This window comes from Hesperophylax consimilis, chromosome 16, assembly GCF_061612785.1.
Source record: "Hesperophylax consimilis isolate HC1 chromosome 16, BYU_Hcon_1.0, whole genome shotgun sequence".
NCBI lineage: Eukaryota > Metazoa > Arthropoda > Insecta > Trichoptera > Limnephilidae > Hesperophylax > Hesperophylax consimilis.
The window spans coordinates 21415295-21645698 of NC_142851.1; the positions used below are offsets into that span (position 1 = coordinate 21415295).

Sequence of the window (230404 nt, forward strand, 5' to 3'; positions counted from 1 at the left end):
GTGTCTCTAAGGAGTGGTAAAATCTAATCTAATTTTCGGTCCAATATCCGTCTGGCTATCAATAGCGCGACCGTGCTCGAGAAATCGGCATAAAATCATCGGTACTTACGCCTATCGATCCTATATTGTAAAATTATCGATTTCACTGTGCTAGACCCCTGAAGAATGAATTGTATTTATTAATAGGTGCTATGAATTAACTGTATCCAATGAGAAGGTATCAAAATAAAATGTTTGGTATCTACCCACACACATTCCTTTGGGAAAATAAAATACCCAATTATTTCTTATTGTACCATACGTAATAATGTATTATGTATATTCATATATATTATTTGCAATTGAACACGCCGAATAATTTAATATGGCGTGCAATGTTCATTGCACAAGTGGTCAAACGAGAGCAGCGCTACCTACGAATAAACTTTTTATGTTATAGGTATTTAAAATAACAGTTTTTGCGTCTATCTATCTGGGTCTCAATACTACGAAGATTCTATTACCTGAGGGTTTTTTTTTCTAAATTTGTACAAGTTTATTGACTCTGATGTAAAATGATTATATTTAGTTCTGAGATTTTAAAAAAAAATCTATTAAAAACAGGAAACAATTCTTACTTTGTCACTACTCGCTACAATGTTAAATAACATAATATCCAATGATGCCAAAAGAGGGACGGTGCATACCATGCGGCACACTGCCCTTTCAATAATATTTTTCTAGCCAGTGGCGACTTGTGATTTTTCTAATAGAAAAAAAGTTCTCTGGCATCTACTCGTATTACTCCAATTGAGCCCAGAATCGCTGGTTAACCCTTTGTGGACGATAAATGTTTTTTTAGCGTGGTCGTAATATTTTTCCACGACCTAAAATCTTAAATTAATACACGTTTACTGACGCATTTGCCGTAATATCTTTTTGTTCATCGTGTAGGTCACTAAGCTTTTGGGGTGACCATATTATTATTATTTTTAAATAAACAGATGGCGCATATACGACGGTCGCAAAATGCACTAACTTCTAGAAGTGATTCTACATGATAGTACATTTAATCGGGAAAAACATTATAAAATTTCGAAAAAAGTTATTAATCTTTTTTACTTCTACCATAATGTAGAATAACCTCCCGAAATAACTGCACTTTACGTTATTAATTTTTATCAGTGTCACTCTCTTCATGTTTGTATATTCTAGAGAATCGTGGCATTATTTTTTTTCCAATAACCGAAAAAACAAACTTATGTAGCATGATAATAATGTGATAATACATTTAACAAGATCAGAATTTTTTTTAACCAATGAAGAAAATAATATTTATCTCAAGATTTATGCAAAATGGTCACCGTATACTTGATTACTAATCTCCCGAGCAGGTAGAAAAACATACCGGGTTGAACACTTAATAACTCTCTTACGAATGAGCAATATTGGGAAAATATGCATTTTCTAATAAACGTGTCATTAAAACTGGGTAAGTTGCATTTCCAAGGATTTTGCGCACATCATAATTAAGGGAGAATTTACTCCCGATTTCTCATTTCTCCCTCGCAGTGCGCGGGGTTACGTCCATTCTGAATAATATGCTTGCCGCGCTGTGCGCGGGATTCGTCCGGAAAGAGTTAAAGTCTGTTGAGTTCGTTCTGTTACACATGTGGGTCCATATGTAAATTCATAGTATACATTTTTCTCGATAGCTTCACTTTGATCTGTTTAAAACCAATACGTTGTACTATTTTCATGCATCCTCGAACTCTGAGATTCCCATAAAATGACTCAGTCCCAAGACTTAACTCTATATATAGTGATGAGTAATCAGTAGCTAAATAACTGCAAGTCAACATCCTATAGTGTGTACTTCGCAAACGTTAACCCTCAGTTTAATAACAATTAAATGAATACTTGTAAAGTTAGTTAAGCGCCGAATAAAACAAGATCTTTCTTTAAGTGGTATTCGCTTTGTATAATATTATTTTTTCACAAAGGCAACAGCGGAGTTCTCAAGGTCGTAACACGTCTCGTCGCGGATGTAGTTTCAGTTTTTACGATGATCAACATTAACATATATTTTTTTTGTAAATTGATTGCGGGTACATACATATTAATAACTGGGCCTCATTACTACCGCTTTAGCGAGGCAAGAGGAACAAAGAAAAGGCGGTTAAATATAATTCGTGTTAGGAGTAATCAGGAATTAAAAAGTTTTGTGTGCATTTAAATTTGAACACACAGAAATGTCCGCCTTTAGCGAGACAACACATCAGATCTCTTTCTAAGAATCGTACTGTATTTATATTTTTAATTTTATCTTCGTAAAATTGACTTTATTTGATTCCAAATATTTGAATGTGCTTAATGCACGTTCACGTTAACGGTTAACGCGCACGGTTAAGTTGTCATGTTGTGATTGGCATTGACCTTTAAGAACACGTGATTTCACAACTGCAGACTTCTTTTTACTGAGTTATTTAGGAGAAAAGCTGTACGTGAATAAGTCACAAACTTTGTTCAAGTGAACAACAAAATTCGACAAGATATCGTAAACATCGGTACCGGTTGAAATGTTAAAAAAGAGATGAAAACTTTACGAAAATAACCGATTTGTGGAGAGCCTCGTAAGGTGGACATTTACGTTAATTAATTTGAAAAAAAGCCTGTAAAATTTTTGCAGTGTGAAATGTGATTGATAACTAAATATTGATAGGTAGGGCTCGCTTACGAAATTCAGTTAGCCTTTGCATCAGCGAAATAAATTACTTATTTACATAGAAAAACAATTTTGCAATTGCTTTTGTGCATTTGCCTGAGACACACTTATTGTCGAGTTCATCGACAAATTAAAAAAAAATCACACTTAACATATTTTTTTGCTATAATATCTACTACTTTTTTTTAGTAGATTATTTACAAGTCAAACAGGGTTTTCCAATAAAAGGTATTATTTTGAATAGCCCGCTATTTCGGTAGATGTTACTTTTGAAGCTGTCATTTTTGACATTTGACAAGTAGAAACCATTGATCTTTTACGATTGAATATCAAAATAACACCTCTTATTGGAAAACCCTGTATTTGTAAATAATCTACTAATAAATTAGAAGTATTACAGTAAATTTTTATTGTTACAGTTTTTTTTCTTAGGATTGAATCTCCATCCCCGGTGATCTTTAAAAATGTATTATACAAACTTAAACAAACAAAAAAATTGTTTTAATGAGGATTGGACCTTCCTCCCCATAGACTGGAGTCAACTGCGCTTAAAACTGAGCTAAATCCCGATTCGGTAGGACCGACATTTATTTAGTGTATTGTCATCCAATTTTAGAGAAATGCTTACATATCCGCGTGTTTGTGTGTGATTGCCACCAAAACTTGATAGAGTGCATTGTCATCGGCAACGAGATTTTACCGAGTTTCAGCTCGATCGCATGTCGAGAAGTTGGTTAATTTCTCCGAAGAAACATTTCACGATTTTTAGCATATTACTTCCTCCCTAAAAAATAGTGGACCTCATTTGATAACAGTTACATAGATGGCGCAATACCTTTGTGTTCGAGGTTTTTTCTAGTCTTAATTATAAATTTTACGGAGATGAGTACATTTTCCTGCACACATAATGAGAATATCCGATAGTACAATTCTAATGAAAGTTTGATACAACATCTACCATCATGAAAATTTTGACTCAGAAGCAGGTTTCCCATTCATAAACAAGTATTACCAAATTTCTCCGAGAAAACAAGTCTTTTCGAGTGACTAATGATACCTGGTCTCGCCAATTAGGTCAACCAACAAACCATAGAAATACTTCTTTTAATCTTCGTCTTTGGTATATTATTTCATAAAATAACCGAGCCTCGTGTCAGCAAACGAAGTGAACTGTAAAGAATAATGACACTTTGTAGGAATCCCCCCAAACAGCTATCCCCTCCACCGGTAAAAACACATTTTTATTATTTATGTATATATTTTAATATCCAGAGGTAGACGAACCTAACAATTTTGCTGGCGTTGTTATTGGCATAATAATACGACGCTGATAGTGAAGGGTTTCATATACACGAAGAAACATTACTGATAAAAATACTGTTAATTTATAAAAATATCTAGTCAAATTATTCGTTTTCGTCTTAAAATCGAGACTGTACGTCTTTAAAGAATGAATTGACAGAGTTCTTAACAAAGTATCGGTTAAAAATCGGAAATTTCATGTGTTTGTCATGATATTTATTAGGAAAAGAACACGTGTTCTCGATATATTCTGAATGACTAATATTTTATCAGGAAATTGGCATGCTATCACTTTTTTGAAAGGATATATTTTCTTCGTATATAACAATGCATCCATCCATACACCATTGGTACTCTTGCCTTTTCTAAGAAACGCTACCACACCTGTCTCCTGCTGTTTCCCCTCTCTTTTAACTCCCAAGGATGCGTTTTTCGCCACACCCCATAGCCATCAGAGTATATGCCTCCCAACTCCCCACACTCCTTCATCCTGCAGCGTGCAAGATTGTGGTCGACTAACTTCCATCCTTCAACAGTAGTTCAACTTTAATAAATCAACAAATCGATGGCTTTTCAAACGAATAGTATAATTGTCCATGATGATTCCTTGTGCGTTAGACACCAATGTCTTGCATGGTTCTCAAGATTCTCTTTAGAGTCACTCTCAATAATTGCAAATATTCTCTTACTATTCTTCAAGAGCCCTGCACCCTAAGTAGTAACTAAACTCGGATATAATCAGTGTTTTGTATAGATTTGATTTGATCCCTTTCTTTGGTTCATAGATTCTAGAAATAACAAATCTGCTCGGGTTAGCAGACTAAATGAACCGTAAAGAAAAATGATATTTTATAGGAATCCCCTCGAAATATGCTCCTCCCCCATTTGACAAAAAAACCTGTTTTTTTAGCCGAGGTAGTAGCTACCTACCAATTAAGATTTCGCGTCATTATGCTTGGCAGAACAATAATAATCGACGGACTTACGTACGTCCGATGAGTGGTAGCAATAATATGTTTAGAATAAGTCCGTAGTAGTTGACTGAGTTCAATTTTCATCTGTCTGTAAATTTGTTTGTACGTTCCGTTTCTGGTTTCTAAATTTTCCTGCAAACACTTAAATTATTCAAGCAAGCCTTAGTTTGACTTTATGGCTAACTCTGATTAGGTTGACAAGGTGGCTAACAGACTAATCGACTGATGTACGTTTTCGAAAATCTGCTTTATCTACTTTATTATTCAAGCAAGACTTTCTCTGACTAGATGGCTAACTTTAACTGAGTTATTGAGAATTGTCATTGAGAAGGTGACGCTAATAAGAACCAATTTTAAAATTCCTTTTTTGAATTTTGAAAAATGTCGTATGATTTGTAATTGAGTAGTTAGGTATTTAAGTACCTATATACAAAACTTATCATTTTAGTTTTGATTTAGTAAATAAGAGAAACATATATATTATTTTTTGGAGACGAGGACAACTGTTCACAGATCTACTAGTTTAGTAGTGTAATGTATACACTACTAAACTAAATAATTATAACCATTACAACTATTATAGTTTCTACTTACTCTTCAACCTACAAATGTATTAAAAAAACTAGGAACTGGGTAGGTCTAAGTCGTGAATAACACAGAATCAATATAAAAAAAATATAGTTGACTTTTATTGTGTTTCTTTTGGCAAATTTAATCGCTCATTGATTGTGTTTTTATTGTAATATATTAAAATAATGTTTAACATTAGATATCTTGCTGTAACGAATTAAATAATAATGCGAAGGACTTAAAAAACGTTTTTGAATCAACGTTAATGTTTTAGCCTTGGTAGCCGACATAGTTATGTGGTATTAATGATTTTGTATAAAAATAGCCGAATTTATAAAAAAAATCTTTGGCTTCCTTGAAATACGAGTAAGTGCCTACCATGATATCTTCGTATAAGATTACTAGTCATATCAAGTGGTGTCTTTTTTTCAAAACAATAGAAGGTATCTTTCTAGATTCTGGGTAACTCAAATGATGTAGAATTGTGAATGTCCCGGCCGGTTTGTCATTATTTTCTCCCGATTTACAGTTTATTACGCATCATTGCTTTATTAGCTTACGTGTAACTGTGACACATGGAAAATAAAATATCGGGAAAAAAGGATTAATCTCTTCAAGGAATGCTTAAGGATCAATGTAGATTAATACTAATTCTAAAAATGGATTATTCCGATGTTAATTGAACATCGCCGTTAAGGCGATGCACTAGGTCGTGTAATATTTTGAATCGAGCCGCTATCAATAAAACACCTTACGTAGATGGCGATAAGGCTCAAATTCCCGCTTAACACCATTCACCTGTTTTGATTTATGCAAGAAAAAAAACATGGCCAAAAAGTGCCTTTTATTTTATTTTGTAGATGTTCAGGCACAAATATTTAAATGTTTTTAGATCATTTTATAAATAACTTAATTTGCCACATTATACAATAAAACCATAACCGAAAATGGGTTCGTAAATAGAAGATTTTGTACTTTAAAGCAGTTTTCATAGGCCTTATACATTTTTTTTTCTGGGCTTATAAAAAGGCTTATCTTAAAAATACTCGATTATTTCAAAGGGCAGGATGTATTTAACTCGCAGTATTTAATTAAAGCATCGGAAACATTTCTAGGCGACCAAATTTTCAAACCAAAAACACATTGACGGCCGGCATAGTCCAGTGGTAACGCATTGGACTGCCATTCCGAAGGTCGCGGGTTCGAACCCGGCGTGCGCAAATAAATTTTATTTGATTAATTTGTGTTATTTCACAATTAATTAATTAAAATAATATATAGTATATTTGTGGCACGTTCCAGAGTGGAAGATACTACCAGTATCGCCCTGGTGTAAGACCACCATTCAGAATTGAAACGTTGCTCCAAATGGCTTTAGCCGTGTTTAGTGACTAGATCTGAATAGCCAGGTACTTCCCCACCTTCCTCTTTCCCTTCCCCACTTACCTTCAGCCTCACAACATCCCCCAATTGGGGATGCCATAGTCTCACTGGCTCCAGACGGGAGCAGTTGGGACTCTTGTGAGGTATTCACAATAAAAAATAAAAAATAAACATTATTTTGTATTACTACGTAGTGCATCGCCTTAACACTATTATAGTGGCTTTATCTTCCTAACAATAATTAATAACATAAAAAATATGCAGATATAGCTCTATGTATAGGAAAATCATTTTAAAGAGGACTCTTTGAATGCATTTCATTTGTGCCCACTGAGAATATCGAAAGATTTTCGAACTACTTTGGAATACCAGCCCGCAGTAATCCTCTCCTACCCACAAATGACCAAAGATACTGGATGTGTAGCGAAGTTTATCAATTCCCTATTAATTTAGACTCGTGATTTACTTCGACGATGATTTTATGTTTTTTGTTTAATTTGTAAGCTTCCTAACACGAACAAAATTATTTGAATATTATTATTTTTTGTTTATCCATCCAGTGATCCAGTCCACCACTACACAAGCAAATCTTTAAATTAAAATCTGTACTATCAAACTTCGCACGAGTTCCGACACTATTTTGAAGAAATATATCTTTTTTTTATCGAACACTTTCATTCGAGTAGTTTGTACCTGTAACAAACAATTAGGTGGCTATTAAGTTTCGGTGGAAAAAACATATAAAATATGCTGCTTTATTGCTTTTAAAAAATTGAAATATCTACCTATTGTGTGATAAGACATTTTGTTTCGTATTTATAAGTTTAGTTTGAGAATCAATTATTTTAATTGACAAATAGCATAGTAAATATTTACGTAACCGGTGTGTACGTATATACATGTATTTATATTTTTATCCTTATTTTAGGAACATATTTAAAACCAGTATTATCCAGTTCTACGCTGGTGGTCAACAAATTTACAAAACTCACCACAAAATACTAAAGTAGGTACTACTTTAGTATAAACAAACGCATTATTCCGAAATAACGCGAGGATTAGAGGGCATGAATGAGATAGAACAAATGGAGAAAACTTACTGAAAAAAAACTAATTTATTAAGAATCTCTTCAAATTATTCGTTATCCGGCTAAAAACTGGATTGCAGGCATTGTTAGGTTTCCTGATAAACTATTAGTTAAATACCAATAAATCGTCATTTCGTCAATATATTTTATTAAAATAAACGTAGGTGCATAAATACGTGTTCCGATATTATTACGAATTACTTAAAAGTTTATCAGGAAGCGGCCTGCAGTACTGTTTTTAACCGGATTAACAATATTTAAAGAGATAAAAAAATCAGCAATACTCATTTTTCTCCTTCCACTAGAGTAGGAGATAAAATAGTGGAGTTGTAATAATATTCCGGAATTTATTTAACTTTTCATAATGCCTGTGACAGATCACGCTAAGAGCGCGGTATATTTTCGTTGCTTGGCCTATTTCAGCATAGCGTTATGTGCCGCGTACTTAAATGTTAACAAAGTATTATTATTACTCATTTTCATAAATGTTATGAAAAATATTCATGTTCAGAACCTCACTAAAATATTCCATGAAACTCTGTAGTTAATCTCGATGAATGTTGAATTTAATTTTATTGACTTCTGTAAAAATATAGCTATAAGCAATCAGACCCCATTAAAATACCATCAGATGGAAATTAGGATTCGATATGTTTTGGCATACATTACTTTATCTCATCCTTGAGCGAAAAAACCAATCTCTTAAGCAATTAAAACACATTTAGGCAAATGATATCATGTTATTAGGTATGTACTCAAATAATACGAAGATTATAAAAAAATCTGTTTCTTTTCCTGGCACGATTGTAAACCGGATAAAAACTAAACTATGTGAATATAATTATTTTTGAAGACAGATAACTTTACTTACAGATTTATTTTATGTAAGCATTACGCATTTGACTTTGAGCCTGAAGATTTCAGCTCCGATTCCTGCGCACCGCATGATGTCTGTTGTTAAGAGGAAGCTACAGGCAAAAAATGTGTATATTCTTGGTATACGTTATATTGTAGGTAACAGCCTTTAAAATCGCTTGACAAACGGAGTCTAGAAACGTTCGATTTTAAGCACAAAACTAGTTTTTATTTATTTTGTAAATAATTTTATAAGAAAGCAAAAAAGTTAATCAAGTGAAACTATCACAGATAATCTTAGCTATAATGCTGTATTTTTTAAAAGTTGTTTCCACTGTGCATGCATACATTTCTATTGAAAAAAATATTTTTTTTAGTAGTTTACATTTATATTATTTATTGATTAATTTTTTGTTTTATTTATATTCTACTCAAGCGAAACTATAGGAAAACCTTTAATCTATCTAAATCATTTTTTTTTGGTATTTATAATGTTCACCAATTCGTTATAAAGATTAATCAAAATAGTGATTTGGCATTAAGCTTCGCCTTTATATATTTATTTTCCCGTATCTGAAGTGGTGAAGAAAATTAATAAATTAACATAACCTCTCTGGCAAATTGAATCGCTTTTGGGAACACTGAAATCGTTGTATCTCCCCTACTGTCATGGTAAATATGATCCAAACGGTGTTAGAAATAGAAAACACCACGCTTTATATTCAAATCTCAAAGTTAACCCTAGAAAAATAAAATATACTCCACTATGAAACCAAAGTTTCCGATCGCAATTATAAAAAACAAAAAAAAACTATTTAAACATGTAATTAATTATTTTCACAAGTAACAACAATAAAAATGAAATTTGTGTGTTTTTATTGAGCCATTAGTGATTGAACCATTTTTAACACTTTTTTATGTTTGCATTAAGAAATTTCATTATTTAAAAAAAATATGTTTTTTTAAAAATAAACTTTGAAATCTCATTTCTTCACCTTTAAAAAACAATTTTTAGTTTTCGGATACGTTCAGACATATTCTATTTATTTGGTTTTTATTATCTTCTGACAGAACATGCTAGAGGTCTGAGGAGTTAAAATTTTTTTTACTATGTAACACAACACAATGCGACACACCTAGTTGTAAGCTGACATTATTATTAACATAACAAACATAATCACATTTTATCATTGTATCTTCTAGACAATTGAAAATAAACTGTTTTTGTACTAAATTTGAATTTAGTACAAAAACATTATGTTTAAATCTATTTGAATCCACAGTGTTCAGAGTCAAAGCTCCCACCCATTTCCGCGAAGTTAGTCCAACCGCTCACGGGGCAACTGCAACTGGTTGGCAACTGCCGTTGCAAACTGGTTGTCGAGTTTCTCTCGTCGCATTTCAATTTTACGATTTCACAAATTATCTAAGCTTGTTTACCTATAGAATGAAGAAGAACACTTCAGCTGTCATCTGTCACTATCATATTGCGTTAAAAATGTCTTCATCAAGTGATGATGAAGCCGCCATTTTTTTTTCTTTTCTAGTATAATCAGGAAGCCTATAGTCGTACATACGGAGAATTTTCTAGTCCTAAAAAAATTTAATGTTTTAAATGTAAATTGCCTTTCGATTGATAGCATCTACCCATGCTCCTAATTGCGGAGTTTTAGAAATAGTCGTAGTTTTTGTTTTGCTTTGGATTGGACTTTGGATTTTTGTTGGAAAATCGAATGATAATCTAACCCTTGTCTAAATCCATTTATTGGATAGGATTAGTAAACCTTTGTGTGTTTCCCATTAGAAGACTGTTGAGTTTACTAGAAAATTGTTATGCTCATCTCTTTCAGAGATTCGAGACCTTCCATAGATAATCACGGATTGATTTGAGGTGGACTAGTCGACATTTTTTGGTGGCATTCTCGTTAAACACCTTTTGCAGTCTGTTCAAATAGACAATTATGTAGATTAACACAAAAAATAAAAACTATGGTGGTCAGGTATAGAGACTGTAAGAGCATAGAAATCCATATATTCACACTTCCTTTGACCTTTCACATAAACGTGATTTACAAACTCACATTATCCAAAGATCTTTAAATTTAAAAACGAAAGTATCCCTCGAAATTTAGCTCAAATGCAGTAATAATTAATTCGAGATAATGTACAATTTAAAGAGAGGTTGGCCTAACATGGATCCCTGCGGCACACCACAACGGAAGATTGATTCCAGGAGATTTCTTATTTCCGAGAGGTTAAAAAAATGAATTGAAAAACGTTGATCGCAGACAGACGTAAAGTTCTTCTACCGCGTTAGGCACGTGTAACCAAGAGTAGGTACTGAGTACTTGATATGGATGTACTTTTGGGTTTAATACATTTTGATACTCTCAGGCTATAATGGTTTTTAACATTATAACAGTTACTCAGATAATGGCTACCGTACCTTGAACCACCAATCAAATTCTGCATAAAAGCCTTCCTCGTTTAGATCAGAGGTATGAACTTTTTGTCTGTGTTGCTGATTCTATTCTATATATACTGATGACCAGTGTAATCACGATGATTGCGGCATTTCTGTAAAAAGGCTCGCTAGAACAAGTAATTACCTTAAAAAATGGCAACTCTTCAATTTGTGCTTTAGTGGCCTTTAGAGATTTGTTACATTTGGAAACAAAGTAATGACTGGCAAAAAAGTAATTTCTTATTAATAGACTTAACGCAAAGGCGAATTATTTACGAAAAACACATCAATGTTCGCAATCATCACGGCTTTCGCTGTTTATTTAGAGTGCCTACGTATACGAGATAAATTTAAAATATACATTTTACCTCATTAATGCGATTGCGCATGTAATATTAGCTCTGCAGGATTAATTATTGTTAAGCTTATGTACCTACGTGAGTTAAAAAAATATTAAATGGGCAAAAATAGTTTTTCTGTTTAAAAATAAATTATATTAAAGTATTTTTGCATGCAATGGCACAATGGCAGAGATCGTTGCATTAAATTGTTCTGACGTGGGTGTATTTATTTTTCGAAAATCTCTTAATCGTGGTTTAGTATCTACGTGCGTATATTGCAAGGTGACTTTAGAAATCAAAATACTATGTTGTTGAAAAAGGATCAGATTGTATTGCAAACGTAGAAGGATTTGCTAGAAGGTTTTTAATTGGCCGAATCTTTTGAGTAATTTCATCTGAACGTTTTGAAAGAGGAAAATTTTGATCTAAATTAAATATTTTTTTCTAAGAAAAAATGTAGGTTTATAGTTTAAATTGCAGATTAATCAAAGATTGCTAACTTTTACGTGGAAAAAAATCAGTACCTACTAAGATACGCAGATTATGGCATCATTCATATAGCAACAAATAATACTTGTTGCTAACATCTGACACAAAGGAAAGCTACTAACCTGCTTTAAAAATCATTTTGACTCGTTGCAAGTATTTTCATCGTGACATGGTTAACTTTGCTGCAAAGGGCACAAAAATTCAAGCTGATTCAGGCCCGATTGCCTCTGGGCCGGGCTAGATATTACACCGAAGAGTAAAATATGTACATACGAGTTATATGCATTGTAAATTGGACGTAGGAATACATTGTACCAAAATAATATTCTCTCCCGAATATCGACTCAAGGCTCACCAAACTAGTTTTTCATCCAAATGCTTTCGGCGCGTTGTAAACAAATTGCTGCAAAAACGGGTCCTATTATTTTTATAACGTCCTTTATGTCCGTAACGTTTATCAATTCAAGTCAAAACGGTATAAAGTCATCTTCTGGTCACATCAAAACTACGTAAGAAATTTTGGAATTAAATAAAGAAAATTGTTTTGAAGATTACAAAACTAAGAGATTAATTATTGAAAACATCTGATCTGAATTGTTTTTAAAATTATAATTCATAAATTTAACCACATAAATAAATGCAATTTAAATTTCAATGATTGTGCATTCAGGAATACATGCATCTTATCGCAGTTAACTGCATTTCGTTAAACTGGTTTGTTGTTGGCTCGTACAACCAAATTTGCATATAATATATTTGGTTTTTAATGTTAATGTTAGCTGGTATAATACAATGAAAAGCGGTAGTAGGTTCCTATTTATTAGTTCCTGGTTAGTGTTTACAATAATGCTAACTAATTGGTCAGAATTTTTTACACTTTCGAATTACAAGCAATAACTACCAGGCTTCGTTCGAGATTTACAAACTATCTCTTCTTACACAGAGAAAAATGAATATGGCTGATTTAAGGAAATCCTGTCAAAAACGCGATTGCATTCCATTTCCTAGTAAAATATTAGTATATTCAGAATATATCGGATCACGTGTTCATGCAGGTGTCCTTTTACTGATAAATATAATGACGAAATGTTACAATATTAGAATTTTTCTGAACATGTGTTCCGACATCCTAATATATATTCGTATTTTACCGGCAGTTTTTTTGGAAAACATCACAATTCACCCGTTGAAGACCTTTAGTCCCGTTTTTAACAGGGATACGAATAATTTGACAAGATTTTTATTAAATTAGCAATATTTTAAATCAGTAAGTTTTCTCCGTGAATAATTGAAAATTATGAAATATATAATGTGTTTTTTTTAAATAATTTTAGCTAATGGTAGAAGTGAAGTAGCTGTTTTGAAAGAGGTATCTTGATTTCCTAAACATCTCACTCAGAAAAGTTGTTTGAATTTCGAGACGCCAAAGCTCATAATTCTAGATTTTTGATCAGTAGAACAAACAGCTTACAAACTTATGAATGACAAACCTATTTTAGAAAAGCTTCTAATTGTATAGTTTTTTTAAATTTCATTTATTTAAAAAAAAAATTGTTCCGCAATCAGCAAGCACGATTGAAGATTTTATTGGTGAGCCATAAGCCTTCTTTTCAAACGGATCAATCGCATGTCAAAAGCATATTAAAAAGTAACTGCGACTAGATTCATTCAGATGAAATGAGCAAAACATTGTAGAGCCCCTTAAAAAGATTTAAACTTTAATTTCATTTTTGCTAACTAACAATAATTACTGCTTTCAAAGAATATAGGTAGATACCACTTTGTGGATATTACTTATAATGAATGCATATGCATTCAAAAACTATGGTTCTCTGCGCAGCAATCTTTTAGATACTAACTCTTTCCAATTTAGGAATAAAATCTTTTAAGTGTCCAATAATAAAATAACATATAAATAGAAACAACATATGTAGACAAGTGCGATATTGACATGAATGAAGCCGTGAAAAATACAACAAACAAATACGTTGGGAAGATATTGTCAAGCAAAAACCTGTCTTAATGTTTTAATGGAATTCATGATTTGAGGCTAGTGGATTTAAAAAATTTAAAAAATCTTCAAATTTTAAAGTTAATAATAAAGATCTGTAAAAGTTCTATTTAAGTGTTGTTATTATTTCACAGTTGGCCAGTTGTTTCACAGTACTTGAATAGAACTTGGATATTAACTTTGAAATTTGATGAATTGTTTGTGTTCTGTAAAAAAACTGGCCGTGGTCAGTGAAAAATTACTTTAAGTTTACTTGAAATATGAAACACCGTTCGTATTGTAAGCAAATGATGGTGAGATCTTGCATCACGAAATACGACCACATCGCATTCATATTTATTCTATGGTTCTATCAGACTTTCTACGAAATAATTTTTTTCTCGACGATAAGGAAAACTTAAAAAAATACTATTATTTGTGTTAATATCCCAAAAAAGATATACATAAAATCCGAACCTGTATGTAAAAAAATCGCTTTGACGCTGTTAGTTGAATCCGGAAAAACACGTTCCTTGTTTCTAACATTTGCATACAAAAAATGGATTTGTTTTATTCTTGTCTCTTGATCACAACTAAAGGTGGTCAGGGGGCGGTACAAATTCGCCAATTTTTCGCTCGGCAGATCACTCTGCTGTTGAAGTCGGTATTGATAGGACTGGTGTCTAAAACAGAGCGGTACTAGTGTTTCTATAGTCGGTTCTTAGGGAGATTAAAGTGTTGTGAAATCGTCGGACAATGACATGCACGATAACCTGTGGCTATCGTACAGAACTCAGAAATAGGCCTTCCATTACTATTTGGCATTGAGTAATTCTTTATTTCTTAATATTAATCATAAAGACAACATCATAGTGATTTATTTAGTATGCTACCAGCTATTTCATTGATTTTGGAGTGAAGTGTGTTTTTACGAAGAGATCTCGCAAAGTTTTAATAAAATTCAGTCCAGCTATGAAATTACTTCAGTTTTGATAGTCAAATTTTGAAGTGTTTTCAATTATTTTTTTAACTCAGTTTACATGATTTGATTGTTGTCCTGCAGGTGACCAGAAAAAAGTGTGAAAGATGACCAAATCTTTCTAATTAAAGAAATTGATGTGAAGTGAGGGAAGACACAGTCGACCCGAGAAGTGTAAGTGGTGATGATCTAGAGGAGGCTCAGGGAGAAACAAGGAACCAGAAAGAAGAACTGAGAATGCAGAGACACTCACTCATTGCCGCTTTGCTGCTGATGGTGCAGCAAACCATCTTTGTTGCTGCGAGCCCTAGTAAGTTAATCAACTCTTTCAAAATACTAAAACCAATAACAATAACAAAAACCTAACCTAACTTCACAAAAGTGAAATGATATTTACGAAATGTATATCTATTAAAACCTAAACAATATGTATAGAGGGAGACACATAAGATAATTAAAATTATGTAGGTTGTTTGTCTATTACTAATTTCTCATGTGTTTTTTTATCATTTAACTGCTTTTTTCTGTAAATTTCACAATTATAAATAAAAAATAGAAATATTCTTAAATTAGATAAAGTAGCAATTGAATAATAATTTTAGGTACAGTAGTATCTACAAATATGGACTATAAAAAGCCATACATGTTTTTGGCCACATAACTCAATTGATTGATTAATTATAATTTTTTAACAATGAAACCAAATCTAAGCAAAACCATAGTGTCATTTGATAAGAGAACAGTCAATAATAATAATGATTCATTATGGAAGCCAATAAACAAATACATTCCGAGCGATAAAATTTTTATAATAATAATGTTTTAATAGACATTTTTAATCACTTCTCTTTTATAAGTTAAAAACAACCATCGCCAGATTGTTTTTTTGTTGGAATAAAATAATAATTATTATCAATATTGAACGGTTTACTTACTTGTAGGTACCGCACCGTACGACACATACGTAATATTTAATTACAATGTGCACTACTACATCGATATATCATCTACTAATCTACTGCTAGATGAATAACTCTTCGTAGAAGCGAATAAGCAAACAATCTCAATATAAACGATCATTTAATTATTGCGGTAATGAGCCATATATCGACTCCTCCGTCTTGAGCCAAGGTTTCAGGTAGTCTTACAGTGTCCACCATTACTGCAGATGCGAATCATTTGCAGATGGAAAAGTTACAGAGTTTACAATGTTGACTTAATGGCCGGTACTGCAAGACTATCCTAAAGTTCGTTCAATAAGGAGGAAGACGAAAACGTACTTTCTATTGGCCGTGATAATCTTAACATGGTAATAAAAAATTCTGAATAACTGAAGCATTCATTCGTGGAAGCCAAGTTAGTACATAAAAAACAGATACATTGAATAATTTTATGCCCTGTGCATTACTGATTGTCAGAGATTGTATCTCAATGTAAAGAAGATTAATTTGTCCTTGAAGTTGTTAAAAACTACTATTAAATTCATTGCCTCGTTGTTACAGGTAAATCTAATGACGTGGGGCAATAAAAAACTTTTATTTTAATGTTCATCACAATGTTTTTTATCTAATCCGATTCTGGATACTATTTTAAATGGAAAGATATGCTAAACATGTAACCGCTTCTGATGACCAAAGGAAAAATAGAAAAAATACCTTTATTCCTTAGATACCTATGGGTTAAAAATTACACATGTAATTCGTTATTTAAGTACCGTTGTTACAGCGCGTTTGAAATGCTACAAAAATTGTGACCTCATTGAAGATGTAAAAAAAGTCTAATTCACCGACGCAGTGCGCTCTCATATTTATTTCAATGCTGGATCAGATTAACTCGATAGTAAGTTATGTACTTTGGAAGATAATTCTAGAATTAATTACGGGCGAAAAATATATATCAATCTTTTAAAAAAAATCTTTTTTGGCAAGTAACTACATACGAAGAAAGTACCTATATTCTTACTCGTACTTACACTGGGACACTCCACACGCTATAAATGATTGAATAACGTTCTCTATTAAAATACCAAATATATATGCAATTTGTTCACTAATCTTTTTAAATTATCCATTTATACTTTTACCATAGTCTTCACGTCATTTCCAGGTGCACAGACAGCGAAAATTTCACTAAACAAGCGAAAAAGGATATACCCAGACATCAGTCAATATATAAATTCGAATGACCATGATAATTGGTTAAAATATTACGAAATTGTTGATGTGTCCAAACCGCAGCTTGAATAACATTGATTATGTTGGATCACTGATAATTGACAATCGTAACAAAGCCTTCAAGTTAATGACATTTGATTTTGAATGAAGGTGACCTGGTGATAGAAAGATCATTCTATACTTATAATTCCTCCAAATCGGTAAATCTCAAATATATAGTCGTATTGGCATATAAATTGTCTGAAAATATACCTGCCGACATACATGATTAATTATGTACTTCTAAATGCGTTTTTACATGATGATGAAGAGTCACAATGGTGCTCTTAGGTTATTTTGATAGATTCCTTGATCTAGTTGTTGTTTATAACCAAAATCTAAGATCTAAAAATCAGGCAAAAGCTAAAATATATCTAATCACAGCTTCGTTGTTAGATGTTTCTCTAAAACCTTTCGATCGGTGAGTTTGTTTTCTGTCTTGAATATGTTGAGTTATACCACTATATTTTAATATGTAAATCATTTCCATCATGAACTACATTTTTTTATAAATTCATGTAAGTTAGACGATGATCATTGCAAAAAATAATGTCTGTAGTTCTTCATTGGCACCATAGCGTGGAAGATATTAGATAAAAAAATAATTAATTTACAACTTTAATGGATTGTTTGTTGAATTTGCTTAGCAGATTTGCCACATTGGCTTATCCTGTAATAATTCATTAAGTACTTAGTTCTCAAGTACTAACCCGTTTGACGGCTTTCGAAGCGCAAATATCTACGCATTTGTTTTTGAGGTTGCGGATTCGATTGCCTTCGCAGAGAAAAAAAACATTAAAGTGTTTTTTGTTATAAATTTATTTAACTTTAGTTCTGGACTTGGACGCTGCTAGGATGTGTGTTTTGACATTGATTATTTTGTCTAATCTGTTTTTAAAAATGGGTTCTAAGCTATCTTTAAAACACTTAACATATTTTCAACTACGTACATGCTATACATGGGTCTAATTGGACCCGAATTCAATCATTTAGTGTAAACATTGAATTAAGTAATTTTTTTATTTGTATTTAAATTTATAGTAATTTTATATTTTACACAGAGTGATAAAATTATCCAAAAAATATGGGTATTCACACAATAAAATACAGGTTTTCAAGATTCATACTTTTATTGGTATAGACTAATTAATTTATTACTTTTCTAATAAAATCTTTTAATCTAAAAATAACTTCTCTAAACTAAAATTAAGACATCTCGAAACATAAAATCACTTAATTTTTCTCAGTGAATAGAAAAATAACAATTATCTTTTTCGTGATTTTTTATACAAGATATAAGGAAACATTCTTTGAATATGAACCCAAACTTAAAAAATAGGAAGTTATGAAAAATATTTGCATGTTGCAAGCATACTGCAGTGAATTTTACACAATATTTCACATTATGTGCAGATAATGTTAGTTTTCTTGTTTTTTTTAGGGAAAAGTTGCACTTAGGTATACATATACATGGGTCAAATCTGACCCGAGAGTGGACCTGCATTATAGTGTTCTATGGCATTATGTGCGACTGAGGAATACTGGGTATGGGATATGTAAATATTGAACGACTGTTGGATTACAGTCGATCATAGATGTGTCCGGGTCTATTTTGACCCATGTATACCAGTTGTTGCAACACCCAAATTTTGAGAAGATTGGTATAGATTTTTGAAGCGAGTTTACTTTGCAGGCGGCCAAAAGGGTACTATAGAAGTCATGTTGTTTTCGTCATTCGGCCGAAAAAGTATTTTCAAGTGGGTGTCTCCAAAATTTATGTTATCAATTTATTGGTATAACTTACTGAAGCTTATAATCTAGGCACACATTTAAGCATTTAATAATTGAAGAAGATCATTCTTCAGTGAAACATGAAACATAAACGAGTACATCGATAGAAATAATAGCAAAATTCAAATCAATATTCTCAAAAAAATTCTGTTCCATACATGTTTAATATCTACTGTATTTTCTCATTATAAAATGATAAAATGGATAGTAATATAATTTTATATATTTAAATATAAAATGCTTCTTCTTTAAATCGACCTCTCAAAGCTCCATAGCTCACGGTGGAAATCAGGTCGGGAGCTGAAAGTGGTTGCCTGGTCGTGTAAACTGAAAATGCGAATTCATCCTAGTAAAAGACTTGCTTTATGCGAAAGACCGCATTAGTTTCTTCATTCAATACATAATAATTCAAAAAGCTACCGGAAAACTAATGGAAGAACGGTTAGTTAAAATATCCTTAAAACTTTATGGACAACCCAGTACTAAAATTACTTTCCTTGTTGCAACGGTATATCTATAAATACAAATTCCTTGCCAAATATCTAAGGGGATTCCCGCATTCATGTTTAGCTCATTTAATTACGTAACGCATAAGTATAAAAAGCAAGCTTAATTCAGGATATGCCTAGATTAGAACAATCATCGTCACAAAATACACTAGATGCACCCTTCACTCTTTAACAAGACCACGAAGCGATGTACTTGCGAGGCTCTGAGGAAAATGAACATGGGTTTTGAATTGACCTATGTTGTAGGAGGGAGGAAACACAGAGGCCGGCAAATCTTTCCACAGCCGAGATGACGAACTCAAGAACGTGTCGTAGAAATTACCTATTCGTCGGAGCATCTTTCATTGAAATACTGGTAGAACATGAACATGAACGGCATTTCCACCCGACGACTGTGCTCTAAAGATTGGAATATTTTTGTTACGATAGGGGAATCTATCAAACGGACCGCCCGTTTCTGTACGGAGGCTCCAGACCAGAGGTGGCTGCCAAATTCAACAGTGGTGTACACTATGAAAAGATATGGGGAGGGGAAGGAATTTTGAAGAAAAAGGTTGGCGTACATTTAGTTAATGAAAATAGAGTCACAAAACACAACAAAAGGGACTAAAAACAACGTCTCGATTCTGAATGGTCTTCCTAACGAGGGAGATAATGTGAGTAGGTACCTACCTATCAAACTCACAGGTTTTAAAAAGCCAAGCATAGTTTTTATTGCTCGTTTGTAACATTGATTATTATCACAAAATAATGTTTTATGACAAGCTTATAGTTGACACAACGTGTTAAACTTATGACAACGAAATCACAAGCAAAAAAAAAAAAAAAATAATTTTTTTTCTATTTTTTTTATTTTTATTTTTATTGTTGATACATTTTTTTTACAATATTTCATATTTCAATTTAGTAATGTTGGCCTCACTGGGTTGTTTACCCGTGCTGAGGCCCCCATTTTATAATTTAAGAATTTATACATTTAAAAAAAAAATAAAAGAAAAACAACATTAAAATAAAGATAAATTTAAAATAAAAAATAAAGATTAAAAATTAAAATATAATTATAACACTAAAAGAAAAATATCAAAAGAGAGAGATAAAGAGAAATTATACATCTATGTCTAAAAAATAAATTTGAAAAAAAAATTAGGTTCGGCTGTGAACTGTTGTGAACTTTTAAAATGTCTTTTAAATCTAAAATAAATATAAAATAATGGTTTGACTGAAGATTGAACCTTCCTTCCCAGTGACTGGAATCAAATCCTGATTGGGTTGCATTGTTAACATCCCGAATGTTAACTAATTTCAGAGAAATGCTTAGAAAATAAATAAAAAAATAATGAAAGAATGCATTGTCATCGACAACGAGTCTACTTCCTTTTTAACGATTTTCAGCTCGATCGTGAAATTCAGATGTATTTAAAAATTACAAATTTGAAATTTTCATTCTGCGATTATTGTACATGCCCAGTTATCGAGAGGTAATTTATTTAGAAGAAAATAAGTGTACATTATTTTATAGTCGTGAAACATATTATTGATAATATTTCATTGTAAATTGGGTTAACAGTTATTTCCACACTGCCAGGGTCAATCTAATGAAGTTAATATCACTGCTACATATTTATTTAAAGATTTGGAATTTATTAAATATTCTTATTTCATGACTGCTACTGTTGATGTGTCTCTGTTTATTTTTCACAAGTTTGTTATATTATTTTAATTAATTAAGTAACGGAAAAACCCAAGAAGAAATATTATTTATCAGAGTGGAATGGATCTACTACCTTCCGTTCAAGTTCCGTTTTACAAGGCCCTTTGCAATAATTACGAGTATTAAAAACGAGTTCAAGGGACTTTACACACTATTCTGAGTCAATATTTATACTAGAATGAATATTAATACAAATTTTTCTCTCTTGTATTGAATTAAGTAAAAAAAATATATGATTTATGGCAGTTACACTAAATATTACTTTTTTCTAATATGAGAGTAACTCTCGCACGATTGCTATTCAATGGTTTCATAGTGTACAGAGTTTCATGATATACAGGGTTTCGTGGTTAACAAGATTTCGTGTTATACAGGGTTTCATGGTATACAGGGCTTCGTAGTAAACAAGGTTTCATAGTATGCATGGCTTCATGATATATATAGGGTTTTATGGTATACAGGGTTTAATGGTATTCAAGGTTTCACGGTAAACAGATTTTTGTAGTAAACAAGGTTTCATAGTATGCATGATTTAATGATATATAGGGTTTTATGGTAAACAGGGCTCCGTGGTATACAATGTTTCGTGGTATATAGGGTTTCATGGTATACAGGGCTTCGTTGTAAACAAGGTTTCATAGTATGCAAGGTTTGGATGGTAAACGGGGTTTTATGGTATACAAGTTTTCATGGTATACAGGGTTTTATGTTATACAGGGTTTTGTAGTAAACAAGGTTTCATAGTATGCATGATTTACAGAGTTTTGTGGTATACAGGGTTTCATGGTATACAGGGTTTCATGGTATACAGGGTTTCGTGGTATACGGTAGTTTATGATATACAGGGCTTAATGGTATTCAGTGTTTCACGGTAAAGAGGGTTTTATGGTATACATGGTTTAATGGTATACGAGGTTTCATGTTAGCCATTATTAATGATTTCATGGTATACCACTAACCTCGATACAGACTTAGTCCTAGTGAAGTAAATTTTTATGAGAAAAACATGATTTATGTATAGTGAGATGCAATAAATAAATACCTAAAAGGTTTCTTGGTATAGGTATATGTTTTTATAGTACATTTGTTTACTTTTATACCCCTATTGTTAGGGATTTTTGTTTGATAGAATAAGGTTAGGCCAACTTCGGGTAGCATTTCACGAAGATTATGTCAATATAATATTTTGGCTTATACACACCAAAATCTACGAGCATATTATACTATTTTACCAGAACAATTAAAATAATGTTTTTTAATTTTTGTCTATGTCGACGACATATTGTGGGGAAATACGTGCTTTATACCGGGGTCGCTTAAAGAGATTTGTAATCTGGAATCTTCCATGTTTATATTTTATAATTTTACAATTCAATATTCAACCTTATGACGTCACTTCTGACGTAGTTAACTAGAATGACGATTTGTCACTGATTTACCGATTTGTATGAAATATGTATTGAAGTGGGAATTGCACGTTACTTTCTAAATTACCAGGTGGTTTGACTTATTACTTTAATAGCACACGTGCGTCATGCTTGATATTAACGATTCAATATTCTTTTCTACTGTAAGTACCTGAAGAGGTAATAATATACATTTTTTTTCTGATAAACTTTTAATTAACTCTTAAACCCTACCACTCTGGGAATGTAATTATTCCTACCACGGGGTACTGAAGTACCCCGCGCAAAAAAGATTAATAAAATAGAAGTTTTTGATATTTCTTTAAATATTATTTTTATTATGGCAAAGTAATATGAAAAGACAATAAAATTTATTAATAAAAACTAATAGACATATTTGCCTTTACATGAAGGACTGATTTTGTAAAAATGGTCAGCACAAATATGGCTGCGGCAAGTGTTACAGACAGATCAAGATTTGATGTCCTATGTTCGCGGACAAAAGCAGCAGCAACCAGGTTTGGGATTATCAGGGACCGGCCTATGATCTTCAATATAAATATTCAAGACTGCACGTATAGTTTCTCTGATATCCCGGGGTAAACTTTCCTATTGTAATTTTGCTCTCATATGAGGCTTTATGAGTGCCATTGACAAACTCTTAGAAATTCACGCCGCTTGGTGATTTTCTCTTTATCAATGTTAGTTGACAGCTTGAATAAGACCCAAGAGTTGACATCAACAGCATTTAGCAACCCGTAGAAGAGACACATGGGCCACCTTTTGGTCTTCCTGGACGTCGAGTACTTCTTACAAAGATGGCTGAGCACATCCACTCCGCATTTGGTTTTACTATAGAAATGTATTATTTCTGGAAGGTACACTTCATTATCCTTGTCAGGGCTGTCATGCATGGTGGACAGCATAATTACAACTTTCTTTTTAGCTGACTTCAGAGGACAATACGACAAAAGTGTGAGAGGTCCGTCATAGGCAAACATTGATGTGCATCTCTCTCGATTTTTAGTGTCCAAGAAAACCGGAGGAATTTCTCGTTTATTTTTCATTACAGTTCCAACTAATGTTATCCCTTTTTTCAACAATTTCTTGGCTGTGGGTATAGACGTGAACCAATTGTTAATTGTCATATCTCATTACACTGCATACACTGTCATTACATTCATAACACATTATTAGTCCATGAATGTCTCGTTATTGGGCGCAGGCCCTCCCTATCAACACTGTTACCTAACCATTATCACAAAATAAAGTAAATCATAAATAATGTGTAAAATTACCAGAGAGATGTCGAAAAACAACTTCAGTAATTCAAGTATAACTGGAAGGAAGAACTAACACTATTCCTACCACGGGGTACTGGGGTACCCCGGAACACCTGTGGACGCGACTGCACTTGCCGGGCGGTCATGGCTTTCTGACGTACTTACGCGCCAATTATCGAGAGTAGATTAGCTAGAGCGATTTTTGCAACAGTGCGATATTGTTAAAATTGTTGATATTTTAAACACCAGGGGGGTACTGCAGTACCCCAGGTAGGGTTTAAGAGTTAAATACCAATGTATTGTCACGATGTTGGAATACGCGTTTATAAAAATCCTAACATTATAGTCATTATATAAATATTATCAAGACAAACGCAGATGCATGAACATATATTGTGATCCGATATTATTACGAATCTACTAAAAGTTTTTCAGGAAACGGCCAACAATCCCGTTTTTAATCGGATTACAAATAATTCGAAGAGATTATGAATAAATTAACAATACCCATTTTTCTCCCTGTGCTAAAAGTATAACAGGATACCTATCAATTCTTTCGTTAACGGTCTGCAGTCCCGTTTTTAACAAATAAATTAGCAATAATTTACATCAGTAAGTTTCAGTAGAATGTTCAATTTAATATTGAATGTTTAGAAAAGAAGTTGTTACGAATTATAAGATTTAGTCAAATATCTAAAACATTAAACGCAAAACTTGAAAGTTTAAAACTCAAAGCCTTTCCACCCAAAAATGATAACATTAATACATTTTTTTCTGGCGATATCTATGTTTTAACATTGAGGTACCTATATAAATAATAAATTGATAATCTGAGCCATATCCACCAAAATCTATTGTTAAATTTTAAAAAAATAGTTACTATTCGCTGGAAACTAATACTAACTTATCAGCAGATGAGATAAACCAAGAATTTTTACAAAAAAAATTAAAAGTATAAAAAAAAAATATTTTCGAAACGAGAATTATCAAAAATGTTGCAGAATAAAATATAAAATCAACATAATGAAGCAATAAAGGTACAATTTTTTTTTTTAAATTTATATTAATTGATACATTTTGAAGAAATTGGAAAAAAGTTGTCTTTTCACCATGACCCCGAAACTCATTCATGAACACCAAACTGTGTTGCAGTCGACTTATTTTTTATTACGAGGTCACGGCCTTAGGTCATTTGGGGTTTTTCAAAGAATCGAATATAACCTGAAAAGAGCGGTGACTAAGTATTTAGAGATGACATAAGTTTAATGTACCTGAATATTTATACTAAACGTTGGAATTTTTTATGAATTTGGTAATATTACGCATTGAAAATTGAATTTAATTAGTACATTATTGATTGATTTACTTTAAATATCATGACTTAATATTTTGAAAACTGTATTACGATTATTGATTTTTCATGGTGAAACCGGTCAAGTCAATTATATTTGTCTTAAGTAAATAAACGCGGAACACCAAGGTAGTTTATAAATTTTGGTTTCTGATGAAAACATTATTGAACGCGGAATATCTAGAAAGTTTATGTGTTTCGGTTTCTTATTCCAGATAGTTTATACATTTTGAGTTCTGATGACAACATTATTGAACGCCGAATACCTAGATAGTTTATGTGTTTCGGTTTCTTATTCCAGATAGTTTATACATTTTGATTTCTGATGACAACATTATTGAACGCCGAATACCTAGATAGTTTATGTGTTTCGGTTTCTTATTCCAGATAGTTTATACATTTTGCTTTTTGATGAAAACATTATTGAACGCGGAATACCTAGATAGTTTATGTGTTTCGGTTTCTTATTACAGATAGTTTATACATTTTGCTTTCTGATGAAAACATTATTGAACGCGGAATATCTAGAAAGTTTATGTGTTTCGGTTTCTTATTCCAGATAGTTTATACATTTTGATTTCTGATGACAACATTATTGAACGCGGAATACCTAGATAGTTTATGTGTTTCGGTTTCTTATTCCGGATAGTTTATACATTTTGCTTTCTGATGAAAACATTATTGAACGCGGAATACCTCGATATTTTATGTGTTTCGGTTTCTTATTCCAGATACATTTTGTTTTCTGATGAAAACATTACTGAACGCGGAATACCTAGATGGTTTATGAGTTTCGGTTACTTATTCCAGATAGTTTATACATTTTGCTTTCTGATGAAAACATCATTGAACGCGAAATACCTAGATAGTTTATGTGTTTCGGTTTCTTATTCCAGATAGTTTATATATTTTGGTTTGTGATGCAAACGATATTAAACGCAGAACACTTAGATATTTCACATAGAGCTTGTGGGACAAATACAGTAATGTGCTTGACTCTGTCGGAATAGAGGGTAACAGATAGATGACGGAGATATACAAGCCGATTTAGTGGGTAGTTCTCCCTCTCACATCATAGTTCTTAGTTAGTATCCACGTATCCGTAATCTTGTATTGTATTAATAATAAACGAAGTAATCTCTCTTGGAGTATCATTTATATGAGTACCAGAACCGTATATTAATAGTGAACAATTCCATATAATAACTATACAACAAAGCTAATCAAGTTATGTAGTAATAAAATAACCTTCCATGTATGTATAACTAACCAAATATAAACCTATCTAAATGAAACGATTTATTCTCAGGACTGTATTATTATAATAACATTTTCTTCCTATTTTATTTGAATTAGGTCTAAGTCTTCTGTACCTTAAAAGGGTAGATCTTTGGCTGCTGAGTGGCGGGGCGGGGGTTGAACCCTTGACCGTGAAAGTTGAAAGTAAGGAGCATGTTATTGTATAGTGTTTTAACTTGGTAGTAACCGACCAATAGGGTTGGGGCACGAGGTGATGGGATAATATTTGTTTGGCACTCATGTAGAAGGCACACAAGGCATGTATTTATATTGGTTCGCTGTTGCATAGTAGCACATTGACTGTATTTTTAAAACGGCACAGTTCTCATAGAAATGACAATAATCGGTATTTTAAATAGTGATGTTTGACCTTTAGGGCATTGAGTCATGTTGCACTTCCTTTTCCCTTTTGAACCAGCATTTTGGATAGCTTTGCAGTGTCCAATATCAAGGGAAATGTGTTAGACCATGTCTGCCATGATGATAATCAACCCGAATATCAAACAGCGTTATTTTATTAGCAATGTCTCAGTTTTATATTATCTTCAATTTGCTTTTGTCAATCGCGCATAAAAACGCTCCCGTCTTCGTGTACAAAAATTGTATATGCTAATAATTTGATGACCCAACTTTATAAAGTGCCGCTGAATAGAAAATCGATAAAAGTAACTGGTGTAATTTAATTGATTGTCTGTTCAACAACGACTTAATTTTTGAAAATGTTTAGTCGATTTCACCTAAAGAAAAATAAAATGTACTACCTTACTTCAAGCACTCTGTGGTACACAGACATGCCCACAAGACACTCATTTCAATTGAGTGTAATGTACCAGTTCAAATGAACAGGTTGACATTTAATTTAGTTTTGTTATGGCTGGATGAATCAAAATCGTGTTTGTGTTTATAAAGGTTGATTTAGCCTAGAGAAATCAACGATCATTGGTAATGCAAATATATCCGGTCGAATAACCTGTACGGAGTCTGGCAATAACTGGATCTTTGATGCAATGAGGTAGATCGTTTGAAGAGGTCGGAGTTGGAGACGGTATTAATCATCGTCCTCTGTATTTATAGAGACCTATATAGCTAACATAACTTCCGTTCTTGATTTATAATTGACGTAATTGATGGATGTTTATTTATTTACCTCTACTATTTTGTTTTTGGATAGTTTTTTTTGGTTATGTATATTTGTTACTATTTTATTTGATATTTCCGCGACCGGTGTCGACACATCCGTGTAATTAACTATCGTTTTTTGATACTAACTTAAAATTACTCTGTGAACAGTAGACCTCGCGTAATATTTATGATTCCGATTGCGAAATCTGGCGGAGTTAAGATGTACCATCCAACATGGCCACCACCTTGACAGGATTGACCAAACACGGAACATAAACAAATTTACAGACAGATGAAATGGAGGAGGAGGAGCTCGAGTTAAATCGGGACTTCGTAGGCTCAATCAAAAAGTTTATAAATAATAAGATATTGTTATGCTAGGGTAGAGGAGGTGGAGAGTTCGAGGGGAGATAGTGGGAGGAGTCAAAATACTTAAATATCCTACCGGCTGCGCCAATTTGTAATGGACTGGATCTTCGTTGCATGTAGTACTTATATATTCGTCCATTATAATGATGGTAGGTTTGATAATACAACTGGAGTATAGGTACACTATTTGTCTCACTACTGGTATATGTTACTTAGGAGGAAACTACTGTTAAAAATACAAAAAACAAATGAAGATATTCCCATTTACACCAGTCGGCCTAATCGTGTTATCTCTTTCATATACGAATGTCTTGTTCATTACAATTACTAATAACACAGCCCAATTATGAACAATATATAAAATAAAATTTTATTGGTAAGCAAGCGAAAAAATAGTCCCAATGTAACAATTAGGTCCACAACACGAATAAACGTTTGAATGAAATCCACTTGCTTGATTCCCCGGATTGTATCAACTTACTGTGGTCTAGACGTCAGAAAAAGCATCACATATTTTTTTAGTTACCCTTACCCAACAAATATCCTCCTAACCGTCTCTTCAAGTACCCGGTTACAAAAACATACCAACGCATCTTAGTTTTGAAGTAAGGTGTGGACAAAAATGGTATTATTTTGTCAATGTTTTTTTAATGTTATATTGTAGAATCTTTGATTTTAATATTTTAAAATTAGTGTCAATCTATCATTATCATTAGCATTTTCATTGTTTTGATGACCATGGCCGATCGGTAATTGCCCTAAAGACGGCACGATCATGTTGGCTTTTTTAAAGAATTTTCCGCTACCAAGTTTATTCGTTCTCTTTCCCTTTTCCTATTTGGATTGGGGCTCTCAAAAAGCCACCCCCAGGCGTCTCTGTCGACCTCAGACAATTACAGGCTCATATCTCCTGGCACAACTCTGGAGCTGTGTTACGCGGCCTGGATTGAGACGGCCAACCTAACCTCTTCTCCCTGGAACTGACGCCGGTATTTTATAAGGAAGTCATTCTATTAGCATCCTGAGCACATACCTGATCCAATTCAACTGAGATTATTCAATAAGTTAAAGCTTAGTACACAACATTGTACTGTTTCCATTGGTGATTTTGTCATAATAGCCCTAGTCCAGAGTTAAAATATCTTCCCGCCCTGGCTGGAAGAGAATGCGGTGAAGTTTGTCAACCACCAAACCCACTGATATTTTAGTCTGGATGTTGATTCATGGACGCACCTAAACTGTGATAAAGGTCTCACAGCACCGAACTGTCGGTACAAACAGTGATGTTAAAATTTAACCACCAAACCCACTGATATTTTAGTCTGGATGTTGATTCATGGACGCACCTAAACTGTGATAAAGGCCTCACAGCACCGAACTGTCGTTACAAACAGTGATGTTAAAATTTGAAAAAAGGTGATGTTAAAATGAAAGACAATGTAATGGAAAAAATTCTCACAAATTGTGTCGAATGTGATAAATGTAGAATTAGTAAAACACAAAAAGGCTTAACTGTTAATTTTTATAGTACATTTTTAACTCATGATCGGTTTGCGAAGGTATAGGTTTGACACCGTTGTGACCTCACGAGGTCGTTGTCCAGTTTTGTAGGTTGCTCCAAGGAAGATGCCGGTACCGGTTCACGTGGTGGGAAACACGGTGGAGTCAATGTCGCACAATTTTGTATAGGTACGCATTTAACCTCTAATGTCCTTTGACATAGATTGTAATTATATGATCTTCTCATTCAGTGCAAAGTGCTTTAAAAGTATACAATCTTTAAATATCCTAATTTCTTACAGCATCTATCATCTGTATATTTGTTATCTGACCCAAACCAACCTAACTCTGAATCTGAGCATACTGTCTCCTCTTTGCATGTTACTTAAACTGATGATTATTCTGTAGTCTTCGATTAGTGAGAAATAATTAAAAAAATGTACCGTACCTATAAGATGGACGTCGTAGAAATCAAACCTAGTTTTAGTATACTGCAAAAATTTAGTATAATGCATCGTATCAATGAATGAATTAAAGTTACTTGCTAGAAAAAGAAAAAAATAATAATACCTTTGTTTGTTGAAAAATTGTAAAAATGAGAGATTTCTTACCATCAAACTGAATACTACTCAGTTTTGTAAGACACTATGTTTAAAAAAAAAGTTTTAAGGTTAGAAAATTTGTGACTTCTTACGATTCTTTGATCTCCAACAATTTTACTATCACTTGGACTCCCCTATCCTCTTCTTTCTGGCTATTTTTTCTGTTAAGTTTTGTACCCATTTACAATAAGAATTTATCATTCGATAATCTTGAAAAAAAAATGGACAGAGTAGGTACCTCGAAATTACAATAAGCTTTAATCTTTGGTCTAGGAAACTTATTTTCGTGAATTTTATAAATTTATCTATTAACATAATATAAATTAGTTTCTAGAATCCATGAAACCTCATTCTGAACAAACATTAATACTAATAAATTAAAATTTTGAAAAAAATCGTGGCTTGGTTTAATCATGTTCCGCACTTTGTTTTTTTTTGTTACGAGTATAAGATTTAACATATTATTTAGCTCTCTAGTTCAATCAACATAAATAAATTTGAACTGGTTTGAAGTGCAAGATTTTTTTAATAGCAACTGTAATAAATTAATATGTTTGCTGTTTTTTCAAACTTTAATTTTTTTCAGCTGAATTTGGCTTCATGCTTTTATAATAAGTAATAAAACTTATGTTGGTTAAGGCTGGCTTGCTTGAATTTTGGTTTTATTTTTGTTGGTAAATAATTAATGGATAGCAATAAATTTATAAAAGATTTACGCGTTAAGATTGGGTGACCGATTAAAATACATTATATAACCTTGTGTTCCACATTTCAATTAAGTTCAATAAAAAGTCGAAAATATGCCTTCATTTGTTTTTTAAATGATCACGAAAAAATCTTAATTGATTCACAATGTAAACGATTTTACCCACCCACTGATATAACTGAAGAGTATATGAACAAATAACAAAGGTACATGTTACCTTTACAACGTTTTTTTAAGGATTTTACAGTTTCCTGGCACCAGCACGGCGATTTGAATAGAATTTACTTAAAATAATCCATTCTTGTAGAAAACATATAATTTTGATAATTGTTCCGCATTGTCTTGATTCATTTCGGAATACTGACCATCCAAGCAACACATTTTTATCACATTTAAAATTTGTTATTTCTTTTCCAGCATGGGCTAGTCACGACTACCCCATAAGTTTCGACGAGGAGATCGTACCATCACGACAAAGCCTCCAAGTAACGGGACCCCGCACTGACCAAGATAGTCTCCTCTTCAATTCGTTCGGTGTGATAGATCCACAGCTCATACAATACTACTGCAGCTGTATAGACATGCAGTTCTGTCCGGCTGCCATATCGGTGTTCAAGACCAAACCAACGTCGAGGCAGGACATAGATTTGATCAGGCTTTTCACGTGCGGCTACGACGGATTCCGTCCACAGATATGCTGCAATCTGTTCATCGAGAGCATGATATACAGGAAGAACAGGAAACAGAAAAGGGCTCACTATAACTATGGTGGCTATGGAAGACACGACAATAGCAACCGCAATAACCGATATCCTCAGACCGTTAGAGACAAAACCCAACATCACTTCTTTTGGGATGGTGAGTCATTTCCTCACTGGAGTCACGCTCCGAACGATCCATATGAATACGACGGCCACGATTGCTGGTCACCACACGAGTTTGAAAGCAGAGACACGTTGAGAACTACAGCAAGGCCGTCTATACCAGCTAGATCAACTAGACCAGCTAGACCAGCCAGACCAGCCAGACCAGCCAGACCGAGAACAAGACCAACAACAGTTGCTCAAGCTGAAGTTGAAACGACTATTGCTACATTTTTACTACCAGAACCCACAACAACTTCCACAACTACAGAAGCAACAACTACTGCTGAAGTGGTAACAAATCCTCCGGTGGATCCTATAGTTAGTCCTCCAGTTGTAGATCCCCCCGTTGAAACTCCAGTCGTGGTGACTACGACGTCTGCTCCAGAAACAACAACAATTCAGCTAACAGGGAATGCGGCGAAGCGGGCGCTTCTCAGCGACCAGCGATGCGGAACTACAATTCAAAGTAGAATTGTGGGAGGAGAAGATGCTAAACTCGGTGACTACCCCTGGATGGCTAGACTAGGATACCGAAGTAAGTAAATTGAAAATATTCACTACCATCATGTATTTCCTAAACCTCAAATCATTTAGGAAAACAAACCAACCTAATATATCATAAAGCCCTTTCTAGTATCTAAGTCCAAATTTAATTGATTTTGGCAAATATCTAAAAGAAAGTGATATGTCAACAAAACGTACTGACTTTGGACGTTTCATAGGGCTTCATCATAGAAATTATCCCTATTTAGCGACATATCTGTTTGGATGAAAAACAAACGACGCACTAACACCAAAAATAGAGAAGCAAAGTTTTTATTGCGTGGAAGGTCATAAATATTCACATTTCCAGATTGTATGGTTAAATCCATAACCATACATTATTATCGCTATTGGCGAAAATATTAAAAAAGTTAATCGAAAAAATTCTGTAATTTTTATTTTATTTTAATCGAAATATGTCAAATTATAATTACATAAAATATCACTCACTTTGAGTGTGATTACAAAAAATAGAATGCTCCTGCACAGTTGCCAACGCTTCTGGTCATCGTAAATAGTCAAAGAGATTTTCTTCACAGAACTCAACCGGTTTTTCAAATTTGAGAATATTTCACCCATTCTCGTTAGAATAGATATTTGTTTTATCGCTATAGATCAGCTCCAAAGCAAATAGATAACAGGGTAACTTGAAGAGTGATTCCGATGAAGAGTCTATATGATTTTTTTGTATTTTGAGGAGCTTGTTGTGGTTATTTTTGATAAATCTTGTTTTTGTTTACAGGAAGCAACCAGCCAAATATTCTATTCAGATGTGGAGGAAGCCTGATCAATGAGCGATATGTTATATCTGCAGCTCACTGCGTTACCAATCTTCCAGTTGGACTAGAATTGTAAGTAAAACAAGCAAAAAATTAACATTATAGATACGATTTGAGATTATAACATATCGCTCATTGATCAGGCTTCCTTCAGATGTGTAGGAATCCTGATCAATGAGCGATATGTTATATCTGCAGCTCACTGCGTTACCAATCTTCCAGTTGGACTAGAATTGTAAGTAAAACAAGCAAAACATTAACATTATAGATACGATTTGAGATTATAACATATCGCTCATTGATCAGGCTTCCTTCAGATGTGTAGGAATCCTGATCAATGAGCGATATGTTATATCTGCAGTCTGCAGCTCACTGCGTTACCAATCTTCCAGGTGGACTAGAATTGCAAGTAAAACATTAATATTATAGATACGATTTGATATTATAACATATCGCTCAGGCTTCCTTCACATCTGAAGGAAGCCTGATCAATGAACGATATGTTATATCTGCAGCTCACTGCATTACCAATCTTCCAGTCGTACTAGAATTGTAAGTAAAACATGCAAAACATTAATATTATAGATTCAATTTGAGATTTTCACTGTCAAAAGTATTATAGTGATTTATTTTTGGGGCATTATGTCATGTTGCGCTTCCTCTTTCTTTAATCACACATGTGTCGCACATTGGCTAAATAAGGAGCTCCATGGTTAATACCCCAAAAATAAATCAATATAATCAATATTATAGTTTGTAAGTAATTAAGTCTAAAGCAAGGTAAGTTTTAAAGCAATCTTCAACGAAGCACTGATTAAATAAACATTAACTTATTACGACGTAGATCTTTGATTGTGAGAAATTACTGCACCACACATTAAAAACAGTACTTACAAATAAAACCTTTCAAGTATATTGATAAAATAAACTTCAAAGGTATAGGAAATGACCCGCTCGGTTAGAAATCATGCCGGTAGCTTGCTTTTTCGGAGTTAGTGTAAAAACCTCTTCAAATTATTGGTAATCCAGTTAAAAACAGGATTGCAGTGCAAGTTCGGAATACGTGTTCGAACATGTGTTCCGACATGTGTCGATAATGTTTTCTAAATTTACTAAAAGTTTATCAGGAAGCATGTTAATTCATTCGTTAAAGGCCTGCAATCCCGTTTTGAATCGGATTACCGATAATTTGATGATATTTTCAATAAATTAGCAATACTAATTTTTCTCCGTTAGCGTGACGCAACGTCTTAACAGAAATAACCTATTTTTTGTAGAAATAATGTAATGAAACTTTCACAATTTGATTCTAGGGTGACAATCCGTTTAGGAGAGTTGGATGAGCGATCCGACCGCGACTGCGAAGGGGACTTGTGTGGTGACCCTCCTCAGGACTTTGCACCCTCCAACATCACGGTGCATCCCTCCTACAACAACCCGCGCCTCAGCAACGATATATCCCTCATTTACCTCAGTACTGTAGTGCAGTTTAACGGTAAGCATTCCGATATAATTTTAGTTTGAGATGAATCATACTAATAAGTCTTTAATGATTCATCATTCATTTAAAAAAATCTAATGAGTAAAACCTTAATTTGTAATATTTAATTATTGAAGAAAATATAAACGATTCATAAACAAAAATTTGAAACAGAAAAATCTTTAAAAGGTGCGCTCCGGCAAGGATTTAAGTCCCGGTAAGGATTCATGCGATCGAACTTTTTTCTGATTTTTTTTTTCAAAATTAAGTTAAAGAATTGCTAATATTGTTGAAGAAGAGAGAGAGGGAAGGGTGAAAATATGATTGAGTCAGGTCGAGGCGGAATAACCTCCCAAGCGAGCTCTTTCGAGATGTTGTGTTTTTTCCAAAATGCAAAAGACAATAATGATCCTAGGTCAAAAATTCTCTGATACGTCATCAGATATTGGATGGTTGGTAACCAAAGCGTACTGACAATTAAATAAAAACGGGTAAAATTCGGTTTAGGGGAGTCACTCGAATAACCGAAATTTAATATTTACAAGATTGCAAATAATAAACTACAAATCTGGCAAATGATATTTAATTTTCAGAATTTTCCATGCATTGATATTATTATTATATGGCATCACTTTTTATTTTTTGGTTGGCACTGCTGATATGTCAGAGTATAAAATAGTTGTTACTTTGATTGTTTTTAATTCATAATTCATAGTTGAAATAATATATATAAAACATGTTTTCAAACAATGTCAATGCGTACGAAACTTCAAGACCCTATAACTCAGTTAATAGTGCCGACCCCCACCTAATTCTTACAGATTCGGATTCCCCAGCCCTAAATTAGTCTAAATCAAGTTCAATTTCGGTTATTCGAGTGACTCCCCTAAACCGAATTTATTCCATAAAAACTTACAAAAAGCAAGAATTATTCTATTAAAATAAAATATTGAATTTAACACTTTGTGACATTTTACCTGCAAAAAACCTAATTATATGTACCATTACATTCCAAATTCGCTTCAATATACCTCTCACATACCTTTATTATAACTATGACGAGTAATTTTTTGAGACGGGCATCGGTAAATGAACTTTGTACTTTTGTGTTTCAGGTTTTATAAGTCCGCTGTGCTTACCTTTTAGAGGATCTGCAGAAGACATCCCGAACCTGACTGGACTGAGCGCTATAGTAGCCGGCTGGGGTTCCACGAATACAGGTAACGATTCCACAAAAGCAATAATTATGTCCTGAAATATTTTTTGAATTAAATAGCACAATTCAGCTTTGACAAGACAAATTGTTTACGTTGATAATAAATTTGAGAAATGGTTTTTGACAGAATGCTTTTGTTTTTAAAAGATTTTCTATTTTTTAAGTATTGGTTTCTTGTAATTAATGAATTTATTAATCTTTTTTTGTGCGGGTGCCTACCGATTTTCCAGTTTTAAATATAAAAATTTCGAAACATTTTGTAAGACACTGGTATATTTTTTTGTTTTTTAAACAGGTTTTTTGGCACACAACGTGTATAATAAACGCTTTGGTTGAGTTGTTTAAATACAAATGTATAAATATGAATATACTGATATTGACATTTTTTAGTTTTCTGACTTGGTAATCTTGTGACTTCCAATTAATGCTTACATTTTATATAATTTTGTACGACGTAAAGAAAACATATTGAATTAAAACCTTAACATTAGAAGTGTTCTACTATTTTACAACCAGCATATGAACACAATGGTTTTCAAACTCTTCGTTAATCAACCTCTTCTATCATTTGACGTGTGGTAGCTTCAAACTTCAGTTCAGAGTCTAAAGCGACTACGATGTCCCTTGAATCTAATTCTTGTACATTCTGCCACGGACTACGGGAAGCGGGCACTTGTCGACTAGACTATTGGTTCTTTAGTTTCCCAAGTAAACCATTGTTTCTTGTGATAACTTTGTATTACATTTTAGTTTAATTGCGTTGAATTGCATGCTTTATTTTAAGGGGTGACGAGCGGATCTCCAACTCTGAAGTGGGTCCGCCTAAATATCCTTCCAACAGAGCAGTGTACTGTGACATACCGCACAAGGTTTGACATCGCTGTCAGCGATCAGCAGATATGTACCGGTGGTGTTGAAAACATGGACGCCTGCGAAGGTATGCATATTTTTTTTTGGATTTTCGTGGATATGAAGCCTGAAACCATTTTAAGGTCAGGAAGGCCCTAAGACTACCCGAAGTGACTTGTAATAATTACCAAGTGCCCCAAGATGCAGACCGAGGAAGTGGACTGAATGCGCTGTGGAGGATAAAATCAAGATAGGAAAGATTGAGGACTGAAACGTATGGCCACTGGCCAGGATCTGGATTGGATGGAGAATATGTGTGAAGGAGTTGAGTGGTCGATTTTTGAAAACTGGACTATTTTGACCAGACATTTTTGTGCCATGGTATATATTCCATATTATTTCTTTGTTCAGATGAGGTTCCTTTTGTGGGTTCCATGGCAAAGCACAAGAAATATACGTTTTTCATTCTACATGATCTAGTAATTCAAAACAACTTGCAAATACATATTGCTAACGTGCGCGGCTCCCCGTGTATTAATGTAGTTAAACGTGTGTTTGATTTCAGGTGACAGTGGGGGACCCCTATTCCTGGGAAATGACGACAGCAGAAGAGCAACACTAATCGGAATCGTATCCTTTGGACCCCGAAGGTGCGGAACTGCTGCCTTACCTGGGGTTTACACCAGGGTCCAGTCCTACTTAGATTGGATTCTGGACTCTATCGAAATCTAATCGGACTGTCGGAGTTTATTTATAAGTACCACGCTCATCAGAGATTGGCATAGTCCCAGTCTTAAGCTTCATAATGGAGATGTCGGGACCAAGTTTTATTGGCTCACAAGGGTTTTATCGATTAAGTAAATATCAAAATCAACATTTATCTATCCACTGCTACATGGAGACCTCCCTTCTTTCATCTCACATTCGGATTCAAAATTAAGTTTGTACATTTATTTAGGCTGTTTATTTTACTAAGGAAAAGAAGCCTGGCTACATGATAGTGATTGAGGAACAGTGCTAAAACATTATTCCCAGAAAGTCGTGCCAAGTAATATATTATAACATACCTATTATACAAGTAGATATTTCTCTCAGCCCTAATTAATTAATGTTCTTCTACTTCAAACAATGAGTGAGCAAAAAGTGCCTTGATATTACAACAAATTGATGAGTTATAATTTACTATATATTAAAACAAATCACAATAAATTTAAGGTAAAACATTTTTACTCGTCAACACTTTAAAAACTATTATTGTTATTGAGAGCGCATTTTTATGACAAGTAAATAATGAACACCTCAGCAAAAAGTGTGATTTTATTTATTAAAAGATTGTTATAATCACTAACTGTTTTAAATAACCCCTCGGCCTCAACAAGATGTCATCAAATATTTCCGCTCGATTCAATTTTAAATAGATTTGTTGTTTTGAACGTATATCAAAATAAGACACCTTTTTTGAAAGCAGATAAAAAAATCTTTTAGATTTTAGTATTATAAATTGTCATACTAGTGTAAGCAACTAATAAAATACGTGTTTTTAACCTAAATATTGTTAAAGTTTTTAAAGACGCTTACCAATGGTTTTTATCGTGTAAATTGTAATTACCACATTACACGAAGCGTATTGTAAAAGTTATGATCACTTAATTTTTTTTCGATTTATGTAAAAACTAGCTGACCCGGCGTTGCTCGATTTTTCTCTACTTTCTACAAATATAATATGCAAGTATTATATATAAACCTTCCGGAAGAAATTCCGGATAAATGATAGTGATCGATGCCATCAAAATCCGTTGTGTAGTTTAGAAGAACTAAGCGAAAATACAGACAGACGCGGATGGGAGATATTTATCATAAAATTTGCAAACCTTGACAAATATTTTTCAAATGCTAAATGTTGTTTCAAAGCACTATTTAATTTTTTTGGGAGCATCTATAGTAAATTTTTGTGTGCACGTTGAAAGCGTGGTGTTCTCTCTTTCTATAATTGTTTAAATCATATATCTCGCCGACATAAAAAATGAGTTAACGTGACTTTTATGAGTTTTTAATAAAGAATATTGTTTTTCTCTTAAGTTCATATTTAATATCTAAATGATAACGTACCGATAATAATTTAAGGTGCTCAATTGAATGTGTTATTAAATGATGAATGTAAAACAATGTTAATGCGAGAATTTTTTAATGATAATTTTTACGTCAGTTTATCCCAATAAAATTAAATGCCACTTTACTGTCAGTAAAAGTAGTATGCCTCCTTTTGTCAATGGAAGAAGCATCGAAAATTTCTGTCAACACAAGTAATGTGATTATTTTTGTCAATACTATTTACATACCGCTTATTGCCTATTAAAGTAAAATAGCTCCTCGTGTTCAATAAAATTAATTAACCACTTCTTAGAAGTAATATGCCACTTTTTATCAATAACCGTAATACATATTATGTCACTTTTTGACAAATATTAATTACATTAGAATTACGCTACTTTCATAGAAAAAATTTAGCTTGCCCTTTTTTTGTCGAAAAAACCTAATTGACACAATTTCGTCAATAAGACATTCCAATTTTTTGGAAATTTAACACAAAGGGTGTTCGGGGTGAACTTTTTTGAGCAGCTTCATCGAACATTTCAAAAATATTCATATATTGTGATTCATTGTAATGATATTATCTTTCGGTCCAATTTTTAGAACAGTTATGTTAACAATGATATTATTTAAAAATGTTTGAATGTAACAATGACTTCGGCACCATTGTAAAATGATTCGTTTTCACGATTGCTTGATTGATTGATTAACGAGATAATGGTATTGAAGAAGTCGTAAAATGCATTTATTTTATATATTTGTCTATTTATTTTTATAAGAAAAGTAATCAAAATGGAGTAACACGACGGAATACTTTATTCTGAAGGCGACAGAGGGGTCAATTTGGTTTTTAAAATCTTTCCATGAAAGATCGACCAAATAAACGCAATGGCTTTGAAAATGTTCATTAGTATTTTTTTTTGCTTTATATCTCCTAGTGTAACCAGACCTGTCTAGTCATACCATAAAATGTTTCGCAGTGCTACACCTCACATTAAAAACTATTGTTCAACTTAAAATACGTTTTTTATTTTTTTCTCCCCAAAATATAAGATAATTTTCTGAAACAATTATGACTCCCAAAGCGGTAGTTGAATTATTTTATTTATAAAATTCCTAGCGCCGATCCTTAAAAAAATAACAGATAAAATAACAAATTAACATTCCAATTTAGAAAAGAATTTTTTTTTGTTAAAATATAATATTGGATTTTATAAGTAAGTTACTACTTTTTCGCTTGTCTAAATTTTGAAAATGACACTATAATTCAAAGCATAGCCAAGTTCTAGAGTTCATTGAACCGGAGATACTGAAATGTCCATAGCTTCCGAGTTGTGAGGATTGCGTACCTATATGATATTTCTTGACGTACCTACCTACCTACCTTTTCATGTTATTCTTGTGCTCCTGGTAGGTAGTAAGGTAGTTAGTTTGACTCTCAAAATGAAATATCTCTTTACAATATTTTTTTAAATTATTAAGAATCCGTTTACCTCTTCAATTTTTATGTGCTCCTGGTATTAGTACAAATAGTTTTCTTGAAAATAATCAGGTATATACAAAGAGGTTATTAAATTAAGAGGTTATTTATAATGAGTTATAATTATCTCCTATTATTTAAAATAATCAGGCTTGTAAACAAAGAGGTTTTATTAACAAAAAATAATTCAAAAAACTGTTTATTCATCTGCTTTCATAACTTACTAATGGTAAGCCATTAATGCACCACGGATATAGTTCTTTATGAATAAATTTGTTTATGTAAAGTAATAGATTAACAAATTGATATATTATATTTGGAGCCAGAAGTTGTAAGTAATAGATTAACAAATTGATATATTATATTTGGAGACAGGATGTAAGTAATAGATTAACGAATTGATAAATTATATTTGGAGCCAGAGGATGTACGTAATACTCGTAGATTAAAAAATTGTGAACAAGTATTCACAGATACTTTATTTCTCATATTTAAGGTTACTGAGAATCCAGTGCATGTGGGACGAGATGTTCGTGTATGCCCCGAGGCGACCATTGCCACATAACGCAGGGCCGAAGGAAACAATTCCAATTCCATAGTACTTGGGGAATCCGTCATGATCGTTCACCTGAGGAAATATCAAATATTAATTTAAAAAAAAAAATCCCTAGTCACGTATCACTTTTTCTTGTAGTTTTTTTGTATTTAATAATACTATTATTTAATATATTTCTGTTTTATTGCTGTGTAATGTATATTACGTTTGACAAGTGTTTCGCCTTCCGAAGGCGCTGTATAACTGTGGTGAAGCCACTCACAGGCGATCTATTTGTATTATTTCTAAACAGGTGCAATGAAAACCTCTTGACTAATTTCTTTCATAAGTTCCTCCTTTTATTATTTATTCCTCAAAATGTTCACATGTGCATTAGCAAAGACGTAGGTGGACCCAAAAATCATATTATAATAATTATAACAGATCCACAAAGATTCTCCTCCTATCCACCCTAAACACCGCCATGGGAGAATTGATGGTTAAATCCCTACCAAACATTTAGACAGAGAAAACCAATAGAGAGGATAATTACCCACAGACGTTGAATCGAGTTACTTCGAGAACAAATAGTCCAACAGGTGATTTGAGAAGGGTGCCAAACTTACTGCTAAACATCTACTTAGGCTGCTAGAATAGGACAGAACTAATCTGGATAAAAACTGGTCCAAGCTAGAGAAAGTTACTGGGAAACCACAAGGACTAATAACATGACACTGTGACCATAGGAAACTATTATTTTGGGAATGGATAAGTATGTAATCCTTATTTTCTGGATTAATGGAATGAGGACTAAGACCTTGGGGGCGATAACGTAGAACCAGAAAACATGGCAAAACAGTCCATGATAACTAGTGGCGGTTTGTTTGGCAGTGTACGGATGTGCAGTGAACCGCCAAAGCGTAACTACGGCGACCAGGGACTCTATTCCTGAATCGAGGGCGCTCGTAATCGCCGTCGAAAGTACGTACGTTGGTCGTCGTTGCTATTTCCGAAATTGGTCGAAGGTACATACTTCGACGCCAAACGTCAAAAGTCATTCCACAAAACAACTACTGGGTATAACCAGTAGAAACAGGGCAGCGAGTGGTAGGTTGTTGGCGTTTCTATGGAATTGGCTGTCAAAATCTAGTCTAGCTGTCAATTTTTGTTTTACCGTGCGGATTCCGCAAATATAAAAGTGGGTGAAAATTTCCTCCTTACTAAGTCTTTATCGGAGCTTACAAGCTCAATTAAGAGTTGCTTTTGGCAATTTGTAATATGTCCCGCAGCCATTTCTGTTTTGAATAACGAATAACTGTTGTCTGTTTGACAGTCACACCATAGAAATCCCAAAAACATCAGGAACATAGACAATATTCACAGGGGTGCCAATATAATCATCTCTTCTACCAACTTCGACCGTTCGACGCTCAAGAATACGTAAAATTGAAACATTCGAAAAAGTTAGTCGCGACGACTAGTAGTTTTTCACTCGAAGACGGCGCATACGAAAACGATTGATCGTTTAACTCCAGAATCGCAGGCCAGGACTAACTTGAACTATAATATTACTACCGTTTGAACAGTAGCATGAGCGCGCCACAGTGATAGTAAAAATATAATAAACGCGCGATAGTAAAAAAAATCTCCGGTACGAATGGACATCCCGCTACATCTCTATAGAAAAATAGGAATTAATGGAACGCACAAGGAAACTAAAAAAATTGATGGTATATATATTTCGAATGGTGCAAGTAGGTATACTTTGGTCAAAATTCGTTATTCGTGTGCGCCGCGATGGACTCAGTAACGAAACTTTGCGAACATTACCGAATGCATTCGGGTGACATACAAAACTAGGCGCTCACATAGATTTTTTCACATTTATCGTTATCAAATAAATGAATACGTCTTATTTACTTGTTTTCTTAAGTCAACAATTATTTGGTGTATACAAATCTTCTAAAACGAACCGATTTTAACAAATAATTATAAGTAATAATGAGTCGCCTGAAATATCAATGCAAATTGAAAATGTCTCCCGAGTAAAAATAAATACCGCCAACGGGAATAGAACCCGTGCCTTCTGATGTCCGGTCAAGTGCTCTGAAACCACTGAGCTATGTCGGCTTATTTCCAACCCGCCAAATGATTCAATATGTACTAGTACCTCAATCAACAATTACTGCTTATTATATTTTTTCCACCTGTAAAAAAACAACTTTATTTTTGTAGGAAAGGCTTTGTTAGTGCTAAATTTCTCACTAGATGGCGTTGAGACATATAATATCTTCATTTATTTGCGAAATATTTTTGACTTGTCAAATATTACTATTTTTTAATGATAAACTAATATTTATATCCTTGTCTTATAAACATTAGTTTATCATTAAAAATTAAACACCGATATTAAGTAAACTGCTAGTCTCGTGTTTAAAATTATTTCATTCAAATGCCACTCTTTTTACTAATTAATGAGTTCAGACATGTAACATGATACAATAGTCTCGACCAGACAGTCTCAGAATATTCAATAAGAACAATAATTACGAACATGATCCCAACACAGTTGGTAAGTAAAATAAAAGTATTTGTGAGAGGTTTTGTGCAGCGAAGAATTTAACTATACTGAAGGCAATTGCAGTTAACCATAAACATCATAGCCATCAAAATAAATAGAAGAACCAATCAGGGAAAGGGGAACAAAAGCCTGTCCCACTTTCGGTGATATAATATCAACATTGGTCCTCAAAATTAAAATCTGCTCACGAAGTACTAGTCCTTTTTATAATGGATAATGGCGCGTCAATTGCCGACTGCGTAAAAACTTAACTCGATAAACTAAAGTTCGGTCTTTTTTTCTAAAGTTTCACGGGGTCACGGGGTTTGCCTCCAGCTCGTCGAAATGATAAATAGTTTTCGTGTTAGGGCAAGTCTATTAATTCGAATGTCTGTGAAGTTTTTCATTTTTTTTCATATATTCATTCACCTTCAAAAGCGGTCCACCAGAATCCCCATTACAAGAATCTTCATCTTTGACCCCTCCAGCACAGAAAGTCCCCACAGCCAACAACTTGTATTCCTCCTTACGACACTTTTCCTCGGACATGATGGGCACCTGGACGGTCTGAAGTATAGCAGAATAGGACGGGACCATAGGAACTGTAAGGCCCCAGCCGATCGTTTCACCGTTCCCCAGGAACAGCTTAGGATCGTTGAAGTAGGGCAGACATATTGGTGCCACCCATCCTAAAGATAAAAATGGATATTATTATATTTATGAGCGGTAGTAGAAGCATCACTCACCTCTGGGTTCTAAACTATACTGTTAATATTCTAGTTCAGTTGATGAGAGGAATCTAGAAAAAAATGTGTTAAGGCTTCTACTATAGTAAAAGCGGTGATAAAACTTCCCGGGTATTTTTGGGCATAAAAGTTGTTATCTTATTTATATTACGGTGAAAAATATGATGAGTATCAGAAAGAAGCAACACCAGGCTTTTTACTTGCATTTTGAAAAAAAGTCATCGACTGCCGTTGCTTGACAAAAACAGACGGAAAGTGACAAAATAATCAAAATTAAATCCTCTATTTTTGAAAACAAAGTTTTAGGATTTGTTTTTCAATTCATCAATTTTCAAAGTTCATTTTAAAGTTCCGTAAACATTCAAGTGTGAAACAACTGGCCCATAATGATATAATAACAGAACTTGAATTGGACTTTCACAGAACTTGAAATTGACGTTGAAATTTTATGAATTTTTCAAATTCTGTTAAACAACCCGTCGTAATTTTTCTAATTGCGTAATTTCATTTGTAATATTAAAAACTGATCAATCATTTAATAAAATACCCGATAGTTAATAAAGTAGTTAGTTTCAACAACTCGGGAAGCAATAATCCCTTTTAATATGCCAATTCCCTGCTCACGTCTCTCAATCAACGGCGTTTAAATGACCCAAAAAATTATGATGAACAATGGATGATTTTTCATGATGAATTTTTTTAATAAACCTTTTGTCAAGCTATTAAAAAAATTAAAATCCCAATAGTGTATAAATCATAAGTAGGTACCTACATTTTATCTCGTTTTAACCAAATCAAAACGATCAAGATCTCGTGTGAATATTCTTCCGGGTATGTAAAAAAGGAAAAGTTACCATTGAAATCGATTTCGGAGTCAAGTTTGATCAGTGCTATATCGTGGGGACTTATGACCTCCTTTAGAACATGTTCCTTATGCCTGATAATATCCTGCGGCGTAAAATCTTGTACGGGAGCAGCACACCCATACGAGTTACAATCCACATTTGATTGTGCGTCGTATTCTCCGAGACGGATTAATCGGCTGAAAAGTTTAATATATTATTGAGTGGTTAATTGATATCGTTTTCATCTTTAATTCTATTCTTCTGCACGGCATGGAAACCTGGATATCGAAAACAAGGTTTACTGCGGACGCACTTGAAATGGAGATATAATGTAAAATAGGCACATTTTCAAATAACAGATGTGTAAGCCGATTTAGAAGTCCTACATGGAAAAGCCAACAATTATGATAATGTTTAATTATGATTATAACTGATGTTATGAAGGATCAAATACAATAGTTGTCTTATGTAGAGCGACAAATACGAAGTTACCCAAATATAATCCAGAGGAAGATTGAGGATGACGCCAACATCCATGGTTTTAAAACCCTCAAAAACGTGGCCCATGCGAGTAAATTTCCCCCGAGCTTAAAGAGATGACAATCAGTGGAGAATAAATACTACTCCTATTTATAGAGGTGTACTAGAGCAAATAATAACAACGATCCAATTAATACATCACGAAGTCGAAATCTTGTTGAGGGTGCATTGCCAAAGCAGGTTGAAACTTCCAACCAAAGGAATGAATTCAAATAGAAACAGTTTACATGAAAAATTCTCACAAATCTATGGAAAATAAAACATTACTAACAAAAAAATGTTTATTATCTTTTTTATTATTCTAGTTGATATTTTTTAGGGTGGACACATCTTTCCAGCATTTATGGACTGCCACATGTCAGTGAGAATACTCCATTGCACGGAATTCTCAAGGCCAATAAGGAATAGACTGCACTGCAGAGAAGACAGGATCAAGTCCTTAAAATTGTAGTGTTCTTAATGTTTGGTGACGCCATTGACTCAGGGAAGCTTTGTTATTTTCCCACCGTTCACAAAACCAGGATTCGAACTCTTTATTTTGAATCTGCACGTACTTCAAGTACTACTTGCTTTATCGCGACGTCATAATTCGATGGGTATCTTTGTCAGAACGTATTTAGTTCTTGATATAGTCTGACATAAATGCTGTGGAGGAACATAATTTGTATTGCCTTGATTGGTGTAACGTGTCTTGTGATCCAAAATCTATCTTCAAATCGTCTGAATGCGGGCCCCACTTGAATCAACACATCTAGATAACCAAAGCTGCTGGTGAGTACAACACCTTGTGTAATACTCTGTGAATGATATGGGGCATTCGAATCCTGTATGGGAATCACAAGTTTGCATCCGGCAGAGAGAAGAACTATTCCTTTCGTCTGACCCGTGAGGGGCGTGAGCTACCGCATCACCGTATAATTAACTACACATAAAACAAGGTAAAGGCCACAAACAAAAGTAGTATTCTACTGAAACAAAACAAGACACGAAGTGGTAGACCAGAATCCAACTCTAGATTCAGAATCTCTAGAACTCCCCCAAAGATAAACCCTTAGTCCAACTGGCTCGGTAACTGTAAGGAATCGACAAAAACCGGAGACCCTGCGTAGAAAACTAACACAATAAGGCCCTGCAAACAGCAGCGAACTTTACTTTTCTGTGCAGCGTCTTCGGTTTTTGTTGATTCCTTACCGTTACGAGCCAGTAAAACGACGGCATAGAGTAGTCTTGACTGATCTACAGTTAAATAAATCAATGAATTCAAACTTACAGGTATTTATCGTAGCTGCAGTGAGCAGCCGTCAAAATGTACAGCTTATTGATGGCAATTCCAGAGCAGAACCAATCCACATTTCCTTTTATATGTCCTTTGAAGTTGAGAAGTTAAAACATATAATAAAAACTACAGATGTCAGATAAAAGCACACAAACAGTGATTACAATAATTGAACAATTGGATAATTGAAAAAATTTGATTAAATTTTTGATTTCAAACCTTTATGTCAAAACATATGATATGATAATATAATTAGAACTTAGTTCAGTTATACTTAATTTATTTATTTTTACACCAACCTCACACAGGAGGCATGAGGAAAATAATTTCCCTCAGTGCCTATGTCATCTTTTAGGATGCTGTGTGGAGGGTGTTTTTTTAAGGAAAGGAAGGAGATGAAGCTCTGTGAAGATAAAATGTGACGGTTGGATAAGAATCTAGGGATCAGTGTATCCAGGAGTGACGGGCATATGAATATATCCCTCCCACTGCGGCGCAAGGCGATGGATCGAGAGACCAGTTAGAGAGGTCAATGGGTCTCCCAAACCAGCCTCTCTCGATATGGCACGCCACGCAACTGGTGGACAGGCGCATCCTGAACACACTTCACCCGATGAACACGGGTACCCCTGCTAAATCACCAAACGTTGCGAACCACTTAGAGTGACCTATGGTAGAGGTGTTGGTAATCCAATAAATGGTTACCGGGGCGGCGGTACCCAAACGCCTGTCAAATTGTAATTAATGCTAGTCTCACACGAGACAAGTTAGCGCACTTTACCACCAGACACCCTGTATGTTGACTTGGCCTATTTCGCCACATTGCTCGCCAAACATTCCCATTATTTATTGTTTTCGTTAGCCATGTTAGAAATGTTTAAAACACTCACCATTATAAAACTTGTATCTTCCCAGTCTTGCGATCCAGGGGTGCTGGCCTAAAGAGGCGGTGGTTCCTCCTATGATCCTGTCTGTGGATATACTCTCACCGCACGGGGCATTGAGTGGTTCCTTCAAGTAAACCCAGTTGGGATGTTTCTCTACCCAACTCAGATCATTTTCAACCGGAGTTTTGGGTTTCTGGGGTTTTGGTGGTTCATTGACGGTTTTGTTAGGATTTAGGTTTTCGGTTTCCTCTGAATCACGAATTGGAACATAAGAATTGTTAGAATTTGAGGAATAATTTCGAACTACGGTTAGTTGAACTAAATTATTGTTTCTTGAATTTGACAAGTCTATTGAAATACTGAAATTTACGTTTATTGTGCTTGTTGAACTCGTTTGCGGTGTAACTCGGACAGGTGTACTGGTTTTAGTGTAAGTTCCTGGTGGAATTACATGCAAATTAGATGTTGTGGAAAATTCATTTTTAAATCGTTTGACTGTCGTTTATAGTCTTGCAGATCTAAAGCCATTTCACCCATCCATCGAACTCGACAAAAAACACTATGATTACCCTGGATAAAAAATAAAAATCATAGAACTGAAATGAATATGATATTTCTAACCATTTACAGCAACCATTAAAACCAAAACGCACGGTTAGTAATTACCTAGAATCTACAACGTGTCACTTCATGAGTATTCAAGCATCGGGTTATAAACTTCATACTCGTAGATTGTGTTTATAATTCAAACTTCTCTTTGACATTCTTTAAAAATCTTTTTTTCTTTTTGGACAAATAATGTCAAATTCGGAAGACAATTGCGATAGTTTAAGGAAGTACTATTTGGGAGTTGCTAGCTTTTCAGCTGGATAACGCCCGACTTTAGATCATAAAATAGCGGACAGTTATTATTTATCATGTTAGGGCGTCCTATTTTAATACTGATTGATGGTATTCTGGATGTTGTTATTTTCATGGAGAGTGCTGCTAAGTTTTGTCGGTAGGTGGAAATAATGTTTTTTTGTAGGTATAAATGCAGTCAGAATAACATAAAGTTGATTGATAAGTTTGGTGGACCTTGCAAAATGACTTCAAACCTGCCACAAGGAGCATTATTAAAAATGTATTCTTTTCCAAAATAATGCATACCAGGGAGTAGTCCAGTACACGCAAATACAGCACATATAACTTTGACGAGATCCGTCAAATTCATTTTGGTTTTCACAACAATTTGCTTTTATAATTTGAACCTATTGTTCCTTTGAGGTTCACACAAACAGTAAACGAAAAGGTATTATAGTTTATAATCCAATTTGCAGTAAAATTGTTCAACATTAATAAATCTGTGAGTAAGTTAGTTTAAAGTGTGTAGTACCTACAGGGGAGTGAAAAATACAGGATATTATTTGAAAAATATTTACTTAGTTATTAACGCTACCTAGATTTTTTTATATTAACTCTATTTTCCTCTAATTTTCCCCCGGGTCTATGTCGTCTTTCGGGATGCTGAGTGAAAAGTCTTTTTAAGGAAAGGAAGGAGATGAAGTTCTAGGAAGGAACACGGTATGAGGGGTGGGAATCTGGGGGTCAGTGTGGTCGTCATTCATGTGCAAGAATGACGGACGTATGAATCCATCCATCCCACTGCGGTGCAAGGCGACAAATCAAGACCTATCTGGCCCACTACGCAGTTGGTGTTGTTGACCTGTACAAACCACACCCTTGAGCCTGGAAACCCCATGTAAGTCACCACACGTAGCGAATCACTTGGGGTGACCTATGGCAGATGTGTTGGTTACTATCCAATGAATGGTTTCCGGGACGGAGGACAGTTGACAATTACTTACAACTTAACTATAAGTTTTTACTATATTATTAGTTATCACGGTTTTGGGTTATAATTCGTTGAACTCAATGTCATATGGGTCAATATGTCCACTAGGCAAGGAGATTTTTATGTGTGTTATTATTCTGAAAAGTACCTACCTCTATGTTCCTTTCATCCTGTGAAAACGTGCCAAGGTATCGTAAGACGGGGACACTTTTTGTAATTTTTTATCAAAATTGATGGTTTAAACATTGTGAGTCGGTAGTATTATTGAAATTTTATTTAGTTATTTGGTTCTATAAATACAATTTTTTAAGAAATTGATGTAAAGTAATTTCTATGAGTGGGTGATTGCAACAATTTTGTCTTTCCTATCAACTCATTGAATACCGCATACTGATATGAATATTTTACCGAAATTGGAACCCCTACGAGCCATTATTAGTCATTATATTCTTATTTGTGCATCGTTCCTCTTTAAGACGCAAAGTAGCCCAGACTTAGAGCACAAATAATTTGTTCTAATTAAAAGTACGATTTTGTGAAACAGAATGTTGATTGGAAACACAGACATATGAATATATAGACTAGAAATTAAAGATGAGGGGTAAAATCAACTGTTGAAGAACGAAGGAGGTAAAGCTGACTGTGATTCGTCAATAAATCAATCTGACAGTATATAGGCATCTCGCATTATAATATCACAATTTAGTTTTTAAAAGTAAAATCTGCTTTTGAATGAATAGACATTTTTACTTGGGAGCGCAAATTACTCACCACGTTATGAACAAATTTGGGAAGTCCAAATTCGGCAAAATAAATTTCTTCTATTTTCAGAGTCGAATATTTCGTTTACGTATTTAGTTAAGACACTTTTATAAATGTTCATAATTTACTTCCCAGCAATCAACCAGCTTTGTGTTCAGACGTATCTCGATGTGATAGTATATGTTTCTACAACTGATCCATATTATACGATGTGAATATGCTTAAAATAAAGTAAAATAATGCTTATATATGGAATGTAATACGACAATTGGGTTTATTCTCTTTTTCACATCTATTTTTACAAGTTTTCATACCACAAGCCACCATTTTGCCGTGTTATTTCGTAAAATGAACCGATGATGCCTTGACCATAGTTCGCACAAGAATGATGACGTCACGTTTTCTAAATTCACTTGAGGCCATACGCGAGCACAGCCGGCTCCAATGGAACCGGTATGGGGAGTGGGGAATAATACGCTTTTAATCACTTAGGGCAGGTCTACTAATATTCATATGTCTATGATTGGAAAACAGTATTTAAAATAAACATACATGCTTTGACAATCCATATACTTGCCATGATAATGGACACCGCTATGCTATACGAAATGTTGGCTCAGAGAGGAAGCACAATAAAACTGAATAACAAATTTTAAAATATATAATATATTTATTTTGACCGTAAGTAATTTTGTACTTTAATTTATATATTTAATGCATTGCATATTTACTAAAACTTTTTTTGGCACACCGTGCAGAATTTTTATCTTTGATTGTGAAACAAACGTTTAGCCCACTCAGTGTTTCTGTTAGTTTTATAGAATAATAATCAATCATGTAAGTACACGTGCACGTGTTAACATTTTATGAAACGTCAGGGCTACCAACATTGACGACCTTCGTGGCAGAGCTGTAAAGTACTTGGGTCCGGACCGAGAGGTTGCAGGTTCGAAACCCGGCCTACTCAATCAAAAAAATAATAATATTTTTAAGTGTTTTTTAAACATAATTTAAAATAATTAAATGTGTATAATTGGGCCACGTTCCGGAGTGGTAAATCTTATAATAAGGAATATAACACTAGAAGTGCTTTCCATACAAATTTGAATGGAAAAAATGTTCCATTTAACCCAATTGTCTAACGTTCCGTCTCACTTACCTTAAATCAAAGAACTCCATCCCATTTGAATTTCGAATATATGTATGGAAGTAGAGGCAAATATTTGTTCTTTTTATGTGGTACATACTCTCAGTTACGCCGCGCCGTGTTGAAGACTAAAAAAGTTGGGTTGCATTGCTTTGAATGGCGTCAGCCGTATTTAGTGACCAGATCTGGAGAGCCAGGTCCTATCCACATCCTTCAACATCATAATTTATCCCACTTTCCCATTGGTTACGGGCAGTTGGGACTCTTGTACGAAGAAGCAATAACTTTTCTATGAAATCTCCGCAGCTAGAAGCTACCATGAACATTCACAAAATTTCAGTGTCGTCGGTTGGTTGGTTTCGGAGATTAGCGTAAACGAACACAGTGGCACCTCATTAATGTATGTTAAGATATACGCGTAAATAATGGCTTGATTTTATTGGCTGTAATAACGTTTTGATTTACGCCTTACCTTATTTTTTGTTCATTTCCTCACCTTCAGATGATAAGAAAATCAAAAAACTTTCTTTTATTATGTTTGGACCTTGCGACCTTTGGACCCCATTAAATATATTTAAATAATTCTTTGCTGTTAACAGCAGTAATTGCAAAGTGAAAAAAACGTTTTTCATCAGATATTTTAATTACATGGTGAGATGGGGAGGAGGGTTCTATCAGTTTCAACTTCGCGATGTTAGGTATCTGATTAGAATTATAAATTAAATGGCTTGTTCAAGGCGGGTCTCTGGCGACAATATTACCACAAATTTTAAGCAAATGTTTGTGCAAAAATGAAACGTTTCGGCAGGGTCACAAAGTTTTTTAATTTTGTCCTGTGTTTTGAAAACATTTGGTCACTGGGACCCGAGATTAGAAGCAATATAAAAGGAACCGTCATTACCGTTTCAATTTCCACACTCAAGTGGGCCTCGGCTGGAAAAAAAATAGTTCGAAATACAATATTATCGAGAGAGAGAGAGAGAGAGAGAGAGACATTTATATTTGGCAAAACTTGAGACTTTTGCGGAAAAAAATTCTCCAAATTTAACGACAGGTTTGTGAAGAAGTAATATTTTAAGTAACTTTCATCGAATTTGATCATTTATCTTTATTAATACTGCTTTATTCTTAGATAATTTTATTTCATGATAATTTTCCTCGACAAAGTTATCAAAAACAGTAGGTGTACAAATCAACAGTAGAATAAAGAAGGATTTTTATTTTATTTCGTATTTCGCTATTGCTTGGCTGTTTACTAATTTCAGATTGGGAATTATGCATACATTGAGATAAGCTGGTTTTATTACGATCATAACGAATTAACGTACAGCGTACAGGATGCTTCAAAACAAATAGGGGCTTATTTTCTTCCATCTTTATCCAAATGGCAAAGTATTCTAAATCATGAAACCTGTAAAATTTAAACATTATTGGAGTTTCTTGTTTGTCCCACAAATTCTCGAACGGAATATTTGTGTGATTTCATTAATTTGAATAAAAAAAACATTCGAATCTCTTTCACATTTTAAAAAAACACTGTGAGGACAAAAAAATGTACGTATACTCAAAATTAAAGAATGGTTTCTCTTTATTTTTGACAGAAGACAGTGCAATACAGAAAATATCAGAAGTAATGAAAAGTTAATCAATATGACAGAAATTTCGCCTCCAATACCCTTAAATGCAGGCAGTGCACCTGTGAGTGGTTTATTTCGCCTGCAATCCTCTTCAATTCAGGCAATGCACCTGTAAGTGGTTTATTTCGTCTGCAATCCTCTTCAATGCAGACAGTGCTCCTGTGAGTGGTTTATTTCGCCTGCAATCCTCTTCAATGCAGGCAGTGCACCTGTGAGTGGTTTGTTTTTCCTCCAATCCTCAAGCCGGCAGTGCACCTGTGAGTGGTTAATTTCACCTGCAATCCTCTTCAATGCAGGCAGTGCACCTGTGAGCGGTTTGTTTTTCCTCCAATCCTCAAGCAGGCAGTGCACCTGTGAGTGGTTTATTTCGCCTGCAATCCTCTTCAATGCAGGCAGTGCACCTGTGAGTGGTTTGTTTTTCCTCCAATCCTCAAGCCGGCAGTGCACCTGTGAGTGGTTAATTTCACCTGCAATCCTCTTCAATGCAGGCAGTGCACCTGTGAGCGGTTTGTTTTTCCTTCAATCCTCAAGCAGGCAGTGCACCTGTGAGTGGTTTATTTCGCCTGCAATCCTCTTCAATGCAGGCAGTGCACCTGTGAGCGGTTTGTTTTTCCTCCAATCCTCAAGCAGGCAGTGCACCTGTGAGTGGTTTATTTCGCCTGCAATCCTCTTCAATGCAGGCAGTGCACCTGTGAGCGGTTTGTTTTTCCTCCAATCCTCAAGCCGGCAGTGCACCTGTGAGTGGTTAATTTCACCTGCAATCCTCTTCAATGCAGGCAGTGCACCTGTGAGCGGTTTGTTTTTCCTTCAATCCTCAAGCAGGCAGTGCACCTGTGAGTGGTTTATTTCGCCTGCAATCCTCTTCAATGCAGGCAGTGCACCTGTGAGCGGTTTGTTTTTCCTCCAATCCTCAAGCAGGCAGTGCACCTGTGAGTGGTTTATTTCGCCTGCAATCCTCTTCAATGCAGGCAGTGCACCTGTGAGTGGTTTGTTTTTCCTCCAATCCTCAAGCCGGCAGTGCACCTGTGAGTGGTTAATTTCACCTGCAATCCTCTTCAATGCAGGCAGTGCACCTGTGAGCGGTTTGTTTTTCCTTCAATCCTCAAGCAGGCAGTGCACCTGTGAGTGGTTTATTTCGCCTGCAATCCTCTTCAATGCAGGCAGTGCACCTGTGAGTGGTTTGTTTTTCCTCCAATCCTCAAGCCGGCAGTGCACCTGTGAGTGGTTAATTTCACCTGCAATCCTCTTCAATGCAGGCAGTGCACCTGTGAGCGGTTTGTTTTTCCTTCAATCCTCAAGCAGGCAGTGCACCTGTGAGTGGTTAATTTCACCTGCAATCCTCTTCAATGCAGGCAGTGCACCTGTGAGTGGTTTATTTCGCTTCCAATCCTCTTGAATGCAGGCAGTGTACCTGTGAGTGGTTAATTTATGGTGCATGCATTATACAAAATTGTATAAAACAATCAAATAAACTGGTACTTTAAATAAACATTGCATAAACACGTTTTATTGAAGAAACAAGAAGATTTGAAAACAGCGGCGATAACCCGACTACAACACAGCATTGTGAAGATTAGCCATTTTTATTCACACGTCGTTGATTTTTGACGCAGGTATCGTAATAAATTTGAAAATTTCAAGATAATCACCGGAAATAAAGTGTTATCAAAGTAAAACACCCTAGAAAGATGATTATCACATTCAGCGACCATAATTGCGGTTTTTGTTGAAGCATAGAATTATTGCATGAGAAAAATAATTGTTATGATTGAGCTAAGAAAATCCACTCTCCAACCGCGTGACATGACACCAGTGAGAAGTCTTCTAGCAAATAGTACTAATATTTCTAATCTATGCTAACGATGGATGGATTCCTTCTCCGCTGCATTCTCCTGCTTTGCTTAGCGACAGTCTTTGCAAAAGGTAAGTGAGATCCTTAACTAAACATAGGTTTCATAACCAAGTTTTCCTTTTATGGTTCCCATATTTCCCAAACGACCGTCTCTATGAATAATAAGTAGTTATTCGTCTTTTTTAGTCTTCATATTGCTGATATATACAATAAACTATGTAACCCATTCCTGTCTATCAAATGTTTCTATTTTTGGACCACGGTCATTTTAGACCTCCGAATCTCATTCAGTAACACTGTGGTATCTATACAGTAGTGAATAGTGGAAGACGTCAGAGACATCCGAGAGAGACATTAGAAACAGCGAAGCATTGTGGGGTCCACTAGTTTTGTATATATCTGTTACCTCGGATTCAACTAAAGCAAACTGGTTCATGAAATCTATGTTCTTCACTTTTCCAGTTTGTAAATTCAACCAAGAAGGCAAAAGCACAAAACATAGTAATTCAAACATACAATAATAATACAATCAAATCGAAATGTGCGCAATTAAATTTTATTTGATAAATTTGCGCTATTGCGCATCCATTTTCCTTACGGCCTTTGATTTAGCATGTAGTGGCATGTTGTTAAAATGTAAATTACATTGTTGCAAATGTTTTGTTCCGCGTAGCCTTTACTGGATATTGTCTGCCTACCTCTGCTATTAGTTTAGAAATATCTGATGGTAGTAAAAATCTATGGAATCAACGCCAAAGATTTTTGCTACATGTTTTGATTTTATTGAAAATATTTTTAGCTTACTTACTGGGCTCTTAAGCTCAAGATTCTGTGCCACAGGTAGGATTTATAAATACACGGACGTTTGACATTATAGGTCACACCAAAATCTAGATTATTTCAACTGAACTTGTCATGACCTCCATGACTTACCTATAAAAATAAATACCTGCTGCCTCACCCGTCCTAATACTCACCATTTTACCATTTCTTAGTGTGATTTTTGCTCATTACAATAATTCTTAATAATAATTTATTGTAATTATTATATAAACAATATTACGTAATGGCTTTATCAACACTAAAAACTTATATTATTCTACTTCCTACTTGCTCTAAGTCAAATCGAATATATTTCTTCTATCTAACTTAAGTCATCTATCACTTTAAAATCCACTATAATTCCATTGAAAATATTCAGCATAAATTGTTCAGATATATTAACTATAAACTCGATCTAGCTATAAATAAGTTCATAAATTACAACCACTTGACTCTTAGATTTGTTTCCATCCTGACTTTAATTTTTAGAACTGTTAAAAGTGTTATAGACAGTCCTGATTTAATTAGCCTAATTACCTTCCATATACCATCTAGAAATATTTTTAATTGCAACAACAATATCAGGACCGAGTTATTTAGATACTCGGTGTACCTAGATTTCATGTAGTTGGCAATACGTTCGCAGAAGTAGTTGATGTGTTCAATTGCACGGAATTTAGTTACAAGAAGGATATAATAACATACCTCATAAATAAATATTAGGGTTTGTTTGTGTTCTATTTTATTATTTTTTTTAACACATTTCACTTCTTTAATAATATTCCACTAAATTATTATAAATATCACATGTTTCTCAAAGCCTGTATGGGCGCATAATATAAATAACTAAATATATCAAGAACTTTTATTAATTAAGTACGTGTCTCTATTTATTTATGCTGATTTTAAAGGATCGTCTAGGAACACTGGATTTACGAAGAACTATATGTTGTCCTTGAAGTTACAAATAAAAATAGGTATGAACATAATGATGGATTGATTCACATATGTATCTTTCTGCACTAGTATAGCACCTTATTAAATGGTATAAAATACAAATAAAAAAGTACTAGTGGTATCACAATATTATATAGATGATAAAGAACAAATATAATAAGTAATTTATTCAAGTATAAATGTTACTAGTAGTTATATTTTTAATGCTATTTGTTCACTGGGTAAATTAGATTATTTTGTATTTACTTGCTAATTGATTATTAGTTTTTATGTATTTTGCTTCAACATTTAAGTAAGTTTTATTAGAAGTTTAATTTTATGTTGCTGTATTTCACCACGAAAATTAGTAGTTTTATATATTATATTTCACCGTGCAAACTAGTAATATGGTGTGTTTCATTGGGTTAATTAGTTAATACTCATTTATCACTTCGAAAAATAGTTTATTATGTTTCTATTGCTTTTAATTTTTATTGTTTCACTGTGTGGATAAGTTATAATATAAGTTCCTTGAAGTAATTAGTTGTATTGCGTCTTTCAATGTGTAAATTAGTATTGTGATATGCTTCTGTGAGTAGATTATTTATTGTGTCACTGGGTAAGTTAGCCATGTTAAATGTTTCGTAGTTGAAATGTGATATATTCAAAGGTTCACTATGCGAATTGGTTTATTAGTCTTACGATGTAACTTAGTTTTATGGTGTGTTTCTTTTTAGATATGTCAACGGTAAGTTGGTTGTATTAATTTTTTCAATGTAGAAGTTTGCTTCATTGGGTATCTGTTTCATTGTGTAATTTGGTTATAATATGTTTCACCCTGCAATTATGTATTTTAGTATCGGTGTTAAAAAGTCCAAAATTTTAAGAATATTTTCTAATGATGCAATAACCGCCCGGGATATTGCTGTATCTTTTTTAAAATTTTAAATAGATGCATCCGATGATTTAAAGAGCAATAATGATGAAATGAATGAGCGAGGAGGACAGGAAGAGAATACAGCCGAGTCACTCGCTTCCCACCCAGCCTGGCAGTACCTCCTCCATGAGGAGGTTTCGTGTGGGGAGAGCTTTGCAGACAGGATCATCGGCGGGGAGGACGCTCCGCTAGGACAATATCCATGGATAGCGAGGTTAGGTTATGAGTGTAAGTAATATTCCCTAGCAATTAAAGCACTGACCATAGCATTTATCGGTGGCTTAGTCGCCAATCAATCGCCTTGCAAACAACAACTAAATTTAATCCAGATAACATTACTTCCTTCTAGTATGATTCTATAATATGGTCAAAACAGGCCAAACTCTACAGTAGTATAAAACATCGATGCATATGACATGATTGTTCTTTTTAACTTTGTTAGGTCCACTAAGTATCTCAGCGCGATAATTTATTGTTTTCAAATATTCTCAACAAGAATTGGCCAAAGAGAAGACATCTGAGGGACGTCATGCCATTAAATTATCATTCGTATTGAGAAGTAATTAACATTGAAGTTTCAAAAGAAAGTAACGTCTTCTAATATATGGGTTATTTTTCAGCAAAAACCAAAAAAGGAGAAATAGAATACAAGTGCGGAGGGTCACTAATTAATACCATTTACGTCCTGAGCGCTGCCCATTGTGTGAAATCTGAAAACCTGTAAGTCATTTCTGACTAAATTTTAAAATAGACGGAACATTTACTTTAAAATGGACCGAACATTTACTTTAAAATGGACCGAACATTACTTTAAAATGGACCGAACGAAATTAGGGTTTGGCTTCGGAAGGTTATTTCCAACAGGGCGATTTGTTTTTCAAATCTAATTCAATATTTATAGGCAACAAAATAAATTTTGCTATGTAATACTTTTACTTATAACCGCCATAACTCAAAAATAGTTAATTTGCACATTCCTAATAAAAGAAAACTAAACATGGACCCAAATTCCATCCTTTAAAAACACCAAAAAATATCGGAATTATTATTATAAATATTAATAACAACCCATATTTGAGTCTCTATTGGATAAGAGAAGGATTGCTTTTAAATAAATAAATAATTAATGGAAAGAAAACAACCCTCTTCCATCTTTTGTTATATTTACAAATAAATTACAACTATGTTCACACTGATTAAATTTGACTGAAATTACAACTATGTTCAAAACAAACCGAACTTTGATAGCTTGCCGCTAGATGTAGCTGTTTTCAATATTTTCGCTTTCAAATACGTTTTAAAAATATGATACTAGCTAAAATCGCTGACGTTCGTCGGGTTTTATGCAGATCTTTAGAAATCTCATGTAAACACGAAGACAGATACCTTACTCTTGTTTTGAAGGCCAAGAATGCAAATTTTCATCAATCTCTGAATAGAACTGTTATTTGTATAAAAATCGAATCCACGCGTCGCGCGTCGTCCAAAAACCCAAAGGTCCAAAGGTCACAAACATTCAAAGTGAACAAATAACCAAATGACATCCGGTAATTTATTTAAACATCTGTTTGAATTTCTGTTCAGTTTTCTTAACAGACTGAAGGAATAAAGTGGAAATTAACCCACTAACTGAAACGCGACAGATAGACTCGTTGTCGATGACAATGCATTCTATCAACTTTTGGTGGCACACACACGTATTTTCTGAAATTGGATGACATCATAAAAACTTAATTTGGACAAGAATTTGGCTTAAGTGATGAGCGTGGTTCACTCAATTTAGTCAGTTTGGGGAGAAAGGTTTAATCCTAATTTGAATCAAATTTTTAAGTGTTAAAGTACATTTTTAATGTTCACAGCAGTTAAGAACCAGTCCATGGGAGGAAGGTTCAATCCTCAGACAACAAAAAAATATATAATTGTATTTTTAAATACAACTATTAATAAAAATTGACGTATTATAGAAAAAAAAACTAGAAATTTACACTACGCAGTCACAAAATAGGTAGATTGTTGTATGGGTAGTAGTCTGTAATTTTCCAGTTAAAATGAAATTCCGTCATGTCTATTCATACCAAATGCCTATCACTGTACGAATGTACCCGCGACGCATGATATTATATTCCTGAATTGACATTAAATTGGACTATTGGCAACAAGTTTGGCGTTATCGTGAATGGCAAGTTATCAAAACGATGATAACCTTTTTACTCCGAATTATCTGAGTGATACACGCTGTCACAGATCATTGTGGGATTTCCCCAAGAGGATGGCAGAATAAACAAATTTGCTTTAGTTACATAAGGCAGAAGTATTTCATATTTATTTATGTTTTGAATGTATTAAGAATAATAATTATAAATACTCCAGAGATAAATAGTCGAGAATAGTAAATACCTCCAGATTGATAGATACTCTCAGTATGTCTTCTCCAGGGGGACCTGGTGAAAATCCAACAATCACAATTAAAACGTTGCTTTAAATGGTTTTAGCCTGGTTTGGTGAATAGCCAGGTACTTCTCTACCTTTAACTTTTCAATTTTCTTTTCTTTCTCACTCCCTTTAGCCTTATACATTATATCAATAAATTTTGAAATTCCGTAATCGCACTGGCTGCAGGGAGTGGGGAGCTGAGACGTTGTGTGGAATAAAAATTAAATAAAGAAAAATATACATGTGTGCATATTTATTTTATTTTTATATATATAAATATAATTGCATGTTTCTACTCCAGCATCAAGGTGAGGCTAGGAGAACACGATATCACCACGGAAATAGACTGCGCAAGTGATATGTGCGCAGAGGCGCCTCAAGACTTCAACATAAAAGAGATTACAATCCATGAGAAATATGACAATCCCAGACTAACTAAGGACCTTGCCCTCATCAGATTGGATAAAGAAGCCCTGTTCAATGGTAAGCAGCAATCTTCCTCTCTATACCAGCACTGATACGATCGTCAATACTATCAACGTTTTGGACATAAAGCAGCACTTTGCAAGAAACATTCTGGATAATTTGCACCAAAACAACAAAACACTATACAAACCAACCCAAAATATACCCAATACCCTAGTCAAAAATAAATAACTTCCTGAAAGCTCCTTTTACTAAAACCATCTTTGGACAAAGACATTTGAAATACATAACATGCAAACTATAAAATACCAGGGGGTCTAGCATAGTGAAATAGATAACTTTACAATGTTGGGTGGATAGGAGTAGCTACCGATGATTTCATACCGATCTATAAAACCTTATGATAATACGATATTGACAACATCGGTCATCTGTGGTCAGTTTGCGATGTTCGAAATATGATTCAGACAGTCGGTAGACAAAAGCCGCTGCTTTTAGCGAGGCTTTCAAGGTTTCGGAAAATATTTTTGGTAAATCTTTTTTGATAGTGTCGTTCGTTATGCAAAATAACTGGCTAATTGATGAATGGACGTGAACTGAGTCCTTAAGTTGAAAGAAATCGTATACACAATCCATGGACGATCAAAACGCGATCAATTGATTCCGTTCCAACTTGGAGGAACAAATGTTGTTAGTCATAACTAAAGACCTCATGAGCAAATTAACTTTTTAGTGTCAAAAAGTACATGCGGACTGCCAATGTATTTTAGAATTATTATTTTGATTCGAAATTGTCAATTTATCAGTATTTTTTACTTTTACGTAGCTATCTAGTACATTCGGTAGTTGCGCCTATCGAATCGATGTTGAATTGAAGTTAGTTAATGAAGTTTTTATTCAAATTTGGTTTCTGCAAGTCCGAATGTAGCGTGTAGCATCATTGGTGAACGGATTCAACTCGTCACTTATACGAATTCTTTCAATTCCACTAGCTTCTTTAGTTCAACTCCGTTCGTTGATAAGCCAGTAATTTTGCGTTACAAACGACATTATTAAAAATATGTGCATATTGACAATTAACCTAAGCTTATCTGATACTTTGGATGCCGCGCTAAAATGAGTATTGTCGGGCGGAATATTTCTTGTCAAACGTTGAACACGCTCGCAAATAACTCTAATTTATAATGTCATAAACATAAATGTCATAAACATAGATGTCATAAACAAAGATGTCATAAACATAGATATCATAAACATAAAAATATCGAAGTTGTTCGCTAAAAAAGGGCCGTCACATTATTGCAGACTACTGTAAAACACAACATGAAAAAGGCTCAATTTATGTACGTATTTTTGAACAAATTTATGAACCTCCTGCATCTGTCTCTACACAGGTATTTCCTAGTGAGACAGACATCGAAAATAACTCATACAAATCAAAATTAAAATTGATGAATAAATAAATAATCACGCTAAACCGTTAAAAGCCAACTTTTTTTCAAATTTTTCACCATTGATATTAAAATTTTATTATTTAGAAATATATATTTTATTATTGATGATGGACACTGCAACGCTGTCTGAAACGTCGGCTAAAGAAGGAGTTAGCGCAACACGGCATAACACCCCAAAAACAAACAACAAAAACAACAAAAATATTCATGTTTATTTTAAATACATGCACCGAAAAGATAATTTTATCTTATTTCTAAAAATGTATTTTTTTACGGAAAATTAAATAATAAGATGTATATTGCGCATTTGAAATACACAGAAAACATTGCAAACTGAACCAACTGCAGCACTTGGCCGTTCTGGTCCTACAAGGGGTACAAGTCTTAAAAGTTCTAATTTCGCTTTTTCTTATCTTAATTAATTATTAACCGACGAAACCTTATCTTTCACCTTTCTCAATCACGAATCCAACCATCTCTCTCCAGGTTGGGTTGGCCACGTATGTCTCCCACAGCCCGGTGTGACCCTCGATATGACTGGGATGGCGGAGACAGCTGGCTGGGGCATCACCAGTATGGACACCCTCGAGACCGCCACCGTACTCCAGATGCTAAAAATACCATTAATTTCACTGGTCGAATGCGCCAATTTCTATAAGCAGTTAACGACTTTAACTGAAGAGCAACTGTGCGCCGGAGGAAAAATTGAACAAGATGCTTGTGGAGGAGACTCAGGTGGACCACTTATGAAGGTTAAGCTTATTTTTTCTTCTCCTAATTTTGTATTTGATAAATTTGAATAGCCTCAAGAAATCTCCACCATTTAAATCACAAATTTCACGGTACTACATCCCAGAATGAAATTTGACTTCTTCCACACATCTTATTCACCGGCTTCAGTCCCTCTGTCGACTTTACCACTTTTCTCTAGTCCTCAGCACTTCCAATCTTGCTTATCTTCAAAAAAGATCGTAGCAAGATTGGTGATTTCTTTATTATTTGCTGAGAAGACACTGAAAAATATGTAATGTAACCAAATAAACGGTACGATAATGTGAAGAACACATATCAATCAAAGGGTTATTATCTCCCTATATTTTAACATCTACCCCAAAAATTTGAATTAAAATTAAAACAGTATAATGTTCTTCCAGGTCAAGAACATTACCTCTTCTAGATGGTATAAATTTAAACTGATGGAAGAAAGTAATTTATTTTTGGGGAATTACGTTATTACATTTTGGACGATTCCTCCTTCTTTAGCCAGCTTTTCATCAGGGCAGATGTAAATAAATCACTATAATACCTTTGGTCGTGAAAATCTCAAATCATATCTGATGCAAGATATTTCTTAAATTGTTGGTTATAGAGTACCAAAATACAATATTCTGGATACTGACCGGTGACCAACAAGTGTAATTAATAAGTGTATAAGATTCAAAAGTGTTTCACAACATTTTAATTTTAGGTGGTCATGGGAGAGGAAATCCCTCAATACTTCCTCATTGGAGTTGTGTCCTTTGGTCCAAAGATGTGCGGTGGAGATCCCCCAGGAGTGTTTGCTAATACCACCTACCACCTTAAATGGATTCTGGATCACATCAAACCAGTAGAAGAATCAGAAAAAACTAATTAACACTTTATACTTGTTAGCAGTGGCGGTTCCTGGCCTATCGGGAGTTCAATCCGAGATAAAAAGGGGAGAAAAATATGCCTTTGGATATATTTATAAACTACTCCACTTTTCCATATTATGTGTATATTTCCCTAGATCTAAAGTAATTTCATCGCACCACTGCACCAGATATTAGTGACCTGGCAAAAATATATACCAAAACGTGTATGGCTAAATAACATAATGTCGTAGGTTACAAAATTGGACGATAATCACAGAAAAACGATAGTCACAGAAAAAATCTTTTGATTCTTGATAATTACAATTTTGTACTAATATAGTGAAAGCATCAAATGTGCTGTACACTCGGGCAGGTGGTAGATTCCCAAAATTTGCAGGTATACCGCTCAGGCGCCAATAGTAAGCTTTGCAAGAACCTAAGAAATATGACGGAAATTCCTATAGGTGCTGATATTCTTAACGGACTTATAAGATTTGGGTTTCATTTCGGTCTAGCTCTTGGGCAGTAAGATTATCATAGGACGGCTGGATTTTTAGCATGTAATGTGAATGGCATGCTGTTTTAAAGTTTGGTAAGTTTATAATACCATTTGATACGGTTTTTTTCATTTCCTTATATTTTTAATGTGAGTTCACCATATTAAATTCACTACATAATACCTTAGGTAGTAACTATACTAATTTATATCAAGATTATTATTTTATTTTTTGAATATTCTTGATGTTAAGTGTTTCTATTGAATAGACCTACAATTTAAACAAATCGTACAAGTGACCTACTATTTTACATTATGTTTTTACACAAGTCTTTCGCCAATAAATAGATAATAATAAATTGGTTTAATTTGTACCTACTTGTACATTTAATCGCTTGAATTTTGAAAGGGATCATCAACTCATGAGTGGTATTACATGAAAAAAAATTATGTAAATAAGAACATTCTTTTATTTTTGATGTAAGTGGTATGAAATCACAATAAAGTGAAAAAATAAGACCAGTGTTTGTTTCTTTCAAAAATGTTTTAGTGAAAATTTCTAACATTTGTGACTAATGACTACAATTCACTGATGTGACCAAAGATTACAATATTATATGCTACCTGAGTTATATTAAATCCATATTTAAAAAAAATACAGACTAACTTCATGATGATAGTAAATATTGACAACAATCAATATATGTGAATTAAAAAACACACAGAAAAATTAAATGAAAGCACAGACTAGAATAACAGAAGGTCCCGAGCTCGGATCCCGGTCGCAATAAAACATTTTAATATTACATACATATTCCTTCTGTAAAAATCTTTTATATAAGTACGTTATTTGGATTTAATTTTACAAAATTAGATATCATCGCGCAATATACGAGCTGTTAAGGGACGTACATGACTTGCTTTAACCAGTGATTCCTGACATTATTTGGAGTAATAAATATAAATAAAATTTTGGTCTCCGGTGACTTTTTTGGTGTTTCTTTATTCATAAAAATTTAAATGATTACAGTTTTTTGTTGTCTACAGTCACCATATTAAGCTCGTGCATGTAGTATAGTAGCCATAATTCTTTACATTAAAATGTTAAGATGTACAAAAATAAGAGAGAGAAAAAAAAGACATGAATAGAATGGAATAAAATAGGGGTAAATTTAATTGAATGACACGGGACATTCTTTGAAATAGTTCCTTACCTTTACCAATAGCAAATTCTGAATATTTTTTTATATAAAAATGTTAAGTTTCCGATTTTCTGGTATCTATATTGAGTGGATTGAATATCTTGAGAGCAATATAAGAGAATTGTCGCTGGGCGAATGCTGTTTTTGTTGGAGGAATCACACATTTTAGGTGTGACGAGTAACGGGTGTGAATAATTTGTTGTTTTTTTCGTGATTTGTTTTTCCTTATGCATATAAGAATAGTCTTAATGTATAATTGACGAATATCTAGGATTTTAAATTTTTTGAAAAGTGGCTCTGACGGGTGTGACGGGTGACATTTGAATATTATCCTTAGCAATAAGTTTTTAGTTAAAATCATGGGACGGAGAATTGATGTCTTTTTTCTAAAAAAACATAGAAAATCAGTAGGAATTGGACAGCTAGAGGTTATGCGGTTACTTGGCTGAATGACCATTTGATACATGCTATTTTTATATTTTCGACGTTTGGAAGAATTTTTTAAAACTTTGAAAAAAAAACAGCAAAAAGTTACCAAAGACCAAAATTTCATTTCCATTTTTTACTCCAAATTATGTCAAAAATCACTGGTTAAAGAAAGTAAATTACGTCCTATAATACCCAGTATAATAATTCAGCAAAGAAAATAAATTCTAAGCGTTGTTGAAAATTTTAATTATTTCGATTTGACGGATGATTTTTTAACCTAATCGACCGTTTAATATGATAACCTTCCCGTTACCAAGTTCTTTCTTCTACTGTAATATTGGAATGACTTCCTTCAGGTGAAATTGACCAAATATTTCAAAGCCTCAAAGCACAGTTCATCGTATACTTATTAGTTTATGGAAGAATGTTTTCCGAGATCCAAGAATTGTAGGATGCAACATTGGTGTAGACCCCGGGCCAGCCCTTGACCCCGCACGGAGATGGCCCGAAGCTCGAGATGCCAACCACGAACACGTTGTCACCGGCCACCGCCAGCAGGGGGCCCCCGGAGTCCCCGCGACACGAGTCTTTCCCCGCCACACCGCCGGCGCACAGCTGGTCGCGCGTGATGGTGGCTCCAAAGGTCTCGTAGGTGGCCCGGCATTGCGCGAAGGAGACCCCAGGCACTTCGACGCTTTGCTTCACATTGGATGATGTTTCTGAAAACACAAAACATATATTTTTTTAATCATGCGCTACTTCTCTACTTTGTTCTTGAGACCGTTAGCTGATCTTTCCCGAACACTCCTCTATCTTAATCACGTGTCACTGCGTTGGTACACATAGAAAGATTGCAATACATTTGGATGACGCATGGTCTGGTCAAGATAACACGTGTGATGATGGACAAGTTTCCTAAATGCCCGGTGCCAGGGGAATGTTGTGGGAAGTCGGCGAAGTGCCTGGGCATTAGTAAACATTAGAGAATATTTTCAAACTACAGTTAAATTACCCTGAACATTCGATTTTGACGAACTGAATCTGGGATTCTCATCTATCGTGGGCTGCGGAAGAATTAATATTTATAGAATACTGTCAATAATAGCCAAAAATTAAAAAAAAAATGTTTGGCAAAAACCAATTTTGCGATGAGTTGCCAAAAGGTATATTTATTCTATTAAATTACAGATAACGATTTGTTGAGCCTTTTCCATAAAATAAGAAGTGCCTTGTGGGAGTGTTTCGTGATCAAAATGTAAGCACAATTTGGGTCAATATTTCCGTACAAAATTGTGTTTCACCACGATTACGAAAGTTAAATGGGATAGCGATGTACAATTTCAGGCAAGTGTGATAGAGACAGACCGCGTGCTGGTTGCTACAGAACCAATAGGTAAGTTAATGGAACATATGTTTCCACTCAAATTTGTATTACTTCTAGTTTTATAGTTTATTCTATGGCGTTTTCACATCACACTAACTATACGACTAACTTCAGAGCCAGAACGTGGAAGTCAGACAACGTTATTGTCGTGACTGCATCCGAGTGGCTTAGCTCTCCAAGCAATGAGCAAAGGATGTGGATAATGCGGCGACGTCCCCGAAGGACGATTCTTTAATTTTACTTAATTTTTATGTTGTCATTACTTATTTAGTATGTTTTTCACTTTTTCAATACGTTTTTCAGACGTACTGCCAGATTAACTATAAGGAAGATTAGGCATTGGCTTTTACATAACTTAATCCGGCACGGCCAAACTTTATGAAATCTTCAGAAGTACAGGGAAAACCGATAATAGGATTTATATTGTTCTACTAACCGTTTCCAGTGTTACCCCAACCAACCACCGTCAGTTCTTGTCCCACAAAAGACTGGGTAGAAACAAATTGGCTGATCACAGGAAGGCACACTGGTTTAATATAATCTAGAAAAAGAAAATTGAGTTAAAAACATACACTTATCAGACAATTTTCACATTTGTTGGACAATACAATACAATTATACAATTATCAATACAAAACAATGTTTTATGATATATAACGCAAAGTATACGAACCTAAAAATAGATATTTGTAAATACATGCGAGCACTGCGCCAACTGAAAAAATTGACAAAAGAAAACCAAAACAAAGGCTTTGAGTGCAACACAATACTCATACCGCATAAAGTTCGGACTTCCCAGCTACCAGTGCCTCCTATGGGTTCAAGGAAGGGCGAGTTCAAGGAATCACAGCCCTAATGAGAACCAGGGTAGCAAAAATGAGGGAAAGGATCACTAACCCCAAAAATGACCTCATCGTGGAATCCCGTCAGAATGGAGGGTCGAGAATCGAATTAAATTGAAGTGCCTACATTTTTTCCCTTTCCTATTCTGGTCGGTGAATCATTTCTTCAACAAACCTCTTAAGCGACCGACCGTTCAAGCATTTCTTTAGCGTATAGTCCTCGATCTATACATGGCTGGTCTTAAGCCAAATGGGTGCTTGGTGCAAGTAAAATGGATTGTAACCCCTCGTCAGAACTAATTTAAACATACAAAATCACTAGAAACCTTTTTATGTCTAACTAGGTCTATTATTAATAATTGTGATCACCGTAATTAATAATTTTTTGATGATTTGTATTTTTGCATAGCGTGGTTTTTGTGACACATAATCTCACCAGCGAAGTGTTGGGTATTATTGGCGTTTTGGCAATTTGGCGCTCGCAAAATTATGCTCGCATACGGCCGGTCCAAAGTCAGTGTCTCCCAGCACATCCTCTGCAGCTTAAACTATTGCGGCCAATCGGATATCTTCCATCTGGAAATAATGACTTGCCTGTAAAGCTGACTGGGAAGGCCAAACGCAGCAAGGCAATGTCATTTAGCTGACTGATGTCGCTCATGTTGTAGTTCTCGTGAACTAGGCTGGACTCAACGGGCACGTCCACTGGAGGATCGGAGCAATCGTTTGCGATACAGTCACGAACAGACGATACGTTCCATTCTCCGAGTCGGACACCTGTTCTGCAAAAATGCGTTTTTATAATGACTGTATTTTTACATAATAAATTTTTAAGTTTGTATTATATGTGTACATAAAAGTGACTGCTCCCAGGAAATATTTTTATGATGCCTCCTAATGTCAAATCAAACAACAGTAACAAAAGTAATATTCGCATTCACAAAATATTGGGGACCTAATGCAGTCAACTGGTAGTGCTTTAAAAGGTTTTTTTTATGTCATAAGCCGCAAATAAAAATTGTAAGGGGTTGAATCTCAAAGTGGGTACCAATTGAAAACATTAGATGGTACTTACAGTCTGATTCTTCTGTCAATGTTTGGATTTCTGATGCAGTGTGCGGCAGTAAGGACATAGCGAGCTGAGATCAAGGAACCTCCGCAGTGGAAACCTTTGCCGGTTGCTAAAAATATTAAAAAACAACAACAATTGAAGCAATTACACAAAAAAAAATTATACCAAAAAACAAGGCAAAGAACACAAATTGAAACAATGGTGGATGGTGATGAATTACGGTGGCTTTCATAATATTATGTAGGTGGTGCAACAGGAGTTGAAACAAACCGCAGATACTTAGAATTATGTGTATTGATGCATATTCTTTTGGTAAAATCCTTCAAGCTTCATTTTTGGGAAAGTTTTCAGTGGTTTCAAATAGAATAGTCTTCAAAGTACAACAGCTGTAAAGCAATTTTTTGCAGACTAAAGCATTTTAAATACTAAAAACTAGTTTGTACGCGTACGTTTTTTATGTTATTTTGAGATAACCGTTAATGAAATTACTCAACCCTCAAATATCTCTATTTATAAATAAAAATGAAATATTTACTCGTAATACCAACATTTTGAAAAAAAAAACCATTTTCATGTAAGCTTTGAGATTTTTAAATAATTTTACGAAATCGGAAAAAGTTTATTCCACATATATTCGACATGTATAGTCACTGAGAAACAATCTTTAGAATTGTTTCGGGAGTTTTCCATTTCCAGTTGAAATGTTGTCGTTAAAAATATTAACAATTATCTGTAATTTCTTAGGTACACTCACGCTTGGTATATTCAAGAAGTGCCATCCAAGGGAATTCAAAAATATCTGTGATTCTTCCTCCTACGATTTTGTTTGGCATTCTATCCTCCCCGCATTCATTCAGATTCGGCAGGAGAGAGTTCGGAGGACAACACACCTGGAGAAAACATTACGACATTATAGTGTAATGTTGAAACTTTCTTGAATTGCTGGAAATTGCGAGTAACATAAATTTCAGCAAAAGTTTGTGGAGCGTAATAAAATCTATAAAAAGAAATAGAAATAGATAAATAAAATTACTTTTAATAGGATTTTTCTATGTCTTTTTATGCATATAAAAACTATTCTCATATCTTGGTCCGAAAAAATATATTTATTGTTTTTGTGTTTAGTTCGTAGAACTCCATATAATTTTTTTTAAATTTTAATAAAATCAAATTTAATAATATAATTATTAAGTTCTGAAAAAATTTTTGGTTTTTGTTATTTTTACATCTGTTTCGGCTTTCAAGGCCATTTTCAAACAGTTTTACAGTACAGTTTCTTGAAAGCCGAAACATCTGTAACAATAACAAAAACCAAAAAATACTTGCAGCACTTAATAATTATATTATTAAATTTGATATTAATTAAAATTTTCGAAAATATATGTATAATAACATCCCTTCACAGCTGAAACTGTGTAAATTGTCATCCTTCGGTCCAAATATAAAAAAACGGTTATTAGATCTAGGCAAAACTGATTCTGAAATATTACTAAAAAATGTACTTTTAATATACTTTATTAATATACTTTTCCTTATATATGTCAATGACATGTTCACTCTCCCTCTTAATGGAAGTGTCATCTCATATGCGGATGACACAGTCATCATAATCGAAGGAATAACATGGACAGAAGTGAATATAGCTGCGAATGCTGACATTAACATATTGAAGAAATGGTTTGATGATAACTTACTTAGTCTTAATGCAGAAAAAGCATCATATACACCTTTGTATCTTAATGATCCTGTCACAGATTCCAATATTAGCGTGATAGTGCACAGTCGTTCGTGTAAAGGAGGAGAATGTAACGATAATAATTGTAAAATTCTGAAGAAAACCCCAGATGTCAAATAGAAAGTAACATGAAATTTAAGAAACATATCAAAAACTGTGTAAAAAGAATTAGAAAACTTACTTACATTTTTATACAATTAAGAAATATCCTAAATCTTTCAAATATTAAAATGGTTTACTTTGCTCTTGTACAGTCAGTGTTGCAGTACGAAATAATCGCATGGGGAGGTATCTATGAGAATAATCTGTATTCGATAGTAACAACACAAAAAATGATAATCAAAGTTATTATTAAAAAACCAAGAATTTTTCCAACCAACGAACTTTTTGAAAAATTTAAGGTCCTACCGATTTCAAAAATATTTGAAAGAAATGCTATTTTAAGTTTTTAAAGATTCTGGAAGGTCCTCAACGCGAAGTATAAGACCTAGAACATCTGGGAACATGTATGTATCTAGATGCAATACGACAGCTGCACAACACCATCATGAATATTATATAGGCCCAAAGTTATTTTATGATTAAAAGGATATTAATATTATATTATATTATATATATATATTATATATTATATATTATTATTATATTATTATTTAGGATACAATAAAAAGTGATAAAAATTATTTTAATTTTAAAATAAAACTTTCGTTGTATTTTTACAGAGAAGATTGACTTACTTTTATCGATGATTTTCAGATATATTCTGTTGCTTATTTCTGTTGCTTATATTGTTGCTTATATTTTTGTTGATTTTTCGTAGATTTTTGTTGATATTCTGTTTCTATAATTATATTAATTTTCTTATTGTACAATATTTTGTTGTATTTTACAGTATTTTTGAAAATATTCTTTTTCCATTTTTGTAACTATACATATTATTATCTATATATATACGCACATAGACTAGCTCCCCAGTTTGACCCGAGAATATTTCTCTACAAATTGGGTAAACAAACAAAAAAGTGATGTCTGATATGAAATGTAATATATTTTTATCTCTTGTGAATATTCACTTTTTTCTTAGTAAATAAAAAAAAAAAACCATACCATATTTTAGCTGATCACCGTTTTGTTTCACGTCAAGATAAACGACGTTTTTAATATTATGAAATCAAAAATTAAAATTGTTTAAGTGGAAAGACTGCACAGACGTTTTCACGTAAAACTTAATTTTGGATTTCCGGCCAAAATACTCAACCAAACTCAAGTATTCATTTTTAATTTTAAAAAAAAAACACAAATAAATAGTAGATACCTACGGAAAAAATGTAATCTGATTTTTCACGATCTTCGCTTTTACATAATTATTATCAAATTTTAAATTTTACCTAATTTTTTTATTTTTCTTATATTCGACATTAGTGTATTACCTACTCCATTTGCTTGTCATATTATTCAACAAGATAGTCTTACTATTATGTAATTGTGTTATTATCATATATTATGTAATAATAATAATAATAATAATTGGATGACCTGTATAGCGCCGTTTTTGTGCGAAATCACCTCAAGGGCGCTGTAATGTTACTGTTTTGTAATTGTAATTGTGTACATCTATGATAATTTGAAAACTGTTAATTTGACTGTCCTAAAACGGGAAACCTTCCTAGTTGGTCAATCAAAAGCTTCCATCCACATAATATAATGTATTTTTTCAAAATAAATTAATAGATATAGATAAATAATATATCTTTTAATAGATAATTTGCATATCTTTTATATAAATATAGAAATAGATGGCCGGTTTGATCTTCTACTGTATATCATATAATTCTTACGGATTTTAAAGATATTCTATGATTTATAAAAAATAGTATATACGATTTTTTTTCCAATATTAACGGTTTTTGCAGGATTTTTGTAGTTTTTACAGTTTGGTTCTAAAGTACCTACCTAATCGCGATATTTCTGTTTGGTGATGGTGGTGAACTGTTATATATGATATGGAAGTAGTAGTAGAATAATAAGTACTGTTATTCGAAAATAATCTAGGTTTCGCTATGCACACGCACAATGCAAATAAATCTAAATTGATTTAAAAGTCAAGTTTTTAAAAATAATAATCTAGGCATAACATTTTACGTTAAAATATTGACTGTTTGTACGTACATTTTACGTAAAAACAATACTATGTTGTATACAAGAAAACGCTTTTTAGTTGAATTTTTCTTAATTTAAACGTACTCTTGTTACACCTCTTACATTTCATTTCAGAAGGTTTACCAGATCATAAAGAGATTTAGAGGAAGCTACTCGTACAAGCCAAAAATGTGTATATTCGTGGAATACCTTATATCGTAGGTATTACGCATTAAATTCACTTGACAAACGGAGTCTAGAAACGTTCGATTTCAAGCAAAAACCTGGTTTTTATTTATTTTGTAAATAATTTTATAAGAAAGCAAAAAAGTTAATCAATTGAAACTGTCACAGATAATCTTATCTATAATACTGTATTTTTAAAAGTTGTTTCCTTTATGAGTTCATACATTTGTATTGAAAAAATATTTTTTTTAGTAGTTTGCATTTATATTTTTTATTGAGTAATTTATTTTTTTATTTGTATTCTACTCGAGCGAAGCGATAGGAGAACCATCGATTTATCTAAAGCATATTTTTTGGTATTCATAATGTACACCAATTCGTTATAAAGATTAATGAAAATAGTGATTTGGAATTAAGCTTCGCTTTAAATACAACGAACTTTTATGGTACGTATACATCCGCGAGCCAAAATGCCGAACTGCCGAACTGAACCTCAATTTATGGGAGAGAAACGCCGCGCCGCACAGTGGGCTGAAAATCGCCTTTGACTTGAATTTTCAAGGGTATTTTTTTGGCTAGAAATGGATTCTGTTGATCATTACTATGCTATAAAATTTCGTACGAAGCAATTGCGTGTACAAATGAAGGAGTTATCATTTTTTAAAGAAAAATTTGTATGGCACTGACATTAAAAATGAGGCTATCTCTGGAATCATAAGGTTGGACATTCTACCCTTACACACAGATATACTACTATTTATTTGTATTTTTTTGACATGCTTCGTATTGTGGCGCAACTTGCGATTTTTTTTTTAAATCCTCATAGTTGAAAAAGACACTTTTTAATGTTGATGATTCATTTTAATGATTTTCAGCCCACTGTGCGCCACGCCGCTTGCAGTTGATTCCCGTAATTCGTGGTAGGGTTCGCGTTTCAGTTTACAAATGTATACCTACCCTAACCTTTTCAACATGAACTGTTATAAGTGCCAACTAACTATTACCGACGGCATCACGTGTTACTCCTGCAGTAAGCAGTTTCATTACGAATGCGGAGGAACATCTGAAACTACATTCAGAAAGGCTAATAACGAGAAAAGAAGAAGCTGGCGCTGCACTACATGCAAAACTTCACTCCAATCATCCGCTACGTCAACCAACCCAATAGAAGATGTAATGGTAGAAATAAAAAAAATATCTTCTGAACTTGCCTCTCTCAAAACACTTAATAAGCAAGTCAAGGAAGACATGTCAGAACTGAAAAAATCTGTGGACTTCAACAACTCAAAATTGGATGACTTTTCCAATAGATTCCAAGCTTTCGAACAGTCAATGAGCAAAGTAGACTTTTTGGAACAAGAAGTTTCCTCCCTTAAATCGACCATCAAACAAATACAAGAAGATTCCAACAAAAGGGAGCAATGGATGAGACTACAGAATGTCGAAATAAAAGGAATACCTCAAGATAACAATGAAAACATTCCAAACATTCTATCAGAGATGGCAAACAAACTTGGCTTACACAACTTTAAAACTAACGAAATTGAGTTCGCCACCAGAGTCTCGGCGAAAGACCCACTTCATTCCAAATTAATCAAACCAATAATTGTTAAATTTACCACCCGCTCGCGTAAAAATGAATTCATCACCGAAATTCGACGAAGGAAAGGAATAAGCACGAAGGACCTGAATTACCCTGGTGACGATAGAAAAATCTATGTCAACGACCATCTGACTAGTTCTAACAAAAACCTCCTTTTTCGGGCCAAGGGGATTGCCAAGGAGAAGGGATTCCAGTTCACGTGGATAAAAAACACCAGGATATTTGTGAGAAAAAATCCCACTTCGCCTCCCATACCAATTTTCAAGGAAGAGGACCTAAAGAAAATAGCCTGAGTCGATCTGCATTCTCTTCGCGTCGTAAAATGGATTTTTCATACACTATTTTTCATACATTTCCCCCCTCCTTTTATCCACTCCTATTACACTCACCCTCCCTCTACCATTTCACCCTCTCCCACAAACTTTCTAATTCTTTTCTAAATCAGTCTACACTTCTCAAGAACCAACCTGGAATACATTTTACCGCATGTTGGCGACCCCCTGCACTCCCGACAATCAGACCTACTCGACGGACAATCGCGGTCTCACACACACTAATTATATTCTCCGCCGTGGTAAGCAAATTACCGTATACTCATTTGTCAACAAATATTTCACTCAAATATAAACTGAAAAGTATTATTAACCGCTCTTACCTCAAATATGGATATCTACCTCTATCTAATTATATCAACATCAGAATAATATTATCACTAGCCGAGCCAGAGATGCGTATTACAAGATTTTTATACCATTATTATTTTAAACTACTTTATGCACCCATACCAAGAAATTATTGTGTTAGATGTACTTACTTTGTAAAACTGCATGACCACTATAACCGAACTCACTTATTGAAGTTATCATTTATATGTATAACTTACCGCCTACTCACTAATATTTATTCGAATACTCCCCATGTCTTTAGCAATATATCACCAGAACTGTAGAGGTCTTCGTACCAAGACTACGACGATCCTTCAAAATACCTTTTCAAACGATTACGATTTAATTGCCCTCACAGAATCATGGCTCACCAAAGGTATCAGAGACGAAGAACTTTTCGATCCTCGATACTATGTATATCGTAGAGACCGCGATTACGCTTCCACCGGTCAGCGTCTTGGCGGTGGTGTAGTGATAGCTATTAAACAGGAGCTGATCAGCGTCGCCAGACCAGAATGGACTTCTTGTGCTGAAGACATTTGGGTCACCATTCGCACCAATACTACACCACACAGTTTAGTCCATATATGTTGCGTGTACATCCCCGGAGGGACTCAACATCAATATTTAATCGAAAATTTCCTGAACATGTTATCAGACGTAGTATCAAATAACCCCAATGATTCTTTTATTATCTTAGGTGACTTTAATCTTCCTGAAATTTCATGGATCCAAACTACGCCATCTGCTCACTATGCAGCTAGTAATTACTCTACTCACGTTAGTAATTACTTCATAGACTGTATGCATTTTCTGAACCTCTCTCAATATAACGGTGAACTAAACTCAAGCGGCCATATCCTAGATCTGATTCTGTCAAATCTACTAATCTCCGTCGAATCTAATGACGACCCGCTAGTTCCCGAAGATGAACATCATAAAGCTCTATCCATTATTGTGCCATTTCAGGAAACTCCTTCATTGACAAATGCGAAAAGAAAAGTTTTTCTATATAATCGTGGAGACTACGATTCAATTAATTTCGCCCTTGAACAAACTGACTGGGCTTCCATTTTTTCTACCTCTCAAATAGAACCAGCGCTTGACGGTTTCTATACGTTTTTGAAATACCTCATAAATCTTCATATTCCTCATAAACTTTCGTGGAACTCGAAATATCCTCCTTGGTACAGTGCTGCCCTTATTAAGGTAACTAAGGAAAAATCAAAATACTTTAGAAAATATAAAAAACACAAGAACCAGGCTGACTATGACGCATTTTCCCTGCTTCGTAAACGGCACAAAGACTTATGTCGGAAAAGCAAATCCCGTTTCTTGAGTAATATTGAAAATAATATTTCCTCAAACCCTAAAAACTTCTGGAGCCACGTCAAATCTTCTAACGCATCCCAAGGTGTCCCAAAATGTATGTATTTTGGAGAGCTGAAAGCCAATAATGGAACGGAAATTGCAAATTTATTTTCAAAATATTTCAGTTCAGTTTTCAGTAAACCCTCCGATCCACTTACCCTTGATCCAACTGACGTCGGGAACCATACATCCAATATAAGCAATATTGAGGTGACACGAGAAATTGTCTTAAAATACCTTAAGGAAATTGATACTCGCAAAGGTGCCGGTCCTGACGAAATACCTTCAATCTTTATCAAACAATGTGCACACAATCTAGCCTTACCCCTTTCTTTAATTTTCAATAGTTCCCTAACCGATTGCACTGTCCCTGTTATATGGAAATCTGCTTATGTGTCTCCTATTTTCAAAAATGGCAAAAAAACAGACGTTAAAAACTACAGGTCAATCTCCAAACTTTGTATATTTAACAAAATTTTTGAAAAAATAGTCTATGACCAACTATATTCTGCTCTTAAGCCCAGCCTGAATACGACCCAACACGGTTTCATTAGTGGTAAATCTACAACCACAAATCTTTTAACCTTCACAGAGTACCTGCAGGATAATTTGGATAACAGAATACAAGTGGACACTGTCTATACCGACTATAGTAAGGCGTTTGACAAGGTCGATCACTCAACCTTGTTGAACAAGCTTTTAAAGATTGGTATTCACGGCAATCTTTATCGTTGGCTCTCTTCTTATATCTCCAACCGTAGCCAAATAGTAGTGGTTGCTGGATTTAAATCCGACTCTGTTGCTGTAACATCGGGAGTTCCTCAAGGCAGCCTGTTAGGACCGTTACTATTTAATATCTATATCAATGATATTGGTCACTGTTTTTTACACTCGCAGACCATCCTGTATGCAGATGACATGAAAATCTTCTCACCTATAAAATCAATCGAAGACTGTCACAAGCTGCAAAAGGATTTACAACGTTTAAACGCGTATGTTAATGCCCATTGTCTGGAATTAAATATATCCAAATGCTTCATCGTACGCTTTACTAGAAAAGAAAACATATTTATACACGAATACTCAATTAATCATCAACCTTTATCTACCAAATCAGAAATTAAGGACCTTGGGGTTATACTTGATAGTAAACTGAATTTCAATAAACATATTGACCACGTAGTCACTAACGCATCTTCTATGCTGGGTTTCATAATCCGTTCCTGTAAACAATTCAAAGACATTGCTACTTTCAAAATACTGTATTTCTCATACGCTCGTAGTATCCTTGAATACGCATCACAAGTGTGGAACCCAGGCTATGCAATACATAAAAATAGAATTGAAAGTGTTCAAAATAGATTTTTAAGGTACCTTAATTTCCGCTCTTTTCGATCTCATATCAGTAATGAAGACTCTGCAAAGTTCTTCAATATACAGACGTTAACTTTCCGAAGAAATGTAGCAGATTCGGTAATGTTATTCAAAATTACACACAATTTAATCGATAGTCCTGATCTTCTTCAACGCCTATTATTCCATGTTCCCAATCGCAACAGCAGTCAGTCGCTTACTTTTAATCTCCCTCATTGTAAGACAAATTCCAAACAAAACTCATTTATCTACAGATCCACACACTTTTTTAACTTAAATTATAACCATATTGACATATTTAACTCGACTATACGCGACATAAAACAAAAACTCAATAGTCAACAAAACTCAAACTAGAAGTTCAATTCCTATATATTCCCGTCCTTTGCCTCTTAATCCTTATCCTATATTTCCCCCTCCTCCCCCCCACCCTCCTTTATTTTAATATTTTTAATATTTCCTAACTAAACAAGAAATTAATTTAAGAGAACATCTCTATGCCATTGTACACCATTGTAACACCATTAACTATTCATCAGTGGAAAGTTCATAATTGGCATAATTGATAATATTATTAATGTATCATTATATAATTAAAGATTTGCTGTCAACTTTTCCAAATAAATAAACAAATAAACAAATACAACAGTGGTACAAAGAAATTTCAAGTACATTGCGACTATAATATACAATGACATAAAAAGACAATTTTTAAAAATTATAGCTAAACATTGGATCTTAAACAAAGGTTGTGAAATAATTAGTCAACTCAGATAAATCTAAATCTAATCTAAAAGTTCTGTGATACAATTATTGTTACCAAATACCAATACCAACCTGAATTATATAATTCTATCAAATATCTTTGCTTCAAACTTATCAAAAATGGACTTATACAATATTATTTAATCTCTCACCGTTCACTAAAAAATAAACAATTAACATTGTTTGTTATCAGCGCGAAACTTTTGAAAAGGATGTTAATCTATGCAAATATAACTTCATCTAAAGAGTGGGTGGCCTCGAAAAACAAAACAGCTTTAATGAAAATAAAATAATATATTATATCATTGGTATATGCGACATGTTCAACAGTGGAAGATACTCTTAGTATCGTCCTGGTGAAAGATCACCATTCAGAAAATTGACAAGTTGCTTGAAATGATTTTAGGCATTGATTGATTTGAATTACTCCATCAACTTCCTCTCCCCATTACTGTCAGCTTCATAACATACCCCAATTGGGGATGTCGTAGTCTTACGGCTGGGAGCAGTTGGGACTCTTGTGGTGTATTCACATATATACAACGTGTTCCATGACAATGTAGTAATTTTTTTCATTAACGATTAAATTGAAAAGTTGTGATGAATTTCTTATTACTGAGTTGTTTGCTAATCGTTCATGTACACAAACCTTTATGATTGTTATTTCTTCGCACTCAGTCAACTGTTTTATTTAAGGCGATGCCATACGTAGTAATGCAAAATCATGTGTTTTTGGTTTGAAAATTTGGTTGCCTAGAAATGTTTCAGATGCTTTAAATAAATACCGCGAGTATAATAAATACATCTTGGCATTTGAAATAATCGAGTATTTTTTACATATGTCTTTTTATAAGCCCAGAAAAAAATGATTTATAAGGCCTATGAAAACTGCTTTAAAGTTCAAAATCTCCTACTTACGAAACCATTTTCGGTTATGGTTTTATTGTATAATGTAGCAAATTAAGTTATTTATAAAATGATCGGAAAACATTGAAATATTTATGCCTGAACATCCACAAAATAAAATAAAAGGCACTTTTTGGCCATGTTTTGATGGCCAAAAACAGCTGGATGGTGTTAAGCGGGAATTTAAGCCTTATCGCCATCTACGTAAGGAGTGTTATTGATGGTGGCTCGATTCAAAATATTACACGACGTATGGCATCGCCTTAAGATGTAAAGGTGGCCATCTTGTTATCCGAACACATGCATTACTCGAAAAAGTAAAGCTACGATCATACCGTAGAGGCGATAATCCCGCGCGAATCGTTTCACGTTTGCATGTGACTGTCTTCAAATTTTATAATATTTCATGTAGTCCCTTTTGAAGGAGGAGCACGGAAAAGGAATAAAAATGTGACGATGGTTACCTTGGGTTTGTCTCCATCGAAGCCGCACTGCAACTGCCTTAGCCTATCGGCTGCCTCTGGACGAATGGGTCGCCTTCTCAACAGTTTCAAGAGGACCCTGCATTGCATAATGTTAACACAGGGACTATCGACACCGCCTATACTCGGACACTGTGCTGCAAATATTCTCTCTGTTGGAAATAATAACATTGAATAAATAATTATGAAAAAATCTTAAATAATTTCTGAAGAGCTGTTTGTCAAATATCACCTAAAAGGCACTTATTGAGGCTAGACAATGACTAAAAATTATAGCTGAGAATCGATAACTGAATAGATATTATAGATACTACAAATGCCTTTCTAGTAGATTTGAAAAGAAACCACATTTTTAATACGCGCCCTGTTTTTCTCACACTTGTATATAGTATATTGCAATCCCATTTTATGATGAAACGTAGTTCTCTATTATTTGAAATTTAAGCAAATAATGGTCAGACTTTTTTTTAATACGAAACACGTCCATATGGCATTTCTTTATTATATTTGTAGAATAATAGGTATAATCCCAGGAAGTGTAATTTATAATCTAAAGAAAACATATGCCGCCAGTTAACCTAAGCCTTTTCGATACCTAGGCCAAGATAGGCTAAAGAAATTAAAGATCTGATCAATAAAGAGAATGTTTTTTGAAAATGCTTTATCAATTTCACCAGAAATATCTTTGGTTTGGTTTGACAAATGAAAAAATTCGTACATTCACGAAATTTTGGTCATACATACATATTGGCGTTATAAATGAATAGTGATCTTCCCTCTACGAGGAAGGGGTGTATTCGAATGAAACCACTCCCAAGTCGTTCGAATTAATATTTGGTGAGATTAGACAGGTAAAGAGACGTGAAAATAACAACACGGGTTAACCCCCCTGGAGGCCTGTTCCATTACTTTATTTTGGGCGGACTATTGAGATCTTTATAAAGGACGTTTGATGAAATTTTTAATCACCATAATAGAACAATGTAAAACAATAGTATTGTAATATATGTAGATCTCCGAACAGGTATTAGTATTATTAGTAGTAGTAGTAGTAATCACCATAATAGAACAATGTAAAACAAAAATATTGTAATATATGTTGATGGAAAATAATACACCGACTCCAGATATTTTCATATCAGAGGGTTCGGCTCGGTAAAACTCCTAACTGGACCTATAATTTCACTGATCCCTCAATATAAATATTTAAAAAATCTTTCGTAATCCTACATGTATTTAAAATGACTGATTTTTGCATTTTTATATCTAAATTCTTTGACAGATCTAATGCGCCTTAATTATGAATGAGAGAGCTAGGTATAATGCCAGTAGCCGAAATAACAAAACGTTATATTTTTATAGTCTGAGAGTGCGAAATTCTTTTAATCTCATTTCCTAAATTGTGTTTTTTTTATTTTTTCAGAAACAGATTTTTAAATATTACAGGAATTTGGAATAGCGACATCAATGATATATTTTTGTTATTTGTTTTTGGGGTGTTATGCCGTGTTGCGCTAACTCCTTCTTTAGCCAACGTTTCGGACAGCATTGCAGTGTCCATCATCAGGGCAGATGTGTTATTACATAATAATTATTACATAATAATAACACATCTGCCCTGATGATGGACACTGCAATGCTGTCCGAAACGTTGGCTAAAGAAGGAGTTAGCGCAACACGGCATAACACCCCAAAAACAAATAACAAAAATACTTTTAACCGTGAAAATCTTAAATCATATCAATGATATAAGTTATTTTTTAATTTTGTTAGTATAGTTTTATCATAATATATTTTATAAAATGTATTTTCTAATAATGAATTTGGTTCGTATCCATAATATGGTACTATATTACGGCAGTCAATCAAGTTATGTTTAATTATCAAACTTTGGTGAATTATTTTTAAAACTTTATTTTGCCTAAATAGTTATCCAATACAGAACATCCCGATATAATATATCTTATAGTTTCCGGAAAAGCCAAACATTTTCTACACAAATCATCAATTTGATTTGTATCTTTGATTATATGCTTCCTATAATTTTTAGTATTAATGACTCTATCCTAAATGGCAAGCATAAGTCCTTCTATTTTTGCGCTCAACTCTCCAATACTCAACCATTTATTTGAGGAAAATTTTCTCAACATACGTTTGGTTGAGATAATTGAAGTGTTTTGCGTGAATAATTTTATTTGACCAGGAATCTAATAATTCCTGGTTGGGATTTATAAAAATGTTGCCATTCTCGTGTTATAAATTTAACGGTGTAATGTTTCTATCTGTCTTGCAAATTATTTTGTTCATTTCTGAGCTATTAGCTTTCCCATGGAAAAAAGTTCTTAGCATTTCTATCAAAGAAGTAATTTTGACTATATCTCTACCTCCTAAATTTCTAGGTGAATTAATTCGATCTATAGCTGAATTTGGATGATGGCAATTTAACTTTGTTAGCGTAGTTCTAATTAATCGTTCTAAGTTATCTAAACCTGTATTGGACCATTTAATTAAGCCAAATGAGTATGCTTAGGACCAAATGAGTAGTAGTAGGTAGTAGTAATCACCATAATAGAACAATGTAAAACAATAATATTGTAATATATGTAGATTTCTAAACAGGTATTATTACTATTGAGGTATGTATGACAAAACATGTTGAAAACTGCTTTCATAAATATTCAATAAAAATTAAATAGTTGAATTGTGTAATAATAATAGATATATATTTTTTTCCCATTTCGAAATGATATTTGACAAGTGGATCCTAAACCAAAACAAATATTTTTTATTGTTCGTCAATTCTTTTCAATCACTTTAACTTAAAACTGTTTAAAAAAAAATAAATTTCAAATTAATTCACATGTATAACGGTATGTTTCCTAAGTAAACTCAAATAAAAAAAGACATATTGCTCACCTATTCCACTAATCTTCGGAGTGTGTTTTATATTGACCATAAAATTATTGATTTTACACAAAATTTTCGGTAAACACTGGATATGTTATGTTAGGTTCGCAAGGAGAGTTATAATATATTGCATGTTGGGACCTACAGAAGACTGGTTTGAAGAAGGCTTATTTCGGACTGTTATCGATGATTTTATTTGGTGAATGCTTACACTTACCGGTGAAATTTAAGAGTACCTAACTAATCTTACCTAACTAGACTTTTAGAAGAACATCGGGTGAACATAAATGAACGAAACCTGTTCATATTCTTTACGGATCTTAATTGATTGTTTTAGGTTCCTGTAATATAATAAATAAGTTTCGTGATTAAAAAACGATTGACATCGCCACATGCATATTTATCCAGATTAAACGAGTATGAATTGATTTGCATAGTTAATTACATAATTTAAAGAGTTTACAACAATACTTACGAGCGTCAGTTCCTTGCACAAAAACAAAAACAATAAACAAAGCACAGAGGCATCTCTGTATTTCCTTAGAAAACCAGCCACAATAAATATAGTACTTGTTCACAAAGTCGCCAGAATATAACATGAACATGGTTGTGTTGAGACTGATTCAGTATTTTCAGAGTCTGGGTAACGCGGGACGGTGATACAAGTTCTGTTGTTGAAAATTCCTTGGTTTTTCTTATCGATCATGACGATATATAAACAATATAAATCATGTATCTGAATGATAACCTTTTATGTCATAAAAATACTAAAAAACAAAGTGAGTCAACTTTTGTTTGCCTCTTTAAGCGCTCGCGTGGGCGTATACCTAGTTTTTTTCTTCTTTTAATAATTTTGTCCATTACAAGTACTAAAAACTGGAAAAATTCCACCATGATTGCAGAAATACTGATATTCACTCGTAATCGTAAATTTTTCCAGAGGGTTAAGTAGGACTATTAATTTTTAATTTTAAAATCAGCAGATCAATTTATATTTGTTTCTATTTGAAAAAAAGATTGTATCAACATCTAAAAATATATTAAACTCAGTTTAGTAGATCATGTTTTTTTTAACTAAAGTTGCATTCGGTATCTCCCATATTCACACATAACTGTAGTTTTATATAGCTTGACAAAGCAACGACCGAAAACTACAAGATACTTAAATATGATAAAAATGGATGAAAAGTTCGTTTGCAAACCATACAACATGTTATTTAAATAAAATAGTTGTATTTTAATGTAATGGTTTTCTACCTCAAGCAGGGAAATTAAGCCTGTTTTTAAAAAATACTCTGTTGTTTATCTACTTAGGTATCGAATTTATTAAAAAATGACCATGTTTTGCAAAGAATCCCGGCCACTAAATGACACCTCGATCATGTTGTTGAAAACATTTTTGTTTTTGTATACATTCAGCATTCGTAAAATAATTTGAGACCACAAGATGAGACCCTCAACGCATCTTTTATAATGTCAATGGATGTTAATGTTCATCTTTGTCATATTATTGGAGGTTACAGTCCACTGACAATTTATTATGGCCATCCACAATTTTCCACTAAATACTAATATTTTAAAACTAATTTCAGACCTATTTATGAAAAATGATGTTTCCCTCAATAATGTATAAAGATGATATTTTTTTGGAGTTAGGTCTAACCTACAGCTAATAAAATAAAGATACATAAAAATCATCGGTGACAGAATATCAACTGACGTCTAACAAAATGGCTGCCAGAATATCGGTGTTGCCAGAACGATAGTAAAATTGCCTGTTTGATAAGCAGTTTAGACCATATTATTTTATTTTTCTTAAATTGGTAGATAAAGTAAGAATAGTGTACATAATATGATGATGACTAAAAACATATTTGAAAAATGTCCTTATCATTGAATCTAGTATGACTTCAGGATAAAGCATCGAGGAGCGTTGGAGAAAGATGTTAACCCCCCAAAATTGAAACCCCCTGGAACCGCTCTAAAAAAATCAAGTTGGTTGAATATTTATTCTCGTGTGATACAACCCTCTTTTCTTTTTTTCTCTTTACTTGGTTGTTTTATTTATATTTTTGATTTTGTTTTATTTTTATTCGTATTTAAAAATATGTTCTCACAAATCCCTGTATGTTATAACTATGTACTTGTACTCTCTATGGAACGTGTGGGATTGCACTTACCTCCCCGCATTCTGGAATAAAAAAAAAACATTGGTGGTAGCCACAATGCCAGCGGACGAAGAATACTCGTGGAAGATCTCACGCATCTTTTTATAAAAAACCTCCCAAAGGGAGGACTTTTGCCTATCAGAACTTGCCAATCAACAGAGTGACTCAACAGCGTAACGATTCTGCATTGACCATCCAGATTTTTAATGCCACCTACAGACAGTTTAGCAAGTATCTTTTGACGCAAGTCACAAAATAGTAAAATTGCCTCCATCACCTTTTATACTTACATGTACCTCAAATTTGTTATCTTCTCCATAATATATTGATGCGTAACAGTTTTATGGAGATAGGAATAAATACATATGTGATATGCAGATCCTTTGGGTGATTGACTACTGAGAAACGGCAGATACGCTTTCATTGAAAGACCAGCCAGACGGGTGATTCCAATGTTTTATCTGCGCTCCATCTACCGTATACCTCTTGGTCCTCATGGACCTAAAAAGCCATGGACAGAGTATTAGTGCAGTTTTGTCTGAATGGCATTGAAGCCAAATCTAGGGTAAGGGGAAATGGCCTGGCAGCTATCTTATATGACTAACTCTTGAACTGATCTATTTTAGGTCATGATGTACCACCCATTAAATAGGAACTATAACAGGGTGTGGTGTATGTTATTGCATAAATATATACTAAAAAATATCAAGTACAGATTGCTCCAATGCAATGTCCTTTCCAAAATGTATTCATGAACGCTCACACAACAAACCGCCTGCGGGCACAATATTATATATTCATACTCATATTATGCAATAGTTGTGTTTTATATAGTGTGCCATAGTCATAGAATAAAGAAAAACACAATAAATACCATAAAGGCGGGTTTCGGGACCAAAAGTCTGGCCAACAGGGCCATACATTTTCAACACAAAACTTTGCTTCACGAAGATTATGATATTCAAATGGGATGGCGATATACGATGTCAAGCAAGTGTACGAGAGACAGAGTCCGTGCTAAATGGTCTAGCACCAAAAGGTACTAAGTTAGTGGCGACATTTGTTTCAATTCAAATATGTATGGAAAGTACTTCTAGCGTTCTTCTTTAATCTATGGCAATAGTTGTGTTCTGCATAAGATTAATTGCAGAATAAACTGGTATTTGTTGTATTGGTCAGGGTTAAGTTGATAAGTAGCTGTTTGCCGCCTAGAAATGCGTTTTTAACACGTAGTCTTTCTGTTCATTGGAATCTACCTACATCATTATACATTTAAGAAAACACAGTAAAGACGCCTTTAGAATTATTGCTTCGTAAAAAGAGGCAATATTGAATAAGCATATTGAACTTATAGTATCTTATTTATAACATTTATTTTCTCCCCATGTAATATTTTATTTTATCAGTATTAACTATTTACCGAATTCTAGGGAAAATCGTGTTTCCCTGTAATTTAGCAAAATTCTTGTTATTGGTATCACCTTAGGACGATTATCTCGTCTTCTCGTTGGTGAATGGTCGCCATTTTGATTATCTTTCCGATGGCGGCAGTCAGCTCACAGTTCATTCTCAAATTCATACGTCATTCGCATGGCTCAGTGATGTTAAAACAACTTTTGGGCTTGCAACTTTGTTATTTTCAACAATTCATTTCCAAGAAGCCAAGAACCTGCTTCTTCAATTTTAAAATGCTGTTAAATTACTAATTAACTATAAATATTGTTATTTTTATCCTTAGATGGGTAGAATATCGTGAATATATCGAATATTACGAGGCAAGATTTAATTTAAATAGTTTCTTATAAGATTTTCAAATATTCCCAAAATATATTTCAATTTATCGCATCAAATAATTTCATGTGTCATAGGTTTCAGTTTCAATTTTACTCCTTTTTAACATCAGCTCAACGCACCTAAGTGTCAGCTACACTACTCGCTTCAACGCTTCAACGAAGTCCTCGACGAAGTTAGCCGAAGTTCGAAGTGCGTGCCCACACACTCGTGCAACTTCGCGAGTAACGCTTCGAGTCCTTTGACTCGGGCGCATTTACCGACAACAATCGGAAGTCGGGCGAAGCGAAGCGAAGTTGCCCGAAGCGAAGCGAAGTTCGTGCCCACACTATCGTATTCGGTCAACTTCGATCAACTTCGCGAGTAGTGTAGCAGGGCTTTAACCTTTTCGACTGTGGAATCTTCTGAAGCGGCCGCTACACTACTCGCTTCGACGCTTCGACGAAGTCCTCGACGAAGTTAGCCGAAGTTCGAAGTGCGTGCCCACACACTCGTGCAACTTCGCGAGTAACTCAGTCCAACCAGTCAGTGATTGGTATATTTATGCCGTGACGCTTCGAGTCCTTTGACTCGGGCGCATTTACCGACAACAATCGGAAGTCGGGCGAAGCGAAGCGAAGTTGCCCGAAGCGAAGCGAAGTTCGTGTCAACACTATCGTATTCGGTCAACTTCGATCAACTTCGCGAGTAGTGTAGCTGGGCTATTACATTTATCCGGTTGGACCGTTGCAGCGTTGTTTTTGCGGACATAGTCCGTTTTTTATTTAAAATAACTTTTTGGTATTTTTCATGAATTTTTTTACAATCCGTCTGCATTATATTTTTTAAGAACGTTTGAAATTTTTGTGGCAATAAAAATAACAGGTTTTTGAAATTAAGATTTAAATACTGAAAAAATAATCCTGAACCGAGATACGGTAAATTTGTAAATATTAGTATTTTTACATATATTTTATAATTTTTTTACACATTATGTTCTGGGTGGAGTAGCATAGGTAAACATATTTAAATAAAACAAGTCGTAGATACTAAATTTAACGAAAGCATCTCTTTTGGAAACAATGCTGGCAGAAAAAAAAATTTGGTGCACTCTCGGGATAATTATATTATTGTGTTTGTATATTTTAAATGAAGAAAAATTGAAACAACAAACTAATTTTTAGTACCTAGGTGCTAAAAACAAATCTTGAAAAATATTAATTTATTATTTAGTGTGATCAAATTTTATTTAATTTGAATAAAATAATATCATAATAATGTAATAATATCAACAATAGTTATTACATATTTTCTATATATTAGTTTCCTGGGGGATCTAGGTGGAAACAATATTTTTTAAATAAAAAAAATATAAACATATTACTATTACTATTATTTTCGACATATATCCGGAGGTGAGTGAAGGTGCCGGCACGCCGCGAGTAAAGCGCGCAAATATTAATATGAATGTTTCCTCTACAGGTGCCGGCAGGAAAGATCGAGTTCCCCCGATGGTGATGACCCTGGGGATGCATTCATCTGCATTCACTGATTACCTCTGCAGTGCAAGGCCATCTGGGGGTAGGCAAATTGTTTACCTTCAGGTACAAGGTACAACAGGGGCGGCATGGCCAACATATTCATGCGCACGATTTAGGACCACCGTGCCCTCACCAACGGGCTGCGAGCGGAGGCTCGCGGCATCCATACGTTTACGGCTGAGGCTGAAAAGTTGAAGAAGGCCGTCATCAAAGTCCTACCGTGCGTAGAATTGGCCGAGATTGCAGAGGACCTGGAAGCATAAGGCTTCCCGACTGTCAAGGTGGTCAGGATGACAACCGCCTCTGTTGAGTACCCCATTTATCTGGCGCACTTCAACAAGGAAGTAAACATGGGACAGCTGCGCGCGGCTTTTAAGTACCTGTGCCGCTGCCGCATATGCCTGCAGAAGCACAGAAGTAATCACCTGCAGCACGGCAGCTAGTGCCACCGGGGCCAGGACTTCAAGGTGTTTGAAGTGCTTGTCGGAACATGCTTCGGCAGAATGCCCAAAAACAACGGGAGACGAGCCCTAAGTCTATAATGGCCAAGTAATATTTAAAACACCCATATGAGGTAAAAATGGTGAGGCGCAATGACGCCGTTCCATTTGTATAAAGAACATTAACTTTAAATTCAGTAAATTTAAATGATTCACCACTCCATGGAAAATAAGAAATGCCTCCTAAAATCTTACGTAAATACGTAATTTATTTTAAAATGTTGGCATAATTCTGCAGTTGTTTATTTATGATTCTGCACACGTACGATGGAACATTTATGTATTTTATTAAAAAGACAAAAAACTTAGTTTACTAATAGATGAATAAATTAAACATAATATTTGCAAACTGTATAATTTTCCCATGTCCAAAGATAGAAATAAACAATGGCTTAGTATTCTATTTGTAGATGATGCGTCAAAAATTAAAAGTAAAAATATTCCATGTACTATTCAACCAGCGTTTTACAATATAATAACAAATTGAAGAAGTACATACTTAACAAAGACAGCGATATTCGAACTAAAAAGACAGGAGCCTATGACCTCGATTGTAATCACTGTAAATCCCTTTATATAGGTAGAACTATTAAAAACTATGACATAAGACTTAAGAGAGTTGAGAGAGAAAAGACCATAAGAGAGTTCTACATAAGGGTAGTGATTCTGAGTTTGCTAGTAATTTATTAGAAAATTATCACACTTTATAGTAAAATACGGAGATAGAAATACTTCACGCGGGTTTTAAGGAATCGCAGATTATCATTTTGAAATATTAGACATTATAAAAAATGTTAATATCAATGCAAACATAATTAATAAACAAAAAAATATTTAACGTATTTTAAATATTTTCCATTTAACCGGTATTTGCCTTCTAAATATAATTCCTAATTCACGTCATAAAACACGGCCAAATCCACTTCAAGTTTCAATTCTGAATAGTGGTCTTACACCAAGGTGATACTAAGAGTCTCTTCTACTCTGGAACGAGCCGTAAATATACTATATACTATTTTAAAATAATAAACTGTGAAATAATACATATTAATCAAATCAAATTCACTTAATTGAAATTCACCTCCAGTTTGCTAGTCGAAAACCTTACCCCTCGACCACAGAGACCGTCAGTATATATCATGTCAACGTCATTTCGTTTTATTTGTGGTTTTTTACAATCCTGATACATATATATTTTTACAAACATTTTGTATATTTTAGCAACAATGTGTTGACCCATCTCAACATGAAAAATAGTAATACTGCCCCATGAACTTTTAATGCTTCATTATAATTATACTTTGCTTCTAGTTGTACCAACCAATGTAGCATAACACAGTAATAATTCCCCTTGTAGATTCATTTTATTTTTTATTTTGAATTTTTAAATCTTCATAAAATATGTGTTTTTAGGTTAGCTCCATACAGGAGGCCTTTAGGAAAACAATCTCCCTAAGGGCCTTTATCATCTTTTTTATGCTGTGTGAAGGATCTTTTTAAGAGAAGGAAGGAGATGAAGTTTTGGGAAAGTAAGGTTTAAAAGAAAAGATGGTTTGAAAGACCAGTTGGATAGGTTAAATGGTCTTCCCAAACCACAAAAACACGCCACGCAGTTGGCAATGAACCCGGACACCCCTGCTACATCACCAAACATAGCGATTCACTTGGAGTGACATTTACTGGATATCCAAAAGTGTTGGATATCCACAAATGGTTCCCAGAGCGGCAGTACCTAAACCCGCCTCCCAAATTGAAAAACCCACGAAATTGAGGGGGGGAGGGTATTTAAGGAAAATAAAGAGATGAATTACTGGGAAAGAAAAAGGCGTTAGGGGTCGGTAGAAACAGTAGGTGTCCAGAAATGACGGACTTACGAATTTCAACCCCCCTTCTGAGGTGCAAAGCGATGTTTTTTAGGAAGGTCTCCCTTAACTAGTCCCTTCTTCTCCATATTATGTTATTAATTTTCTTCAAATAAATAACAAACGAACGAACAATTTATCTTTCTAATGTATTCGCCGATCTACAAGGTTGACTGTGCGGGTTGACAAAAGAGAAAGTAACAACGAACGGACAATTTTATTTATCATCTGACATAGTAACTGATCTATAAGGTTACGTTTGCGGGCTGACAGAGGTGAAAATAACAAACGAACGAACAATTATATGTCTTTCTTATGTAGTCACGGATCTACGAGGTTGACTGTGCGGGCTGATAAAATAGAAAGTAAGGAACGAAACAACAATTTTATTTATCTTTCTGACGTAGACACTGATCTATAAGATTAATTTGCGGGCTGACAGAAGAGAAAATAACAAACGAACGAACAATTAATTATTTTTCTAATTTAGTCACTGATCTACAAGGTTGCCTGTGCGGGTTGACAAAAAGAAAATAACAAATGAACCAACAATTATGTGTCTTTGTAATGTATTCACTGATATAAAAGGCTGCCAGTGCGGGTTAAGGGGGGCGAAACGGGGGGAGTTAACGGGGGCAGGGTTATGCGGGGCGAAAATAACTAACAAACACCATATTTTATGAAGGCCTCAGCACGGGCAAGCCACCCAGTGAGGCCAACATTACTGGAAAACTTTGAAATGTAAAAAATATTATACCAAATAAAAAAAAGTCAAGTAGTCACGGATCTTTAAGGTTGCCAGTGCGGGTTGAAAAGAGAAAATTACTAACGAAAAAACTTTTTTTTTTAAATCCGAATATTTTTAGGTATCCCCAAACATATTTTTACCAATGCTTAAATTTCTGTCAAAATAAATCAATACCTACTTTCATTTTAAAAATCATTTTTATTTAAAGTTGTTAAATGGAAGTTACAAGGGATGTAACGTCATGAATGAATATTACGTTCTTTGGCTTTAATACGTTGGTATCTTAGATATGGCATAAAAATTATTTAATAATTTTATTTTCTCTAATCGAATAAATTTTTATCTAAATCTTAAGTACTTATATTATGTGTTTTTATTTTAGTTTATTTGTAGACGGTAAGTGTTCTAAAAAAATCCCTAAATCATTTAATGATGCTACTGATAATAATTCCGCAGGCTACCTAGACTACAGGAGACATGATCATTTTTCTGAAAATCACGTTGTGCGGGATATACGTATCGACAATCGATTTGTTGTTTCATATAATGCATTCCTTAGCAAAAAATATGATGCTCATATTAATGTTGAAATTTGTTCCTCTGTGGCCAGTATTAAATATATTCATAAATATATATCTAAAGGTTTTGATTGTGCTAGAATCAAAATAAGACAAGAAGCTGGAAATTTACTAGTATGTAAGTACCCCTGAAGCTGTCTGGAAAATTATGGAAAATCCTATACATGATCAATCTCACTCAATTTTACTTCTGGCTTTACATTTACCTGACAACCAATCTGTTTATTTTTTGGCGGGAAGAACAGGCTCTCAGGAAAGCATCTACAAGGAAAACCTCTTTAACAGAGTGGTTCCAATTGAATCTTCAAGATATGGAATGATTTTTAAAAAATGTGTGTCTGAAGATTTTTTCATCGTGGTGTTGCTGAAGAAACAGCCATTAATCTTTGTATTTTAAACATACAGGATATGCTTAAGAAGGAGAATTCATTTTGCAGAATGCTGGGCTTTCCTGAACCCGATGAAAGTTGCAGTTTTGGAATGTCTTAAGTGACTGATTTTAATGTAATTTCTGAAAACACTTTAGGTGAATTGATGGCTGCCAAACTCAATGACGAACAACTTAATGCATATAATTCTATTTTGAATAAGTTTTTTTCAGATGAAAATGATGACAAAGTGTTTCTTCATTGATGGCCCAGGCGGAACAGGGAAAACATACCTTTACGAAACTTTAATTAACACTCTAAGAGGAAAAGGTTATAAAGTTTTATCAGTCGCTTGAACAGGCATTGCAGCACTCTTGCTTCCAGGTGGGGTAACGTGTCATACTGCTTTTAATTTACCCCTCAATTTACAGGACAATACAACATGTAAGGTCACATCAAAGAACCTGAAAATTATAACGGAAGCAGATATTATAATATGGAATGAAGCACCGATGGCCCCAGGTGTAGCTTTAGAAGTAATTGAGCGTACTATACGTGATAGCATGGGAAGTGATTCTGTCTTTGGTAACAAAGTTATTGTTTTAGGCGGAGACTTTCCTCAGATCCTTCCAGTGTGTCGACGTGCTTCACGAGGACAATTAATTGCCGTTTGCATAAAAAGCAGCATACTTTGGTACCATTTCAAAAATTTCTATTAAAAACAAATGTCAGAGCTTTAGAAAATGAAAACATATTTTCTAAATGGCTCTTGGACTTGGGAAATGGAAAACTTCCTCCTGTAGAAGGAACATTAGAGTCATCTGTGCTTATTCCCAATGTAAATATTTGCCACGATATTATTCAATGTATATACGGTGAGACACATACAACTGCTGATGCCTTAGTGATGAGTCAACGTACCATATTGTGCCCCAAAAATAGTCATGTTTGTGGAATCAATGAGGATGTACTTCAACGATTAGAAGGACAAATGAAGACTTTTCATTCTGTTGATACCATCATTAATGGAGAAGGAAATTTAGATTATAACGAGCAGGCTAATTTTCCCAATGAATATTTAAATTCTATAAATTCAAATGGATTTCCACCACACATATTGAATCTTAAAATTGGTGCCATCATTATGTTACTTAGAAATTTATCTGTTGGTGATGGCCTTTGTAATTGAAGAAGAATGGTTGTTAAAAATTTCAGCTGTAACTTAATTCAAGCCGAAATCATTACAGGGAGCAGAAAAGGTACAGTACATTTCATTTTTTACAATACAATTCAATATGTGCAGGAAACAGTTTCCAGTCAAATAAGCTTATGCAATGACCATCAATAAATCTCAAGGACAAACTTTTGAACGGGGTGGACTGTTACTTCCTGAACCAGTATTTTCTCATGGACAGTTGTACGTTGCCTGTTCCGTCATCGTTATTTATACAGATTATTGACGGTTCCAGACAAGGGCAAATTTTGACTGATTGGTATGAGGACAATATTGTTTATGATTAAAAGTATAATATTGTAGGTACTTGCTTACAAAATTTTGGTTTTTCGGGTAAATTTACCCCACATGTAAGGTTTTTCCGCCTAAGATTTTTTTCTTTGAAAAACTCTTAATAGAGTTTTGTTGTACGAGTATTTACTTTGACAATCTTTTGATAGGAGCGTAATATTATTTCACCCAAATATGTAGATTTTTAGGAATTATCCCAATAAAATAATTCTTAAAATATTTAAAAAAAATGTAATTACTTTGATAATCTTTTGGTAAGAGTATATTATTTTAGCAAAGTTAAATGTAATATTGTAATATAATGATATTTTTTTATTTTCGAATTACATATATAAGTATATATATTTTTCAATTTAATTTAGATTTAAAAATGAAATCATTTCGGTGGTATGGGAGAGGAAACATTTTTCTCATTGACGAGATTTATGTTGGGGTGAAGGGTGTTCCTCTCATTGTCCGCGCTCGGGCTACTACATAATGTCTTATTATTATGTATCTACCAATTGATCTAATTTCTACTTATTAAATGTAACTGTTGTTAGTAAACTGGGCAAAGCCCAACCAAGTGCCGCCCGAAGGGCCTAGCAGCATTATTTAATATTAACTGCTAGTTACCTAATTATTATTTGTAGCCACGAGAAGCTTCTTAAGAATGGGGCATTCTTAAAATGTCTTCAATAATTATTATAATTCATGTTTTTTGTGGAGGTTTTTTAACACAACCATTACATACAGTGATGCTCATATTTATGGAACATGTTTATCATGCTGGAATAAAATCTTAAATAATAAATTAAATACAATCCTCGGAATATATTTAATGGAAAAATTCTTTTAGATCTTGTCTAAAATAAATGGATCGGTAACGTTGATGATATAAAAAAAATGTTGTGTTAGCTAAGAATAATTTTGGAAGGCGAAATGAACCAGAATACCCTTTTCTCTTATTAATTTAGATGAATTGCGTTTGTAATGCCTTTGCTTATTAATGAGGTTTTTAATGTGAGAACAACTACAGATAGAGCCCAAAAAGGTGATGGCCGATCCCACTACCTCCCAATCCGACATTATAAAGGCAATTGTGATATGTTGTACAATGTACAACTATTGTTTTGTTCGGAGGGTCTAAAGACACTTAAAGTTATTTGTCATCTCTGGTTCTTCACTATTATGCACAACGGGGATAAAGCACGTACGAAAAATCATTAGAACTCAGCCACGGCACACGATTTGCGGAAAATCTGATTGGTATAGAATTCGAACCCTGGAATATTAAGTACCAGTGATTTTTAAAAAACTAATAAGATATTGATTCTTAATGAACTAAAAAGATATTTGCACGTGATGAAAAACTAAATATTAAAAAGGGTGGATAGTATAAGTTATATCTATGTGACTATAAAACGATTATTTTTTTATTTTATTAATTACACATTCTAAAACTTTAGTCCTAAACTGTTTACTCCGCAGACTCTTGATTCTGCTAGTGTTGACACAGTATAAAATATATTGAATTAATTAGTTAAGATAAATTTTTAAGATATAACCTGCAGACAAGCAGCCATGTGGCTTTGCTGGACCAACCTCTTTTTTACAAAACCTGTATTATCTGCCATGGTGTATTATTAAATTGAATTAAAATATAATATACGCATATATTTTCAAAGTTTTTTTAATAAAATTCTGCATAAGAAGCCCTGTCCGATCGCCAAGACAAAGTAAATGATTTCTAAAATACCAGTGCTTGCGCATGGTTCCTGTATTCCAAGAGTCTAGAATATCTCAACATCACTGTAAAATGCAGAAACCAAAGAACTAGTTATGCCAGTTTATTTGAAGGCAAAGCAAGTGACATGAAGTTTATTTCTACTTCGGCGGTTCTACAATCATGTTGTCCTTTCACGACGCGCGGCATGGCTGCTTACACAAGCGAAATCCGTTTATTATTCTGTGCATTTTAGTGCTAGTTACGGTTATGTCAGTGGTAACAGCTCGCAGTAAGTCCACTTTCTATAATAATACACTTGATATTTTAAGGCTGTATTCAAAATACTCCCATTTATAGGCTAATGTGAACAACAATTTCATCCTTTTTTATTCAATTGATTTGGAGGATATTGGCAGATCATATATTTTTATTTCATTTATTTAAATTTCATGTTACCTAAGTTTCGTAAACTCTTGTTTCATGTTACCTATATTTTGTTAACCTATGCATTGTTAAATCTTATACTTTATGTAATCTGTATATTCTTATATATTATGTAAACTCTTTACTGTTATTGTATTTAAAAAACATAATTGCATTGTATGTAAAAGCCCTATGGGCGTTTAAATGAAATGAAATTAAAATTGAATTGAGGCGTAGTTTTACATTATTTTATTTATCCCAGTTCTGATTGAAGATTCAAATCCATTTTGTGATTAATGAAAGTCTCATAGCTTATATTGACATAATTCTCTGTAACGATTCGTGAGATAAACTATAAGGCACATAAAAATTAATATTTTCTGAGTAAATGTGTGCAAATCTAAAGTAATAATTGAATTTCACTGAAAATCCCTTTATTGAAACCTACTTACTTTATGCGATACGGCTAGACTAGATAGAAGCCGTCAAAAGTCATACAGTAGGTAGTTATGTACTTGTTTTCAATGTACCTAGCTTATGCACGAACCAAATAATTTATTTATTTTAATATCAACGGTATAAAATATACCATATACAAATAATGTTTAATCTGTTTTTTTTTATCAATTTGGCAATGTCTTATTTTTACGTGTGCGAGTCATATTATTAAACTGCATTTGTCCAAGCGAATTAAATTGTTTTTTTTTTCTTTACTAAGAACATTTAGCATAAATATACATTATCGACAAACGGGAGTAAAGCAAAAACTTTATTTTAATTACAGGTAGTGAGGAAACATGTGTAAATCCAAGGAAAAAGAGTGGCACCTGCATCATCATAAAAGATTGCCCTGAATTACAATCCATTTTGGAAAATCGGCCAATTTCGGAAGTCAATAAATTGTACCTCAGTGAATCTCAGTGCGGTCAAGTAGGAAGACATCCAAAGGTAACATTATTTACCTTTGTATCTATTCCTGTTGTGATTAGAAAGGTTTGGTGATGGTTAAACGGGAATGCTTTGAGTATTCTATTCCTGTTGTGATTAGAAAGGTTTGGTGATGGTTAAACGGGAATGCTTTGAGTATTCTATTCCTGTTGTGATTAGAAAGGTTTGGTGATGGTTAAACGGGAATGCTTTGAGTATTATTATTTTTTTTTAATTTGAGCAGCAGAGACGTACTCTTTAATGTGATTGTGTATTTTGCCCCCTGAATTGTCTAAAATAACAATTTTCAACCAAAGATAAACATTTAATTCATTCAGTGCAGTGTATCCCGTGGGATACACGTAAGAGGAACAATCTTCGAGCGAAGATAATAATACATTGAATAAAATCACGTTATATCAGGCCATTCGTGTATCGCTCATTATAGATGTGCTCTAAGCGAATATTAAATGGAAGCAATGTTTCTACCGAAATTCGTTTATAACCTAGATAGTGTCTCAGATAATCATATACGATTTTTATTTATAAATAAAATACTTCAACAATCGGCATTGTAGTTTGCACAGTCAAAAATGCAGAATCTGTATGAAATCTGAACGAATGAGTACGCAATCAATGTTAAATGTCTATCTCATCCTGTGTTCATTTTACGAATAATAGCGTTTAATTTTTTGCTTGTTTTTACAACTGGAAATCCATAATAGTTTTGTAATTCGAAAGAAACATACTTCGACATTATATTATCTTGTCTTTTCTTTTTCATGCAAGACGTGTGAAAAGGATAATTTTTATGACCGTCGATGAGGTGCATTTGAAAAAGAAATATTAATTATTTATAAAAAATAAGAACGGTGCTTATTAGAAGTAAGGTCGATTTACGTAGCGTTTATAGCGATTCAAAGAATACATATTTCCTGAATACGTATGTATCTGTGAATAAATGGTTACTACTATGTATTTCTTTCTTTGTACCGTCAGTATTTTCCTCAACAATCAATATGCAAATACAAGCACACAACTGGCACGTGGAGACTATCCTTGTGAGTGTAGGCGTGGATTTGGTCCTCAGCACGGGTAAGCCACCCAGTGAGGCCAACATTATTGGATAACTATAAAATGTAAAAAAATATATTGTACCAAAATAAAAAAGAAGCATGAGCGACTCTCTCTAACGTTCACTCGTGCGCTGAACCGCAAACAAAATTGAACAATATTTCACAGCTCATCGTATTCATACAAAATATATTTAATTATAAAGGCTGGGGCGAAGTAATTATTCTTGACCTACGGTTTGAACAAGATAGTAATAATATTTCTCTCGTAAAATGCAAACATTAGCCAACGGGTCTGCTATAAGTCTCGTGTAATATTATCTTTAAATAAAGGCCTTGGGTTAGGGAACCTGTTTAACATTGACATATTATTATATATTTATATTATTTATTTGCTCGTTTTGCAGTAAAAAGTAACCTTTTGTTTATGTGCGTTTTTTGTCACTTATTGCAAACTTCACACTATAGCTCGTTATGCTACGTATACATCAGCGAGCCGAACTGCCGAACAGAACCTCAACATATGAGAAAGAAACGAAGCAACCACCGAAACGCCGCTTGCAGTTGATTCGTTCCTTTCCCGTAATTTGTGGTACGGTTCGCGTTTCGGTTCGCAAATGTATACGTACCCTTAGATCAGTAAACACCCGCGCCGCAAAGTGAAAAGTTTGTTAATTATAGTGTTATTATCAGATATGTTATATACAATTATTCTGGTATCTCTATTCTTATATATATATATATATTTTTTTTAAATTTGCCGGTAACCCGGGCGTTTGTTGACATCAATATTTGTTTACAAATTATGTGCGCTACCCGACTCACTAGACAATATCTGTTCTGAGCCGGGTAGCAGTATCTACCATTACATAATATCAATAATAATAAAAGTGAATAAAAATACAAAGAAAATAAATAAAAATACAAAATACAGGAAAAAAAAACGTTATTAAAAAATAAAAGATTACCTAGATAAAATAATCTAAATATAAATTATTACATACATATGTAACAGTAATTGAACATTTTTTTTTTGTGTGAATCAAATAATCAAATAATTGAACATTTTTTGGTGTAAAAGTTCTTGTTTTTTTTTTTTTTTTTTTTTTTTTTTTTTTTTTTTAATATGTCATAGAAATTAGCATGGAAGGTTTGCAAGTAACTTGTTAATGCAATTTCTTTTTTTGTTCATAAGCCACGTATTAAAGTATTTATATGTACATTTTCTGTTGATTTGAGTTGTATGTTGTGTTTCTTTTAAGAAAATATTGAATATGGAAGGTGCGAGGTAAGATTCATGTTTTTTAGCAAGAGTGGATTTAATTTTTGGCACTTGTAGATTGTTAGATTTAGCTCTAGTGTTCTGGGAGTGAGATATGTGTGAAGGTGACGATTTTATGCAATTTGTATGGATAATTTTTTTTATGAATAGCTTCCTGATATCAAGTATTTTATTTTTAATTAAAAGATTTTCAGTGGGATAAAGATATAGTTTTTTGAACATAGTTCTAATAAGTGCTTTATGAGCTGTATTAATTAGCTTGATGTATGTGTCTGCGGCACCACCCCATGGCGATATACCATAAATTAAAATGCTTTGACAAAGGGAAAATTAGACATTTTTTAGTAGTTTAAGTGACATAATGTTTCTAATCGTTTTAAAAATGTATATTTGTTTCCGGATTCTCATTGCAAGTGAAATTATGTGAAGTTCCCATTTTAGTTTGCAATCCACTGTTAAACCAAGATACTTAATATTATCCGAATGTTCAATTTTTTCGCAGTCACAGTTTTTGGTTTGTGATGTAGTACATAGATACAGGTGTAAAAGCGGGACGGTTTTTGGTTGCCCAATATTTGTTTTACTGAATGTTAGAAATTTGGTTTTCGAGGTGTTTAGAGTAAGAAGATTTTTGTCGAGCCATTTTTTTATCTCCCTCATACCAAATTCGGCGCTCTTAAATGCCTTTTCCCAAGATTGCTCTTTAAAAAGAAGTACAGTATCATCTGCGTAGCTGATCACACTATAGCAGAGTGTTGGAATTTTAATATCAGTGAGACCATTAATATAGATGAGAAAAAGAATAGGGCCTAAGACACTACCCTGAGGCACTCCGTACTTTATTTCTGCTGTGTCACTCAAGCATTTATTAAGTTCAACTATTTATTTCCTATTTTTTGTATAACTGATGAACCATTTGAGCGGTTTTCCATTGATGCCAATATTTTTAAGTTTTTCGTATAGCATATCATGAGAGATGGTGTCAAAGGCTTTAGCCAGATCTAGAAAAACTCCAATTACTTTAGATCCCTTATCTACATGTTTTACAATGAAGTTGGTTAATTCAGAAATTGCCTGTTCTGTGCCCATTTTTGCCCGAAAACCGAATTGATGACTTGATAGTAAGTTGTGTTTATCGAGGTAGGATAGCAGTCTTTTTTCATTGCTTTTTCTAGGAGTTTTGATAGAGAGTTAAGTAGTGAAATAGGTTTGTAGTTGGAGATTAACGTTTTGTCTCCAGATTTATGGATCGGGGTAGTACTGGCAATTTTAAGTTTGTCAGGTACAACACATTGGAAGAAACTTTGATTAAATATATGTAGGAGAGGTATACCGATATATTCTCGTAGATTAATCAGGATTTGGTTAGATATGTTGTCCGGGCCAGGTGCACAATGAGTTTTGAGAGAAAGAATGAGTTCGTTAATTTCTTTTTTATTTATTTTATAAATGTTAAAGGAATGATTTGGTCGCAAGGAGGAACTTTCTTTGACAAGTCGCTCTTCTGTCGTGTGGTTCTTTGTAAATTTTTTCCGCTAAATCTAAGCCAACGTTGGAAAAATGATAATTAATGTAATTTGCAATTTTTTTGGGTTCGTTTTGTGTTAAACAGATTTCCCCATCGACTAAAAATTTATTAATAGAAGTACTGTTCTTAGGTTTTGAATAAGCGGCATCTTTGATAACTCTCCATATCTTTTTTGTGTCTCCTCCGGCATTATCTATTTCTTTCCTGTAGAACTCATGTTTAGCCTGCTTTACTAGTCTATTACATAGGTTTCTGTATAATAAATAATTGTGTTTTATTTTACTGTCCATTGGGTTTTTGTTTACTCTTGCATGCATTATATTCCGTTTGTGTATACTTTTTACTAGCCCTGCTGTAATCCATGGTTTAATTTGAAGTGTTTTGTGAGTAGTGTTTTTACGTGTTTTTATTATAGTGTGTTTAGTGGTAAACGTATTCAGGGTTAATAGAAATTCATTTAGCGCATTATTTGGATCCGTTTCTTTTAGAGTTGTAATCCAAGATTTGTGACTTATATCAGAGCTAAGTGCTTTATATGCTGCGACGTATTTGTATATATTTTACGTTTTATTTCATTTTTCAATCGCATACCGAGTGTGGTGGTGAAATGGTCAGTAACGGTGGAATGAATAGTGGATGAGATGGTTTTATTTTTTGTTTTAACAAAAATATGATCAATACAGGATTTTGACTCTAGTGAGGTTCTTGTCGAAGAATTTATAGTTGACTGAAGGCCATAGTGAGCTAGTAGACTTAGATATTCGTTAGTTTTGGGTTTACAGTTAAGAAGGTTTATATTTATGTCTCCTGCTAAGATGAGTTGTTGAGTATTTTTATTGTTTTCCATGAGTTGTTGTAAAGAGTTTAGGAAAGGTGATATATATATAATTATAATAATCATTAAAAAAGATTGACATAATAATAAATGTGTAGTTTATAATAAAAGGTTCGAAGAAATGATCTTCTCCATAAATATGTAAGATGCCCACACTTAGCCCTGCGCCCTTGAGGTGATTTTGCACAAAAACTATATAAATCATCCAAATATTATATTTACCGACTTTATGTCCGAGTTAAATCTTCTCCGTAGGAAAAACTAAACCCTTCCACACACTTTTCAACAAATGATCATCTAGTCAATCCACATTATGCAAATGCATTATATAAGCATAATAAATACAAAACAATACAAGAACAACACGTCAACTCACCAGAGATCAAATTGGAAAATAATTCACCGACTCCGGATATTTTCATATCAGAGGGTTCGGCTCGGTAGAACTCCTAACAGGGCCTATAAATCCTATTGATCCCTTAACATAAATATTTAAAAAAATCTTTCGTAATCCTACATGTATTTTAAATGACTGATTTTTGCATTTTTTATAAATAAATTTTTTGATAGATCTAATACGCCTAATATTTTAATGAGAGAGCTAGGTATAATGCCAGTAGCCGAAATAACAAATGTAATATTTTTATAGTCTAAGAATGCCAATTTCTTTTTATCTCATTTCCTAAATCTGTGTATTTTCGTATTTTTTCATTAACAGATTTTTGAATATTACAGGAATTTGAAATAGCGACATCAATGATATAAGTTTTTTTTTTTTTTTTAATTTTGTCATGTAAAACTATATCGGGTTTATTATAACTAATCGTTCGGCCTGTTAGTATAGTTTTATAATAATATATTTTATAAAATTCGTTTTCTAAAAATTAATTTGGTTCGTATTCATAATATGGTATTATATTACGGCAGTCAATCGAGTTATGTTTAATTACCAAAGTTAGGTGAATTAATTACTTAATTATTTATTATTATTATTAAATAAATTATCAATATACTACGTTTTTGAGGAATTGCTGGGTGAACCATCAAACATTTAAGGCACCGGCCGCGCCTGGTATAGAGTTGGGGTACTATTAGCGTAGGGTTGGTGTAGGTTTGGCGTGGGATAGGTATATATTTTAGATAGGTTTGGCGTACGCTTAGATTGGGGCTAGCGTAGGGTTGGTGTAGGTTTGGCGTGGGATAGGTATATATTTTAGATAGGTTTGGTGTACGCTTAGATTGGGGCTAGCGTAGGGTTGGTGTAGGTTTGGCGTGGGATAGGTATATATTTTAGATAGGTTTGGCGTAAGCTTAGATTGGGGCTAGCGTAGGGTTGGTGTAGGTTTGGCGTGGGATAGGTATATATTTTAGATAGGTTTGGCGTACGCTTAGATTGGGGCTAGCGTAGGGTTGGTGTAGGTTTGGCGTGGGATAGGTATATATTTTAGATAGGTTTGGCGTACGCTTAGATTGGGGCTAGCGTAGGGTTGGTGTAGGTTTGGCGTGGGATAGGTATATATTTTAGATAGGTTTGGTGTACGCTTAGATTGGGGCTAGCGTAGGGTTGGTGTAGGTTTGGCGTGGGATAGGTATATATTTTAGATAGGTTTGGCGTAAGCTTAGATTGGGGCTAGCGTAGGGTTGGTGTAGGTTTGGCGTGGGATAGGTATATATTTTAGATAGGTTTGGCGTACGCTTAGATTGGGGCTAGCGTAGGGTTGGTGTAGGTTTGGCGTGGGATAGGTATATATTTTAGATAGGTTTGGCGTACGCTTAGATTGGGGCTAGCGTAGGGTTGGTGTAGGTTTGGCGTGGGATAGGTATATATTTTAGATAGGTTTGGCGTACGCTTAGATTGGGGCTAGCGTAGGGTTGGTGTAGGTTTGGCGTGGGATAGGTATATATTTTAGATAGGTTTGGTGTACGCTTAGATTGGGGCTAGCGTAGGGTTGGTGTAGGTTTGGCGTGGGATAGGTATATATTTTAGATAGGTTTGGCGTAAGCTTAGATTGGGGCTAGCGTAGGGTTGGTGTAGGTTTGGCGTGGGATAGGTATATATTTTAGATAGGTTTGGCGTACGCTTAGATTGGGGCTAGCGTAGGGTTGGTGTAGGTTTGGCGTGGGATAGGTATATATTTTAGATAGGTTTGGCGTACGCTTAGATTGGGGCTAGCGTAGGGTTGGTGTAGGTTTGGCGTGGGATAGGTATATATTTTAGATAGGTTTGGCGTACGCTTAGATTGGGGCTAGCGTAGGGTTGGTGTAGGTTTGGCGTGGGATAGGTATATATTTTAGATAGGTTTGGCGTACGCTTAGATTGGGGCTAGCGTAGGGTTGGTGTAGGTTTGGCGTAGGATAGGTATATATTTTAGATAGGTTTGGCGTACGCTTAAATTGGGGCTAGCGTAGGGTTGGCGTCGGTTTGGAGTAGGATAGGCCGAACTGATTTATCGTTAAATCGCTAAATTTAAAATGTTTTGTAACTATCGTTTGCGTTCAAAAAATTCCAACCTTTTATGGTTATTTTTCTGGAAAAATGCAAAATCGGAAAAACAATCACTGCACGCCACCACCACTGGATATTTTCATATAATGGTTTAAGAATAAATTATAACAATTGAATGTATCAACTTGATATAAATTAACATTTACTATAAAACAAGTTGATACATTCACAAAAAACATAAAATACATTATTAATGGACCAACGTCATAAGCGACCTCCATAAAAAAAAAATTATACGAAATTATGTTCAAAAGCATTTCGTCTGAAAAAACCTGTAGATCGCGTATTCAAAAACCGATGTGGACAAAACAAGAAAAGTATTAGAAATTATATTACAAAATAATAACAGATTGCTAATTGTATTTGCGCTTCTTTTAAAGGCGAGTGGAAGATATCTCCGAAACACCCAGAATAAATATCTACAAGTTTTATTCGTTTGTTTCTTAGATCATAGATTTCTATGATCTGAGGCTTGGATTATATTGGGTTAGTTTAAAAAAAAAAATTTAATTTATTTATATTTTAATTTTATTCGTTACATCATGCAGCTTTATGCATCGATCAGAAAGATGATGGCCCCCAGCAGCGATACATTGATGAAGTCGATTTTAGAGACAAAATCATGGTAACGACTGAAATTGGCACGACCCTACCGACACAAAGAGACCACCCCCAAGCTCCTACCCCCAAACACGTGATGTACCAGCCTTTTAAAACTGCATTGTCTGTGTTGCTTCACCATGTTGAAAATTTTTTTAACGGTGTCTGCTTCCAATTTCGAAAAATGTGTTTTTTAACTTTAGATAAAATGTTCATTAAAATTAGTTGGGCTGAATTTATTTATTATGTAATTTACTAATTTCGGTTGGGTTTATCTATTTATATCTGATCATGATGAAAATCATGATCTTCAAAATTGAAATTGATTTGTCGAGAATTTGGACTATCCCACACTGCTACTCACGTGATAATATTGAAACGACGATATTTTAGTACTCAATAGCGCCTCTACGACTCTACCGTGATTTAAAAATATTATGCCATGAAACATTAAGTGGTAGTTCCAGTAGTTATACATAGTTAAAAATATTAAAAAAAATATAGGTAAATAAATAATGTCACGGTTTTCAAAGTCCTCCTCCCTGGAGTTTCCTATTCCGAGGCGACCTTTAATAATTTGTAAATACATCATAAAATCGGGAAATAGACATATTGTCGATGATAATGTATTCATTCTAAATGGTGGCAATCAATATACGCATTTCAATATGAACACATTACGGCAGCAATATGAACACATTACGGCAATAAATTGCGGTCTTATCCAATCGGGATTTGGATCAGTTGGCAGAGTTATCAACTCAAGTTCCTGAAGCTTCGATCCTTAGTAAAACTAACAATGTTTTTAAAATATGTCTAAAAAACTTCGGTCTACGGGTTGATTTGAGGTTATCAAACTTATTTCGACTACCGCCCACTTTGAGATTTAAAATAAATCTTGTACCCTCATATTTTTTTACTTAATTTTTTACACTACCATTTATTGCATAATCTTAAAAACAGTTGCTACAAATATAATTTTTAAACATGCATATGGATAGGATAGATATGGTGGGACCCATATCCTATTTCTGACATCAAAGAATGTTTCAATGAGAGGAAATAAAGCTCGTAATTAAATATATTTAGAAGTATTTTTATTTACATTCAAAGAAAACTTAGACAATCAATGTGAAGGATGCATCTGATGCATTTCCACGAGTTTTTTAATATCCTGCTCGAATTTACTTAAAAACAACCGTAAGTCGCCGAGTTCACTAACAGCCTATTTATCTTTTTAGTTAGCAAAATTGCTACAGCACTAAATCTACAATCACACAAATATCATACAAACTTTGAGGAACCAATGACGATGACAAAAAATATATAATTCCATTGTTAGTGTTTTACTTATTTAAAAAACTAATTATAAAAGTGGCGAGTACCCAAAGTTATTATAAAAAATGTTTTGTTATAAGGAAGTTAAATAAACTATTATTATATTATTCAGCTAGATTCCGTCAGATTTTTATTGATAGAATTTATCTGCCATCGTCCGTCTAGATTTCCTTAACGCCTGCTAATTGATCTGCCGTCCCCCGTCTAGATTTCCTTAACGCCTCCTAATTTATCTGCCGTCGCCCGTCTAGATTTCCTTAACGCCTCCTAATTTATCTGCCGTCGCCCGTCTAGATTTCCTTAACTCCTCCTAATTTATCTGCCGTCGCCCGTCTAGATTTCCTTAACGCCTCCTAATTTTCTTTGAGCCTACTGCTGTAGAAAAAAATATTATTCAGTTTAATTGGGTATTTTGGCTTCAAATCCAAATTAAAGTTTGCATGAAAAAGTCCGCGCAGTTCTTCTTAATTCCTAAATAGATATTGTATAGGTATTGTATAAAAATTTAAGTTTGAATGAAAAAATTCGCGCAGCCATTTTTCTTAATTCCTAGCTAGATATTGTAAATTGCGTGTCCCGAGTGAGGAAATAAATATTTGGTTTATATCAAAATATTAACTTGAAACATGTTTAATTTTAATAATTTTATTCTTTCAACTATTTTTTGAGTTTGGAATTTGCTTGTTTCTTATTTATTTATTTACTTTGTTTCGATTATCTATGGCATTACGTAAGGGTGAATCATACACGGGCAATAAACCTTCCTTTTTACAGGTGTGCTGCGCCAACAAAGAAGAAGCAAAACTCACTGTTAGATCGGCGTTGGAAGAAGATTTTGATTTCTCCAAGAAGAACAAATTCATCCCCGATCAAGACCACTGCGGAGATAGCATAACGGAAAAGGTCAAAGGAGGAAACGCGACCGACCTAAATGATTACCCGTGGATGGCGCTACTTGGGTACCAACGGAGTATGTCGACTTTCTTTCATGTCAAACCTTTTCATCTTTTTTTTTGCCTCATTGCTGAGGTTCGTGAACCCAACACCAATATACCCGATGGATAAGGCTCCCCCATTTTTCGTGGTCCAGCTCCACATGAGTTAATGAGAGTTATCATTTCGATTTCTCCAAGAAGAACAAATACATCCTGACCGAAGGTACTGCGGAGCATCACAAAAATGGTCAAAGAAGGAAACGCGACCGACATAGATCAATACCAGTTGATGGCGCTGCTCGGGAACTGATTCGTGACCCCCACACCAATATCCCGGGTGAATAAGACTCCCCTATCTAATTGGTGGTCTAATTGACCACCTCGAGAAGCCACCAGAATTCGTGAAATACAACTTATCCGAAAAAGCTAACAGCGTTGATTGCCTATGCACATAAATAACTTGACGGAGACTAGCGCAACACTCATTCAAAAATGATGTCAACCTCATAAGAACGGGTCATTTCACCTAATCGTTTCTTGTTTAAGTCGGCTCGCATGTGGAATAAACTACCGGCAACTATTTATCTTCTTTCAAATGATCCGAGCCTCTCCAAGGAACGCATTATTCAATATGAATAAAGATTTGACTCGTATATATTAGGGTACGTATACATATGCGAACCGAAACACGAACCGTAACATGAATTACGGGAAAGGAAGAAATCAACAGCAAGCGGCGTTTCGCGCCACTTGCGGTTGCTTCGTTTCTTTCCCATAAGTTGAGGTTCAGTTCGGCAGTTCGGCTTGCGTATGTATACGTAGCATAACAGGAGAATTTATATTTTTTCCTCAACAATTGCAAAGTCATTTTGTGGCTTAATTGTAATTGTAAAATAAACAACTTTGTATACACAGACCACTATTTAATCGCAGAGGATAGACTTGTTTCAAAACCAGTGGTTTCTTCGTCAGGGTAAATTATGATCATTTTATGTGTTTTATATAATTGTTTTTGAAGTGAAACTTCTTTACGCGCGTCATGCAATTTCGAGGACCGGAGTAAAACCGACTCATGACCGTCACGAAAAACCGTGATCATTTCGCTATAGGAGCCTAGCTAATATTATATACCTAGTTTAGGTCACTCTCCAAACTCAGCTTCGCGGTCTAGAGGCAAAGCGTCCGAGTGTCGTCGTGAAGAACCGAGGTTCGATCCCCGCTGTCACTAATTTTTTTTTCTTTTTCTGATTTTTTTAATACGAGGAAAAGTGATAAAATGCTCTCGTGCTGCGACTTTTAGATATTTTGACTATATGATATTTTGGTCGAAATATAGCTTACAAATCAAGCCAGTAGAGTCGCTCGGTATTTTGATCAATTATTTTTATTTTGAATTATTAAAATTACTAATCAAGGCCGATAACGTGAATAATTACCCTCGCAGACGTGCGTGACAAAAACACAGCCGTAAGTGAGTTTTTCAAAATTTAGAAATGTTTTTCAAATTCAGACTCCATACGGGTATGAGACTGTTAAAACACGATAGATCTTTTCCAAAACGGACAAATATACGGAAATATTTTAAAAAACGACAGATATGACTTCACACTGCTGATATATCTTCGATTCGACCCTATATAAAGCGTTAACGAGACGTTATGTGATATTATTCATTTGCCGTATTTGAAAACAAAAATTTGCGCTCGACAAGTCAATTGAGGAGTACACTTTGTATACGCGGTTCTCGTCGCGCGAGATACCTCTCCTCGCGGTCTAGAGGCAGAGCGTTCGACACTCGTTATGCAGGACCCGGGTTCGAACCCCATATTTTTATAACTTTTAATTTTTTTTATCACATGCTACTTATAAATATGTCAATAGACAGAAAAAAAGAGAGAATGAAATGAAAAGAGAGAGAGAAGAATACTAAAAGTTTCACTTCCGTCGTGCGTAGGCTTGCCACACACTGTATTTTTTTAATACTAATTGATCACCGCACATTGAAATATTTTTGTCTAAAGGTATTTATTTGTGAATAATTATTTTTCTCTTCTTAATCTATTTATACTGACGAAGAAACCCTTGGTTTTGAAAACTGTCTATTCCTTTTTATTAAATAGCGCTGTATACAAAGTTATTTATTTTGTTAACATTAAAGTATTTGTATTTATTTTCAGAGGGTCAAGGAGGGAATAAATATCCATTCCGCTGCGGGGGAGCTTTGGTATCGAGTCGCTACGTTCTGACAGCCGCCCATTGTATCCCTAAAAAAGATAGCACCCTGCAATTGTGAGTTTAATTTTATTGGTATTGAGTGGCTGCGTACTGACAGCCGCCCATTGTATCTTTAAAACAGATAGCGACATGGAATTGCGAGTTTAATTTTATTGGTATCGAGTCACTACGTGCTGACAGCCGCCCATTGTATATCTAAAATAGACAGCGACCTGGAACTGTGAGTCTAATTTTATTGGTATCGAGTCGCTACGTGCTGACAGCCGCCCATTGTACCTCTTAAACAGAGAGCGGCCTGGAATTGTGTGTTTAATTTTATTGGTATCGAGTGGCTACGTGCTGACAGACGCCCATTGTATATCTTAAACAGATAGCGGCCTAGAATTGTGAGTTTACTTTTATTGGTATTGAGTGGCCACATGCTGACAGCTGCCCATTGTATCTTTAAAACAGATAGCGACCTGGAATTGTGAGTCTAATTTTATTGGTATTGAGTCGCTACGTGCTGACAGCCGCCCACTGTATCTTTTAAACAGATAGCGACCTGGAATTGTGAGTTTAATTTTATTAGAATTAATACACCCAATCCATTAAAACATGCTTATAATTTATTTGATTTTCAGAAAAAAAGTTCGCCTTGGTGAGTGGGACTTGAGCCTCGAAACAGATTGCGTCAAAGGAGTTTGCGCCGATCCTCCCAGGGATTTCTGGGTGTCAGAGTCTGATTGCATAGTGCACGAGAAGTATGACCCGAACAGCCTTAACCAGAGGCACGATATAGCTCTGATACGGTTGCCTGAAGAAGTTAAATCAACTTGTAAGTTTCTGCTTCTTAGAATAATAAGCCTTTTATAAAATAACAAGCCTTCTGGTTTCTTGATCTGGAAACGGTCCTCCCTTATTGTAGGTATTCAGTTACAGCAGCTCTCACACATCTCTGGAGATTTTCTTCACTTGTAAGTAAACTGTGCTGTATACATTGTGCCCTGGTGTAAAGTATCCTGTTTTACATATATTCATAACTAACTACTGATTGCGACCCACACACCTACTGGCAATTAACCTCAGTTCTAGAATAAATAATGTGTCATCGATGGGCATCGGTCATAGCCTAATATAATTTCGATAGTACCTATTCGTGGTTATGTGGGGAATGCATAAATGTATTATATAAATAATAGGATACCACGAATAAGAAATAAATAAGTCAAGCTTAGACTAGGCACTGAATAAGAAGTGAGAACCAAGTTCTGTTAGCTTGCCAGAACGTATACGTTTTTTCGGGGTGTAATACATTGTATCTAGGTAAGAAATAATGATGTTGGATAGTGGTAGTTCGTAACAATAATAATATATGTCTATTCATTTTTTGGTTAAAAGACATTTTAGTCCTAGCGTAGACCCGTGAAAATCACGGGATATTGTAATTCCTATTTTTAAAAGGATAATTTTCTGTTTAATATTATATTATTGGTAAGAGTTACCTATCTGGCTACTTTAATCAATTATCTGGATTTTTCACATAATCAGTTCCAATTTTGAAAATAGTAATTAAATTAAAATCAAATCGTTCCAGTGTTTATTGAACCAGAGTTACGTAGGACAGACATACAACCGAAATTAGTATTTTTTATGATAACTTATTTGTTCTGGTTATTATGTTGGTTATAGTTTGTTTTTATATCTAACAACTAACATCACGCGGTCAAATGCTTTTAGTACAAGTCACACGAAAATTGATATGTTTTTGCTCCATAGTTATCTTACTCTTAATGATTATTTCCAGATTTTATCGGACCGATATGCCTACCGCTGATTGATGAAAAGATTTCCAAGAAAACCCACTTCGGAGATCAATTGATTGTTTCAGGCTGGGGGAAAACAGAAGATGGTGAGTATACCAATTTTATTATCTTTCACTTGTTACCATTCACGTCCAGTCCTCACCTCAGGCCTACCCTACTTATCCCAATTTTATGATCTTTCACTTGTAACCATTCACGTCCAGTCCTCACCTCAGGCCTACCCTACTTATCCCAATTTTATTATCTTTCACTTGTAACCATTCACGTCCAGTCCTCACCTCAGGCCTACCCTGCTTATACCAATTTTATTATCTTTCACTTGTAACCATTCACGTCCAGTCCTCACCTCAGGCCTACCCTACTTATCCCAATTTTATTATCTTTCACTTGTAACCATTCACGTCCAGTCCTCACCTCAGGCCTACCCTGCTTATACCAATTTTATTATCTTTCACTTGTAACCATTCACGTCCAGTCCTCACCTCAGGCCTACCCTGCTTATACCAATTTTATGATCTTTCACTTGTAACCATTCACGTCCAGTCCTCACCTCAGGCCTACCCTACTTATCCCAATTTTATTATCTTTCACTTGTAACCATTCACGTCCAGTCCTCACCTCAGGCCTACCCTGCTTATACCAATTTTATTATCTTTCACTTGTAACCATTCACGTCCAGTCCTCACCTCAGGCCTACCCTGCTTATACCAATTTTATTATCTTTCACTTGTAACCATTCACGTCCAGTCCTCACCTCAGGCCTACTCTACTTATCCCAATTTTATTATCATTCACTTGTAATAATTCACGTCCAGTCCTCACCTCAGGCCTACTCTACTTATCCCAATTTTATTATCTTTCACTTATTCTTCTGCCTCTTGATTGCTTCCATCGGACCGTTCACTTGGTCATCATAATCTGTGTCCTGTCTGGTGGCAGTCTCTCTATGCCAGTCATGAAAACGGTTGAGTCACGGGGTGTTACATAATCTCGTGAAGTGAGTTCATGCCCCAGAACCAGTACCATTTTGTAGGGGTGCATATTGAGATCGTCATGCAGAATCAGAGTCAAGATAAATCTTGTTATCACCACGGTCAATTTTAGCCCAAAAGTGTTTTTTTTAAATTTATTTTGTGAATAAAAATATAATATAATATAAGAAAGAAAAATCTTATCAAAGGAAACTGTCACATATAATCTTAGTCATAAAATTGCATTTTTTTAATTTTCTTCTCATGTGCATTCATAAATTTCTAATCCAAAAATATATTATTTGGTTGTTTACGCTTATATTTTTTATAAAGTAATTAACTATTTTATTTGTATGCTGCTCAAGCGAAAAGCTTCAATTTATCCAAAGCACATTTTTGGGTGTTCACAACGTAAAAGATCAATCGAAAATAGTGATTTCACATTTTGCCTCGCCTTTGGTATTGATCATTCTATGAAAAGGTTCATTAAATAAATAAATAAACATTTTTAACATTCTACATGTATTTTTTTGTAGGGGACAGTTCCAATGTTAAGCAACAAGTTCAAGTTCCGATGATTGACCAAGAAGACTGTATAGAATTTTGGAAACAGTCGAAGTTCATTGTGGCAGATTCTCAATTCTGTGCGGGCGGGAGAGAGGGCAAGGACTCCTGCAAGGGAGACTCCGGGGGTCCCATCTTCATCAGGGAGCAGAGCGGGAACCAGGAGAACTGGTTTATCAGGGGGATCATCAGCTCCGGTGTTCAAGAATGTGGCACTGAAGACGCATATTCCCTTTACACCGATGTCTCCAAGTATAACAACTGGATTTGGAAAAATATCAAGGCTTAAAAGAATACTATTAAAAGTCGACTTAAAAGTAAATCCAAACTCCAGATACTTTGACGAAATCTTAACCTTAAATTGATATAGGTACACTAACTTGTACCACTTCTTGTTACCACAACATAGCTATAAAATACAATGACTTTTGAATTTATTTAAAGAAAAATGATTTTTTTTCCATCTCGATTAATAATTAATTAAGGTCTATCTCGATCAGAATTTCTGAAGAAATACATTGTATTTTGATGTAGGTTGCTGTTTTGTTTGATTTGTGCCATGTTCATTGAATCAACATTGTTTTGCTGATATTTTAGTTTTGTGTTATGTTTGACTTTCATACCGCTAATAAAAATATATAAGTATTATTATTTTGGCTGATTTAATTTACTGTCTTATTTTTGTCATGTGTCGGTGTATAAAATGTACCAACACATAAAGAAAGTACTATGTAAGAAGTAAGAGCCCATCTTACCAATAGACGAAAAGTCGAAAAATTTTCGCTTGGGTTTAGATATATTTAAATTTTCGAACACAATATCTAATGAAGCAAACTTTTACCTGTATGCTACAGATTGACATCCGACTGTACTGTTGGGAGCGTCGCTAAAGTAGATATATTTAGATATAGTCCAAAACGAATACCTGAAGTTTTTATTTCGTCCTAAATAAGATTTTCTGAAAAGCCAATAGTACTTATTTATATATTTAATATCAACATTTTTATGTACCAAAAATATATGCAGTGATAACATAAAGTATAAAATAAACAGAACTTCTAGTCGAATATAAATGTAAGAGATACGAGTACATGCAAAACTTATAAGTAGGTTTAAGTAAAATTAGTATTGAATGAAAAGATATTATTTTATAGCCTTCTTTTACTTAAATTCTGAGCAATTTAATAGTTCCGCAACATTTGCATATCTATTACTAACTTCAGATAATTTAGGTACAAGCAAGTGTTTGAAATGCTGAGCAATAATAATAAGTTTTTTATTATTTTTATTTGAGATTATGATATCCTTACTGGGATCTCTCGTACTGAGGATTTAATTTACATATGTTAAAAAAAATTTGTCGTGTGGATAATATAATATTTGAAAATATTTTACGTGATGTTTTTATGTTCAGTTGAGTGGTTTCGGTCCCGGTGTTGTTACATTTAAACATGATTTTGGAACGAGTAGCTCCGGTAGGTATTTGAAATTCAATGAGGTTAACTAAATGCGGGCTATTTATATTACCATTTACAATTAATAAGTGTTAAGTCTCATATAATCCTTCGATCTGAGAGTTATAATAAATTTAATTCTGACCGGTCAGTGGTTGAGTGGGCATAGCGCTTGGGTCTCACCCGAGCGTCGCGTGTTCGATTCCTCGGCTGGCTAAGTCCTCCATCACAACACAAGCAACATTTTCGGCTTTCTGTGGTGGTAGTAGGAGATTTTCAAACATTGTTGGGTTATTCGTAACCTGGGAATGTTTGTCTTTCTTTTAAAAAAAAAAAAAAAATTCTTTCATCAAATAATTACAGTTTAAAGTTAATGTGTCTGAGGAATTTATGTTGATTTTTTTTTCGATTGTATCTGTATGTATTTTAAAATGGGGGATCAAATCAAAGAATTATTTTATATAATCAAAAAGTAAAATTGTGGAAATTCTAAGAATGTGGAAATTCTGAGAATGAAACCATCATGTCTCTTTTTACATAATAATCGCACTTTTAAATTGCATACCTAGTTATTTCACTTTTACATAAGATATTTCATCATATTGTAGATATTTCACTTAATGAAAATGTATCATTTTATATGCACATGTTGGAGGTAAATATATTTTGATTTTTGATTATCTGAATCAACCCATAAGTAGAAACCTAAACATACTCGAACATAGAGAAAAATAATAAAACAACGTTCGGGTGGATATTTGTCTTTGTGAAAACGCTCCTAAATTTATTGCACTTCTTAACAAGTACCTAGAGAAGCGGAGATGTTTTAAAAATTTATTCCACTTCTTAACAAGTACCTAGAGAAGCGGAGATGTTTTTTAAATTTATTCCACTTCTTAACAAGTACCTAGATAAGCGGAGATGTTTTTAAAATTTATTGCACTTCTTAACAAGTACCTAGAGAAGCGGAGATGTTTTTTAAAATTTATTCCACTTCTTAACAAGTACCTAGAGAAGCGGAGATGTTTTTAAAATTTATTCCACTTCTTAACAAGTACCTAGATAAGCGGAGATGTTTTTAAAATTTATTCCACTTCTTAACAAGTACCTAGAGAAGCGGAGATGTTTTTAAAATTTATTCCACTTCTTAACAAGTACCTAGAGAAGCGGAGATGTTTTTAAAAAATTTTCTCAGATTTGTTGCACGAATATCAATACCAACAAAGATAATAGAAACAAAGGAAAATAATTTTCGGGAAACTTAGCATACAAAAGTGCCGCCACCATCGCTTTTATTTGAATTGCAAATCACAGGTACGCACAGCGGCGCTTTGTTTTTGTTTCCACCTACGCACCAACATCGCCACCAGGTTAAACAGCTTTGTGAACCGGGTTGAGGTAAGGGCTGTACGAAGGCATTTATTAATGCTAATCTGGAAGAGGCCCAGCTTATGAGTTTATATGAAGAAAAACAGATATTGGTAGCTCGTTCCACATACGAACCGACTTAAACAAAAATTAGTCGAAGAAACGGCCCGTCCTCATGAAGCTAACATCAACTGTGAAAGGATGTTCCGGTCATGTCCGTCGAGTTTCGCGCACGAGCACTTGTCCAGAGGGATATCAATACTGCTAGCTCATTTGAGCAGGTTTCCTTGAAATACCGCTAGAACAGACTCAGACTCAGTCTACATTAGTACTCAGTCATCTACATCAACTGTTTTGGAGCATCATTCAGCATTTCTCTCTTTATTTATATTGTCTGTGATACCTTCACCATAGGAAAAAAAGAAAATATTTAAAAAGTCAATGTTTTTATTGATTTCTAAATTTTAAACCAGACAGATTTAGTGGAACTACTGAGACAGGAGTTAAAAAAATATGAAATCATAATATTAGGAAAATGTTTTTCATTTTTATGCAACGCTCTCTTCTTGTATTGAAGTGTTTTTTTCGTTTATGGCTTGATGTTGTTTGAGATCCAAGCTCCGTACTTGGTGACGTCTGTGTAGACGCCCGGCCAGCTCTTAGTTCCGCAGGGTGAGGGTCCGAAGCTGACGATGCCCACGACGTACCAGTTGCTGTTGGAACCGTCCTCCTCCTGAGACATGAGCGGGCCCCCGGAGTCCCCACGACACGAGTCCTTGCCTTGGCGGCCCCCGGCGCACATCTGCCCCTGTTTGAGGTTGAGCCCTAGGCGGTTGTACACGGAGGTGCACTGGGCGGGATCCACCACGGGCAAGTTTACCTTCAACTTCACGTTGGATTCAGATGCTGCGAAACGAAAATGCCAATTTTAGCTGATATAAATATTTTAAAAGCAATCATTGAAGAAGAAGATAAAACTGATAAATCCAAACGAAACATGAAATAGAACAAGACACGGAATATAAAAAGTGTAACGGACGTAATTGGAAATCTATCCCAGGATCTCTGACTTACGGGAAAAACGCATCAATCCAATCACCATGTAAAAAAAATTTGGCCTCCAATGAATTTTTTTATTTTTTTTCGTTTTCGTTTTTCAAAAACAAACGATTTTTTTCTTTGACATGTCATCGGTCACTCAGTCGAGTAACCGCCCGACCCCCCACTCCCCACCCCGACCCTAACTGTCTAATACCTACTGATTTTATGTTTATAGAAAAAAACCAACGGAGAATATCAGTGGAGACAAAAATTTCTTTCGAGTCAGGTACAGTAGTACCCTGTATACAGGGTGCCAGGGATCACCTCCCGAAGTTAGTAAACTTTATCCCCGGACACAAACTGAAGACACAAAAATAAAAATTATATTTTCTCAGTTCGTCCTGTTTTCATTTACGGTAGTGTTGCGAGGTTAAAAATGACTATATGAGGTAGTGGTAAAGAAAAGTCTCATTAAAAAGTATTTCCCTTTCGATTTTCTCCTCTCGGTCATAAAAATAATTAAAATCATAAGCAAACATATACATTAATGCATTATATATCCCTCCCCACGAAGGCATGAGTTGACAATCTACAATAGTAGTAGAACAAGTTGAAAATCGATTAAATAAATAGATACCTACCCAACTTAAAACTATAGAAGAGATAAGTAAAATTATACTCGTATTAATAATAAATTAAAATCGGAAATATTATTGAATTCAAATCAGTGAAATGCAAGCCTTGTAAAATCTGGAAAGATTTGTCACATTACAGAAGATTACACGAATGAAATAATGGGTACACAAGAAAAAATATTGATTTGAGTTTTAGACTTTTAGAGTCTTTATTACCGATTAAAACTGGTTCTTTATATAGCCACTTAAAATAGAATTCAACTAAAGCTACGGCAGCTAATATCAGGTCACTGAAACAAGTTGGCAAAGAAAAATATGAGGTGATTTTGATTCAATGCAGATAATGTGCTAGGTGTCTTCACATTGCATCAAATAATGTTTGGAAGGTACCTACGTGTGTAAATTTATGGTTATTTTGAAACTCACCGACTTCGGTTTTTCCCCAGCCAGCCGCCCAGACATCTGGTCCACCGACACGATTCTTTGCAACAACATTTGGGTTGATCAAGGGCAAGCAGATGGGTTTAATCCAATCTAAAAATAAAATAACAAGAACATTCGTTAATTAAGTTATACATCAGTTGGTATCAGCCTTTTATGAACGTGTTAATTGAGTAGATGACACACAAATTATCCTTTGAAGGCGTAACAATATGAACATGCCTTCTGGCCCCACCTGTGAATATAAAACAATAGTAAAGAAACATATATCAGGCTTATATGTAATACTAATGATACACTGCATGTAGACACGAAATTTTAGGTTTGCATTCAAAATATGCCGCCGCCACTGCCAGAGCCGGACGGTGCCAGGAGGTACCAAGTACTACAGTACCTAGGCCGTCCTAGAACCTACTGGACGAGTCGGCTGTTGCGAGGCCGTTGTCGGCAGTCTTACAATTTTTAACGCGTTAAACGACGACTAAAATATGCAATAACCTACCTGACCAATAAGACGAATAAAAAATCTTAACAAATATAAAATCTTGACTTAACATAGGATCATCAACAAAGGTTGTGCAATAATGAGTCAATTCGCCCAAATGTAAATTGAAAGTATTTTAATCCCATAATTGTTACCAATACCATTAACAACCTGTAACAACGTGTAATCCTGCTAATTTACGATATTTCCAAAATATTTGGTATCGATTGATTGATTGTCGGTATCGCTGTATTTTTCCAAGTTTTCGACTACTTCGAATTTAGAGATTCTCAAAATATTTATGAGAAACTTTACGCATTTTTGTAAAATTAAACAAACGCTCTTTATCTATGATAATAAATAATAATAATACTTTGATGATTTCTACAGCCCCATTTTTATAAAAACCACCACCACGAATAATTCAATTATTTTTATTGGTAGGTATTAAGAAATCGCCTAAAAACAATTAAATTTGTTCACTACAAGTTGTTACGGTACCTACCTACCTACAAAAGATGGTGCCCCTTATGTCCGCCGCATGTTATGGTAAGTATACATTTGGAAAGGAACGAAGCAACTGGAAACAGCATTTCGCGCCAGTTGCGGTTGTTTCGATACTTTCCTATAAGTTGAGGTTCAGTTCAGCAGTTCGGCTTGCGTACGTATACGTAGCATAATAATATATCCTAGCATCTGGGAACGGTGAACATATCGTCGGAGCAATTTGACCACATATACCATGTCTACAGGAAGGACAGAGGCAGTCGCGGAGAAAGGACTCATCTGGCCCTCCGAGCTCCCACTCACGCGGAAAGAATGGACTACATGGAAACCAAGGTGAAGACTTGTGGGTGAAAGTATCACATAAAAATGTCCAGTGTTGCCAACTCAACTACTTCAAAATATGCTAGAGTGACGGGAAAAACATGCCAGAAATATGTTAAATTCCTTTAAAAAATGCCAAAAAAAGCCAACATAAATTAAACTTATTATTTATTGAGAAATAGAGTGATGGGAAAAATATGCCAGAAAAATGCTAAATTATTTTAAAAAATGCCAAAAAAAAGCTAACATAAATTAACTTAGAAATAAAATCAGTGAAATAAAATATCAATATCTTCATCTTCATCTTCTTCTTCTTCATTAACAGCAGTTGATGTGGAAGGCTGAGAGACGGAGTCGTAACTTTCTTTGGTCCCAATGCAGCGTAGTACTTCGTCAGGAACAGTGTAAGAATAACAGCACTTTCCTGCTCTCTTTAGGCCAAATCTCACGTAAAAAATGGCATTCAGGGTTCTCACGGCCAAACGATTTCGGAGTTTTGTTTTGACCAGACTCATTTGACTAAATACACGTTCAATGTCCGCATTTGAATGCGGCAATGTTAAAATAGACATTGCAAACTGACATAAATCACCGAAGGGGTTATTATTAGCTGCATCTTTATATTGCATGACATCATTCCAAAACTCTACAGTGGAAATCAAGGATTCCCATTTAATGTGAACTATGTTTCTCCATTGAGACACCAGTTTTTCAATCGATATCATTTTTTTTAGTTAAAAAATTGGTTTTTATTATTTTCATTTTTCTGTAAAAATAAGCCGAATAAATATGCTATATGCTAAAAGCATAATAGTTATGCTAAATATGGAGTAATTATGCCAAATTTAGCATATAATATGCTAACTTGGCAACACTGAAAATGTCGTATATATATATTTGTGTACTATATTTTCATCCCAATACAAAATCGGCATACGAGAGAAAAATAAAATGAACTATCTTTGAACAAAAAAACTAAATCCGAACATGCCTTTAATAGCTTACCCACACTGACTTAGGCGTGAGAATAGTATAATAACGGACCCCACTATATTTTGGGCTTACACCAACGATAATCGCAGCGGCTGTGACAGACTTAATAATAATAATTTTAATGATATGATGGATCTTCTAAGATCGCGGAAGGTTTCGTAGATTTTTTCAATCAGTATTTCCCAAACTTGACATTTCCTCCACAGCTTCTTCATCATACAATGCTCTATCTACACAAATTCACGAAATGAATGATGAAGATATTATTACCGCTTTTCATTGATAAATAATTCAAGATGTTCATTAGGTACATTCTTCAATATTTGGGGATTTGGTAACATTTTGCTGTCTGTTAATAAGAGAGTAGTAAAGTGATATTGATTAATGTTTTGAAGTTGGAACAACATGAATACATTCTAATGGTGGTCAGTTTGTTAACTGACCCTCCTTAGTAACAATTTTTCGGGGAGTGCGAAGTAAATGTTTATCATCTAGTCACTAGTGTTATCTACGCTGAGATTGACTGCACGGGTAATGTGCTCCATCTTTATAAGTCGGAGTTTTAGAGTTTTAATGCTGAACCAAGTCGGAGTGTTAACTGTAACAACATTGGTACATTGCCAACATAATAAGATTTTCTGAAGAGCTTCCGTTGAAACATAAAACATTTTCAACGTTACTTACATACAGTACAGCAACTATCTTTTGACATGTGTCACTAAATAGTAAAACTGCCCTATGACCTTTTATTCTTACAGGTATCTCAAATTGTGATCTTCTTCGCAATGTGTTGGTGCATAACTTTACTATGGAGAACTTGAGAAATTAAATAAAAATATCAAAATTATATATAAATGAAATACTTTTAATTAATAATAACCTACATTCTAAAAGCCGATGGCTTTAAAATTGATGGATTAAAAAAAATAAGTCAAGGCATGTAAGCACATATGGACAAATATATTATAATAAAAAGTGATCAAATATTTTATATATGTTTCTTTTCTATATAATAAAAATGACGGCACAAAGTAATTTTACAACTATTGAAAAAGAAATATCTAAATACCCTAGGCAAATATTTCAGTATTAGACGATGTAGCAAAAAAACAGCTTAACCCAGACCTACTTTTAATGGTAGGATATAATCCATTTATCAGTATTAGGCGATGTATCAAAATAACAGCTTAACCCAGACCTAATTATAATGGTAGGAAATAATTAATTTTGAGGAAGTTTACGATGTAGATTGACCTTTACCCATGAATGCAATTTCCGAAAAAAATATACGGGCTATACTACGTTGATCATCTATTGTGTTTTGTTGAAGTTTGAAAAACGTTGCAAATAATGAGTAAATTTGAATAAAATCTTGCCTGTGTATTCGACTGGCTGCGCTAACCGCACCAATGCGATATCATCCTTCTGGTCCCGGCTAGAGGCGGAGTACCCTGGGTGTACCACGACGCTCTCCACACGGATGTCCAGCGGCGGGTCAGAGCACACTCCCTGGAGGCAATCCTCCTCTTTCTTCGTGTCCCACTCTCCTAGACGGACGCTATCCCTGAAAAACCACACAAAAACACCAGTCAAACTAAATTCAGGTATAGTTACATTATGATTTTTCTGTTCATAAACACTTGAGAAATGATCAGCAAAGAGGTCAACTATTTCTTGATCACTGTCAGCATGTTTTCGCTCTGAATACATTGATCTAGGACAGCCGTTGTTGTCTTTAAGAGAATTCACATAATTCCAAAAATGTTTTGGATTTGACTTGATAGTCTGCTCTACATCTGTAATATAATCTGAATAGCATTTTTTAGATAGACTTTTACATTTATTTCGTAAAGCAGAAAAAAAATTTGTCAGTGGAGTTATTGGATTTAAAGTTAATGTGGGCAATTTTTTTACATTGAATGAGTTTTTTTAGTTTAGTATTAACCCATTTTGGGTAACAGTCGTTACGTTTTACAATAGAAATGGTATGCAATTTTCAATAGTATCATAAAGGTTTGAGTTGAACACATTTGTTGCTTCTTCTACGTTTGTAGACATAAAAATGCGGGACCAATTGAGCGAAGAAAGATATAAGCGCACTTGATTATAATCGGCTTTCTTGTAGTTTAGTTCGTGAACGGGAGGTTGGGGAGTAAGGAGTTCAATGGGTGCCAAATAAATGATCGCTTGTAAAGGGGGATGATGAGAGTCAATGGATACTATTGGTTCACGCGATTCGCTGACATTACTATTATTTATGTTTGATATGACAAGGTCAAGAATTCTGTCATTTATATTTTTAATATGATTTAATTGTTTAAGGTTGAGAAAGTTGATGATATAAATGATTAATTGGGCTTTAGCAGAAATGGGATTTGAAGACTCAGTGGGTTGTACCCAGTTTACATTTAGGAGATTAAAATCCCCAAAAATTATTAATTTTGCATCAGGATATTTCAATTTTAAAGATTCAATTTCATCACAATCATTACAATACACATCAGCACTAACTTGGGGGGGGGGGGGATATACACACACACAATAATTATTTTTGTTTCTTTGAGTTTCACTAATATAGCTTTTTGTTCAATGTTTTTATTTTTTAGTTTTAATAGTTTTGAATGGAACATCTTTCTGATCGATATTAAAACCCCGCCGCCAATAATATTTTCACGATCCAGCCGGTAAACATCGTAGTTGGTGAAGCCTAATTCAGGGGAAGATATTTTTTCACGAAGCCAGGTTTCTGTTAGGCAGTACACATCGTTATTTATCGTTGGAATATTACACCTTAGGGTGTTGTGCTTGGTGCACAAACCTTTAACATTTTGGGAGTAAAATGTTAGTTTCGTGGGAAGTTTTTTGTATTTACAATAACAGGTTTATTGTTCTTATATTTTTTTTGTTATTTGTTTTTGGGATGTTATGCCGTGTTGCGCTAACTCCTTCTTTAGCCAATAACACATCTGCCCTGATGATGGACACTGCAATGCTGTCCGAAACGTTGGCTAAAGAAAGAGTTAGCGCAACACGGCATAACATCCCAAAAACAAATAGCAAAAATACTTTTGGCCGTGAAAATCTTAAATCATATTTGTTCTTATATTTGATTGTGAGACCTATTTCACCGTCTTGGGTTCTTTGGTCTAGGGTTAATCGTAAATTGGCGAGATAGTTTCTTTGGGCTGGAGTTTGGTCGCAATAAATTTTAATGCCAAGGTATTCTGTTATGCTATTTTTTTTTTCGCAAAATATCAATGGCTTGGGTGGGATTGTCAAGCATCACTTTTAGAGGTCTGGGTTTGTCCGTTTTTTTTATCCCCAGACGAAAGGTTGTGATGTTGGCTTTAATGATGGTTGCGTTTATTGCCGTTAGTGTATTTGATATTCTTGTATCGGTAATTTTGTCAATTTGAGAGCAGGCCAAGCTTTCAAGAAAGTTGAAAATAATAATGTTTTTCGAACGTTTTTTCCTCTCCTCGAGCTCGTCAGCAGCTTCGCACATTGTTAAATTTGTTTAATTTTGTTTGGTCCAATGAATATGTTTCGTTCCTACTGGAATATCATTTATCCAGTACATACCCTTCCCTACCCATCATAATTTGCTGAAAACTATTCAAATAATGGAATTATTATTCAAGACAATCATGCAAGTTCGAGTGTTTTTATTTTGGAAGAAGAGGAAGAATTCTGGCTATCATGAAACGAGTTCCCGGAACTAACTATATTTTGATAGTGTTATGTGCTTCTTCGCAGATATAATAAATATTAAGTGATTGGTTATCCTATTGGTCTATCCATATACATACAAATTAGTGCCTCTGTGGCGGGCGGGCAGAGGGAGGTCTGGTAGCGCGAATTTTTTATACAAATCTACAATTTTGTTGCGAGATTTTGGAAATTTTGCCCTCTCGACCTTGAAAATAAGTGTCTACATGAAATTTCGACAATCATTCATCTCCCTTTCCCACTCCTTTATACACAATTTTGATATATCTGACTCTGCACTCTTCAAAATATGAGGAAAATGGCTGTCTCCATCCGATTTCGAAAAACCCGGGCAACGCCGGGTGCCTCAGCTAGTTTCTTATTATAAAGTCAAACCACAAAACGACATCTTTCTACAAAAAAACCTATCAAGGCCAGTGCGCAGTGGCAGCCAGCGACCAGGAGCATCGCAGCTACGCACTCCCTAAATTTCAGTCCATCGAAGAATAATAATTTCCAAATAATAATAATAATACCATCGTAAACCAAAAGTCAAATACAATAACAGTAATACTAAAATTCAATTCAACCGGCACGTATTTTCGATTTTTGTATCACATGTCATAAGTCACGTGGTGTGAGCGGATTCATATCGCTCTCCGAGAAATGTCGCCTGAGAACAACAACAAATACGCGCACAGTCTGGATGCTGACCATTGCATTAAAATCTCTTTGAAACGTGAGCGGCGCTCATCAGTACCGCGGAACTCTTCGGTGAGGCGGAATTACCCGAAAACTCGATACATTGTGTTGATGGCACGAGTTTAGTTTACAGTTAACATTAGAGGTGAGTAAAATAACGTTACACAGTTTTTCGTAAGCGTTAAAGTTCAAAAACAGTTGCAACAGTTTTGTGGATTTTGAAAAAACCGTTTAAAAAAACGTGTAACGTTAAACGCTTCCATTTTAAACGCTTGTCCGCCCGTACACAATACCCGTAAAGAAACGCTTTTTCACTAAACGGTTATCCACCTGTCCTCTATCGACCGCCCGTAAACCGTTCAAAGAAACGCTTCCATCAATACGCGATTGGCCGCACGTAAACCGATGTAAAGAAACGCTTATTTATTAAACGCTTTCTCGTTCAAACAGTTACCCATTACCCACCCGTACACGATAGGCCGACCGTAAACCGATGCAAAGAAACGTTTATTTATTAAACGCCTTCTCGATCCCGTGCGCGCCCCGTAAACCGTTGCCGAAAAGCTTCCACGCGCTTATGATTGGCTGCCTGTAAACCGGTGCAAAGAAACGCTTGCATTCTCGTCAAATGCTTTGATGTTCGCTTTCTCCCGCAACCGTTTACCGATAAAGAATACGTTAAGAATTATATTTTAGAAGAAGGGTTCCCAACTTTTTTGATCTTGGGAGAACCATTTTACATTAATTCTCACGGGGATCGAGTTATAATAAGAATCTTATAAGAATGTTTACTGATGTTTTTTTCAGCTCTTCAGATTTTGACCACTAAACCGATTCATTCAGATAAGCACGAATCTAGCGAAACCGATTTGTCCTACAACAAGGATTTTATGGGTAAGGAAATTTAAAATATGGAAATAATTCAATTTTCAAAATTCACATTCGTAACTTATTCAGATTAATATTGATAAAGTACCTAATCTTGAAGTATTAACAAAATTTCTAGATAACGCAAAAATGTTCAACTAAAATCATAAAACAGAAGTGAGTTGAAATAATATTGTTTAAAGTCATTTTTACTCTTCTTTGTTATGTATCTGGTTCATCAAATATCAATTAATTTGACTGATGTTTATTCAGAGACGACAATAATATCTGCCCGAAAATCCTTAGTAGAAAAATCTAGAGCCTTTTTTAAATAAAGACAAATATTCCGGAGTTACGAATAACCGGATAATATTTTAAAATCTCGCACTACTTCCACAGTAATCAGAAAATATTGCTTGTGTTGTGATGGAGGAATTGGACTACACATATGATTTCGAAAAACTCTGTGTAAAGCCTTCATGGGACTTCAGCTAGTAATACATAAAATCGTTGTACTCACAAGATAACGTTTGCTCCAATTCCCGCTCCCCGGACGCAATGGGCGGCCGTCAGAACATATCGAGATGAAATCAGTGCTCCTCCGCAGTGGAATCCTCTGCCAGTTGCTAGAAATACCAAAAATCGACTTCATTTTTATATTATGTAGATCACATAAAAATTGACTCTTCACTCAAAACCAAAAGAACATGGCCAACCAAAACCATGCGACTGCGCAGGCCTCTCACTGTCCCTCTTGCGCACAATGATTATTTTAAAAAGGGTAGAATTCATAGAAGGGTGCCTATGGAAAATGGCCAAGTGTCGTCTGCGCATGAGCAGGCCTTTCATCCGTCCTTATTTTACACAACAGTACTTTAAAAAAGGGTAGAATTCATAGACGGTACGGATATAAAATATTTTAAAATGTGGCGTTACTCACGTTTCTGATATTCTAGCAGAGCCATCCACGTGAACTCGTTCAAGTCTGTGGTGGTTCCCCCGACAATTTTGTCCACCAAGTCTTCTCCACAAACATTTATTGTAGGAATGAGATTGTTTGGTTGGAAACGATCAGTGATGGTTGGTTCTTCTGCCGCCGGAGGAGCGCCTGCAGGGCAGCATACCTGAAAATAAATAGTTAAAATCAAGGTTTGCATTCATCGCCGATACCATGTTTATCCACTTTGCGCGGCAAATACTAAACCCTTGGAATGCCATCTTTCCGTGATCTAGTACTAGTACTTCTTACTTGGCCAGGGGTTAATTGCCAACCACTCGCCGTAAGCCGGCTGACACTGTTTTCGTTATAAATTCCTTTATTTTACAAAATGATTTTTTTGTAAGTTGTACTGTCTTCCCAGAAAATATTTTAATATACTTATAAAAAATATATTCATCTATCCTATACAGTTTCCCGGGATAACTACTTATATTCGGAGAAATATTTTTCTTTCTAATGTTATAAAAATTATTACTATGATGAAAAAAAATGAAAATATTACTTTTATTTACTTTTTAGTTTTGTTGTGCTTTCCTGCTAAATAATCGTTCACAACATAAATAGAAAATATGAGGTTTTCCTGTTAATTAATTCAGTACATCTTTTAATTACTAATTATTTTTCTTTTTTTTTTAATGGTTGCATAGTTACCAATGTCCTTACACATTTTTTATTAAAAATACATTTATAAAGAGTAAAAATAAATAATATGTTTTCACAATTTAGGTTTTAAGTTGTTTATATTTTCTTCTAATTTTATTTCATCTGGGGATACGCCAATTATCTTCATTGTTCTATGACTTTTGAAAATCTGAATTATTATATTTGATGAGGAATTTTGCGACGCGCTTTTTAACAAACATAAATAGTTAAAAATTTTCATAGAGGTAAAATAAATATATTTCCAAGAGACGAAACGACCAGCTGGAAAAGTATGAATATAAATTATTTCCTTGCTAAGCGAATAAAGTATATTTTAATATGCTAGGAGCATTTTTTAAGGTTCAAAACAACATAAAATCGAGGCAAGTTCGGTGACTAAGAATAGCAAGTCCATGGTGGATTCGCCGGTACACGACGCGCGACGGGTATAAACTTCATAAATATATGGTGGATTTCATGGCGCACTGCATTTGGCGTATTTTTTTTTACATTAACTCCACGTGTGAAGGGACATCTTCAATTGAAATACCGGTAGAACAACGACATCATTCACAGCTGATGACGTCCAAAATTTAAATGTAATTATGTGTAAATGTAGTAAGTATTTCAAACGTCATATTGCGATCGATATATTTGTATGAAGTTATTTACGCATTCAAGTATAACATGTAATATAACAATTACACACAACAACCACAAATAACAATTCAACAATATAATGCAAAACTGCCAGTTTATCTGGAAACAACTTTTTTTTTGCATGTTTGCATTCTTACATATTATTAAAATAAATACCGGAAAGTCCGATTACTCGTATGTCCTGTGTGTGCGAACCGTATCGAAATTTCTCTAATAAACAATAAACAGTTCTCAAGTAACCTACCGTATATTATCTGCCTGTACAAAATATAAACACATAATATATATAATACTGTAAATACAATTATGAATGTTTTTGTTTCAAACACTATGAACTTTTTTAGGTAAAAGTGCACTTGGGTATATAAATAAAAATGAACTTCTAATGATGACGTGCCATAGTTAAATTCCAAACTAAATTAAATAAAAAATACAGTGTGTGGCAAGCCTACGCACGACGGAAGTGAAACTTTTATTATTCTTCTCTCTCTCTTTTCAATTCATCCTCTCTTTTTTTCTGTCTATTGACATATTTATAAGTAGACATCGGATTATATGCACTAACAAAGTGCCAAAATATGCATGCAAATATGCACTAAAAAAAGCCGAAATATGCACTAAAAACTCTTGATTTGCCCAAAATATGCACAATGCAAAATCAAAAAACCATTTATATTTTTATATATTTTTATTAAAAACCGTACAACTCAGCGAAATGTTCTTAAAATTATGCATAGTTTTTGTGACAATATACAACTAAGTATTTTTCCAAATTTTCGAGCTCAAATCTGTGACGTTTGCCACCCAGTATTAATTTGTACGCCGAACACGACCTCTCTACGTCAACTGACGTCATTGGACAAAATTTAAAATTTGGCGCCATTTCTGGAGATATATCTGTTTAGGCAGGGTATGACCTGTGCCGTTGATGTAGGCATTAATGTTCTTCATATCTTCAAGACTCGGGTTTTTAAGCAAAATAGAGTCTAACTTTTTACGAATCTTTTCTGATATTGAATTAGGAAGGGCGTTGGCGAGTTCGATCATTGTTTCCAGTATTTCTATTGCTTTAATTAGAGAAAGGTTTTTTGTTTCCAATTTTTTTATGGTATCTGGTAACTTGTGGAAATGTGTTGAGATGAGAGCGATATTCTGTTTAATGGATGCGTCTTCAAATGCTAGCTTGCTTGAATGAATTGCAATGGCCTCAGAACTGTCAAATTGCCCAACTACTTGTTTTACGGCCTCAAAATTTTCAGCATAGAATAATACTGCATTTAGCCAAGTACCCCATCGAGTAATTATGGGTTCTGGCGGCAATGCTTCATTTGGCAATTGCTCTTTATAAGACTGCACACGCGACGGTGCTTTTAAAAACACTTTTTTTGTAGAGGAAATCAATTTATTAACATTCCCATACTCTTGGCGTATCTCTTCTGCAAGGCGATGAAACCCGTGAGCTAAGCAGGTAATGTGTAGTAAATTTGGATAAAAAGTTTGCAAGGCTTGGCCAGCTTTCACCATGTATGGCGCAGCATCAAAAACAAACATGCAGATTTTTTCATCCACAGAACAATCGGGAAACAAAGATCTTATGGAATCATTTATGAAACGAGCAACAGTTGAATGATTTGTTTTTTCTAGGATTTTACAGGCAACCAAGTCACCTATCTCCCTATACGTAGATGATACCTCCCGCTATTAAACGAAATATGCACGATTTGGGAAAAAAGGCTGAAATATGCATTAACGTCGTAATTAGAGAGTTATATGCATTTGCATATGCAAATATGCAAATGCATATAATCCGATGTCTATTTATAAGTAATAAAAAAAAATTAAAAGTTATAAAAATATGGGATTCGAACCCGGGTCCTGCATAACGAGTGTCGAACGCTCTGCCGCTCTGCCGCTCTGAGGAGAGATATTTCGCGCGACGCGGCGTTATCGGCCTTGATTGGTAATTTTAATAATTCAAAATAAAAATAATTAATCAAAATACCGAGCGAATCTACCGGCTCCATTAATAATCTATATTTCGACCAAAATATCATATAGGTACCGTAAATTAAAGTAAAGGTAAATTAACAAATTTATGTAATTTTTTACTACATTATTACAAATCGTTGATAAAAAAAAATAATTAATCAAAATACCGAGCGACTCTACCGGCTCGATTTGTAAGCTATATTTCGACCAAAATATCATATAGGTATCGTAAATTAAAATAAAGGTAAATTAACAAATTTATGTAATTTTTTAGTACATTATTACAAATCGTTGATAAATAAAAATAATTAATTAAAATACCGAGCGACTCTACCGGCTCGATTTGTAAGCTATATTTCGACCAAAATATCATATAGGTACCGTAAATTAAATTAAATTTAAATTAACAAATTTATCTAATTTTTTACTACATTATTACAAATCGTTGATAAAAAAAAATAAAAGTTATAAAAATATGGGATTCGAACCCGGGTCCTGCATAATGAGTGTCGAACGCTCTGCCTCTAGACCACGGTTATTACGTATTCGACCAAAATATCATATGGTCAACATATCTAAAAGTCGCAGCACGAGAACATTTTATCACTTTAAAATAAATTATTATTAAAAAAATCACAAAAAGAAATTTTTTTTTAGTTAAAGCGGGGTCGAACCTCGGTTCTTCACGACGACAATCGGGCGCTCTGCCTCTAGACCGCGGCGCTGAGTTTGGAGAGTGACCTAAAGTAGGTATATAATATTGGCTAGGCTCCTATAGCGAAATGATCACGGTTTTTCATGACGGTCATGAGTTGGTTTTACTCCGGTCCTCGAAATTGCATAACGCGCGTAAAAAAGTTTCACTTCAATAAAAAATACCCAAAGAATATTGTTTTATTCCAAATAGGAAAATTTTGAGTTTACTTTGGACACACCGACACCCTCGGTTTTTCCTTTCAAGGATTTATTTTCATTGTTTTATGTTTGGAATGGTAACCGGATAATTCATCACAATGAGAATTCATCACATCTTTAAAAAGTTGTATAAAGTCATGGAAAGTGATGAAACAAAAACTTTATTAACTGGGTTATGTAGGTTAGGTTAGGTTAGGTTGGGTTAGGTTTAAAAAAAAATTTCATCGTTTTTAATGACTTTATATCACTTTTTAAAAATGTGTTGAATTGTCACTGTGTTGAGTTATCACGGAACCGTCTGTTCAATAATTGTAATATTCAAATTAGAAAGAGTGTTTCATCTTAAAAGTATTTAATTTTGGGATACTTAAAAAAACAGCGAATCTATGGGAAGATCAATGTCAACCGGGAATATTTCTAAATACACATCAAATTAAAGTAACTTAACAACAAAATGTATGTTAGGGCACCTTTGGTTGGTTGCCTTGGAAGCCGCACTGGGCCTCTCGTAGGTAGGTGGTGACGCTGGCAGGACGGTTGGCCTGTTGTACCATCGCGTATAGTGTTGGGCAGCTCCTCAAAACCACACAGTTGTCACCCCGGTTTCGGCATTGATTCTCTGGAATTACATTATACAACATGATATTAGATCAGATAAGAAATCAGAAAGACAACATTCTGGCAAAGGTCCTTCTCGATGTCGGAATTTTGAATCTGGTTATCCTTCATCAATATTGAAGGTGCTTCACCCATCCTCTCAGGTATTCAAATTTTACTTGAGTGTATTTTTTCACTTATTATTATATTCTTCATAAATTGAGCTCTACAGCTCGTGGTTATAGTAGTAGTAGTTAGTAGGTGATATATTATATAAACGTAGGTAATTCAAGTAAATAATTAAAAAATAATAATAATAATAACCAAAGTGTAATTTTTGTACTAGATAGTATAGATTAAGAAGGTACACATTAAGTAGACATGCATTGAGTTTATACTAACCCTTTTTTTTTTTTTTTAAACTTCCGATTTAGTTGTCCGGGTTAAGTCTTCCCCAAAGGAAAAACTTAACCCTTCCACTCACTTTTCCACAAATGATCATCTAGTCAATCAACATTATGTAAGTGCATTATATAAGCAAAATAAATACAAAACAATACAAGAACAACACGTCAAATCACCAGAGATCAAATGGGAAAATAATTCACCGTCTCCAGATATTTTCATATCAGAGGGTTCGGCTCGGTAGAACTTCTAACAGGGCCTATAAATCCTACTGATCCCTCAACATAAATATTTAAAAAATCTTTTGTTATCCTACATGTATTCAAAATGACCGACTTTTGCATCTTTATATATAATTTTTTTGATAGATCTAATACGCCTAAATTTTTAATTAGAGAGCTAGGTATAATGCCAGTAGCCGAAATAACGAATGGTAATATTTTTATAGTCTGAGAATGCCAAATTCTTTTTATTTCATTTCCTAAATCTGTGTATTTTCTTATTTTTTCACTAACAGATTTTTGAATATTACAGGAATTTGGAATAGCGACATCAATGATATAAGTTATTTTTTTAATTTTGTCATGTAAAACTATATCGGGTCTATTATGACTAATCGCTCGGTCTGTTAGTATAGTTTTATCATAATATATTTTATAAAATTCGTTTTCTAAAAATGAATTTGGTTCGTATTCATAATATGGTACTACATTACGGCAGTCAATCAAGTTATGTTTAATTACCAAATTTTGGTGAATTATTTTTAAAACTTACTCGGTGTATACTCGGACGGTGCTAATATAGAACATCCCGATATAATATGTTCTATAGTTTCCGGAAAAGCCAAACATTTTCTACACAAATCATCAATTTGATTTGTATCTTTGATTATATGCTTTCTATAATTTTTAGTATTAATGACTCTATCCTGAATGGCAAGCATAAATCCTTCTATTTCTGCGCTCAACTCTCCAATACTCAACCATTTGTTTGAACGTGTTTTACATTTTACACAAATTATTATTGATAAACCAATATTTATGGATGGTAAACGGTTTTTTATCAGTTGTGTAAAATTTAAAACACGTTTATTAGGAAGGCTCTAAGTAAACATAATATAGTGTTACTTATTACACAGACAATTAATGAATTTTAGGTTGACAATACGTGGACTGTTTATCGATAACTTCAAGCACAGAAGCATTGACAAAAATTTTGATGGCCCAGGTATCGACAAAATATTATACATATATCGATAGGACCAGGTTTTCTAACTACCTTCACAGTATTTGGCGTCTTCTTATTCGCTTTTTTATTTGCTTTTTTATTATTTTTATTTGTAGGCCCGAACCTCGGGCTTTCAGAATTTCTTAAAATTTTGGTGACCATTATTGTAATATATGCTCATCATTGTATTATATGAACACTATTGTACCAAAGGATCATTATTGTACTACATGCTCATTATTTTATTATATGATCATTATTGTACTATATGATCATCATTGTATTATATGATCATTATTGTACTTTAGGATCATTATTGTACTACATGATCATTATTGTACTACATGATCATTATTGTACTATATGATCATTATTGTATTATATGACCATTATTGTACTATATGGTCGTTATGGTATTATACCCAATAGCTAAATTACGAAAACATAGCGGGCAGAGAGTCGGCGGCTGGTGGATTGTTCAAATGCAAAAAAAACTAAAGTACTGAATAGTGAGAAGGTTTAAACAACTGTGTAACTTTACATTTTAATTACTTTGTCAGTTTACCGGGTTTTATAGTGAAGAATAAAAAATAAAATAATATTTATTAGATTCACTTTATGTACTTAAGTACTGTGATTTTTAGTCGCACGTAATCGCACTTTTTTTAACAACAATTCTAGGTATACTTTTGTTAATTTTTATAAGTTATTTATTATAGTACATATATAACTATGTTGTTTGTAAATCTAAAAAGACAAATAAAATGAATGATTCCAATTTTTTATGTATTTTTCAAAGATGTTTTTGTTTTAAGCATTTGTTATTCGTCTTTGTTTGTAAGTTAAATGATTTAAAAAGAAATCTGTTGGTTTTTCCTCCGCTTTCTTATCATGTCAAGTTAACTTCATTACCCAGAGGTCAACAGAAATACCCAACTACTCGACGGATGGCATTAAACGAATAACAACCTGAGATAACTTATTGCTTATTAATTACTTTACTCAATATCCGCAATCTCTTATTTTACTCCCGAACGAGATTTAAAATTTACAGAATAATCAATGGATATTTATACTAACTAACTATCACGGCATTTTACGCAAGGAAAGGGTAGAGATTATGAACCACCCTACAACTCTTTTCTATTCTTGAAAGTCAACATCTCATACTTTATTCACTATAAGTGTACACGAAGCTTTGACTTGTGTATACTTTTTGGAATTTCTAGGTAAAATCACATATTTTTCCATTCGGACGTAATATCAAGCATATGTAACAACTACTGTTAAAAGCCTTTTTTTTAAGAAAGTCTAAAATTGTGTAACAAATAATTTGACAATTCTTGAAAAACTCGCACTACCGTCAATTGAAAATGTTGCTTATGTAATGATGTGGGAGCTAGTAGAGAAATTGAACGCACGACTCCCGATTTGGAACCCGATGCATTGTCACCTCAGCTCCTAATCGGTCGAAAGACAAGACGCCACAATTTCTAACATCAGAGGTTCAGCAGGAACAAAGTGTGTTGAAAATCTGTCAAAGGCTGGTAGTAACAACTAGTTCACGTACCTACATATTTATAATATCAGATTTTGTCGTCGACGAAAATTAAAGTTTTAAACATTTTAATACCCGCACACTACAATTTTGAATTTAGTGATTTCCATGTGATTGTATCCAAAACGATGGGCATAGTATTTTATAAGATATGCATTGCAGAAAATATAACAGAATTAAAATTATACCAAAAAATATTTTTCCTTATAAGGCTCCTCTCGATAAATTGAGCTCCATAGCTCGTGGTTATGGTGGGAGTATCAAAAACTTAATAGAAAATAAAGCTTTGTAGATGATATGTAAAGAAAAGATTCAATGGTTTATTAAATAACAATAAACAATATTATTTTATAAAAACAATAATAATGACCAAAGTGTTATTTTTCGGCTATATTTTATAGATTGGGGACGAAGCAATGCAAAATCATGTTTATTAGTTTCAAAATCTGATCTCGAAGCTTAGTAATATTATAGACGCTTTAATGAAATACTACTAGTAGAACACACATTGAACGATCGAACTATTTTTCTATAAAAACCTTATAGGACTTAAGCCCAGAAAAAAATAAGCATCAGGCCTATAAAAACAGCTTTAAAGTTGAAAATCTTCAACTCCCGCATGCCTTTTACAATACCAATTATATAATGTGGTATAGTAACTTATTTAGAAAATGTTCGTGAATTAACTTCACAAAATAAAATAAAACATGCTGTTTGGCGAAGTTTTTAGCGTGTATCAAAACAAACGGCTGGTGTTAAGCGGGAATTTCAACCTTATCGCAAAGGACTGCATGATTTCGCACGATTTCGAATGCTCCACGATGCTGTGGATCGCATTACGGGCAAAATCTATCATTATCCTATATTTCAATTTGATTTTTGAATTATTGTTTATATTTCAATGTTTCCGTTACATTAATTTTGTTTTTGAATAACAATATATTTATATACGTACATCCAGAGATGTGCAAAATGGGTTCCCAAAACCATTTGAAATGCAAAATGGAAATGGGTCAAAACTTTTCCATTTGAAAATGCAAAATGGTTTTTAGAAAAGCATTTCAAATGCAAAATGCAAAATACCTATTTTCAAAATGCATTGAAAATGCAAAATGGTTTCTCAGGAGAACAATTAAAATAATTATAGAATTTTTAAACAATTTTGTTATTTAATAATGGACATCAATGTTGAACAAAATACCTAAAAAATGCAAAATACCCATTTTCAAAATGCATTGAAAGTGCAAAATGGTTTCTCAGGTCAAACAATTAAAATAATTATTGAATTTTTAAACAATTTTGTTATTTAATAATGGACATCAATGTAGAACAAACATATTACATGATGGTAAATCCAAAAACACCACGACTACAGATTATGAAACCACAAAAAAATTGCGCGGGACTAATGTTGCCAACGTAAAAACATAGAAACTGCTATCTAACATTTAATATTATAGCGTCATGGCCCCATGTTCAGTATTTGAATCAGTATTTTTTGTAATGGTATCACTCAATTGCCAGGGCTCCTACCAGGGAGCAACTTGACAAATGTAAATTATCTCTCAGAGCGAGGTTGAGGACCGGCTGATATTTGGGGCTTATGAAAAAAAGATGAGTGGAGATAGTAGGAAGAATGTTGCAAAAAAGCATTTAAAATGGAAAATGCATTAAGAAAAGTATTTAAAATGCAAAATGGTTTTTAGAAAAGCATTTAAAATGCAAAATGGAAAATACCCATTTTGCATTATGCATTTCCATTTGAAATGGATTTATTTGAAATAAAGCACATCTCTGCGTACATCCAATATCGTATTTAAAATACGGCACAATTTCGAAACGAATGAACTTTGCCCTTAATATAGTAAAATTTCCGTGTTTCCTGTGATATAATGAAAGAACAGCGATTACACAATTTATTTATATTATTTGTCCGGATGTTAGTGACTGTACTGTGCACGTTTTAAAACAAGCCAAGCATCAATTATAACTATTATACATACCTGAATATGTTTTATGTAGAAAATTGTATATTTTACGATTTCAACACGAAACTTGTTAAAATAGTTGACAACTAGTGTCGGGTACGGTGTTTACAAGTTGAATTTGATAAGCTCTGAACTTTTGACCTTCGACGTCTCAGCCGTATCGACTCTAACGGGTCTTGTCTCGCTAAGGTCGCCGAGGCCGGTTGCTGCTAGCACCTCGCTAGCACCTTGGTGCTTCAACTAAGTTAGCATGCAAATATGTTGTAAAATATTTTCATTAATTAACGCTATATGGTCGGGCATTTTACCGCCAAATTGGGGGCGAAGCGCGGGTGTTTTTTTTAAATTTTAGCGCCAAAATTAGACTTTCCGCAAAAAATTCATATCTTATGATCTATTTGATATTTTTCCATGAAACTTTCAGTTTTTTACTTCAAAAAGATGTCTCTATTTATTTACTTAGCAATGTATGTTTAATTCCTTTTTGTATGAACAAAAACTTTCTTCTTTCTTGGGAATATATATATATATGTAAAATTTATTCACACAAAATTACAAGATTATTTAGAAATTTTCAATACATACAAAAAAAACTATAACCTAATAGTGCTTCAATGTGTGATAGCGTTCGAAACACTTTCCTTTATGCAGAGACACATTGCAAAACAGGCTTTTTTATTTGTTGTGTTTCAAACTCATTGTATTGACAGGTAGATAGATCGGGTACCGCCGACAATAGAAAACACATGACCCCCCACCCATTTAGAACCCTTTGTTTACAAGATTCCCGCTCCTTACCGCTTTGCGCAACAAAATGAGTATGACGAGTTTTTTCGTTTCCCGCAAAGAATGTGTTAATTATTATTTATTATTTGATATTAAATTTGTTCGTTTTACCTACTATTTATATATCAATTTCCATACGTAAAATCAAGGCATAAAATACTTTGAATCCCGATGAAGGAACCATTGGTTCTGACACGTGTGGATTTTTACTCTTCAAATAATAGATTAATAAAAAATAAATTAAATATCACATTATTAAAACATATTATTTCAATTACTAAAAACATCCACAATTTTTATGTTACCTACTGATTATTTACACAGTTACATAATAGTAGTTCCGGTGAAAATAACAAAAATAACGCATCTTTCAACTGAAAACCAAAAATTACACGTCAGTAACAACTACGATATTCCTCTGAAATACGATATTTCCAATATGCTCAAATTATTTTTCTCAACGTAATTCAACAGAAATGTTATTCGTCAGAGTCCAAAAATCTTTGAAGTTAAATTTTTGCAGTCATAAATTGTCATTCATTTAAGATATATTTCCAGCTAATAATAAAAACTAATTTTAAACCACCCAAATATAATTTAACTTCCTACTTCTTCTGGCGCTTGTAAAATTAGATTGTTAATGTTAATTTTAGTTATAATTTTCTACGTGTGTAAATATATATTTTATTAAGAAAGTAGTTACAGGCCTTAGTCGTAAGTCTCAGACGTAAGTCAGTAGTTCTAGTATTAACTGTTTAAGAAATATATTTGTACAGCGCCCTTGAGGTGATTTCTCACGAAAACGGCGCTATATAAATTAGCCAAATATTATTATTATTATAACATAATAACAAAAACTTTCAGTTTAAGTACATCGACTTTACTTATTTTTTCTATTATTAATAATTTTGAATTTTTTTTCAATATTCAATGCAAAGATTATCGACTGTCGAGATTCACAGAAAATCACGACATATTTTTGTTGGCAATATATCTGTGCTTTTTGGGTTTTTACTTCTATAACTGTTTCACAGTTGAGCAGATGTTGTAATACATATTTGCATCTTGTTTATAAATGCTTTGTTGTCGTGTCAAGTAACAGCCTTGCATTGTATATATAAGGAAAAATATTATTATATGCCGTAACAACAGATCTGTGTACAGGAATGGTGTGTGTCAATGGAAAAAACACGATAAAATTCACCCCAGCACAGTTTAAGGAAGCGGCATAATTAATATTGGAGCGTATCTACTGAAGTCAAATTGCATTTTTTTGTTAATCGCACTTACAAATTACCCACGTTTCTGGGAAAGTTTCAGAATTCAAACGAAGTTACTAAAATATTGTTTATTAATTTATGAACGTTCTGTTTTTTATTCTATATTTTGTGATTACAAAATATCTTCTGTGGCTTCAAAAATAATGTTACTATTGCAAAGAAATGTCTCATGTCATTAAATTAAATTAACTGCTCTTTTATTCCATTCTATTCATATGTTTTCTTCTTATTTTTATATCTTTTTTTCTCTCTCTTATTTCTGTACACCCAAAAATCTTAACATTGTAATCTAAAGAAATATGGCTACCATAATATGGGCATGTGCCTGGTATGGTGGCTGTAGAAACAAAAAACTGTAATCATTCAAATTTTTATGAATAAAGAAACAAAAAAAAAATCTTTTCACACAATGTTACACAGGATAAATTGCGCTTCGGTGGGTGATTTTACACGATAATACAAGTAAACGTGATATGTTTTTTTTAGGTAAATAGTTGAATTTTTTGTATGGGAAAATAAATATGCTTCTTTGGAAAAATATTTTTGTATGTGAAAATAAACATTGGAATTGGAAACATCGAAAAAAGTTATTTGTCTTTTTTACTTCTACCATCGTTTAGAATCACTTCCCGAAGTTAGCGCACTGTACCACCGGACATCCTGTATATAAGATATACCACATGATAAAGCTAGGCTTGTATGTATGCGGAATGTGTTATTTATTATATTCTTCATTTATATGTTAATGTATTCAGTTTATATTTTCAGTGTATCTTTTAAGATGAAATTTTATTTATTTTTCTATTTATATTTCAGAAAATGTATTTAAAAAACTCTTTACTACAGGATATTTATAGTTCAATTGCCTTGTAGCTTTTGTCACGTTTTGGAGCAGGGAAAATTGTTATCATGACTTCCTCTTTTCAATGAATTTATTATTGTTGAAGGCAACATATCGAACTTATTTCAAGATTTAAAAAATATTCAATTTCAATATATTTGAGACAGTTATTATTTACCCTTCAATTTAATTTAGACGTCAACTAGCAATATTTGGTATGATAAAACAAAGTAAATCACTTCACTCGCATCACTTCCTTCTTTCATTTTCCATAATTCACGGCTCGGCTCTCGCTTTGGTTCGTTCGTGTATACGCACATACGCAGCCTTAGGTACCCTTATTGTAAAGAGAAGCAGGGTTAGGAATTGAATACATTTAAAAAAATCAATAAAACATTGTAGGTAAGTTTGTTAAAAACATTGTAAAAAAGTATGACGAAGTGCTTATATGGGAAGCGATCAAGCGATATAAGCGAAACAAAATCAAGGTAAAACTGTTTTATCTTCTTCGTATAATAATACATTAATTTATTATGTCCATTCATCTTTATTACCTTTGTTTGTGTAGTGTGTATGGTAAACAAATGAACCAACAATAGCGTCGTAGCTGAATAATAAAAAAAAAAACAAAAAATAAAAGATCATTGTCGAATTGAATCCCGAAATCTAAATTTAAACGTAATACGAAGCTACAAGCCAAAAATGTGTATATTCTTGGTATACCTTATATCGTGGGTAATAGACATTAAAATCGCTTGACAAACGGAGTCTAGTAATGTTCGATTTCAAGCAAAAAACAGTTATTTATTTATTTTGTAAATAATTTTATAAGAAAGCAAAAAAGTGAATCAAGTGAAACTGTCACAGATAATCTTAGCTATAATACTGTATTTTTTTAAGTTTTTTTCTTTTATGCGTTAATACATTTCTATTGAAAAAATATTTATTTAAGTTGTTTGCATTTGTATTTTTTATTGAGTAATTTATTTTTTTATTTGTATTCTACTCAAGCGAAGCGATAGGAAAACCTTCAATTTATCTAAAGCATATTTTTTGGTATTCATATTTTACACCAATTCGTTATAAATATTAATCAAAATAGTGATTTGGCATTAAGCTTCGCCGTAATTGGTGAATGTCGCATCCAGAATCTTCTTTGGTCATTTGTGGTGTGAGAGGTCACTGTGGCCGGGTGTTTCAAACCAGTTCGAAAAACTTTTTGGATGCTTTCAATGTGTGCAAATACATTCAAACGTCTGTTCTTTTTGCATTGCCGGTAGGTACCTAGAAAACTGTACAAACAACATCCACTTCCTGAAGTCATTTGCTAAAAGTAATCAAATAATTTAGAGAATTTTAAAAACTTTTGGACGCGCTTCTTTATGAAAATAATTATTTTTTATTACAACATTCAACTACAACATTGCGTAGCAAGCGTGGCAAGACGGGATAACGATCTTTTCTTCTATTCTCACTTAATTTGGCAATGAATCTATTCTAGATGAAGTTTTAATTTGAAATATATTTTGATAATAATAAAAAATTGTTTTACTATCAAAAATAAATTTGTAAAAATATATTGCGTATTCAGGTTTATGAAATTAAACAAAAAAATTCTGTTTTTAATGTTGAATCAGCATTAATTGCCACAGCACAACACAAATGAACATGGAAAGAGTATTATCTTAGCAAGGTATCTTGGAGAAGTAAATTGTGCAGTAATTTCATTAGCAGGTTATATAAGAAACTATATAACAATAATTGTACTATAATACAGAAACGGGTTTGCATGGTCTGCTAGAAAAACTAGTTTTACACGTTATAAAGGTGAATAATATATTATTATAAGAAGAAGGTAACATAGTTTTACCTTGATTTCGTTTCGCTAACATCGCTTGATGGCTTCCCATACAAGCACTTTGAGATGTTGTTTACAATGTTTTTAACAAACTTACCTACATTGTTTTATTGAAAAGATTTTTATATTTGTATAATTCCTTAAGGGGGGGCTAGGGTTTTAAAATTATTTTTTTTGCATTTTTTTATTTTTTTTAAAATAAATGCTTAATATGTTAAAAATATTGTGTTCAAATTTCAAGTTGATTGGAGCAAAATTGACGAAGTTACGAGTATTTTTATACCTGTCAGATTTTAATCCCTACCCGACCATACGTATACGCCGAGCAGAGCAGGAAGCTGAGAAACAAACTAAAGAAGGCAGGATTCGTCGTAGACAGGAGCAAAAAGGTGCTTTAGACATCATGGATGATAGCAACATCCTTTATGGACCTGGCATTGATGATTCAGTGTGAGGTAAGCCGATAAAATTTGCTTATATACGTTTAATACCAGATTTTTTAGTGTTCAAAACTTTATAGCGTTTTTCCCACAACTCACGTTTTCAAAGTCGGTGACCGTCATAACTTCAAAACTACTGCACCGATCCTTTTGAAATTTTGAAAACTATTTCTGTACATAACTTACAAGGTATCGCTGGAGAGTTTTTTTCAAATTTGTTAATAATTATTATTTTAAAATTACAAATTAGCCGATTTTTTTCACTAAAAATAGCGTTTTTCCCTTCAAAGTGTTCCAAAAAAGTGAAAAATTAAAATTTCGAAAAACCCTCCCAGGGTTACCTAGAAAAAACTATTATCTAACGAATGAACTTTGATTTTTTGATTTCAGATGACCCAGCACCGAGTTATGAGGTGCACCACCATTCTACTTTTTTTTGAGACACGTCCGAATAATTGCTGCCATTGCCGTGTTTTTTAATATTTCTCCGTGAAAATTTTGTACAACATTTTTAAAATGTCATACTTTACTGTCCTATTAGATTTAATAAAGAAATTTTAACTATGTTGTCACAAAAAATTCACAAAAAAATGCCTTTTTTCGTACGAATTAACCCTAGCCCCCCCCTTAAGAAGAAGCTACAAGCCAAAAATGTGTATATTTTTGGTATACCTTATATCGTAGATAATATGCATTAAAATCGCTTAACAAAAGGAGTCTAGAAACGTTCGATTTCAAGCACAAAACTGCTGTTTATTTATTTTGTAAATAATTTTATAAGAAAGCAAAAAAGTTAATCAAGTGAAACTGTCACAGATAATCTTAGGTATAATACTGTATTTTTTAAAAGTAGTTTCCTTTACGCGTTCATACATTTCTATTGAAAAAATATTGTTTTTAGTAGTTTACATTTATATATTTTTTTGAGTAATTTATTTTTATATTTGTGTTCTTCTCAATCGAAACGATAGGAAATCCTTCAACTTATCTAAATCATGTTTTTTTGTATTCATCATGTACACCAATTCGTTATAAAGATTAATCAAAATAGTGATTTGGCATTAAGCTTCGCCTTAACCTATTTTTCTTTACACTAAGGGTAACTAAGGCTGCGAATGTGAGTATACACGAACGAACCAAAGCGCGAGCCGGACCATGGATTGTGGAAAAGGAACGAAGTAATCGCGAACGCCGCGAAACAAACACTTTTCCCATAATGCGTGGATCGGCTTGCGTTTTGCTTCGTACGTGTGTACCAAACATAATACGTTTAAATATGATTTAAGATTTTCACGGCAAAAAGTATTTTTGTTATTTGTTTTTGGGGTGTTATGCCGTGTTGCGCTAACTCCTTCTTTAGCCAACGTTTCGGACAGCATTGCAGTGTACAATACGTTTAACTTAAAAACTCCAAAACAATTCATATTAATAATCTATAAAAATAATATTGCGAACCAAAAAGCTACTTTAAGTATAAATACATTTTTTTGTTGCTCTATAAATATATATTTTTTTTATTCAATAAAAAAATTTATAATGTGGAATATACATATATATATTTCACTAGTAATAAGATAAAAGATATTATGATATGATTAATATTTTTTATTTTTCAATGTTCTCCCATAAAAAGCAATTGCTTGTGTTTATGGGATGAGGTATTATTTGTTTTGTTTCTTAGATTTTTATTTTATTTTTAAAATTTTTGTTTTTGTTTTTCTTTTATTTATTTACGTTTTTTTATTAATTTAGGTTTTCAGTATAATTATATATTTTAATGTTTGTGTTATAAGTAATTTGGTTTGTTTTATGAAACCAAATTTTGATAACTTGACAAAGATAGATAACTTTTTTCGAAATTCCAATGATTCCCATACAAAAATATTTTTTCATAAAAGAATATTCATTTTCTCATACAAACAATTCAATTTTTTTTACAAAAAAAGCGTTGGAATTTCGAAAAAAAGTGTCACATATTTTTTACTTTTTTAATAACCCCCCTCCCCATAGTTGGCGTACTTTACCCCCGGACACTCTGTATAACATTACATGAAATGATTTTTTTATTTTTTTCTTCTATATACCCGCTTAACTGCTAAAACAGTATGTCAACAGATCATATTACCAATATTAATTATATTACGAAAAGGCAAAATCAAATAAATTCAGAAGAACACTTTGGGATTACAAAACAAAAACATTCAAGATGATATAAGGCAGTCAACATACTCACAAGCATACACACACTCAAAGCCAAACAGTATACTTATAACACTCTCATAGGCATATGTATACAATTACATGCATACAACCAATGGATACTAGTGTATTTGTAAGACATATCAATAAAGAAAATCTTGATCCATTAACCACTCTTTAGCCTTTTTTTACAAATACACTAGTATCCATAAACATACACACACTCAAAGGCAAACAGTATACTTATAACACTCTCATAGGCATATTTATACAATTAAATGCATACAATCAATGGAAACTAGTGTATTTGAAAGCAATATCAATAAAGAAAATCTTGATCCAACCACTATATAGCTTTTTTTAGTTCAGTTGTGCAGGTTGGTTTGCTTTTTACGTCCATTGGAATCTTATTTAACACAGAAGGCACAAGATAAGTAAATGTCCGTTGGCCATATTTGCTTATCTTATTCACTTTTTTAAGTATGTAAATTATAAAATATTTTCTGTAAATGATGAAACAAGTCTCCGAAGTTTTGACAGAAGTCAGGAAGTTAAACGAACTCTTCACAATCATTTTGTAATCACAAAATAAAGAATAAAAAAACAGAACATTGACAAATTAATAAACAATGTTACTTGTAGTAACTTGGTTGAATTCTTAAACTTTTCCAGAAATTTGGGTAATTTGTATGTGCGATTTTTACAACAACAAAAAAACACATGCACTTTGACTTCAGTAGATACGTTCCAATATTAACTGCCACTTTTTTAAATTGTGCGGTTGTGAATTGTATCGTGTTTTTCCAGTGACACGGATTTTTTAGTGTGGCAGACAATGATATTTACCACTTTTTCCTTGCACATACAATGAAAGGTTGTTACTTACTATTTATTAAAACTGCTTGTGGGTTTTTGCTCACCTTTGTAAAACAGTTATAGAACACAGAAGTAAAAACCCAAAAAGCACAGATATGTTGCTAACTAAAATGTGGCTGTGAATCTTTCAACATATTTTTTCGATTTAAATTTTGATGTTTTACGAAAACTCAACATTAATTCGTATTTTAAATTGACACCTACTTCATTTTTTAAAATGAACAGGTTTTCTAAGGGACACTGCGGAATCTCCATGATTCCTTTTAAGTTACCCTGAAGTTCTACTCGGGGCTTATGTCAGCATATGCAGGTAGAATTTTTCTTGGTCTTGAAGAGACCCATGCCATATAATTTAGCAAACACAACAGCCGGCACGTAGTTTCACAGAAAGGGAAAGAACCTGCTATTTAAATGAACAATGAAATCAGGAATTTCGCTCGTTCATTGCAAATAATAATTGCAATTTCTTACGATCAAACTCGATTATATTCACAATTATAATTGTCTAGATTTTAAGCTTTCCGGTTCTCTAACTACATATAATAAACAGTGAAATATTTAACATATTTTTACAAACAGCATAGTTAGAAATATTAACAAGCGTTGGTCTCAAATAATAAAAATTGTGTACCGTTGAATAAATACAATAATTCTTACATGAATTATTTCTTCAACAATAATGTTATTTACTATCAGTTCTCGGACATTATCATTACCGAAAGTGTTGAAAACACGTTCATGAGGTCATGATAATATTATTATTACCTAACCTGTTTACAACTTCTCAGACATCCTATGCATTAATCTATCAATTTTTTGTGAGCATTAAACTCTTGGGTGAAGATATGTTCCTTAATATCACATGATGTGATGGTATGAAGTAGAGATTGAATTCGATAAATATCGAAACATATTATATTATAGATTTATGATAAAAGACAATGGTCTAGTAATTTTTGAAGAAACTCCATGAATTATTGCTAAAACTGTGTCCTTTTTTTCAATATTTATGTTTGGTGTTATGATTTCCAATTTAGTAGATTTTTATTTTTTTGATGCGGGTCTCCGCTACTCGTTCTCACTACAATTACTACGAACGTTGAACTAAATGTTTGTGCAAACATTAAACATTGGGGCAGGGTCACAATTTGTTTGTTTTCCGTGACCAATGGAAAAAAAATGTTGTGGCCCCTACCCAATGTTTTTGTTTTTTCCCGATGTTTTAAAAACATTTGGTCCCCGCATACCTGATTTTTGAAACATTATTGAGTTTTAGAATAAATAGTGATACAATTTGGCTATATTTTGGAATGGGATTGGGAAGGTCGCACTGCAAGGAAAATAGATAAATAGTTTAACGAATTGCTAACTGAGAGAACAGGAAAACCAAACCAAAGATGGACGACTTCAAAAGAAAATGTCCTGAAAGATATTTTATTTTTAAGTTTTAAAAAAGGAACCTTACACACAGGGAAACAAACAAAACAAATAGCCTGGAAACCAATAGATTGTTTTCCTATCAAATTTTCGAGCTCAGCAGAGACAGTAACCTAGAAAAAAATTGATTTGCTAGGCAAATATCGCATAGTCAATTTTTATAACTTTGGTCTAGCGCGTTTAAAGCCCCTAAATCAAATCAAAATTTCAATTGAGTTATAGAACACTTACATTTCGCGGACACATATTTACGGTCTTACTAATTATATTCATAACCGCCCGTTTAACGTTGGTGTGGTAAAGCCGGCCTTGAGCCTGGTTTAAGACCGTTTTAACCAAACAAACGCCATGGTAATAAGTCAAGTTCTTTACTGTTCTGAAGTGGCGTGCCGCATAATATTTACACCGTGTTTATGATTAAGGGTTAATATGAATACGAAATTCATGACACATGATGGAGTCGAATAAAATATTTGTTTTGGGAAAGTCTATAAATTGAAATAAAGTTCTGTATAATATATAATATGTATATGTTCTATGCAAAGTGTAAAATCAAGGAATATTTCCAAATGGAGAACATAAACAACTAGAAATGAACAAATGCCTATTTTTAAGTCAAGTATGCCTTTAACCTTTGGAACACCAGACCCTTTTTGAGGGAAATCAAAAATGGTATCAAAAGTGAACTTTAAAGTGTTTCAAGTGCAAGCGATTTTATTAAAAAAAAATATATGCACTTTCTTATGGCATACGGGCTTAAATTGTATATCAAAAAATTCTAGCTAGGTCGAAAATCCAATACCAGCAGCGCATGAGCGGTTTGTCGGCGTGAAAAAATTCTTGCCACTAGCGCACGAACGATTTTCTAGAGGTGAAACTTAAAAATTAAATGATTTATAAAATTTAGTCGCCTAAAAATAATTTAATTCATGATTAATGTAATTTACAACCGGAGATCAAGGGTTCGACTCACTCCTAGACTATAAAGTAGGTACATAGGTATCGGGTCCAAAATAGAACAAAACACTACGGTAATTTTGCAATATAAAAACAACAATATAAATGCATTTTTTCCTTCTCCTGAAAAAATATTTATTTTCAGTAAGTGTTTGCAAGGAATTAATCTTATTTAAATACACAAAAAATATATTTTTCATGTTGATATTTAATTTAATATAATATAAGGCTTTGGAAACAAATCGATAGTTCGAGGGGTTGAAATGAATTTTCAAAACTTTGTTGTATTCGATTTTTCTATTACCAAAAAATCGCAATTTTTGTAAAAGAAAGACAAACATTCCCGGGTTACGAATAACCTGAAAATATTTGAAAATCTCCTACTCCCACCACGGTAAGCTGAAAATGTTGCTTGTGTTGTGATGGAGGACTTAGCCAGCCGAGGAATTGAATACACTACGACTAAGTGGGACCCAAGCGCGATGTCAACTCGGCCACCGACCGGTCAAAATTAGTTTTAAAATTCTGCTTTGCATGTAATAAAAATGATTGAATTTGACTTACGTGCTTGAGAAAAGCCTAAGGCGCAAACGAACACGAAAGCGACCAGAAACGCGGTGTTAATTTTCGCCAAGCCGCCATTCTTACACAGTCTAGAGGGCACCATGGCTGACTTGAGACTAACGACTAACTACTGACGGCTGATGGTCACGAACAAGTTTAGTCGCTACCGGCCCGTGAACTTATGCCCGATACCCGACACTACTTGCTGATATGCCCCTGAATAAAGCAGGCATTGAAGATTACCAGCGAATAAATTAATATTTGGTTTTTCCAATAATTTTCGGGTATGTATTTACACACTCGTACTTCAAGAGATTGCAGTTTCTCGTAAAGTTATTCTATGGTCTTAGGCTGGCTTTATTAAATAAAAATTTACGACTTAAAATTAATTTCCTCCTATGTGGTGCATATATTAAAAAATATATATATTCACTAGTGTGGTTTTTGTCAACAACTAAAGGGTAATTTATCTATTGTAAGGAATAATCGCTAGTGTAGTTCATGTACCTATTTTTATGTCAACATCACTAGTTGTTCGTGTAGTTTATGGAAAAATTACTAGTTTAGTTTATGTATTTGTATGTCAATATCACTAGTTGTTCGTGTAGTTTATGGAAAAATTACTAGTTTAGTTTATGTATTTGTATGTCAATATCACTAGTTGTTCGTGTAGTTTATGGAAAAATTACTAGTTTAGTTTATGTATTTGTATGTCAATATCACTAGTTGTTCGTGTAGTTTATGGAAAAATTACTAGTTAAGTTTATGTATTTGTATGTCAACATCACTAGTTGTTCGTGTAGTTTATGGAACAATTACTAGTTTAGTTTATGTATTTTTATGTCAACATCACTAGTTGTTCGTGTATTTTATGGAACAATTACTAGTTTAGTTTATGTATTTTTATGTCAACATCACTACTTGTTCGTGTAGTTTATGGAACAATTACTAGTTTAGTTTATGTATTTGTATGTCAATATCACTGGTGTAGTTTTTTTTTGTTTTGTTTTATTTGAGTACATAAAACAGGCATTGTGACCAAAAATTTATACACTCGTACATGGATGTTTAAATACAGGGTTTTCCAATAAGAGGTGTTATTTTGAATAGATGTTAGTAGATGTTACTTTTGAAGCTGTAATTTTTTAACATTTGACAAGTAGAAACTACGCCATTAATAAAAATGGAACGATAGATACACGCTTCAATAACGCATTGAAATTATTAAAATTCACTTCAGTGAATCAAATGCAAATCATCTTGAGTGATGAGGTCCATTTCCACCTCGGTGGCTTCGTCAACAAGCAAAATTGTTGCATCTGGGGCTCGGAAAACCCAAGAATTATTATTGAAAAGCCTCTCTATCCTCAACGTGTGACTGTTTGGGGGTGGTTATGGTCCGGCGGAGTCATTGGACCTTACTTTTTTGAAAATGAGGCTGGAGCAACAGTAACGGTGAATGGATGGCGCTATCGAGAGATAATTAATGATTTTTTTATGGCCGGAATTGGGTGGTATTGATTTGGACAACGTTTATTTTCAAGAAGACGGCGCTACGTGCCACACAAGCAACGAAACTATTGATCTTTTACGATTGAATTTGAAAAATTTGAAAAGTCTATGGTCTCTTATGAGTTCGTCTGACTTTATAAAAAAAACAAGTAAAATTCAAAATTGAACGCATGTACCGGAGTGCTGACGCGACCAAACACAATTTCGCTTTATTTTACGCAGTGTAAATCGTATACTTTAAATGATATTGTGTCAAAAAGTGATGTTTTTGTTTTTGTGATTTGAGGTTAGGTATCAATTAGGTACCAAGCAAATAGCTGACGCATCTCTTTATAGACTTTTATTTCTTATTGTAATTCGATATTAATAAGCCATGTAAATTCAATAACCAATCGACCGAAAGAGTGAACGGAACTAAATATGGAGGAATTAATAGAAAACATAAGAATCGACATTAATAAAATAACAACTGTAAAAGACTCGAAAATAAAACAAAGTTTGGAAAACAATATTAAAAAGGTGGAAGAAGCAATAAAATGTGAACAGTTAAAACTACAAAATAAAATAATTCAATTGCAAGACCAAATAATTATTAATAATGAAAACTACAGTCAAAAATTAGAAAAAATAATCACAACAAATCAAAACTTAGAAAAATATCAAAATCTCGAAAATAAAACAACTACGAGAAGTTACGCTAACATCACAAGTGGAAAATACACGACACCTAAAATTCCAGTATTCCCCGTTATAATAAAAACTAAAAACGAAAATGAAGACATAAAAGAAACAATCATAAAGAATGTAAAAATATCTAAACTAGGAATCGGAGTAAGTAGCATCAGAAAGACATCAAAAAATGAATTAATAATCAATTTACAAAAAGCAGATGATATGGCCAACATCAAAAATGAAATCACAAAATTAAAACTTGAAGGAATACAAATTGAAAGCATTGATAAAAAAAGACCGTGCATGATCTTTAAAGGAATCGACGAAAAATACACACATGAAGAATTTATATCGGATCTAATTCTGCAAAATGAAGATATAAAAATAATATATGAAAAGGATCCAAATAAAATAAAATATAAAGGAACCATACCAATTAAAAAATTTCTACAAAAAAATATCATCCTCGAAACCAGTGGAGATTTGAGAAATCTGCTAATTACGAAAAAAAAGTTAACCTTGGTTTTTACCAAATAAAAGTTGAAGATTGCAACCCTCTAATGCAGTGTTACCATTGCCAAAAATATGGGCACACAGCAGTGCGTTGTCTTCAACTTCCCAACAAACCAAAATGCCTTCATTGTGCGGGTGAGCACAACATTAAAGACTGCAACAGTAAAAACGAAACACCAAAATGCATAAATTGCACAGAACTTAATTTAAAATTCAAAACCACAAATACAACAGACCACAAATCAAATAGCGAAAAATGTAAACACAGGATGAAAATGCTTGCCTTCGCTCAAGAAAAAATTGATTACAATTAAAAATGGCCGATTTTATAATAAAACAAATTGACGAAAAATACAAAATAACCGAAGAAATATGTCAAAATATTACGGAAGTCAATAAATGGTGTATTACAAACAATAACCCATTCTTAATATTACATATGAACATCCGAAGCATAGCAAAAAACCTAGATGAATTCTTGATAAATATTAATGATCTGCATACATCACCCACCTGCATAGTGTTAACGGAAACGCACTGTAATGACAATCAATACATAAATGCGCTACCAAACTACAAAGGCATCGCTACAACAAGACCGATTAACAAAAATAGTGGATTAATTATATTTGTTAATGATGAGTGTGAAATTACTGACATTGAAGAAATTTATATACAATATGTAAACTGTCTAAAAATAGATATAAAATTAAAAAATAAATTATACAGAATTTTAACAGTGTACAGAACGCACAAATCAAACATAATCAACTTTACATACGAACTATGTGAATATCTTAGCAAATTACCGAGAATACTTACTTTTGTTTGTGGTGATTTCAATATAAATATTTCTGCAAACCATCACTCAATTGAAAAAAATAATTTCATAAACATGATGACACACCTCAATTTTAAATCTTTTATTAATAATAACACTAGACAAATTAAAAACCAAACGCCATCATGCATAGACCACATCTGGTGTAATATACATTTGAATGAAATAAAAAATATTAAATCTACTGTGTGGAAAACTAATATAACTGATCACTACGCGTGTCTTATACTACATGATACAAATAGAAAACTAAATACAAAACCCAAATTAAATCTTCCATATTCTCAAATAGACTACAAATTATTAGAAAAATCACTAAAAACTGAAAAATGGGAAGAAATTTTAATAAATAAATGCGCCAACCAAAGTGCATTACTGTTTGAAAACACTTTAAATAAACACGTTTTAGAATCAACAAAAAAAAAACAAATCGTCCCCAACTCAAAAACAAGAAAAATTAAACCTTGGATTACTCTAGGATTAATAAAAGCCACTAGGAAAAAAAATAAACTTTATAAAATAACACAAAGGCCACTAGTTAACAATAAAATTGTATTATACTATAAACAGTATAAAAATATACTAACTACACTAATAAGGAAAACGAAAAACGACTACTACTCAAAAATTATAACAGAAGCTAAAGACAATAATAAAAAAATATGGTCAACAATAAATGAAATAATAAATAAAAAGAAAAAATATAAGCACATATCAGAAATCTCAGATGGGGAAATAATATATAACGTACAAAATGACACAAAAAAATGTTGTAATATTTTAAATAACTATTTTAATAACGTGGGAAAAAACCTAGCAAAATCCATAAATAAGACCAATATATCTAATCCACAACAAATAACACAATGTCAAATTAATAAATTTCACCCAGTCACAGAAATCGACATTGACAGAACTATTTCGAAACTAAAAGGAGATTCTGCCCCCGGCTTTGATAACATAGATACTAAAACAATAAAATCGATGAAAGAATACTTAATTCACCCCATAACACATATAATAAACCTAAGTCTAGCAAATGGCGAATTTCCCAATAACTATAAAAGAGCAATTATAACCCCCATTTATAAAACAGACTGTCGTAAAGATCCACAAAATTATCGCCCGATTTCACTTGAATATATCAAAAATATATGAAAAAATTGTAAAAAAACAAATTTGGACATTCTTAGAAGAAAATAAAATAATTAATTATAACCAATTCGGATTAAAAAAAAATAAAGTACTCACGACGCGATAGCAAAAATAACCAACTATTTATATACGGTCCTAGATTCCGATAAAAAATGTCTTGGCATATTTATAGACCTCAAAAAAGCTTTCGACAGCATATCACATAAAAAATTAATAAGTAAATTAAAATCAGTAGGGATTAGTGGAAAAGTCTTAGCATGGATAGCTAGTTATTTATATAAAAGACCTCAACAAGTAAAATTACTCAATCAAGTCAGCGATTCAAAATATAGCGACTTTTCAATACCCCAAGGCACGGTTTTGGGACCATTGTTATTTATTATATATGTCAATGATATATTCAATATTTCCAAATATGGAGAAATTGTCTCTTACGCTGACGATACAGTCCTACTACTAAAAGCAAACACCTGGTCAGAACTAAATAACATGGGAAATACAGATATCAATGAACTAAAATTATGGTTTGATGAAAACCTGTTGACTTTAAACTCTAAAAAAACTTATTATTTACCATTTTTCATTAAAAAACAAGAAACACCTAAAGAAATAAACATAATTATCCACTCTGTGAAAAATACAGAAAACCACAAATGCAATATGTTATGCACAAACATAGAAAGCAAGACCGATATTAAGTACCTAGGCATAACAATAGACCAGCGTTTAAAATGGTCCCCACATATAAATATTCTGAACAACAGAATAAGGAAACTAACATATATATTTAGATGTTTAAGAGATATTTTAAACGAAAAATTACTTAGAACCACATACTTCGCTTTCTGTCAATCAATTATACAATACGGCATTATAGGCTGGGGCGGTACATATAAAAATCAAACTCAAACAATTTACATATCACAAAAACTAATAATAAAAACCATATTAAAAAAACCCTATTCATATTCGTCCGAACTTTTATTCAAACAATTTAAGGTCAGAAAATTAAGTGCATTATACTTCTACCATGCAACATTACAAATTTATAAAAACTATATTCAAAATAAAATTGCACCCTTTAAAAATAACAGAAATCTTAGACAAACGTCAATACTTCCTACTCCTAAATGTAAAAAAACAATAGGACAGTTCAACCATGAATATCTCGGAGTTAAATTTTTTAACTCATTACCAGAAAAAATTAGAAACATGAATGCAAATATAAACGAATTCAAAAGCCACCTTAAAAAGTATTCCGAACAGTTGAACTGAATCGTACCAAATATAAACAAATATAACAACACCCCCATACACACAAGCCCTGCTTATTTATGGGGGTACATCGAATACTTATATTATGTAATTAATAACCTACTATATTGTGTAATTATATTATGTAATTGTTATATTATGTAATTCGTGTATCTTTTTCTACTAATAAAAAAAAAATAAAAATAAAAATAAAATAAAATGAAAATAACACTTCTTATTGGAAAACCCTGTACATAGTAATAACAAAATGATAATAACAAAAATAGTAACAAAAATTATAGTAATAACAAAAATAGTAATACAAACGATTTGTTATTGTCACACCTGTACTGGTGTGATACTGATTTGGTAGGTACAATATTGCGTCTCTTTAAACAAAGGGCTTCATCACAATATTAGCTTAATATGATTAGTTGTAAAAAAATTTTTAAGTGTTCAAATTGGTCATTAAAAATGTCTATTTCATTATTAGAGTCATGTATAGTGTTATCTATAATATTATTACGCTAGAGTATGGACCGTCTAGGCTCTCTGATTGGTCGAATGATAATAACAATTCGGATTAATTACATTTCAGTAAAAATTATCCACAATTACGTTTTATATATTTAACAATTGTTTGACGTTTGTCGAGAATCAAACATTCTAAGGTTGCTTGAAAATGTCAATCCCTCCTTTACCTGCCGCTGGAGTAGTTTTCCTACTGGCCGACAGAGCGCATAAGAGCGATATACAAATACGTACAATTTCATTTATTCAAACAACGCAACGCTCGTTGTATTCTACGTGTTCACAGATGGCGTTAATTAATTAATTTTGTTTAAATACGCTTTTGCAAGGTATTGCTTTACAGTATTAAGACAAATTATTTGTTTGCGCCCTCATATACGCAATATGAATATGAATAAATAGTTTTGTCCATATAAAAACTCAATTCTATCGAGAAAGGCATACAAATACAATATTGGATTGAATCATCGGTAAAATATTGTATTTGTGTGCCTTTCTCAAAAGCGTATTTAAACAAAATTAATTAATTAACGCCATCTGTGAACACGTAGAATACAACGAGCGTTGCGTTTAATCTTAATACCCATTTACTAATAAAACAAACTTGATTCAACTTGATGACAATAAACAACTCTTTGCATTCACGATTTTGAAAAATATTGATATTAATATTATTTACGTAAATAATAATTTCGCACCATTTTGTATGAAGTTCACGCATAATACGCGTGTGTTTGAAGGATGTAAAGGTATAGCAAACCCAATAAAATAACATGAAACACAATCGGAAGATAGAAACGCTTCGTTGATTGTAAAATTAGCCAACAAATCTCTAATCTGACATGTACTTATATATGTATAATAAAAAAATAATTTTGCCAGGTATATACATTTATATAATATATATTAATTTTCCTTTACCCATTTAGGAAATTATTCGCGATCTGACCACGCTTAGTACGATTTTTTTTTAGAGTTTTGATTTTAGGTTAGGTAAGGTTGGGTTAGGATAGGTGAGGTTCGGTTAGGTTGGGTTATTTTAGGTTGGGTTATTATAGGTTAGATTAGGAAAGATTAAGTTAGGTTAGGTTGGGTTATTATAGGTTAACTGTTATTAGAATCACTTAAACAGTTCGAAGGCCAAAGAAGTGCCACCCGCAGGGCCTAGCAGCAAAAACCCCTTGGAGCGGGTTTTTAACTGCTAGTAATTTATTAATGTTTGCGATACAGGGAGAAATATCCTGTATTTGTATGGTAGGCGTTATATAGAAAATGTCTTTCATCCTCCTTGTTGATTTTCTAGATGGTATCTTGATGTTAATTTGGGATGAAATGTTTGGTGTATCAACTGATGCATGTATACTTTTGTGTAGAAGCAATAAATCAGAAAGTTTACGTCTGGCTGTCGGTGAGTGTAGTTTACAGTGCAAAAGTTAATGCACTATTATTATTGTATGTAAAAATCACCAGTGTAGTTGATGTATGTATTGTATTTCTCTGTACAGATAGAACCAAGACCGGGCTGTTCGGGGGATGTTTGTATTATGTTCGGTGACCGGATAAATCATGAAATTCATAATTCATCACATCTTTAAAAAGTTATATAAAGTCATGGAAAGTGATGAAACAAAAACTTTTTTAACTGGGTTAAGTAGGTTAGGTTAAAAAAAATATTTCATCGTTTTTAATGACTTTATATCACTTTTTAAATGTGTGTTGAATAGTCACTGTATTGTGTTATCATGGAATCATTATGTTCAATCATTAGGACGGATTGTTTCACAGAATTTGAACAATTCATCAATGTTCAAAGTTGATTTTCAAGTTCTGTGAAAGTTTTATTCAATTCTGTTATTATTTCAGTTTATGAAACAGCTGGCCAATAATAATATAAAAAAGTACTTAGTAAAGGCAAAAAAACATTAAATACCTCGGAATTACCCTTGACAGTAAATTAACCTGGGCAAAGCATATCACCGAAACTTTAAACTCAACCAACAAAATCATTGCATCCCTTTACCCCATGATATGCAAAAGAAATCAAAAATTATCTCCAAAAAATAAACTATTAATAAACAAATCCACAATAAGACCAAAATAAACCTACGCAAGCCCAATCTGGGCCCACGCTTCCAAATCTCAATTAAATAGACTACAAACATTCCAAAATAAAGCCATTCGCACAACCCTGGGAGCCCCCATGTGGATGAGGGTCTCCCAGCTCCACAGTGACTCCGAAGTCCCCCTCCTTCGACCACATCTTAAGTCTAGTGGAATCCTTTTATTCGGGCATTCCAACCAATACTAACCCGTCCACTAATTGTCTCGCCCGGTACGACGCAAATGCCAAAACTCAGTATAAAAAAGCCAAACAAATCTTAAGTAAATTACCCCCCTAATTGCAGCCATGTTTTCATTGCTAAATATTTTTTTCCCAGAAATAATTTTCCAACAACCAATTTAATCTCATGATGAAAGAGAAAGGGGCCTTATTGGCCCGGAGCTCTGTATGCCAGTTATACAAAAGGAAAAAAAAGGACATTCTATTCTCCGGTTTTCCAAAATTATCTAGAACGGACAGCCGTTCAAAAAACCATACTGTCCGTTCCAAAACTGGACATCTGGCAACCCTAGCTCTAGGTTTGAAGGGTTCATCTTATTTAAATATTTTAGGCTTCAATCGTTAGTGTTATTACTAATTTTATGTCATTAATTTTTATTTTAATGACATTATATTACAGCTTTTTGCAGTACATTTTATTACAGTAATTATTTAATTGCATGCGTGTTGAAAACGAACCTAAGATTTGTTTACAGATAGAAGCGTCTAAACTACTAATAATAATACTAATATAAAAAAAGAATTTGGCATTCTCAGACTATAAAAATATTACAATTATTATTGTATGGTTGTTATTTCGACTACTGGCATTATACCTAGATCTCTCATTCAAAATTTATATATTAAAATCCAAAAATCAATCATTTTAAATTCATGTAGGATTACGAAAGATTTTTTAAATATTTATATTGAGGGATCAGTAGGATTTATTGGTCCAGTTAGGAGTTGTACTGAGCCAAACCCTATGATATGAAAATATCTGGAGTCGGTGAATTATTTTCCCATTTGATCTCTGTTGAGTTGACGTGTTGTTCTTGTATTGTTTTGTATTTATTATGCTTATATAATGCATTTGCATAATGTGAATTGACTAGATGATACTTTGTGGAAAAGTGTGTGGAAGTATTTAGTGTTTTTTGTGGAGAAGATTTAACCCGGACATAAAGTCGGAATTTTTTTTTAATATATTCCATAATAAGAAATAAAGGTTTGCTCAATTTGTCATTTTCATTTAATCGTTAATACTCGTACTTCATTTATTGTTTATATACAACACAGCAAGTTTAAAAAAAATCGTTTTTACCTTTTTCAGGGAAGAAGTACCTTTTTCAATACCGCAAAAGGAATCCAACCAAACCAAGAACTATGGATACGCCCCTGGATTTGTGCAAAATTATATTTATTTAGTTAAGAAACCAAGTGATACAACCTAATTATTATTAATGAGTTAAAATCTATTTTGTAAAAGTTATATTGTTTATATTATAATATGTAGATTTACACAGCCGACCAAATTAAAGCTTTTTAAGTTATAAAGTTTCAGAGACAACCAATGTTTTGTTTTTTTTTTTATATCAAAGTCGAAAAATATTTGAATAATACTAACATAGAACAGGTTAAGAGATTTTTACAGCCCGTAGAAATAGGTATGTTTGTTGACTTGGAATATTGAGAATTTTTACCATTCCAACTTTTCGAAGCGATGTTTTTGACAGCTTTGCAGTATCTCCCGGACAAATGTGTAGTACAGCATTGTACCCATTAATTTTTTTTTTAAACACATGTTTTTTGTATCATTGATACGTATTTACTTACTTACAGTGTTAAGTAATTTAGCGTTAATGTGAAGCCGGTGACTTTTTGGACTTACGCTATTAGCCACTCGGGTACAAACAAGAAGAAGTAATCTTCCTGGAAGTGACCATGCAGATCACCCTGAGGAGTTTCCATGACCCTGTATCACCGATACATAAATAAACATACACATAATAATAATAAATAATTAAATAGTGGTGTAAACAAAGTTTTATTTTATTTAATACAATTGCGGATCATAGAACAATCCGGAGGCAAAAATGGACACAATATCGAAGAAAGAAATTCTTCATTCTGAAAAATAAAATATGGAAAGTTGAAAGGGAAAAGAAAGATTTGGAAAAACCGTGGAAGAACCTAACGTATTTATTGACTAGATGTGAATAACTAGTTACCACCGAACCATCCTCCCCCACTGCTCCTTTCCGTCTCCACTTCAAAAATAATTATTCTGAGTAGCAGACTAAATAGACTGCTACGTGGAAAAAAAAATTAATGCCAAGTCATATTAAATGGAAAAGAGGTGCCAAAAAAACAATATCATTTGTAAATTTGTATAATCATGATCGATTTACACGAAGTTTTTCATAAAATCCAGAAAGATGACACGTACATCTGGAATCGAATGTGATCTGTGTTTTCACCTATCCTACATAGGTACGTTGTCGGCTTCTCTACACGTCTCACAAATATTTTTCAATCACTCAGTAATTATATCACTTACAAAAGTAAACTCCAGATCCCTGAAATTCACAGTCGACAAGACAATCAATACAATTTATTGCTTTGAAAGCTAATCGTGTTTTATAGACTATATTACTTTCTATACTATAGACAACTGACCGTTGAATTAAACATCAACATTATTTCTCTGGTCTTTCCGGATCTTCGGAAATACCCGTTACTGTTATTAAATAATAATTTACATACGTACGGCAAGTCAACATAATTATTATATTTTATCAATATTGACAATTTCTTATTAGAGGTGATATGAATGTCTTGGAGAGATAAAATATTGTGGAAAAAATTACAAAACCTTTTTACTAAAGAATTTTGTATAAATCTACAAAAAAACTATTTAAAAATAAATAAATAATTATTTATATTTTATTTCATAGGTTGTTTACGGGTGAAAAAATGTAATAAGCAATAATTGTTGAATGAAATAATGGTAAATATTTAATTATTTGGCAGGTTTGTAATAAGCCGATGTAGCTTAGTAATTTATAAATAATAATTAAAAGTAATCTAAGGTTTAATATTCTCGGCGATCCATTTTCCGTATTTGGAGACATCTGTGTAGACTCCGGGGATTCCTAGTGTCCCGCAGTTTCTCGGGCCGAAGCTGACGATCCCCCGAACGTACCAGTTGCCACTGACGCCCTCGATCTCTTTGGCCATGAGGGGGCCCCCGGAGTCCCCGTTGCAGGAATCCGTGCCCGCGCGTCCCCCAGCGCAGAACTGGGTGGGGGCGAGCCCCACCCCCAGCCTCTTGTAGGTCTTCTGGCATACGGACGGCTGGACGACGGGCACGCTCACTTTTAGCTTCACTTTAGAGTCCTTTTCTGTAATAATACAAATAAATTTGTAATATTCCTATAAATCAGAGCCGATACACGATCCGTAATTTAACAATTTCGATGCCATTGTACCGAATCAAATTCAAGAACACAATGGCACAGATTGCAATGTATGGAATTCGCTATGTTAATGGCAGTTAACAAGTCGGCAAATCAATCAAGTTAATTACGTCGGCAAATCAATCCTCAGCCGAGCTGTTGATCTCAGTCGTAGAAACGACCCGTTCCTATGTGACAAATTTCAACTGCGTACATATTTTGGGCGCGCGTTTCCCGACTGTGCACCGGTGCCGATGGGATCAATTACCGGTAGAACTAGAACAACTAATTATTTACATCACATTGCTAAAAGTACGAATTATACTATAAATAATTGCGTGTAAACCACCACTAATGGTGTGCACTTAAATCAAATGACATCATCGCATTTAATTAAAATGTGATCTTTGATATAGGTATTATTATGTACATCTCTAAAGCACGCCCCTACTAGGATTCGAGCCTCTGGGGATCGATTCTATACGAAGTCTTTCCACTGGAACAACAAGTGTGTCGAACGATTTGACGTTTGGCGTATCTAAGTGTGTACCTTGGACGAGACTAAAAAATAAGAACATCTATCAATATATGTACTTTCGGCGGCGATTGCGAGCGGCCTGGATTGGAGAATCGAAAAATACATTTCTCCCCCATCACGCTGACGTCAGAGCTATACACAGAATAATGAAAGGTATTCTTCAGTTTTATTACCATCTCGAGCCAGTGCGACTATGGCATCCCAAAATAAGGTATGTTATGAGGATGAAGGTAGGGGGGAGGGGAAGGATATGGGTAGAGGAAGGTGGGGAAGTACTTGGATTTTCAGATCTGGTCACCAAACACGGCCAAAAGCCAATTCAAAGAACCTTTCAATTTTGAATGGCGGTCTTACACCAGGTCGATACTGAGAGTATCTTCCACTCCGGAAGTTTAGTACTGAGCCATGACTGCTAAAGACCTGACAGTTCCATTTCTCCGTCGCCAGTGGGATTATGGCATACCCACTTAGAGTATATTGAAGCTAAAGGAAGTGGAGATGGGAAGGAGATTTGGATAAGGATAGTTGAAAAGTACCTGGCTATTAGATCAGCTCACCATACACGACTAAAGCCAGTTTACAGGGGATATTGAAATTTTGAATTGAACATGCCCCACATGAACATGCCGTTTTTTCTGAATCCAACAGACAGACGAAGATAGACAATATTTCCCTAGTTACGAGTAACCTAACTACAACATTAAAATTCTCCTTTTTCCGTCATTAAAATCTGTACCTCCTTGTAGCCCGTGCTATGATGGAGAATTACAGATAATTAATTTAACACTCGATCGCTCGATACAAACCGGTTGTCTAATGGCTTTTGGAGGTGTTTGTGGATTGTGGATTGGAGGTGGATATGTAATAGATCAGGATTCCTATAGTCTTTTGTGATATTTTTTTTTGTAATCGGGTTCGAGTGTGTTTGATTTTTGTGAGAATAACCGTGTTTTTTACATGTATCATAACACGTATCCTAACCCCTCCAGCGTCCGAAGGGTCAAAATGTCATATTTTATCTTTTAAGTATGTTTATATATTTTTTCTATCATCCGGAAATACATAATTGTTTTGAAGTTACAAATAAAAATAATAATTCTTTCCAGTTTTCTTTAAATATTTTTACTGATACCATTAATTAAATCCTATAAATAGCCAAAATGAATAATTCATATTTCGCGCCGCTATCGTTCCGATCAATATTGAAAATTATTTTTTATTATATGAACGAGGTAAAAGTGAAGATACAGTTTTCTTAAAAAATCCACAAAAAAACTAACGTGTTTTCGGAATATCGAGTTCTCTCAATTTTTCTATGATTCGAGTCAAAATTTAATTAAAAATGAGGTTAGCTTTTTTGACAAAATTTTCACGTTGCATATATATTTTCTTAATTATTTAGAAATATTAATCTTTATTTTAAATGCATCCATCTAAAAGTTAATTTTATCTAGTTTCTAAAACAGTATTTGATTATACGGAAAATTAAAAAAAATATATGTATTTAGCGCATTTGAAATACACAGAAAACATTGCAAACCGAACAAATGTCATGAAAGTACTGAAAGGTTAATTGATATAGGCCGAGAGTTCTTCGTGTTGTGGAAAACCCCGTCACGCTGTGTAACTATTTGTAGATTAGTAGTTTGACCCCTAGAATGTTTGATCGGTATTTTTATTTTCGTCCTGACATTTAATTGATATACTAGGATGATTTTTCTGATTCTGGCAAAGGATTTTTTTTTAAAATAAATTGATGGCTAAATATTTTTGTTATAAAAAGTACCAAACGTGATAATTATTTGATTATTAATTAAATATAAGACAATCAATAGGCCAAATATTATAATGTAAATAATTTTATATCATAGGTAAGAAGAAGATAATAAATAGGTACTAATAAATCAAATCATAACTAGGAATTGAACCCAGTATCTCTTGTCTTGCCCTGACAGACGCCTTAAGCCACTCGACCATTGGGGCCTATTTATTAAGGGTCATATTTGTCGATATCATATATCAAATTAGAATTAGAAATATCAACTTGCAACTAATTTTTCCCATATTTTTGTCATCTACCTTTTTAAATGGAAACAAAGTTTCTAATGAAATTGGTTTATAACTTAGATAGTGTCTCGGTTAAACATATCTGATTTTTATTTATATGGGATACCTTGACTTTTTAAAGTTTAAATCAATGGTTCCCAAAGTGGTATTTATGGACACCCAGGGTCGATTTCGGACTGTCACTGCATGGCATCGAGAAAAAAAATTGAGGGTATACGCGAGCGAACCACCATTTCCATCAAGTCATCATAAACAATCAGGAGTTCCGTAAATGACATAATACACCTTGCGCGGAGTACACCGTGGATTTCATCGACATGATCTTTCGTGAAATTGTATTGTGAGGGATATATATATAGTCTACGTGCGAATGGTTCGTGCGAATTCGAAGGTGCGAATTTTCTCAGATCGCTCCCACTACTTGTCGTTGACAATCGTCCAGGGTAATTACGTTTTTGTCTAGGTTCAAAATTAAAATGTAATTCACACAGTATTCAAACTAGGTTTGAGTACGTTTAACTACAGAAATGGAACGTTGAAGAATCAGATGTCCTACGACAAGAAGAACTGATCGGAATAAGCACTAACGAAGAACTTAAGGGACAGTTCTAGCTTGAGAAAGAAATTACCGTTGCTTATCCTGCTTCATGGACTTCAGTTTTATTTTGTGTAACACTTCACAGAGGCACCCCTGTCTGCATAGTGTAAATACAGGGAAAATATATTGTTATTATTTTCGTTTATTCGTGTTCTCCGTAAAACGGTTATACACCAATATATTAAGGAGAAGATTACAAATTTGAGGTACATAAACAATAAAAGATCATGGAGACAATTTAACTATTTTGTGATATGCGTCAAAAAAGCATAAAGCAAAGTAAACTGTCTGTAAGTGAAGTTAAAAATGTCGATGGTCAGTGCAGAATCGAACAGTTGAGACGCTCTGTTGATATGCAAAAGTGCTCGTTCCAGGAGTATTATTATAATAGTGCATGGGATCTCCCACGAGTATACTCGTACTTGTTAGCGACATATAAGTTAACCTCTTTCATTATAAGTGAATTAAGCATAATTCCAGAGCGCACCAAAAAATATTTTTCCACGTGTTGAAATCGAGCATTCTTGTTAAGAACAAAGTTGGATACAGAAATGGATACTACGTATCTTCACGCGGTTTTTGGGTAGGTAAGGAAAATAATCTTTCCACAAAACAGAAGTGATAATCACAATAGGAAAAAAAATCGATATGTGGTCTACGTGGCAAAAAAGTTTGGGAACATTTGGTATAAATGAATATTCAGAAACAACTTTTTATTTTTAACTTATTTTGAAGGTTATACCGTCATTGAAGAAGAGGATAATACTAATAAATGCAAACGAAACATGGAACAGAACAGAAGACAGGGAAAAATAAAAAGTTTTGTAATAATTGAATCCCTTTGTTTGAATATGAAATACCGAATTGGCATAATACTAGCTACCTGTCATCAACATCCACCTGTCATCTACCACCTGTCATCAACACAGATTCGAATTTTGTTTTGTTCTTCCTGCCAGCCAATTACTTGATTTCTCATATTAATAAATATCACTAACATTTCGCATTTCGATTTGTTTATTACGTTCCAGTTCAAGATAGTGGCAGTGTTGGATTCTACCTTTCTAGATCGCCAGATTTAGAGTGATCGTGGTGAACTTCGAATATATGATAGTATGAATACTACGAAGTATCAAATCGAAATAATAAATAGTACGATACCTATTACTTACGGGCCTGAAATAAGTTGAAGTAATCATTTTTTTAAATTTGTTGATTTAGGTAGCTCCGTTTTTGTAAAAAATCACTTGACATAAATATATTATAATAAAATTAAAATAACTGACTTACACCAAAGATTTTAAATAACTAGTGACTTACACATAAGACTTAAAACTAGTGACTTTCATATATAATACTTAAAAGTGACATTCGACTAATATTTTTTATTAACTTCTTAATAAAAAATTAAAATTGAGAACTGCTGATTAATAGCACGTAAATTTGTGAGTCAATTTTAAGCTCAGAAATCCTATTGATTACATTAATTATGTCAGTTTGATGAATCAATTGCATCTAATAACACTGTCTGACATGAGAATTATTTCAGACCTGGTTGTGTTACACAGAGTCATTAACAACTTAATTGATAGTCCTGCCATCGTTGTCACTAATAAATTCCATGTGCCGACTAGGAATACAAGACAAAATATAACATTCTTCTGCAATACATACACAATCAGCTATCAGACACACTCACTGACCAACAGTGTACACTACATCATTTATCACTTTTATGTAAAAGCCTTTTTAGGCGTATATGTAAATAGAAAAATTAAGAATTTATAGGTTTACTTTTGACCACGATGTCGGAACACACGTTCACATTTTCGCATTTCGTCGTCATATATTATCCATAGCAAATGCAGGTGCATGAAAATGTGTTCCGATCCCGTTTTTAACGGGATTTACAATAATTTTGAGAGATTTCTAGTAAATTAGCATTAGAGTCACGTGGGGTAACCGTGCGCAATTTTTACATTGGGATTTTTGTATTAAAAAACTTCAGGTATTTTACTCATGTTTTTTGTTTATTAATATGATCGATTATTAAGGCATCTCAAACAACCATAAAAACCTCACATGGTTCATAAATCAAACAGTTATATAAATCAAAAAGTTTACATGCATGTCGATTGCGTACACTTACCCCGTGTGCGGGGTAAGTATACGCATACCGTAGGGTAAGTGTTCGCACCGCGAAGAGTTACCCCCCATTGCAATTATCACACTTAAATTGCCCCTTATCGTAGTCTGCGCAGTTCTCATGCCACCATGCTTTAACACAATACATTCTATCTAATCTTCTTCTTGGTGGATCTCGATATTTCTCCTTGCATTGTAGGCAAAAATAGTCCTTAGAAGCCTGTGTTTGTGTTCTTTTTAAACAGTTATGCACGCTGGAATCTCCCGCCTTACGCTTTGTGGTGATTCTTTGTGGTGTGACTTTCTTGAAAAGAGGTGGTCGTCCGAGTTCCATGGTTTTAAATATTGATTTTTGGACAATTTTTGCATCTGCATCTCTCTGCTTCTGCTGAAGTTTTTTTTATAAGGACTTGAGGTAATTATTTCAGACTTGCAAGAATTTTTCAGTTTGAGTAAAACCGCCGAACTTGAACAACGTTAAACCCAATAGCTCTCGCAATACTTGTGGGAGTAGTCTGTCTTAAAGCTAAAACAGAGTTACGTTTTAGAAATCCATACACCCAATCCTTGCCAGCCGTTTTTGTAATGTTGTCAAATCTGTTCTCGATCTTGTTGATTTCAGCATACTCGTAAACAATTTTTCTCATTGTCTGCATATTCAGGCCGTAGAACATTTCGTCAGTTTTTTTACAATGATCAACGATTTCGGCCTGAAAATAAATAAATAATTTTCAGATCAATAGTTTCAGAAAAAATGACATTTGCACGATAAATTGAGTACCTATTTATCTAAAAATCTACTTCTTTATCTGGTGTAAATGTCGGACGATATCTCCCTATTGAAGTTGCTATTAATTTTAGTTTTAGGCGTTTACGCAGAGTGGCTTCACTGATCCCAACAATATTTGCAGCAGCCCGCTGACTCTTCCCCTCTTTCACAAGCCTTTTTGCAGTTTCAATCTGCTCTTGGTTGCAAACTGACCTCTCTGGATGCTTTCTCACGTACACACGCGGCATATTTCACTGTAAAAATATAACCAGAGTTGAAATATTATGCTATAAAATCAATTTTATCTATCGGGGTAAGTGTTCGCACTCATCCAACTGCGAACGCTTACCCCAGCACACTTACCCCATCACACCAAAATTCAATAAACTTTAAAAATCAGATTAGTGGTTATCTTTATTAGAATTATCACTTTGCACCCGTCTAACTAACAATATTTCACTAAAAATTATCATAGACCACGTCGCTCTGACACAGCTGGTTACACAATAGCACACATCGGTAACTGAGATGAAAAATTTAAGAAAAGCACGAAAAAAAGTAATTTGCCTACCAGTTTTTATTGATAAATCAGCATCCACTGTACACATTTCCCTCTTCGGCGCGATCTAGAAGGCTACTGAATTAAGGAACCCGCGGGCGCTTAACAGGCACAATCTTGTCGGAAACGTCACTGCGAACACTTACACTCCGCGTACGGTTACCCCACGTGACTCTACTCATTTTTCTCCGTGTACTGTTATTGAAATAACGGCATTTCTTTGGACAAATTGTAAAATTCTTTATTTAAAATTTTAAAAATTTTACGTAAAATATTTATAATTTATTATTAAATACGTGGGTGGATATTTAAATACCTACTTACAATTCTTGTAATTTCAGACGAAATTTTGGTTTAGATTCATTTAACAAGTGAAAATTAGAAACATACTGTTTGACGCGGGGTCTAATACTGTTCACAGAACTGCTAGATATAAAATATATTTAACAACAACAACAAACACATTCATGAAATCACTTGGGGCATCATGACATTATGTCGCGTACTGAATAAAAACAGGAATAGATAACCATTTACAAGGTCTAGTAATTATTCATCTTAGTAGATAACGGATTTTTTTTCTACCGTGGTTGGTAATTAATAATATGTTCCTTATTATCTTCATTACGTAATCGCTTCCATGCTAAGAGTTGTATTATTTATAAATCATGGTGTATAGTAATTACCGGTTTCTGTTTTTCCCCATCCAGACACGACCAGTTCATTTCCAATGTGGGACCTCTTGGACACTTCTTCACTTATCAGCGGGAGGCAAATTGGACTTATGAAGTCTGCAAACAAAATAAAGCATTTTTAGAAAAGAAATAATGTATACCTCAACCTATGATTATTTTACAAGCGGCAGATAGCGAAGGATATGTTAATACACATTTAAAAATTGAAAACACCAGTGGATGGAGGCTTCCTCTAAAAAGACATTAAAAAACTGTTGTACCTACCCATTTTTATCTCCCAAAATATCTGAAAACTTAACTGGTTTTTTTTCTTAAATATTGAAATGTCTGTTCTAGAAATCTTAGGGTAGGATAAAAATTGTTCTTTTCTAAAGTTTATTTATTTAAAGGAGAGTATCTGTGGTGGCGGGCGGCAAAGCAGAAATCATTCAGAGATTGATGAAATTTTGCACACTTGACCGTCAAAACAAGAGTAAGGTTACTTTCCTCATGAAATTTCGAAAAACTTTGTAAAAATCCCGGGCAACATCGAGGACTTGAGCCGGTGAAAAATCAAGATTCTAGATTATCACTCGTGGGCTTCAGAAGTCGCACGTCATCCGAATCATTGGGCATCATCAATTCCAGATTATCAGTCGTAGGCTTCAGGAGTCGTGCGTCATCCGAATCATTGGGCATCATCAATTCCAGATTATCAGTCGTGAGCTTCAGAAGTCGCGCGTAATCCGAATCATTGGGCATCATCAATTCCAGATTATCAGTCGTGAGCTTCAGGAGTCGCGCGTAATCCGAATCATTGGGCATCATCAATTCCAGATTATCAGTCGTGAGCTTCAGGAGTCGCGCGTAATCCGAATCATTGGGCATCATCAATTCTAGATTATTGGTCGTGGGCGTCAGGAGTCGCGCGCAATCCGAATCATTGGGAATCAGCGATTCGGAAAGGAATGAATTGAGGAAATTTTGAGGATAAATAATAAAGTAAGATTATTCTTACGAGAATATTTAACTGGGCGCTCCATCCGCACCAGGGCAATATCGTTCTTCTGTGCGATATCGGAAGAAATATAGTTCTCGTGAATAGTGATAGTCTCCACAGCAATGTCTTGAGGTTCATCGGAGCATACTCCATCGAGGCAGTCTATTTCAAACCTCAAATCATACTCGCCTAGACGAATACCAGTGCTGAAAAATAACATAATAACTGAAAAACTTTATCGCGAGATCAGAGAAAGAGGTCCTAAAAAATACCTAGAGTATATGACCGACCGACGCGACGCGACGTTTCGGCCAATAAACGAGTTTCGGACAATAAATGAGTTTCGGCCAACAGTTGCCGAAACCTGCGTTCGTGACCTGTTGGATCACGTTCGGCTATACTCCGGCATGTGTGTGTACGCCTCTAGAATAACAAAATTATCATTAATTAGAGTTTTCATTTTTTTTTAAATTCAATGTTTATCGTTTCAATAAAAATAAGTTATTACATGGCTATTATCTAGCTAGACTATTAAAAACTAGAATTATTAAATTATTAGTTTTAACATACCTATATACTTAAATACGAGTATTTATTTTTGTTGTTTGTTTTTGGGGTGTTATGCCGTGTTGCCGTGTTAGCGCAACATGGCATAACACCCAAAAACAAATAACAAAAATACTTTTGGCCATGAAAATCTTAAATCATATTTGAGTATTTATTTATTTTTTGATATTCTTAAATAATTGCAATGAAGTGCCGTTAAATTGCTGGATAGTCAACGGGTTCTTATATTTAATCATTTTAATTTTATGGATCTCAACATATATTACTAATTAGCATTATTATTTTTAATTCACAGACAAAAGGAAAAAAATTAAAGTGAACAATACGTAAATAAAAAAACAACAAAAATGAATGTTGAATCGAAAAAGTTCAAGGAACACTGTTTAAGGCGAAATAGGTAGACTTTGTCTTGTCTTTGTTTTTTCTGTTGACAGAAATTTGTCATTTTTAGGCCAATTTTAGACACATTTCTTCAAAAAAACAAAAATTGATTTCGAAAGATCGTTATTTTATCTACCAAAGCAAGTCGTTAAATTTTGAAAAATAATGTTATTTTCGTATCATAATAAAATGTTACCGTTGGTCGATGCGCAGATTTGTTGCATTTTCAAAGGTGAATTTGTATTATACAACAAATATTTCAAATCATATAATTAAACAGTATAAACAATCAATAAATTATCTACCAAAAATATGTTTAAGAATTTTGTTTTTATTTAAAAAAAAATACTAATAAATAAATCCGAGCACGCGTTTTGTGATGAAAATCCCTCATTTTGATTATTTATTTATGGTCTTACAAATTGGTATAGTTCCAATTTATTTACAAAAATAATTTACCAAGACATTATAAAAACATAAGAAATAATTTATGACCAAATAATATATTCTTAAAGTATATAATAGTAATTAATTTCGATTCGCGTTTGTTCGTTGTTTGTGATTACCACGGCGCAAGCCGAAATTTTGTCATTCTCCGCTCATCCGCTGCGACAGGGCGGCAAGCGGACGTTTAGTCCACGCCTGTCTAGTTAATAACATTTTAAAGAAATTCCTCGCTTAAAAATGGGGAGGAATACCCTTGGAAATTTTTTTTATTAGAAAACACAAATTACGACATCAAAAATGTACGTGGGACATATATTTTCAGAAAAAACAAGGGTTAGTGATATTTAATTATCCGTGTACATTGTACGTACTTATATGCTACAGGGTCGTTCGAATGAATCAGTCAGAAAACGCATATATTTTTTATAACATTAAGCGATAATTTTCTGTTGTTTAAATTTCCAGGGAAAAGAATCAACTAAGAACTATCAGGAGTTTATGTTTATCATCGATGTTCCATGTATAAATGTTAAAATTTATGCCAAAGTACACTAAACTACAGTACACTACACTAAACTGTTTGTGATTGATGGTCAAAAAGTGCCACGAACCAAATTAATTTTGATTTGTGATGTGCGATTCAAATCATGTTTTTGTTCATAATTTCTATTCTATTGTCTAATTCTCTATTACATGGGTATAATTTAACATATTTAATATTTTTTCAGTTACTTTTTGTCAGTTTCATAATGTCATGTTGTGAATTGAGCGTATTGTTTTAGGAAAAAAGCGAGGTTATTTTTGATATCCTTACCTATGATTTTTCAATTGAAATTTACCTCGTGAATTTAATAACATTTCTAAAATTAAACAATAGTCAGGACTTTCTTCCTCCGTTAACCATGAAAACAAATACATGAAAGCCAAACAATATTATGCAATCGCATAACTACATATGTAGGTAGGTACCGTAGAAAATAGTTGGAAATAAAACCTAGTTTTAATACATATACTACTTCAGTTGAATTAACCCTATTTTCAATATCATACGTATCAAATCAAGTAATACTTTAAAGATAAGTATTAGAAATAAAACTTACTGGTAATGGTATATTCATATATCTACCTATTTTGTATCTACTGGGTCAACGCACTGCATTTTAGTTACTATACTATATTACATTTTAAACATTTTTATAAGAATTATATATATTTATATGATTAATTGATATAGATTTTTATAGTCCTCCTCACTAGGAGATCCTGTGCTGAGGGGGACTAGGTTTTGAATAATTTTTCAGCGACTTCTATGGTTCGACTTCATGTTTTGGGTAAGGGTTTCCAGAAACTTCTACGACGATGTTTTAAATATGCTAGTAAGTTCTTTTTCCGGTAATTCCTTAAGCCAAGATTTAATGTTCTTAATGCAGTTGTTTTTTGTTTTGATTTGTTTGATAACCCAGAACACTACCTTGAGGAACACCATATACAATTGATTTATTTGAGCTAATGTGATCATTAATTATTACTCTCTGTGTTCTATTTTCAAGATATGATCTGAACCAATCTAAAGATTTATTAACAATACCCATTGAACTGAGTTTTTTTAAGAGTAAACCGTGGGATACGGTATCAAATGCCTTAGACAAGTCTAAAAAGACGGCCATTGCTTTATTGCCAGTATCAAGAGCTTCTACGACTGTGGTGATCATTTTTAATGCAGCATCACTTGTTCCCATGTTCTCTCGGAAGCCAAATTGATTATCTGAGAGAATTTCATATCTTTTTACATAAGACATCAACCTAATTTTAGCTAATTTCTCTATTATTTTTGATAACGTATTTAGCAAGGAGATAGGTCGATAGTTATTTACATCTTTGTTATCTCCTCCTTTAAATAAAGGAATAACTTTGGAATTTTTGCAATGATTAGGGAACAAGCCATTCTCAAAACTAACATTTACAATGTGTGTAATAGGTATTACTAGTTCAGAAGCATTTTGTTTGTAGACCATTGCACTTATATTGTCATTTCCACTCGAAAAACCTGATTTTAGCTCATTAATCACATTTAAAACTTCATTACAATTCGTTGGTTTGAATTCAAAGCAGGCATTTTGCATAGATTGTGTTGGATTATAATTTTTTACTAAAGATTCTTCACTGGTGTTATTTGCACTACACAAAAGATTAGCAAAATTTTGACCTATATCACTAAAAAAATTATTCACATGGTTAGTAATGACTGTTGGATTATCATTTATGGATACAATGTTATTATTTACTTTCAGTTTATTTATGGGCACTGATTCCTTTTGCAAATCCAATGCTTGTTTTATTATTTTCCATTCTTGCTTTATGTTTCCTTTTACCTCGTGAAGCTTCCCTTTATAATATGTCTGTTTGGTCGTTTTTATAATTTTAGAACACCAATTTCTGTATCTTTTATAATGTGCAAACAGTTCGATATTATTTGGTTCTTTACGACGTTCTTTACGAGTTAGTCTTGTATTTTGAGCATGTTCCACTATTTTGTTATATTCAGATTGAGATTTGTACTGACTCACAGACGATATAGACATTGTATTCTAAGGTTCTTTGACCGTAGTAATTTAGATATCTGGGAATAACAATACCATCGTATAAGTTTGTCTTGTATTATGAGCATATTCACTATTTTGTTATATACAGATTGAGATGTGTGCTGACTCACAGCTTTAGGGACATTGTATTCTAAGGTTCTTTGACTGTAGTAATTTAGATATCTGGGAAAACATGACCATCGTTTGAAGTTAGTCTTGTATTATGAGCATATTCACTATTTTGTTATATTCAGATTGAGATGTGTGCTGACTCACAATTTTAAAGCACAATATATCATGAAGAACTATTTATTACCAAACCAAAAAGCGCTAATAGTAAAACAATTTTCTTGTTAAATTGCCGTATTTTTCTTTCATCGGTCATTTTATTTAACACCATCTATAATCGACTCTTACAAAAATAAAAATCGCCTATTTTCGGGTTACATTTTAATACAGGAATATTTAAAAAAATCTTATGAATAAGTTTCGGTTATGGAGGAACCTAGAACAGAGGCTGCAATTCGGTTTCGGCTGAAAATCTGATTTAGTTAGTCACAGGTATTCAGAAATCGAAAGATATTTGACACGGTTTTCATTAATATGGCACAGACTAATGTAGATACCTACTGCCACTAAAGACGACACAATACCCTAAAATAAAATAGAAATCTTAACGACGTAAGTAAAGAAGGCGTGTAAAATATTTACGACGCACGGCCCCGTCGCACAGTGGGCTGAAAATCGCCTTTCATAGGCATAGAGACTTGAATTTTCAAGGGTAATTTTTTTGGCTAGAAATGGATTCTGCTGATCATTACTATGCTATAAAATGTCGTACGAAGCAATTGCGTGTACAAATGAAGGAGTTATAATTTTTTTAAGAAAAATTTGTATGGCGCTGACATTAAAAATGAGGCTTTCTCTAGAATCATAAGGTTGGCCGTTCTATCTTTACACACAGATAATACTACTATTTATTTGTATTTTTTTACATGCTTCATATTGTGGCGCAAGGTGCGATTTTTTTTTTTTAAATCCTAAAGTGGAAAAAAAATCTTTTTTTTGTTGATGATTCATTTTAATGCTTAAATGCTTTACATATGAGTATGCTTTGTCTAGTTTACAATATTTTATTTACACTGCAAGCCAAAACACTGTGCACAGTGGGCTGAAAATCGCCTTTCATAGACATAGAGACTTGAATTTTCAAGTGTATTTTTTTTGGCTAGAAATGGATTCTGCTGATTATTAATATGCTATAAAATTTTGTATGAAGCAATTGCGTGTACAAATGAAGGAGTCATCATTTTTTTAAGAAAAATTTGTATGGAACTGACATTAAAAATGAGGCTATCTCTGGAATTATAAGGTTGACCATTATATCCTTACACACAAATATACTACTATTTATTTGTATTTTTTTGACATACTTCGTATTGTGGCGAAACTTGTGATTTTTTTTATAAAAATCCTCAAAGTTGAAAAAAAAACTTTTTTATGTTGAAGATTCATTTTAATGCTTAAATGCTTTACATATGAGTATGCTTTGTCTAGTTTACAATATTTTATTTACACTGCAAGCCTAAAAGCATATTTATTAGAAACCCGAAAAAAAGTTAACATTAAATTAATTCTTAATAATATAAAATTGTTTATTACCTATAAACCCGAAAAAATGTTAACAATATATTAATTCTTAATAATATTAAATTGTTTATTACCTAGAAACCCAAAAAAATGTTAACAATAAATTGATTCTTAATAATACTATTTGACACTACACAGCTTCGACGGAAACGCACAGATGAAACATAAAAAAAGGCGACACACTATTATAGTCCCTACGCGCAACGCATAGAGTGGAATATTGTTGAAACGTCTCATGGAAGTGTAATAATTACGCGGAATTTCGAACTTTGAAAAAATATTGACACGACGGACCGTAGAAAGCGTGCATTCACGGCCACCTCATAGAGCCGAATGAGTAGGAGAATTCTTAGATGTTCATTATATAGTATTTAACGAAAATAAATTGTTAGTAAAAACATATATCTCGACAGAAAAATGTATTTACGATAGCCAAGCGTGGCTACATTATCGATATTTTGACGATTAATAACTTAGATTGTCGTTTGAATCTGACAATTCATGATTCTTCATACAACGATTGAGATCGCTAGTAAGGAAGGCCCTTAAAATGAATCATCAACATTAAAAAGGGTTTTTTTCAACTTTGAGGATTTTTAAAAAAAAAATCGCACCTTCCGCCACAATATGAAGTATGTCAAAAAAATACAAATAAATAGTAGTATTATCTGTGTGTAAGGATAGAACGGCCAACATTACGATTCCAGAGATAGCCTCATTTTTAATGTCAGCGCCATACAATTTTTTCTTGAAAAAATTATTACTCCTTCATTTGTACACGCAATTGCTTCGTACGACATTTTATAGCATAGTAATGATCAGCAGAATCCATTTCTAGCCAAAAAAAATACCCTTGAAAATTCAAGTCTCTATGTCTATGAAAGGCGATTTTCAGCCCACTGTGCGTCGCATTGGACGTATCTTCGGTCGAATTTGCTCTAGCAGGCCTAGAAAATTGATCTTTGCGCGGGGCTTATATTAATTAATTATTACTAAAATCTCTGATGTTTGTAAATGGATTCCTCGAGAAGTTATTCATTCATCGTCTAGAAAAATGAAATCTCGTGCATACCACTAATTTACTAATGTGTTTTATGTAAAAAATGGTACTATTTTTATTAATCTTAAATATATCCATCGAAAATCCGCGGGTAATGGTCTGAAAAAAAATGTTATAGTTACGAATTCGTCGGAATTAATTAAAATATGAGCCTCGAGTAAAAAATCCCCGTTATTACTGTCTTGTGTCGCCTTAGTAATAGGGCGACACAGTTTTATAACAGAGCAGCCTTTTACTAAGGCGACACAATACAGTAATAATGGGGATTTTTTACTCGAGGTTTTTAGCTGCTCTGTTATAAAACTGTGTCGCCCTATTACTAAGGCGACACAAGACAGTAATAAAATCCCCGTTATTACTGTCTTGTGTCGCCTTAGTAATAGGCTGCTCTGTTATAAAACACAATGGTTGTGCATTTGCGTAAAACACAGAAAATCTGTGTAAAAGACAAAGAGTCACAACTGCTCCCAACCGTCTGGAGCCAGTGAGACTATGGCATCCCCAATTGAGGTCTGTTGTGAGGCTGAAGGTAGTGGGGAGGATGAGGTGGTAGGTTTATTCAGATCTGGCTATACAGATCTGGTCATCAAACACGGCCAAAACCGTTTCAAGCAACGTTTCAATTCTGAATGGTGGTCTTACACCTGGGCGATACTCAGAGAATCTTCCACTCTGGAAAGTGGAGCAAATATGATATATGTATATATATTATTTTGATTGGATTATTTGTGAAATAACACAATTGAATCAAATAAAATTTACTTACCAACGCTGGTATTTGAACCTGCGACCTTCGGCTTGGTAGTTAGTCAGCTTGCTATGGTGAAGGAGGATTATACTCACAGTTTTGTTTTAGAAGTAGGAACACAGTGGGCTGCAGTAAGAATGTAGCGTTCTGATATTAAAACCCCTCCACAGAGAAAATCTTTTACTCCATTTTCTAAAAAAAACAGAAAAAATATTTTTTTAAATATTTTATATTAGAATTTTTTAGACAAGTTTACGATTCGATGAAAATATCGAGTTGATTCAATGCCCAAAAATATTATCGGACAGTAAAGATTCCACTTCTTGCGATTGGCGAAGCTGCCTTGACCTCGGTAATAGTTTATTTGACTGCCCTCTTAGGCACCAGTATGGATTGACAGTCACTACAACCCAAAAACTTTGCAAGAAAAATTTTGCATGATCTGCAAAACAAGATAAAGGTCGCTTCATGTTCGCATACCTGACGTTCAGGATAAGAGGAAAATTACAATCTACCTGATTTCAAAAACCTCTGATTAGAGCCCGGGCAATGCCGGGGACTAAGGCACATAAAATGTATAAGGAAGAACGTATGTGGTGGGCAGGCAGTTAAAGTAAATAATGAAATAATGCCGGTTTAAGGATCCAATCAGAAAAATGAGCGTCATATTTAATCATTCTTGAAAGTTAAAATATTTAATATTTTTCAGACCCAACGACTCATAAATGTAATCAGAAATTGTGTTGACAAAATTATTTATTTCGGTATATCAGTGAGTTGACCTCGTTATAACAGTCAACAATTATATGAAGATAAGCCTGAACTAAAATATCGTTTTAAATTGCTCATTATAGCCGTGAACTCGGTATTGCCGTGATCGTTATAACCAAGTTCGATATAAATAAGAGTGTCTGTGGCGGGCGGCAAGCTTTTAAATAATTAAACAAATACTGGAGTAAGGAATCCAACTAAAAAAATATAAATATATAAAAGGGAATATTTTGAAGGAAGATATTTTGTCTAGGCCCAAAGACGGGTTAAAGGATTTGGATTTAATTGAAAATCTTAGATTATTGTTCGGTTGTTGACATAATTACTTTTTTAGAAGAAAAATTAAATATCTGTCTATAACGTTTCTTACCTTTTGTGTACTGCAGCAGAGCCATCCATGGAAACTCATCCAAATTTGTTTCTTTTCCTCCAACGATCTTGTCATCAATGATCGTACCGCAGATTTGAGTAGACGGTATAAGAGGATTATTTACTTCTTCCCAAGCTTCTTCCTTCACATTTTTGAAAGGATCCGGTCGTTTTTGATTTATGGCGCAACAAATCTGTCATATAAATAAAGCATTTTCAGTTTAAAAAAATTTAAAGCAAATCTATTGCACATGGGTTTGTTGTAAGGCTTAATGAAGTGGTGGGGAAGATAGAGCAGAGGAAGGTTTGGAAGAACCCTGGTTATGGGGGTGAAGGAAGGGATTTATTAATGCGGGTCTTGAAGAGGCCCGGATAATATGAAGGAGTAAAACCAGATGCCGGCAACTCTACATACGAGCCGTCTTATACAAAACGAGTCGAAGTAGCGGCCTGTTCTTATGAAGCCAACAACAACTGTTAACGGATGTTCCGCTCGAGTACGCTCGTGTACGCTCGTGTTCGCACATGCACCGGTGCACCGGTAAACAATGCTGCTAGCTCCTTTGAGCAGGCTCCATTAAACTACCTGTAGAACAAACTCAATACGCCCGCATTGCGTCTATGCATTAGAAATGGCAATTGGTTTTTTAACGATTGATTGTCAATCAGACGGACTGCCCTCCTTTGCACAGAATAAAGTAGGATTCAATCCCAGAGGTGGCTCCCAAATTCATTTGCTGAGCATTCTTGAGATTTCTATAAGGATATCAGCTGGTTACTGTTGAATAATCTACTATCCCTTTACAAGACGCCCAGTTTCTTGGAAGCCGAATTTACTCGGGCTTATATAGAGCCCCGATACTTGAGCCGGTATGATATACTTCCTCCAAGCATTTCAATGGAGTCTTTATTGGGGAGGGTGCTTCCATCAGATTGCACCAGACAGTCATCGATCTCCCTCTTTGCCAAAATTAGACACGATAGGGTTTTTGAGACGTTGAAACTGACCAGGTTGGCATTACCCCAGGCACGAACCTTCTCAAGGTGGTGGTCAACTTTTTTGACTTAAAACTTATCGAGCTGTACGGAAATCAAGAGTGGAAGTCGTCAGCGTATCAATGAATTGGTGCACATTCAACGAGATCTTTGATGTGCTACAAAAACAGCTTCGACGACAGCACAGATCCTTGTGGCACTCCCGCATTGATTTGGTGTGGAGAGGAAGAAGAGCCGTCAACTACAAATTTAATTGTTCTTCTTCTTAGAAAGTCCACAATCCAACTATGCAAGGTTGCATGGATCCCATACGAAGGTAACATTCCGATAAACTCCCGGTACCAGACCCTATCAAAGGCTTTGGAGAAATCCAACCGATGGTTTGAGTGTCTCCAAAACTTTCCAAGTACGTCCCCCAAATATGCGTTACGTACCCGAGCAGATTGTCTCACAATCGGTTTCGATGAAATCCATATTGCCGATCGCTTAGGATGTTGCTATTCTCGAGGTATGTGAGCATCTTGTTACTAACCACCCTTTCCAATACCTTTTAGAGTATAGAAGTGATTACTATGGGGCGGTAATTGGAAGCATCGGAACGGTCCCCCATCTTAGGGATTGGATAGACGATCGCCCGATCACCTTTCCACTTTTCAGTGAGAGTTTAAATAATTTTGATAGCACCACGGCTAATTCTGCAGAACACCCTAAATGACCAGGGCAGGTATTTCTTTTGGCTCTGGATTTTGAACTCGTTCAAGACCCGGAGAACCTCCTTGTTCCGGATCTTTGGTTCCTTCATTTGGAAACCGCAGTGCGGAATGGAAAGGGGTGTCCTTCCGTTATGTTTTATCCCCATCAGGCTTGGCAGAGGTGGAAAAATCTCGTGAACGTGCCGCAAATTATTATAATAACATGAGCGATCTTCAGTGAGATAGGCCCGGTATATCAGTCGGTCCGTATCCTCGCTACGCACGACATTCCTCGCTCAAATTTAAGCGGGTTAAAACAGTCGCTCAAGCCTCAACAAGCCGCAGACTAGTTCCTGTTTTTGAGGCGCCAAGGCGCTAGCAATTCGACATATCAAATCTGATGTTTATTACATACTTCCATCTCACCGAAATTTACGTAAATTGTCTATGTTTATCAGTATGGACTATTAAATTTATCGAAGGATGAGGAATGTTGATGTTGTTTTTTGATAATCAATCTAAAATAGTTCGATAAGGTTTTGTGAGAGGGATTTTTCAATGTCAGAACAGTTTGTTTTCAGCGGTTAGTTCGTCATAATTAATTGAAGAGTGCACTGACTCTAGTAAAACAAATACTATTTAAAATTAGTATCCCCGCACATAGCACCATGCTGATTGAAGTGGGGAAATTTATCAAAAAAAAGTTTTGAATTAAACTCGCCTAAGAATAAACTGCACTGTTGCTCACATTTTGAAAGATCGCGATCTTGCGATAATAGTAGGCAGCATGTACCACTCGTAAAGACAGTAGATAGGTCTCAAAAAGAAAAAAAAATATACAAGTTCCTTAAAATCATAGACAATACGTGTAATATTGGTGATATCTGGGCTTACGACCTATATCCAGATTATGTTCCAAGCCGCCCTAAGCTCGACATTCCAACCAAGCCGAGGATAAAATCAATTGATATACTGGGCCATAAGTCTCCACAATGTGTAGCTATTAAATTATATTTCCTTATAAACCTTGGTAATATGTTTATATTTTATAAAGTTACCTTGATAAAAGTAAGGCCTGAATCGCCACATTGAGAGTTTCGAAGGAAGACTTTTTCTGTTGATTTAATTTCAGGGGTCAATAAGGCCACTGCCTCGGCACAAGATCTAAGTTCAATACAGCGGCCAGGTTTTCCCCTCGAATCGACGCAATCCGAATCTCCAGCTACGCATTTAGAAAAAACAAGCTTATAAATTAAATTATTTATTTGTGTAATATGCAAAGTAGGTACTATTCACATTGGCAACGTGGAAAATGTATATTTTTTATATTATTATTTTTTATATTTTATGTTCACAAGCGTTCATTAAAAAATTGGTTTACTTAGTATATTAATAATTATTTGATAATTTTTATAGCGCCATTTTACTAAAAAAAAATCAATTTAGGGGCGCTGATAATATGTGGATAAATATGTAAGTAATTCTAATCTTTCTGTAAAACGTTTACTTGAAAAATTTCGCCAAAAAGTGGTTATATCAAAATTATAAATTCCACCACGAATTTAAAGTTTCAAAATGAAATTTTCTTTACTTTCACTGGACCCAGAGCACTTGAGGTTCCCAATTAAAAAAGAAGAAGAAGATGGTTTTGAAAGTGACATATGCAAATGCGGATGTTAGAAAATTAACAGGCGTAAACGAAAATATTTAATACAGAACTTCCTATTTAAAACAGAGCAAATGTCTCTCGAAAAATGTCTAAAGTAGCATTTAAAGAAACACTGTAAAAAACTGCATACCTTTAACATGTTAAATAACAAAACAATATAACAGATGGCGATTTCTTTATATCGTGGGAATTTCTTTAAAGTGCTTAGAAACTCACAGTGTTCAAGGGAAATATGTTATAAATCCGTCAAAATACGGAATGTGGACAACTTTAATATTTACATCACCTAATCTGCAGTCATTAGCAAAAGGGCAGCTATATACAATAGTCATATTTTGAAATAAGATACCTTTTATGCTTACGAACCCAATATAATTTAAAAAAAGTATTTACTTATTCATATTAATATTTACTTATTCAGATGAATAATTTCTTATTCAGGTGAATGTTTACTTTTTTGTTTTGTTGAGTTTTATCAAAAATGTCTATAAATTGTTACATAGTAATACAAAGAATAAATATTTATTCTGATAAATATTTACTTGTTCATATGAATATTTACTTAATTAAATGAATATTCACTTATTCAGATGAATATTTTGGAACATTTTGGCTCACATTCACAAAATTTCATTGAAATCAATTTGGCGGTTTTGGAGATTTTGGAGGGTTTACGAACACATAGACACGTGATTTTTATATATTAAGAATAAATATATTATATTTATGTTATTTGTTTATGTTCGGGTTAAATTTTTGAGGTATGATTAGTTGGTTTGCTAAATTCGAGCCTATTTTTGCCAAAAAATGTTTGTGTAGTTTAATAGTTGATGTTTCATCTTCAATTTTTTTTTTAAAGGAGTGGCTGTTGCCCGTAAAGAAAACAATTGAAATGAAAACTGTGAAATAATTTATAATAAAATGTAAACAAACCTTTGTTCAGAATTACTTGACATCCTGATTTTACGTCTGTGACTATTTCAGTTTTTCCATTTCAAAAATTTTCTATTTTTTTCCTGCTGGATTACGTTGTGACTCCTCAACCATTCTAATTAAACTTCCTCCTTTCTAATAACTTTAAAGACACCAATTACACGACATAATAATATTTTTCGCACGTCCCCCGATAAGTTCATTATTTTGGACGATTAATTTGTAAACGGGACAACGAACGGCAAGAGACAATCGAATAAATTAATTATTATAATGATTATTATTTTATATAACCTAATCTAACCTAACCTAACCTAACCTAAAATAATCCAAACTAACCTAAAATAACTCAACCTAACCTAATCTAACCTATAATAACCTAACCTAACCTACAATAACTCAACCTAACCTAATCTAACCTATAATAACCTAACCTTACCTACCTTAACCTAGCCTAACCTAACCCAAACTCACCTAACCTATAATAACCTTTCGTGACCCAACCTATAATAACCCAAACTAACCTAACCTAACCTATAATAACTCAATCTAACCTAACCTAAAATAACCTGTCCCAACGTAACTTATAATGACCCAACCTAACAGTTTTTTTTTATGTATCTTTTTTATAGAACATGCCTAAATATCTTTATTAATAGTACCTATCTAGTATTTGCGTAGAGTAAATGGTAATCCACTCATATGGTATCAGGAATACCAACATAAGAAAATGTTATCAGCAAAAAATTATTCTGGCTGTCATCTCACACAACGAAAGCGAACTTCCATTTTAGGTAATTAAAAATTAAAAATTCAAATTAATTTTTTTCCCAAATGCAGTCAGTTTCCTTTTTATAATAATTAAGGAAAATCAAAAGGTTTTACTTAAAAATATTTCGCACTATCCGTGGCCAGCGATCCAAAATAATTACCGAAATTTATTAGGTTATTTTGAAAAGTGACAGCTCATGTTTCAGGTTAACTTTTTTTAGGTTTTAAAACTGAACAATAACTTTAATTGACTTAATAACAACACAGAGACACTAAGTAGGTGTATTATTTATAATTTATTTAAAATTAAGGATATTTAAAACATTACCAAATAATTACAACAATTAAACATTACCAAATAAGAAAGCAATTAATATACGAAATAATAGTCAGTCCTAACCAATTGGGAATTGGCTCATTTGTTAGCACGGTTGACTCCAGTTCCTAGGGAGGAAGGTTCAATCCTGAGCCAAACCATTTTTTTAAATGTTATGGTATTTGGTTTAGAAAGTAATAGAGAACATTTCCTCATAATATAGTTTTGTAATTTTTTGTCAGCTGTCTTTTTGCTTACGACTCAGCATATCATCGAAATTAATTTAATTTACCACTATCTAATATAATTATTCTTCATTTGTTTTTGATCGTGATTACTTCCGCCGTAAAACAAAATGAATATTAAAATTGATCGACAAAATTGATACATTTTATAATTTTTGAAGGATTTAAAAATATCCTCATTGCAAGGAGTTAAAATTAAAAATTATTTAAAATAAGGAACATTAAAATATATATTTGATATTTTTGGTACTTACATGCTGGTGCCGCCTCCACGTAAGCAATTACAAAAATTGCCAAAAATATGACGTTAATTTGTACAAACACTCCGCCATTTTTGGGGACGCCGGTGAACATCATGTTGAGGAGACCAATAAATAAGTTATGTCGATTGGAAATCAACTACGCGTGGTTAAATAGCATATCTTACGAAGGCGTTGATAATATTACTTTAATAATTCAATGGCAACTTGCGACTCGACAGCTTTTCTGCGAACAGGTTTTTCTTTCAGTTTAGCCGCAAATTTCAGAATAGCAAATTATCAAATTGAGGACGTAATTTAATAATTTATTAAGTAAATAATCCGGCGCAAGAATTCAGAAAACGAGGATAAACTGGAATTTAAAAAAAATAAACGACATTACTAGCCACAAACATCGCCGTGGCGTGTGATATATACTCGTATACATTTACCATATTATTTAATAATACCATTACTGAAAATATGAATAAAGAAACATATGAAATTGCTTGTTTAAAGCCAATGAATCCACCTATATTTCACCGTTTATCCCATATTTTAGGTTCTATAAATTTGGCACATCGTGGCAAATAATCGCTCAAAACGTTTTTGCAAACATGGCATAAATCGCTCGACTGGTTATGGCATTTTTTTCTATATAGTAAACACGTGTTCCGATGTATCAGAAATTGTCTAAAAATTTATCAGGAAACGGCCTGCAATCCCGTTCTTAACAGGATTACAAAATTCATATTTCGAGATGAACGAGTAATGGATAGGTAGGCATGTAGAAATTTAACTGTTTTTTCTGAATCTTTCTATCCATGTTACTCAGGACTCCATCTTTGTTATTATACAGGGTGGCCGGGGGTAAAGTATACTAACTTCGGGGGGTGGTTTTTATAAATATTTTAGTATGGGAAAAAAAGTTATTTATCTTTTTTACTTTTACCATCATAAGAATCACTTCCCAAAGTTAGTGCACTTTATCCCCGGACACCCTGTATTATCACAACGAAAATTTAATGAAAATCTTTTTGTTTTTTGACCCGTAACGTGGAACGCGGGAATAAAATTAACCAACAATCGGAATGCACTCATATGCCAGACGCAAATTTTAAAAACGGTTTTGCGGAGTTTTTTTAAACATTTTTCAAGATTTTAATAATTTGTAACAATGCTCAAATAACTATTCGTACCAGTCATTATTTTTCTCAATTGAGTCAAAAATGTTTATTCGAAGTTAGAAACGTTCGGAGGTACTCATTTTATTTTTTTAATATTACTTTTAAAAAATAATATTTAGCGACAAAACGTGTTAAAGACAAAAAGAAAGCTCAGTATTTTTTAATAAATCATTAATTGAGTGCATTAAGGAACAGGTATGCAAGTTTGCGTTGCCCTGTTGGGATTTATTCATACTGAATCAATGGAATGAGAAAGGACGTGACTCTGGGAAGATGTGAATCAAGATACTATCTACCTGTGAATTTTAATTCTTATCCTTTTTGTGTTCACATCTGTTTCAGGAACGAGGACTTCGCTATTCATACAAAAATTTCATGAAAAAATCTACTTTTTTAACTAAAATCCACCTGAAATTTCTAAAATAAATTGCACTCTTTTACTTATACTAACAAGTAGAATCACTTTTTCTTCTTCGTTTTGTCCCCCCACATACCGGATACCTTATATGCAGTGTGAGAAAACTACCTGCCGCAGAATTATAACTCATTTGGCCTCCTTTTCCGTTTTCTCCCTTCACATACCGGATACCTTGTATGTGGTGGGAGAAAACTACCTGCCGCAGAATTATAACTTATTTGGCCTCCTTTCCTGTTTTCACCCTTAACATACCGGACACTTTGTATGTGGTGAGAGAAAACTACCTGCCTCAGAATTATAACTTATTTGGCCTCCTTTCCAGGAAATCATTTTATCAACAAAAAAAAAGACAAATTACATTTTTACCTCTTTATTAAAAAACCGAAATATTTTTAAATCATTATGTGTTATTTATGGCTTTATATTGTCAGAAATCCACTGTCCAAAGTTGGAAACATTAGTGTATACACCTGGGAAGCCCTCGGTACCGCAAACCCTTGGCCCAAAGCTGACGAGTCCTGTGGCAAACCAGTTTACCTGGTTGCCCTTTATATCTTGGACCACGATGGGGCCCCCGGAGTCCCCGTTGCAAGAGTCCTTGTCCTTTTCCCCTCCAGCGCAGAATTGGGAATCGATCAGATCAATTCCTTGCGCTTTGTATTTGGAAGCGCATGTGGACGCCTCAACCACAGCCAAATTCACTTTGAGTTTTTTGGTCGAGTGAGACTCTGAAAAAAAAGGGTAGGATAAATTTTAGGTTTTCATCTATATCATGATTATTGATCGAGGATTTAGATTACGAAAGTGCATCAGATTTATAAAGAACTTTTAGAAATTTCCTAAAACTTAACCGTTTAAAAAGTTGGGTATTCGAGAAGGACGAAAATCTCTAAAATGAAACCCAAAAAATTTAGATGGTTGATTATTAGAACGTAGAAAAATATAATTGGATTTTTATAAGGTCAGAATGTTAAAGGAAAATGAAGTGTTATTTTTGTCACGCATTTATATAGTCGACTTACTGTTTTCTGTCCTCCCCCATCCTGCCACCACCAGTTCTTGTCCGGCATGCGACTTCTTGGCGACTTCTTTATCAATCAGGGGGAGGCAAATTGGAGCCACGAAAACTGAAAATGATACGTTAAACACGTATTTCATATTAGAAAGCTAAAGCAAATAATGAAAAATATATCGAATGAATGATCCCTGGAAGTCTAACAAAAAAGTCAAAAGTATAATCTCAGAACTAATCATCAGAAGTTGATGATGGAGTAGTAAGCTTGTTGGCTATGCACTCAAGTTGCGGACTCATAAAACAAAATGGAGAGATAAATCATTAGCGTTTATGTGCAAATTCACACATATTTGAAAAAATTGAACAGTCGAAAAGATCCTCAGTGTTTTTTTGAATATGAATACAGAACACGAGTCTCGAATGCTCCCAACCATCTGGAGCCAGTGAGAATGTGGCATCTATTGGGGTATGTTGTGGGGCTGAAGATAATGAGGAGGGAAAGGGGATGGGAAAAGGAAGGTGGGGAAGTACCTGACTATTCAGATCTGGTCACCAAACATGTCTAAAGCCATTTCAAGCAATGTTAAGTCTTACATCAAGGCGATACTTAGAGTATCTTCCGATTTGAAAAGTGCCGCAAATATACTAAATATTATTTTAAATTGATAAAATGTGAAATAATACAAATTAATCCAATGAAATTTACTTGCGCACGCCGGGGTTTGAACCCGCCACCTCCGAAAAGCCTTTACCCTTCAGCCTTGGTGAGAGATCACCGCTGAGAAGTGACTCTTGAAATCTGACTAGCCAAATACTTCCCAGCCTTCCTCTTTCCTATCTACATTGCCTTCTCTTTTCTGTAAGCCCTTAAAATTCCCTTAAAGAATGGGGATAACATACTCTCACTGGTTCCGGGCAACTCTGTGCGGTAATCACATTCAGATTTTTTAAATGCAACTCATACTTGAATATTTGGCCGGGCGTTCCATACGCACTAGGCCTATGTCGTATGAACTGCTGTATTTAGCAGGATTGTAGTTCTCGTGTACTAAGAAAGACTCCACCGCAATGTCCTGAGGAGGATCTGAACAAGCTCCTTTTTGACAATCTATTTCTGTTTCCAAATCCCACTCTCCCAGGCGGATAGATATTCTGCAAAAAAATCACAATATTTACATTATTTTACTATAAAATCAATCACATCACATCAAATCAAATGTATTATTGAAATACGGTTGGAGGCGTCATACGAGTAGATGGACTGGAACACATAGGCAGTTCAAAATCCCAAGCATCGGCGTCACCATCGTGCCATCGTTATCGATACGGTTTTAGTTTTGCGTAAATAAACAATGGATAATTGCTCCATTGCCGCCTTCTGCTGTAGAGTATAAACTATTTATTATCTATTTTTTAGGAAAATTTATGTATCTAGTGTTTGAAGATATTTTTTTACTGTCTCACTGGGGATATCGAGAGGAAAGTTTACGAATATTTTATTTTAACATTTTAGGTACGTACATTTTTTGAGAAGTTGGAAGCAAACAAATTTGACAGAATTATATCAGATTGGTCTTTGGTGTTGACAACAATAATAGAATCAGATAACTATTAAACCTAGAATGATAGCCATATTTGGATAGGTTATTGAATTTCACTCGTAGTTAAATGAAAGGAAACCATTAAATTATTTTGTATTTCGGTTATTTGCGGTATATTATTTGAATGTTATATACGAAATCTGTAGATTTCTTAAGAAATCAACTAATGAACGACAGCTTCTTTTGTATCACAAATCAAATACTTTTAGCGTTAATCAGTAATTTTACATTATATAATAGATAATAAAGAAACTGTATTTTAAATAAATTCTGACTTAAAAGAGTCAATGACAGTTTTGGCATTAGTAAATGATACCCTCTCTACATATTATAACGTTTTTGCATTTAGGGCACGATGCACTTTTGCCTTTATTTTTATTTTGGTGGGACAATGCGTACGTATTTTTAACGTTTTTTTGGGTAAAGCCTCTTCTGAAATGTCTTCTTGAGAGTTAGAGACGTCTTCATACAATTTTAAAAAATATATGGTAAAATTGAGAAATGTTATGCGTCACTACGACTCCCATGGTCTTTATAATTTCAAAATTGGTGAGATTCCCTAGAAGATAAAATATAATAAAGTAATAAATAAAATATTTAATAATAAATATAATAAATAAAATATTTATAAAGATAACTATATTACTCGTTCGTGCAAGCGTCAATTTTATGCAGACTATCTTTCTAGGGTTTCAAGATTTGGGTGAGTTGACAAATTATTGCACCACCTTTATTGATGATCCATTGTTAGTCAAGATGTTAAATTTGTTTAGATTATTTTCAAGCGCTATACTGTTCATTCGCCGAATTCAAGAAACCAATGAATCTGGTATGACGATTTATGAAATTCTTTGGAGATTTGGAATATTTGGATGGCACTTGAAGAAAAGTGTTTATGATGCTTGTGGTATGCAACTCTGTTTAATGTTTAAATTAACGATCTCCTACAAGAGCTCAACGATTTACGAATTGGTTGCCATATCTGCGGACAATGCTGTAATATCTTATTTACTACGCAGATGATATGATGCTGCTGGCACCTTCGATTAAACCGATGAGATGACTTGTACAAATATGCGAAGAGTACGCAAACTCACATAACTTGCTATACAATTTCTAAAAGGCAGTCATCGTCGTATTCAAACATAACAAGGAGCCACTTAATGTTCCACCAATCCGTCTAGATAGAAATTAACTGCTTGTAGCCTCACAGGTTAAATATCTTAGACATATCCTTACAGAAGACATGACATAAAAGATATGGAACGACAAAGGAGAGCAATCAGTATAAAGGCCGGAATGCTCTCACGGCGGTTCTACCACTTTAGCGAAGATGTTAGAAAACTGCTCTTTAATACGCACTGCACTACCCTACATGCGTCAGAACTGTGGACACAATATGCAGGAGCGCAATGGGACAACTGAAGGTGAGCTTATATTATACATCCGTGAGCCGAACTGCCGAATTGAACCTCAATTAATATGGTAAAGAAACGAAGCAACTATTTCCCGTAATTCGTGGTACGGTTCCCGTTTCGGTTCGCAAATACTAAGGTTCTGCAGTGGCTCCACGAAGTTCACAGAGGGGAGGGTGCACTCATTCCCCGCCTTACTTCGCCACCGACTAGCCAGCTTCTAGGGCAGGAAAAATAAAATCAAAAAACGTCATCGTCATGGCTACTTCCGAGTGACTCAGCTCTTCTCTAATGAGCGATGGATGCAGACGATGCGGCGACCTCCCCGATGGACGATCATTTGATTGAATTTAATTTATTTTATTCATTTAATCCTTTTTTATGTTATCATTAGGTCTACCTATCATGTTTTTTTTTCGACGTATTTCTATGTGAAATTTTTTTACTATTTTTTTTTTTTTTTTTTAATTGAATATATATAAACACATTACAATAATTTACAGATGTAGATATTTCGAGGCTGATTGCGAAAAAATTTGAAATTTTTAACAAAAAATTGCCCAACTCAATTGAGAAATTATTTCTCGTGTTTGAGTTGGGGAGTGTTGTGAGTCATTATGGTTTATAGGTTGTAAAATTTCACTAGTTGATGTAGTTAAAATTAACAAATATCTATAAAACTAGATGATAAATTTGATAAAACTATATAATTAAGAAAATAAGAAATTTAATTACAAACTAAAAAATAAAAAATATAACTTAAGTAATATAATAGTTACTAAACTTAGAAAAAATAAGATATAAAAATAAAAATGTACTTATTAGGTACGAAATAATAGTAGGTAGGTACAGTACTGGTAGTAAATTGTTCAAAGACCGAGCTGGCAATCTTATATGAAATGGGTACTTAATAAAATGCAACAACAATAAACGCATATTAGCACATATTAGGAAGCGGATAATATAACTTTAGAGGATATGTATTTTTTTTTAAATATTAAATTTTGTTCATATATATATATATATATATATATATATATATATATATATTTTTTATTAATCATTAATCAATTTTCCTAAATTCATAACGTGAATTTAGGAAAATTTAATCAATAAAAATTACAAATGAGTTCATATAAACAATTATTTGAAAAATGTATCCAATGAAATTAAAACTTGTGATTACTTGGTTTATCTAAAAGTTGTTTGATTTGTGATTTGAAAGTTTTGTAATTTTTTTCAGTTTTAATTTTATCCGGAAGGGCATTAAACAATTTTATACCTTGATAATTATAATGGTGTTGACCAGCACTAGTATTACATTTAGGAATTTCTAAGTTACCACGTGATCTAGATCGGTTACTTATTTTTGTAGAAATTGTTGAATTGAAATGGTCTTTATGAATTTGTAACAGTGCATTCTTTTTAAAAATTTTGTTTAAGCTAAGAACCCTAAACGAGTCAAACAGCTCCGTGGTTGGAAATATCGATGGTGTTCTTAGGATGACTTTCAAAATTAACCTCTGAACCTTTTATACAGGTGAAAGGTTAGTTTTTAAAGTCCCTCCCCAACCAATTATATCATATTGTAATATGGATTGGGCAAGAGAAAAATATATAATTTTAATCATATTATATGAAAGGATGTTTCTCAATCTAATGAATAAGTAAATAAGTTTTCTTACTCTGGTTGCCGTATTTTGGACTTGTTCGTTCCATTTTAAGTGTCTATCTACTATGATACCCAGATACTTTATACTATTTTTGCAGGTTATTGGTAAACAATTTACATTACCGCATTCTTTTTTATTTTCACATTGTGATGAATGGATTTTAATGGTAATATTGTTTTCAAAATTTTTTTCCTGCAAAGAGAATGGAATGAAATATGTTTTCTCGGTATTTAGTGAGAGACAATTTAGGTCGAACCATGTTTTGAGTATGTTTATATTGATATTGGCTATCCTCATTGTTTCCTCCCATGATTTTCCTTTTGTGATAACTACAGTGTCGTCTGCGTAAGATATGATATCTCCAACAATGGGAAGAGTGAACATTTGATTTACATATATAATAAAAAGGATTGGACCGATGACAGTTCCTTGCGGTATGCCAAAAGATGGGGTTTTGGGTTCACTAAGGGTATTATTGATTTTGACATATTGGAATCTCTCTTTTAGGTAACTTTGGAACCATGATAGTACTATTCCGTCCAATCCAATTTTTTTTAGTTTCTCAGTGAGTTTCGAGTGTGATATGCTATCAAATACTTTGCGGAGATCAATGAAGATTCCAAGACACTTTTCTCCATTATCTAATTTTTGCATTATTGTTGATGTCAATTTAGCAATCGCATCCTGTGTGCTGAGATTGTCCCTAAATCCGAACTGGTTTGGGCTCATTATCTTCTTATCTTTTATGTAGTTGTTGAGTTGTTTTTTAACAATTTTTTCATAGATTTTTGCTATATTTGATGTGAGTGCTATGGGACGGTAGTTAGAAGTGTTTTTTTCGTCACCAGTTTTAAAAACAGGGGTCACAATAGTCTTCTTATAGATGTTCGGGAATATGCCCTTCTTCAGACTAACATTTATTATATGAGCAATTGGTTTGCTGATTATCTCACGTATATATATCATGTGATCATCGTGTAGTGCAATCAAATCAAATCAATTTGATTTGATTTGATTGCACTACCCTCCGAGTCTTGCTGAATTAAAAACTTAAATAAAATATGCATGACTTACAGTTTGGGGCGAACATCACCGGGAGGTCCAACTAGGCAGTGGGCGGCAGTGAGGATGTATTGATTTGATATTAAAGCTCCTCCGCAATAATAATTCTTCTTACCATTATCTAAAGTGTGATAAAACAGAAGGTGTTCGAGTTAATCCTTCGAAAATTACTGCATTTTTGTGTAATGTTTATTTAGAATTCTTGGGTGGTAAGTGACGTACTTAACTCACATTGTTTGTTTTTTTAACTTAAAACATTAAAAAACCTTCAGGTATTGGATAGTTGCGTGAGTAATTGGGTAGGTTCAAGAGGTCGGGCTTGTAAATTTTTTTTTATTTATTGGTTTTGAAGAAAAAAATTGAAAAAAACATAACTAAAAGTCATCGGAGACCAAAATTTCATTTACATTTTTTACAATAAATAATTTCCGGAATCACTATTTAAAGTAAGTCAAGTATGTCCCTTAATACCCTGTAATGTATAAATTCATTTTGAGCATCGTTAGTTGGTCGAGCGGCAGAGCGTTGGGATCCCAAGCAGTGATCGTGGGTTCTGCTAGCTAAGTCCACCATCATCGTTAGTTAGTCGAGCGGCAAAGCGTTGGAATCCCAAGCAGTGACCGTGGGTTCTGCTAGCAAAGTCCACCATCATCGTTATTTGGTCGAGCGGCAAAGCGTTGGGATCCCAAGCAGTGATCGTGGGTTCTGCTAGCTAAGTCCACCATCATCGTTAGTTAGTCGAGCGGCAAAGCGTTGGGATCCCAAGCAGTGACCGTGGGTTCTGCTAGCAAAGTCCACCATCATCGTTATTTGGTCGAGCGGCAAAGCGTTGGGATCCCAAGCAGTGATCGTGGGTTCTGCTAGCTAAGTCCACCATCATCGTTAGTTAGTCGAGCGGCAAAGCGTTGGGATCCCAAGCAGTGATCGTGGGTTCTGCTAGCTAAGTCCACCATCATCGTTAGTTAGTCGAGCGGCAAAGCGTTGGGATCCCAAGCAGTGACCGTGGGTTCTGCTAGCAAAGTCCACCATCATCGTTAGTTGGTCGAGTGGCAAAGCGTTGGGATCCCAAGCAGTGATCGTGGGTTCTGCTAGCTAAGTCCACCATCATCGTAAGTTGGTCGAGCGGCAAAAGCGTTGGGATCCCAAGCAGTGATCGTGGGTTCTGCTAGCTAAGTCCACCATCATCGTTAGTTAGTCGAGCGGCAAAGCGTTGGGATCCCAAGCAGTGACCGTGGGTTCTGCTAGCAAAGTCCACCATCATCGTTATTTGGTCGAGCGGCAAAGCGTTGGGATCCCAAGCAGTGATTGTGGGTTCTGCTAGCTAAGTCCACCATCATCGTTAGTTGGTCGAGCGGCAAAGCGTTGGGATCCCAAGAAGTGATCGTGGGTTCTGCTAGCTAAGTCCACCATCATCGTTAGTTGGTCGAGCGGCAAAGCGTTGGGATCCCAAGCAGTGATCGTGGGTTCTGCTAGCTAAGTCCACCATCATGGTTAGTTAGTCGAGCGGCAAAGCGTTGAGATCCCAAGCAGTGATCGTGGGTTCTGCTAGCTAAGTCCACCATCATCGTTAGTTGGTCGAGCGGCAAAGCGTTGGGATCCCAAGCAGGGATTATGGGTTCTGCTAGCTAAGTCCACCATCATCGTTAGTTGGTCGAGCGGCAAAGCGTTAGGATCCCAAGCAGTGATCGTGGGTTCTGCTAGCTAAGTCCACCATCATCGTTAGTTGGTCGAGCGGCAAAGCGTTGGGATCCCAAGCAGTGATCGTGGGTTCTGCTAGCTAAGTCCACCATCATCGTTAGTTGGTCGAGCGGCAAAGCGTTGGGATCCCAAGCAGTGATCATGGGTTCTGCTAGCTAAGTCCACCATCATCGTTAGTTGGTCGAGCGGCAAAGCGTTGGGATCCCAAGCAGTGATCGTGGGTTCTGCTAGCTAAGTCCACCATCATCGTTAGTTGGTCGAGCGGCAAAGCATTGGGATCCCAAGCAGTGATCATGTGTTCTGATGGTCCACCAACATTGCAAAAGTAACATTATCCGCCTCTTCCGGCTGTGGTCTGTTCTCATGTAATAAATTTAAAATTTATACATATAAAAACGTTAAATCGATAACCAGGATTTTTTGTCTATCTTTTAATAAAAAAGGGCCTTAATAACTTATTTGTGTAATTACCTTTGATATATTCTAGGAGGACCAACCAAGGAAAATCAATCAGATCTGTCTCTTTCCCTCCTATTATCTTGTCAACGTAGGTGTCTCCGCAGACGTTTCGATTAGGTAAAAGGGGGTTGACAACAGGCGAGGAGACATCAGCTACTTCAGTACCATGATCTTTAAAAAAACATTTCGCAAGCATTATTTTTTTGGTTTACTAGTATATTATCCCAAATTGATGTAAACATGCATTGACGTGAAAACGTCTTTAAAATCGATGCAGGATGGGAAGGCAATCGCGCCGAAATGAGCGATAGTTTCAGTTGGAGTAGTTTAAAAAATTACTAAAAACTCAGCTAAAAATAGAAGTAGCGCCGGCATGCCATCTTAGTCTCGTTTAAGCTAGTCTCTCTAATACGCACTCTCATATTATTATGTTTGTGGGCTTGGCCTATATTTCACCATACCGCTCGCCATAAATTCCGGCTCACTGTACGGTCAAAGAAAAAACTGAAAGGTAACATGCGTAACAATTCTGAGACTTTTCTGTATGCCGCGGCCGGCCTGGAGCGGTAATGCCGCGTGGTCGCAAGTGGTCGTGGAGCAGGGGTGGGGAACCTTAAAAAAGGAAGTAGTCAGAATAAACTAGAAATGTTTACGTACAAGTGTACCAGACGTTGCTCGGGGTTATGAACAGGGCCGTTTTAAGCCGTGAAGGAGCCCAGAATATTATTTTTCATTTGGAGTGGTCAAATAAAAATTAAACGTAAATGTAATTTTTTTAATTTTGTAAAGATTAAAAAAGAATTGCGAATACAGCACATTAATCCCAATTCCTCAATAATATCGGAGCCCTGTGGAACTATGACATCCTTAATTAGAGTAATTGACGAGAGCAAAGAAAGTGGAAAATTAATTACGGAAAATTGTCACTCTTATGGTGGTCCACTTGGAGTAGGTATGTGATGTGATGTAAAATAAAAATTGTTTCATGACTGTGGCCCCCCATCCCAGGGTTTGGGCTGTAATTTTATCTGTAAACGAGTCCCCAGTTTAATTAACATTCCACTCATAATTTCTTACTATACTTTTAATTTCATATTAGTAAAATAGTGAGAAACTAAAATAAAATTATAAAGGTATGTTTGTGTCTAAACTGCTTTCTAGTACCGTAGGTGCATACATAAGTAACTGTCAGCTATATTATACCTTTCTCTGGATTTTGTACTAATGTCTAAAAAATATATCTAAAATATCGTGAAAGAAAACTGTTCTTGAGTTGTAAAAGTAATTTTTGTACTCTGTTTTGTGATCAGCAGGCTACACCGAGAGTGATCGCGGGCCGCACAAAAAAGCGTCGTGAGCCGCAAGGCCTACCCTAATTTGGAGCAACACTGCTCTAGGCGTTCAACCATTTGGTGGTTCATTGTTATTTTGCACCCCCATTCCCAATTTCTACTAATTTATAACTTTCTCGTTATCTCTTTCAGTTTTTTAGTTCCAAAAAAAATTATTTTATTTTTTACGATAATATCCATACATTTTTTACGCCGAAACGTTAATTATATGGAATTCCCTCGATAGAAATCCCACATATATATATTATATCTAGTCCAAAAATTTCTTGGCGTATGCTTTAGTTGCTTTTAAAGATATACTGTGAAATTCGTGAAGATATACTGTGAAATTCATGCCTACAACGTATTAAATAACAGAACAAAACGTGTTTTAAATATTTATTTATTGTTTTTGTGTTTAATTCGTAGAACTCCATTTAATTTTTTTATAAATTTAATTTAGATTAAATTTGATAATATTATTATTAAGTTCTGCAAGTGTTTTAGTTTTTTATTATTGTGACAGCTGTTTCGGCTTACAAGGCCATTTTCAAACTGTGGTTAGTCCACATTGAGACGACGTTTTTATACTATTTCAAATGTAATTTTTTTTTTTTTTTACTATTTCAAATGTAAATTTTGAAGGTGCATACATTGATTTATTACTGGTTACACCGATGACATGATCTATTGTTGGTTAAACCAATCTATGTTTTCCCCTCAGTAAATGGTAATGGGTTCTTAATTATTTACTAATGACTTTTATTTTAATCAATTTAATATATCCGGTAAATAACAAAAATATAGAAAAATTTGCATGTCTCGAATTCCTCGGCCCAATATCTGAAAAAAATTGCAAAAGAAATTAAAAAATGTGGTTTAAATATAGCTTTTCGAACAAACAATAATTTAGGAACAAGCCTTAAAAACTCTAAAAGTAAAATCCCTATACTCAATAACAGTGGCATATATGAATTAAAATGTGACCACACCGATTGTAACGCCACTTACATCGGACAAACGGGGAGGGCATTCTCAACTAGATTCAAAGAACATATACGATGTTATAATAATAAAAACACATCCTCAAAATTCGCAGAACATCTCTTGGTGAATAATCATACCCCACTTAACAACAAGGGTCCTAAACCATTGCATATAGAAAAAAGGGCATTAGATTAAATTTACTTGAACAATTAGAAATAAATAAACGAACGAATGACCCAAATTTAACACTAATTAATAAAGTACGGAAAATAATTTACTCACCACTTCTCAGTATTTTCACAAAACCCAAGCAGTATGCACCCAAATAATTCATAGCAATAAAGTCATTAGTAAATAATTAAGAACCCATTACCATTTACTGAGGGGAAAACATAGATTGGTTTAACCAACAATAGATCATGTCATCGGTGTAACCAGTAATAAATCAATGTATGCACCTTCAAAATTTACATTTGAAATAGTAAAAAAAAAAAAAATTTACATTTGAAATAGTATAAAAACGTCGTCTCAATGTGGACTAACCACAGTTTGAAAATGGCCTTGTAAGCCGAAACAGCTGTCACAATAATAAAAAACTAAAACACTTGCAGAACTTAATAATAATATTATCAAATTTAATCTAAATTAAATTTATAAAAAAAAAAAAAAAAAAATAAATAAAAAAAAAAAAAAAAAAAAAAAAGTGTTTTAAATAATTTTCGGAGTTTACTTTGCGATTTTCTATATATATTATTTTAAAATGCTTGTAAAAGCCCGGCTGGGAGTAAAACCTAATAAAATTAAATTGCCCAAAAGAGAGGGTATTAATGTGGATTCTTCAGTGGACGTCATCGATTTATCACTTAACTAGGGGTCATCCTTAGGAGATAGACATTTGCCATAGCATACTTTTCTGTTGACCTTTTTAAGATATACAATTCCGTGGCATTATGTTGATGTATCTCATAAGGTTTAGCCAGCTTTAGCAATGTAAGCGCCCGAAAATAATCTTTTTACGACTTGATTTCAAAACATTGACTTTTTTTTACTTTCAATAAATATAATATGCATGCTTTACATATATTAACCTTTCGGAAGAAATTTTCTAAATTATAGTAAAAATCCTATCAAAATCAGTTGCGTAGTTTAGAAGAACTAAGCGCACAAACAGAAAGACGCGAATGGCGACATTATCTTATACTATTTAGAGATTAATAAAAAAGATTGTTAAGACATGTGTATCAAGAAAATGACATGTGTAGGCATGTAGACAAGTGTAGCCCAAAGAGGGCGTTAATAAATAAATAAATGTAGTCACGAAATGAAAATATCAGATTCTATAATTTCAGAAATTTTAAACGTGATGTTATTCAATGTTGGTAAAAATTTATGTAAAAACTGCATTTAAAAAAAATTTTAATGTGTATATTTTGGAAGACACCACAATTTTTCGCTACACACCTAAAATAAATTACGAAATCGGATCTTTGTTAAATTGAATTTATAGATCGGACAATGGCAAAAACACACAACCATTTGATCGAAATAATTTATAGATTCTTACAGTGAATACCTCACAAGAGTCCCAACTGCTCCCGTCTGGAGCCAGTGAGACTATGGCATCCCCAATTGGGGGATGTTGTGAGGCTGAAGGTAAGTGGGGAAGGGAAAGAGGAAGGTGGGGAATTACCTGGCTATTCAGATCTAGTCACTAAACACGGCTAAAGCCATTTGGAGCAACGTTTCAATTCTGAATGGTGGTCTTACACCAGGGCGATACTGGTAGTATCTAGATGGTAGATTGGACAATGGCAAAAACACACAAGGTACCATTTGATCGAAATAATTTATAGATCGGACAATGGCAAAAACACACTACTATTTGATCGAAATAATTAATTAAATATCTACTATACATTTTGAAGTGCTGCATTTAACCGACTAAATGAAGTAAAATGCCCAATTGCCGCTAACTGCACTGAAAAGGCCGGGCCCGAACCCAAAACCAACGCGAAAGTTTTTGCCTGCAAAACTTCAGAATTTTTTTTTATTGAAGTAATTAATAATTGATTTGAACAAACCAATCACTCAATGGAATACTTGTATAACACTTTTGACATTTGAAAGAGTTATTAATATAATTTTAAAGCAATAAATATTATATGTAGGTACTTCTCATACCTCCCCTGTAAATAAATAATAATAATAATAATAAGTGTTTCATTATCTTCCTTTTTTGTAACAAATAGAGATTTCATTTACCTATTATTAAAATTCTGAAATACTTTTAAATATATTACACGATGATTTTTGTTTAATTTTAGTGGTGCTTAAAAGGGTTTGAAATGTACTGTTCAACCTTTGTTTAGTTGAGTGGTTCTTAAAAGGGTTTGAAATGTACTGTCCAACCATTTTTTATTGTAAAAAATTAAAGTAAATGAATTACTTACACGCTTTTCCTGTCACATTATCAATTAATAAAACTACTAAAAAAAACACTGAAGTTTTTACTTCCCTATCTTTAAAGGTGTTTGAAAATAACATGATCAAGCTGCAATCTTCAGAGTTACAGTGACGCAATTTATAAATGCGATCTTATTAAATACCTAGTTAGTCTACAATTAAACATATTCATACTTACATGTAAATTACGTTTAATATATACTAGTATGTAAATAAATCGACTAAAGATTGAAGTGCGTAGGGAGAAATGACTTTATTTCTGAAATAAGTGAAATATTGTGTATTTAATTTGATAAAATTACAACTTGCTGATTTATTTAAAATCTCTTCAAACTATTCATTTTCCGGTTAAAACCGGGATTGCAGGCCGTTTCCTGATACTCTTTTAGTCAAATCCTAATAAAATGGAACAAGTGTTCATGCACTTGTATTTGACTTGATTGATTTTTATAAACGAATCGTGATAATGCATACTTCTGTTACTAAAAGTTAAGCAGGAAACATATCAATTCGTTCCTTAAAGGGACTGCAATCCCATTTTTGACAAAATTACGAATAATTTGAAAAGATTCTTAATAAATAAGCAATAATCATTTTTCTCCATGCAGTCAGATTTTAAGTACATCAAATGCTGGAAATTGATTTTTGACATTTTAAAGAAAAACAAGGAGTTGGTTAAACCAATCTTTAACATTTAATTTGTTTCTCTGGTGTCTAGTAGTACGTTTGATAACTTGTATTTATTATTTAACCGACAATCCCTCGTGTCTTTTTGTGCCCTTTAGTAGACAGTACACCGACAGTATTTAAGTATTTTTGTGTACTTAACGGCACGAACTGATACTCATAAAAGTCGTTATATTTACCTTGGAAATTACCGTAAGATGTACGGTTTAAGCCATATTAGAAAGTGACAACGAAACGCTTTGCATTTTTATTTAAAAGTTTACCATTGAAATGTTCAAATAATTGTAATAAATTTCATTGAGTCATCGACTGCCATTGGTTGTATATTTGCGAAAGTTTGTCAAAGTTTGTGATTTTTTTATTACTTATAATTATGTTTATGTGAAATTAAAAAAAGCGAGGTGATAATAGTTTTCATAATGCTTTTGTGTAATCAAACATGTTTTTTTAGTTTCGTGTAAGCATGTATTTTTATAGTTTTCAAGAAAAAAAAATCGTAAAAAACCTCTAATTATCATACCCACTTTTTTTAACCGTATACCTCCGTTCGTATTCTTAATATATAAAAGAGGCTTTCATTTTATTTTAAAAACAGTATTTCATTTTAGGATTCATTCAAAAACAGTGAATCTATCAAACTTACTAAAAATATTAAAGTAAGTTGGCGGCTTATTAATCTACTGTACAGTGGGTCGGAGAGAATGAAGAAGATCTTTTTACCTCTCTAGCAGTAATGACTTAGGGGGTATTTCACTATCTCTGATTATGTTCTGACTAAGCACTAATCCGCGGATTAGTCATTTTTTCGTTTTCACTATATCTGAATAACGCTAACGCTCGGGTTAAAGTTCGATTTGACTAATCAGTGCTCGAACCTCGCGTTAGGCGCTATTCCTCGAATCAAAGATGGCGTCAAAACATTCCGAGTTTGACAGCGGAGAAGTGAGTCGAATTTTGTTGCGAATTATTATGGATACCGAGGTTTTTGATTTACAGAAGCAGGTGAAAGGGCGGTGATGCGAAGGCCGCGAGTTTTAAGAGCTCGAATGAATTTGAATGCTTGTATGATCCATCCTGAATTATTTGATTGTGTTCAAAATAAGAAACAATGTATTAATTCGACACAAATCTATCTAAACATGACAGGCGTGGCAGTAGATGGGGTAACTGCAAACATTTTGCGATGTTGCCAGACTATTTCGAGTGTTATCTATCCGGAAGCTCGGCAACAATGGTGAAACGGTCGCCGTTGAATAACGAAGTTATTCTGATCTTTAAAGCCAGCCAACGGCTAGCTAGTCAGATATTTGGCCCGACATAGTGAAATACCCCCTTTTTACTCTCTCAACTCATCGCCTTGCACCGCAGTGGTGGGTTGAATTTAAACGTTCGTCACTCTTGGACACAGTGACCCTAGATTCCTACCCACCCCTCATACTTTTTTCTCTCCTTCATTTCTATAAAAAACCTTCCACTCAGCACTTGGAAATTATTTTCATTAGGGCCTTCTATGTGGACCTACCAATCACCTGCTTCTAGGTATCAACATACCTCGTTAGCGGAAGATCAGATCAACGCAACGATATTATTTCATGGCAGCAAAATAATCGGTTATCATTATATTATATATTATCTTATATCCATATTTGTGTTTTTCCGTATAAGAGCTGAATTGGAAAGTCTTGAATATGTCCCTTTTTTATAATGTAAATAGAATTAATCTCTACACAGGAGGCCCGGGGAGAAATAATCTCCCCTCAGGAACTAAGTCATCTTTGAGGATGCCGTGTGTATCAATAAAGTACAAATTTCTTGTTTTTTTTTACATTTGACAATTTCGCACACCCCTGACTGTACTACCGAAAGTCAAACTAGGAAAGTGGTCTTGGAAGTTTTGTATATCCACTGAATACTCTAAATAGATATTTATGTAAGCATGAATAAAGATTTTGATATGTTTACAAAAAATTTAAGTATGAATAATATATATTTATAGCAAAATCATTCAATTGAGGTATTCTCTAAATAAATTAATAATGGTAATTAGGCCTGCCGGTAATAACCAACTAATTGTACATCTACTTTTGAAACACCATATAGCAACATGGGATAATCCATATAATTGTAATCCTCCCCTCGTAAGACCTCCTCCCCATAGTTTAGGGAATAATTGTACCAGTCTGAAGATGGCTACAATAAGCTGAGACCGGTAACGATAAAAAAATGGAAGATGTTTTAAATTGTTTCACTTCATCAATATAGTGGAATTCCATCACGAATCGTAAGTATCAAAAACAGAAATTTATTTAAAAATACCTAAGTATTCCACTATCCCAGTCTGACACATCATGACTTATATCTATATTCACATTTCAATAGCTTTTAAGGCTAGCCGCTGTACAAATCTTCCGTGTTGCATAGTTAAACAAGGAAAATGTGATGATAACTTGTAAAGAGTCATTTATCTGGTTATCTCAGCTTCAGAATATTTATCATTAATGTCGAGATTATAAAGTATCAATATGCGACTTATTTTTCCTTTTGAATGAGGAAAAGCAGGTTTAATTCAAGGTTTAATTATTCATTCCTTTACCAGTAATACCTAATAGTTATTACTGGTACAAGTAAGTAACACGTAAATGTTAAGAAGCGAATGAATAACTATTAGGTATTACTGATAAACGTATAGTGTACACTGTAACCCAAATAATTAATCTAATTCAAATATATTATGCACTACTGGCTGACTAGGCTGGAGGTCTAGGACTTACGATCAATATAGCCCTATATCAAAACGATCTTGAATAAATCCGTGACCTATCTCATTTTTTGTATTTCACAGGAAATGAATAATATTCAAGATGCATATTGACTTGATGCATATTGGGTAATGAGCTTTATACTTGTGATATATATGGTGGACAGATGATCAACGGCTATTTTTCAAGATTTTTTATATTTGACATGATTTTGTTGCGGAAATTTCTGTAGCTTTGACGATTGGTCGGTTTATCAATTCGATTGATCGTATTTTTACTAGCAATTTCAGCAGTGTTACCAGTGCAAGGTTGTTACTATGTTTTCGCGGTGATGTCTCAGTGAAACATGGCTTAGCTATTCAATCTCTAATGAGGAACTCTTCGATCCATGACACAGACGATCCATTTTAACAGACGATATGCATATTATTCTAACCTCAATCACAATCGTGGTATGGAGTTATTATCGCAGTCCAAAATAAATTAATTTCGGATCAAAAATAGAAAGGTGCTCTTAGGCGGAAGATACATGGATAACGATTTGACTTACAGGTAAAAAAAATCACATAAATCTCATAGATTCCGGCTAATAATTTAATCTTTCGTTACAAATAAACAAAGCATCACAAATTATGACGGGAAAAAGGTTTTTCTCATTATTATTGTCATGAGCTATTTTTTGTTGTTGTTTTATAGAATTCTGAAATAAACTTTTAATTGAAGTGGTTCGCTGCGTTTGGTAATTTAGTAGGGGTGCCCGGGTTTATGGGAAGAGGTATGTACACGATGCGCCTGCTGCGTCGCATACTAGATCGGGAGAGGCTTGTTTGGGAAGAACCTCTAAACTCTCCAATTGGTCTCTCGACTCATCGCCTTGCGCCAAAGCGGGGGGATAGATCCATACGTCCGTCACTCCTAGACATACTGTTCCCTTAATTCCTACCCACCCTCATACAGGCTATACAGGCTATGCAATACATAAAAATAGAATCGAAAGTGTTCAAAATAGATTTTCAAGGTACCTTAATTTCCGCTCTTTTCGATCTCATATTAGTAATGAAGACTATGCAAAGTTCTTCAATATACAGACGTTAAATTTCCGAAGAAATATAGCAGATTCAGTAATGTTATTTAAAATAACACACAATTTAATCGATAGTCCTGATCTTCTTCAACGCCTATTATTCCATGTTCCCAATCGCAACAGCAGACAGTCGCTTACTTTTAATCTCCCTCATTATAAGACCAATTCCAAACAAAACTCATTTATCTACAAATCCACACATTCATTTAACTTAAATTAATCCTATTGACATTTTTAACTCGACTTTACGCGACATAAAACAAAAACTCAATAATCAACGAAGCTCAAACTAGAAGTTCAATTCCTATATATTCCCGTCCTTTGCCTCTTAATCCTTATCCTATATTTCCCCTCTCCACCCCCCCTCCCTCCTTTATTTTAATATTTTCTAACTAAACAAGAAATTAATTTAAGAGAACATCTCTATGACATTGTACACCTTACCATTAACTATTCATCAGTGGAAAGTTCATAATTGGCATAATTAACTATATTATTATTGTATCATTGTATAATTAAAGATTTGCTGTCAACTTTTCCTAAAATGAATAAATAAATAAATAAATAAATAAATAAATAAATACATTTTTCTTTCACAGAATTTCCTCTCCTTCGTAACCTTAATCCACTTAAGAATCCACTACAAAGCATCCCCAAAGATGACATAGGCAAAGAGGGAAATTATGTTCCTCAGTGTGTGGTTAGTATTAAATTATTATTTTCATAAAATAAAGGTTTTTTTACTTGCCATGGGCGATTTTTTTTGTTTGAAGTAATTTTCTTACAAATTTTGACAATTTTTATTTTTTCGTGAGTTGTCTTATAAGAACACGAGGTTGAGAAAACACTTCTTACATGAGGTAAAGTTACAAGGAGGAAATCCGTAACTGCTTTTATTTTTGCTAAAACCTCAATCTGAACAAACTGACAAAATGAAAACTCTGGATTTACCGAAAATTTAAACGTACATATATTGAAAATATGATAAAGGTAATAAACCAATAAAATGAAGCATCCTCCGAAGTTGATGATGTGTCACTGGAATGTGTCAATAAGGGAATTAATGATTTTAAAAGAAAAATGACATCACCAATCTTCTGTCGGACAGCTTTATTAATTTTAAATATTTCGTTAGACGGTTACTTATAGTTTACATTGTCATTATTACATGCCTTAAAAATTTGCACTGTCTTTTTTCAATATAATCTGAGTGTAATAGATACCCAGACAGGTTCTCCTAGCGAGGTGTACATTTCTACTAACCCATGTAGATACTGATTATTAAATTTGTTGTATAACTGGTTTTGTAAATTGTATGTAAGAGAATAGAAATTAATAAAAAAATAAATCATTTGACTGATGTATATTTTTGTGCAATTTGTCTTTTCTAGATTCAGGTACAGTTTATTTGTAGGTACATACCATTCCTATTTTTTTAAATGAAAAAATATATTTATAAGATAAGCTATATAAGGCAAAGGAAAAAATTACAACAATAATTATTCGCCTGAAACACCCGTACAAATTGAAAATATCTCCCGAGAAAGAATAAATGCCGCCAACGGGAATTGAACCCGCAACCTTCTGACTGCCGGTCAGCTGCTGTAACCATTAAGCTAAGACGGCGTCGGCTTATTCCGAGCCCGCCAATTAATTTAATGTTTAAAAGTATTTTTCATTCAACAATTATTGCTTATTAATTTTTCTCCACCTGAAAACAATCAACTTTAATTTTGTTCGAAAGGCTGTGTCAGTGTTGAATTCCCCACTAGATGACGCCGAGATATATTATATCTACATTTATTGGTGAAATATTTTTCACTTGTCTAATATTACTATTTTCAATGATACACTAAAGTTTATAAAACTAAATTTTATATTACATTATTATTAGTTATATTGCCCATGAATTATTTGTATAGGTAACGTTGTTTGACATTGAGATCTAGAATTAATTGTATATTTTTTGTGAATATTCTTGTGTGACATTAATATTTGTGACTGTCGTTCCTGTCTCATATAAAAATCCTTTTATTTGAGAAAGATTTAAGGTTTCATGTGATCCAAGATCCAGTCCATGTAGTGGGCCACCCTAGTGTAGACACCCGGCCACCCCGGGTTACCACATGACGAGTGACCATAACTCACGATTCCGTGCTGCACGTAGACAAACTTATTCCCCATCCTGGTCTCCAGCTTGAGGGGGCCCCCGGAGTCCCCGCTGCACGAGTCTGTGCCCCCTATCCCACCGGCGCACATCTGCCTTATACTGATGCCATCTGTGTTGGACCTGAGAAACAGAATAAGGTAATTGATATGGTGTACATTTTCACATTTTTTTTATCCTCCGCTGCTCATTTCACTTGAGAATTCCTGTGTCGAGATGAGCAGCTTTACAATCATAAGTACATCACATAACACTTACACACATGGATCACATCGAATATAATGTGAGTCAGGACAATTTATTAATATTGAGCCAATAAAACGTAGGAACTTGGGTTAGCGAAAAATGGAATCCCCCGCAAGGAGAGAATCTCGGTGAATTCATGTTCCATGAATGGAACAGTACACGCCAATATATTATGTGCAAAATTCATTCAATTAAAAATGTGGTTGCAGTTTTGTCCGAAAGATATCAATCGTGCTAATTCAAGGCTTTATTTTGTCGAAGAGCTGTCTTATACCCCAGGTTGCTTTGTTTTCTCTAAAACATATCGCTCGTGCTAATTTAACGCTTTATTTGGTCGAAGAGCTGTCTTATACCCCAGGTTGCTTTGTTTTGTCTGAAAGATATCGCTTGTGCTAATTCAACGCTTTATTTTGTCGAAGAGCTGTCTTGTGCCCCATGTTGATTTGTTTTGTCTGAAAGATTTTGATTGTGCTAATTCAATACTTTATTTTTTTCAAAACTGTCTTATGCCCCGGGCTGCTTTGTTTTTTCCGAAAGATATCGCAGGCGCTAATTCAACGCTTTATTTTGTCGAAGTGCTGTCTTTTGCCCCAGGTTGCTTTGTTTTGTCTGAAAGATATCGCTCGTGCTAATTCAATGCTTTATTTTATCAAAGATCTGTCTTACGCCCTTAGGCTACTTAGGTTACTTTGTTTTGTGTGAAAATGTAATTCAAATGACTTTTAAAAGCCGACAAAAAGTGAATAAAATTAAAGGGGAAAGCTGTTTTTAGCATAAAAATGAAGAAAAAAATGTACCAAAATTCTGTTCTGAGGTATTTTCCCGTTTCTTTGCGAGTACGTTTATTTCTTCTAAATAGAGGTAATGAGTTAATGCATAATCTATTGACAAACAAATATTTTATTATCGTTATGGTCAAAAGCTCTTTAACTCTCCTGTAACCGTGACCGTGACCGTCATGCGGCAGAATATTGTTAAATCAGAATGATTCGTCATTGTATTTTTTTCTTCTTTACTTTATTTTACTCTTCTTGTGTTACGGCATGGAAATCTATAAACTAAATAAAACGTTACCATGGAAGATATACACATGATGTCTGGAAACTATTTTTAGGTACAAGCGGGAAGCTGGTGAATCTAAATCACTTTTGGAGTCAATTTTGTGGTATAAAAGTTACAGTAAAGTTGGATCAAATTCGAAAAAGACTGGTCGAAATTAACCTTATTATATTATGAAGAACAGTAAGAAAAAGATTACACAACTGAAAATCCAGGGAAATTTTTAATGGAAAAAGTAACAATTTCATAGAAGCTTCCGAGCTGCAGCCTACGTGAAGTAGAACAATCTGGCGATAACCACCCTCCAGGGCCGGCTCTATGTGGGCGCAAGTGGAGTAGTCTGCTCGAGACGCCAAGGCGCTAAAAATACCTAACACCTAACATCGCCCTCGAGATTATTTTCAGAGCTACACAAATATATAAATCACCCGAATATTATTGACTAGCTGACGTGTACCCGGCCTTGATATTTCTCTACTTTCAATAAATATAACATCTATATATTATGTATATATAAACTTTACGAAAGAAATTCTCGAAATGATAGTGAAAACCCTATCAAACTCCGTTGCATAGTTTAGAAGAACTAAGCGCACAAACAGACAGACGCGGATAGTGACTTTGTTTTATACTATTTAGAGATACCAATGTGTTGTCACGATTACGAATTTTGCTAAAACTTTAAGGAAACAATTATTTTAAAAATTACGATTAAAATTTTCAATTTTTTTTAAATATAAAAAATAATACAAAAACTCTCCTGAAACAATGACATGTTTCTCCAATGAATCGGTCTTTTAATTTCCTGGGATACCACAGTGGGGTATCCAAGCCAACACGATTTCTTTGCCAGATTTGTGCCGATCTCAATAAAGAAATTATCTTCCTGGTAATGGACGGGGAGAAGTTTAATCTTTAAAGTGCACTCAGGAGACCAACTACGTCTGTTCAAATATTATTAATTTCGTACCTATGTAAATAATATTATTATGGATTTATGCCGATTTCAAAACGATTATAACCACGCACATTCAAATTTGATGTTTGTCTTTTGCTTCACATTCGAGTTGGGCAGATTATTTGTAAACAAAACTTAACCACCTAAACGGTTAAAGACATCACTCATTTTTAAAGTATTATATGTAACATGAAACACGCTAAAACTAGCATTTATTAGTCGTAGTTACAGGTTTCATAAGTATTATGAAATACATTAACACTAGTATTAGTCTTAGGTAAAGATTTTATATGTAACACCATAACACTAGAATTAGTTTTAGTTACAGATTTTATATGATTACATTTCATATGAATGAAACACATTAAAACTACTATTAGTCCTAGGTACAGATTTTATAGGTAATATAAAAGAATTTAAAACTAGAATTAGTCTTAGTTTTAAATATAACATCAAACACGCTAAAGCTAGCACTTAAACCACAAATTATAATATTTAATTATTGAAGACAATATTAGCAATTCCTTTTTCTGATTTTTATGTTTCAAATATTCGTTTAGAAATTGCTAACATTGTCTTCAATAATAAAATTGAGAACTTACCGGCTATATATTTTGTGACAGACGTCATTGGGTACGACGGGTAGGGTGGCTTTGAGCAAATCTAAGCTGATTATTTTATTTTCGGTAATTCCCCAGCCAGCCACCACTAACCTTTCATTATCCAAGTTCAGCTGCTGAAGTTCTGGTGTAGCGGGTAAGCATATTGGCTTCGCATTACCTAAGATATTTATTAAATAATTAATTTATTTCATTTTTATAATATATTATTTTAGCATCGATATGGATTATTTGGTCGAGATGTTTAAAATTCGCACCAAAAAACACTTTTTTGTAATTTGAACGGCCCACGTTATCCGCAGATCCTGTCAAATGTGTGAAGGGATCAAACTTCAAACTAGGTTTTAGATGGAATATGCCACATAATTTGACTAGAAAACACCCCACTATAATTTCTAATAATACGATTGCAGTAACAATGTTCCATCTGACACAGAAAAGTTATGGGATAATGAAATCTAAAGTATCTTTCTCTACAGCTCATTATAGCTTATCATCGCTGTCAGATGGAACCTTTTAAGTTTGTTCAAAAAGGTATCTTTAATAATATTATACAATAATATGTTCTTGCAGGACGAGATTGTAGATCAAAAATAGTAATTTAAAGAGGAAAGTTTTTAAACAGAGTCAATATTTTAGTTACTTTGCTTCAAGTCAATAGGAAGATCCAGTCTGACCAAAGCAATATCATGTTGCAGCTTGGATCTAGCGCCAATCTTCCCAAGGCCCCCGTAGTTGGGGTGAATGATGATCTCATCTGGCACAAAGTCCTGGTAGGGGGGAGCGCAGTACTCGAATCCGTCGGCCCCCTCGCAATCCTTCTCCTTGCTGATGTCGTGCTCACCCACCCGAAGACCTGCGATGGTGTTTTGATCCAAGTTGGTCACACAGTGGGCCGCTGTCAGGATGTAAAACTCGCTGATGATGGTGCCAGCGCAGGAAAATCGCAAGCCACTTTCTGAAATTGTGACAATGTGGTTTATTAAGATCACTTCGAACCTACAACATATTTTTCTTTTTGCGTGAATGCCGCACCATTTCCACCAGTCTTACCTGCCCCGAAGCCATTGGGATTGTGGGCATCAATGAAGTACATCCAACACACACTCCAGAAACAAAATGGTTTTCTTATGAAAGTATTCTGTTTCCTGTTCCTGGATTTGGTGGTGTCAGCATGTCTGGGTCATTGCATCTGCGGCATTAGTGGCAGATCTAGTTTATTAATACCCACACTTCTATGGCACCTCTATTTGAGATATATTGTGAGGCTGTAGGGACTTGGAGGGGAAAGGATACGGGGAAGAGAAAGATTGAAAAAAAACTAGCTATTTACACCTGGTTAAATAACTGAAGCCATTTTAAGCAACTTTTCGTTTCTGAATGGTGGTCTTTTTAAAAAAAAAATTAAGCATTATAAATTAAAGAATTTACAATAATTATTATTATTATTATAAATTTTCGGTCATAAAACAACCCGGTCACCCCCTGGTATCCACCCCAAAATGGCTGAGCGTTGATAATTACATCGAATCGGGAAGATTCCGTCATCTTACAGAATTATGCGAGCATTCCTAAATTCCAGACGAATAAATCTGAAAAAAATTAATGGCCCAAACAAAGTCCGATAGGAAAGACGCCAATATATGTAAAGAAGTTTTTTTCTGGGTGTGAAAAAACACAAATTATCTAAATGAATGTTTATTTTCGCACACCGGGATTTGATCCCGCGACCTTTGGTTTGAAACAAGAACCAAGGAACTGACCCAATTTAAAATATATTTTGATATTTACTTGTATTGTATGCGATTAAGGCCATCCATGGGAACTCAAATATGTTAGTTTGATTTCCATTGGAGATGCGATCTCTTTGTGATGTTTGGCCACATTTACTTGGTAAGAGGTGAAAGTTTTTATGCCCAGTTACTGTGTTTGGTTTTTCTTTTGGTGAGTTTTGGTTTTGAGAGTCTCCAGTGAGGTTTTGACGGCTAGCTTCTTGACGTTTTAACTGTCCTGCAGAACTTCCTGATTCAGGTCCATAATCCTCATCAGACTCATCACTAAGACCGTCTTCCAAAGAGGTTCCTCGTTCAAACGAGTCATTTTGATCATATTCATCGTGGAAGTATTCATCCCCGTGTTTGCGCTCTGGCGCATGGGAAACTGATTCATTTGGACAGCAAATCTGCAAATAACAAAATACATTATCAAACCAACTTTGTTTTCATGCCTCACATCTTAGTTTAAGTATGGATAATCGACATACCAATGGTAATCTGCCTTTAAAGCCGCATATACGCGTATGATTGCCAAGTTCCTGTATTTCCCCGTGTGACTGTTGGAATATTCTCGACGGGAAGAAATTTTTTTGTACATCCTTGCATCTGTCAAATCCCACACAAGTCCCGCTACGAGTGAAATATGGATCTATACATCCAATTCCTTCTTGAGCCTCTGAAACAATCCATATACAAGTAATATTATCAGGCGATGAAAATGAAAATGATTTAACCAAATAATATTTCTTGAAATCAGAACTTTTATCGTTCGGTTTAATTTGAAGGCAGCCAATAATCTTGTCACATATTGATGGCCAGTTTTTCACATAATTTGAAGGCAACCAAAGAGCTTGTTACTCATTGACGGCCAGTTTTTTTGCAAAATTTGAAAAATTCATCAAATCTGAAAGTTACTATTCAAGTAACAACTGACTCTTAACGAAATAATAACAAAACTTGAATTGAACTTTCACGGAAGTCGAAGATAAACTTTTAAATTTGACAAATTGTTTAAAATGTGTGAATTAATTGGCCCTAGAGGCAGAACGCACGGCAGATTATTAATTTAACAATTGTTGCATTAGAGTAAATGATGGTAAACCATCCATACCACCAACATAAATAACCAAAATAAAATCTGCAGTGTTGTTGAAAAACAATAAAATATTGTCCCTTAGGAATTACTTTTCGTTGGTTCTCAACTAATAAGTAAAGGGTTTAATGTTATTAACAACATAACACAGCAATAGAAATAGAAAAAAAACTTACCACAAATAGGTCCAATCAAACATAATAAAATAATTCCAAGTTTTGTGAAGAACAATTCACATGTTCTTTGCATTTTCTACTGATTTTGTATAGACGTGTTTTTACATTCGATAAGTCACGTCCAATCCAACCAAGATGAACCAACTGAATCTTCTACATGTATTCTGCAATACCAGATTCGATAAACCGGTTTGTTTTATTCCAAAATTAAATAGCGCAGGTTTTTTATTATTAATCTAATCATTGCCATCATATTTGCTTCGGAAAACTTGTGATTTATTTTTGAAAGATTAAATAAACTTATTATATTTTTCCATCCATTTTTCAAAATGATTTGTAAACAAGGTACCTAGACTTCTAAAAATTTAAAATAATGGAAATAAGTTATCGTTCTGCAGAATTCGAAAAAAAAATTCAAACATCGCTTTTGTTAAAATTATTTTACTGAGGTATGTTAAAATCTTCACCGCTTTTTTAAGCCCCTGCATACCGAATTTCTACAAATTTATTTAAAGCAAGTTTCTTATTAACTCTGTTGCAAAAAACAGTCATTTTTTAAAGTTATATGCTGAAATGTTAATTATATGAAATTCCCTCGATAGAAAAAAAGTATGTTCCGTATTAGGCTCTGAAAATAATAAAGAAACTCGTTTTATTCTGTTATTTAATATGTTATAGGCATGAATGAGACACAGTGTATCTTTAAATGCAACTAAAGCATTTGTTGAGAGATATTTGCTCTACTTCAAACTAGCCGTGTTTTATTAAATATTTTCAACATTTTTGTTTAGTTATTATCGATTTTAGCGCGCTCCCTCTAACATTCGTATTTACATATCTCCCTTTCAAACCATCCTTAAACGCTTACTACGGGGCCTTAACTGTCAGTCGTGTTTGCTTATGTTATAAAAAAATACTGACTTTTTAATTTTCCAGGAATTTTGATAATGCAAATCAACTTGTCTAAACATTTTTATTTAAATACAAATACACATTTGCCTCATAGATTCCAAGAATTCAAGGATAATAATATTAATTTAACATTTTTTTATGATATTCTTTTTTTTGCATGAATTTTTATAAAATCACCATCGTCTAATTTACGAATAAAATTAAAATAATGTTTTCCCTACGAATGCATATTTTATGTAAATTTGGTTTGTGTCTCTGTTTTCAATGAAACATATTTGTTTCTAAGAGGAAGCTACAAGCCAAAAATGTGTATATTCTTTGTATACCTTTTATTGAAGGTCTAGACAAACGGAGTCTAGAAACGTTCAATTTCAAGGAAAAAACTGTTTTTTATTTATTTTGTAAATAATTTTATAAGAAAGAAAAAAAGTTTATCAAGTGAAACTGTCACAGATAATCTTAGCTATAATACAGTATTTTTTAAAAGTTGTTTTCTTTGCCCGATCATACATTTCTATTGAAAAAATATATTTTTTTGTATTTTGCATTTATATTTTTTATTGAGTAATTTATATTTTTATTTGTATTCTACTCAAGCGAAGCAATAGGAAAACCTTCAATTTATCTAAAGAATATTTTTTGGTATTCATAATGTACACCAATTCGTTATGAAGATTAATCAAAATAGTGATTTGGCACTAAACTTCGCCTTAAGTTGTGGACCTGCTCAAATATCCATATTAAAGTCATCTATGTAAAATTGGTTTGTGTCTCTGCTTTAAATGAAACATGTTTCTTTTTAAGTTGTGGACCTGCTCAAATATCCATATTAAAGTCATCTATGTAAAATTGGTTTGTGTCTCTGCTTTAAATGAAACATGTTTGTTTTTTATGTTGTGGACCTGCTCAAATATCCATATTAAAGTCATCTATGTAAAATTCTTTCAAGGCAAAAGGCAGTTAAATGTTTTTTTAATCGAAGGAAACAAACACTTAGTGACATGAAACATTCTGTAATAGTGTAATAATTCCACTCAAAAGTATAAAAAATTAAATTATTTAACGCTTATATTTTTTAACAACACAAAAAATTTAAATAGCTCACATCCAAACTAGACATTTGCTATAGCATTTGATTGAAAATTAATTATTCAGTTTGGTTGGGTATTTTGTCATCAAATGCGAAAACAAGTTTGTGTGAAGAGCGTCACGCTACCATTCCTCTTAATAAAAATAATCTTCAATCATTGTTTAGTAAATTTATTATGTAGTTTTTTAATAACAATACATTGAGTAAATCTAGGTACAAAGTAATAATATGCTATTCTTAAAAATAAATCAACACTAATTTCTGTTGTGTTTCATCTGTGAGTGTTAACAATATTTCTTATTGTGGAAAGCTGTCCCCAGTGAGATATCACGACATAAAAACAACAAATTAACAAAGATTGTTGTGACTTCTAAAAAAATGAATTTCTTAAGAACAGAATATCACATGTTTAAGTATAAGAACCATAACATTGCCGTTTTTTTATGAAAATATTATCACAGAAATATAATAAATGTATTAAGTTGATTTCATAGTAAAAGAGAGGTGGAAGTAATAACGTTTAGAAAATAGAGAAGATGGTGATAACTTAATGATAAAATAAGAAGAGGAAATATTTTAACATTAAGAAAAATATGATAAAAAAGCATCGAGTCAAATGCCAATGTATCTACAAATAAAATATTTCGTAAATGCAATCAAAACTTTGGCACCTATTGTAAAAATGTCATCAACTTGATAGTAACTCAGATCTTTGAACAATTGACTAATCTATATGCATTTAATATTATAATGATGTTGTGTCATGGGTTTTCTGCTCACTATAGAGTAAATAATAAATTATAGTTTCTACAAAATCCAGTTTGTACTCCGACCGATGTGTGGTTAGGTATGATTCAATAAGTAGATGGTAGATAACAATGGAATAAACAGGAGGTATTTGCTTCTGTAGATTTTCTTAGATATTTGAAAATGTTACATTAAGTATAGATACAAATAAGCTTATGTAGTAAGTATATAAGAGAGATTAGGTTACTGGTAGATGGACTATTTGGAGTCAAATTTGCTGATGAGATTGTGCGTATGTTTAAGGTGTAGATATTGTTTTCCAGTTGGAAAAAAAACAGGAGGAAGTTTAAAAGGATGGTCACACCCCAAGCAGAAGGTAATGATTTCCAGGAGAGGAAGACAATCAGAGTGAAAATATAAGAGATGATGAATATATTTTTGCATCTAAGATGATAGAGTTATGAAAAAAGAGAAGGAAGGATAGACAAGATGATAATCAATATATACATTTAGAAATTCGGTTATACGCACGAAAAAACGTAGAATGAAAAACGAAATTGAAGCTAAGATTGAAGAGATTTAATTCGAAGGATTCTGAATTAAATAATAATGTAAAAAAGTTCTAATGTGAAGATTTTAATCTGTAGGGAAGTAAGGAAAATGAGTTTTAAAATAAGCACCTTGCACTACGACAGCCGTAAAAATAAAAACTAGAAAAAATATCGAATATTCTCTGTGTTAGACTAGCAATTTCGGCGAGGATAATATATTATAGTGAGCAGGTTTTTACAAATTATTATATAACAGTGGCCAGAAACAAAGTTTAGTTGAAGACAGAAGATACAAAATAGACAAAATTCGCTAGATGATAGGAAAAAATGATGAGTAAGAAAATAAGAGTTTCAGGAGAAGATCACATAAGTAGAAAATAGGTAGAAATTGATAAAAAAATAATATACACATATTGATAAACTAGAAAAGATATGTTTCTAGAAAAGGGTGTTGAAGTTAGAAAATGGAAATCATGAAAGACATGTAATAAAAAAAGTTTAGTTGAAGACAGAAGAGACAAAATAGTAAAAATTCGCAATACAATAAAAAAAGGGAATGATGAGTAAGAAAAGACGAGTTTCAGAAGAAGATCACATAAGTAGAAAATATGTAGAAATTGATAAGAAAATAATATACACATATTGATGAACTAGAAAAGATGAGTTTCTAGAAAAGGGTGTTGAAGTTAGAAAATGGAAATCATGAAAGACATGTAATAAAAAAAGTTTAGTTGAAGACAGAAGAGACGAAAATAGACAAGACTTGCTAGAAAATAATGGGAATATGAAGAAATCATTTGTATAAGAGTAAGAATCGGTGAGTTTCAGGAAGAAAGATCTCATCAGAAAATAGAAAGAAACAGGTGTAAATTGATAGGACAATAATATTCACATATTGATGAACTAGAAAAGATGAGTTTCTAGAAAAGGGGTTTTGAAGTTAGAAAATGGAGATCGTGAAAGACATGTCATAATAAAAGTAGGTTGAAGACAGAAGAGAAGAAAATAGACAAGACTTGTTAGATGATAAGAAAATAATGGGAATATGAAGAAAGCATTTGTAGAATGAGTAATAATCGGTGAGTTTCAGGAAGAAAGATCACATCAGAAAATAGATAGAAACAGGTGGAAATTGATAGGAAAATAATATTCACATATTGATAAACTAGAAAAGATATGTTTCTAGAAAAGGGTGTTGAAGTTAGAAAATAGAAATCATGAAAGACATATAATAAAAAAAGTTTAGTTGGAGACCAGAGATATGAAAATAGACAAGACTTGCTAGATGATAAGAAAATAATGGAAATATGAAGAAAGCATTTGTAGAATAAGTAAGAATCGGTGAGTTTCAGGAAGAAAGATCACATCAGAAAATAGGTAGAAACAGGTAGAAATTGATAAGAGAATAATATTCACATATTGATGAACTGAAGTGTCTAGAAAAGGATGTAGGAGATAGAAAATAGAGATCATGAAAAACATGTAATAAATTTGTAAATATTTCATTGAAAAAGTTTGTTATTTTTATAAAAACGTTTTCTGAGTGAGAAAATATATTTATTTAAAAATATGAGTCAGAAAATAATAATATGTTCAGAGAAAAATTTAAGGAAAAAGAAAATATTTTCATAGACATTTTTTATAAGTAAGATAAATAGAGAGTCAAAAATGATGATAAATTAAAGATAGATAGAATTATATAGATAGAATAGATGAGTGGTCAGGAAAAAAATCCTTCGGTTAGAAAAAGTTCAATTGGAAAAAAGAATAAATATACCGAAAATTCGTTTCACGTAAGGAGATCGAAAATAAATAAAAAAAATCGTATGGCTATGCAGTATTTGTGAAAGAAGAATAGAAAATGATTTTTCTTGATGAATTATATAAGATGAGTGTTTATAAAAAATAAGAATAGACGAAGAAGATAAGTCAGGAGAAATGAATGTGCAGAAATAGATTTTGATACAAATATATTAATTATTGATGAGCAGCAGAAAAGTACAGAAGAGACAGGGCCCACTAAGAACTGAGCAATGATCCAATTATAACAAGAGGTTGAAAATGATAATGCTGATGATGAGTATAGATATGATAAAAAATATAGGTTTAGAAAGAAAATTTCAAAGATAAAGACTGCGACTGAAATAAATTGCAAAAAAGATACAGGAAATTGATTGAAATAGAAAATAAGATTTAAAAATAGGTTGAAAGTAAAATCGGAGAACTAGTATTGAAGTTCAGAAAATACCATTAAAAATAATTTCACCTCCATCTACTATTTTTCTATTTAGAAGATGAAAAAGATGGAAAGTAAGCATGCAAGAGCTAAATTGATAGAGATGATTAATAGCTGAAGGGCATTGGAAACATATATGTAAAAATATTGAATAGAGTGAATAAAAGTGAAATGTGTAGGTGGGTATATAATAATATAACGAAGATGAAAAGAAGCTCAGTCTCGTGTCAACGATATCAAATGAATACCGACATTATATACATTTTAGGAAGTATTGTGAAAATAATGTTACATTCCAAAAAATCAATAAAGTCGGAAAAATTTACGTATTTTGAAAAAATGTGTAGAAAAACAAATAGGTATCTACGGAAGTAATAGTAATAGAAATAGGGATGGAAGAAAGAATAAAAATACTCATAGATTAAAATAATTAGATGCCCGTACAATAAGAAGTAGAATAATTTTGACTATCACAAATGTTTATGTTCTTTAAATAAAGGCCTACCGCTGATAGATCCATTGTAATCTCTTCTTCTAAACACCGTAAGTCAAAGTATATGTTATACTGGGACTTTTCGTTGCTTGAATTCTGTAATGCTGTCACACTGTACAGTTTATTGTGAACACTGCCCTTGTGCCCTTCAATTGCCAGAAGCCAATGAGACTATACCGACATACCCAATCGGGGAACGTTGAGAGATTCAAGGGAGTGAGGAGGCGAAAGAGATCAAAAAAAGAAAAAAAGAAACATGACGAGGAGACAAGAAAAATAAGTACCTAGCTATTCAGATCAGGTCACCAAATACGGCCACTGCCACTTCAAGCAACTTTTTGATTCTGAATCAATCAACGGGACAATGCTGAAAGTGTCCACCAATCTGGAACATGCTGCAATTTTTTTTTCTAATTAATGATACATTTATTATGTCTCATTAATTAGAAAGATATATTTGCCCACGCCGGGATGTGAACCCGCGGCCTCCAAATTCGTAGTCGAGGACCATAACCCTCGACCACGCAGACCATCACTTGACCACAAAGACAAATAATACTGAGATCGTCACCCCCAGATAACATTATTATTCACACTTTCAAATCGTATATAGATGTTCACATAAAACCTGTGACAGAACACGCCATAAGCGCGCTACACTCTGGTGGATTGTGGCCTATTTCAGCATATGGGATATTCCATTGGGATATTCACATACATATCCCATTGGGATATTCACATACATATCCCATTGGGATATTCACTGAAGATGCAAAACTTCAAAGACCATTATTGCCAGTGAGACAGATTATTGGCTTACGAAAGGAATGCAACTCTACGGACGCAAATTTGTATCTTAGCGAGCATAAAGAGCAACTGACATACCGACCCTCTAACCCCTAGACAACATTATTATTCATACATTCATGTTTAAATGTCCACTTAAGAGGATACCTTAACAGTGAAGCTACAAATATAATCCCATTATGCCAGTTTGATAGGAATAAGAGATAGATCGACTAAAATAGAGTTACGACTAATCTACCAGCGGCAGGAGTCTATAACTTAATGTATGGCTCCAGTTTCATAGCCCTCATGATGTCCCCGGTAACCGAGCACTTGCCGGCTTGGACCGCAGCCCTGGCGGCAACCTTGCCCAGGGCGATGGTCTCCAGCGTGTCCTCGGTGAGGGTGAAGGTGGCATTGGGCTCCTGCTCGTTCTCCGGCTCGCCGGGATACACCAGCACCTTGTCGAGGTCCATAGCTGTAATTGCACAACGTGTCAATATCAATTTTCAACTTAAACAAAACAGCTATTACCTCTAAACCCTCTCTCTTGAAAAGGAAGTCGGTGGCCACTGTGAGTATCATTTCGCTCGACTCATTTCTAATAGCGAGTTCAGACGTTTCAATTTTAGTTGTCATCTTGACACTTGAAAGCATATTGACTAGTGTGAACCTTTTTTCGACAAAGTTGATAAAGTTTTTAGATAGAAATTTTGTCGTTCAATAAAAGTTGATCAACTAAAATTGAAACGTCTGAACCCGCTACAAGGAAAGAAAGAAACGCCGATGACGAAACTAGTAGACTTAAACATGTTTTTTTTTTTGTTGTTAATGTGTTCATTTTAAAAAAACATAATTTTATGTTGCCGAACGAGTATTTCATTCGTACACCCGAATGGCTATCCTTTTCATAAACAGAGCTACATTCTTGTTCGATTTAAACGGACCTCTTTAAACTACGACTATCGGCTTGTTTTAGTGTTTGATCACATTTTGATATCCATGCCGTTATTTGGTATAATCTAAATCCGAAACGGGCCGAGAATACGAATTTAATCGGGAACATTACAAATCGTTATACAAGTCATCAAAATATTATTATTTTTATTAATTTAGGAAGGGAACAAAAAATAGGATATATCGTCGATTTAAATCGACAATCAAATCGACTTTCGAACATTAATCGAATTTGACGAAGGTTCGAATACTTATTTATATTTATTATAGTATCTAACCATGTTAGTTTGAGATATGGCATTTTCGATTGGTGTTCCAATGGTAATAATATTTCCTATATAAACCTATTACCAAACGTAGGTAGTGCTTACCAGATATTCGCCATATATGACCGTTACTTGTGGGAGTGCTATCTTTAAAGAACGTTTACTTACTCCAGTAGCGGACAGTCTGTTTGCGCATGACGCAGAAGAGGTATAGTCCTCCGTGGGACTTGACCAGCGCCGGGTCGGCGGCCTTCAGCTTCTCGGCGATCTTCAGGAACATCTCCGTCCGGGCGATCTCTGCGCTGCTTCCGTTGCCCTGAACAACAAACATTACACCACAATTATTATAACATAGCCCAAGCTAAATCAATCAAATTAATTAAAAACTGTTATGAAATATTATTGCGAAAGTTAGAAATGAATCAGTGAAAGTGAGTTGTAAAATAAAATTGAACGTAAATCCAATGCAAGATCCTGTAAGTCCAAAAGATTATATAATTTTTTGACGCCAGACGTAGTTGGAGAGTGACTTTGTGATGCAATTCTGAAAATTCTAACGAAATCGCGCACTCCTAATGCTTGAAATTTTCACTTAATGCGCAATGTCAATGATTTTCAACATTTACGTCACTACACGTCTTTGATGCGATTGACAATAATTGTCATTAAAATAAGACGTTTAAAGAATAATTGTAAGCATACGATAATTGCTATTAAGACACTAATAGCAATTATTGCTAATTGATCGTTCACTGAGGTAATTAAAACGATTGATAATTTATTAAGGTTTCCCATTGGTGGTGCGAATGATGTGTATTTTGATTGAGCGCATAGACACCATACATAAGCGCCATTTTCTCAGGGGAATGTCGTTTCGCTGTGCTATTGACAATCGTACGTTCATTTGCTCTATCGACAGAAAAATCAAAAGATTATCACTCTTTTGGCACACTTTAGGTTATGTTTCCGCGGACATCAACAAAGCAACTGGGCGAACATATTGACGGGTTGAATGTTTCGTCAATCACACTTCAATGCACATTATCAATAACGTAAGCACATTGACAGCAACTGCCATTGATCATCTCCAATGGCCGTTTGTTTTGTATTTATGCTGAAAAAACAACAGCCAAAACGCATATTTCATTTAATTATGTGAAACGAGGGCATAAATATTAAAAAAAAACTCAAGGCAAATCTGAAAAAGGTTCGTATGTATAGGTAGATAGCTACCTAATAAAAGATTATACTCTTTAAAGCATCTTTACAGGTATACACCTTTATTTTTTTAAAGGACTCACAAACTTAAGATGACGTATTTCACTTGCAATATTTAATTACTAAGAATCGGTAATTTTTTAAGGCTATCAAATTTTTAAACCAAATACAAAATTTTAGGAAGGACTAATTTTAGGAATCATTTAGAGTCAAAACATAATTTAAAATTGCTTTAGCCATGTTTCCATGCTTCCATCCTCTGCATTTGATGGAAGTTGACTTTGAGAAAGAAGACGATGGCAATCATTTATGCAAGGAGATAAAATAACACTTACACGGCATTTTGAATATGTTCTACCCCGTCCCAAAATGAGTTTTATAACTCATCGGGATTTCTATGTACCAATAAATTATAACTCATCGGGATTACTATGTACCAAGAAATTATAACTTTCCGGGATTGCAATGTACAAATAAATTTTAACTCATCGGAATTACTATGTTCCAGGAAATTATAACTCATCGAGATTGCTATGTACCAAGAAATAATAACGCATCGAGATTGCTATGTACCAAGAAATTATAACTCATCGGGATTGCTATGTACCAAGAAATTATAACTCATAGGGGTTGCTATGTACCAAGAAATTATAAGTAATCGGGATAGCTATTTACCAATAAATTATAACTCATCGGGATTGTTATGACCAAGAAATAAAAAAAAATCTAAAATAAAATTTAAAAAGTCGTTTGTGTAAGTAGGTATATTATAATTTGGGCGGCTCAATAAATACGTTGCAGAAATTTTCATACAACCATTCAATTCAGCCAATTTACAACCTTATTTGGTATTTACTGTCCCTGAAAATTCACTTTACTAACAATAAATAATAAGGCTCGCTTTGGCATACGACGCTTAGACTACTTTCAACTATTTTTAAATGTGGTTTGTGTGAGTATAAATTAGTATTATAATTTGGGCAGGCTCAATAAAACGTGTAGCAGTGATTTTTATAGGCTTACCCATTCTATTCAGCCAATTTAAATTTAATTCGATTGTTACTGTCACTGAAAATTCCTTTTACTAACAATGAGACACGCTTTGGTATTAAATGCCTTTACTACTTTCACCCAGTAACAAGATATTACTATAGTCGATGATTCCTTCGTTACCTGAACAACAAAATTAGTCAAAATTACTATTTATACGTTTTTCAACGAAATATTACAAAAGAAATCTGTAACGAAAAAAATCGTGCCTCGACTTATTTTTTTCAGTTTTATATGGACATTTCAAAGCTCCATGGCGCAATGTGAGAAATTCGCTTTGAACTGACAATACTATGACCTAGAAACACTGGGGATGAAAAAAGCTAGAGCTCAAAGTTGGACAGGTTTTACTGTTGCAGATATCACACAAATGATTGTCAGCTTCATAACCAAAATTATGTCAACTCTTGACCCAATTTTACGTTATTAAGATTCTAATTATTTTCCTATATGGATAGTGGCTGTTAAGTAGGTGCCTAGGAAAGTAACAAAGAAAGGATTACGTGTCATACGTATCTGTTTTAACCATAGACATATGAATATTAGTAGACCTGCCCTAAGTGATTAAAAGCGTATTATCCCCACTCCCCATACCGGTTCCATTGGAGCCGGCTGTGCTCGCGTATGGCCTCAAGTGAAATTTGAAAACGTGACGTCATCATTCTCGTGCGAACTATGGTCGAGGCATCATCGGTTCATTTTACGAAATAACACGGCAAAATGTTGACTTGTACTATGAAAACTTGTAAAAATAGATGTGAAAAAGAGAATAAACCCAATTGTCGTATTACATTCCATATATAAGCATTATTTTACTTTATTTTAAGCATATTCACATCGTATAATATGAATCAGTTGTTACTATCACATCGAGAAACGTCTGGACGCGAAACACAAAGCTGGTTGGTTGCTGGGAAGTAAATTATGAACATTTATAAAAGTGTCTTAACTAAATACTTAAACGAAATATTCGACTCTGAAAATGAACCGAATTTTTTTGCCGAATTTGGACTTCGCAAATTTGTTCATAACGTGGCGAGTAATTTGCGCTCCCATGTAAAAATGTCTATTCATTCTAAAGCAGATTTTACTTTTAAGAAGTAAATGGTGATATTATAATGCGAGATGCCTATTTACTGTCAGATTGATTTATTGACGAATCACAGTCAGCTTCACTCCCTTCGTTCTTCAACAGTTGATTTTACCCCTCGCCATTATCTTCTCGTCTATTAATTCCTATGTCTGTGGTTTTAACGAACGTAACAGTTTTTTTATGTTATCACGATTGATTACCGGCGGAATTATGTAAATATATTTCGCAACAGTAGTAGTAAAAGTGGTACGTAACAAGAGAAAAATCAATAAACTTCCATAAGTGTACAGTCGCGTTAAATATTTGGTAGGAGGTTTGTGCAATATGTGCTCGCTGTAGCTACTTACCTGGAAACGGTGAGAAACTGTAAAAATGTTTAATAATTATTCAACGCATTTCGTGTCTTCTATGTTTCCATTTTCTCTTTTCACTACGTTTTTTTTCTCTTCTGGTGCACTCTCCTTTCGGAGGTTGATTATAATCTAGAAAATCACGCGCAGCAGGAACAACTCGGAGACTTTACACTAACTACTGCTATAATAAAATATACTAAAATATAGTAAAATAAAACATACATATAACAAAAAATAAGAAAACTATTCAATTTCCCACGTGGATTACAAGTAGTTTCAAAGATTATAAAAATATTTTCTTACCCCAAAAAGCAGCACAACTTGCACAATATACCAAAAAAGGTATTATTTGACGAATTACCAGAGGAATTTAAAGTAGAAGAAAATTATGAAAATTTGTGATTAATCTACAGAAAAGTTTTTAAAATATAAACAAATAACAACAATACAGCAAATTCTTAGGTAAAAGTACTACTTTCAGTTCACAACCTTCTACCATGAGCTATAGAACTTCGAAATACTCGTTTCTTTAAAAAGATGGTTTATCGTTTGTTCTATTGTTTTTTTAATAACTGTCCAATTTAAAAACCACGTAAAAAATAATTCAAATTAAAACCGAGTAGAAAAGATAGGCATCGATAAAAATAAAATAAATCACATGATACCGGTTGCAGCAATACACGTGAGATAGTGAAACTAAATCAAATGAAATTACCCAATTTTTATGTTAAATGACAATGTGGGTTAGCTACGTCGTCCATCTCTGATAAATTAACATTATTTTCCACTTATAATGATGATAGTAGAACGAATTAAAAACAATGTAAGTTATTCATAACCTGAGAACGTTTGTCTTTTTTTTCAACAAAGAAAACAAAATTGACGACAATGCGAGCTAAACTCACCATGATTACTGCCCTGTCTTCTCACTTCCAGATGAGGATAAATAAATGGTCTGGTCCAGCTCGAGGCTCCACGGGCCTTGTTCACGACTCCACAGAGGCTAAGAGACTGCCGCCTTCAGTCCAAATATTGTAAATATTGCTCCATCCATCTGCCGAATCCAACGTTCCAAAACTTTCACTTTTCTCCTTTCATTTCTCTCCCAAGTGCGTGGCCCACTGCTCGAACAAAGCCTATAATAAGCGTACTTTTGAGCGTTGTGTAACACCTTGCAGTGTGTTATGTGTTTTGGCTTGTGCCGGTCTGGAACCCAGTTTTAAAAAACGGAATGGTGTAATCGATTCTAGCTAGGAAATGAAACTTTTTTGGCTTACATCCATGCATAAAATTATTGTGTTAAGTTGATACACATAACACGGAATGGAAATTTATTTATAATTAAATCTGCATTTTGAATGATGCGGAGACAGTATGCATAGCTTATATTCGAACTTGGTCTTAGGTCATTAGACTATTGTGTTCTCTCCCGTGTTCACCATATTCCATTGAAGGTATCAACGTCCCTGTATAATTAATGTAGTTCACCATAGTTTCATTAGGTGTTTGATGTCTCCTGGTTCTACAGCATGGCTCTACCCCTGCAACGATAAGAATACTAACTTCCTATGTTCTGTCAGTATTAGATTCAACGCCTGTAAAAATCCATTGATTTGTCAATGACGAAATTGTCGATTAAAAAAATCCAAATATCAATTTGAATTCCAGCATTTTTTAAAGAGATTCCTCAAATACATCTGGATACAAACTGTTAGAACAAGATAGACTTGTAAAATAAGATTTACGTAATTAGTACGTTGCGTTGCTAGATGCTGTGGATATTGAAAAAAAAACAGATTTAAAATGAATAGTTTGTTCGCTCGCTAGTTTCTAGTTTGGCAAACAGCAAAGTTAGCCGTGTCAAGCTGTAGCTGAATTACCCAACTTGCAAAATAAATATGATTAGTGTATATTCTTTTGGTTTCCACTTACAAGACCTGTTTTGATTTTTTGATACCTGCCTCAATGAAACTTGTTGCGGCTCTAGAGTCATTGCATAAATAACTCTCTTTACTAGTGTTTTAACCTTTGTGTGACTGAAGCATCAAGCATGACAGAATAGATGTACGAGTAGATTTGAAACGTTTTCAATCGCTAATTTCGTAATCCTTTTCTAAGGTTGTCTGATATTATGTTATGAGTATGAAGTCAGAATGTTTTTTTTAATGTGAATACAGCAAAGTTCAGCTGCCTGAAGCCAGAGGACTATAGTATTCCCGATCGGGTGAATTATTGATGTTAGGGGCAGGGAGGAGATGGGGAAGAGGAAGGTGGAGAAGTATTACAAATGTATGGGTGAGATGAATTCTTTTTCATAGCCATTTCACAAAAGCATATTAAAAAACATCCAATAGCACAGATTTAAAAAAATATATATTCAATTATTTTTTTTATTTATCAGCAAGTTCTGCTATGTAATTAATATTACGCGTGGCAGGTGACAGCTGTTTCGCCTTCCGAAAGCATTATAATTCTGACAGTTCTACAAAACAGTTCTATACTCTGCAAATTAAACATGATGGTAATACAATAGCACAGACAGATAGTCAGAAATGTCTTTGTATGTAAACGCAATGATTTTCAACTTGCAACGTCATATCCATCGTGAGCTACTAAATTTTGAAATTTACATTTAAGTGTGGAAAAAAATAGATCAGATGCCATCATAATATCGTTTGTTATACAGTTTTCAATTATTCCATTGAATTCCGGTAAAACTAATATATTCCCACCCTACATCTACATCATACTGCAATCCATTCATATAAAGTGGGTACCTAAGGCTTCACACGGACTACACTTCTTTTGCACAAATTGTTTTTTTTTTAGGTGCTAAGAGGCTTCAGCCGCCAAATTTTTGCTGCTAAATTGAATATCTCCTGGTAACTTCAGAGTTAAGCCAAGTTCTGTTACCAATTTGACTTTATTTATTATTCAATCCTTTGCTTTCTCTATCTGCAAGTAGGTAGGTAGGTACGCAATCGTTTTTTTAAACTCGAAACTCATTAGTATCAAAATTCTTTACGAATCATTAGGCACGACGACGACAGTATGTAAAAATTAGTACAAAAAATGAGGCCCGTTATGCACTTTCCAACTTGAATTTTAATTTAGTTTTTAAACCTAGTGAATGTTCAAACATTTCTGGAGTGAGTGCGTGCGTTCTGTGAATGAATCGATTGCCCCAAGTTAGAGTTTTTATGTTGTTAAATCATCACACCAATACAACGGTTTGAAGCATATTCAAAGTGCAGGTTAAAAATGCAACATGGTGCAGAATGCTGCAATTAACCTTTTGTAAATCTCTTAACTTAACTAACTTAACTTGGAAAATTGCACGGGAATGAATTTTTCTATTTTGCCAAAAAATAATTCAAACATGTCCGTGATTTTAGTATATAACTTCACGATATGAACATAACCTGAACTTTTGTTTTTTTTACCAAAACATTTATATACATAATAATCAGAGATGTGCAAAATGGATACCCAAAACCATTTGAAATGCAAAATGGAAATGGGTCAAAACTTTTCCATTTGAAAATGCAAAATGCAAAATGGTTTTTAGAAAAGCATTTCAAATGCAAAATGCAAAATACCTATTTTCAAAATGCATTGAAAATGCAAAATGGTTTCTCAGGTCAAACAATTAAAATAATTATAGAATTTTTAAACAATTTTGTCATTTAATAATGGACATCAATGTAGAACAAACATATTACATTATGGTAAATCCAAAAACACCACGACTACAGATTATGAAACCACAAAAAATTTGCGCGGGACTAATAGTCCAAGCGATGACCGTAAAAATCCCATCCCATAGGCCACATGAACCAAATTAGTACTGGGCTTTAACCCCAAATAAGATTAGTTAAAAAAACGCATTCGCCGAACGACATATTCGTAAACAGGGAATTTTTATCTAAATTCTGACATCGATTTCATTCGTGTGGCCGATGAGATATTTTGCCGCATCTGGAGGATACCTACAATGTCATTTGTTATGTACTTCTCTCCACACAAAAGTTGGCCGAACGATTTTTTTTTTCATAACAAATTTGCAATCAACTTTTGCCGTTAGTTTTGGTAATGTGGCACGTCGGATATTTTCATCCCAAAAATGACACCGGAAGTCGTCGCTTTCCAGGACTCCTCCCGGGCCGAAATCTGGTTGAATGTGTTCTTTTAACTAATCTTATTTGGGTTTAAAGCCCAGTACTAATTTGGTTCATGTGGCCTATGGGATGGGATTTTTACGGTCATAGCTTGGACTATAATGTTGCCAACGTAAAAACATAGAAACTGCTATCTAACATTTAATATTACAGCGTCATGGCCCCATGTTCAGTATTTTTTCTTTTTTTTTTCTTTTTTTAAAAAGAAAGACAAACGTTCCCGGGTTACGAATAACCTGACAATATTTGAAAATCTCCTACTACCACCACAGTAAGCTGAAAATGTTGCTTGTGTTGTGATGGAGGACTTAGCCGGCCGAGGAATTGAACACACTACGCCCGAGTGGGACCCAAGCGCGATGTCAACTCGGCCATCGACCGGTCAAATTTGAATCAGTATTTTTTGTAATGGTATCACTCAATTGCCAGGGCTCCTACCAGGGAGCAACTTGACAAATGTAAATTATCTCTCATAGCGAGGTTGAGGACCGACTGATATTTGGGGCTTATGAAAAAAATATGAGTGGAGATAGTAGGAAGAATGTTGCAAAAAAGCATTTAAAATGGAAAATGCATTGAGAAAAGCATTTAAAATGCAAAATGCAAAATGGTTTTTAGAAAAGCATTTAAAATGCAAAATGGAAAATACCCATTTTGCATTTTGCATTTCCATTTGAAATGGATTTATTTGAAATAAAGCACATCTCTGATAATAATACATTTCATTGTTAGCATATTTTTATATATTTTTTTTTACTTATTTTATTTTATTTATTTATTTATTTATTTATTCATTTTTTGGGAAATCAACAGTTTATATTTTTACAGATTGTACATAAGTGAAATAGCCAAAATAAAACCAATTACGGATTTCCTCCTTGTGACTTTATGTAAGACAGCATTAGAAGAAATAATTAAATTTATGAGAAATGTGAAGTTATAATTATATAAAATAAAAGAATTGTATAAAATAATAGAACAAAATAATACAACAAAAATAAAGGGGAAAAAAAAAAAAAACTAAAATTTATATAAAATAAAGGATTATCGATACATTGGTAACCATAAGGATTACAACATTAATGTGCATATAAATCATATCATAACCATAACCATAAGAAGACAATGTTGTGCATATAAATTATACCATAACAGGATTATAAATATATAAATACTAGAAACATAAACATCAGAAACATCAGAAACATCAATTCAAGAAACATCAGTGAAATACTCTTTTAAGGTCATTTTATATTTAGTAAATTCGCAATTGAAGATGTCGATATTGAAAGTTAGTTGATGGAAATATTGTATGTTTTTAGTTTTTCTAGATCATTATAATTATTTATGCAATGGTGATTTGTGTTTTCATTAAGTCTTACATAAATTTTACAATTTTTGATCCAACAGAATTTGAATTTATTAATTTTGGTAAACTCTCTGACCTTTTTGTAGAGTACTTTGTTTTTATGAGTTAAATGTTCATTTATATAGATCCGTTGTTTTCCATTAAAGTTAATATCCTCTGCTGTTAGGCCCCTTCTTGTCCGGATTGCTGCTATGATTTCGTCTTTCTGTTTCCTGCCCTTTAGTTTTACTATAATATTCCGCGGTCTTCCTTCAATCTTCTCCTTGGGGGTGACTCGGGTGGCGTATTCAATGTCGTCGCTTACTATATTTAATTCTGAATAGATCCTTTTGTTAATCTCCGTCAGGTTCTCTTGTTTTTTTTCTGGTATCCCAATGATCTCTATGTTATTAATGCGTGCGTGTTGTTCGTTAGCATCCAATTGTTTTTGTAATTCTTTAAATTCACTTTGTATTACGGCGTTTTGTTCCAGAGTTTTTTCAAGGTTGTTGTTTTTTTTCGTATCAATTTTTTTTTCTAGAGTTAATATTTTATTTTTTAATTCCTCGATTTCTTCTTTATACTCGTTTCTGATGATTTCCAGAAATTGTACCTTAAATTCTTCAAACTTTTTGTCAAGAAGTTGGAGGAGTTGGGTGTCCGTAGTATTTAGTGTTTTTGCAGTTGCTCGTGTAGTCATTTTGGCACGAAATATTAATTAGTATAACTTCACTTCACTATTAAAGCTATTAAAATATAGATATTTAGATTTTAGCTAGAATTTTTTATTTTATTTTGAGATATTTCAAGAGTGAAATAAAAACACGACAGCTGTCATTGAATGTTATTGTTGTATATGATATGTATATTCATTTATATAAATATTTATGTAAATGTTATTTATATAAAAATAATATTTTTATAAATTTTCGCTTGTTCAAAATCTAACTCCAAAAGTTCTTCACGATTACTTTGAAATTTTAACCAAACAAAAAACCCGTGTTTTTATATACCCATCTTATATGTATAGATGTCTTCGGTAAAAATATGCTTTTTGGAAACATATTTTTTTTTAACCGCGCCATCTCTTGGAAGTAAAAGCAACACTCGCTATTGTTTTTCTATCTGCAGACAGACTGAGTCACAGTGCACAGTGGCGGGGTACAGCTAGTATATAATATATGTTTCTTGAAGTCGTTAATATTTAATTTTTTATATTTCACTTTTTTGGAATAACTATGGAAAAACTACTGTTATAACTATGGAAAAATCGATTTTATATTTTAATTTTTAATGTTTCTCTGTGTAACCAACTCCACTGTATTGTTTTAGAATTATATAACTTTACAATTGAAAAAGTCCTCCACAACACAGGTGAACTCCTAGCGTGGAGGACAATATACTATACCATTGTTTAACAAATATATCAAAGCATAAATAAAAAAAAAATAAAAAATTAATACCCCCCACATTGAGATTAACTCGTGTTTAGGGAAGGAGTATCATCTTGGGTTGTATAAATTAAATAATTTCGGGAACACTACCAAACATAAAAATATTCAACCTGAACATATATGTACAGAATAACACCATATTTATTGAAAAATAAAATAAAGATTAAAGACACAGAAAAAAAAACTTTTTTTTATAAATTTAATTCAAATAAAAAAAAACATTTTTTTTAATAAATTTAATTGAAATGAAATAAAATTCCCGTGTACCTACACATAAACATATATTTTATAATTATATGAGTACTAATTTTGGTTGTCTTTGCGTTAGTCCTGGGTGAAATCTAGTACAGTGAACTTAAATTTGCTTTAAATTGAAGTGTCATTTTCAAAATTGGAACTGATTGTGTGAAGAATTCAGACAAGCGGTAAAGTACCTATAAATATAATATTTTAATAGAAAATTAATAGGTTCACATATAATATATGTGACCCGTTTATGGGATTGGTCTTTAGCTGGCATTGATAAATATATAAAGAATGTCGGAAGTGACGTCGCCAGCGGTGGACATTATTATATACCTACTTGAAAGTGTGCCATGACTTTTTTGTTAAAAGAAAGCAATCAAAAAGTTCTTGATTACCCCTCTAATTTACATTAAATTATATTGACATAGAACAAAGTAGGTACTTACCCACCGTTTTTTTGTTATTTGAGTATTTTATAACCTCAACACTATTGTTATATACCTACGCTTTATACTGCTCTAAATTAAAAAAAAATATATATATTTGTTCCTTAGAGAAGAAGATTGTCAAATTAAATTTCCGGAAAAAAATTGTATTTAATTTACTTCTAGGCAATTCACTCATAAACTTGCGATAAAGTGTGTAGGCTATCGAATAGTGATGGGCAGAAATATATCGATAATCGATAGACGACATTAGAATGATAATTAGTCGAATTAATTATTGATGGCTGTAAAAAATATATCGATCTACATTTCTTTCTTGCCTGGATTAGCAGAAACTTGATCAATAAAATAATGATTTTTTTTCTGAATGGAATTTTTGCCTTCAATATTCCAGCTCACGTCAATTTCTTTGAAATTTCCATTTAAGGCGATGCACTATATAGTAATGCAAACTTATTTGTTTTTGAGCGCATAGAAATGTTTTAGATGCTTTTATTAAATAATGCGAGTGGAACACATCATTGCCTTTAAAATAATAATGTTTCACTGCTTTACACTTCTAAATATTCTACTTACAAAAAATTTT

General features: G+C 33.6%; 7 protein-coding genes and 1 long non-coding RNA gene across 9 annotated transcripts; 2 read left to right on the plus strand and 6 right to left on the minus strand.

The window, feature by feature from the left end:
• The first annotated feature begins 14791 nt into the window (after positions 1–14791).
• On the plus strand, positions 14792–64446 carry LOC149416882 (transmembrane protease serine 9-like). Its single transcript, XM_089641339.1, has 17 exons — positions 14792–14988; positions 15224–15449; positions 26760–26846; positions 31419–32402; positions 33153–33261; positions 34503–34684; positions 35785–35889; positions 36670–36822; positions 37300–37463; positions 43839–44077; positions 47723–47824; positions 57422–57432; positions 57637–57849; positions 58242–58341; positions 60356–60537; positions 62421–62686; positions 63403–64446. The coding sequence occupies exons 2-17, from the start codon at positions 15377–15379 to the stop codon at positions 63568–63570; spliced, it is 3138 nt and encodes a 1045-aa protein (XP_089497465.1). The 5' UTR covers positions 14792–14988; positions 15224–15376; the 3' UTR covers positions 63571–64446.
• A 125-nt stretch (positions 64447–64571) lies between these two features.
• On the minus strand, positions 64572–83738 carry LOC149416883 (CLIP domain-containing serine protease HP8-like). 2 transcript variants are annotated; one of them, XM_089641036.1, is made up of 8 exons: positions 83584–83718; positions 83359–83449; positions 80184–80353; positions 69730–69865; positions 68979–69084; positions 68498–68685; positions 67498–67602; positions 64572–66396 (listed from the first exon to the last, which is right to left on the minus strand). In XM_089641036.1, exons 3-8 carry the CDS (start codon positions 80289–80291, stop codon positions 66092–66094), a joined length of 948 nt encoding a protein of 315 aa, XP_089497162.1. In that variant the 5' UTR covers positions 80292–80353; positions 83359–83449; positions 83584–83718; the 3' UTR covers positions 64572–66091. The 2 variants fall into 2 exon arrangements, with proteins under 2 accessions (XP_089497162.1, XP_089497161.1); XM_089641035.1 differs by lacking the exon at positions 83359–83449 and having other exon boundaries at positions 83584–83738.
• A 12274-nt stretch (positions 83739–96012) lies between these two features.
• On the plus strand, positions 96013–114307 carry LOC149416884 (CLIP domain-containing serine protease B4-like). The gene is made up of 7 exons (XM_089641031.1): positions 96013–96165; positions 97084–97247; positions 107163–107358; positions 109501–109612; positions 110182–110375; positions 111345–111449; positions 112871–114307. The coding sequence occupies exons 1-7, from the start codon at positions 96057–96059 to the stop codon at positions 113185–113187; spliced, it is 1197 nt and encodes a 398-aa protein (XP_089497157.1). The 5' UTR covers positions 96013–96056; the 3' UTR covers positions 113188–114307.
• A 1842-nt stretch (positions 114308–116149) lies between these two features.
• LOC149416885 (CLIP domain-containing serine protease HP8-like) lies at positions 116150–147844 on the minus strand. The gene is made up of 7 exons (XM_089641033.1): positions 147639–147844; positions 131096–131244; positions 126360–126543; positions 125940–126045; positions 121519–121706; positions 117823–117930; positions 116150–116626 (listed from the first exon to the last, which is right to left on the minus strand). Exons 1-7 carry the CDS (start codon positions 147739–147741, stop codon positions 116310–116312), a joined length of 1155 nt encoding a protein of 384 aa, XP_089497159.1. The 5' UTR covers positions 147742–147844; the 3' UTR covers positions 116150–116309.
• Positions 147845–158245: 10401 nt separating this feature from the next.
• On the minus strand, positions 158246–182617 carry LOC149416886 (CLIP domain-containing serine protease B4-like). The gene is made up of 7 exons (XM_089641032.1): positions 182477–182617; positions 179347–179510; positions 176602–176794; positions 175556–175652; positions 168044–168231; positions 167038–167142; positions 158246–159621 (listed from the first exon to the last, which is right to left on the minus strand). Exons 1-7 carry the CDS (start codon positions 182577–182579, stop codon positions 159305–159307), a joined length of 1167 nt encoding a protein of 388 aa, XP_089497158.1. The 5' UTR covers positions 182580–182617; the 3' UTR covers positions 158246–159304.
• Positions 164901–166653, minus strand: LOC149416887 (uncharacterized). Its single transcript, XR_016303411.1, has 3 exons — positions 166364–166653; positions 165825–166046; positions 164901–165733 (listed from the first exon to the last, which is right to left on the minus strand). It is a non-coding gene; the product is annotated as an uncharacterized LOC149416887 (long non-coding RNA).
• Positions 182618–184437: 1820 nt separating the features above from the next.
• LOC149416888 (transmembrane protease serine 9-like) lies at positions 184438–210630 on the minus strand. Its single transcript, XM_089641340.1, has 12 exons — positions 210395–210630; positions 209614–209801; positions 209142–209532; positions 207994–208308; positions 207333–207510; positions 204352–204590; positions 197758–197901; positions 193002–193160; positions 190845–190953; positions 186046–186233; positions 185089–185193; positions 184438–184794 (listed from the first exon to the last, which is right to left on the minus strand). The coding sequence occupies exons 1-12, from the start codon at positions 210465–210467 to the stop codon at positions 184478–184480; spliced, it is 2406 nt and encodes an 801-aa protein (XP_089497466.1). The 5' UTR covers positions 210468–210630; the 3' UTR covers positions 184438–184477.
• A 6517-nt stretch (positions 210631–217147) lies between these two features.
• LOC149416889 (peroxisomal multifunctional enzyme A-like) lies at positions 217148–223254 on the minus strand. The gene is made up of 3 exons (XM_089640675.1): positions 223052–223254; positions 218601–218748; positions 217148–217687 (listed from the first exon to the last, which is right to left on the minus strand). Exons 1-3 carry the CDS (start codon positions 223052–223054, stop codon positions 217482–217484), a joined length of 357 nt encoding a protein of 118 aa, XP_089496801.1. The 5' UTR covers positions 223055–223254; the 3' UTR covers positions 217148–217481.
• Positions 223255–230404: the final 7150 nt, after the last annotated feature.

Coding starts and splice junctions, on each gene's coding strand:
- LOC149416889 (XM_089640675.1), bottom strand. Junction 217,688..218,600: donor ACAGACTGTCCGCTACTGGA/GTAAGTAAACGT, acceptor GTGCAATTACAG/CTATGGACCTCGACAAGGTG.
- LOC149416882 (XM_089641339.1), top strand. CDS start 15,377: ATGCAGAGACACTCACTCATTGCCGCTTTGCTGCTGATGGTGCAGCAA. Junction 15,450..26,759: donor CTTTGTTGCTGCGAGCCCTA/GTAAGTTAATCA, acceptor TATTTGAATTAG/GTCTAAGTCTTCTGTACCTT. Junction 58,342..60,355: donor TGTGTGAAATCTGAAAACCT/GTAAGTCATTTC, acceptor TTTCTACTCCAG/CATCAAGGTGAGGCTAGGAG.
- LOC149416888 (XM_089641340.1), bottom strand. CDS start 210,467: ATGCAAAGAACATGTGAATTGTTCTTCACAAAACTTGGAATTATTTTA. Junction 193,161..197,757: donor TAATGTGACAGGAAAAGCGT/GTAAGTAATTCA, acceptor GTTTTTTTAAAG/ATCATGGTACTGAAGTAGCT. Junction 185,194..186,045: donor ACGCCCGGCCAAATATTCAA/GTATGAGTTGCA, acceptor TATCATTTTCAG/TTTTCGTGGCTCCAATTTGC.
- LOC149416884 (XM_089641031.1), top strand. CDS start 96,057: ATGTTGTCCTTTCACGACGCGCGGCATGGCTGCTTACACAAGCGAAAT. Junction 97,248..107,162: donor AAGTAGGAAGACATCCAAAG/GTAACATTATTT, acceptor TCCTTTTTACAG/GTGTGCTGCGCCAACAAAGA. Junction 107,359..109,500: donor GCTACTTGGGTACCAACGGA/GTATGTCGACTT, acceptor ATTTATTTTCAG/AGGGTCAAGGAGGGAATAAA.
- LOC149416883 (XM_089641035.1), bottom strand. CDS start 83,713: ATGTTCATGTTATATTCTGGCGACTTTGTGAACAAGTACTATATTTAT. Junction 69,866..80,183: donor TCGATGGAGACAAACCCAAG/GTAACCATCGTC, acceptor TGTTTTCTCCAG/GTGTGTTGTCCTCCGAACTC. Junction 67,603..68,497: donor CTTCCCAGTCAGCTTTACAG/GCAAGTCATTAT, acceptor TTCTTTTTCTAG/ATTATATTAAACCAGTGTGC.
- LOC149416885 (XM_089641033.1), bottom strand. CDS start 147,741: ATGGTGCCCTCTAGACTGTGTAAGAATGGCGGCTTGGCGAAAATTAAC. Junction 126,544..131,095: donor TCCAAGGCAACCAACCAAAG/GTGCCCTAACAT, acceptor ATTTATTTTCAG/GTATGCTGCCCTGCAGGCGC. Junction 116,627..117,822: donor CTGGGGAAAAACCGAAGTCG/GTGAGTTTCAAA, acceptor TTCGTTTCGCAG/CATCTGAATCCAACGTGAAG.
- LOC149416886 (XM_089641032.1), bottom strand. CDS start 182,579: ATGATGTTCACCGGCGTCCCCAAAAATGGCGGAGTGTTTGTACAAATT. Junction 176,795..179,346: donor CAGGCCTTACTTTTATCAAG/GTAACTTTATAA, acceptor TTTATATGACAG/ATTTGTTGCGCCATAAATCA. Junction 168,232..175,555: donor CCTACTTCTAAAACAAAACT/GTGAGTATAATC, acceptor GTTATTTTTCAG/CACTGGTATTCGTCTAGGCG.